Genomic DNA, 239,657 nt, shown 5'->3' on the forward strand with positions numbered 1-239,657 from the left:
GCAAACACTTGACAGGAGTTTATTTGGAGCTCACAGTCTGAAGGTACAGTCAGTCCATCATAATGGGACGGTCTAGTGGCAGGACCTGGGGGTGACTGTTGGTCAGGAAGCAACACACACCGGTGCCCAGTTAGCTTTCTTCCTTATATGCAGTTGGGGACCTCAGCTGTGGAACGGTGTCCCCCACAGTAGGGTGGGTCTCCCCACGTCAGTTACCCTCATCACAGTCATGCCCAGAAGCTTACCTCCATTGTGGTCCTACATCCTAACAAGCTGAAAAGCCAGGATTTTCCCACGCATCACATGGACACACGCCTGTTCTCATAATTCTTTTTATTTCTGTAAGGAGTAACCCTTCATGCTTGGTATAACTTGAATCTCTCCTACATTTTTTGTAATCTAGCTAAGGGTGTGTTCATTTTAACTTCTCCAACCAGTCTTTTGTTTAAAGACTTTTTAAAAATTGTATTTGTGTGTGTGTGCACGCACACACGTCTGGGTGCCACAGCACGCATGTGGGGGTCAGAAAACAACTTCTAGGAGTTTCTCCCTATCTATCTTGTTGGGTCTCTTCTTTCTGCTGCTGTACTCATATTCCATGCTAGCTGTCCCCTGAGCTTTGGGGCTGTTTTCTATCTCTTGTGTTGCCGGGGAGCGCTGTGATTATAAATGCCTGCCACCGTGTCTGGATTTCATGTGGGTTCTGGGCATTGAACTCAGGTATTCAGTCTTAAGCAACTAGCACTTAATGTGGGGGGCCATCTCCCCTCTCCCCCCTCTACTTTAGTCTACATTACTCCTTTTCCCTGCTTTATGTTTGTTGGTCTTGTTTTATGATGTTTTAGGCTACGTTATCAGAGCTTTTTTTTTTTTTTTTAATTTAGGCATTTGTAGCTAGTTATTACCCACTGTGTGCTGCTTTATCCACATCTAACATCTTTATGTATATGAATATATATATCATACAGACCCATACATTTTTTTGAGGTAGGATCTTGCTATATAGGGCAGGATGGCCTCTAATTCACCATCCTGCTACCTCAGCCTGAAGCTTAGTCACCAGGCTAGTGGTTGGGCCATCTCAATTCTTTAGCAATTTTCTTACGTGTTTTCCCTGATGCTTATACTCAGTAGCCTAACTTATAACCTATTTTGGTTCCAAACTAACTTAATATGAATAGCACACAAAAATTTTGTTCTGATTTGTGCTGGTTGGTTTCTGTCGTCTGCTCGATGTAACTTAGAGTCATCTGGGAAGAGAGAACTTCAGTTGAAACCTGCCTCACCAGACTGGCCTGTGGCCGTGTCTATAAGGGACTGTGACCGATATGGGAGGGCCCAGCCCACTGTGGGCAGCGCTATCCTGGGACAAATGGGCCCGAACTGCACAACAAACCAGCAGAAAGAGACGAGAGCGAGCCGGTAGACAGCACCATGGTCTCTGTTCCAAGGCATTCCTCAGTGAGGGCTGTTAAGTTGGAACTGTAAGTTGAAATAAACCCTTCCCTCCCCAAGTTGCTTTTGGTCTTGGTGTTGATCACAGCAACAGAAAGCAGACTAGAATACTATGTGAACTTATTACTGTCCCCTGGCTTTGTACTTTGGTCATACAGTGTTGTGTGTGTGTGACCATTATCATACATTAATAATCATCATTTTACACAGTTGCTCCATAACTCAGGAAGGAAAGAGAATTATGTGCAGAAATGAGGTTATCATATATTTACTTAGTAACCTTTACCAGCACTTTCTTGTGTGTGTGTGTAGACTTGAGTTACTGTCTCTGTTCATTTCAGCCTCATGGACTCTGGTTGGTGTTACTGTAGGGAAACGCGCTGCTGCTAATTCATCGGGGATGCTCTACCTACCTTTCCTTCTGAGGATAGGTGGATACAGAATTATCTGATAGTCATTTACATCTGTACTTAGACATCATTGTACTATCTTCCAGTCTCCGTGCTTTTGATGAAGACAACCCAAAATTTAAGCTATGTCTTCCCTAGTTCAGGACTGTCTTGGATAATGTGACTATGTGCTCAGTCACAGGTCTCTTTGGATTTTTCCCTCTTGGTATACACTGAGCTTCTTGAGTTGCAAATCAGTGATATTTCACCCAACTGGAGTCTTTGGCTATTTAAAATTTTCTCTTTGTCTTCCCCCTTTAAAGAGTCCAATCAAGTTCAGTGCTTGGTAATATTCCACAGATTTCTGAGACAATTGTTTCTTTACTTTTTTTCCCCTGTCCTTTGCAAATGGATAATCTTCTCTGAGCCTATTAATTTTTCTCCATTTTTGTTTCTGCCTTTTGGAACCAGATAATCTTAAATGACCTATATTCAAATTTTATCATTTTTGTGGCAGCTCAAACGTGGTGTTGGGCACACCTTGTGACGTTTTCATTTTAGTTAGTGTTTTCAACTTCAGCATTTACATTTAGTATTTTCTATTTGGTAAACATCAGTTTTACACTCCCCACCCTTGTTTGGAAAGACAAGTAACCCGTGCTGGCCTGGAACTCTATGTAACTGAGGGCAGACTTGAACTTCTGACCCTCCTGCCTCTGCTTCCCGAGTTTTGGGACTGCAGACATTTGCCACCAGGGGACCCAGGGCTTCATATGTACTGGGCAAACACTCTGCCAGCAGAGCTCCGTACCTGGTTCCTCCTCTGGTTTTCTTAGACATGTTCTCTATACTTCTTTACGCATATTTAAACTAGTATGTTTTAAAGTCTTTGTCTGAAAGTCCAATGTCAGGGCTTCTTTGGGTACAGTTTCCATTTATTACATGCTTTTCTCATATACTTTCTTGTTTCTTTAAATGTGTCACTTTGGGGGGGGTTGGAAAACTGGACACTTTAAAGGATGTTGAGGTGACTGAAATCCTATTTACTCACCTCTCTAAGGTTTACTATAATTATGCCTTTGGGTCTTCTAAGTAGTTCAGCAGTCTGCATTCTTCGTGACACACGTGCGTGCACTCAAGTGTCTGCTCTGGTAGTTTAGTGAGCAGCTAATAACAGGACAGAGATTCCCCTACCTGAATCCAGTAAGTCTCCCCACACGTGCTCAGGGTTCTGAGTGCAGGTAGAGACACTCAGGCAGATGTGATGGCACTGCCTTTGGCTTGTCTGCTTTCCCAGAGTCTCAGGGCAACTGGAGATGAGTGCTTAGGATGCTCCAGGGCCTCCTGAGCAAGGGGAGGACCCTCTGGACGTGCAAAGCCCTGCATATGTGTGTGACCATCTGACCCTTGGGAACAAGAGAGCTTCCCCCGGGCCCCTGGCTATCTCATTCCTCAGCTTTTCTTTAACATTCTTAGTCTATTGCTAGTTCCCCAGGCTACCCACTGGTTCAAGCAGCCACGGCTAATCAATTCTCTGAAGATCTTCCAGCACACGCTACAGAGGAAAAGCTGTCACACCTGACAAGCTCCCATCACATAGAGTAAGAGTACTCTTATAGGAGACATCTAGGCAATCAAGTGACAGTGACTAGCAGATCAAGTGACAATGATCTGGAAATGAGGACCTGAGAAAGTCCCAGCTTGTCCAGTCCTTCTGTGTGGCTCCCATGCAGCTGCTGGTTCAGTTTTGTGTCCTGCAGTGGAGAAGGGAACAGGCAGATCATTACACTCCAAGGCCCACTGTTCTGCTGGACCCATCTCTGTTTAACAGTCCTTGGATTGCTGCGTACTTTAGTAATTGCCGAATTCTAGAAAAAGCAGATTCTAAAATTATGGAGAATTTTCTCTTTGTTTTTATGCAGTATGGAGAATTTTCAGATGTCTTTCACCCACTATTTTGCCGGTCTTGACCTAAATATATAAAGTCCCTGAACAAAGTGAATTTGTTGAAACAATGAAGATTCTACCATACCATCTACATTTCTGAGCATTCACATAATTTAAGTTCAATTATTCTATAAATAACAATTATTCCATAAGCATGTGATCAAACTAGATATAATATACATTTTAGACAATGACCATGCTCTAAGTAAATGTACACACACACACACACACACACACACACACACACACACACACCCTTAGAACAGTATGAAAAACAAAACCTGATATTCTTTAACACAGATAGAAAGGTTAATCCTGTCCATACTGTAAGGTGACAAAACCTAAAAACCCAACCCAAACTTAGGAACCCTGCGTCTTAATTACACGCAGAAGTGATCTCCCAAGGCTCCACCCCCTGCCCCGCCTCCGCTCTGGCTGCCAGCACTTTGAGTCTCTGAAGTACAAAGGACCATGCAGTCGTGCTTCAAAGATCATCTTGGACTGTGAAGCACTGTCTTTTCTGAGGATGACAGTCCCTGGGCTATGCTCAGTCTCTTTTCCTACAGACACCCACACCACTTAGATCTACTAGCTGATGTCACTGGGAGGTACTTCCTGGACAGGGACAGTCAGACTTGGGTTTTGTAAAATCCTCTATGATTACAGAACAGGCAAGATGCTTTAAGTTCCTGGAGAAATGCAGCAGAGGTTGACTGGACAAACAGGGGAGATGGAAATCACAAGGAATAAAAATATTACACTGGCCCAGTGATCTATAAAGCTACACAAATACAAAGCGAGTGTGTTATGTCTCAGTATCTAGTCTCAGGAGGCTGCATGGTGCTCGTCCATTGTAATCCACGCTCATCACTTTAAGGATGTTTTGATTTCCATTAAAGCATTTGTCACATTTGAACTTTCTATGGTCAAAGTAAGGTCTGAGTCTCAACTTCAGAAACTTAATTACTACTAACCTTCAAGCTGGCTTGCAAGGCCCCCGGAGACTGTGCAGTACTCGTGTATTTTAAAGGAAATCACACGCGGAGTCTGAAAGGTGGTGTTGAAGGCTTTTTAGACCGTATTTCAGTTCATAATACTCAGTGTGAGACAACGTGAAATGGGTGTTAAAACAGTGAGTTGTGTGTGGAAGGCTCTAGTGAGTGATGGGGCAACGACCAAAAGAGGTTTCCAAAAGAGAAGCAAACAGCAAGCACAGTTCATGGCTCTGATCCTCCAGTAAGAGCAGCCGCCATCGGGGCTCCAGTCAGAGCGGCCGCCATCAGGGCTACCTCCAGCCAGAGCAGCCGCCATCGGGGCGGCTCCAGTCAGAGCAGCCGCCATCGGGGCTCCTCCCGTCAGAGCGGCCGCCGTCAGGGCTCTTCCAGTCAGAGCCGGCCGCCATCAGGGCTCCAGTCAGAGCCGGCCGCCATCAGGGCTCCAGTCAGAGGAGGCCGCTGTCAGGGCTCTTCCTGTTCTTCAAACAAGGGCGTTGACAAAACTACAACCATCAGTGCCTCACTGTGGATGAGGAGAGGCCAGCCAGGCCCTCTCCCAGGAACACTCCGGTCTAAGGCTGTTCCTGGAGGAGGTGTCGCTGTCTACCACTGACGAGCTACCCTTGTTCCAGGGAACGACCTCCCACTCCCACTCAGGCGAGGAACCCATCACACAGCAGGAGGCCACGCACAAAAGACACAGAAACAGAAGGGGGCATTCTGGTGAAAAGGCGGCCCCATCAGCAGAGGGGAAGTGGGGTGCCAGCGACTGAGTCACTACATAAACATATGAAACTGTCAAGGAGCAAAAAATTAAATACATGCATTATGTATGTATATATATGCACATATATGTGCAAGTGAAAAGGTATCTTCAGTTATATATGTGTGTGTGCATGTGTATACACATATACATATATACATGTGTATATACACACATATACATATATGTGAGTACACACACACACACACACACACACACACACACACACACACATTGAAGATGTAACATTTTCACCTGCACAATGTTTGATAATCAGGATTTTTTGATATGGTAACAATTCTACTGAAGAACCCCGGTGAGGAATCAACTAAAAAGGAGGCCTTGGTTCTATTGTACAGCACAGAAAGAGCTGTCCTCAAGGCTATCCTCGCTTTGAACTCTGCACTAATCAACCACACATGAGCTGAAGATGAAAACTTACCTGAACGGATGACACTTTCCAAGCAGCTCACTCGTTTATTATTGTTGCTGTATGAAAGATCTGCCTACCTGACCAGGAAAAACAGCACACAGGGCTGGAGGTAGAGCTCAGCGACGGGTCCTTACCTGGCATGTGCAGTGCTCAGGGTGGGATCCCCACGGAAGAAATGGAGGAGGGTAGAAAAGACACAGAAAGAGTCTTCCTGTTTCTTTTTTTTTTCTAGAGCTTTGGATACAACCGGAGCACAGAGCATTGAGACAGGTTTTCCCCAGTTAATTAGTTTTTTATAATACCAGAAGGCTAACAATGACATCAGTGAGTCCAGCACAAAGTCTCCGTGAGGAACAGCGCCAGGGAAACCACCTTCTCAGTTCTCTTTCTCATCAGTTAAGCCCAGATGCTGTACCCAGCCAAGGTTAAGACTGACAGCCTGGAGGCCATCCGCCCCGCCCCGCCCCGCCCCGCCCACTGCTGGTGTTCGATCCACTGCAGCTCGTGACAGGTAGAGGGAAGGTGTCTGGAGTATAAACACCTTTGTAAAAGTCTAAACACGTTAAAACACAAGTATTATCCCAAGGAGAATTCCTGAGTATCAGGGTGGCACATTTCATGGCTCCACTGAAGACATAGGACAGCACAGGGAGAATCAGAAAGACGTAGCCATGTGTTTACCATCATTCATGTGACAGGTAGCTGTTACTTAAAGCCAAACACACACGTGAAGTTTCAGGTCACATTTTTCTCTCCAACTTATATACATGGAGGGATTATGCTGAAACTTCCATTATTCTAAAGGAAGGAAGAAGAGGCACATTTGATCCAGACCCTCAGTTCCTATTATACTCTAGGTCTTTGAAATGTTAAGGACGAACAGACCAAGTTATAAAAGGGACGGGAGGAAGTAGACCAGCGAGGAGACAGCTGGCAGCCAGGGTCGTTCCCTGCCTCTGCCATTACTCGGAGAGTCTGCTTTTGGGGGCAGCAGGTGGTGTGACTGCAAAGAGATTACACGTTTGTCAGTAACTATGGAGGATTTTTGGCACTGTGAGAGCCCGGAATTACAGGTAGGCTGGCTAATCAAATGTCATCAGCCAGAGTTTTTGGAAATGGCTTATCCACCAAGCAGCCCTCTTGCTCCTCCTTTCAACCTTGTCTCCTATAAATTAGACCACTAAGACAGAGAAGTCTTTCCCCCCGCCCCTAAAAGAACCTCCCCACAGCAACCAGCTGAACATCTGGAAGCAAAGCAGATTAAAATGCCATCCTCTGAAAGGAAGATGAAATCAGGGACTCCCCCACAAAGAGTGTCTCTCTCTGCAAGGGAAAGCTTGTCGTGGGCTTTGCAGAAGTTGGAGGTGAAATGTGGACCCGTTCACTTCTGTTTTCCTAGTGAGAATTCAGTCAAAATGAAGATGATTTCAAGTAGGGGTAAATACCACTAAGCCTCATCCACAGCAGAAGATCAGGGGCCTCAAACCTCCCGATGATATGTAAGAAAATCTTAGCAAAACCCCCTGACATTTCAAAACTTGTTTTCCTGTACTAGTTTAGAACAAGAGTGTATTTAATTAGTATCTACATTTTTGTTTTTAAATCCCTTTCAAAAAATGTCTTCATAGGTTGCAAAACTTAGAAATAAGGCAGGAACTTTCCAGAGGGCGTGTGCTCTGGAGCCTGCTGGGCCTCGGCAGGAGCCTAGCCGCGCCAGCCAGCCCGGGCGCCCTGCCCTGCTGGGCAGGCCTGCTGAGGCCATAGGGGTTGCTGAGACTCTAGAAACTGACAAGTTTCCAATGGAGAAGGCTTGAGAATAATCACCAGGGGAATAATCCTCCGGGGAAAGACAGAAGGATCATCACCAAAGGTACGTTGGCCAACAGTTAATTTGGTTCTATTATCAAATTAAGAGTTCTTCAGGGAACTGCAACTCGCTTTAAATTAGATGTGGGGAAGCTCATCTGACTAAATAGTTTATGTATGAGACACACTCACATAAAAAGAAAAACACAGAAGACAAAATGTCCTTAATTTGGGGGAGGATATATTCCAACTTGAGGGCAGGGTGAAGGTCTTTTAGTTGTGAAGCCCAATCAGGACATTTCCAGAGAGTTCGGCATGCCCCCCCGCACTGGAGAGGACAGGGCAGGACGGGATGGCAGGGTCTGTTCCGTCTGGCTGGACTCTCCTGGCCCCACCACGCACGCTGGGCGACAGCAGGCCGCTGCGGGGTTGAGCTGGCTGTGCTGAGGCTCCTGAGTGTTCATCAGCTCAGCAGGTCAAAAGTCTGCAGACACTGGGTGGAGCAGCAGTAAGCCACGAAGCCAACGGTTGTCCTCCTGGGGGTGGGGAGAGAGCACTGTTAGCTCAGGAGAAAAGCAGCGGCTCTTCCCCACTGGGGACAGCCTTCCTTTGTTAGAACAAGTGACTGGGCCTGAGCAGCAGGCTGCGTTGTAGAAACGTAGGATGTCAGATGCTGTTTTCAAGCCAAGCCCAGGCAGCAGCAGGTGAGGCATGTGCGTGCATGTGTTCTTCCCCCATCGGTGGGGTTTGGATAACACACCGTCCCTATAAACAGCTAAGGGAAGAGCTTTTCCATCCTTCAAAGCCAACAGGGCCATCAAAGAACTCCAACTACATTCTCAAAGTCACAGCTCAGGGCAGCATTTCACATCTATATTCCCAGGACCTGGACAGCTGAGGCAGGAGGACTGCTATGAGTTCTAGGGCAGCCTGGGCTACAGTTAGATCCTGTCTCAAAACAACAACAACAACAATATAAAAAGAAAATAAAAAGCACCACCAATTTAGCATAAAGCATACATACATACATACATACGTACATATGTACATACGTACATACATACATACGTACATACCTACTGCAGCTTAAGTACTACCATTTGAAGGAGTTTCTCCTACTGATACATTCACTCGGTGTAATTTCAGAGTCTGCGTACGTGACTCGAAGGCCTTATGTAACAGAGAAGCTCTTCTCCAACTCTTGCTTGGGTACCTTTGCATGATGAGTCATGAGTTCCCTGGGGCTCCTCATGTGCTCTGGACAGTGCAGGCTCTTAGAGGCCTTCTCCTCCCACCCAGAGCCATCCTCTGGTCAGGGGAGAGCAGTCTCTTGCTTTCACAGGACAGCCTACGCTGACTGTTCAGCACTCGACCCTAACTCTGCCGTTCTCTGTGGTCCTGGAAAGGAACTTCTACAGACTACTTTGTCATATGCACTCCAAGTGTCAGGCAGACTGACAGTGGATGGCAAGGCTCTGGGAGAGTGGAACATTCAATAGTTATGGCACCAAGGTGAGTTCACAGTCTGTGGGGTGAGATGGCCTTTTCTGACTGAAGAGAATTAAGACCAACCAACCAAACACCTAACCAAAGACCAGATAGGCTTAGTGTCTTCCAATCTCAGTTCAAGACATGGCAAGAGAATTTCTATGGTGACCCTAAAGGAATCATTTTCTCATGAGCTGAAGAACATGGCTGAAGCCCAATACAGAGGGTAGCAAATCACGTGCCAGGTAAAGGTGTCTGACTTCGTGTATGTGTAAGTGTGTGTAGTGTGGGCGCCTGTTAGAATGTGTATGGGATGCAAATGTGTGCATAAATGTGTGGGGCCTTGTACATCTCTCTCCCTTGATCTTTCCACCTTCTATACTGAGGCAGGGTTCCAATTCAGCTAGACTGGCTGCTCGGCTCCCTCGGGGATTCCATCTCTGACTCCTGGGGGGCTGCTATGCCAACACAGCTTTCTGTGGGTGCTGAGGATTCCAGCTCCAGTTGTCACATCTGCGCATCATCTACTGCTCCACTGGGAAAAATGACTATGTGAAGTATCCTAAGGCAAAGTGAGGACAAGAACTTGAGGCTTTGGACAGAACCAATCTAAGAACCTGGAGCTTCTAGAGATTTCTTCATACTGGAAATGAATCAGTCCATCAGTGGACAGATTCTTCTAAGAAAATTAGTGTTCCTTCACATAAAAAGGTTTCAGCGGCTTCATGTAGGGTGGCTGTCTGAAAAGGAAGTGCCAATCTATTTAGGCAAGAACTACCATCACCAATACTCAAGGCCTGTAGGGCCATAAAGAGTAAAATCCCAGCACCATCCAGAGATTGCCCCAAGAGTAGCTCTCGGGAGGTAACACACACACTAAAGGAGTCTTGCTGTATTGTCCCTGTGAGAACCTGGAGAGCACACAAGACCTGGATTCTAAGCACGTGAGCCAAAGAAACCAAGCAGACGGTTGGACTTGGCCAACAAGGGCACTGTACCTAGGCCCTGTGTTCAGTGTGTTACCAGACCATCAGGGAATGGACTGCAGATGCCCAGACTCAGTTAGATGATGAGACAAGAGGCCGGAACCCCTCCTTAGACCTTAGAGGGAGTAAGGCTTAGCGTGATGGAATGTCACAGGTGAACAAGCAGGAGACAGAAAGAAAAGGAAGCAAAAGGATCAAAGTCATCTCTGAGATGAAGGTCAAGTTCAAAGCCTTTATCCAGGCAGACAGAAATGGCACACAATTCTTCCGGAAACCAGAACTATCACTACAGATCTCATAGCTACTAAAAGGTGGAAGGGACACACTGACCATTTTGAATACAGAAACTTGTCAACATGGAAGATCACTGTCTTGAAGATCACAAATGACCAAAACTCAACTTGGCAAGAGGAGGTAGACAGCCCATGGAAACCTATGACTATGGACAAAGCTGGATTTGTGATTTAAAAGCTATTCCATTACCAGATAGGTTTTTGTAGAGAATCCTAACCAACAGTTAAAGACAAATAAGAAGGCATTTTAGCCGGGCAGTGTTGGCACACACCTTTAATCCCAGCATTTGAGAGGCAGAGGCAGGCAGATCTCTGTGAGTTTGAGGCCAGCCTGGGCTACAGAGTGAGTTCTAAGAAAGGCTCCAAAGCTACACAAAGAAAGAAATCCTGTCAAAAAAAAAACAAGAAGAAGAAGGAGGAGGAGGAGGAGGAGGAGGAGGAGGAGGAGGAGAAGAAGAAGAAGAAGAGGGAGGAGGCAGAATTTTAATACAATTTCCTTTACAGAAAAAGAAGAGTTCCCAACTCATGAGGACAGTATTATCTTGACTCACAAATAAGGTGGCTGAATATTTGAACGTATCAATGTATCAACAAGCTAAATAAGGACTATCAAATGATTTTACCAATACTTACAAAAAGCATTTGAGGTGGGATAGTGATTCATGTTTAGACTCCTAGAACTGGGAGGATAGGACAGGAGGACTCTCATGAGTTAGAAGCTAGCTAGCTTGGGCTATGTAGTGAGTTCTAGGCCAGCCAGGACTGCAGAATAAGACTCCACACCTCTAAAAGAAAGAAAGGTCTGGAGAGATGGCTCAGAGGCCAAGAACACTGTTGCTCTTGCAGAGCACCTCGATTCCATTCCCAGCACCCACATGGTGGTTCACAACCATATGTAACTCCAGTTCCAGGGATCTAATAGGCATGTACATGGTGCACATACATATATGCAGGCAAATAGTCACACACACATATAGAAAAATAAATCTTAAAGAAAGAAATAAAAAGAGAGACAAGACATTTGACAAAATACACTTTCACCCTTAAGAATTTTTTCAGCATACAGATATAGGAAATCCTCCTCAATCTGCTAAAAAGAGTATATTGAAAAGTAAATGCTGTTACCATTCTACTTAGCAATCAAAGAGAACATGGTTTTCCCTGAAGACGATGGTGAGAAAGGCAAGGAGTTACTCCCAAAACCACAGCACAGCACTAGAAACTCTGACCACTGTGATAAAGCAAGAAAAAAGGCAACAGAAGGGAGGATATTATTTATTGGCAGATGGCAAGACATAATTGTCTATGCAGAAAATTCCATGTAATCTACAAAAAGTACTTCAAAAAACCCTAGTAAACTACAGCATACCAAACAACTGCAAAAACAAAGTATATTTCTTTATCTGAACAATGAACACATGGAAATTGGAGGAAAAAAGCAATTTTTGACTACAGAAAGGAAATGAAATACTTGGCTATAAACAAAGCATTTAGGATTTGTATGTTGATGGTCCTAGATGCTGATAAAGAAGTAAAGGAAAGTCTCAATCCGTAGAGATGCACTGCATTCCTTAGAAAATTCAGAACTGTAAAAACATCAAGGCTGTACAAACCGATCTAACAGGCTAGATGCAATTCTCATAGAAAATCCAAAAACTAAAACAAAAGAAGCCTGACCCAAGAATGACCTAAAGCAACTTCCAAGGGAAGGAAAAAGCAGCGCTGTCACTCTATCTGTTAAGCCTGCTAGAGCTGTAGTTTGGTGCTGGCCGAGAGAGACAGACCAATGGAACAGACCCGAATCCCAGAAAAGCTTCCCAGGTGCACTAGTAACAGGCATGGCTGACCTTAACTGTCAATCAACAGGATTTACAGTCATGGAAACAAACCCATGGGCATGTCTGTTAGGGACTCTATATTAAGTTAATTGAGATACAAGACCTGCCTACCCCAAAGGGCAGGTGGCACCAGTACAAGTTCAAAGGCTAGTCTGGGCTACAGAGTTTCAGGCTAGCATGGGCTACAAGTGAGACTCTGTCTCAAAAAACAAAAATAATTAAACCAGACACACAAAGCTGTCTTTTAAAAAGTGAAAACGCCGCAGTAAGAGAATTTCACTTGGCTGCGCTCCCTTCTATGGTACCAGGAACCGAACCTAAGGCGGGCACATGCTAGCCACGTGCTCTCCACTGAGCTGTACTCCCAGCTGTCTTTTTACTTTCACCTGGAGACATGGTCTTCCTTCTTATTGTGTTTTCCAGGTTGACCATGAACTCACTCTACAGCCCAGAAAATGCTGGACTTGCAATCCTCCTGCCTCAGATACTCCCTAGTCCTGAACCATCAAGCCTGGCTGGAATTGTTTCTCTTAACTCAGGAAATTACATAAACTTCCTGTTAGATATTTTGCCCTTCTTGTAATTGTTTCTTTTCTCTTCTTTTCTTTCTTTTTGGATAGTGCTGGGGTGGTGGAATCCAGGGACTCACACATGCTAGGCAAGCACTCTACAGCTGAGCTAGTCCCTGCCCTGCTGAATGATTGAAGTCAGTCAGAACTCTAGCCTTCGTTATTTCATTCAACATCAGAATACACACATTTGTACAAGTCACAAGGAAAATGCTTTCAGACGCAAGAGATCTTGAGCATACACAATGCATTTTGGAGAATTAGTTGATAAAACCAGACTCTTGCTTATAAGATTTATTTTCAGTTGTAATTGTGTGTAGACAGGTGCATGTGAGTGCAGGTACCCTCAGAGGCTGAAGGCACTGGATGCCTCTGGAGCTGGAGTTACAGGTGGTTGTGAGCTGCTCAACATGGGTGCCGGGAAGCAAACTCTGGTCCTCTACAAGAGCAGTACACACTGAGCTGCTGAGGCAGGCTAACAAGGCCACGGGCTAGCCAGCTCCTTCACAGCAAGGACACTATCCTTAATACTGTAACCAACAGGCTTTTCAAAGTTAAGCTTCTAAGCAAAAGCAGTCTGTGATGGCCTGGGCCTGGCAGAGAGAGTGACCTGGAGGTGTACTACCTGTGCTACCAGGACATGGCAAGGCTGCACACTTCTCTGCTTCTGAGACGCTCCTGTAGCAGCTGGCTGTGTCTGTTTACTGTATTAATGGTAGAGTTGTCACAAGTCTACTGGTGAATCTACCACCCCCCTACCACCCCCACCGTGAGTGTGTGCTCACTGTGGCCCCAGGGGCTTCAGGGGTTTTAGGGGAGGAACTGAGCTAAGCAATAACTCCAGTTAGGAAAGACTGCTGACAAGTGTCACAAAGAACACAAGGCATTACGCAGCCTTCGGATCCGTGTGTTTTTACAGCTGAGGCAGAAGAAAGAGCATTTGAGCTGGTTTTCAAACACACAACTACGATGATTCCTTATGAGACAACCACAATGCCGCTGGCACAAACTGGAGCCCACAGGCATCATGAGAAATGTGGGATCTTTCTCTTGTAAATGTGTTTCCTGATTAAAAACCAAAAGCATATCTTTGACTCATTACAGAAATTCAAGCCAAAAGAAGAATAATATTTATAAGAGCTGATAGGACAAAGTCCCACGCACATAACTTGTGGAAGAGTCACCTAGCAAACAGCTCATTACATACATCCATCACATTTATGCCATCAGAGACTTTCTCACGAGAACATCTCTGTGCAGAGCCAGAGGCTGCCCCAGACTCTGGGAGTGAGTGAATTAGGTGATTTAGTTACAGTAAATTCCCAGTACAGAGCACAGCACACACTAGGCAGTCTATCAGTAGTTTTTGAATAGTGTAATAAGAAAGAAACAATTATCAACAAACAACTTCTGGGACAGAGACACAGGCCTGTGATCCCGGCTACCCAGAAGGCCCATGCAGGAGGACAGCAAGGTCAAGGCCAGTCTGTGCAACTTAGGAGATCCTGCCTCAAAACACAAAATGAAGAGGGCTGCTGGGCATATAGCTAGAGCCAGTGTATGCCCAGCTTACAGTGTATGCCGAGACGTCCTAGCTTCCACCCCAAAATGGGGGAAATAAAAACAAAGCAAACCTACGTATCTGTTGGGCATTTTTCTTGTAGGACATTTCATAAGTTACCTTAAGTGAGTGTCAATAAACAGGCTTCCTCTTAGAAGAAAATGAAATCCCCAAACATCCATGCAAACAATGTATTACCGATATTACTTGGTTTTATAGAAGGAAGCAATATGGATAACAGAGAAGGCAAGGACATATGAGACATTTCATAAAAGACCAAACCAGGAAAGAACTATCTGGAAGAGATTATTAAAAAGCAAGCCTCTGACAAACAGGAGAAGGGAACATTCCACTGGTCTGAAAATTGAAAGGAAATTCTAAGACCAAGACGGTTGTGCACACCTAACAACGGGTCCCCGGTCCCGATCCTCGGGCACACTGACCCGACAGCCGCAGCACTCACGTAGTCACTGGCTGCAAGGACTCAGGGTGGACCACTCCAGCTTGACACCAGCCTGAGCAGAGCCACCGAGCTGCCCCCTACCACAGGCCCCAGTGGGCACATAAGTCAATGCATGGAGGGCTGAATCTTCTGAGACGCAGAACTAACATGAAAGTATTTCAAGAGGTCATCGGCATACTGATGTTTTAGCAATTTGGAAGTTTCAATTTCTAAATCAATCATTATACGTGACATGTGCACACATGTACATGCCCATAAACACAAATGTTCATGCTCATAGACAAAGCTCAGATGACATTATGTATACTTTTATGCATATATCTTAAAACATTCTGATTAATCAGAATTTTTTTTTTTGCTAGAGCCAGCACAATGGCTCAGTGGATAAAGGCACTTGCTATACCGGACGAGAGACCTGAACCCAATCCCTGGAGCTCATGTCAAGGTGGGAGAACCAACTTCTCAAAGATGTGCTCTGACCTCCACAGACATGTTGTGACACCTGTGAACCCACACCCATGCACACCTCACACATGCGCACACACACAGGCACACAGACACACACACCTTAACTTCAAATTTTGCTTCATAGAACTGTAAAAACAATCCTCTGAGTGCATATACGATTGAAAATTAAAAATACAAGTGTGCCCTCTATGTTCTGGCTATAGCTTCCCCCAGAAGCTAATTGCCGGCAGCCTGGTTGCCAGTACAATGTCATGGTTAGCAGAACCTTTAAGAAATGGAAGCTTCACTGTCATGAAGGGATGACACCTGTGGTGGTTTGAACAAGAATGGCCCCCATAGGCTCACGCAGTTGAATGCTTGGTCATTAGGGAGTGGCACTACTTGATAGACATTAGGAGGTGTGGCCTTGTTGGAAGAACTGTGTCACTGGAGATGGACTTTGGGGTTTCAAATGCTCAAGCCAGGCCCTGTGTTTCTCTTCCTGCTGCCTACAGATCAGGATGTAGAACTCTCAGCTACCTCTCCAGCACCATGCCTGCCTGGGTGCCGCCATGCTTCCCGCCATGATGATAATGGACTAAAGTTCTGAATGTAAGCAAACCCCAATTAAATGCTTTCCTTTAGAAGAGTTCCTGTGGTCAGAGTATCTTTTCACAGCAACACTGACTAAGACATCACCTATCACATGGGGATGAGCCTGATCTTAGCTGTGGAATATGAAAGGGTAAAGCCTGCCTGATGCCGCGTCTTCCCTTCCTGCCTCATCACAAGTCCTTCTGTCACTGAGATGCCACCACAGCTCACCAGACGCTAGATCCACACTTTTGAGTCTCTGTAACTAGCAGCAGAGCAAACCTCAGTTCTTTATAAAACACCCTGCCTCGGGGATTTTGCTGCAGGAACACAAAACAGTGTTAGGCACCTCCTGACCTCAAACCTCGTAATTTCCAATTCCTCCCTCCAAGGGTAATCACGTAAACAGTTGAACTGACATCCTTCCAGAATGTTTAGTGCATGTACTAAAATGCATACAGATATACATATACATATGTGTTCTCTCTCTCTCTCTCTCTCTCTCTCTCTCTCTCTCTCTCTCTCTTCCAAGACAGGGTTTCTCTGTGTTAACATCCCTGGCTATCCTGGAACTCACTCTGTAGCCCAGGCTGGCCTTGAACTCAGAGATCTGCCTGCCTCTGCCTCTCGAGTGCTGGGATTAAAGGCCTGTGCTGCGTGACTGGCTACACATGTGCATTCCAAAAGCAGTTGCTCAGAGTAGGGAATACTAATTTTGCTTTTGAGCACCATTTGAAAAACAGTGTTCTCACTGTACAATACAGTGATTAGAATGCAGAGTTGGAAGCTGACTGCTAGGGTTCAAATCCCAGCTCCACCATGAGACTCGGGCCTCATATTTTTTTGAGGATTAGTTACACCAGACCACATGGAAGTGCTGAGGCATATGATTCAACTTAGCAATAGCTGAGCAAGGAGGCACCTTAGACTGTCATACAGTGTGAAGAGATGTATTACAGGTTATCATTCTCCTTCCAAGCTGGAGCGCCTGGTGCCAGGTCTTTTCACTGCACCCTCAGGCCCCAACTGCACAAAAGCAGAGTTATTAACCACCAAACCCAAACGCACTTTGTCCTATGTGCTATGCAAAACTGAACTCAGCATTATGGAGAGAGCCATGCAGGCGGCGTTTCTGAACACCCTGATGACTTAAGTGAGACCTTTTAGAGCTGCTTTTATGCCAAAGTGCTTAGGCTATGAGCCCCAATTGTTTAGGTTAATCAGTCTCAATGTTGCCATGGTTATTGTTTTTAGATGTGATTAATATTTAAATGTACAGAAATGAGTTAAGCAGATCACCCTTCCCATAAAGTTGGTGAACCTCTTCCAATTAATCTTAAAAGCAAAGGTGTAGAAGACATTCTCCCCAAGACAAGAAACCCTGCCTGCATTTCCCAGCATCAAGTCCTATGAGTTTCCACTCTTAGCCCATCCTGCGGTTGTGAGTAGCAGCCCCTCGAGTCTCCTTGCGACTCCCTAGACTCTGCCCTTCTTCTTCCCAGCATTCTCCCTGCCCCTAAAATCCTGCCTAGCCATCAGCCATTCAGCTCTTTATTAAACCAATCAGAAGGTACCTTGGCAAAGACACGTCTTCACAGTGTACAAAAAGATTATTCCATAACAACTGTCTCTCTCTCCCCTTCTCATTCTGAGAGGAAAAAGAAAATCTCTCTGAGAACTTGCTACAGTGAAGTGTTGGCTTACTGTAATGAAAATTCCGGGGAACGTGGAGAAGGTGCCCACCCTGGACAACAGGTAGAGGCTGGAAGGCTTTGAGGTGCATGAAAGAAAAAGCCTATCGAAAGAAAAAAGGGGAATGTGGTGAGCAAAGACTGAGCAAAGATGGGGACTGCGGAGGGCAGTTTTTACCGCCTCAGGATGCACAGCAGTCATGAACACAATGCTACTAGAAGTCAACACTGAGCATGCTCCTGGGAAGAAACAGGAACACAGCCCAGGAAACCAGGGGTGATCTCTGCTAGGAGACGGCATACCTGTGACCGAATTGTGCTCTCTCAGGCAGAATGCAGAACTTCCAGGTGATACTGAAATAACTTATCTGTGGTCTCTAAGCCAAGAGCTAAATGCACCACTTGACCTCTTGTTGCTGACAAGAAGATGCAAGGGGGGAGAAAGCAAGCAAGGAAATTAATTGCTAAGCAAACACGAGGCAGACCTTGAAGATCTGGAAAATTCTCAAGCTTTCTTGAACAAAATGGTGAGTATGGTGTGGTGGTACAACTTTCAGCAGAGATCAGGTGTGTGACGTGGGTCACTTCATCAGAGATGCTACTGCCTCCTCGGTCTGGACAGGTCAGAGAACAGTAAGCTGGAGGAAGACTGTAAGACATTTGGGTCCCAGGAGTCAAAATGGGCTCAAGAGCTATCTTGGCTGCAAGCATGCTCGAGGTGGGGCCATCTCAATTCTTTGGCTTACCAGGTCTGAGGGGTGGGGCCATTTTGCTAGAGGGCCAAGAAGACAGAGAGAACATGGAGCCCTTGGGGACTTGAACTTGCTAGAACCTGGGATTTCTTTTTTCCTCCCAAAGGAGGCATGTAGCCTCCACCTGTCCCACGACATACAGTGGGAAGAGAGACACCGTCTGCTTTCCTGTTTGCGGATGGAAAGGGGTTCCGCCTAGAAGGAGGTATAGTCTAAGCTTTGCCTATACCTAATTTAAACAACGTTTAAGACAAGAATTTGCACCTAATAGTTGATGCTGAAGTGTAGTGGCCCACAAAGGCTTCCTAGTGAGACCTTACTCAGGGTCAGAGAATCTGGGCTTGCTTTACCCAGCAGGGCTGAATAATGGGATGATTTGGCCATGGGCGTGTTTACCAGGTGTTTGGAAGGGTCTACACTTGGCTGTACAGTATTTTGATCTTGCAAGGGGGAGGTCTTTTGTCTCTCCCCTTGGCATGTTATAAAAAGCCCTTTAGATTATATCACCCAAGGGCCCTCCCGAAGCTATCCTGGGTCACTGTCTTTATCGTCTATTTCTATCTCTCTCCCTAATATTTCCTCACTCCTCTCTCCTCCACCTAAGAACCCTTCAATAGGTCAGAGCAGGACTCCGACAGACTCCCACACGGAAGGTGCTGAACGTTTCTTCAAGTGTTTCTTAGCTATTTGTATTTCATCTTGAGAACTCTGTTTAGTTGTGTACCCTGCTTTTCTAAGTTGGGTTGTTTTCTTGATATTCAGTTTTTCAGTTCTTTTTCTATTGTAGATGTTAATCCTCTACTGGGTGTATAATTGGTTAAGATCTTCCCATTCTGTAGCCTGCCGCCTTGCCTGAATGATAGTGTCCTTTGTCTCACAGAAGCTTTGCAGCTTTAATTGTTGGTCTTAGTGCCTGTTCACAAAGTCTTTTCCTGTGCCATGAGTCCAAGACTACTTCTCACTTTCTCTTCTATCAGATATAGGGTATTTAGCCTTATGTTGAGGTCCTTGATCCATTTAGAGTCGGATCTTGTACAGGGTGATAAATATGGATCTATTTACATTCTTCTACATGTAGCCACCCTGTTTGACCAGCACCAACTGTTGAAGATGACATCTTTTTCCAGTGTGTATTTTTGACTTCTCTGTCAAAACTCAGGTGTCCAGAGGTGTGTGGGCTCATGTCTGTAATCTTAGGACTACGGAGGCCGGCTGGCTTACAGGAAACAAACTAAAAAAGTGTGGGTGCTGAAAGAGGAGGGGGCTTCTACATACTGGAATGCAGTAAATTGTTTTGTAAAAAAGGCATGGACTGTGCGTTTGGGGCTGGAACTACATGAGGCCTTCAAGTTCCTTTCCTAACAATGATCCTAAACCCTTGGAATCTTCTGCATGCTATTAACTTGACTGGTACCCCCAATGCACAAATTACATAGTTTCACTTTTGTCCCCACCCCATCATCTGGGGAGACCTTAAGTGCTGAGTTGAGCTGGTTCCCAGTAGCCAATGACTTAATCTATTACGTCTATGAAATGTATTAGAAATTCAAAGAACTGGGTTTGGAGAGCTTCCAGGTAGTGGACCTCCTGGTCGTAGAGGGCAGTGTATCTCGAAGAGCATGGCGGTTTGGTAGACTCCTCACATGCCTTGCACTAAGCAAGCCTTCCCTTTGGCTGCTCATCAGGAGCCTCTGGAATATCCCTGGTAACAAACAGGCAAACACAAGTTCTTCCCTGAGCTACGAGCTGCTCTAGAAGATTCGCTGAACCCCAAGAGGAGGTGACATGCTGTCAAATCGTCTCTACACATGTTTATATCCATAGATTAGTGTTACTTTCATCCAGGGTCAGAAGAAGCTTCAGTTTCCAGTGGGAAATGGTTAGCAGAGACTTCTAATTGGTCAAGGCGCTGAGAATAAGTGAGTCTTGAGTGCCAAGCCCTACATGAAGTATCTATAGAACTACCTCCAAGGCTTAGGGAACACTGTGGAAGAGGGTGTGGACAGACTGTAAGAGCCAGAAGTTAGGGAAGCCTGCTCTGGAACGCTGTCTTTAGTGGTTGCATCCATGAACTCACAGCAGTGGTGGTTAAACCGGCACAAGACTGAGCCCAATAACCCACCCTTTCATGAGGAATGATGCCCCTGGTTCCTGGGGAAAGGGAATCAATCATATTTCAAGGTGGTGTAGCCACTGTTAAGTTGTCCTTCTTCAAGTAAACAGCCCCCACCCATGTTCATACAAGGAATCCCATTAAAAGCAGTAGATCACACACACACACACACACACACACACACACACACACACACACACATCACAAGGACATTAACACAGGGAGATTTGTTGAGAAGATAAAGGGGGTTAGACATAGAGAGAAGGGGTTAATAGGACCACAGAAGAGTAGTGTATGATCAAAGTACAATACACACACACACACACACACACACACAATTGTAAAAAAAATTTTTTTAAATGTTTATAAAAAAAAGCGAAACTTCCAGTTTTTTTTAATCTCAAATGTGTTAGAGATTGTTATAAGTACAGCTTTCTCTTTCCCAAATTCCTCATAAATGGTCCCATCTCCTGTTATCTCAGAATGTGACTACTACGAGACTGACTTGTGTCTCTTCCATATTCATATACTGAAGCCCCAAACTCCAAGGTATGTGGAGATGGGGCCTTTGGGAAGTATGTAAATGACATCATGAGGGTGGGGTTCTGACATGGTTATGCCCTTGTAGGAGACACCAGATAGTTAGTGCGGTCTTTTTTCTTTCTCTCAGTAAGAAACTAGCTGTCTGTAAGCCAGGAAGGGAGCCCTCACCAGACCCCAAACAAGCTGGCACTCTGATCTGTGACTTCTACCCTTCAGAATTACACGAACATAATTCCTGTGCTTCAAGCCATCTGATCTGTAGCATTCGGCTACAGCAGCCTGGGCTGAGTAGCACAGAAACCTCAGTTCGAAACTGTCCTTGTCCATGTAATAATTACAGTAAGGTCACTGGGGTAGCACTGAATGCACTGCGGCTGGTGTTCTCCTGATGGGGGGCCATCCGAAGAGGCAAATAAGTACAGCGGGAAGATGATGGGAGTAGGAACAGGGACAAGAGAGCCATGCAAAAGCCAAGGAGAGAGGGCTGGACCAGGAAGATCCCCCTTCCCAGGCCCCGGAAAGACCCAACTGTGCTGACATCTTCATCTCCAGCTTCCAGCCTCTAGACCTGAGACAGCACACTTGTGAGGTTGGCTAGCTTGTGCTATCTGGTCACACCAGTGAACTAACACCACCTTGAAAATGGGGTACTCACTTTCCTGTTAGGAAACAGAACATGTGAGACCCTTTCATGCTTGGGAAATCCAGATGTGTGTTACAGTCTAATAAATGATACATTCAATTTTAATAAACACGATAAAGTTTTGGAAATGAAAAGTTATTTTCTATAGCATCCAAAGCCATGAATTTACTAGCTGTTCTTCCTGTTACATATATGAATGTTTAATACTTACAGCTTATGTGAAATATTGTTACTTTGTTAACTTTAGGGAGACACTAACACTTCTATGGACATTAGTATTTTCAGAGAACAGTCAATATGTTCTCTTTTAAAATAATGCCAGTTGTCTACATGAATTGAGATTCTGGCTAATAAAATACATTGTTTTAATGTAAACTAAACTAAATACATTATAAAACATCAAAATACTATTATCTAAACCTTTTAGAGTTTATGGTACTGCAAATATTTATTTTGTTTCTAATAATAACCTACTGGAAATTTAAGCATTTGGGCTTCACTTCGAAAGGAAAGACTATAAAGCAAGGCCCACGCTCCTGCCAGTGTCCCTGGCCACGGGTGAACAAGTGCAGGCTGCTGGATGAGATGAGAGCCACAGGCTCTCAATTCCAGACCCCAGCACTGACCCATGGACACCCATGCTGATGTCATGGTACTTCATCCCTACATACATAAGGCCCTGGCTTGTTCAGCGAAAGGGCGCTCCCCTAAGCCTGGCTACTCACACACTCGTCTTTAGAGTCATACTATCACACGTATGTCTGAGACAAGAGGTGCATATACATATTCTAGGTTGATTAGTACTCATAAATGGAATCGTGACGAAGTTGCCCAAACTTCATTGTAAAGGTAACACAAAAATCGACTTTATTTTAGTGACTTCTATGAGAAGATGATGATCTTTATAATGGGCACTCGGAACACACTGGTTTCCAGCTTTGTGAGCACACTAAGGAAGTGTCTTCTAGGAAACTGCACAGCAATGATGCAAGAGGATTTCTAACTGCAGCTGAACGAGTAAAAAAGTAAGAATGGCAAGTCCCTGAGCTGTGATACTAAGTGATGCAGGACCTCCTATTCATTACACTGCCCTGTGCTCATCACAACTACACTGCTCAGAACGCATCATCCTTGTTCTGTAGACGGGAAGATGAAACTCCGAGACGGTCAACGGTTTGCCCAGATCTCTCAGCTGGAGGAGTTAGAACTGGGCTGTGCACTTGACCACTTCATGCTTCTGCTTTCATAGATGGGTCTACTTTGTTAATCTAATCCCTGCAGAATTCCATGGGAACCTGTCTGCTGTCCTCTTTAACGTAATGCAATCCCATTGAGTTTGGTTATGTGATCACCTAAGATTAGAAGTAATCATTCATAATAACAGTATGGGCTCTGGATTTTACTTAGTGAACATTCTTCATATGATGTTGTTATTGGTTTCGTTCATGATTCCTGTCCCAGAAGTTTCTTCCCAAGGCCAGTCAAAGATATGCTAGTCTTCCTCCGGTTTTTCTGTATTAGAGCAGGCCATTAAACTTTGATCTGATCTTGACTGACAGCAGTTCCCTAAGTCTTAAGACCCTCCTCACTCCAGAAGTGTGCTGCACATAGCCTAGAGGGAAGAATGATGACCCGTGCACAGGGAGTCCACAAATGAAGCTTAGAAAGACACACCGTTGGATTCCCACACCACATCTACTAGCAATCAGACCGCACAGTGAAGTTTCCATAAAACCCAATGACAAGTTCAGGAGCTTTCAGACAGTTGAATGCATGGGAATTCTGAGAAGCTGGCATATCCAGGGGGAGGGCAGAACACTTTACACTTTTACCCAGGCCTCTTCTGAGTATCCTGCATATGTACCCATTGGATGGTCTTTACAATAAGTTGGTTTAAATATTTCTAATTGAACCCAAAGAAGGGACTCTGGGAGCCCCAGTGTGGACCCACTGGTTAGAAGCACAGGTAAAACTAGCTCAGGCTTGTGAGTGGTACCTAGATGGGGTGGACGGCCTTGGGGTCTGAGTCTCAGCCCGTGGGATCTGCTACCATGTCCAGGTAGCCAGTGTCAGACAACTGGTGCCATGTTTGTGGAAACCCTCCAACACTATATTGTGTATACAGTAAAACAAACAGTGTGAGTTTGAATCAGGGGCTTGTTTGTTTTTCCCAGAACATGCGTCAAATTGAAAAGGTTCAGAGGAGAGCTTCTGTATGCAGAAAACATTAAAACATACAAAAATGTTGAAACAGCAATCTAAAGCATATCAAATAGGATTATCCAGGGCAAGGAAAAAAATAAGCATAACTTGGGAAGGAGCAGCCAGAGACCCAGAGAAGGTAGCTCCATTGGCTGAGTAACTCTCATGTGCCAGGTGGTTACCATCCTCATCTGCTAATCCTAAGTATGGCCAACTATGCAGACTGTTCTGTCCCCACTTTGAGGCTCAGGGAAGCTTGGCAAGCTGCCCTGGTTCTCAGTGCAAAGTCTTTGCTCTCTGTCTCCTATCCCACACAGATTCAGAAACAAAAACAGGGCTGGGGTATTGAGTCTTGTCTAGAATATCCACAAGGCTGTGGGCTCTATTCCCAAGACTTGGGAGAAAAGAATGAAAGAAAACAAAAGAGATAGGAAAAGAGAGAGAAAAGGAGAGCAGGAGACCGTGGAAAGGGTTCTCTAAAAACGATCCTAACAATGCTGGGTGGGTGGCGCACACCTGTGAGCCCATCACCCCCCAGGAGGCCGAGGCAGAAAGGTCTGTGTTTGAGGCCAGCCTCGGTTGTTACATAACAAGATTCCGTCTCAAACAAAAATGATCACAGTGGAAACATTTGCTGGCACCAGCAGCCATCTGGAAACTTCCCCACCTCAAACGCCATACTCCACAGACAAAGTGAGACATCAGACTTTGTGTCTTCTTCCTAGCTTTAATGTATCCCGACTTGAGCTGGATGTGGGGGTGCATGCCTGCAATTCCAGCATCCTGGAAGCAGAGGTAGGAGGGTAAGGCTCTCCCCTATATACAGCTAGTTCCATGCTGGTCTAGCTTATATGAGGCCTTGTCTCAAAAAAAAGAAAGAAAAAAATCAAATGTGACACCCCTAATCCAAGGCCAGGCATATGGGGATTTTCCAGTGCTCTCCTCCTACCTTTCACTGTCTGGCATTTTTTCTCTAAATAACAGTATGGCCACTGGATTTTACTTAGTGAACATTCTTCATGAATTCAAGGCATTCTGCCAAGAAATAGAGAGAGGCATGGGAATGGTGTTGGAAGAGTTCGATCTGAACAGAAACAAACATGTGTGCACACAGAGTGTGGCCACACGCTTTCGGCTACGCCAGGCAAACACAAGGCCTGAGCTCTCTTTATACGAAGGCTGGCTCCCCTTGCACCTGGGGTCAAGTCAGAATGAATGAGCTGCGCCAAACAACACACACAGCTGTGTGTGCTCTGTACCTGTCCCGAGGCCTAAATGAGGAGGGCAGCCAGGCTTTCTTGCAGTAGTGGAAATAAGCACATGTCATTTAGTCCAGTGGTTCTCAACCTTCCTCAGGCTGCAACTGTTTAATACAGTTCCGTGTGCTGTCATGACCCTCAACCATAAAGTTATTTTGTTGCTACTTCATAGCCATAATTTTGCTACTGTTATGAATCATAATGCAAATACTCATTTTCCAATGGTCTTAGGTGACCCCTGTGAAAGGGTCGTTAAACCCCACCAAAAGGGTCATGACCCACAGGTTGAGAACCACTAATTTATCTACTTTAAGCTGCAGCCTCAACACCCCTTCCATGTATGCCCCCCACTCCCATGCTGCACCCCTGGCCCAGGTGTGTTCCATGCATGCCCCACTCCCATGCTGCACCCCTGGCCCAGGTGTATTCCATGCATGGCTCACTCCCATGCTGCACCCCTGGCCCAGGTGTATTCCATGCATGGCCCCACTCCCATGCTGCACCCCTGGCCCACGTGTATTCCATGCATGGCCTTTACTCCCATGCTGCACCCCTGGCCCAGATGTATTCCATGCATGCCCCACTCCCATGCTGCACCCCTGGCCCACGTGTATTCCATGTATGGCCCCTCACTCCCATGCTGCACCCCTGGCCCAGATGTATTCCATGCATGCCCCACTCCCATGCTGCACCCCTGGCCCAGGTGTATTCCATGCATGCCCCACTCCCATGCTGCACCCCTGGCCCAGATGTATTCCATGTATGGCCCCACTCCCATGCTGCACCCCTGGCCCAGGTGTATTCCATGCATGGCCCCACTCCCATGCTGCACCCCTGGCCCAGATGTATTCCATGCATGCCCCACTCCCATGGTGCACCCCTGGCCCAGGTGTATTCCATGCATGCCCCACTCCCATGCTGCACCCCTGGCCCAGATGTATTCCATGCATGCCCCACTCCCATGCTGCACCCCTGGCCAGATGTATTCCATGCATGCCCCACTCCCATGCTGCACCCCTGGCCAGATGTATTCCATGCATGCCCCACTCCCATGCTGCACCCCTGGCCAGATGTATTCCATGCATGCCCCACTCCCATGCTGCACCCCTGGCCCAGATGTATTCCATGCATGCCCCACTCCCATGCTGCACCCCTGGCCCAGGTGTATTCCATGCATGCCCCACTCCCATGCTGCACCCCTGGCCCACGTGTAAACCCTAGTGCCCACTTAGACTTGATTACCCCTGGTGCAGGCCTGCCATTGGTGTCTCTCTCAAGGGGAAGAGCTTGGGATAGACGAAGGTAAACATGGGCTCACTACACCGGTGACAGTGTCCCAGGGGGCAGTGCAGCAGCTCCAGGAGACTTCTGGGTAATGATATTGGAGATAAAAAGTTCAGACCTGGAACACAAGAGAAAAATCGGGCCCATGAGTGAAAAATCCTATTTCCTTACACTAGACATTTGAAAATACTTCTCTTTGTTACCAAATAACTTCAAATAGTTAAAAGTACTTCATGTTGAAAATTCTGCTATCTGATAGGTATTCAATAAAAATCTAACATTATTAGGAAATGAAAGCTGTTTTTTTTTATAGTTTTGATACTAAAGGAAAATGAAAATCCACTCTTTTAAGAGCAGCTAGAAGCTGTCCTGAGGCAGAGACAAGGAAAGAATCAGATCAAATAGTCTTTAGGAACAAGGATCAAAAAGGCATCTGTGGACACAGAGCGGGTTTGCAGGCTTTCATAAGTCAGAGAATTGAAGGAGGCTGAGGTCTGAAGGCTCTCCCCAGCTCCCATACAGCCTCCCTGAAGCTATCAGGCCCATGGTCAATTAAAAGCCAATGAGAGCTGGATTGTGGAAAGGCTAATTATTGAAAACGATCAGATGCTGGAAGTTAAGGAGAATGAATGAAAATCAGGAATCAAGCTTTTCCTGTTTCATTCTCATGAACGAAAATAGTGAACTTTCTTCCCCAGCTTGGTCCGAGCCACAAGGACATAGTTAAGCAAACCAGCTCATCCCCTCCCCGCCCTGCCTCGCCCCGCCACACACACCCAGGCATCTTGACACAGGTTTACACGAGCTTTAATACTCGTTAAACACGCAATGGAAGGAGGAATGCGCAAAATGAGGAGAAACCCGAGGCTCACCAGCTAATCTTGGCAAGGAAACAAACTGTCTTTTTAGCCTTTTATATCTGCCCAGAATGAACAATACCCACTTAGAAAAATATAGTTTACATATAAGTAACTGAATTTTTTCTGTTCAGTATAAGCAAAAAAGATAAACATCAACAAAAAACAGTTTACAGACCAGCAATATGGCTTAGTAAGGGTGATTACCACCAAACCTGAAGACCTGAGTTTGATCTCTGGAACACACATGGTGAGAGGAGAGAACTAACTCCTCCAAGTTACCCTCTGACCTCCACTTGTACACTGTGCGTGTGCGTGCATGCATATGCACACACACACACACATATACATTCACACACACACACTCACATACACATACACACACACTCCATAAATACACTTTTTTGAACAGCTTAGTTCTGGACTAACTAGATACTCCTGGAAGGGTAAGTTGTTTCCTCTTGTTGTTTTAGCTGAACTCCGTGTCCCCTCCCCAGATGCAAAGACAAAAGCAGTTAGCAGTTTTAAAAACACGTGACATAAGGTTGGCTCAGCCGTTAAGAGCATTTGACACTCCAAGAGTGGACTGAATTTGAGTCCCAGCACCCACGTCAAGTGTGGGAGAATGTGATGCCCTGTTCTGGCCTCCATGGGAACTCCTCAGCCCATACATGTACTTATACACAGATACACACATAAATAAAAATTTAAAAATATGAAATACATTTTATGAACACTGCTCTGGTCATTTGTTTATTCAAGTTTGTTTCCTTTTCTCTCCCCCGTTCTGCTGGCACTGGAACTGGCCTGAGAGCACTGTACATGCTCTGCTGCTGAGCCATGTCCTAGTCCCACCCAGTGCTTTTTTTTTAATTTTTAATTTTATTTTTTAAAATTTTATGTGCATTGGTGTTTTGTGTGCATGTTTATCTGTGTGAGGGTGTTGGATCCCCTGGAACTAGAGGTACAGACAGTTGTGAGCGGCCATGTAGGTGCTGGGAACTGAACCCAGGTCCTCTGGAAGAGCAGCCACTGCTCCCGACCACTGGGCCATCTCTCCAGCCCTCCAGTGCTTTCTTGAGGCATCTCAGATACGTGCCAACAATACCTCTATAGTCTACATACGGCTAGACCCTTTCCAAAACAAGCATTGGCCTGCTTGATCACACTGCCAAGGGCTTCTCGTATTCCTTCACCTTACATTTGCTGGAGACCAGGAGACAGAAATGTAAAACCTAGTTCTTCTGGAGGAGATACTCAACTCTGCTTTGCTCTGCCAGCCAAACACACTTCCACACACCAGTTTCTGTAACTTCAAACTCCCAGTTTCTCTGGGAACTGCTGTCCTTTGCAATGAAAACCACATTTTAATGAATGCTTCTGTGTGTCTGCAGGGGGTGCCAAAGGAACCAGTGTTGAAAATATTAAAACTTTTACAAGAAAAGCCCTAGTCCTGTACATATGACCATAGGACAAGCTTCACGGAAGGCTGGGACAGGAAGACCACTAATATACTCAACACCAGGGAACTGCACACTTGGGTAAAATGGTCAGTTTAGTGTGAAATGTGTACACTGTCATGATAACAAAAAAATTTAAGACGAAAACCAAAACAGACAGGATAAAAGCCAAGTATTTGTTTCCTGACTGAGACAGAAGAGAAGGCCCAGGTGCGTACCTTTCGGAAACCTGTGGTAGGTGTGGTAGAGACTCCGCATGGCCAGTTCCTGCAGAGGCAGGACGTGATCATTCTCTGTACCGATGGCCTTCACCTCAGCTGGGAGGAAGACGGTCAGCTGCCCAGATGAAAAGGATAGCAGCTTCACCTCAGACACCTGGATGGTAACGCCACAGCTGTTTAAAGACAAAACACAGCGGCATCAGCCATGAGGTCGGGCTGTGAGCCTGCCCACAAGGCGATCACAATGTGCATGTGACAATTCACGGTGGCTGAGCTGCCAGCTTCCTTTCCAAGTGAGTAGATGCTGACTGACGCAGGCTCTTCCCTCATTCCTGGCTCAGAGACACAAGCAGCAGCTGGAGTGTGGCTGCGGCATCACTTCAGCAAGGCTGTCTCTGCAGCAGCCTTTCCTCAGGCATCTGGGAAGCTTGCTGCGTGAGCTCCGCCGTCCCCCATTCTACTGCCCTTTCTAAGTTTATGCTGCCAGAGGCTTTCAAGTTCATTTTGTTTTCTTGAGACAGAGTCACACTGTACGGGGAATTCACTACATCGATGAGGCTAGCCTTGAACTTGCAGAGATCCTCCCGCTTCTGCCTCCTAAGTGCTGAGGTGGCAGGTTACACTACCATGCCAGGAGTTCAGGAGTGGAGAAAGAGCTGGAGAGATGTCTAAGCAGGTAGAGCACTTGCTGCGCAAGCCTCACAACCTGGGTTTGAATGTGAGGATTGCCCAGAAAAGCCAAACACAGGAACACTGACATCTGTAACCCAAGTGTGTCCCTACCAAGGGATGGGAGATGGGGACAGTGGACTTGCCTGATTTCCCTCAGTGATGGAATTTGATCTAGAAGTATGAGCCAAATCCACCCTTTTCTCCCTAAGTTGCTTTTGGTCAGTGTTTTTATCATGGCAACAGAAAGCAGACTAGAATGACTATTAAGACAGTATCTTTGACTTTGGCCCGAGAAGGCAGGGACACACTGGGCACAGGACTGGAAGGCAGAAGCTCCTTTGTTCATTACAAGTTCATCCTGTGTCCCTTCCTTCATCCCACTGGAAAACAGTTAGGCTGTAATCCTTGTAAGGCTGGGCAGCAGAGGAGCCAAATGAGTCTGTCCATGGGACTTTGTGGGGGCATGGATTCAGAGGGGTTCACTTTGACTTAGAGCTCCACAGTTTTAGCAGGAATGAAGGCTGGTACATTAGGATGCCACATGGAATGAAGAGTGGCCAACGGCAATATCAGAGCCTGAAGACTCAGGCTGTGTATGCATCTCAGGGGCTGGAAAAAGGGAGCTGGGTTGTGGGAGGGTGGGCCAAAAAGGTAAGCTGAAGACAGATAGTTTTAACTCATGGTGAAGACTATTGGATGTCTCTTTCCTAACTGGTGACATGGACAGAGAAGAGACTGATTCCAAAGAGGGAAAGAGAACTAAAGACACAAAAGGAAACAGGACCAGGGAAGTGATTAGGGTCTGGACAAAGATGGGACAAGAAGGGGTAGGGAATGGCTAGTTGGGTAAGAAACCAGTGTCCTTCTCTGCAAGTTGTAAAAGCAAATAACTCATACTTTCTAACTACTGGTAATTGGGGGGGGGGGAGTCATCTGTTTTAAAGAGAAGTTTCATTACATTTCAGAAGCAGGGAAACCGGAGATGGACTGGACTAATTCCACTTAGTGACTTCTCTTGCAAAAGAGCTGGTTTTGTTCATCTGATCACATGAGCTCTGGTATTTTAGCCAGGAGTCTTTTTTTAAAGGTTATTTCAAAACGATCTAATATTATAAATTTAAATTGTCAAAAACAACATAACTTACTGCCACGAGTTAAGCAGTATAAAAAAAATGGAGAAAAAGTGAATGATTTCTCTCTGGGCTTCCATCTTGAAATCCTCCCTCCAGTCTCTAAGTCAGACCCAATGCTGTTTTGGTGGTCTTCAGTTTTCTCTCTCTATGCGCATGGAGGAAAAAAAAGCAGCGATAGACTCTTTCTTTCGCTGCCGCCCCCCCCCCCATCAAATGGGCTCACACAATACCATAATACTCTGCTCCACATATAAGCATGTGGGCCGTCAAGCTAGAACCAGAGACATCTTTTAAACAGCCATGTAATGTCCAGAGTGTGACTAAAACATTTGCCACGTTCATCTCAGTGTTTTCAGTTTTCCCTCTTATCATCACACCGAGTCACAATAAAAGTAATACATCCTATGTACAGAAATTGTCATATAACGAAGATGTAAATACCGAGAGGTTCTAAATTGTACTCTCCAAAGACTGCAGGGTAGTACTTGCTTATATAATCATAACTGAGTTACCAGTCACCTCAGTCTTTGGCAGACCTGACTGATGAAAATCAACAGTTTGGCTTGTGAGTTTATCGTTAATATTCTGACCTGCCCCTTGAGGTCCCACCCCTAGGGGTCGCCCTGCATCCTGACATCTCTTTTTAAGGAAAACCCCGCCCCTCCCCCTCTCTTTTCCTCCCACAAGGTATACACCACTCGAACCCCCTCTTCCTTTTTCTCTCTGTCTCTCTTTCCCACCTTTCTCTTCATCTCTGTTATAATAAACTCTCCACATGGATGCAGCGTCTGGGTTGCGAATTACTTGCCGCTGCCACTGCCATGCTCCACATGCTGTGCATCTGCCCAACCTGCCAGCACGGTTCCCTGCACAAGTGGGATACCCTGGCCCAGCCAGCAGGGGGTTTCCCACGCGTGCATAATTCATAGCAATCATCTTTGGAGATGTCTACTGGTCCTTCACATCTCTTCTGTGACCGATCCATTTACACTGCTGCTTAATGTTCAATTGAATTTACAAAATCAACTCTTAGAACCTTTCATATTGGCAACCCTTGGTGCACACAATGGAATATTCCATCAGGTCACTTTGGAGATGGCGTTTTCCCCCACCCGCCTGCTGTTCCATGCATCCATCTCCTTCCCCCAAAAGCCTCTCCCCTGCATTCCATGCATCCACCACCTCTTTCACAGCATCTAATTCTTCTGATTTTGTTAGGAGGGTTATCCTTATGCTTTCTCCTAGTTACCTGTCATATTATTTTACATGTAGGTGCTGTTTATCTTTTTTTTTTGTCCATGATATAAAATAGAATAAACTGTAGCATTATCAAATAAAATAAATGCTCGCCTCTGAATTGGAATGTTGTCTTCACTATTTTAAGTTCCCAACCAAACACTTTTCAGTTTGCCTGAGGAGGTTCTGGTCCGTTTCGGACATTTGTTTAATCCATTGTTCATCCTACACGGTTCCGATTAACACACTTCACAGAAGATTGTTGGCTGATATGTCTGCCTGCAGGATCCTTCTTAAATTCTTTGTATTGTAACTCTCCCTTGCTTTTATTCGCCTTGAACTTTATACTAGTTTTATTTGGACATCTCCCAAACTTTCCTAGGTTTCAATGCTTTCAACATGAAGTCTAATACTGATTGCTGGTTTTCCAAGATCTATTTTACCAGAGGAAGACCACCCCCTCCCGATTGCTGACAGGCTTTTCTGCTTGTTTGTCTTTTGAATTAGAAATGTCTGTTTTTCTTTTCCCTCATGGTAAGTAGGATATAAAGTAGTGGCCATCTTAGGGACTGAAACCTTATTCCAACTCATCTCAAGTTGCACACTGAGTCAACTGCTCAGTGACTAGAAGCTGCCAGAAGGTCACTGTACATGTGAGGGTCCAGCCAGGAGTCAGGGGAAACAAAACCAACTAGCCAAACAAACAAACAAACTCCACCTGTAATAACTAGTGAAAAGACTCAATTATTAAAAGGAGCTGTGATGGCTAATACTGACTGCTAACTTGACAGGATCTAGAATTATTTAAGAGAAAAACCTCTGGGTGTGTCTGTGAGGGCATTTCTAGATCAAGTTGGGGCAGAAGGCTCTCCTCCCTCCATGTGGGAGCACACGCTATGGGCCAGGGTTAAGACTGAAGGAAAGGCAGAGAGCAAGCTAAGCATGAGCACTCATCTCTCCCTGCTTCCTGGCCGCTCTGCTGCCTCGGCTTCCTGCGGCGACGGACTGTAGCCCTCAAACCGTGAGCCAAGACAAACCTTCCTTCTTTAGTGGCTTCTTGTCAGGCACTCTGTCATCGGAAAACCACCAACACAACAACAACAACAAACCCTGACCCTGCTGTGTGGAAGACACAAGAGCAGCAAGCAGGTACTCCCTCTAGAATAGAAGGAACAGGAAGGAAAAAAGGAAAGCACAGGAAACCCGGGCACTGCTGGGAACTCCTTGGGGCACAGTCCTTGGGCTGAGGGTAGGTTAGGAGGGCTGAGTACTACAATGTTTGGTGTGTGGCGACCCAACAGGAAGGGGGTGGCGCATGTAAGGAAACAATGACTTAGGAAAATAACAGCCATCTGTCAAGTGGAATTTTGGCAAATGTCTTATTTTTTGTGGCAACCTGGCAAGGGCATGGTGCCCAGGTATTGAGTCAAACACCAGGCTAGCTGTCCTTGTGGAGGTATTTTTAGACAGGATTAACATTTATATTAGTAGACTGAGAGTAAAGTGCATTGCCCTCTGAGTAAGACTCATGTGCTCAGGTGAAGGCCAAAAGAACAAAGACAGAGGAGTTTCTCCACGGAAAGGGGAATTCTGCCCTTCCCTACAGATCCTGAGAGGCCTCCGAGACTGTGGGAACTGAACCCTAACAAACTCATGTAGCAAGACAATATTACCTATTTCTAAACTTCAGTTTTTATTTTTAGTGAGACAGGCATTTGTGTATTTCTCTGAGGAGAGCATTCTTTGTGGCCTTGTGGATCAATCACCTCAGAGACTCAATATCATGACCATAGGGTCATTTTTATACAATATAAAATAGCCCTTGGCCTGAGCAGGACTGATCTGAGCTTTAGCTTGAAGGATGTCTTTACATCCACATTGAACTTTACCTCCACACTGAATAATGAGAACCCTGAGCAAAAAAATAAAACAATAAAAATATGGAGTAAAAAGCATATTGAAAAGTTGGCTTCCAATTTATGATCCTTCTCTGATTGGTCTCCTGAGTGCTGAGATTATAGTACATCATTCATGGATATTTAGTTCACATCACGGCTGCTGTAACAGCTGCTGCTTCCTAGACCAATTCTGAGTGTTTTTGCATGGACAATGCCCAAACCCAGTAACAACAGCTAGGTCAGGAGACTGAAAGCCAGGCTTTCTAAAGGCTCTGATTGTCCGTTGCAATTACAATGGCAAATTAAGTTGAAGCGAGTCACAAAAACACGTGTACCCTTACTTTCTAGAAAGTTTCATCGTTCGTTGGTAATTCTTTTAGCATATACCCCTGCTCTTCACCACTAGCTATAAGAAGCTAATTAAATTTAAGATCTATCGATTGAGTGACTTCTATGATTTACTCTCAATAGCCAGCTGCAGCAAGATGCTGCGAAGGGTGTAAGGACTGAGTCAGCCCTCCTGTGGCCCATCTCCCCTGAGCTGCTTCTGCAGGACTTGACTCTGGAGGAGTCAGCAGAAGAGATCCAGCCCACATACTGTGAGCCCAGGCAAAGGAGAGAGTCCAGGAGGAGGAGGAGGAGGAGGAGGAGGAGGAGGAGGAGGAGGAGGAGGAGGAGGCAGGAGGAGGCAGGAGGAGGAGGAGAAGGAGGAGGAGGAGGAGGAGGAGGAGGAGGAGGCAGGATGGCCACTGACAGGGTAAGAGTGGATGATGACATGGCTGCTACTAGGATTCTGAGACAATTTCCTTCATCTTCAACTTCTTCGTTTCTAAAATAGTTGGGAAGACCTTGTGCAATAGCACCAATGAACCAAAGGCACACTGTCTGGTACACAGCAAATTCTAACCCACGTCTATGAGTAAGCTTTCTTTTTATTATTAATTACTGCTTCAGAGGAAGATTAGAGCCGTGGCAGTCAAGGAAAGGGGACTTAGCTACTTAGAGCACGGGGCACATGGCAGAGACCACAGTTCCAACCACTGGAATTTGGAACATGGACGAGGCTGGTAGGCACTGCCTTGAAAAGTGAGCACTGTACATCTAAAACAGGAAGTGACCCAGGACAGTGACAGTGACAAGGAATAAACTGTCAATCAGAGGGACGGAACACACAACATGCTTCAGTTCACAACAGAACCAGATTATTAAACAGTGCTGGTTCTGATTTACAATTCAAGCAGTTTAAATCATTTTAGACTAAATGCCTAGGAGGTTACAAAATATATGTACATTGTACCCTTAGGTAACAAATTCTAGGACCTTTGGTTTAGATAATTATAATAATTATTAGAAAACATCCCTTTAATTCAGTATTGTCATAGCTGTCATTCATCATTTAGCTTAAAACAGGTTAACTGAATAGCAATGTCACCTTGCCATTGAGATTTTGCTATATATTTGCTCCAAAATATATGATGTAGCAAATTAATTCACATCCATTTTCGCTTTCATTATTCCAACTAACAATATGTCAAAAATGAAGATCTAGGGCTGGAAAGACGGCTCAGTGGATCCAGCACTTGTAGTGCAAGCATGGGAACCTGCATCTGACCCTTAGAACTGATGTAAAAGCAGCACACGGCATGGCAGGGTGTGTGTGTGTGTGTGTGTGTGTGTGCGTGCGCGCATGTTGAAGATGTAAAACGTGGTCAGCAGAGCTACTGCTTGGCAAACACTGTTGCTGCTGCTGCCTCGCTTTCTCCTGATTCTCCTTGAGCAGCAAGCAGGCAGATTGTCACACGGTCTGGCAGCCCCTCTCCTCTTGGTCCTCTCTGCCATCTTCAGGTTGGGTCGCATCTGCCCCATCGGCCTCCACCATCATCCCTCTCTATTCTGCCATATGACGCCATCAAACAACGGTTTCATCTCGGGCACTATAGTTTTCAATTCTAAACTCTTGTTATATTTCTTCTTTAGACTTAGTTCTATTTTTCTGGTCTTTTCACTCATAAGTCTATTCTCTACTCATTGATGAAAGTTACAACATTATTTTATAATCTTCACTTTTTCACTCCAACATTTCAGGTCACCCCAGGTTGGTCTCTAATTCTTGATTTTTGAGAATGGGCCAAATCCCTCCAATCTTGACATACCACAGAACTCTGAACTGCATCCTGGACATTACCACCTAGCTCACAGAGACTCTAGATTCTGTTATAGTCCTCTAAACGCTTTAGGGAAACACTAGCATATTGGTTTCGGCAAGTAATTCACTTTGCTGAGTGCAAACGCAAACTCCGTCTTGAGTGATGACAGCTCGGCCAGCACTTTCGTTAGCTGCCACTGCGCTGCTCAGGGCCGCGGGGCTGCAGTTTGGAAACCCAACATTGTTTGAAGTGTAGAGAGCCCTTACATAACCATGGCTTGTGAACAAAGGACACTAGCAGCAGAAGAAATGGCCAGCAGAGTAAGAGAGGGGTCAGTAAGAGAGCTGTACTGCAAAAATGAAACACGCAACTGTCAGTCACGAAGTGGGTCAGCTGGGCGTGGTGGTCCACACTTTTACATTCAGGAGGCAGAGGCAGGTTGATTCTATGACTCAAGGCTAGCCTGGTCTACATAGTGAATTCTAGCCCAGCTAGGGCTATATGATTAAGATCATGTCTCAAAAATAATGACTGAACAGACAATTCTCAAAAAAAAAAAAAAAAAAAAAAGAAGGCAAGAAATTTAAGTGGTCAATGAATATTTAAAAAAGCATTTAACATCAAGGAAATGCAAATCAAAACTACTTTGAGATTCTGCTTCACCGAAGTCAGAATAGCTGTCGTCAAGGAAACAAATGACAGTGGATGCTGAGGAGGGTGTGAGCAAAGAGGAACTTCACTCCCTGCTGGTGGGAGCATAACCTGTACAGCCATTGTACAAATAAGTCTGAAGAGTTCTCACAGACTTCACACGACCCCGCTATAACACTCCTGGGTCAGTGACCAGGAGACTAGATCCTACTGCACACACCTGCACATCCATGTTTACTGTTGTTCTATCAACTAGCAAGGAAATAGAAGCAGTCTATCAACAGATAAGAGGATAATGAAAATGTGGTATGCATGTACAATGAAACTGTATTCCACCATAATGAAAAGTATGAAATTTTTCAGCAAATGGAAGGATCTGGAAATTATATTAACCTAAGAAACCCAGACACAGAAAGACAAATCCTGCAGGTTCTCTCTCATATGTGGATCCCAGCTTTCAGTGTTCCTGTGCATTGACATATGCAGGCTCGGGCTGTGGAACTAGGGACTACCAGAAGGAAGAGGTACTGAGGAACACAGGTACCGTCAAAGTAGAAAGGGGCTGCTGAGGGTGAAGGGAAGAGGGCGAACAAAAATAAATGAAGCTTGAAACATAATTCTTTGTATGCTAATTCAAAATAAGTAATTTAACAATGTACTATAGGTTAGTATGTCTACCCATGATATATTAATCAACAGCTTCCACTGACTGGGAAAAACCTACAACTGCTCTGTGATCTACAAAATGTTGAATCCACTGGCTCAGCTGAGTTGAACAATTCTATAACCTTGAGTGGCTACATACCAGACCATTAGGTCATTGAGAAACTGCTCCAAGATCCAGCTGGAAATGTCCACGCACAGGCGCTTGTAGTCTTTCTCACACAGCCAGGGTTCGGGAGAAATACCCCAGGTGAGATCACTTTGACCATGAAGTGCTCCTGCACACTCAAATGTGCTGCTTACTGCCTTGTAAAACCCTAACTTGTACTGGAAAACTCTTTCTGAACGATGTAGACCAACTCAAGGCATTTATTCCTGCAGTAAGAGACAGACAATCCCAGAGAAAACAGCAGCCGTGCAGCTGGCCAACAGCATGAACCCATCGAAGGGGTGGCTGCAGCTAGCCTCTCCTCGGCTCTCCCAAGGGTCCTGCCAGCTAGCCTCTCCCTCAGCTCTCCCAAAGGTCCTTCCCCCTCCTAGCGGTGGCTTCCTGTGAAGCTCCTTCCACCGTGAAGATGGCTGACCTGTGTAATCAACAGGATTTAACGTGTGACTCTGAGCTGGGACATAATAGTTAGTTCATGCTCTCAGTGTCAAGCATCCTCTCTCTGGGTATTTACTATTTGTACTGTTATTTTTGCCAGAATAAGCATTTAAATCCTTTGTGTTTCTAGTAACTTCGAGTAGAGTCCTGACATGCTTGTTAGTGCCCAGTATTTGAACAACAAATATACAATGAGTAGGGGTTAACTTTGTTCACATCCCTATAAATATCATGAATAATAATTTCATGAGACTTCAGAAACTTAAGTGAATAATTTTTATTTGTATTTCATGGCTTTCTGTATATTTCATATTCCATTCTCTAGTCTTCCCCAGAGTTTATTTTTATGTGTGTGTATGTTTCTGTGCAATATAAGCAAAATACTATCAACAAAATATCTAAGGTAGTGTTTCTACATACATATAGACATGTATTCGAGACCAGATTTTAACATTATGCCCTACGGGTCCCTAAAGCTGTGTTCACTCTACTGCTGGAGCTTGGATTTCCTGGATCCCTGAGCTGAGCAGGGCTGTTGTGCTTTTATACCTGGGGCTACAGGACAGTTGGAAGCAACATGTGTAAGAGCGAGGCCAAGGGAATGGAGCCCGGGTGTCAGTTCGTACATCATCCTGTCCAAGTCCCTTCCACAGTTTTCCACGATCCCCAGCTGTGCCTAAGGGCCATGAGGGCTGACATGCAGCGTCCCTTTGCTCATCATGGTATTTGCTTTGCAGTGACCAAACAGGGAAATTGCTCCCTAAACACCCAACAAATGAACGCTCCCTTGCTAGACCCCAGGCACACCCTTTCTTTCGGTCAGGGCTGCCTGTGTTTTTCCTCTCTCTGCTATAGAAAGGCGGGAAGCACCCGGGCTCTGGCTGGGCACGGGGGCCTTGGTTTTTTATTTATTTTATAGGCAGAAGAGGGAAAGGGAAAAGTGGGACCTCTTTTCAGCACCCCCTAGAATTTTGAAAATGTTTTGTCATTTAAATACTACATAAAGAAGTATCATTTTTAGGCATAAATTAGGCTAAATGACCTAAAAAGGATAAATGGCTTAGGAATCTAAAGACCAGAACACTCAAAGTTTTGGGTTAAAGAAACAGACTGAAAAAGGAGCATAGTCTGTTTGTAAGTTGGACTGCACAGACCCCAAGATGAATACTATAAAACTGGGCGTTACATATTTCCTATTAATAATTTTATTTTTCTGTATTACTCTCAATGAGATAAGCTCATAACAATATGAAGAAACCATAGACTATTAATTAATACTTGGTTTGCTTTTTTCCCCGACTATTTTCACAAAGGTTTGGCATTCTTCTAAAATCCACTACCATTGCTGTCAGTACAAACTTAAAAATGAAAAACTTTCTCTTCTGAGCGCAAAGAGAACATCCTGGCAGTCAGTAGCGCTGAACGACAGCCATCCCTTCATCGTGGCAGAGGCAGAATTGATCTTTCAGTGCAGCCCGAGTCAGTGTGAGAGCTGCTGACATCTTTCCATGTGTATTAGTATGACCAAGGCCATTCTGATCATCTGTGGAAGAATCAGGCTAGAGTAAAACCCTTTAAGAATTCACTAAGAAGACTATGTAGTGTCACATCTGTGACAAAGCCAGCTGCAGCAAAGCCACTCAGCTCAACCTCGTAACACAATCTATTGTTCCTGCTTCAAGGCGGCGGTTTTGGATTTCATCAGCCTCGACGGGCTGAGTTCGTTTAGGGCTTCCCACGATAACAAATGTGGCCTCTTCCTAAGGGAGAGGCCCAGTTCCTAGGATGGCTCTCTCTGGAGCAATCAGCACTTACTACCCATTCCCTGGAGCCAGGCCAGCACAGAAGCAGCTGTCCTCTATGTTCAGTACTGCCGCCTGCCTTCCCGCTGGGCTACATGGAGCGTGAGTCAGGCTGTGCAGCCTGTTGGGAGTGAGGAGTCAAATGTGTCATTACGTCATCTCAAAGGTGTGCCTTTGCTGCTGAAGTGGGGAAGGTAAACCAGGAGTCCTTCGTCTCCCACCACCTGGAACCACTTCATGTCAGGTGCCTGCGCCGTCCTGCTAAAGGGAAGGCAAAGGCCACCCTCCTAAAAGCCCATGAGAAGGCCATTATTGTTGCTCTGACTGAAACATCTGCTTGGTCGCTGGACTCATGACTTGTAAGAAAGGACTATGTCTGCCGGGCAGTGGTAGCGCACGCCTTTAATCCCAGCACTCGGGAGGCAGAGCCAGACGGATCTCTGTGAGTTCGAGGCCAGCCTGGACTACCAAGTGAGTCCCAGGAAAGGCGCAAAGCTACACAGAGAAACCCTGTCTCGAAAAACCAAAAAAAAAAAAAAAAAAAAAAAAAAGAAAGGACTATGTCTGCTGCTGAATTCTAAATACTTAAAATTGGCAAAATCTTAGATAAAAGGCAGTTAATATAGCAAATTGTCTTTGCAGTCATGTTCCAAGGGGGAAAAAATCTTTTAACATAATGCCAATTCTTCTGCTTTCTAGAGTTTATCATGGTATGTGTGGCAACATAGACGTACATGAAATTTTCATGCTCTAGGCTTATATACATACAATTTTATTCGTCAATGAAGACAAAGGTGGAGCTATTTTGATAGTAAAAAAGAAAACAGATTGACTCTTTTTTCTTTACCCTGCAAAGTAATAACTTACTGCACCACAGCCTATTAGCTGAACGCAACGTCAATATTCTCAACTGCTTGCCTAATATTCTTAGTTCATGAAGGTATTTGGTTTAGCATATGAAGGCCAAAGATAAAATTAAGCAGACCCATGAAAACCAGTTCATCTATTTTAAGTCCCCACTGAAGAAGGTGTCTTACCCACTGCAGCCGATGACCTTGTTGTAGAGATAAGACGGCAGGCCTTTCAGGTGGATGTTGTTGTCCACATACACGTACTGCAGTTCTCGAGAGCGACCTAAATCTGGGTCAGAGAGAACAGTGCTGTAATTCCTTCAGGAAGGCACCGTGCAATATACAATCATAAAAAAGACCCAAATTTCTCTTTTGGAAGAAAAAAAATGAATGTTTAGTTCTGAGTGTAAACTTATGGCAGTTGTAATATTGGCTTTTGTGTCCGAAAACATGGTGTAGAAAACTTACTTAATCTAGACCTCATCTAAACTTACTTAATCTAGACTTTGATTTTTATACTGGAAGATGAAATTATCAAGAGTAGAAAGTTTGATTTCTTCTCACATTTTGACATTTTCAATTGTCTGTTATAGGGCCTTGTTTTCCCTTTTTTCATTCACAGAAAACATTATGCACAGTAAGGTGATAGGTCAGGCTCACAAAACTGACTGTGACCTCCCCTCCAAAACCCTGGATTTTACTTTTATTTTATGTGTATGTATATGTTCCAGAGTGCATGTCTCGGTACTCCATGTGCAGTGACCGCAGAGGCCAGGAGAGGGCATTGGATCCACTAGCCCTGGAGTTGTGATGCTCGTGGGTCACGGTGTGGGTGCTGAGAATGGACATGCACCCTCTGAAACAGCACTGATGCCGCTTTAACCACTGAGCCATCCTCTCTAGCCCCACTCCTTCGTGTGTGAGTGTTTCTGCAGGTCAGAGACCGATGCCGGATGCCTTCCGGGTCTCTCACTGAACCTAGCACCCACCAAGTTGGCTGCACTGGCTAGCCGGTGAGCTCCAGAGAGCCTCTAGTCTGCCACCCCGCACCCCCCCCCCCCCAGCACTCAGACGGTAGGCTTGCTTACACCACCATGCCTTGCTTTCTGTTGAGTGCCGGGAATCTGCAGTCAGCTCCTCAGGTTTGTCCAGCTAGCCTTTTACCTCCCAAGTCATTGCCCCAGCCCTCCTCCTGCCCTTCGATGGAGATGCTTTGCTCGGCTGAACTTCAGTCAAACTCCTGAACCTTCTGTCACATCCCTCCCTCTGTACTTCCTTGTTAAATGTAGTTGTAACGGAGAGCCCTGCTAAGTCAGCTCAGCAAGAGCTATCCCTCCATGTCTGGTCATCCTCAAGCTCCTCGTCCTCCCTCATCTCCCAGGGGATTCTGATGAAGACACTGTTAGGTCGGTATCTCTTTTACCTCCTTAGTTTCCCATCCACTGATGGGATGGTACTTGACTGTCAATTTCAATGTGCCCTCACTGTATGTGGAGCTGTCCCGATCTCTCTTCTACGAAAAAACCCACAGCAGAGGCTCCTGTACCCATCCCATGGTCTACTGTGCTCTAAAGGTGTCACCGAATACGTGTTCTCTTTAAACATTACATACATCAAGATTCCCCATGGCTCATCTTCCCTGGGATGAGAGACTAGAGGGAGGTGTTGAGGGGTGGGCAGCAGAGGGTAGCTAGGGATCAGGTAACAGCCTGCCTGGAGACTTAGAAGCCAGGCAGACAAGGGAATGTGTAACTCTCCTGCAGCTGCTGGATGAGGAAGAAGTGAGACACAGCCCAATCTCTAATCCACAGAGGTGAGAAAGCGGAGCTGAGACCTGGGGATCTGGAATTAGGGGCCGGGATGTAGGCCCATCTTTTCATGTCACTACAGTGAAAAGGCCAGAGAGAGGCAGGAGCCACGTGTCCCTCGAAGCAGCAAGGCAATGGAGACAGGAAATGAGGGAAGGGCTCCAACCGGGGAAATGAGGAAGATCCATGGGAGTCTACTCTGAAGAAACACTTTCAGGCCCCAGGGCAGGTCCTCCATGACTCCGGCGTTGAGATTATACAAACATCCTATTTTTTCTTAAAATCTCCCACAAAATTTTGCTCAATAATTGAAGCATTGCCAATAATTTTACCATGGGTCTTGTTTGGAAACATCATATAGTTATGAATGTAATGGCAATTTTTTTATTGTCATTTTTCTGGCCACATTTACTAACTGGAATTCTTCTGTAAGGAAGAGCTATGCTTTGAAAATATTTTTATACTAGTAGAGAATCACAGACCTCTCTATTGTGAAGTCTAAAAATCCAATACCATCATTATTTTGTCCTGTTACACAAACGCTTCAGTCTTGGCAATTAGGGACGAACGTGGGCTTGCTCTTAAGTTCTTTTAACACGTCCTCATTCTCTTTTGACCATTTCAAGACATTCTGGTAATATACTGCCGGCCTGCCTCACAATTTCTCCACCAAAGCTCCGAAATTAACCCCTTCTCCAACTTCCTCTTCTTGGAGAAACCCTATCAACGAACTAGGTGTGTCTATTACTACTGAAGCATCAGCGCCCGAAGATCTTGGGGCCTGGGAAATATGCATGTACACCGACCCTCACAGATATGCATCCCAGGTGCTAGACATGTCTCCAGCACAAGCTCCAAGGAGTGAGCCTGCTGGTCAGATTCTCCAGCACTGCCAATATTTCCTTCTGAGAGTACGCCAGCCTCAAGTCCCTAGCACTGGGAGAGAGCATCCTCTCACCCACAGGAAGCAATTCATATCACAGTTTAAAAGTTTTGCTAATTAGGGCTAAGAAACAGAATCTCAGCATTGTTTACATTGTAATTTTCTAATTGAGTGTAAGCAGCACCCCTCCCCGCGCCAATATTTATCAGGCTCTTGGAATTTTTTGTCTTTTTTTTTTTTTTTTTTTTTTTTTTTTAGGCAAAGCTTTATGTCTCTGCTACACATTACAAAGATTTTCTTTCAGTTTGTCAGTTGTTATTTGACTTTGTTGATAGGGTTTTCTGGTACACACACACACACACAAAAAAAAAAAAACTGCAAAACAATCCCCTCCCCCTGTATTAGGGACGCTAAGGCAGGAGTGTGTGAGTTTGAGGCCAGACTGAACTACACAGTGATGTCAAGACCTGCTTGAACCTCTAGCAAGAGAATGTCCCAATAAAACAAATGCCAAAAATCAAAATATTGAAAGTTTTAAATGCAAATTCAGCAGACTTCTCCTGCCTCTGGCCTTAGGGGCAGCTAGCCGGCCTCCTTGTGATGCGCAGGGCTGGAGCACAGTCCATCTGCTTCCATTCAGCACTTGTGGGCTTTTCTTTTCCATCCCTCCCTCCCCTCTTCGTCTTCCCCTTTCTGCTTATATTTGCAGCCATAATTCAGTTGGAATCTATTCTTATGTTTAGCATAAAACACTTTAGCATTAAACATTTATGTTTAGCTAGTAATTTAGTTTTCCATTTCTCAACGCATTTTGCTTACCTTTCTACCAGAAAGCAAAGAGAAAGATCTCTAGGATGGCTTAGTGGGCAAAGGTGCTTGCTGCCCAGTCTGATGACCAGAGTGCCATCCTCAGGACCCACACAGTAGGAGAGAACCAACTCCTGCTAGCTGTTTTCTGACCTCCACACATGCACCATGACTCATGCACACAGCACACTGCACATGAACAACAATAATAAATCACTAAGATTATCAAAAGGAAAAACATCACTAAGTACTCAATTCCAGACTCTAACTGCTGCTAAATCAAGCTCCAAACATGTAAAAAGCATACTGAGAGAGCAAGTGAAGTGGCTGTGACATCAGCACCCATGATACCAGCCGGTACATATGCCAAAGGGCACAACACTGCTGGTCCTTGGGCTTTACCCGGGATAAGGCTCATCCGAAAAGAATCTCGAGTTTAAATCATTATAAATCATTATGCAGCATACTTTCAAAGTATTAAAGTATGTAATGTACCAAAAGATTGAAAACTGCTCTCTTAGTGAAACAAAAAATTTTACACTTACAAAAACAGGTGAGAAAAATATCAACTGATGGTACCATATTCCATTAACAACAGAAAAGGCCTCAGAATTCCACTAAAAATATCCATTTCCTCACAATTCCTCTGACAAAGATTTTTAAACACAAACAGAAATTTACAGAGTTTAAAGACAGAGAAAACTTTTAAAGTAAAAACTTCATTTACATATTACAGATAGGCTGCTCATGGTGGGGCACATCTTTAACCCCAGCACTTGGGAGGTAGAGGTAGGCAGATCTCTATGAGTTCAAGGCCAGCCTGGTCTATATAGCAAGTTCCAGGCCAGCCAAGGCTATGTAGTGAGACTATCTCAAAAACAAAACAAAACAAAATCAAAATTATAAACGGTCTCTAATCTCAGATTTGCCTTTTGGAGCCCTGGGGCAGGGCAGGGCATTCGAGGAAAGCCAAGTGAAGATTCTTGGCTTGGGCTCGAGCAGCAGTAAGGCCTGGAGCACACTAAGTTAGGAAATGCAGGGTCCGAGTCAGCCAGCCTGGGTTGAATCTTCATCCTTCTACTAGAGATGTAGACTTGGGATCTCATCTGTATAATAGGGAAAAGAAAACTGTCTCCTAAGTGTGGTAAGAATGACTAGGTTTAAAAACGATCAAGCAGGGTTCTTGCTACAGAACCTTCTCTAGTGTATGACAGTTATTATTCTCATTATTATTGGTAAGTGACACACTGGGAAGTGTGGCCAATTAAGAGAGAACTTTCTTTGGCATGTGGCAAGGGTACTAACCCTTTTCTATACTTTAATTGCATAGAAAGAGGTGGAGGCTATGGCCTCTGGAGATGATGATTCATCCCTTCAGGCCAAGGACACCCAATAGGACATGACAGAAGAGGTACCTCTCTGCTCTAATACACCACAGAAGCTCCTGTGCAAATTAAATGAGGTGACGTGCAGAGATCACACCACCAAGTTAAACCCACACCGACACTTGCTACTTCTTAAGGAGTTTAGCCTTCTCTCCTCTCTCTGTTTTATGGGAGAAAGACAACTAGTTAATGATTTTAAAATACTGTTTGGCTTACAGTTTATCTTAGGGAGAATCTGGCCAGCACTTCCTGAGCACTTCGTAATTTATTATATATGCCCCTAACAGTATGCACTAGTTTGCACTATAGCTGAATCAAAACTAGTATCGACTGTGTTAAAAAATCTATTACATATTAATGCTTCTTAATATTTCCAAGTATCGCAATCTGGGGTGGGGAGGAGGGAAGGAAGAGAGAGCGAGGGAGAGAGAGAGAAAGGGAGGAGGGAGGGAGAGAGAGTATGTGTGTGAGTGCATGAGAGAGAGAGAGAGAGAGAGAGAGAGAGAGAGAGAGAGAGAGAGAGAGAGAGAGAGAGAGCGAGCGCACGCGCGCGCAACGACATGCTCTTAGTGTGTTTGGAGTCAGGACTGAGCCTGGATCTGGGATCCCTACTTGGTAACGGATTCCTGATTCAGAGTCTCTTCCTTTGCTGGACAATGAGGATGATACTGGAACAGCTCACAGATCTGTGAGTCTATAAAATTGGTGTGTATGGTGCCAAGCTTGCTTGACTGTACAGTATCTGGTGCTCAGCACTTCGTGGTCATTTACCTCCGTCTTCTGAGTGTACAGAGATCAGAAGGGAGGGTCAGAGCCTGCAGAGAGCCAGGCAGCTGTTTTAGCTGACACAGCACAGCCTGCTGGTGAGGTTGAGACAACTCCATGTCTGGCAAGGTCCCAAGCTGAGAGGGCTGTGCTCTGGCGACCTCAGGAAAGCATGCTCTTAGCTGGCCAGCATACAGCCCACTGGCAAGACTCCCAAGCACAAAGGACTGGCATTTTAAGTAAACGAGGCTCAAGTATCAGTATGTGCTGCATGGAAAAGCTTTGAGACTGTCCTTATACTGTCCTACTCGGACTAGCCTGGAACTCACTAAGCAGTTCAAGTTGTTGTCAGACTCATAACAATCCTCCTGTTTCAGCCCCTCATTGCTACAGGCATGAGCCACTATGCCTGGCTTGGTTCTTATATTCTTTAAATTTTTTTTTTTTTTTATTTTATGATCATTGGTGTTTTGCCTGCATGCATGTCTGTGTGTCTGTGTTAGGGTGTCAGAAGCCCTGAACTGGAATTACAAGTAGGTTTGAGCTGTCATATGGGTGCTGGGAATTGAACCTGGGTCCTCTGGAAGAGCAGCCAGAGAGCTCTTAACCACTGAACCATCTCTCCAGCCCCAGTTCTTATATTCTTAACACAGAAAAAAATCTTCACTAAATAATAGACTTTGGAAGAGACTATTGACTTACTAGTTAATAAGATAGTGGTTTATTTTCTTCATTTGATTAATATTATTTATTCATATTAATGCACCAATACTTTATGCTAAAATAAACATCATAAAAGAACATTTCTAGAAACTTCTTATGGCACCTAAGAAGCAAAGGCAGGCAGATGTCTGTGAGTTAGAGGTCAGCCTGGTCTACATAGTGAGTTCTAGGACAGCCATGGCTATGTAGAGAGACTGTCTCTTTGTTAAGTTTCAGTCTGGTAGAGACTGTCTCAAAAAAACTAAAACCAAACACCCAGCAGCAGCAGCAGCAGCAGCAGAAAAAAAGCCTTGTGAAAAAGACTCAATATGTAAAACTTAGAAAGCATACAGCTATCTGCCTGCCCAAAATTTAAATCCATCAATAACTTTTCAGGTGGCTTTTGTTTTTTTTTTAAGTTTGTTTTTTAGAGACAGGGTTTCTCTGTGTAACAGCCCTAGCTGTCCTGGAATTTGCTCTGTAGACCAGGCTAGCCTTGACTCCCAGAGAGACACCTGCCTCTGCCTCCCAAGTGCTGGAACTAAAGCGTGTGCCATCACCACCCAACTTGGGGTGGCTTTTAAGAGAACTAGACCACACCTCAAGCAGTTCCTTCTTTTCCAGACTCACAGATCAAAGTGTGCCAAAGCTAGGAGTCCTGCCCAAACCCCAGTTCTTTTCCTCTTGCAGCCTCAAGCCTCTGGCAGACGCAGTCCACATGGCTGTAGAACAAAAAGCTCCTGTGTGTTCCGGGTATTGCTCTTCTAACCACACAGTATGAGCAAGCACAGAGGGATGCATGCCAGAACAGAGCGGGGTCTGTGTTTATTATACCCTGGTTAGTATAAAATTCATGTCCTCATCAAAAGAGGAATAATAAGGTCTTTTAAACAATAAGGTGGGAGCAACAGAAATCAAAGCAGCAGCTCAGAATTGGCTATTTGCAATGCTCTATCAATGTCAAACCAGCCATCACAGTTCAGTAAGCCAGATAGCCAGTCTCAATTACACCATTTCAAATACTATAAAACACAAGGGCTCCCCACACAACAAATTCAGAACAGTTACAGACTATTCCAAAATGACTTTCAAATCAAGTTAAATCACCCATATGACCCCCTATATAACAAGGACACTTCAGCCACTTCTCTAGAACAATGAATTCCTTTAAGTGCTAACTTCTGTGAACACAGACCCATGTACCAGACTCCATTACATCTTTTACACAGCCATAGGCATTCTGATAGAGTCAGCTTTTACAAGATAAAATTTCAGGGTTGTCAAGATGGCTCATTAGGTAAAACACTTGCTACTACCCTGCTATTCTGAATTTGATCCAAGGTCCCACATGGTAAAAGAACACCAACTCCAGCAGGTTGTCCTCTGCGTGTGCGCACGCGTGCGCACGCACACACGCACGCACGCACGCACGCACGCACGCACGCACGTGCACACACACACACACACACATTTAACAAAACACTTTCACAGTGGATTGTAGTTTAACGAGATGCTTTCTACTCTGTAGATCATAGACGACTATTAAAATAAACAGACTACAATAGATTTGAACGGTGGAAGGCTTCCTTTGCTGTCAGTTTAAACAGTCACATTCCAGGACCTCTATTTCCATTACAGGTCAAATAATGGGAGCCATAAGCAGTAGGCTAGGTACTGAGGGAGATGCTTTGGGGCACAAAAATCAAGACACAGTCCTTACTCGTTTTTTACAGTCTGACGCAAGAGCAAAAATAGCTCATACTGATTGGATGTTTATGAAGAATTATGACATGCTTTTACATGTATCTTACAGAATTCTTACAACGGTGCTATGAAATGTGTTACTATTACCCTATTACTGATAATTAAATAACTTTCCCATGGTCAAGTCCACAGAACTATTAAACTGTAGAGCTGGAACTACTGTCTAAGTGCCTGCTCCAGCATCATGTGTGGGGACAGCTCTTTAAGTAGGGCTCATACAGAAAATCAGGACGGCGCTGCCCAGAGGAGGAAGGGTACCAGAGGAACATAGATAGCCCAGGCATCCCACTGTGAAGTCTGAGCTGGATCTGCAAGAGACATTGCCCAGGAAACAAGCGATGAGGAAAACATCTCTTTGTTTCCTCTAAAAGACCAGAAAGCTAGTAGGTAAGTTCTGACTCACAGATTTCGGGCAAACATATCAAGGGTAGGAAAATCTCCTTTAGGGAAGATCCTAGGGAGGGACATGCGCTAATGACCACCCAGCACAGTAGAGACTTGAGGACTCAAAACAACACATTGTCCAGTGCCATGGCCGACAGCCAAAGAGCACACTGTCTCTGCTACAAGGCATCCTGAACTGTTGCTCGGTTGGACTCGGGCCCATGTGTTTTGAACTTAAGAACTTCAGAACGATGCCTGATGGAAATTCCAGATTCTTGCTTTTAAGTCAATTAACAACATCATCTGGACCCCGCCACACTGCACATTCTTGTCACCATTCTGAAAAACTGTAAGTGCCAGAACCAAGTTAACAAAAAGCTTTGCTGCCAGGTATCTGGCTCTAGGCTTTGCCCTCACAGCACTCAGTTTCCTAAATTTCACATCTGTCTTTCTCTGAGTGGGTGACAGGCTGTTTGCTTGTTTGAGATAGGATGTTATGTAGTCCAGGATGCTCAGTCTCATTACGTGACTAAGAAAGACCTCGGACTCCAAGTTCTCCTGCCTCTACCTCCCAAGTGCTGGGATTATAGACATGTGCCACCCCATCTGGCTTTGTTTTGTTTTTAATTGGTACTTTCAAGAGGACAGGGCTTGATTTTTCCATCTCAATCTCTTCCCACCCCACCAAATCCTACTCAGGCTTAGCAAAAAATACATATTTGTCCATATAAAGCTCAGCTAATCTCAGTGTGCTTTCTCATTACACACTAGCACAGAAAGTCAACATCTGGCCCATGTTTGCAGAAACCACATTAAATAATCCCTGCTAATTCTCTAAGAAAATCTAAAGCCAGAGCAAAAGATTTGGGAGGACAATGTAGCCCTATTAGGGGACAGCAGAAAGGGACCAGGCAAGGAAAATGATTTTTCATTACAAATATATCAATTATCCACTGTATGTGCTTGCTCTCTCCTCCCTCCCTCCCTCCTTCCCTTTCTCATCCCCCCATGTGAACAGATGCACATGTGTGTGGTGGCCAGAGGTCAACCTGGGCTGTCATTCATCAGATGCTGTCCAGCTTGTTTTCTGAGACGGGGATCTACTGACAAAGAGCTCACCCAGTAGGCTAGGCTGCCTCCTCCTCCCTAGAGTTCAAACCCAGCTTTTTCACAAGGATGCTACAGTGGCTTGAACTAATGAGCAAGCACATAGCATGAGTTATAACCCTAGCCCTGAACGTTCATTTTCTTGAAGACTTTTGGATTCCAGAATTAAAACTTCACTCTTAAAGTAAGATCTTTATGGATTTTAATGAATAGACTAATTCTCTCATGGCTTTCCATTACTAATTTTTGGACTTTATTATAAAGTTGGTTTTTGTTTTTATTTATTTTCTACTTTATAATTACCTTAATTTCGTTTTCAGTTTTTCATTTCATTGATACTTCTCCTTTGATTACAGACTTACCTAACATTATTCCTACAGAACACAATTTTGGCCTTCTATTTAGGTTTCCTTTAGAAAGCAGTTGCCACACTCTGAGGTCAATGTAGGCCTAACTCCAATTCCTGTGACTGTCTGCTGCCACTCAAACAAATCTGCTAGCATTCCAACTTATTTAAGGCCACAGATGTGGCCTTTAACTCCCACTATACAAAGGTCTCAGGTAGCAGTTCTTCAAACTGCATCCACACACGTACAGTTCAGTAGAATAGAATTGACAAGCATCTCTGAGTCTGGGATCATGAAACTTATCAACTGACACATGCATCAGAACATTACAGGGCATTCCATCAACACACATTTAAATCTTTTTATATGTACGCTAAAAATTAAAAATGAAGTTATTAGTTTCAATATAGCTCTAATAGTGGCTTAGAGTCTGATTAGTTTTACTGTGTAGATTTAAAATTTAAGGGCTGGAGAGATGGCTCAGCTGTTAAAGGCTAGGCTCACAACCAAAAATAAAATAAAAAAAAAAACCCATAAATAGCAATTCCTGATTTTCTCAGCAAATACAAAGGAAGTGGGGATAAATAAGACGCAATACCAATAGTACACATACTACACTTTAGTTCTCATCCTCCATCTGCAGTGAGAAGGGGCTTGCTTCAGTGCATGCTTAAAAATCCCAGGAGCTGGTTTCTAACACTCACTTGCCACATCTGGTTTTCTCTTAATAAAGTATCCAGTTCTTACAGAGCAAGCAGACAAAGCCCTGATGTTCTCTTACTGGGAGGCAGATGGACAGTTTGAAGCCCTCTCCATGCCACAGTGCAGGAAACAGTACAGGAGCTATCACTGCATGCTAGCACTAGTCTGAACACTCACAACTTCCCAAGAGAACTGAACTTCACCACTAGACTCTCTAAGAGGCCCAGATCGTTTCTCATTACTAGGCTCTACTAACTTTTGGACTTTTTCCATGATAATTTATGCAAGGTTATTTTGGAAACCCCAATGTCACATGCCAAATGTTCTTAAGAAGTTACTCACTGGGGGCTAGAAAAATGACTCAGCAGTTAAGAGCACTTTCTGTTCTTGTAGAGGGCCTGTGTTCAGTTCCCAGCACCCACATGGTGGCTCACAACCATCTGTAACCCCAGTTCTAGGAAATCTAATTCTCTTGTCTGGCCTCTGAGAATACCAGGCACATATGTGGTACACATACATACATACAGGCAAAACACACACATAAAATATAAATAAATCTTTCAAAACAAACAATTCATTATTTTTAAAAATTATTTTTTACATTTATTTGTGTGTGTGTATGTATGTATGTGTGTATATGTGTGTATGTGTGTGTGTGGGGTGTGGGTGTGTGAGCACATATGCCACAGCATGCACACGGAAGGACAACTTGCAGGAGGGATGACAAGCACTTTTCCCAGCTGAGCCACCTTGCTGACCCTCACTGTTTTCTACAGAAACATTTAACAAGGATTCAATCTGCTAAAGTCACAAGTCACCTCTGTTTTCTTCTCATCCACAGAAGTTACAAGCATTGAACTTAGCGACACAGCACTTTCAGAGGTAAACATGCTTGTCAACAGCCAGCCCGTGCCTAGTGACCTGCCGTCCTTGCATCTATTATTCCACATGGAATAAGTAGAAAGAAAACATTCCCAAATAATTAGGCTGATTAATTATGCAAGGAAAGCCAGGAACACCCGGGAAAGGGCCTTTTCTCTGTAGTCCCCCGAACTCTAGACGCTCGGAGCGAAATCACAATCCTGTGAGCTGGTCAGTCAACCCCATTCTATCAGGTCAACAGCAAAAGCACGTTTTTAGACTGCTGCTAACGTTCACAGCATTAGGCTCAAGGACCGCTCTTTTCCTCCTATGCTGATAGTGATCGCTGTGAACAAAGCCTCTCTGTAGGCTCATCTGTCATTCAGCTGTCGTTGTACAGCAGTGACAGGAGCATCCTTTTTGACGAGCTTTTCATCTGGGGAAGAAGACAGTCAAAGAGCCTTCCTGGTTTTGACAGGATCACCAGTGACTAACGCAGCCCATACTCAAAGACAGCTAGCTGGCCGACATCACTGCACACGATCCGAGTCATCCGGACCACAGCCTCTGGAGCTGCCCTCTGAAGCAGCTGGATTAGACAGCTGTTTAAGAAACAGCCCAGAAAACTGGTCTCCCTTCAGCTGAACTTCAGTAGGAGACTAAATTCAGTAAGTGATCACCCGAATATGAGTCCTACCTCCCTCACAGAGACATCCCAGCACACATCTCACAAGACATATGTTCTAGGCCAAGTTCGAAGCAGCATGGCTAAACAGTACTTTCTGTTGCTTGCAAACTCGTGTGTGTGTGTGTGTGTGTGTGTGTGTGTGTGTGTGTGTGTGTGTGTGTGTGTGTGTCTATCTGTCTGTCTGAATGACCATAAAGAAACACTCATATTTGCTAAATTTCTAGATGGTTCAGTTCTGTGAAAAGGGGGCACTAACAACTGCATGTTCCATTTGACCCTTTCTCAGACCATTCTTAGAATTAGACGGCTACAGTTTATCTTAAGAGTCCATAGGGAGATTTCCAACGTATACTCTTAAAAAGATTATCATCATCGTGGAGACAAAGTCTTACACAGTGGTCCCAGCTGGCCTAGGATATAGTCTATAGTCTAGGCTGGCCTCAAACTCACAGCAATCCCACTGTCTCAGCCTTCTGAGCAACACCAGCATTGGGCGCAGTACATTTAGAAGACACCCCAAAGCTGTCACTACTGAAACATAGATAGGAATGGACAGCAAATGACCAGGGGAGTGAGAAACCAGGACTAGGGAGCTTCTGCAGGGCGGGAATAACCTGAAGGCAAGTGCAGGTGTGTGAAAAGGTAAGAGTTGAGACAGAGGCTAAGGAATGGCGTCATCAAGAACAAGACAGGACTTAGCCTGTGCCGGCAGACGCTGTGAAGAACTGGAGAGATGGCCCAAAGGAGACCAAAATGGCAGAGTAAAAGCTGGCCCTGGCGACGGCCACCTTCAGTATGGAGTCCCCTTATGCAGACCAATTCGGGAACACAGAGACTGTGCCAAGGTGGAAGGAATACCAGATTTAGAAGCAGAGTCTGAGAGTCAGTTCTAGTACTAGTTGCAGCTCCAGGCAGGTTACACAACTACTCTTCTGTCAGTCTCTGCACCTATAAAACTGGTTTGCCAATGGGTCTGTAGTAAGTTTGATAATAATTAGAGACTGTATGTGCAGCAATGAAATGGAATCCTCAGCTAACGAGGCAGTGGACAGTAACTGACGGCTTATTATTCCCACACCATCACACTGGCACAGACAGTAGTCTCACATGAGCAGTTTCTGATGGGAACACACCTTACATACATAGTTACTGATGATAATAACAACAGTAGAGGACCGCAGAGGCAACACTAGATGTAATAAGTGCATCTCTTGCTGGTCACATCTGACAGTCAAACCATGAAAAATTCAAGGTTGCTTCTCAGAGAATTTGCAGTTTCCCTCTGAACTCTGATGTTACATTTGTAAGTTGAGTTTTATACCACACAAATGAAATGACTTAATCATGTCTCTCCCTCCCTCTCAGCCCTGCCTTCCTGTATTTATTACCAGCACTGACTGCACCAGCCGGTAACCACATGGTTGAGGGCCGTTAGGAAGTGGTCCAAAGGTTCTGGGGGCTACTGTGGGGTAGGAAGTGTCTTGAACATGAGAAATGTTCAAGAGGATGAGCATAAATGGGGTAAGTTACTCCACAGCTGCGGCTCCTCACTTTTGAGTCATCTACACCTGTATACTTCTTTATAATTCTCATCCATAAACTACGCGGGATAGAGATGATCATCTCTGGCCTACAAATATGGGCAGTGAAGCTCAGCAATCCCTACAGATCACACTTTGGCAAGAGGCACAATCTGCCTCTGGACCGTGCAGGTGCGTGGCCCCTGCGATTGTTCTGAGTTCTCTTTGTTAGTCCATCAGGTATGTTTACTCTTCAAACATTTATATTTAATAGTCTCACTCTAAAAGCTCAGATTTCTGAGAAATATAGTTTGCCTTTGAATGGCTTTATGTTAATTTGTTCATTCTATAATTGTGGAGTAGATTTGTGGGAAATTAATCTCCCTAAATTTAGCAGTTTTTCTTATGTGAATTTATTTTGATGTTTCCAATGTTTTAAAGACTTCATGAAGAGATTTTAAACTGAAAATAGATAAAAATGAATTATATTGGCAAACATTTCCTTTCAGGGGCTAGTGAACTCTTTACTTCATTGTCCTTAGAGATAAATTATCACTATAAGATGCTTTTATGAGTGAAATTACTATAGTTTAAGGTCCTATGTGATTTCATTTTTTTTTAAATTGGCACCTTTGTTTCTTAGAAGTTGAAAAATAGTTTAGTTCCATGTGAAATAAATGTACCATATTATTAAAGACCCATGGTGTCTGCCATGTGACAGGTCAAAATAGACCAACTATGGAAATCTACAGAGGACAGGCTTTTATCAGCCACGGCGGCATTTCTAGCACAGTGGGCAATTCCATCAATCATAAAGTCTTCAACGTTTGACAGTCAGATTTGCTGGCCTTAGTACTTATAACAATATCTACACAGGCAGATTTGGGGTTCAGGGTAGTGGTTAGTGGCAGAGAGCTTGCCTCGCATGTGCGGCTCTGGGATAAATTACAGGAGCAAGAGAGAAGGGGAAACAGGAAGTAGCAGGTGTGTTTGTTCTCGTAGTTATCCGTTCATAATGCCCAAGGCTCTGTCAGGCTTACAGTCTCTCTCTCTCTAACACACACACGCACACGCACACGCACACGCACACGCACACGCACACACACACACACACACACTCGTTAACTCCCTTTTCACAGGACTCTCCCACAGCTGGTGTCTCCCCTGACAGCACTGTTAAGCACAGGATCCCTGACTAGGCATGGTGGCATGCCTGCAGCCCCAGCACGTGGGAGGCTGAGGAAGGAGGCGAAGGTTCAAGATCACTGTGGCCACACAGGGGGACACTGCCTGGGAAAACACGCAACGACCACACCCCTGACTAAAAGAACGTCACTTCTCATCTGGTAATGACGCTGTTGTTCATGTAGAAACCGATTTACCGAGGCATCATCAGGAGAAACGGGAAGAAACTCAGCCATTCTAGTTAACGGTGCATGTTGTATTTTATGCGTTGGCTGATCTATTCTGTCACGTGACCACAACACTTACCAAGCGGCAAGAATGCAAGACGGTTTCCAGCCATGGAGAGCTCGTTGAGGCTGGGCAGCCGGCAGAGCTGGCGCGGCACACACCACAGCCGATTGCGGTCCACGGTGAGGTACTGCAGAGAAAGGCACAGGTGAAGCCTCTCGGGCAAAGCTAGCAAACGATTGGTAGAAATGTCTAGTGTCTGCAGCTCCTTCAAATCGCCAACCTCTACAACCAAAATCAAAATGAAGACAAATCGCATTCTGATTAACTTAAAAGAGAAAGTGAAACGAGTCAATACTGCTACAGTTCAAATAAATAAAATCAGTGTGCAGGACTATTTCCACAGACACGGTGCACAGAATCGGGGGCTAGACCGCAAGCCATCCAGCCCACGTAAGCATCCCCTCTTAGGGGCTGCACATGTCTCGTCTGTGTATGGAGATGGGCGAAGTCAACACCGCGTCTTCCTCCATGTCTCCACTTCTGCGCCTGGTACTTACTGTTTCAGTTATTCTGGCTGGCCAGGGAGCCCCCAGGTTCTGCCTTTCCTTACCTCCTATATCAGTTAGGGTTACAGATGTGCACCATGGTGTTTTGTTTTGATTTTTTGTTTTCGTTGTTATTTTTGTTTTTTGAGACAGGGTTTCTCTACGTAGTTTTGGTGTCCATCCTGGAACTCCCTCTGTAGACCAGGCTGGCCTTGAACTCAGAGATCCGCTTGGCTCTGCCTCCCCAGTGCTGGGATTAAAGGCATGCGCCACCACCGCCTGGCAGGTATCTGGCTCTTTATGGGGATCTGAATTCAGGTCCTCATGCTTCGATAGTAAGCACATCACTTTCTGAGTCACCTGCCCCCCTAATGCCAGGCTTCCCTAAATACTAGAAAGTGTGGGAGCACAGAGTAATGAACCTGACCAGCAGTCTGATACTGATGAATCCAAGTTTTTGTTCAGGTAAGAAACCTCTACTCCCTGGCTCCACCTAAGCACTGGGCAGGACAGGTCTACTTCGTCCCTCCATAGACACTTTGTATCAAAGACTGCCTGATGTCGCCTCACCCTCCTCCTTTCTCACCCCTCTCCAGGCCATTCCTCTTGGTTAGGATTTGCAGCACCACCCTGGGCACACTGCAATTTGCTTAGGATGTGAACGAGCAACACCACCTCCGTGAGATAATGAAGTCTTATGCCTTCACAGGAGCTCTTCTTACTGCTCCTGACCAGGACTTAGCCACACTACCGCTCTCATACCACACCTAGCTCAGACCTACTGGCAAGTTACATCTTAAAGACAGTAAACCACAACATCCAAATGAGGATGAAATGGTAGAGGCCATATGTGACCTACAAAGCTTAAATGTATTTGTTATCTGCACATTTACCATAAAATTTTTCTGTCTTTGCTATAAAATCTTTAAAATTTTTATTATTTTTATTACTATTAGAATATGTACACATACTTGTGCTCAGAAGTCAGAGGGCATTCTGAGCATTGATTCTCTCTGCCACCATGCAGATTCTGGGCATCCAGTTCCTGTCATCAGGCCTGGCAACAGGAGCATTTACCTTCTGAACCATCTCTGGCCCTAGGAACATTCTTAGGAGCTAATTTTTTTTTATATAAAAGTAATGTGGGGTCAAACATATTAACCCAAGTCACTTTTCAAATACTGACAAACTTGTCCTCGGATGTTCATGATTTATTGTTCAGTTTCTCCAAAACTGAGTAAAATGTTCATTTGCAGACAGGTAGGCATGATTTTGTATCATGGGAGTTTTGGTTCCTCTGAACTTAATTGATATTCATGGCACTCAAATTCACACATGTGCTCACCTCTTAGCTGTGATGTCGCTGATAAAGTCCATGTTCGTATCTATTTCACAAAATAAAGTTGCTACTTATGTGGGGTGTAATGATGAGGGAGTTGTGGAACTTGTGTTTTAAAAGTGAATAAAAAAGAAAAATGAAGAAGAAAACCAAACAGAAACAAACGGAAAGGATCGTTTTTGACCTAACTTCCCACAGTGCCTCTAGGTGTGACTGGACGTCTACATGGGCCGAGGGACGAGAGAAAGGCACAGGAGGTGGCCAGTACCCTTGGAGCCTTGGTACTCACAGGAGGCAAGGTGTGACAGGAGCTCCGAGCAGGGACAGCCACAGGAAGAGCTCAGGCTTCTGGAAAAGTTCCAGGGATGGAGCCTGGAAAGGTCAAAAGGAAAGAGGATATTGCATTCCCAGCAGGGTGTGGGCTGTAATTGGAAACGTGAGGAAGGGCACAGAAGTAAAAACATTGGACAGTGTGCCCATGCCCAGCAAGTGCCCACACACAGTGAGAAGAGCAGAGGAGAAGGCCGAGGCCAGGGCCGGCTGCAGGCAGGGATGTCGCACTGATGACAATGAACATCAAGACGCCCAAACTGTTTAGAGCATGAATGTGAAGTCCTCTTTGGAAGTTCCAAGGAAATGCAGAGAAAGCACTGGAGTGAAGAGAGCCTGGGCTGGGAGGATGAGGATGTGTGTCACTATAAAAGAGGAAGTATCAAGGACTTTCAGGAAAAATCCAGAGACATTTTAAGAAAGGCAAACTTGACTGGATATGGAAAACAACACAATAGGAAAAAGTCGAGGTCAAGTTTAAGCTTCGACCACCCTCTAGAGCAGTGGTTCTCAACCTTCCGAACACTTCGGCCCATCATACATAGAGTTCCTAACGTTGTGTTAACTCTCAACCATAAAATCACTTCATTACTACTTCCTATCTGTAATTTTGCTACTGTTCTGAATCATAATGCAAATATGTGATAAGCAGGCTATCTGATATTCGAGCCCTGAGAACTGCTGCTCTACAGCCATTATTCAAGATATGAGGATGCAAATCCAAAAATTTGCTTTCCTAGAAAAGAACATATTAATAGAAATTATTAAAAATGAACCACGCTGACCTCATTTGACCCCTCAGAAACTAAAGCAGAAGATACACTGTTTTGAATACACCATGTGTATTTGAATACACATGGTGTATTCTCCAGGTTTGAGCACACACTGTACACCTGAGCAGGTCTCACATTCCAAAGGACTGAGTTGTACAAAGTAAGTGCCCTGAGCAAACGAGGTTCAAGGCACAAGAGAAAAGCTCCACAGTAGATCAGAAAAGGCAGACCAAAGAACCAGTGCCATACAGACAATGGGAATTAGATGATCAAAAAGCAAGAGGAAGACAAAAGTGAACAGAACTTCACACACCTGCAGGACAGGAAGAAATTATAAAAACACTTGGTACCCCAAAAAGAAGAGAATCAGGAAAGGGGGTTGAAAAAGTTTCAAAATAGTGGTTAAATTTTAATCTAAAGATCCAAGCTGCTCAAAAAAGACCAGAGACACAAAGAGATCTACTCCTGCACTCACACATCATGAAAGACTACTGTTAGAAACCATGACTGCTTGTGTTCATGATATCACGACAACTAAAACCATAAAACTTAAAAGCCAACAAGGCAACTGAAATTGTGCACCTAAAAACAAATCAAAGCGAGGGCCGGAGAGAGGCTCAGAAGGTAACAGCACTCAGTTACTTCAGAGCCACTCAGAACTGGCCCTGTCCCAGTTCAATCCACACGCATAGCATGACATACTCATGTCTCTGCACTCTCTTGCCCCACCCCCCCAATAAAAAATTAAACTTAAAATAAAAGAAATAAAGGAACAAAAATATTTGAGTTACATGAACTATAAATGGCAAAATGATGGATATGAATATAACCATATAAATAAGGATATTAAATATACACTGGGCTAGGTGTGGTGGCACACGCCTTTAATCCCAGCACTTGGGAGGCAGAGGCAGGTGGATCTCCAAGTTTGAGGCCAGCCTGATCTAAAAAGAAAATTCTAGGATAGCCAAGGCTACACAGAGAAATTCTGTCTTGAAAAATCAAAGACAAAAAGGAAAATGACTAAATAACCCAATCAAATGCAAAAGGATGTTAGACTGCCTTTTCCAAAGGTATAGTATCTGTAAGAAACACAGGCTAGAGTCAAAGGCACAACTAGGGTTTAGGTCCAAGGAGGAAAAAGTACAACAGACAAAAACCATAAGAAACAAAATTATTTTCCTATCACAAAAACAGACAGGAGGCTATGTGTTACCCTAAGAGAGATAGAGAGATAGTTCGTAATCATAAAATAGAAATTCAGGAAGAAACAGTAACGACAAGTATATACATACCTAATAAGAGCTCCAAATGAAGGGATGAAACAACACAAGACGCAGCATTTCAACACACCATTGTCACCACTGGCAGAGCAACAGGGCGTAAGTATGGCAAGGATACACAAGACTCAAGCCCCACGAAAAGCAAGCCGAGTCTTCTGACACCTTGGAAACTGCACCAAGAAACAGTTTTGGAGCGCACAATGCATTATCCAGGGTTAACCATATGCTACACCATTAAACAGGTCTCATAATTAAAGGACTGAAATCATACAAAGGGTGTACTCTGATCCATGGGATACAAGTAGGAATACACAGAAGAAAGAAATCTGGAAAACCTCCAAATACCAGAATTAAGCAGCATACTTCTAAATAACCAACAAGTAAAAAAAATTGAAAGGAAAATTAGAAAATGTTTTTGATCAAATGAAAACAATCGTGAGCAAATGCCCAGGCTGACAGGATGCAGACAGGGAGGTGGGATGGCAGCTGAGCTCGGTGGTTCCGGGAAAGCTCCAGACATGCTTCAGAAGCTTCCACCAAGAGAGAGGAGAAAAAGAGCGACCAGGAAACTCAGAGTAAGCGGAGGGAACAATCAAAGCTACAATAATGAAGCAGAAATCTGCAAAACAGAAACTCAGTAGAAACCAGGTCAGTTCTTAAAGACAGCTGAGTGCCAAACCTTAGGCAGGGAAGCGGCCGGGAGGGCAGGGGGAAGGAGGAGACATGAACTGCTGAAATGGAACCAAGATGGGGCAGAGCAACTTCACAGGCATGAGCTGTTCCCTTCAGCAGGTGAACAGACATTCTGCTATGCACAGATAGCCCACCACTACTCAGAAAGAGAAGGGAACAATGGCACACCGCAGAGCTGAATCTCACGTCACCGAGTCGAGGGGCACACACCACACCATGACGGTTACACATTCCTTTGGGAAAGGCTAAACTCGTAGGCCAGAGAGCAGAGCAGTGACTGACGGGCAGGCCTGGACAAAGGCTGGCTGGTATACAGGAGTTTAAAGACATCCTGGGAAGGAGAGGCACTCAAACTCGTACACACAGGACCAGATCCTAGAAGACTGAGTTGTATGTTAGAAAAAAAAAAAGAAACTCAGGAGTATCTTAATTTTTTTCTAAAGGCTATACAAATAACACATATAGCTTATTAAAGCAAAATTAAAAAAAATATATATATATACTGATTTTCTGACTATTATAAGTACAATAGTTTTTCTGAGTATAAATTCACATAATCAGTCTCTTAACTATTTTTACTTCTAATAAAAAATTATTGACATTTTTTTAATCTCTAAAAAAGTTACCTTTTTTCTAAAAAGCCTTTTCTGATATGTGCTTCTTGTGTGTGTGTATGTATACATACTCACATGTGTGGGGGACATACCCAAGGTCAAGCACATGGAGGTCAGAGGTTGGTTGCTCTTATTCTGAGACAAGGTCTCTCACTGACTCAGACAGACTGGCCGGCCAATGATGGCCAGAGGTGCAGCTCCTGTCTCTGACACCCAGCACTGTGGCTACAGATAGATGCTGCCACCCTGGCTCTGTTAGGAGAGAGCTGGGGATCTGAACTCAGGCCTCATGCTTACGCAGTAAGTCCTTCATCAGGTGAGCCGTCTCCCCGGCTCCACTTTTACCATTCTTGATACTGAAAGTGTTTATAATGAAAGTGATTTATACTAATAAATATTTTGACAACTTGAAAGTTATTTATTGCTACGTCACCTTAAAATCAACACAGTACTGTGGACAGATACAACATGCAACTCTGGCGATGCTTACAGCCTTCTCCCCTTTCCAGCTGGGTCTTCTGACCACACCTCTTGGACTCCGCTCCACTTCTTCCCTGAAGGTAACCATCACTCTGTAAGCCTCGTTTCCTTAACGTCCCTTGAACAATCCTAGCTTCACAACTGCTGGCCACTGTTTACTTTTATGCTAAATACACAATTCCTTAAAAATTTCAGCCACTTGTATCTTGAAGATGACTTTGATGCTGCCACACAGTCATTACTGAGACCAAGCATAAAAATAACATCCAGGTATTAATTTCCAAGGAAAACAGTAAAGCCCCCTTTAAACCATCACCCCATGGATGAACACTGACCTAACCTAGAATTTAAATGGAATGGGAAGGAAGCCACCCACTCCAGGCCAACCCGATGGCCACACAGAGTCAATAACAAGGCTGCTATTTTCAAGTCTGGCTTTTTCCGGAGCCACTAAAAACAGCTCTAACTTAAGTTCTACTGCACCCTGGACTAAGGAGAACACGCAAAGAAATAAAAGCCAACATTTCAACGCTAGATTCCTTCTGTACACAACACATCTCCCTCTCATTCATTCACATCTTTTGATGAGGTTTTAAAAGGATATTTTCTCGGCTATTTACATACAAACAGGTCAAAACTGTAACTGTTATGTATTATCAGCCATGAAACTTTGGGTTATTTACTCAATTATTTCTACCATGAGTTTGCTATAACGAACAAATATCTGTTAAAAAAAATATAACCCTTACGTCAAGATGTCAATATGTGATTTCATGAAATGGACTGTATAAGTAAATTCAAAGACACAAGGCAGAGAAAGAAGCATTTCTAATTCCAGAGCCTCATACTATAAAGTATTCATTTTATGGCTGATATCTTAGTACAGAAACAACTGCAAACACATCGCTATGTTTTGTGTCTAACAGAGAAAGGGCTCTCAAGAACCAGGTAGCTTTCAGAAACTGAAAAACACTGAAACACATCACACACACACAAACACAAACACAAACACACACAACAACAACAACAACTCCTCAGGTATAACTGAAATATCAGTGTACCTTAACGCAAGCTCCAAGGCTTACCAGCACGCATCAACAACTCTGCAGCCTCGGGCCTTGCTTTTAACAACTAGGATCAGGCCGGAGAGACATTAAAAGTCATTTTTTAAAAGGCGGGATTTGTGGATCTTGGAGTTTAATCTGCTTCTCTGACACGAGCAAGTCCTTAGTCCTCAATTACTGCACAGTTGCATGTCACTCAAGTAGGACATGCTCTGAGAAATGAACCATCAGCAGCTCTGTCATCTGAATGTCATAAACTGTGAGGACACAAGCCTGGATGGTGGAGCCTACTGTACACATGGAGGCCACATGGCCGTCTGTGGCTCCTGGACCACAAACCTACACAGCATTAACTGTACAGTTGCTGCTGGTAACTGCAACACAATGCTAACAGCTACACTGTCACTATGTGATGGGAAATGTTCACTTCATTGTTTCCCGATGAACATGCAGCCCAGCACTTCTGAACTTTCTTCATGAAGTACATGGCTGTACTCGTATTTTAAAAATAAAAACCAGTTACTCTGCATATTAAGCAACCTGCCTAGAAATAGCCTGGTTCCTACACTCGGTAGAATCATGCTCACTGAGCAGATAGGGGCCAAGAGACGAGTGAAGTGAGGCCAGGGCTGGAAAGATGGCTCAGTGGTAAACGCGCCTGTCACTGAGCCTGAGGTCCTAAGTTTGAGTCCTGGGACCTGCATGGAGGAAGGAATGAATCGAATCCTACAAGCTGTCCTCTGGCTGACACACATGCACTCATACACACAATAAGTAAATAAGTGAAACGTTTTTTAAATCAAGAAAAACACCCCCATCTATGAACCAAACTAGGTATATAAATGCAATAAGGATATTGTTACTTTGTACACTAATTTAAATAAAGAAACAAAAAACTCATCTCGCCACTAATTTTATGTCTGTTATCAACTTAATATCAGAAGAACAAATACTACAAAGAGTATACATATTACTTATTTTTTTAAAGATTTATTTTCATTATGTTTAATTATGTGTATATGTGTGTGTCCATATAGCTACGTGCCCATGAGTACGGGTGCCGATGGAGGCCAGAGGCATTAGATCCCCGGATGCTGGAGTTTCAAGTGGTTGTAAGCTGTCTGACATGGGTGTTGAGAACTGAACGTGGGTACTCTGGAAGAGTAGGATGTGCTCTTAACCATCAAGCCATTCCTCTGGCCCTGTAAAGTTATTTTATATCAATAGGGAAGGACAGAAAAGGAAGGAAAGCTCCCAACTTATTTCAAAACTACAGAAGCCAAAATTCCATTAGGATTACTAACAAATGAAGTCAATAAAGCTGTGACAATTATATAAGGAAATCCACAAGCATGTTGAAATGTATCAACATTTTTAACATAATCCATTCCCATAGTACCTCAAAGCTATAAAACGAACCATCGACAGCAAGGGCAGGCGTGCACTACCGTAGATGGTAAAATCTGAGGCCATTCACATGGAAATCAGGAAGAAGGAGTCATGCTGCCATCCCAGTAACTACTCACCACTGTCTAAGAGGCTCTACATGACGCAGGAGTAAAATGCAATGAATGAAAGGAACATGGATGTTTGGTCAGACTGCAACATCTCTACATGACAGCAAGGTAACTGTAGATCTCACAGAAGGCAGAAAAAAGTAAAGTCATCTGTAACATAGTTGGACATAAGAAATACCTGAGAGTACTTATCTCAGTACCACAGGGACGTGTTGGAACAAAATTCCAATTCACACTGACAATCAAAAAACAAAATGCCAAACCTATAAAATACCAAAAAATACATAGGGAAAACTCAAAATTCATATTTACAAATTCATAAAATCATACTGAAAAATTTAAACATGATCTCAAAAACAGCACTTTTGGACAGCAAAAATCAAATTCATAAGAAGTGCAACTCTTCTAAAATTGATGTGTATGTGTAATTCCAGATTACTGAACATGATTTGGTAGGATACCGGAGAGCACTGTGGAAGCCCTCAGGAATACAGGGCTTGCCACTTTTCTAGGGGACCACAACTGGTGATATATTTGACCCTACAGTCATCAAGAATGAGGTATTTGGGGGGCTCAAAGGTTAAGAGCACTGACTGCTCTTTCAGAGGTCCTGAGTTCAGTTTTCAGCAACCACACGGTGGCTCACACCCATCTAGAATGAGATCTGGTGCCTTCTGGGGCATGCAGGAATATATGCAGATGGAATACTGTATGCATAGTAAATAAACAAATCTTTAAAAAAAAAACAAAACAAAGAATGAGGTATTTCTAAGTGACCATGGCTTCAAACTCATCTACACTTAGCTTGGTGAACCCCACTTCTCTGAGATGTAGGTCTTCTGTGGCCAGGGAACTTGAGCCTCAGAGACCTCTATCACGTGTCCTTAGTCTGCAGCCTGGTGCGAATGGACAGGATGACCTTGCCAGTGTGAAGCCTGGTCACTGTGCCCCGAGGCTTTCCAAAGGCACCACACATACCTGTCTGGAGCCTAGACTGGGGACCGCTTTGAGATTGAGGACTTGAGTAACTGCCAGAAGGTTATCTTCAAGGTCCCTTAGGACAATCCATACAGGCAGCAGGCTGCACACTCTGTCAAGAAGCCTGCAGTTTGCAATCACTGTACACCAGGCCCTCATGGGGAAAGGAACTTGGTCAGCTTAATTGGCTGCAAAGTGATTCCAATTATTTTTAAATGGATGAAAGATTTAAAAGGTAAGTATCCTCTAAGGAAAAAAAATCCCTAAAAACATGAAAAATATTGAGGCATTTTAGCAAAATATTACAGAACTAGCATAATAAAAGATGAAGACATCATTAAATGCGAACATAAATATACCAAGTCCAGCAGTCCTGACACCTGTAGGCTGTATCTATCAGAACCTGGAGCAGTCAGTGCAAGCAGCTGGGACCTGAGGCAGAGCACACTAGGAAAGAGTGATGGCCAAGTGAAGAGCCACAGGTCTACTGGGAACTCTGGAAAATTCTAGGCTTGGGCTTAGGTGAGAACATGGAGGAGCTTGAGCAAGCGCTGCCACAGAGCTGACGTGAGAACACAACGTCATGTGGAAGCAGTGTGGAAGATACTGGAGGTCTGCTTCAGTCAGGGCAGAGACCCTGTCAACCCTGATCCATCAGATCTGAAGACCAGAGAAGCCTCACGGTAAGAACCAGCTCCCAGAGGAAGACCTCAGCTCCATCCCAACGAAGCCAGAAGACAACTGAGGAGGAAGGTGGCAGGGTAGCGGTGAAGACCGGCTCTGACTTCAAGTTGGAAAATACCCAGGATTTTCACAAGCGGCTGCACAGCTGTCTCATACTTACACTATGGACCAGAAGTGTAAGGTACCCCGATATACACTAAGAAAAGCTGAAGACTTGTTAAAATGATCAAGTTACTGAAAGATTTAAACAAGACTTAAAAATATATATATAAAAACAACACTGCTGGATACCAAAACCCAATTTTTTAAAAGTAGCTACCTTTATAAAAAGAGTTAGTGTGACCATGAGAACCTTCATATAATGCAACATCTATGCTCACCAAGCTCAAGATGACCAGGTATACCTGAGCAGCAGAGGAGAACCAATGCCAATATACTGTGGAGGAACACAAAATAATCTAGAGTCCCAGTGTAGCAGCCATAATGTTGACTATTAAAACAACCCTTAGCGCCAAAGCAAAACAAAAAATCTAGAAAGAACAAAATTCGCTAAACAAACAAAACCTAAACATGCATCAAAAAACAAAACAAGCTGGGTGGTGATAACACAACCTTTAATCCCAGCACTTGGGAGGCAGAGGCAGGCGGATCTCTGTGAGTTCAAGGCCAGCCTGGTTTACAGAGTAAGATCCAGGACAGGCACCAAAACTACACAGAGAAACCCTGTCTCAAAAACAAACAAACAAACAAACAAACAAACAAACACAGGGCAATAAAGCCCACAGTCAGAGACTGAAAAGAAGAGTCATAGACCCTGACCTGGAAACAGACTGGGTGTAAAGAACACATTGACTACTCCTAGGCCTGCAGACTTGGGGCCTGCCTGGATAGAACACCACTGCACATAATCACAGACGGCTGGTTGTACATTCCCGGCTTTACTACCCAGAAGTTTGTCATCGCTGAGAATATCAGGAAGCACAATGAAAATAAGTTATCACTCACGTATTTTACAAATACAGTGATATACAACTTTTGAAAGTAAAAAAATCAAATTAGTGGTGGTGGAGAGGCGGCCTAGTAGTTAAGGGCACTCGCTGCTCTTGATCTAGGTTCAGTTACCAACACCCAAATGGAAGCTCACAACTGGCAGTGACTCCACTTCCAGGGGATCCAATACCTTCCCTGGCAAATGTGTGTACCTGAACACATGCAATACACACATATACATACACGCACTCACAAACATTAAAAAGAATCAAGTTAGCAATTACAAAGACCTGTTAACAGATGCCATATTTATGAAAGATAATTATTTACAAGGGAATTTTAAAGTCAAATACACCTGCACGTATGACATTTGAGAAGCATAAGAAACTATTTGACTCAATTATGTCTAAGTGTCAAGCTTGTCAATAAATCCCCAGTAGGAAATTCTTAGGTTAAAAGATACCACTTCAATTAAGAAAAATCACCTGCTTTGACATTTTCCTGGTGCCTTGTATATTAGTAAATTACTCACTAGAACCCCAGTCAAGATTCTTAAAAATAAGTTACTTCCCAGATGTTTACTGAATATCTAACCAAATAATTTGGTATCTGAAGTACCTGCCAAAATGCCACTGAGAAGGTTGCAGGAAAAAACAAACCAAACTAGAAAGTGCTCTTGGTGGCACCTGCAGTTAACTGCACACAGAGAGATGGCTCAACTCCTTCCTCAGACATAGTCTCTTTGAATTTTAAAAGCTTTTCTTCTAACATTTAGCATCTTTATTATTGCTTTGTATCGATGCATAGATCTCCTCAGAAAAGCTCTTTAGCTCCTTCATTCTTCAAGACTCATGGAGACCACATTCACAGATCCTCATTTGTGTTTTATTTTAGTGCTTGTCTGTTGCAGATTTCTTCTGGGTCTGACTTTTCCCTCTGTACTGAGGTAGCACAAAGGGATGTCCAGGCTTTGACTTGCAGGAAACACTAGGTGTCCATTGTTGGCATAAAACCATTATAATCAGTCTCAAGACACAGCGCAGCGTCACAGAGAAGAATACTTCTTTATTTCACTGTTTGACAGACAAGAACTAAAAGCAACCCATACCCTGTCCTCTGAAAAGAATGTTACAATGTTACCACTTTCATCTCCCTTTCTAGGCTTAAATCAGGGAGATGTTTTAAGGAGAAAGTATTTAGTGTATATACAATATTACCAAATGCTTCATTTAGTTATTTCTTTGAGGTTCCCATAAGAAAAGGAGCTACCTTGAAAAATAGAGAGGAGTTGATGATCACCACTGCTGAATACTGGTTTAAATTTTCCAGGGACTACAGACGTTAGTTCTGTGGGTAAGAGTGTACGCGGTTCAAGCATGATGTCCTGAGGAAGGTCCCTAGCACTCATGTAAGAAGCTGGGTGTGGCTGGGTATGTGCCCCTATAGCCCCAGTGCTACGCAGGGCAGAGACAGGAGGATTGCTGGGGCTGGTGACCACCTGCCTCATTCCCCGTTAGCAAAGCGGAGAGTGACAGAGAAGAAAGTCCTGTCTTCCCTCGACCTCCACACATGTGGACTTCCACTCACACGTGCACACATGTGCAAATATACATTACACACATGTATACAAATATTTTCCAATATAGTAAAGAATCTTACTAAAGCCATAAATAACTGACTGCTAAATGCAAACTCTTTCTAAAGAATCAATAGGAAACTCACACTAGCAGTATCTGCATGGAAAACTCATCTGGGTTTGCAAGTTCAGATCAGGAGTCTCCATTGGGAAGTACCGGGACTCTATGTTTGTGTCGACTGCTTTAAGGTGATTTCACATGGAGAGATGTACAAATTTAAACTTTGCTATGCTGCTTCAACTTTTACTCCTAAGCTCATGTAACCACGTGTAATAAAAATTAATATGTTATTATGATGGTACTGCATCACACATTTTGGGATTCTAAGAAAGGCAAAAGATTCTAAACACCTGTCACACTGTTTTTAAAAAAACTGGTTTTATTTGTAAGAATGATCACACAGAAATTCATTAAAATTCTAAGAACTGGATTTTTTTTTAATAGTTCAGTTCCCTGAAATTCAGTGTAACAAAGATTAAACAATTCAATAAATGATAAATGTGTGTATTTATTTAGGTCATGCAAATCCATACTTCTGTGGGCCTCACAAGTTCTATCATTATAGAGCAGAAAAATTCTAAATTTATATAGTTTCTGTCAAATGTATCACAGAACTTTGTATTGTGCTTCTAATGAGAACTCATAAAACATATTTCTTTCGATTTCTATTTATTTCCTAGCCTTAAAAAAAAAAAAAAAAGAAATCCTTCATGGGACTATATTTGGCTAACAAACTAGTCCCTATAGACCAGTGTTCACAGTCTTTTATGTGGTCTGCAAATCTTTTGTCTGCACTGTATTAATAAAGCTTTCAAAAACTAAATAACAGGAGGTAAGGACGCGGTTTAAAGGCCAGAAGAGCCATGTGGAAGAAGGAGTAGCAAAGAGCTCCACACAGGCTCCCGTTTTCCCCGGAAAGGCTGTATGAACAAAGAAAATACTGAAGAACACGAACATTCCCCAAGGTAACTTTGTGCTTGATTCTTCCTATCACAAAAACTAAGTCTAGGAAAACACAAGAAATCAGGTCAAAATAGCATTCAAAAAAGCCACCTAGAAAAACGAACTCACACATGCTCCCACTGAATTGCTGCAATAATTTTATCAAACGTTGGTGAGGACAGGCACCACGGAGTTCATGGAGCTGCATGTGAGGCATGTTTTACTCAGGCCACATCAACACCAGTTAGGCCAGGGCTCTCAGGGTCTGAAGGATGTGGGCAATACAAATGCTACATGTCTAACTAGCACCCCACAGAGCAGTTAGCAAGTCAAAACACCAGCAGGTTCCTAGTAGGTTTTAAGAGATACTTTCCCTATCTGCTCCATAAGTGCTTAACACTCTAAATAGTAGCTCTATGGTCTTCATCTATCTTAAAAAACAAAACAAAATAAAACAAAAAAAAACTCAAGACTTTCATTTTATGTGTGTTTTACATGCATGTATGTGTGGGCATCACATGCAAGCTTGGTACCATCAGAGATCAAAAGAGGGCATTGGATCTCCTGGAACTGGAGTTACAGATGGCTGTGAACCACCATGTGGATGTTGGGAGCTGAACCTGGGACTCTGCAAGACTAACAAGTGCTCTTAACCACTGAGCTTTCTCTCCAGCCTCTATCATCTTCTTCTCATATAAGAAAAATAATAAGCTGTTTGGACTCTGCTCGAAGACAATGGGACACTAAATCTGAGTTGGTTTTGCTTGTCCCTGTCACCCTAATGCTGTGGACATGCAGTCTGTGAGGTCCTGATTATAATTTTAGACTGTCAGCTTAAACAAATGAAAACCTTTCTCAGAAGCCATGCGTGCATCTACCCACAGTCCTTTCAATATCATTTGCAGATATTTTTGTTTTGTTCTTTCAAAGGCTGTTCGAAGAGTTTTCAAATTGTATCTTAATTTCAAATCTGTGTTTATAATTCTCTCCTATCACACAGTCACTTTCTCCCTGCAGGCAAATATCATTCAGTCACCTCTGGCCCATATTTCCAATGCTGTAGCAGTAGTAACTAAAAAGTTTCCTCTAACATACAGAATAAACCATGCTCATAACCAACCCCTCAAATCCTTCCACAAAAATACAAGTTTCATTATTTCTAGACAACGGTTTTCACCACAGAAACCCTGCATAATGCAAGGCACAGCCAGACGGAGTTGACAAGACTAAAGGAAGAAAAAGGCAATCTGGTTTGAAAAGATTCAACATAAAATATGTTCAAACAATTTTAATGTTTCCTCTGTATCTGCATCTTAAATAGGTATTTTAATAGGCATATGTACTGCTGAGTGACAAAAGTATGATGTAAATTATTTATAGGGGTTTGCTTTGAGACCTGTACATAGCCCAGGCTGGCCTACTCAGGCGTCAGCCTACTAAAGTGCTGGGATTCTAGGTGTGTGCAACCACACCGCCCATTATTTTTATACACCCTTAAGTTTAGAAATGTATCAACACGGTCACATTACACAAGGCCTACTGGGAGAGAGCATCCAGAACTAGAATTCAAGTGCTTTATGGTTTATGGAAAACAAGGACTCACTCTATTAGCAATTCTGTAGACAAGTTGCTAATTTGTTTATCCAAGTTTTTACTTGTGATACTTTTTTATTACAAATTAACATTTTAAAAGTCTCATTGCTGGGAAAGAGATTGGCAGAAGGAGAAGATGATGTTCCAGGCATCCTCTCTGTGGGGGTCATGGCTAGGGATAAACAGGGCATGAGATATTTTTTCTTATTCATGAGCCTGGTCATAGTTGGTACTTAACAAGATTTCTGCCACAAGACTTTGGTTAAGTCCAAACCTTTCTACATGGTCCCTTTCATTAACCATCAAGTAGCAAGAGCTAATCTGTGTTAATTGCTGGGGAAAATTGAAAAATGATATGATTGGTTTAAAGCATATGGACTTATATCTGCATGTGAATCTACAATTATCTCAAAATTAAAAATTAACTTTAAAAAGGGAATGCCAATGGCAGTGCAGGCATATACTCTTGGAATCTGTTCCTACCATGAAAAATTTAGAAGACTATTTAGGAAACTGGAAATTCATCCTAAGCCCAGAGTTCAAGCCTAAAAAGACCCACTCGGCTTAGTGAGTCACAGCTTTGGACACTCTACATCAGATTCATGATGGGCAGAGACCAGCTGCTCCCAATAGAAGAAAACCAAAGCACACACATTTGTGGCCAAGCATTTGCCTGATACACTGTGATCCTCTCAGTTATAATGTAAATAATCAACACTGAAATTACAATATGCGCCTAGCAATTGTTACAATAATTGCATGCTCACTATTCGCATCGATGTTCTATTATAAAATCTATTCTTTTCATCCTCTAAAGTTGAAAATCTATATAAACAAACTCATTTTAGCATTTATTATTTTATTTCTTTGCATTAAAGAAAATAAAAACTGATGTTAAGTTCTAAGTAAGGAAAACTCAAAATGTGAAGCTGTATGCACATCTTATTGTTTTCTAGGAAAAGTACAATTAAAGGTTTACTTTACTTTGATTATATGCTTAGAAATGAATCCACAAGAATGGAAAATTCAATTGTCCTGAAGGAACCACATTTGGAAAATTCCAGACATTAAAAAAAAAAAAGATTACTAAAGCCATGTTTTCACTGAGAATAATCGGTTAATGAACAACATGCAGAAAGCTTGCCCCAGCTTCTTCTCAAGAGAATCGGACACTGCAAACCCCAGAGAAAGCCAAAGGGCCAAGGGGGTGCTGCTCCGTAACTGACAGAACACAAACATTCTCAAGTTTCTGCCAGTTCCTGTGAGCGCAGGAACCTGTCCAGTGACACAGGAGGCCAAGCATGGGAAGAAGTGCCACAACGTTCACCACAGAAGCAGTCTGTATAGCTCCACAAGGCCCTGAAATGTTCTAAATAACTGCTCAAACAACAGCTTGGGGATATTTTAGAAGACTAGCATCCTAGTACATGGGGAACTCACTGTGCTTCCTCCACCGACAGCAAGCATAAAATGCTGGACAACTCTCAAAAACAACACCAACAACCTCACCACCAGGCCCCCGGAAAGCAATCCAAAGCAGACAACAACTCAGAAACATTTGTCGGAACACAAGGGTACCCAAGTTCATAAAAGAAACCCCACTAACGAACGGTCTAAATCACATATCGACCCTCACAGTGATAGTGGGAGACTTCAATACCTTACTCTCACCAATAGACAGGTCATCCAGACAAAAACTAAAGAGAGAAATGCTGGAGCTAACTGATGTCATAAACCAAATGGACCAAACAGATATTTACAGAACTTTTCACCCAAGTACAAAAGAATCTACCTTCTCAGCACTTCATGGAACTTTCTCCAAAAGTGACCACAAACTTGGGCACAAAGAAAGTCGCAACAGACACAAGAAAACTGAAGTAACACCCTGCATACTACCTGAGCACTGAAGATTAAAGTTGGGTATCAACAACAGAAGAAACAAGAGAAAGCTCAAAAATTCATGGAAACTGAGCAACCAATGAAAAATGGGTCAAGAAAGAACTCAGGAAAGATTTTAAAACATTCTAGAATTGAATAAAATGAAAACACAGCATACCCAAACTTATGGGCACAGGAAAAGTAGTTGTAAGTTCACAGCATTGTGTACATAAAGAAATTGGAGGGAACTCATATTAGTAACTTAATAGCACACCTGTGGAATAAAAAGAAGAAATAACGCCCCAAAGGAGTAGATGGCAAGAAATCAAAGTCAGGGCTGAAATCAATAAAGTAGAAAAAAACAAACCAAATACAAAGAATCAATGAAGCACAGAGTTGGTTCTTTGAGAAAATCAGTAAGATTGACAAACCCTTAGCCAAATTAACTAAAGGCAGAGGGAGAAGATCCAAATGAACAAAGCCAGACACAAAAAGAAGGGCCACCGAGGACATCCAGAGACGCATAAGGATATACTTTAAAAACCGGTACTTCACTAAATCAGAAAAATCTGAAAGAAATTGATAATTTTCTCAATAGAGACCACCTACCACAGTCAAATCAAGATCAGGTAAAGACCTATAACCTGAATTAAAAGTCAGAATAGTGAAATAGAAACTGTAATTAAAAGTCTCCCAACCACAAAAAACTCAGGGCTTTAGTGCAGAATCCTAGATGACTTTCAAACTAGAGTTAATGCTAATACTCCTCAATTACTCCACAAAATAGAAACAAAATGAATACTGCCCAATTCATTTTATGAGGCCACAGTTACTCTGATACCTAAACTACATAATGACTGAACAAAAAAAGAGAATTATACCCCAGCACTCAAGAGACAGAGGCAGGTGGATCTCTGTGACTTTGAGGCCAGCCTGGTCTACAGTGCTAGTTCCAGGACAGCCAAGGCTATACAAAGAAACTCTGTCTTGGAAAACAACAACAACAAACAAACAAACAATAACTTAAAAAAGAAAGAAAAGAATTACAGCCTGATTTTCCTATGAACACAGATGCACAAATTCTCAATAAAATACTTGCAAACTGAATTCAAGAACACATCAAAAAGATCATCCACCATGATCAAGGGGGCTTCATCACAGAGATTCAGAGATGGTTCAACATACATAAATCAATAAATAAAAACATAAAAACAATCTGAAAGACAAAAGCCGTGATCATCTCATTAGATGTAGAAAAGGCCTTTGACAAATTCCAACACCCCTTCTTAATAAAAGTCCTGGAGAGATTAGATACAAGAGACATAACTCACTATAACAAAGACAGTTTACAGAAAGCCTACAGCCAACATCAACGTAAATGGAGAGAAACTCAAAGCAATTCCACTAAAATCAGGAATAAGTCAAGGTTGTCCACTCTCTCCATACCTACTCAATATAGTATTTTGATGTCTTAGCTACAGCAATGAGACAGCTGAAGGAGATCAGGGGACACAAATAGGAAGGGAAGAAGTCAAAGCATCTGTATTTACAGATGCTATGATAGTATACATAAGTGACACCCAAAATTCCACTGGGAAACTCCTACAGCTCATAAGTAGTTTCAGTAAAGTAGCTGGATAAGAAATTAAAACACAAAACAGTAGCCCTTCTGTATACAATGACAACCAGACTGAGGAAGAAATCAGGAAAACAACACTTTTCACAATAGCCTCAAATAACATAAAGTATCTTGGGGGTGACTCTAACCAAGCAAGTGAAAGGTTTGCATGATTAAAATCCTTAAGACACTGAAGAAAGAAACTGAAGAAGATACCAGAAGATGGAAAGATCTCCCCCACTCATAGATAGGTAGGATTATAATAGTAAAAATAGCCACCTTGCCGGGAAGTGGTGGCAGGTGAATCTCCGTGAGTTCAAGGCCATCTTGGTCTACAAAGTGAGTTTCAGGACAGGCTCCAAAAGCTACACAGAGAAACCCTGTCTTGAAACAACCAAAAAAAAAAAAAAGCCACCTTACCAAAAGTAATTCACAGATTCAATACACTCTCCATCAAAATTTTAACACAATTCTTCACAGAACTTGAAAGGACTATTTTGAGCTTCATATGGAAACACAAAACACCCAGGATAGATAAAACACTGCAGAAAATCAAAGGACTGCGGGAAGTATTGCCACTCCCAATTTCAAGTTGTACTACAAAGCTATAATAATAAAAATAGCATGATACTGGCACAAAACCAGACACACTGATCAATGGAATCAAACTAAAGACGCAGAGAGAAGTCCACACACCTGTGGACACCTGTCAATAAAGAAGCCAGAAATACACACTGGAAAAAAAGACAGCATCTTGAACGATGAAGCCAGTCAGTTGGATGGCTGCATGTAGAAGAATGTAAGTAGACCCATACTCATCACCCTGCATGACAGTCACCTCCAGATGCATCAAAGACCTTAACCTATGGCCAGACATACTGAACCTAGTAGAAAAGAAAGTGGGGAACAGCCTTGAATGCACTGGCACAGGAGACAACTTCCTGAACAGAACCCCAATAGCACAGGCAGAAAAATCAACAATTAATAAATGAGAGCTCATGAAACCGAAAAGATTCTGATGGCAAAGGACACCATCATATGGACAAAGTAGTGGCCTATAGAACAGGAAAATATTTTTACCAACTACACATCTGAAAGAGGGTTAACATCCAAAATATAAAGAATTAAAAAAGCTGAACATCAAGAAAACAACTGAAATTTAAAAAGATGTACACACACAAATAGAGAATTCTCAAAAGAGGAAACTGTAAGGATTCTGTACTTAATTACGACAGCATCCCAGGATAAAAAGCAGGTGGGCCCTCTGTGCGTCCCTCTCTTTCCTTTCCGCTCCTTCCTTCCGTCTGTCCTTTCTCTCTCTCCCTCCCTCTCTCTCTCTCCCTCTTCCCCACAACCTTCTCTCCCAATAAAGCTCTAAAAAGGCAACCATGACTGTGATTCTTCTGATCAGCACTCTCCTCTGCCGGCATGGCCGCCTGTGGCAGCCAGACACAAGCAGCGCGCCATTTAACCAACAGAAACTCAAATGGCTGAAAAGCACTTAAAGAAATGTCCAACATCCTTAGCCATCAGGGAACTGCAAATCAAAACTACTTTGGGATTTCATCTCTCACAAATCAGAATGGCAAGATCAATAAAAGGCAGCTCACGATGGCAAGGGCGTGGAGTAAGGGAAACACTTCCCCACTGTTAGTGGGAGTGCAAACTGGTACAGCCACTATGAAAATCAGTGTGACGGACGGTTCCTCAGGAAGACAGAACTCAATCTACCTCAAGATCTGCCTATACCACTTTTGATCCCAAAGGGTACTTCATCCTACCACAGAGACACTTGCTCAGCCGTGTTTATTGCTGTACTATTCACAATAGCCAGATACTGGAAACCACCTAGATGCCCATCAACAGACGAATGGATAATGTGGTACATTTATACAGTGGAATATTACTCAGCCACTACAAAATGAAATCATAACAGGAACTGGAAAAAAAATCATTCTGAGGTAACTAAGACCCAGAAAGACAAATATGGTATGTCTTTGCTTATGTGATGTTGGCTGTGATGTCACTGATAAACAAGCGACAATCCACATAACCAAAAAAGCTAGGTAGAGAGTAGGGGATTGGGGGGAGCGATGGACCGACCCCCTTAGGAAGTGGGACTAGAATAGGTAGTTATAGAAGAACAAGGTGGGGGAACTGGAATGGAAAAAATCAAACAGGAAAGGCGAGGAAAAAGAGGACAAGGGAGGGGACACGGGAAGGGACAGCCAAAGACAAGGGACGTTTGCGGAGTTATCTGGAAACCTAACTCGGCAGAGCCCTCTTATACACATATATGAAGGCGATCTAAATGAAATCACCAAGAACAGCGGAGACAGACTCACAACTGGACACCTCTCATTACCAAAAGAAGCTTCCAGTACTGGGAATGGTTACATCCAATTGAATTGTTGTCCAATGGGGTCCCAGTGGGAACCTCAAACAACCCAGGCTGTTGCCAAGGCTACTGGTGGCTCTCCACAAACTAACAGTAAGGCCCCGTTGCTGAAGACACCACCCACACAACTCACTGAACACAGAGAAGTCAAGCTGGTGCCGACCTAGAGCCTTCACCTCTACAGACTAGTATTCATGGCACTGGAAGGTACCCTGCACACTCCCAGAGGAAAAAGGCAAACACCAGCCCTGCTCCAAACCCTTCAGTCTACAAGACTGAGCTGCCTGCAAGATATGCAGGTGCAACAGTGAACAAAACGTGAAAGTAACCAAGCAGTTTCTGATCTGAGTTAAGACCCACTCCACTAAGGTGGAACCCATGCCCAACACTAGCCAAGAACGTGAGACTAGACAGGCAGGGATCCAGGAGAAAATCAAATACTACTGTACCGCTAAAGGAATGTAGCAGTGATAGAAGGCACAAGGTCCTGGTGCTCACAGATAAGCACCAGGAAACCAGGAATGTTAAACACACAAAGTTGTTTCCCCACTAAAGGAGATACATACCTGTTTCCCACTAGAAGGCTGGGAGTAGACACTGATAATAGCCTGGTGATCTGTGCTATCTACAGGGCCAGGCCACACCCAAATCCCTCAGAATGTTTATCCCAGACCTTGATCTTGAGCTTTGTTTCTCAGCCAATAGAACCTATCCCTAGGGGAGATGTCACATGTACTTTGTAGTGTGGTGACCTCTATGATGGCCTAGATCCTAACAGATCCTCTCCTCGGCCCTTAAGCTACAGAATCCGTTCTTATGGGAAAGGTCACATGCCCTTTGCAAAAGAGTTTCTATGTAGTCACACTTTAAGCTTTATTGTGATAATGGTCACCAGGAATTTTTTTTTTTTGCAAAGTTGTGCTTAAATGTGTCTAAAATGAACTGCCTGAGGTCAGACTCCAGAAGTGTGAACCGACCCCAGCTAACTAAGTCATGTTGAACCAGATTTCCTGCCTGCTGCATGCAAGACTCCCCCCAGGCAGTAACAACTCCTAACAACAGTCTGCTCTGCTCATGTATGAGTGCCTTGCTCAGTCACCATGAGAAAAGCTTCTTCCTGCAGAGATTGGAATGAACGAATACAGAGACCCACAGCCAGACATTATACAGAGTGAGAGGCCTTGAAACACTCAGCCCTAAATGGGATGTCCCCATCAAATACCTCCCCTCAGGGCTCAGGGGACCCCTCAGAAGAGGAGGTTGAAAGACTGCAAGAACCAGAGGCGATAAAGAATACCAAAGAATCAGAGACCTCTAGACACAAGAGGGTTGGAGCACATGTAAACCCACAGAGAGGGTGGAAGCATGCACAGACCTGCAGGGGTCTGCACCACATGGGTCCTAGAGCTGAAAGGGGACCCAAGTCTCCATCCCTAATCCAGAGGCTACCTCCCAATGATCGCCACTTACAAATGAAACATTAGTTGTCTTTAAGGAACTCTCCCTGGAGAAAGAAGCCACTCTTAGGGTAGGCCCAGGCCCACCAATAGACAGCCAACACAAACAGACCAAGCAGCATCTTTGGAACTTCTTTGTCTTATTATGGTAAGCCAGGATGTTTTCTGCTTGGTTGGTGTTTGTTTTGTGTTGTTGGTTTTTCTACATTACAGTTTTTGGTGTATATATTATGGCTTCCGGTTTTGGTTTTTTATGGGATTCCAGAGTGTATGGAACACGTGTGTGTCTCTGCATCTCTATGCATCTCGTGCTTTTTCTTTGGTTCTTCTTTCTTTCTTTCTTCCTTTCTTCCTTCCTTTCTTTCTTTCTTTTTTCTTTTCTTTCTTTCTTTCTTTCTTTCTTTCTTTCTTTCTTTCTTTCTTTCTTTCTTTCTTTCCTTCCTTCCTTCCTTCCTTCCTTCCTTCCTTCCTTCCTTCCTTCCTTCCTTCTTTCTTTCTTTCTTTCTTTCTTTCTTTCTTTCTTTCTTCTTTTTGTTGGTGTTTTTGAGACAGGGTCTCTCTATGCAATCTCGGCTTCCTGGATCTCTCTCTGTAGACCAGGCTGGCCTCAAACTCAGAAAGATCTGCCTGACTCTGCCTCCTGAGTGCTGGGATTAAAGGTGTGCACCACCACAGCTGGTGGCTATTTTTCTCATTTGGTTGTTTTGTCATATTCCAATTTGTTTTTTATTTACTTATTTTATTATTATTATTACTCAGACGCCTGTTTGTTTTCTAAGGAGAGACAGAATGGGTGTGGATCTGGATGCAAAGGGAGTTGGGGAGGAACTGGAGGCATAACGGGGAGGGGAAACTGTAATCAGAATATACTGTATGAAAATATCTGGGGCTGGAGAGATGGCTCAGAGGTTAAGAGCACTGACTGCTCTTCCAGAGGTCCTGAGTTCAATTCCCAGCAACCACATGGTGGCTCACAACCATCCAGAATGAGATCTGGTGCCCTCTACTGGCCTGCAGACACACATGCAGGCAGAACATTGTATACATAATAAATAAATAAATCTTTAAAAAAAAAAAAAAAAAAAGAGCCAGGCCGTGGTGGTGCATGACTTTAATCCCAGCACTCGGGAGGCAGAGCCAGGTGGATCTCTGTGAGTTCGAGGTCAGCCTGGGCTACCAAGTGAGTTCCAGGAAAGGTGTAAAGCTATACAGAGAAACCCTGTCTCGAAAAACCAAAAAAAGAAAAAAGAAAAAAAAAGAGAAAAAGAAAAAAGAAAAGAAAAGATCTATTTTTAATAGAAGAAAAAAGAAAAAGAAAAATAAACACTTGAGCACCTGCAAAGCTCCATGTAAGGAAAGCAGCTATGTTGGCAGGTCCAGCTTGGGAGGCTTCTTTATAGGACCCGGGAGCAGAGAGGGCATGCCTCAGCACTTGGGCAGGAGATTCAGCTCTACGGTTGTGTCAGCTAAAGTGGCAAATCTTCTGGAAAACAGAATGTCAACTAAGAATTCTACATCTAGCAAAACTATCTTCAAAATAAAGTTAAGGGGCCAGTGAAATGGCTCAGTGGGCACGGGTACTTGTTGCCAAGCCTGACAACCTGAGCTCCAACCTCAGGTCCCACACGGCAGAAGGAAGGAACTTTCAAGTTCTTCTCTGACCTCCAGGCACACCCACCCCAACACACAAAATAAACAAATTAGTAAAATTCTTTTCAAAATGAAGTTAAAACAAAAATGTTTCCAGATGAAGAAAATCAGTTGTTGGCACATCTGTTCTATATTGTCATTATATTAATGAGGCTGAAAGACAATTGTAGCTGAGACCTACAACTCAGAACAACTGGGAAGGATTCTGGGACCTGCTTTGTGGACTGGTATACATAGTGTATTCTGAACAGTATGTGTTCTATTTCTGTTGAGGTGAAGGATTAGTTCAGGATGAACAACAATGTCATTCTCCTTTTCTGTATCTGTAATTGTTTGATCATATGCCAATACAGAAGGATTAAAGTCTTCATTTATAATTGAGTTCCTCATTTCTCCTTTCAATTCGGTGATTTTCTGCTTCATATGTTTTGGGCCTATCTGGATAAGAACATATATATTTATAATTGTTACATCTTCCTAATATATTATTATAGACTGTCTTTTTTCTATAACAGTTTTGTCTTATTTTGTTGTTTCTTAAAATAGCTAACTATGCAGCCTGGTCTACCAAGTGAGCTCCAGGAAAGGCGCAAAGCTACACAGAGAAACCCTGTCTCGAAAAACCAAAAAAAAAAAAAAAAATAGCTAACTATGAAAATCAGTGGAAGTCTCTAAGAAAAACTATAAATAGTACTATCACAGGAGATTCAGAAAGATGGCTCAGTGGATTGAGGTGCTTGCTGCCAAGTCCAATGACCTAAATTCAATCCCCAAGACCTACATGAGAGAAGAAAAGACTCCACACACTGTCCTCCGATTCTGCATATGGGTGTATGTGCGTACACACATACAGTGAAAAGTTAAGGATCAAAGTCAGGATCCCACAGAGACTCTCGCACACCCATGTTCACTACTATACTATTCACAATAGCCAGGAAATTGAATCAGCCTGGATGTCCATCAACAGGTGAGTAGATGAAGAGAATGTGGCACATGTATACCCAATAGGGTTTTGTTCATCCCTGAAGTCACATTACAGGAAAATGATGGAACCAGAAAAGGTTCCACTTTGTTCTCTGCTGAGCTCTTTCTATTTAGGCTTCCACAGCACCTGAAACATTAGATGTTTAGGTACATAACTCAGATCTCCACAAGCCTGTGCTGACAGATGAAGGACTCTAGTTTCTACATGAAAATCAAAATTCACATGAGACTGCTAAGTCCCTATTTGTAAGGATGAGGTTCTCAATTCACTATATACCTTTAAAGGCTTTGTGTCAAATATAGCAAGAAATATACAAGAAAATTAAACTGGAAATCAATGATAAGTTGGAATAGAGACTTGAAATACTTGAAAACTGAACAATTCATGGGTCAAAAAAACTGAACAAAATTATGAAAAAGCTTAAGATAAACCAAACATACCACATCAAAATGCATTAGAGGCAACTAAAGCTTAAAGAGATTTTTTTTTTAAATCTTGAAATGCTTGTATTACCAAGAGTGAGCTAAAAATAATGTACGTTTTTATCTCAAGAGACCACACAGTAAAGAAAGGTAAACCAAACACAAGAGCAAGAGGAAGTATGGATTAAAGGCTGGCAAAGTCTACCAAGTACCAAATGAAAACCACAGGCAATACCACCAAGGACAAAAGTGGGCTCCTGAAAGGATCAGCTGAGCAACCATCGCTGGGCCAGCATGGGCAAAGACAGAGAGGACAGGCATGAGAGAGAATACACAAGATCAGAGGACATACATGAGCATAACTGAGATTCACTCTCCAGAATCACAGAACCACTGGACATTGAACTTTATGTCCCAACTCAGACGATATAAACAAATTGTTAAATCCCCAACATGTCACCAGTTACAGGAACTCTCAGAACTTGAAGGTGAATTAATAATTAATAGGCTTCGTCCACCTCATAATAGGTTTCTCCGCCAAAGAAGTAAGCCAGATCAAGCAAAATGGAAAAACAACAGGTTTATTTGAACAAAGCAACTCCCAGGCAGATTCTCCAGTCTCAGAGATTGTGCTGGAGAAGCTGCACACCCAAACTAAAGCAGGGAGATTATATAGGTTGTAGGCGAGGGGTGATGACATGTATGTACCACAAGCTGAGTTTGTGCCAAGTATGGTCAAAAGCTGACTGCATTAGGGTGGGGACTTGGACTGCTGGCAACTTCAGGGGAAGAGCTGCCGTAGATGCCAAGAATGCAGAACTGGGCTTTTTGGTGCCTTCCCTTTGTTTGGAGACTCTGAGTGGGCAGGGTTTGAAAAGACAGGAATGAAGCTTCTCAATAATCTAATTAATAATAATTAAAAATCTAATAATATGGATAATTCTAAGCACATATTTAACAGACGAATTTTAGAATTCTCTTTCTGTATCTCTTGGTCCGTCTCTGTCTCTGTCTCTCTCTCACATACACATACACACCCTCTTTGACTTGCTTTTGTAAAGACTGGCTTAACTTGCTAGGTTTGGAACTTTCACACTCACAGTCACACACTCTGCATGCATTGGAATTGGCTTCTTTTGCTCAAAATGGTCTCTGTGGAGTCAAATGCATTGCCCAATGTAGGTGCCAGCTCAGTTCCTTTTGTTAGCATGTAGTATCCTAATAGATGAATTCACCACTTCACTCATTTCAACATGAAAGAGTATTCTAGTTCCAGGTACTTATGGACACAACCATACATGTCTTTTCGTTACATCATGGAAGCAGAACTCTTGGTTACAAGTATGAGCAGTAACATATCCATGCTATGCGCCCTGTCACCCCATGGCTCCTCAGGGCTTGTTTTGCCAGCGCTTCTGAGTCATCCCTGTGGTTACTTAGAGGAACCTTACTGTGGTTTTAATTTCATGTCCTTGAGGACTAATGAGGCTAAGCACATTAGCATATGTTTACTGGCCATCTGGATTTCCTCTTTGGTTAGGTGCTTGTCCAAGTCTATTGACTAGTTTTCCCTTAAGCTAAATTCTGGTCTTTCTCTTTCTTACTTGTAATACTTCACTATGGTTAAAAGCCCTTTGCCAGTTACATCTATTACAAATATCTTCTCGCAGAGAGATGCTTAACCTTTCCATTACTTAGTTATCTATGCCAGAGCCCCACAACTACAGCCACCATGCCAATACTGGACCACCAGTTTTTGAATAAAGTATTATAAGAACATAGCATATTGTCCATGGGCTCTTTCATGTAACGACAATAGAGTAGGTGGGACAAAGACCAACCTGCCTGCATTATTTCCTATAAAATAGACATTTACAGAAGAAGTAGGGCTCTATAGCAAACATGATTCCTAAATATTAATGGCAATGATATTTATCTTCTGCATATGTGCACTGTGTCCTATTTAAGTTGTTTCCTTACTGTGAAGTCAAAGAAACTTATTTGTATTAAATTGGGAAAATTAACTCCAATTTCCCTGACTTGAGGAAAGAAGATGGTATAATTTCATGTCTCGGTGGAGTTTCACAAATGTTCTATGTGCTTGAAAGTGATCTATTTTTGTGTAGAGTATGTGATGCTATGTATTCTGTAGGTTAACCTTGGGGAAACTAGCTTATTCTACCTGTGTCAAACACTGGGAGGCACAAGCAATCTGAACGCAACTGCTGATGCTCTCAGGCCCTTGGCGTCCCTGTTACACAGAAGCCATCGTCCAGTGAGGCCCACTTCCCATCCCCTACTGCACTTGCACAACTACTCTGGTACACACTCTAACAGATAACACTCTTTAAAACAACCCTACAATATCATTATCATACATACTAAAATTAATCATTTCTTAACGTTATCTACTTGTTCAAAAAAATTTATGGTTTTACAACCAATTTGTTTGAACCAAACTACTAACAAAATGTGCAAGAACTGCATTTGGGTGGTATGAGTGCTTGTGTGTGCTTGTGTGTGTGTGTGTGTGTGTGTGTGTGTGTGTGTGTGTGTGTGTGTGTGTGTGTGTACACAAGGTGATATGACTGCATGTGCATGAGTGTGTGTATCTGTGAGCACAGGGTTGAGTCAGAGCTAACCCCAGGGTGCGTGCCCTTCTGTGCGTGTTTTCCACCTTCTCTGAGGCAGTCCCTCACTGGGACTTGTCTGACAGATGCAGACTAGGGAAGGCTGGCTGATCGGTCACAAGCATGTCACCATGCTCAGCTTTTTACGTAGATTCTAGGGATCCTGCTCCATTCTTCATGTGCATGGCAAACCCTGTATCCATTTACTGAGCTAGCTTCTTGGCCATGCCTGACATGATTCTTTAAGACCCTTTTTCTCACGTCTACCATTTACTTAAAACAGTTTCCATCTTGAAGAACTTCTATCACCTTCAATTTTCTTTACTGTGCCTTCACGAAGTCAGTGAAAACGCCCACTTATTCCTTAAAGGATTGCCTGTGGTAAGATATACTTTACTAGCATAGGGTCATATATGCCCAACTGTATCACTCTGGGCACTAGGACATAAAGTGTGCCTGTCCAACCTTCAGTGGAGTTGAGATTAATTAGTGGATGCCAACATTATCTACCTTGAACAGCAAAAACAGTTTCTTATAGCTTTTTACCCATCAGTGTAGGAAGCTATGATCTCTGTCAAGATATTTATTTGATGTTTTAAAATGTTGACTTTTCTGATTCTATCATTTGTCCTCATTCAATTATTCAGTTGGAAATACAGCTGTTGGGAAAAGACAAGGAAATATTTTGATACTTTCCCTATAAAAGTTTCTGAACTGTCTGAGAATACCACTAAAAGTTCTCTCTCTCTCTCTCTCTCTCTCTCTCTCTCTCTCTCTCTCTCTCTCTCTCTCTCTCTCTCTCTCTCTCTCTGTGTGTGTGTGTGTGTGTGTGTGTGAGTGTGAAATGCTGTTTCTAAGGTCCCCTTCACATTTTTTTGTGTGGGGGAGCAGGGCTTCGGGATGTCAATCAGGCAAAGCTGGCCACCTATGTTCTTTTGTGTTTGTGTGATGTTCTTGTGCCAGGTACATATATGAACATGCATGTGAAGGCCATAGACAACCTTCAGTGTCACCCCTTAGATGACAGTTAACTTGGTTTTTGATGCAGAGTAACTCACTGACCTGGAACTCACCACGTGGGCTAGGCTGGCTGGAGTCCCAGGGATCTGACCGTCTCCCCGTGCCCAGTTCTGAGATCACGGACACAGACATCTCCTAGCTCTTCACATGGGTTGTGGGGATCAAACTCGGGCTCCCAGGCTCATGCGGCAAACCTTTTGCTAAGCCATCACTCGAGCCCGCTGATAGGGTTTTCTGTGAACTCCTAAATGATTCTGCACTTGGGATGCCTCATTCTAGGTGAGTGGCCATTGTTTCTGATGCTCTAACAATCTGTCATCCAGTCTTGCACATGGCTATGATAGTCTGTTTGCTGCCCTGCCTTTTGGCACATGATATTCAGGGTGGATCTTCTACAGGTTGTACCTCAACACAGCAACCCAAGCTCACTTTAGTGCAGAATGATTTTAAAGGCTAGAATCTCTTTGGCCTGGGAAAGTTTCAGCATTTTGTTAGTTCATGAGTATCAAAACTGAGTGCTCTCCCTGGCCCAGTTTTTCTGGGTCTTCTTAAGAAGGGTTGGTGTGAGTTAACTAATCTGCCAGTTCCACAAGCTGAAACTTTAAAGCATAAAGCATTAAGCTTTGGAAGTTTTCTGCTTGTTTGCTTTAGGGACAGGGTCTCTCTACAGAGCTTTGGCTATCCTAGAACTCAGCAGACAGACCAGGCTGGCCTAGAGCTCACAGAGATCCACCTGCCTCTACCTCCCAAGCTCCAGGATTACAGGTGTGTGCCATCACACCTGGCCTTTAAGCTTTAAAAAATATATATTTAGGGGCTGGAGAGATGGCTCAGTGGTTAAGAGCACTGGCTGCTCTTCCAGAAGACCCAGGTTCAATTCCCAGTACCCACGTGGCAGCTCATAACTGTTTATAACTCTAGTTCCAGGGGGTCTGGCACCCTCACACAGACATAAATGCAGGCAAAACACCAAGTTACATAAAGTTAAAATAAGTAAGTTATTTATAAAATAAGTATTTTACTATCAATTATATGCATATGTGCAGGCTGTATGTGGGTACAACTGTGTGTGTGCTTTGGGGGCAGAAATATGAGACTCTGCTGAAGCTGGAGTTACAGGTGGTAGTGAGCTGCTTGCACTGGGTACTGGCAGCCAAACCCCAGTTTTCTGGAAGAACAGTACTCACTCTTAACTGTGGAGCCTTCTCCAGTCTCAACATGAAGTTCTCAAGTAAGATAAAGGAGGAGGAAACAGACTGAAAAAGGACTTCTGGAAGAGAGAACTCAAGTTTTTCAAAGACACATCCCCTCAGTTGTTGCATCACGAAAAGGAAGACTATTTAAAAGGAACAAAGCAGGCTAGAGCACAATCTAGAAAAGCTGTACGAGTTCCTATACAGAGCACCATTGAGAAAGTGGGTTTTATCTTCTGAACCTTCCACAGTTAATTTTTATAGTTCAGCCAGCAAAGAACCTACAACAGATCACCATGGCCCTACACAGAGACAAGACAATCTGTAACACATCAGCATGGCCCTACACAGAAGACAAAACCATCTACAACAGAGCAGCATGGCCCTACACAGTAGACAAAACCATCTACAACAGAGCAGCATGGCCCTATACAGAAACAAGACAATCTCAACACATCAGCATGGCCCTACACAGTAGACAAGACAATCTACAACCCATCACCATGGCCCTACACAGTAACAAGACCATCTACAACAGAGCAGCATGGCCCTACACAGTAGACAAAACCATCTACAACAGAGCAGCATGGCCCTATACAGAGACAAGACAATCTCAACACATCAGCATGGCCCTACACAGTAGACAAGACAATCTGTAACACATCACCATGGCCCTACACAGAGACAAGACCATCTACAACACATCACCATGGCCCTACACAGTAGACAAGACAATCTACAACAGAGCAGCATGGCCCTACACAGTAGACAAGACAATCTATAACACATCACCATGGCCCTACACAGTAGATAAGACCATCTACAACAGAGCAGCATGGCCCTACACAGTAGGCAAAACCATCTACAACAGAGCAGCATGGCCCTATACAGAGACAAGACCATCTACAACACATCAGCATGGCCCTATACAGAGACAAGACCATCTACAACACATCAGCATGGCCCTATACAGAGACAAGACAATCTACAACAGAGCAGCATGGCCCTACACAGTAGACAAGACAATCTACAACAGAGCAGCATGGCCCTACACAGTAGACAAGACAATCTACAACACATCACCATGGCCCTACACAGTAGACAAGACCATCTACAACAGAGCAGCATGGCCCTATACATGTAGTAGACAAGAGAATAGACTGGAATGTGGCTACTGTGAAGCTCACTTAGGACTGATCAGTGGCGACCACATCACAACAGCATCCAGCACAACCGCCCGGCGATCCCAAACTGGCATAGAATAGGATGTAGTAGATCTATACTCTAAAGCAGAGGTAAGATTTGGGATGACATCCCCCAAACCTCAAGAAAAAAAAGACTTTATTTTTTAACAAAACTGTTTGCTAACTGGCAAAGAGTAGTCAAGAATTCCCTTATTACATAGCTAACATACCAAAACATATTCCCCCTATATGAATTCAACTAGTTGTGTTCCATTCTCAAGTACAAGACATGGTGTTAAAGAAGCTGCAATAAGAGCTGGTTCCTTCTGCAGCTGAGCCTCAGCTGGGTCCACAGCCCTGGCCACTCAACTGCAGCTTTGTGAGTCTTGGAAGAAGATCTGGTGAGACTGCACTTGGACTACATGCCCTTAGGACCGAAGATCGTAAACTGTGTTGTCTTTAACCACTAATAAATAATAACTAAGGGAGTAGTAGAAACTGCTACACCATTTTCTTTCTTATTTTTGATACCATAAAATACTCCTATCAAACAGTTTTCAAAGACTACATGTTTCTGCTAACAGTTTGGAGAAGGCCCTGGACTGAGCACTGGAAGACCTTGTTCTTAGATTCTATCTAAGTCACCCACGTAAGGTTTACAGCTCCTTGGTGCTTGAGATTCATTACACACAATCAAGGATAAAGCCTCCCACTGGGCTAAAGAAAATGAGGGGATTCGCGAAGATTCAAAAGCACTAAATAAAACAGAGCACTAAAATCCAACTTCTTTCCCTCAGCAATTCTGCACGTTAGCAGGAGGCACCACCATCTCCTGACTGGATTAGTGCTGTGCACGACTAACTCATCTCCCAGTGTTTGCTCTTGGGTCCTATTTTACAGCAGTCACCTTAGCGGTTTCTTCTGAACCTCACGAGATCATGTCCTGAGCTAAAAGTCCTCCAGTGGCTTCCCACTGTATCGAGTCCATAATGACCAACATCACATACACTAAGACTTTATTATTAAGAACAGTATACTGCGCCTTTGCAAGCTCTTCAATTGTGCTAGCTCTTTTTGCTGATTTTGTTTCAGAAGTGGTGTTTATTTTCTGAACACTCCTTGCAGGAATGGGGTCCTCTTATCAGGAAAGGCTGCTATCAGAGCAACTGCAGGACAGTCTCTGTGGAGTATGATTTCTAGGAGAACAGGAATAAACCACGAGGCAAAAGAATATGGCAAGGAAAAAGGTAATTTCACTGTGTCTACATTTTTATATCTTAAGCTTTTTTAGTTGTTGTTTTTGAGACAGGGTTTCTCTGTGTAGCTTTGCGCCTTTCCTGGAACTCACTTGGTAGCCCAGGCTGGCCTCGAACTCACAGAGATCCTCCTGGCTCTGCCTCCTGAGTGCCGGGATTAAAGGCGTGCGCCACCAGGGCCCCACTATCTTAAGCTTTTCTGTGTAACAGATTTACATGTTAATAAGAGATGAGGAGGGAGAGGGAGACATCGCAGCCTGAGGACCTGAGCTTGGCGCCTCAGCACCTACACAAAGCCCTGGCACAGCGCACCTGCAACCCCAGTGTGGGAACATGGGATGGGAATATGGAGGTCACTGGCCAGCCTCTTAGCCAACACTGTGAACTGCATGCCAGAGAGGAGGCCTGTCTGAATAAGCAAGGGGAATGGCTCCAAAGGAGAGACATCCTAGGCTTTCCTCAGTGATTCCACGTGCTTGTGCCACCCCTGACCCTTCCAGAACAAAAATAAGAGAGTGAACAGAATTCTCCATCCTGAGCATCTGATAGAGTGGGACGGATGAAGGTCACGTGACAATGAAGGACCGACCCCGACGCGGGAAGACTGTCTTTTAATTAGAACAGGGCACAGAAGGGACCTCTGGGAAGGAAGATCCATCGACCAATTTGTCCCCCGCAGTCTCAGAGTGGTAAATCCAGTGGAGGTTGGCATTCGACCCTGTCAGGAGTCTCCCGGCTCCTCACTGCCAGCGGCAGTCATCAATGGAGACGTGTCAACTTTGCCGTCCGTCCGTCCGGAGTTCCTCAGCGCACCTGGGCCTTTCAGGTCACTAACCCTTCAACATTTATCTGCCTTACTCAGATATTCACAGAGGTTGAAGAATAGATCATTTAAAAACCATTGTTAATTTTTTTACATTACTTACTCATCTGTTATGTGTGTGGATCTGTACACATGCATATGCGTACACAAATGTCACGTCAGAGGACAACTTCTGGGACTTAGTTTTTTTCCTCCAACCACATCACTAGCCCCAAACTGACTTATTCTTTTACAGATTAGTAAACTGAACAGTTTTGGTCAAGAAATTTGTGATGTTGGGCCCAAGATGGCTCATCAGGTAAAGGTGCTTGCCACCAAGTCTGAGGACTTGAGTTCAATCCCCAGGACCCAAGTCATTCTCTGATTTCCAAACATGTTCTATGGTAAGTGGGTGCCTTCCAAGATAAATAAATAAATAAATAAATAAATAAATAAATAAATAAATATAAATGTAGTTAAAATTTTTTCAAGAAACTGGTGATGATTAGTACCATTATTTAGTCTTTTGAATGAGGAAGTTTATTGACCCTGAAGCAGATGGAATTTGACTACTTAAGCATGTATTAAAATCCATTTTGTTCCCCCACTGAGACTAAGGCTGCCTTATAAGAGAGAAGATCAATCCTTTATCAATGAAATTTACTTCCTAGTAACCCAACTCCAGTGTTTACCAACAGGCAGATGGCTGGCCTCCTGACTACAATGAGAGGCTGGAATAGGCTGGTTTAACAGAGAGGAGCAACAGGCCTTCTCTAAGAATCTCTAAGATTCTTCTCACAGACCCATTGACAATGGACCAGAGAAGACCAGTGTCTTCTGGGCAAGCAGTAGCCAGCCAGTACAACTGCTGCAAACCTACTCTGGTCTCACTGTGTAGACCTGGTCCGCCTGCCTCTGTCTTCCAAGTGTTGAGATCAAAGGTGTGCACCACAACACCAGGCCTCGGAGTAAATAAAATGTTAATGATTCAGAGTCTCAGTGATACTCCTGGTACAACATCACCCAACCTCTGGGAAAGGCACCAGATGTGAGAAAATAATCACTGGCCGGGTGGTGGTGGCACATGTCTTTAATCCCAGGACTCAGGAGGCCTGAGTTGGAGGCCAGCCTGGTCTACAGGGTACCAGAACAGATAAGGCTACACAAAGAAACCCTGTTGCAAAAAACAACAGCAACAAAATAATCACTGAATAAAACTAACAACTAATTTCCACATATTACTTATGAGAAATTAAAAACACAAGTGTGAAAGGCAATTCCAACTTTAGAAAAGGAAACTATCATTTTGTGTGTGTTTTAAGAAAACAGACTTGGTGTGTGGGGCAGCAGCTTAGCTGAGTTCCTTTAAATAGTCAGGGGTTTGTGAAGTGCAGAGCTCATGTAACATAAGCTGTGTTTTCCTCAAATCCCCAAGCGTCCATTTGCTTGAGAAACCCACGCTTCCTGGCTGGGCGCCCGCATACCGAACCTGCCAGGTCCTGAACAGTTTTAGTTCTGTTACTAAATTAGGAAGCTAAAGTAGGCAATGTCTGGGCCAACAACAAACTAAAAAGGCTCGGCATCATTAGCTCGCAAGTCTCCTTAAAAGCCAGATCATTAGAAGATATTTAATTTTTAATTAGAGATACCAAAGTAATTTAGCCTAATAAGGAGCAATAGTAGAAATAATTAAACGAAGACAAAAAAGAGAAATCCAAGCATTTAACAGTGTGTTCTTTGGGAATAACCTTCATTTTGATGTTGAAAAGAAACCAGCACTTGAGTTTCAGAGTCTCAATGGTGGATGCTAACATTCTGCCGTGTGTTTCCATGCAGTGGAAGAGACAGGCGAAGTTCACCACAGCTTTACAAAGACAGGCCTAGTGTCTGGAGAACTCAGCTTAGGAAGCAGAATAGAGCAGCCAGGGAGACTTGGAGAGGGATTTCAAGAAAATAGTTACTTTATAAACGACAAAAATACAGAGGAAAAGATGTAATTTTCCTCTTCCCAACCTATATTGGTCTCTAGGCAGCATATCATAAGGTTTTTAAAAGGACTGTAGTTATTAATTAGCATTCCCTAAACTATTTTAAAATCACCCTTCTATTTTATCAAAAGCTAATGCCTGAATTCTGAAGGTGTTGGGAGTATTTTAGTTCTAAGAACATCTGAAAAGTATTTCCACTATAAACACTGTTAGGCATTCATAAATTTCAGAGTCCTGTTTATTATACTTCAGTTCTACAAAATAAGAAAAGTAAATGTGTATTTACTATGCAGTCCTTATTTTCCATGGTTTATGTATTCAAGCACCAGATTTAAAATTACAGAAGGTTCACAATGGCTGAGTGTGGTAAGGAGCCCTGAAAGTCCAGTCACCGTGAGCATTTCTTACCCACCTTCTAGCCCAACACAGCCAGTTCTACAATTGCCGATGGTTCGGCATGCTTCCTCTACTGACTCTGATGTACTTACATGACATCTACAGGAGTTCATGATGGACGGAGGGGACGTGGCAAGTGAGCAAACCCAGAGCCTGTCACGCGCATCATTCAGCTCCATTCCTCTCACCTGGACACCCACGAAAAGCAAGGCAGGCCCCTGGGAAGGGGCTGGGCCTTTCCATCTCAAGTCTGTTCTGTCCCTCAGACTAGAGGCGATGAGACCAGGTTGGACCTCCCTGATCTATTCCATCACGTCCCGGGGCTGTTGTGCAGGCACCAAAAAATAAGAGGAGGAGCAGGCGCAGTGTTTACATAAAAACAAGAAATAGACTGGGTGATTAAAATGATACCCAGCAGTGTAATAGTCTCTACAGACCACTTTGGTAAAAGGTCCTTTAGGCCCTAATCCTCATCACACAATTCATATGCACATAAAGAAACATGTGAATAAACTCAGTGTCAGAAAAAAAAAATGGGGGAGGGGGCTGGAGAGATGGTTCAGCAGTTAAGAGCATTTGCTGTTCTTACAGAGGACAGGGTTTCAGTTCGCAACATGGTAGCTCACAACAGCCTGTAATTCCAGTCACAGGAGAGCCAGTGTCCCTCCTCTTGGCTTCTGAGGCACCAGGCATGCACATGGTGCACTACATACATGCAGGCAAAAACTCATACACATAAAATAAAAAACAAATCTTAGAAAGATTCAAGGACGTCAAAAGACACCCATAAGAAGAAGAAAGTTGGACATCTTTCCACTGCCTCATTAAAACCCTACTTTAGTAATCAGTAATCAGGGCACGGGGCCCTGAGAGGAAAGGGCAGAAGAGCTTCCACAATTAAACCTCTAGGTTGATGGATGACCAACATTTGGCAGAAAAGCCAGGTAATTTGACAAAGATATAGCCTTTTCAATAAATTGAGCAGGAACAGCTAAATATGGGGGGAAAGCCTCAACCCTTACCTACAACATGCATAATAACTAATCTGCAATGGATTAAGACATACACGAAGGAGACAAAACAAACTTAAAGAAAAGGATGCACATTTTTCGACCCAAAGTTTGGCAAACATTTCATAACTATACCATCAATAACACCATCTACAAAATAGAAAATTGGTAAATTTGGCATCACTAAATTTTTAAGTGTCTGCTCTTTTTTAAAAAAATCATTAAAATATAAACACAAACCACCACAGACTAAGTAAAAACATGTCCAGGTCATCTATCTGAGAAAAGGTTTTTATGCAGACAAGAATAGGGGCCAGCCACAGGCGTAAGGGGCATTTAGGAAGTGTTTTAGTTTTTGCAAACTGTATACCAACTCCGCCTCAGCATGAAGGCAGCCATAGACGACAGTTTGTATAAGAATGGACATGGCCATGTTCCAGCAAAACTTTATTCACAACCTCAGACTTGCTCTGCTTCCTCACCATTCCGGGCTGATCCGGATTCTATGAAAGCTATTTTACAGCTCTACGTTGTAGAAATCTGACAACAATATAAAATCATCTTTATTTACAAGCATGTGTCTATTACCTCTGATGGAAGGTGGCCCTTTGGCTCCATGGAGAAAGCTGACTCTGGTGTTGTTACAACATGAATTTTAATGTCACTCATCTCTAGTTTGTCCATTTTGTGGATTTCCCTTTGAAATAGTTACAAGATCTTATCAATTTCCCCGTTGATGAGCTAAATAAAAGTTTTAACACATTGAAAGTCTTCAGCTGTGTGGGAACCACAAACCCAGGTTTTTTAGTAAACGTGATGCTCTAAGCCCCAAATGAATACAGAACCTCAGAATATACAAGGAAAGCTTATAACCCAACATCAAGAACACAAAGAGCATGCCGACACCTAGGGGCTGCGCAATGGCTCAGCAGACGCAGGCGGACATGCAGACGGGGACACCTGGACAGCTGTGGTCCAGTGAGACCAGCCACAGCGGCCAGCTCTGGATGTCACTGAGAGAAGAAGACACAGCACGACCACGGAATAATTCTGATATCAATGTTAAGACTCTGCATGCACATAAAGAAGAAAAAAAGATTTAAAAAGAACGAAACGGCTATTTTATGACTAAATATCTGAAATAAATACTTTACTAAAGAAATGACAAATAAACACATAGAATATATTATTAGTCTTTAGTTAGTAGTAAAATGCAAACCAAAGCTGCAAATAGATTCTGCTCCATGGCCAATGGAACAAGTACAGTGGGAAAAGATGGAATGGACCAAATGTAACAAGGATAAGACAGAGCCGGAACCTTCAACATGTTATCAGGAATGCAGATGGCACAGGCTCTTTGGAAATACAAATTAGAAGTTTCTTCTAGTCAAAAATCCACTCACCATATAGCCCAGCAGCAATTCTACTCAGAGGTATTTGTGGAAGAGAAAGGAAAACACATATCCACAATAACCTTGTTTACAAGTGTTCACAGTAACACTATTCATAACAGTCCCAAGTAGAAGCCATCTAAATTATCAGTCAACTGATGAATAAACAAAACACGGCTCATCCATACTATAAAAATACTACTCGGCAGTAAAAAGTAACAGAATACTAAGACTCGTGTTTCCTGACAGTACACACAAAAACACTGCACTACGTGAACCAGCCACGTAGAAAGGCCACATGTCACATGATTCCATCCAGGTGAAAATTTTGAAAAAGTTTGCATGACCAGTGGTTGGGAACAGGGCATGGCAGCAAACAGGAACTTGAAACTGATGGAAATGTTTTAACTGGATTACAGAGAGTATTCCTAAATTTGTGTATATTTTTAAAAACTTATCAACTATGTGCTTAAAATGGTATATTTTATAGTCTATAAATGATACCTCAATCAAGTTATTAAAATCATTAGGATAAAAATTTAATTACTAACTCATGCCAGAAGCAAAATTACTGGTATTGTCATAAAGTTGAACAACATATTACTAAAAAGATTATTCAGTGTCCTGTACAGAGAAAAGAAGTGTACAGATAGAGACTGTAAATTAGCTGTAGACAATGTGCTGGAAATCAGGAAATTGGGCTTTTACTTCTCGTTGTGCTACTCATAATAGAAGTGTTTTAAATTCAGAAGCAGTGCACGTTTCTGTGTGGACAGAAAACAAGCTTATTTAGACATCACACCCTTGTACTGGATCTTTCAGGAACAAACGCCAAATTTCAAATTTCATTTTATGTCGTGGATGTTGAACTGTAGAGGGAGAGGTCTCTCAGAACACATGTAAAACCTCTCTACCACACTGGAAAATAAAATGAAAACAGGGATAAAACCCCACTAATTTGGAGGGAGGGGCTGGGAACTGAACCCATCTGCTGGGCAAACACTCACCAACTGACATGCACACCCAGCTCCAAGTCACACGGATTTGATAGGCATTTGTTTTATTAAACATTTATAGTACTTAAAGTTCCATGGAATTTCAAGTATGGGAAACTTCAATAGCTCTATGGATAAAGCTCAGAAACAGTGTCATCACAGATCCAAATCAAACCAACAATAGTAGATGAAGCAATACAGCCATGGCATTCTAGAAAAGATTCTTAAATACAAGATAGGTAAACGTATTAGTAAACATTGATTGATGAAACTGGTTTATTTATATTAAGAGCCACAAAACAAAAATCTTGAAACATCCCTTTCCCTCTCCCTTCTATTCATCTGTCTGTGTGTAGGTGTGGGCCCGTGTTACACAGTACACACACAGAAGTCAGAGGACAGACAATGTGTGGACACCAGGTCTCCCTTCCGCCATGTGGATCCTGGGGACTGAACTCCGGTCATCAAGCTTGGTGGCAAGGACCCATATCTGCTGAGTCATGTTTCAGGCTTGGTATTTGGTTCTTAGATAGCTAAATAATTGAGAGAGCTCTGTAAAATACAACTTCAATAATGCCATAGAATCCTATCACTTACAGTGAAGAAATCTATCTCTGAGCAAGCCATTCTCTGTGTTCAGACCATGAGAAAAAATGTCACCAGAATTAGGTCTGTGTTGCCGGCTGTTGTGACATAACACTGGGAAAGTCAACCTGAAGGACAAAGATGTATTCAGGTCATGGTGTTGGAAGCTTCACTCCACGGTCATGAGGCTCCGCTATTTCTGTGCCGAGGCCAGCTGAGCATCATGGCAGGGAGCATGTGGCACAGCAAAGCTGCTCCCCTTATAGCAGCTGGAAAGAGAGAGGGTGGGGCTGGGCACAAGGTACACCCTCCAAAGACGTGCCCCCAGTAACTAACTCACTTCCTCCAAGTGGGCCAGGTCGCCTCGGGTTTCCACTGCCTCCCAACAGTAACACCAGCTGGAAGCCAAATTCTCGGCCCATCAAACTGGGGGTGGGGGTGGGGGACATTCCAACCCCCCCCCCTCCCCATAGCACGATGCCAGGCTTTAACTCTCTCCAGATCATATGAAGAGCAGGGATGTCAGCAGACCCAGTCAAGGAGCAGAGGAAACGCATAACTAACCCTTGATATTTGTCTCAGCATATAAGGACATTCCTCTCTGCTGCCTTTCCTCACTGCAGCAGCCAAGAGTCTTGACACAAGGGTCTGGGGGGTTTGTTTTTACATCTCTGAACAAATGCACAGAGAAAACTGAGCCGGCTATAAAATCATCTGATGAAAATGGTGATCTGAAGATTAAACAAAGCACTCCAATGCCAACTGTTAGGCGTGTGGGGAAGGGTTGCTAACAAGCAATATCAAACTGCATTTCTTTAATTGCTTCTCATTACATCGGCTCCTAGGCAAATTGTAAGGCTTCTCATTCATTAAAATAATCATTAACCATAAAATCACTTACAGACTAGATCATCAGATTTAAATTAAAACCTTTAATAGGGTTAAGACAAAATTTGCACATGAAATAAAGCAACAATTGTGCTTCAAATAACTGAAATATAAAACGCATTGTTTCACATACTGAAAACATTGCTTTGAAAGATATGTATTTTTGCTATATATGCCTCCAGTTCTGTCTTCTTCAAGTGTCAAGTCTGACGGGAAACTCTCGTTTCCTAGCTAAATCACCAACAGTAGTAGTATACTGTTATCTCAACATAAGCGGTTATAAGATAGCAACCTCTAGGTTTTAGTCCCAGGATAGTCATTGATGAAAGTAACTGAAGGGAGAAAGGCCTTAGCCGGCTCACAACTGCAAGGTAGAGTCCACTAGTGCAGGGAGGCCAAGGCTTGCAGCAGCAATGCACTGATGCACGCATGCTAGTGCTCTGCTGTCTCTCACAAGGGTAGACGCGCCCACCTAAGTTCATGTAATCAGCATAAACCCCAGAGAACAACCTAATCTGGATGAGCCTTCATGGACACCGCCTTCCAGGGCAATCTCGACTGTGTCAAAGTGACACAGTCATCACAACATGAATGTAATCCCTGTTCATGTGCCCAAATGCACATGGCTTGGTTAGTAAATGCAACACATCAAACGCCGCTAACACAAGAAAGCTGTTTGATACCTAAAAGTTCTCTATAATAAAAACGATACAAGTTCTGCGAAACATCAAAAGATTTGATAGGAACCACTCCACGCCACCTCTGAACACTGAAAGCTCATTTAGACACAAAAGAACTCACTCTCCGAGGGCTCATGGACAGGTTGTACCTAAGGAAAAACATTTCATTGTCCTCGAGAAAAATCACCCCAGAAGATTCAGAACATTTCTATATTCATCAGGCAGTTAAAAACATTCTGACTTCTTGGTTTTCAACATTAAAAAATCGTTCTAAACCTGGTACAGGCTTCTATCATAGCAGACACAACTGATTTTACAGTATAACTGAGGAAACATTTCATAGAGTCTGGGGGAACTCTGGGTTATCTGCAGTGCATGACGCACACTAGGAGACAGGTGTCTGCGTCGACAAATCACCTACACACCAGAGTGCTCCCTGGGGTGGGACTTTTTTTTTTTTTTTTTTTTTGCTTCGAGACAGGATTTTGATGTGTAGCCCTGGCTGTCCTGGAACTTGCTCTGTAGACCAGGCTGGCCTATAACTCAGAGATCCATGTGCCTCTGCCTCCCAAATGCTGGGATTAAAGGTGTGCACCAGCACCACGGCCACCACCACCAACACCACCAGCACCGGGCAATCGACCTCAGCAGCATCACTGTGGTCCCTACATAGCAGCATCACTGAGGTCCCTACTCGGCAGCATCACTGCGGTCCCTACACGAGAGCATCACTGTGGTCCCTACACAGCAGCATCACTGTGGTCCCTACATAGCAGCATCACTGCGGTCCCTACACAGCAGCATCACTGAGGTCCCTACTCAGCATCACTGCGGTCCCTACACAGCAGCATCACTGTGGTCCTTACACAGCAGCATCACTGTGGTCCTTACACAGCAGCATCACTGTGGTCCTTACACAGCAGCATCACTGTGGTCCTTACACAGCAGCATCACTGTGGTCCCTACACAGCAGCATCACTGCGGTCCCTACACAGCATCAAGCCCAAGGAGGCCAAGGCTGTAACAATTACAGGCACCCAGACAGAAGCACTGAGTGGAGGGACTCTGACTATGACACAAGCCGAGCTGAAGCTTCTTCACAGAGGAATGGTCCATGCGCATAAACTCAGTGTGCCTTGGCCAGCGGCAGGACAGATGGTGGAGGTGTCATCAAGTCCCAGGCATCAACTTTGCTCCTCTTGCCTTTTTAAATTATTTTAAAAAATACTGTCACAATGAACTTTTGTTGTTCAGACATTTGGCAAGTTTTCTACCATTTCCCTTCACACCTTTCCTAAAAAGGAATTATTTTCTGTATTCCACACTGAGAAGGATAAAACATTTTTTTTTCTTGAGAAGAATTTTAATGGCCATTTTTATCCTCTGCTTTTGGCCAAATTGTCAAAGTTTATAAAAGTATATAAATAAAATTTACAAGCCTTAGTTCCATGTTTTTCTGAGAAAGCTATGTGTTTCATTTAATCCAGTATACTAAGATAATTTTATATAAACACCTAAATAAAATGTTTGCATGAAGCTGCTTATATCTAATTATGCTGTAGAGGTATTTGCTACTGAGTACTGATGTGCTACACACTGTAAGTCTGTAACAGCCACTCAGCGCACACGCTCCCAGTGTGACCTCAAGACGGACACCGGAGGACGGAGGAAGGCTGGCTGCCTGCTGTTGCCCCTTCTGCTAGTCTCAAGATGGGCAACTTTTTCTCAGCTCTCTACTGAAATAATAACTAGCTATCCTGATATTCCCAATTCTTCTCTCTCCTGTCTGTCAGCCTCTTCTTTGGAAGACACAGTAAAATATTCTGTCCTTTGCAGCCTGAATTCAGATTCCCACTTTCTCTCGTACAGAGCAGGGTTGATCTAATGTGCATGTCTCATAAAGCAAGAGAAACAGTAAGTCTCCCAAGTCAGTCTGTCGACATACAGCGTTGGCCGCACATGTGTGGCCTGGTGACCCTGGAGGAGTGCTTCATGGAGGAACCACTTCTCAGATGTGTTTCCAACAGCAAAGCGGTGGGAGGCTGAACACCACCGCCTGGGATAATGTACATTAAGGAGCAGAATATGGACTAAAGAGACTAGATTACTGGGGCACAGTGGGCACAATACGGTACCCTGTGTTTTGAGATTTCAGTAAGGGCTGCCGTTGAGTTGGTTGCTGAGGAGCTTCACGGAGGGCTCAATGGGATGGCTAATGAAGTCCCCAGGACCCAGTGTTCCTAGGCCACCTAGCAATCTTAGAAAGTTAATCAATGCAGGGAGCCTGAGGTGGAACCATATAACCAGGGCCACAACCACAGAGTGGGAGCCACACCTCTGAAGAACCAGTGCAGCAGCGCCTGGCACAACCTGCCAGCCCGTGCCACAGTTGGTTAGTCTGTCAATAAAGGGTAACACGCAGGGTGGTAAGCAACAGGGAGCCTGGGGGACTGAGCACTGGGTCTTCTGCGGCCTCTGCAAAAGGCCTCCACAGTGACCAGTGAGCACCGTGCTCAAAGCTGCTTGGGTGTTAAGAGGTGGCCCTAAGAGGCCATCTAAACCAAAGCTCAATGGAGCAATGGGCCGACTGGAAAAAAAAAATCCATTTAAGGGGGGAAAAAATCGCATTTGGAGGCTGTTTCAGGACCAGTTCACATCGGTAACGCTGAAGGCACAGCTGTGTCTGCTGGTTACAGGAAGGACACAACCCTGCGCTTGTACATGCTTTTAGTCACTCTGGTACAATCCGTTCGTTCATGTTTTTAATTTGAGCTAAAAAGCCCTTCCTTTTTTGGTACGCAAAACAGCTTTTCAAGGATTAAAGCATTAAAAAAAAAAGTCTGATTTATAAACCAGATGCAAGCCTCATCTCTGCAGGCGCCTGGCCACTTTGTGTTTTCTGTCACCATGGCCGTCTGTCAGGGGGGTTCCAGGGACTGAGGGTCACAGCACTATCAAGCATGGTTGCTGGAGGATTAGCAAGTTTTTCTGTCTTGTCCAAGATGACTGGCCTTTGTGGTCTTTACAACAGTGGATCATAGAGTATTTGGCAAGTGTGCCTGCACTGATGGGGGCTTTTCCCCAATAATACTTTATTTGTAGTGTGTTCACATTTCTCTTCATAATATATGATATGACTTTGTATCAAGTTAGAAAAGCCACCGAGAGGATATTAGGTTAGAATTGTTCAAAAGCAAACAATTTGGTGCAATGCTCAGAAAAAATAAATGTGATCGAAGGTAAGCAAACCTGAGAAACCAAACAATAATGTCTGACAGAAATTCTGATGACAGGCACGGCAAGAGAACTGAAAAGAGACTCATTTCCCACCACAACAGGAAAGAGCGACTCAAAAGGCAGCTGTTTTGGAGCCGTGAACACGTGGCACTGAACTGTGAGCTTTGAAACAAGGGAAAAAGAGATGAGGTCCACGGTGGGCCTGGCACATTTCAGGCCAGGGGACAAGTAAGGGGAACACAAACAGGCCAGCCCCACAAAGCTGACATGGCAGAAAGCAGAGTTCCAGGCAAAGAAAACACCTGGAAAACGCAGAAAAGGGAACCTAAGAAGACAAAGCAGCAAAAGGTGAAAAGGGGCCATGGTCTGAATGTTCACGATCCTCAAAATTCACGTCGAAAACTCTTCACCATCCGACGGTGCTGCAAAGGGAGGCCTTGGGAAGACATTAGCTTCCGGGGGAGAGGGCCTTGTGAAGGGGATTCGACCTCAGAGACCTCCTGCCTCTTTAACCATGAGAAGATGCCCTTCTGCCTGTAAGCTAGGAAACAGCCTTCCTCAGACACCAAATCTGCTGCACCTAGAGTTCAGCCTTCCCAGCCCCAGAAGCACGAGAGAGAAACATGTTGCTTATAAGCCGTGGCAGTTTTCCCGATAGCACCGGGGTGGACTGGAGCAGAGGAGCAGAAGAGCACGCTACAGCACACAGAGAGTCAGGCAGGAGACACGACGAGGCATGCCCCCCAACAGCTGTCCAGCTGCACGGAAGGACCCCTCCCTCAGCAGGACAGAAATCATGCCTGGTACTGGAAACTAACCAGCTCCACAGAGCTAGTGAGTCGTGGACCTCAGGAAAGACTCTATACTACTACCACTTTGCTAGACCAGAATAATTCCTCACCCTGCATTCTAAATCTTACACCCACAGGTAAGTATTGTTAGCACCCCTCAGCAAAGAAGTCTCTCTTTACAGCAAATGGAGACCATCACAGAAGACCACAACTGGACACAGTACAGAGATCAACAGATCATGGGGAGCCCGACGAATACATCTCCATCCCAGCTCCTGCATCTATGGTTCAGGGAACACTGCGGAAGAGGGGGAGGAAATGTTGTAAGAACCCTAATTCCAGCAAGTCAGCTGTGAAACAGTTTCTCCTAGAAAGGGCCGCATAAACAAGATCTAAACGATGGCAGTATCAGTGGGTATATTAATGTGGATGTGGGGTGGGGAGGGTGGTTATGAGGTCTCACCATATACAAAGAACTATAGGCAACTAGTGATCGCTGGGAGAATTAGGCCCTCTCTGGACTGAGCCCCTTACTGGTTGTCCAGTGCATAGGCACATCAACAAAAATGGACTCAAGTGGTTGTAGTTATGTATATATGTAGTTATGTATATATAGTTATATATATATGTGTGTGTGTGTGTGTGTGTGTGTGTGTGTGTGTGTGTGTGTACCACTAAAAATCAAAGAAAAAGAGGTTATCAACTTGAGAGGGGACGTGGGGGAAGAAAAGGAAGGAGAAAGGGGATATAATTGTATTTCAATTAAAACATTAAAAACAACAACAAAAACAAAAAACTTAACAACAAAGAACAAAGTTTTAATGATATGCAGAAAAATACCAACTAATCTAACATGTAACACAGATCCACAAAGCAGCAATGTGATACAGAAAAGTATTTGAAGAAATGATAGAAAATTTTCCATGTTGGAAAAAAAAACCCAAGAAAGATAATTATTTTTAAACGTGCACCAAAACACATCACAGATAAACTATGATACCAAATGAATGAAAAATACCTTCTTGCAGCCACAGTAAACCATTCCTGGGAGCGATGACATAAACTAACAAGAGACTTTTCATCACGTGCAATGGAGGGCAGGGGAAATGGAAAGTCACCCTTAAAGAAAGGAATCCAGCCAACTCAAAATTCCATAGTCAGAAAAATCAAGGGTAACCTTTTCACTAAAACAAAAGCAAACAACACATGGCTGATTGTCCCTACACAGACCTGCCCTCCAGCAGAGTTAAGGAAGTGTTTCACGCTAAAGAGAAATGCAAACAGCACACAGACATGCAGAGAATAGAATGAAGAGCTTGTGTGCATCTTAACATGTACAGAAATAAGAGTGTCTGGTTGGTCTAAGAGCAAGCGCCGAGGTACACGGAAACATGCACCATCAGGTTCTTACTTGACATGAGGGCGCACAGTGTCTCCTGAGGAGTAAGCTCAGGATGCACATTGTGAGCTCTAGAGAAAAACTATCACAGGAAATAAATGCAACACTGAAACATATTCAAGTTATCCAAAAGAAAACAGAAAAGACACACAGGAAGATCCACAACCTATGGTGGCCAGTTATGGGAAGGGTAATTTCAAAATACAGACATTGGGATCGCAAGATGGCTCACCGGGTAAAGGTGCTCACCAGACTGATGGCTCACCAGACTGATGGCTCACCAGGTAAAGGTGCTCACCAGGTAAAGGTGCTCACCAGACCGATGGCTCACCAGACCGATGGCTCACGGGTAAAGGTGCTCACCAGACTGATGGCTCACGGGTAAAGGTGCTCACCAGACCGATGGCTCACCGGGTAAAGGTACTCACCAGACCGATGGCTCACCGGGTAAAGGTGCTCACCAGACTGATGGCTCACGGGTAAAGGTGCTCACCAGACTGATGGCTCACCGGGTAAAGGTACTCACCAGACCGATGGCTCACCGGGTAAAGGTGCTCACCAGACTGATGGCTCACCGGGTAAAGGTACTCACCAGACCGATGGCTCACCGGGTAAAGGTGCTCACCAGACTGATGGCTCACCGGGTAAAGGTGCTCACCAGGTAAAGGTGCTCACCAGCAAGTCTGGTGACATGAGTTTGATCCCCAGGAGGACCCACATGTGGAAGGAAAGAACCAACATCTTCAAGTTGTCCTCAGACCACCACATACATGCTTCAGCAAGCGCATGCACATATACACATGCATGCGCATGCGTGTCAAAAAGGTTTTAAATAAAGTAAAAATTTTAAAATTTGGACTGGAGAGATGGCTCAGCAGTTGAAGGCATGTACTGTTCTTACAAAGGATCCAAGTTTGATTCCTGTCACACACACGTTAGGTGGCTCACAACCACCTGCAACTCTAGCTCCAGGGGTCTGACATCCTCTTCTGGACTCCACTGGCATTGGTGCGCGCGCGCGCACACACACACACACACTTAACTGTAAAATAAAGTTAAGAAGGGGCTGGAGAAATGGTTCTGCTGTGATGAGCACTCACTGTTCTTCAGGACCCAGGTTCTAGCCTCAGAACTCACATGGAGGTCACAACCATCTGTGACTCCAGTTTTAGGGGAGCCAGTGCCTCTTCTGGCTTCTGTGAGCACCGCACACATGTGGTGCACAGACATATATATGCATGCACACGAAATTATAAAATAATAAAAAAGGGAAAAAACAAAAGAAAAAAATAGAATAGTCATAAGAGTTCTTCATTCTCTTACAATAACCAAACCACGCTGGATATGCTACATAATGGTAGTTCCTGAAATTCACTGGCAACTGAGGCAGCAATTATCTTAAGCTTACTTCAATAGGTGACAGGCTCATTTTAAAACAAAAGAAATCCCTGGCTGCTATTCCCTGTCTGAAAGAACAGGAGGAAAAGGAATCTGCCCCAGACAAAAGCTAATGAGAAATCAGTCCAGCTGTGAAAGGCTGAAAGGTGCATGCGCAGACTGGTGCTCTCTCTCTCTCTCTGATGTCATTTTCCCAGGGCACTCAGAGGCTTTCAGCTAGGGAAAACTGGGGGATGGAGATAATAAGAAAGCCAAGAGAAACTACTTGGAGGCAAGAACTCTTCAGAATACAGAGAAGCCAATCCAGGCCCCAGTGGGACGGCAGGAAGCGCTCTCACGGGGCTGGAGCGAGGGGCAGGTCAAAGAAAATTTCTCAGCAATAGGAAAAAGCCAGTCACCAACATGTCAAACAGGAAGCTATCTCCTGCAATCCAAAGGGAAGGTTCTGAATAGCCCATAAACACACAAGAAGGTACCTGCCACTCTCAGGCAAGAGAAAAATACAAAGTAAATACAAAATGAAACAACTATTTTTATACCCAACAGCACTGCTAAAAATAAGCAGTAGAAACACACAGGACCACCAGTGGGGGAGAGGCCAGGGCTTATGCTGCTGAGGTGAGGACTGGGAGGAGAGGCCAGGGGTTTCCTGACAGTGGAGGAGGAGGAGAAGAACTGGGCGGCCACTTTGAAGGCTGCTGGGAAGAGTCTTAAGAGTTAAATGTACAGCTACCTTATGAAGCAACAACTTTTTCCCTCTTGAGATATTTTACCCCAAAGAAATAAAAAGGTATGTCCACAGAAAGCCATGTTCCATTATGTTCTGTTAGTTTTCATTTGAAAACCCTGCATGCTCAAGAGGCACTGAATCCTTATGCCATGGAACACTACTTTGAAATAAAAACCAACATAGCACAGGTATGTGCGGCAGCCTGAGTGTAACAAGAAACCACTCTCAGTGAAAGAAGTCACACACAGGGAACATATGTCAGGGCAAGAGAGTATAATAATTATATATATATGACAGGGCTGGAGAGATGGCTCAGAGGTTAAGGGAACTGGCTGCTCTTCCAGAGGTCCCGAGTTCAATTCCCAGCACCCACATGGTGGCTCACAACCATCTGTAATGAGGTCTGGTGCCCTCTTCTGGGCTGCAGGGATACAAGCAGACAGAACACTGTATACCTAATCAGTAAATAAATCTTAAAAAAATGTGATAATGATAACAGAAGGGACTACTTGGAGGCGAGGGAGGAGATAAGCAGAGTGGGAGGTAGAGGGTAGGGGGCAATAAGAACAATATCATGATATAGATGGATAAAAATGTCTCAATGAAACCCATGGCTAACTAAAAAAAAATGAAAAAATATGTCAGAACAAAATCTATTCATTTTGAATAATTAGCGTACAGTGACAGGGCCAATGAGATGGATCAGCAGCTAAGAGCAATTGCTGCAGATCCCGATGGCGGGAGTCTGATCCCTGGAACACACAAAGGTTTAGGACAGAACCGACTCCAAAAAGTCATCCCAGCTTCCATACATGCGCCATGGCATACCTCACATACCCACACGTCAGTCTCTCACATAATAATAAAATATTTATACATGCTTCGTTCATAAAAACATGCATTAATATATTGAAAAAAAAGTTAAGTGTTTTAATTTACAAAAGAAATACAAAGAACGCACTGCACGGCTCCGTTCACACTCCATTCATCCCTAGACTAGTCCTCAGAAGAGGCTTTGGCAATTCCTTCATCCTGTCTTACCTAGTGTTCTCTGCACGCTGTAAAGTATCTGCATTCAGGTGAAACAAAAAAGATATCACAGAGAAGAGCAGCAGGCATATTACACAAGGTAGAGAGGTGACAGAACGGTCCACACCATCCAGGGACACACTAGCTATGATGTCATGGTTGACTCTGACTTCGACAGAATGGTTCACACCATCCAGGGACATGCTAGCAATGATGCCACGGCTGACTCTGACTTCCTAACCATTAACAGGGGAGCATGGGGCACAACAGGGCACAAAGGTGATGGGATCAGTGTGCTTCAGCTCCGACACCTCAGACAAGCAGCTTGAGCCTTGGAGGTGACAGGGGTGTGGAGCAGTTGGCTGCAGCTCACAGAGGCCAGCTAGAATTAGTTCAAATAGAAAGCCTGCACGACCCAAGAACAGAGAAAGCCTGCGTGACTAAGAACAGAGCCAGGGAGTGGAATACTGAAGGACAGGAAGATGAGTCAAGCTATTTGGTACTTCATCTTCCCTCTTCCTTTATTCGAATACACCTGTCTATCACCTGGCTCCCGGGAAGATATCACCATATGGTGTGATAATTCAGAAAATAAGGGGAACCGATTTTGACGCCCCCCACACCCATTCTTCCCCCATTCTCTCTCTTCCACCAGTCTCTGCCAGTTTTCCCAGGGAAACACTGCTCCTGCTTCTTCCAGGCCCCCACAACTGAGCAGCTGAACGAGGAGAAGACAAAGGCACACTACAGAGAACAGCAGTACTCTGCGATCCAATAGAAGAGGGAAGAGAACCTGTAGAAAGGTGAGTATTATCAGGAAGCGCCCTCTAATGTAAGTCATAGGGCAAGTTTCAGAATCCGAGAGAACACTGGGCTTCATGGCAATCTGAACATGCAAAGACTGTGTGCATGCTTAAAGCAGTTCTGAGCTCTGACTGTCCTTACAGCCAGGCTTTTACACGTGTGCTTGTTGTGTTAATTCTACATCCTGAACATTTTTCATATCTCAATTAGTGGCTATGAAGCGCGCGCGCGCGCACACACACACACACACACATGTGCACACACGTGCACACACATACATGCATGTACTTGCTAGCACATACCACACACACACCAAACAAACAAACCACCACAGTAAGATGGGAAGCCTTTGAGGGAACCCAGCATGAAGAACAGCCACATAACAGCGTGGACTATGTAGAAGGAGTTACCATCACATGTCAGCTAGTGTCTACTGCCACCAAGGAACAACTCCTGAGACCCCCCCACCTCCTTCTCTTCATACCATGTCTCCAAACACTGCCACACATGGGGGAGCTGTTTAGACTTGGTCCCAACCAGTCAAATATTTGAAACAACTTCACAACGAGCTGTGTGAATGTGAGGCGAGGAAGCAGGAGGGCCCGTCCAGCACTACACAGGATGCCTAGGAAGAAAAGCACCTACTCTTGGCCAGGCACGGTGATGCCTTTCATCTCAGCACTCGGGAGGCAGGGACAGGTGGATCTGTGGAGTTCCAGGACATCCAGGGCTACACACTGAAACCCAGTTCAAAACAAAACTTCCTCCAGGCTATCCAAAAAGTCACTACTTAAAATGCAGAGTTGCTACAGAATAAAATATCACTCCAAACATGAAGAGCCAAGTGCAGACAACAGAAAAAAAGCTAGGAAATTAAAATAAAAAATGCATGCCTGAATTCTTATGGAACGGAAGTGTAGACAAAACAAGTTATATGAAAGCAGTCAGGAAATATACACCTCCAGTGGTTAGTAAGAGGCAGTCAGGTGGTGTCAGAAGAACACCATTAACTTCTGGGAATGTACTAGACGGAAATGACCACATTCCACCACAAAATGTGATGCACAGGAAAGAAAGAACGGAGCACTCACAGGGACCCAAAGTGCTCCGTGTCCTTGCATGTATATAAACAGGGTTTGCAAACCCTGCAGTGGATCCACGCATTTCATTCTCTAGTTTGGTTTTGGGGACAGGGTCTCTTGGACCTCAGGCTGGCCTTGAACCCACCATGTAGCCGAGGCCAACTTTGACCTTCTGATCTTCTTGCATTACTGTATGAGATTTGTAGAGCTGGGGATTGAACCCGGGGCTTCAAACATGCTAGGCAAGCACTCTATCAACCGAGCTACATTCCCAGGCCCTGCTATGCATCTGTTAGTGCCAAATATGAAAGCTTCTATCCCTGTTGCTACATTTCCAGGCGGTCTTCAAAAGAGCATCTAATTCTCCAGCTATCTAAAAAGAGACACTTGAAGGCTGGCACGATCAAACACAGGTGGCACATGATAAACCCTGAAAATCATGTTCTTTACTGACTTGAAAGTGTTTGCACCGAATACAGCTGGAAGCGGTGAGACTTGTTATGAGGTTATATATTAACTTCTTAATTCTATTTTTACCAAAAACACCATAAGCATCTGAGTTCACTTCCATACAAGCATCTTGCCTGGCAGTGACAGGAAAGGACACTGATCATAACGCACTCCTGCGGTGGGCCAGAATAAACACTACCTTCTTACATTTCCACCAGAAGAACCCTTAGTCGTGTTTTACCTACATCCCTTTGTTTCATCTTGAAATAAACAGATACTTGCAAATACATTTACACATCCCACTGCATACAGTGATAAAAGCAGATTCATGACACACAAGAAACTATACAGACAGGGATTACCTGGAGGTAGGAATTGTAGTTGGTTGTTAGCTAATCGAAGATGACGTAACGCTCTCAGACGACCAATTTCCGGGCACACAATCTCTAAGGCATTGTCACTAAGGTCCAGACACTGGAGTTTGACAAGGGACCCAATGGCTTCCGAGAGAAAAGACAGGGAAGGCAGAATGAGTGTGACGTAAGTGATCTCAGATGAAATGATCTAATCTCCACTCTCCCATCTTTGACAAAACAGTGAAAACAAAAGTTACGAAAGTGATAAATATTTCCACCTTGAGATAAAATGTAACTTAACAAAGAACAAATAAAAATGTCAAAACAATGGGGGAAATGTGTAACTAAATAAATCATTCAAAGATGAACCCAGCTGTGATGGCAAACACCAGCAGCCACTGTCCCGGGGAGGGGGAGGCGGGAGGGTGGAGTCTGAGGCCAGGCAGGACATAGGGGCCTGTTCTCAGATAGGGGTAACTAAGAGCAGGCAGGCAGGCAGGGGCTCGGGCTCAGTTGGTAAGTGCTTGTCTTGTAAGCAAGGAAACCCGGGGCTCACTCACTGGCCAGCCAGGCTAGCCTACTTGGTGAGCTCCAGGCCAGTGAGAGATTTCCCCCAAAGAGTAAAAAATAAATTTAAAAAAAAATTAAGAGGAAGGCATCTGAGGAACAAGTCACAAGGTGGTTCTCTCTCTCTCTCTCTCTCTCTCTCTCTCTCTCTCTCTCTCTCTCTCTCTCTCACACACACACACACACACACACACACACACACACACACAAACTTTAAAGAATATATGATTTTATATGTAACTAAATTCTTAGTTTGTCCCATTTAGTACTTATTTTACTGTTTCCCGGCAGCAGTTTATCTAGTAATTTACCTGGCCATTTATTGTCCTTTTAGACTTATCTATTTAGTCATAATTCTCAACAAAGTAAAAAGTCCTTTAGATTAAAATTCCCTAACACACCAACCAAAATGGGTTTAAAGAGATAATTTTATCCACTCATAAAGCGAAATATAAACTACATAGTTTTCAAACTAAAAATTCCAAGTGAGCTTACCTTCTGGAACCACAACTATGTTATTTGAGTGAAGGTACCTGTGACAGAAGGGGGAAGTAGCTGTTATTATTCGGTATTTTGCCAGACAAGCAGTTAATACAAGCTCTGTTTGAAAACTTATCAAATATAAGGTAAGACTTCCTTTCATACCGTAACGTCAACCCAAAACACAGATAACAGCTGAGTAACAACACCTTGAGAGTAATAGCTTATGCTAAATCACAAATATTAAATCCATCTTCTGTCTCAGTCATTTTAAAATCATTAATATAAAAAAATGAGGTATCTTTCAGCCTCATTAAAAGATTACTAATTTCTGCAGTCCATTTAAATTATTCAGTTTTCAGAAAAACATCTATTGTGTAAGAAAAATATCAATACCTAGTGAGTAGCAGGAGACACCAGTTTTGGTTTCTAAAATGTAACTTAGCTAAAGATATTTCTAACTGGCTCGGCCATTAAGAGCCACTTGCTACACTTACAGGGGACCTGGGTTCAGTTCCCAGCACACACTTGGTGGCTCATAAATGTCTGTAATTCCAGTTTCAGAGATCAAACACCCTCTTCTTAACTCCACAGGTACCAGGCACACACATCGGCCCATACATACTTACAGGGAAAACATTCAAAGATGAAAAAAATAAACCCTTAAAGATATCTCTAGTTGGCATGTGTACTGTAACCCAAGAACAGGGATTAAATGTTCACTATGCATCTGTAGACACTCAGATGCCAAGGCACAGAGATTTTCCTTCTCAGCAAATGGAACTTCTTTAAAAAGACCTGCAAGTCCAGGCAAGTCTGAGTCATCACACTTCCCACTGAAGTGTCTTTAGCACACTCTGGTGGAGACTCCAGGTACCATCAGAAACAAGATAGAGCCAAACACCATGACTACCAGAGATCAGATAGTAGGAAGAGAAGAAAATGGGTTTTATTACTGATTTTGAGGTAAGAAAACTAGATTTTTAGAATACTTTATTTTCAAACCAGTCAAATTTCCAAAAGTATTTTAAAACATAACTTCGAAAACTTCTTTTGCACTCTAAAAATCTTTAGTGAATGTCAGTGAATAACAAAAACAGAAAGTAATTTTGTGAAGCTTTTCCTATGCCAAATTAAACCAGTGTTATAGAGGATGCTAACCTGTGGGTTTTCAAATCAGCTAAGCCCAGACACACTCAGCTGTGAGGCTTTTTCCCCCCAAAAAATACTTAAAGGCTTTTCACTAATGGTTCTTAAGGTTTGAAACCAGCTTTTCAAAAACGGTTATGAAGAGAAGCAGCCGAGTATTCTGATCAATAACACATGCTCAAACTCCCCAGCAGAACTAACACCCCACAACCAGAGAGAGAAACAAGCACACCCGACCACCGTCTGACCGACAAGCAGCATCCCTGTCCTGTTCCCAACACTGTCCCACCAACTGACAGAGAGGGGCCTGAGCCTAGAGCTCCTGGCCTTCTTGCCAATTGGCTAGGCGACACAGCCGTGTCTCTTGGCAACAGTCCACGCTGTAGTATTGGCGTCTATGTTTGTCAGGCAGCAAGGCCCTTGTTTGATAAGCATGTGACACAATTAAACCAAGGGCACACTCCAGAATAGATTCATTCTTTGCTTTGTGTATAGGAATTGATTACACATTTTAAACATAATACTTTGGAAGCATCTTGATTAAGGTTCTTTGTGCCAAAAGACTGTAAATAAATGTGCAGGCACACACACTGAAGTATGCAAATGTGCATTTGTTGTACTGAAAAACCAGATGCCATCACATAAAAATAGAGGCAGAGCTGGGCTTTAAAAACTGTTTCAATAAAACACTTGCCTGGAGTTCTACCTATGAAAATGTCCAAGTCACAATATATACTAAAGTATCCACTATTGTGACTGAAATTTAAAAACACATTTTAATACACTAAATGTGTCTACAGTGAAGAGGCTATGGCACTACAGTGTTCCTAATCCTGACTGAACACTGGAACCATCAGGGTCTACAAAAGATCATCCATCAAGCATTAAATACAACACAATCTGAATTCCACAAATAGTTTTAGGATACAACCAAATGAGAATCCACTTAGTACAGGCAGCGAGCCCCTCTGTGATAACTGGGTGAGAGGTATAGCAGAACACTGTACTATCTTTACTATGTCCTTACAGTCACATGACCATGGGGACATTCCCAACACCTTCGGTCTCCTAATTTATAATCACAAAAGAGAGCATGTTGGCATCTCTCTGGGGGTTAGAGGAACTGATGACAGGGAGGTCACAGGGAGGTGCTTGTTAGGACATGGCGAGGGGTCAGAGAGGTCAGTGAAGGTGACGTGCCTGTGCCTGCCTTTGTGTAGCTGTAAGGCTTGTGGTCACAGGCTCAGGACCTTCAATTCTATCAGTTCTTTTTAATTTCAGAGTAACTGAAACCGTCATGTTTCAAAGGAACTTGTTTTCATCCTGTTTTGCTGAAATGCTGCGGGAAATCAAATTCAATGCTAGTACCAACACCACTGGTGGGTAGAGTCACTTTGGCAAATGGCCTGGTCATTTTGTCTGGTTTTTTTAATAACTGAAACAAACTTTTACTCAGTATGGTAATGTCAGTCTCCTAGTGCTGACCAACGTCCCATGGAGTTCACGATGTTAAGCACAGGGGAGACTGGGTGAGGAGTATCCTGGCACACTCTGTGCTGTCTTTACAACTGCCCTGAACTTTATACCTAACCATTAGTATACACGTGTACTCCACGGTGAAAAGTTTTCTTTTTAATTGAAGGACAGGACTTCCACTTCTGGACACGATGGAGTAATAAGGGCCAGACTGACCCGACTTTGCTGGAAACAAGCAAAAGACAGATGGCATCTATGAAACAACTATTTTCAGACAGTGACAACAGGTGACTAAGACTATGTCTCCTAAGAATAGAACCAGCAAGGCAAGTCCCGTCATCACCTAACTGTCTGCTTGGAGGAAATTCGCGACTACGGCACAGAAAGAGAATTCCTAGATTATGGAGCCACTGTGAAGCTCAGTCAGCTAGCAGCCAAGGGAAAAGAGTTCAGGAGACGATGGACTGCCCCTCGCTCCACCCCACCCCACCCCAAAAACAGCAGCCCCAAAAACTTACAGGCTTTCCTGACTCTTTGCTAAATTATAAAATGCACATGCGTAAGAGAAACCCTGGGCAAGCGCAGGAGAAAAGCCATCAGCTGAGCGGCCCACAGAGCTCTCTGGACTCAGGCTCACATTCAAGCACACTGCCAAACCCTGCACTCACCCAGGGCATTCAAAGGAGAGCCTAGACAGCCCGGGCCTTTGCAAAGAGAGCTAACCTATCCTTAGATCCGAGATTCCTCCTGTTCTAAGAAATTCATACAAGAACCAAACAAAAAATGCCAGGAAACAGCAACACTCAAAAGACAATAAAATGTAGACTATGGAAAATTTATAAAGCGCATCATCCAATGAGGAAAATGACCCCAAACTAGTAAAAACTTTAAAAAACAAACCAATTGACACAAATAAACCCACTAAGTAAATGACTGGGAAACAAGGACATTTAAATAGCCATAATGATCATATCCTGGTCTGCACCAGCTGGCTTTGTGTGTCAAACTGACACATGCTAGTCAGAGAGGAAGGCGCCTCAGCTGAGGAAATGCCTCCATGAGATCCAGCTGTGAGGCATTTTCTCAATTAGTGATCAGTGCAGGAAGGCCCAGTCCATAGTGGATGGTCCCATCCCTAAGCTGCTGGTCCTGGATTCTGTAAGAAATCAGGCTGAGCAAGCCATGAGGAACAAACCAGCCAGCAGCACCCTTCTGTGGCCTCTGTATCAGCTCCTGCCTCCAGGTTCCTGTCCTGTTTGAGTTCCTGTCCTGACTTCCTTTGATGATAAAGGAAGTATAAGCTGAATAAACCCTTTCCTCCCCAACTTGCTTTTTGGTCATGGTATTTTATTGCAGCAACAGAAACCCTAAGATGGGGTATTTAGATGAAAATTATGAACATGTTAAGAACTATAAAATATAAAGAAAAATGAAATGTCTAGAGATCAAAGACATCCATATATAAAATGAAAATACATGATACATAAAACCACTGGATGGATTTAATGTACTAACTGACCTCAAGGGCAGAAAAATACAATTGATCAAAACTGAAGCACCTGCAGAAAGACACTGAAAAAGAACAGCCATGCTGATTATGGATGTATTAAACAGCCCAAGGAGCATGCCGGAGTCTCACAAGTAGAGGCCAAAGACAGTAGAGGCATTAGAAACACGTGCTGCAACAATGTTAAAGACCATGCAAAGGTGAAGAAAATAAATACTAGAAGCTCAGTATACTCAAAGAGGAGGGAAAAGAAAACCATGAGAGAATCAAGATGAAGTCCCTACAAGGTGGTGTAAACAGCTGGAGGCTGCGGGGGCTGTGAGGGGCAGCTCCATGGAAGGCTGGCTGCGTACTCAGCGAGCAGAGTCCTGGGTGCCATCCCCAGAACCACCACCACAAAAAGAAATTAATTTTAAAATTTTCAAAGGAAACTCTTCAAACTTGATCAAGAGGAGAAAAATATACCTTACACACAAAGGAATAAGTTTAAGAGAAACAGGTGTGTCTTGATAGACTGCAGACAGAGGGTAGTGAATGCCTCCACAATGCGGAAGGATAGAAAGGCTAACAACTAAGACGCTAATCCCAGAAACACGTCATGGAAACACACAGGAGGTGACTGAGACAACAGAAACATGACTCTCAGGGAAGGAGAAAACCACTGAGTCCCAGGCTCCTCCATCTGAGAGCAAAGCACAGTACCCGGAAGCAGAAACTGAGACACTGGATTTCATCGAGGCAGACAGCTTTTCCTCTGCAAAACTGTGTCCTGGGAGAAGGACTTGTAACGGGCTGGACAAGAAGACCTTAGACTACATCAGGACTATTAAATCTGAGCATAAAAACAGACAATCAAGGCTCAGATGACAAGTGGGTACATGAAAAGATGTTCGCCATCTCCAGCCATTAGAGAAACACAAATGAAGTCCCACTGTGGTAAACCAGTCACATCAGGATGGCTGCTGGAATGAGACCCAGGACCACCACCAAACACCAGGAGGGAAGCCTCACTGGGTGTGACTGCTAATCTCCACTGTCAATTTTACCCACCTAAGAGTGACCCAGGAGACTGCGGCACACCTCGGGTGTGCCTGTGAGGGCATTTCCAGTGAGAATTAGCTGAGGAGAAAGATACGCTTTGAGTGCGTGGCACCACCTCATGGGTAGGGGCCTGGGAAGAAGCAGCAGTCTGACTAATGGTCTACATCCCGGTCTACATCCCCATCTCCACCGCCTGCATGCACGTGGAAGAGCTGCCTCTACCATCCCCAGGTGAGCCAGGCTGCTGTACCTTCCCTGCTCCTCACCGAGATCCCTCAGAAACCGTGAACCAAAGTCTCTCTTTCCCCTAAGTTAGTGGTTCTCAACCTGTGGGTCACAACCCCTTCAGCAAACCCCTATCTCCAAAAATATTTACATTACCATTCATAACAGTAGCAAAATTACAGTTATGAAGCAGCAATGAAAATAACTTTATGGTTGGGGGTCCCCACAACATGAGGAGCTGTATAAAGGGTCGCAGCGTTGGAAGGCTGAGAACCGCCGCCCTAAGTTGTTCCTGTCAGGGATCTGTCGCACTCAAGCACAGTGACTAACAAGCTGGGCATGTGGTCCATGCCTGCTTCTCAGCACTTGGCAGGTAGAGAGAGAGGCAGGAGGGTCAGGAGTCTAGGTCATTCTTGTCTACATGGCAGGTCTGAGGCCAAGCTGGGCTTTGTGGGTTCCTGCTGTGGGGAGGATTCTACCACACCAGGGAAATGTCAGGTGGCACAGCTATAATGATTTGGCAGTTTCTTAAAAAAAAAAAAAAAAAAAAACAAAAAAAAAAACACCTAATAATTCTGAGCAAAAGTGATAAAGAACCTCTTTTCCATAAAATCAATGAGAATACTGTGAAATTTTTCAGAAGCAGCACACACAAGACTATGGTTAACTAGCCCAAGGCCTGCAGTGACAGGGGAGTACCTCTGTAAGAAAACTGCTGTGGAGTATCCGACGGTGGCCCGGGAGCTCTGTTTTCATGTGTGCTAGCCCCATGCCTCACTGTCTAGGGCTGCAGAATTAAGGAAAGCCAAGAGTTCACAACGAGACTGAAAAGCGGTAGCCTGGGGGAAACTGGGTGAGAAGGCTGTCCAAGCCGCAGTCCCAAAGAATTACTATTCACTTGCTCTCAGAGCTGCCTGAAGACTTGACGGCAAAGCTGTTCTTATTTATATATACACTAGTAAGATAGACATACAGATCTTATTAGCAAGGGTAAGTCCAAAAGTTCTAGCACAAAAAACCCTGTCCCCAGTGCTAAACTGAAACAAATTTCAGGCAACTGTTGAATTTCGCAGCTTCCTAAGGCAGTAGAAAATAACTAGAACAAATAATACACAAACCAGAAAACCTGAAGGAAAAGCTGGTAGGGAGTGTCCATGAGGGATCTGGCAACCCAGCAGACCACTGGCCCATGTGGACACAGACAAGTCCAGAGCTGTGCACAGGAGCAGCTGAAGAACTAACAAGGCCTCAGGCTCTCCTATCTGCTGAGCTGAAGCCCTACAGAGGTACAAGAACTGAAGGCTGGAGCAGAGTCACGCGGCTGACAATGGAGAGGCCAAGGTGTGTCACAACACTTACAGGAGACTCAAAGACTGAGGATTGAAGCAGTTACAGAAGTCTGTTTAATCGTGAGCTGAACACCAACAGCTCATGGTCAAATCTGCACACAGTATGGCTACAGAAACTGTGATTAGTGATCAGCTCATGAATAGTCAGGGACCACTACCAAACTTAGCAAATATTTTTTTAATGAAGAAAAGGGCAAGGTAAAGAAAAATGAAAAGCCAGGAAAACTTGCCAATTCATTCTGAAGTCAATAATACTAGGATACCAAGTACAAACAAAAAATCACAAGACTACAGAGAATATCCCTTTTGAAAACAGCTGCAAAATTCTACTACCTAACCAAACTCAACCACATATAAAGATAATTACATTCTATGACCAAATAGAAGTCATCCCAGCATTATAATATTGGTTTGATGTATAAAAATTGATCAGTATAATGTACAATATTAGTAGAATAAAAGACAAAACAAGAAGAAAAAAAGATCCACTGAAGTTAAAAAGAAAAAAACTCTACAGGCAAGAGGTGAAGATAGCTTCCCCAGCCACAGAAGACTTCAGAGATGCCTACAGCTCACATATTTAATGGAGAAGACTGAACAAAAGATACAGTGATGCCTTCATGTGCTCATCACTTCTCTCAACTTCCTGTGTTGATTAAGCTAGGGCACCTAACTAAGAAAAATGGATGAGTGAATGAAGAACCATCTACAAACTCCAACCTTGGTGGTGATCCACAGCTCTCTAGCTGAACTTAAGACCTGCTCAGCAAGAGGGAAACCCAAGAGCACTGAGGAGACTGGGCTTCCTGGTGGAGGTGACAGGTGATGTCACATCCTGGGGTGCTTTCCTGTCACCCAGAGCACACACCCCACATGTGGGCGGAAGGAGAAGGAAACTGAGGCGGCAGTGCTGAGTGCGTTACATTTTGCTGATGGGTTGCGGGTGTTCACTGTACTGTGTTCTCATCTTTTCTGTTAGTTTGAAGAGTTTCAGAAAGAAAGAAAAAGGATGGGACAAATGACAGGGACTCGAGGTAAAGGTGGATATGGAAGTTAGCTTTTCCTTCATCTTCCCAATACTCAGACTAAATAACACACGAGCAAGGAACAGCAAGGAAAACGCTCCTGCAATGAAATCGCACAATGAAATGAGTACAGAGAAATACATGCGATCTAAATGTTTATCTTCCATAGTGGCAAATTAAACCCAAATACTTGATTCATTATGTCTTAGTCACTGTTCGGCTGCTGTGAAGAGACACCATGACCAAGGCAAGTCTTATAAAGGACAACATTTATTGCTTACAGTTTCAGAGGTTTAGCCCATTATCATCATGGCAGAGGCCATGCAGTAGGCAGGCAAGGTGCTGGGGAAGTAGCTGAGAGCTATATCCTGATCAGCAGCCAGAGAGAAAGCCTGGGCCTGGCATGGTCTTTTGAAACCTCAAAGCCCACCCCTAGTGACATACTTCCTCCAATAAGGCCAGACCTCTTAATCCTTCTAATCCTTTCAAATAGTGTCACTCCCAGGTGACTACGTATTCAAATATATGAGCCTATGAGGCCATTCTTTTTCAAACCACCACACATTAAAAAACAAAAGTGGCCAGGTGGTGGTGGGCATGCCTTTAGTTCCAGTACTTGGGAGGCAGAGGCAGGTGGTTCTCAGATTTCAAGATCAACCTGGTCTACAAAGAGAGTTCCAGGACAGCCAGAGAAACCCTGTCTCTAGAAACAAAAAAAAAAAAAAAAAAAAAAGTGAAGTTGGGATGATGTCTTGGTGATAAAAGTGCTTGCTCTGCAAGCCTAAGGACCAGAGTTTGAATACCACAAAGAAGTCAGAGAGAGCTACATGTGTCTGTAACCCTAGCAACTAGAGGACAAAGACAGAAAGGTCTTGAGAGCTTGCTGGCCAACTGGCCAACAGAGCCCAAAAGACACACTAGGGTTCAGTGAGAGGCCCTGTCTCAAGAGTAAGGTAGAAAATGAGAGGGAAAGACATCAACAGACTTATTCCAGTCTCTGTATGTGCGCGCGCGCGCGCACACACACACACACACACACACACACACACACACACACACACACACACACACACCACAAAAAATTAAAAATAAGTCACAAAAGCATGGGTATTGGGATGCCTCTCAAGCCGGAAGCACTGCCCTGCCATGTACACAGAAAGCCCACAGCACCACAGGAAAACAAAAACAAAACAGGGAATTTTGTAGTATTATGTAGGTGACCTTCAAAAGAACTGCCACTACCTACCGAGACATGGAGGAAGTGGGGAGAGACTTTCACTGATGTGACTGCGTGCCATCAGAGAGCTTATCTCCAGCCTGACATAGGAACAACAGTAGAGATTCTCCCAGTTGCACAAACTTCCCAGAAGGAGCATCTTCATTGCCTGAGCTGAGCTACCTCAACACATTAAAAGGTTCTAACACACCACGGAGGGGGTTAGTTAGCAAAGCCTGTCGTCTACCCAGAGCAGCAACCTGACAACCACACCCAAAAGTAACACATTTCAAATAGCTTAAAATTCCCATTCTTGTTTGTTTGTTTGATTGTTTTATTTGTTTTAAAAATTAAATAAACAGACTCACAGTTCCACAAGGTTTGGAAGCTTCTGAGCAAGGTTTTCTGGCTGAAAATTAAAAACTCAGAATTAAATTTTATCTTTGGAAAAAGGTATTAACATTTTTAATTACCTTAAACACAATAGACTATTTTCTTGGGATATAAATTTTAAGAATGTGAAAATAATAACTCAGCATTTTAGGATTTATACTTATACCAATCACAAGACACTTAGTAAATTCAAACAGTTAAAATCAGCATCCCTTAGAGCAGTGGTTCTCAACCTTCCTAATGCTGCAACCCTTTAATAGCTTCATGTTGTAGTGATCCCAACCATAAAATTATTTTCATGGCTAAATCATAACCATAATTTTGCTACTGTTCGGTAGGAATCATAATGTAAATATCTGAGTTTTCCGATGGTCTTAGGCCACCCCTGTGGAAAGGTTGCAAGCTACAGGTTGAGAAACAGTGCCTTAGGGAAATCAGAACCCTCTGGCTCAATGGCCACAAAAGACAGACACTGCTCAGGAGACAGACAGAAGGAAGGTGATCGTAGATGAGAGAATCGGGGGCTAGAGAGGCAGCTGTGGACAAAGAATGCCAAGGACTGCCAACAGCCTGCTCAGGGAGAAAGGCCTGCCAGACTCTACAGTCCCCAAAAGGAGACCCGCCTCCACCCCATGAACACACCCTAATTTTGGATGCTTGAGTCCAGAGTGTAAGTGAATGAACTTCTGTTGGTGCTGCATTGTTACAGTGGCCTCACAGAGTCCTCAAAGTCCCCTTTTCCCTCCCCCAGTTCTGCCCAAGAATGAGACCCAAGAAGGCTGAGAATGAACAGAGATGAGAACCGTGGTCCAACATTTCTGGACCTGAGGGCGGCCTCCTGAGAGTGTGGCAGATGGAGGAAATGAGCCACGGGGGAGGGGTGCTTTTCCAAGGGGAAACTTCCACAATTTCATTCACAGGTTGAAAGGAGCAGACAGTCCCACCCCGGGGTGTCCTGTAAATAACTGGGTATCAAATCACACACATGGTTCGTATTACAAGTTCATGGTTACAAGTACATGAAGATGCACACTATGAGAACTGAAGAAGTGCACAGGATATGTTTTTTGTTTTTCATTCCACATCCCCCAAACACCAAAAGGTAAGCTAGGTTTCAATGACAGAACCAGGAATAGCTTTTAGAAAACAAAAATAAAAAGCGTCTGGCATGAATTCTGAAAGACAAATATAACAGACCGGCATGAGGTGGATGGGAGGGTGGCTCTGGTTCACCTCCTGGGCACAGGAAGTGACATATGCAAAGGGGAAGGTGTGCTTAGAAAGTGACCTATTGCCGGGCAGTGGTGGCGCAGGCCTTTAGTCCCAGCACTCGGGAGGCAGAGGCAGGCGGATCTTTGTGAGTTCGAGGCCAGCCTGGGCTACCAAGTGAGTTCCAGGAAAGGCGCAAAGCTACACAGAGAAACCCTGTCTCGAAAAACCAAAAAAAAAAAAAAAAAAAAAAAAAAAAAAAAAAAAAGAAAGTGACCTATTGTCCTGTGATGCCTTACTAGTACTCTTAAAGACATCCCGGGTTCTGCACAACTTTGTTATAGGAACAGCTGTGCTTGGGGTGGGGGTGGCCAACGATCAGGAACGTGTGTGATGGACTTCATGACATGTCCCTCCAATTGGTGCCTCTGGGGAGGTTTAGGAGGTGTGGCCTTGCTGAAGGAAGTGTGTCACAGGGAGCAAAGCTCTGAGGGTTCATGAGCCACACGCCATTCCTAGCTGGCTCTAGGATTCCTTCTTGCAGTTCAAGATGTGAGCCCTCCGCTGCAGGTGCAGCCGCCACGCCTTTGTTCCCTCCTTATAGACTAACACTCCGGACCAAAATCACCTTGCTCGCAGTGTTTTACCACAGCAACAGAAAGAAACTAACACAGAACATATTTGGCTTTTGCACCTAAGTTGGTCACCTCACAACCACCTGTTACTCCAGCTCCAGGGGATCTGATGCCCTCTTCCAGGCTCTTTGGACACTTACCCTCACAGGTACACATACTCGCAAACATATAAATTTCAAATTTAAATAAAAATCAAGTATAAACCTGTAGACTGATTTTGTACAAAGTGGCAAGGACTGTTAAGGTCCGATGTAAAATATTACCACAGACTCATGATTAAACATTAGGTCACCGGGGAGTGGTGCTGTTTGGGGAAGATTGTGGAGCTTTAGGAAGCTCAGAAGCTTAGGGGATGAGAAAGATAGGCCCCAATGATTAGAGAAGTAACTAATACATGGGCTTTTCTAAGGAATAGCTTAAAACAACAAAAACAACAACAAAACCAAAAACTAAACACAATGGAAACCCACTAGTTTATTTTCGACAAGAGAATAACATTACGGGTGGCGGTGGCACATTCCTTTAATTCCAGCCCTCAGGAGACAGAGGCAGGCAAATCTCTGTGAGATGGAGGCCAGCCTAGTCTACAAAGTGAGTTCCAGGGCAGTCAGGACTGTTACACAGAGAAACCCTGTCTTGAAAAACCAAAAACCAAACCAAAACAAAACAAAAAAACGTACAATTTCATTCAGGCATACAGACACATTCCCACTGCTTAGATACATAACAGCCACGCCCTTTTCTCATAAGCACCATCACTGGACATGGACACTGTAAAGTGACTGAAGAATCTGAATACTCACTGTTGACAGAATCAACTGATGTCTAAGTGGTACAAGTTTTGGATCCTCACATTTGGTACCAGTATACATGTCACAAGGGGATCTATCAAAATCCCTGGAATAGTCTTTTAGTATTGGTGTCTTTCCCAGTAACAACATACATTTCCATTTATGGATATATCTAGCAAAACTAGAGAAGTGTGGGGCAGAGGGCTTATTAAAGCAAAGACTGGGGCAGGGAAGAAATGCCGTCAGAGCCTCATCTAGCTTCATCTGCCGATGTATCAATATTGTTTCTGGTTAGCTTGCATGACCCTCAATTATTTCTGGATGCCTACTTGGCTTTACCAGAGAGCATTCCACGATAAGCTGGCTCTACACAAAGCACTGAGACCATACTTCTGCTACTGACAGGCATCAGTAAGAGTTGACTAACAAGCTAAGCACACTGTGTGTATGTTTAAATACAGTACACTAATTTTGAGAAGACTGGAGTCCGTGAGAATACTGCCTTTTGAAAGTACAAAATAGGTAAGTACATCTCTCGTGAATAAAGTTCAAACGTCCTAGGGAACCGCATGTGTTGAACAGGCCATGACTGACCTCTACTGGCACTCTGTGGTATGACTCCCTTCTCTCGAAGCCCATGTTTTCATGGAAAACAGAAATCCCACCAACAGTTACATACACCAAGTTTCTTCATGACCAATGCAAAAGTAAACTTTAACAAGTATAGCTGGCATAAAGTATTCTTTCAAACTCCCCTTAAATGTGAAGGTTTAAAATTTTGTTAAGTTGGAACATGTATTTCATGTGTTTTATAAACCACAGCGGATCTGTGATGTTCTCTGGATGGGACTGTCCTTCCGGCTCCTCCCTTTCAGAAGCTAAGGCAAAAGTGATCCGGTCTGGGGTTCTTGATCAGGCTCTGTTTTTGTTTGTTTTCCTGCCAATTAAAAAATTAAAAGGCAGAAAAAAATCTTGAGCCAGACAGCATCAGGGGAATCTTAAACACTGCAAACAGGAACAGACAGAAACAGCAGTCCGAGAAAGGCATTTACTGGGGTAAGGGAACACGTGCTACAGCTGACACAGAGACAAGGCCTCTGGAAGGCCAAAAAGCCAGTCTCTTCTTGAGGGCTGTTTCCCAGTCACAGAGGAGCAGATTTACTCCGCCACCCATTATCACCCAGCACTCCCACTGGGTTCTCAATGACCTACTCAATTGTGGACTCGAACCTTTAAAACCACGAGCCAAAATCAGCCTTTTCTAAGTTGGTTATCCAGGAATTTGCCAGAGCAATAGAAAGCCAGCTAACACAACGTATAAACGCTGCAAATAAGTGCATGGAAAGATGCTTTACACCATCAGCCTCAGGGAGGTGCAAATCAAATCCACAACAAGGTACCACTCCATACCTACTAAAAAAAGATATCAACAACAAAACAACAAAATAATGGAAAATATCAAGGGCTGCTAAGGATGTGGAAAATCCAGAACTCCAGGCTGCTGATCAAGGGAGAATCAGCTTTCTCCAGAGTTAGACAATCCTAAGTGGTCAGCCCTAAACACATGTACACACGAGCAACACTCTGTGTGGTGTGTGTGTGTGTGTGTGTGTGTGTGTGTGTGTGTGTGTGTGTGTGTGTGTGTGTTGGTGGGTGGGTGTGTAAAACAACAAATACAGAAGAGGAGGTTGAAAATATCAGAAGAATGGGGAGGAGATACTGGAAGGGGAGAGGGAGGGTAGAAATGAAATAAATGATGTAAATATAACATACTCATGTTTAAATTCTCAAAACTTAAAAATAAACTGAGGTCGGGCATGGTGACACACCTTTAGTCTCAGCACTTGAGAGGCGGAGGCAAGCAGGTCTCTGAGTTCAAGGCTACCTAGTCTATAGTTTGAGTTCCAGGACAGCCAGGGCTGTGCGGAGAAACCCTGTCTTGAAAAACATTTTTTTTAATTAAAAACAAATTAACAAACTGGTAATCATGGATGCTATTACCTGACACCAGGAGCTGCAGCCTGTGACCCAGCTTTGATGAGGAGTGAACTTTGATCAAATAAGACTGCCCTTATCTGCAAGGCAGACGTTGTGTAATTGGAAATTATGTATCTAACTGCTCATGCCAATCTCCCCAAATACACATACACACACACACACACACACACACACACACACACACACACACACACACTCACACTGCTTCAACTTCCAGCTCCCTCTGCTCTGAAGCTACCTGCTCTCTTTATAACTGGCGAGGCGTTCCCAAACTTTTTGGCTACTCTTTCTGTCCCTAACAGGTAGCCATGGCAGCTTTGGACTCCCCCAAATGCCTCTGGCTATTCTCTTTTTCACCTGAGAGAGCCATGAAACAGTTTCATGTTTACAATAAACCTTTTCCCCACCCACAGAGCTGTCCAGTTCAGTGGTTTCACTGTGCCCTTGCTCACACTTCTGCAAACTGGTTTTCTAGGACTACATTACATAAATACTAAAGTGCAGGCAGATTGCTGTGCATGGAGGTTTATGCCTGTAATCACAGCACTTGGGAGGCTAGAGCTAAAAGAACGAACAAGTTCAAAGCCAGCCTGGACTACTTTCAAGATCCTGTTCCAAAAACAAACGGGTCACCGGAAACTTGACCATGTGACAGACTTACCTATTTCTACCTTTTCAATACAAGAAATAATTAGGATGGTTTTGCACACAGCTAGAGCACGTACAGTACAATCAGAGTGACTGCAGGGCCTGTCCTCCTGCAGCAGTTGAAACCCCATGTGTCCAAAAGGTTGACCAGCAACAAGAAACTCCTCGTGAAGCTGGGCGGTGGTGGCGCACGCCTTTAATGCCAACACTTAGGAGGCAGAGGCAAGTAGATCTCTGAGTTCGAGGCCAGCCTGGTCTACAGAGCGAGATCCAGGACAACTAGGGCTACACAGAGAAATGCTATCTTAAAAACAAAACAAACAAACAAAACAACAACAAAAGAAACTCCTCATGAGAGAACTTAAGAGGAACCACACTTAGACCCTTCCTTCTATCCCTCTCACCTCACGTGACTGTGCAAGGTTCTTTTATACCACCTTAATTGACTGTTTTCCCTCCAGCTGCTTCAGTATTGATACAGCTTCTACTCTAGGTAGAGCATCTAATCCAAACAGCCCCTGATCCAATACCTTTGAGCATCAACACAAAACCACAATGGAAAGTTCCATACCTGCCCTCTCTGATAGGGTGCAGTTAAAACTCAGGAGTTCTAGAAATACAGCATGCAGTTAACTTCAGGTAAGTATGAAATACAAATGAGTTATGTGACTAAATTGGATTCTCATCCCCCAAATTAACCGTGTATATACAAATAAATAATCCCAAGAAAAATACCTAAAATGTAAAGCTACTTCTGGTTCCAAGCGTTTTGGAAAAGGAATGTTACCCTGTGAGGGCCGGGGAGAAACAAGCCTGTAACTTCCCTAACCATTGCCTTTTCTCGCCCTAACCTAGTCACCAGCTTCAAAGGAGCCATTTATGTCAGACCTACATAAACAGAGTCACCACCATTATAAGTCAAAATATTTAGAATCTATATGCCAACCATCTTTAACAACTTTTTAAAGTGTCCATTTGAAAGAAAGTAATGTAATAGCCGGATATGATAGTGCATCCTTTTTTAAGCTATCACTACTTAAGGATCTTCTTCAGCTCCCACAGTCTCTCACACTCTCCATCCTCCACAACCATCATCACTCCAGTCCTTTCTCAATGCCTTATTCATCTGTAAATGTGGATAATGAAAGTGCCTGCATCCACGCATTGTTCCCAGGATTAAATAACACATGCAAATTGCTTTGAACAATGCCTGGCATTTGTTGTCAAGCAAATGCCTTGGTAAAGATTCAAAAGAAGTTAGCTGTTACTAGTTTTAACCAACATACTAAACATACACTTATGAAAACAACTGTTCATCACGCTAAAATGTTAGCATACAATGAATATCCTTGTTCAACTGATTTTTTTTTCCTATTAGGTATTCAATTTTACTAGAGTCTAAACCACAAAAAAAAGTAAGTCAATTTCCACTCCAATAGTGAGTTACAATGTCTTCTCATAGTTTCTAAAAAGATATTAATAATCTTTAACAGTAGGTATTAACTTCTGTGGGTGGTATATATGTGTATACATGTTCACGTGTGGCACATGTATGGAGTCCTCCTTTGAAGCTGGTGACTAGATTAGGGTAGAAACAGAGATGGCTAGGGAAGTTACTCAGTCCTCCATTATTGCTGCCATCCTGGCCTGGGGCACTGGCCTCAGGGGTGTGTGCAGCCAGGCCAGGGGATCTGAGCTCCTGGGCCACTGGGCCACTGGTCCTTCCCAGAGGCAGCAGTGCTTAGTACAGAGTGACAAGGCAGCATGTACAATCTGAAGCCCGAGGTCAGACAGGCCACGATCAACCAAGAGGGGTGCCATGGAGCCGCAAGAACAGGCACTGGCAGAGAGACAGCGTGGTCCGTGTTCAGTAGGTCCCTCTGAAGACCTACTCTCATCCCAGAAAACCCTACAAAACTGTGCAAATCAAGAGGTTCAAATCCTTGTGTTCACTTTAAGAACACTCAAATTGAACAGGTCTTCAAGATTATGCATATCTAAAGAGCCACCAAGTGTCTGAAAAATGTCACTTTAAAAAAACAATGTGTGCTATTCTGGAAGTACAACGGTGGACTCCACAGGTATGTCCAGGCCAACCACTGGGGCTGGACATAGGGCTGATGGCCCCAAAACAGTGAATTTTTGCTGTACAAGCTTAGCCACAAAGAGAGTAACGTGAAGTTTAAGGATTTAGATGTAGACTCTTCTAGTCATGTATATCCAGATATGCCACACATCCAAGACGCACTGCTGAATTTACAGAGTTCATGGTCAGATTAATATCTGAGTGATGGTTAGCCTTGGCTGTCAACTTGACTACATTTGAAAGTAATTAAAACTCAAGCAGTTGGGTACAGTCCTTGTGAGGAATTTTTCCTGGTTGGATTATTTGAGGTGGGAGACCCACCCTAAGTCCAGACCCTCCCCAAATCTGGGCCACATCTTCTGGTGGCAGCCCACGTAGAAGGATGGAAAGAAGCTTGTGTTTTCTGTCTGCTTGTCCTCGTTCTCACTGGCAAGCTCATCTACCCCGAGCCCTTCCTTCAATGGTGGTAGAACTTCAGTATTCCAACCTGGACTGAAAACCGGCAGCTCTTAGGACTGCCCCAGCACCAGCACCAGACTGAGGAAGCCGAGACACCCAAGCTTGTGGACTAAACCATTACTGGATCCTTCGCCTTTCTGCAGGGACACAGCCATTGTTAACTACTCAGATCACAGCCTGTAAGCCAATATTACAAATTATATATATATATATGTATTATATATATATACAGTCTATCAGTCCTGTGTCTTAGTGAACCCTGACTAATACAGCATGCATGAGCTCCCCTGCCAAACTGAGATTGTCCCCACTGAACAGGAATGCACTGTTCCTAAGCCAGAGTGGGAGGCTACACAGAAAAAGAGATATCCCAGATGGAACCAAAGAGTCAAAAACTTATGGCACAGGGATAAATTCAGCATAAAAGAAATGCAAATAAAAGGTTGCTTTTTTTTTTTTTTTTTTTAAATGAAAAGGTCTATTCCATTAAGTTCACAGGCTATTTCCTGGTGTAGTTCTAAACACTGGCATTCCCCAAATTCGGAAAACAGGACACACAACCATCCTATAAATAAAAGCCTCTGTGCTAAGTCAAATCATTTGAATTGCAAAAGTGAGCCAGGTAGGGGCTGCCCATGGGTCACTACTTCTCAGGAAGTGGCTCTTCGAGGTGAGGGGTGACACGTAGGAAAATGGAGAAAAGAAGGGCATTTAGCACAGTGAAAAAAAGAATTGTACAGGAGAGAATGGAGCAAGGGGAAAACAGAAATGACTGGCAGGTCCCCGAGCTCGTTCAAAATAAGCATCGAAAGGCCAATGGATCCATAAGGCCACACAGCAGCCCTGCAGCCTCCAGTCAAGTCCCACAAACTAAACCTGGGGCAGGAACCGCATCCCAGCAGCTCCCACCAGCAGCAAACACTCCGAACCCTTGTCTGACACGGCCAGGGAACAGGACAGCTCTGAGCTGACTGCTGGTTCCCAGAATCCTGTGGGAGCTACACAGCCTTCCACAGTACAGGTCCTAAAGTTATTTGATACACATTAATCAAACATACTAATTGCCAAGAGAAAACAAGATACTTTTATTCTCAAGACCTGCAAGAATTTCATCTTGGCTGATTAAAAAGGGGGCAGAGTGTGAACTTGGAATGCATGCTATGAGGAGGCCGATTAAGGGCGGGGGTGAACAGAAAGGACTAGGGAGAAAGGGGAATGGAGAGGGAGATGAATAGGAGAAGACACAGTGATATGCACATGGACATGACCTAATGGGATCTATTATTCTGTACACTAACTAAAAACAATTTTCAATTAGATATGTGAATGAGCCACTTTGTACATCCAAATTGTGTGATACTGGCATATTTTCCTAAACTGAAAACTGCCAGAAATTTACAAAAGACCAACTGTTTAACTTTTATAAGCAAAGGTCAGTTTCTCGGAAGAGTCTATTCCATTGGGTTACTGCTGAAAGGCAGTAATCTGCTCGTGAATATTTTTGTACACTATTTTATGCAGGTGGGGAAATTGGAGCTATGATCTTTGATACATTTCTTACACCACTTCTTCCCAAGGGCTAGAAATCTTGCTAAGTATGATAGCATATCACACAGTAGAGATATTTCAGAGAAGACTAAGAAAATGTAAACAAGACATTTTTAGCTTAAAAACCTAGCTAGGCATTCAACCTGACATAGGTATCAATAGTCAAACACTAAAGACATGCATAGCCATTTGTTCCCTGATAAAGAAAAGATACACCTTATAATGCATTCCACCTACTTCAGGTATTTTATAGACGAATTTGTCCAGATTACATGCCACACATATGAAACGAGTATGGCACACTTTCCAGACACTTAAGGATCAATTACAAAGAACAGCAGGCTAACCCAAGTCACAGATTCAAGCAAAAGATTCAAATCAGGTAAAATGATAGCCACAAAGGGCCATATAAAGGAAATTCATTTCAAGTGGGGACATTTCATAATGAGCAGTGGGAATAAAATTCTGGTTAGAACATTATCTTCCCAAATTTAAATAGTTTCTTTATCTTACATATAATAGGTTATAATGAAGACTTTTTGCTTTCTCTTGAAACATAAAAAGTAAATCAAATGTTGCTATAGCCACAAAATTTTTTCCACCAAACTGTACTATATTCCAATGCAAGGTCACTCTGATTTCGACAAGGCAAAACATAAAGGTTTTGTTTGGTTAACACACAAAGGATTTGTTAGATTTCCCAAATATATATTAAGACTTTAGTCTTCAGATCATTCTCTTTTTAATTCCTCCAAGTCAGAGTCAGGCTTACTGGTTTTCTCTTGTTTACGTTTTATCTAGGCTGCTTTAACATACAGTAGAAGCATGGGTCATGGGAGATTATCTCAGTGGTACATTAGAATATTTCACTTGCCTGCACATCCCTTCTGTATCCTAACGGCAGGCATTTAGGTAATGAATTAGCAACTACTGACGGCCCCTGTATGTCTCCATTGCCTGCATTTGTAACACCTTGATCTGAACAGTGTGGGCGAATAAAAAAAATACCTTGGTCAGGACCACATTTATAAATGGTACTAATGCAATAGAATACTCTACCAAGGTTGTGAGTGAGTTCCTTTTCATGTAGAGCCTCTCCAGATGTTGCAGCCCTTCATCTTTCAGTAACTCCAGCGGGAAATGGTGCAGATTCCTGTAATTTAAGAACAAATTCTTGTGCTTCTCAAGCCTGGCCACAGAGATCGTCTTACAAAGTTCGGATGCCATGACTGAACATGTCTGATCAGGCACGCTGCAGCTCTACATCTTGTCAAAATTGGTCCATTTCTAGAAAGAGGACAAAAAAAAAAATGGAGTCATTGTTAAGGTTTCTTACAAGCACTGCATATAAACCTGTTAGCCTACAGAGCTAGAACATCCTAACACTAAAGATAATTACACTCTCTACCTTCTTTTGGGACAACTAAAATCTCTGCACATACTTAGGACATTAAAATAATAATGGCGTACTCTGATTAAGCAATATTTACTACTTACTAGAAAAACACCTAACTGGCCGGGTAGTGGTGGCTCACACCTTTAATCCCAGCACTCAGGAGACAGAAGCAGGGGGATCTCTGAGTTTGAAACTAGTCTAGTCTACAAGGTGAGTTCCAGGATAGCCAGAGCTGTTACATAGAGAAACTCTGTCACCAAAAACCAAAAGGAAGGGAGGAAGAGGGGGAGGGAGGGAGACATAACTAGAGAAAAATTTCTTCTAGACTTGAAGTAGGAATCTTTATGAGAACAGAGACTAGTTTCTGCTTTTGTTTTTGTAAGACATGGTCTCGTGCATTTCAGGCTGGCCTAGAACTTGCTATATAGCCAAAGAAGATCCTAAAATTCGGATCCTCCGGTCTCAGCCTCCAGTTGTATGGCACGCCTCTTTGTTTCTGTAGTACTGAGATCAAACCCAGGGCTCTGTGCATGCTGGGAAAGCACTCTACCAACTGCTCTGTATCCACAGACCCCAGACGCAAGTTGTACAGCATGCAACCAAAGAAAAGGCTTTAAAAAAACACAAATGCAGCAGGCCCCATCTTCATTTTGGGCCGTCTCATTTTGTACTTTACTTATCTCAAACATGAAATATGATTTCTACTCATATCACTAACAGCTTAATTCCTTTACTTCCTCCTCTGTAAATATTGTCAAGTATTCCACATTTTTACTTCTTTTGACTTTTATCCTTTTCTTTACAGCTTTGCAGATTGTCAGAAATAACCAAGAAAGAGGCCCAAAGTCACTAGTCAAAAACACTGCACTAGGAACGTGAACCCTGTGTTTTCCATTTATAAAGCTCTCTGGGCCTCGGGTGACTCGTGTAGACACAGCAGTTAATATGTTGATTGAAAAATTATTGTCAAGTCTCTTCCAGTCCCAAAATTGACAAGAAAAGGAAGCTACATTTGCCACCCCCTCATTTTTTTCAAGACAGTGTTTCTTTGTGTAGTCCTAGCTTTCCTGGAACTTGCTCTGTAGACCAGGCTGGCCTTGAACCGGCGGCTTCACTTCTCCCGAGTGCTGGGATCAAAGTGCGCCACCCCCACCTGACTACTTTACCATCTTACTAGGAACAAGGATGAATAAGCTTCCACTATTAACACAGGAGGAAACAAAACTCAGGCTTTCTGAACTTGTCAAAGGTGAAAGAGTGCATAAGGAATTCAAAGCAAGAATCTGACACCAGGTCCCGGGGTTTCAAAGTGTGGGTTCTTTGCAATGAAGCACAGGATGCCAGCAGATATTAAGTAAATGGAAGTACGTGACAACTGACTTCAGTTTTGCTGGCAAAGTCCATTTTCCTGAACATCCCTTCCAGTTCTCTATCGAAACAGAAAAAGAACAGTGTGCGGTTTCAATTGTTTCATTCATTTTAAGAAACTAATTCTCACGGAGCATTTGTATGGAGGCTTTCAATAGGCAGAGGCTTGTAACTGTGGGGTTACTTTCTATCATTTTCAAGCTCCTACTTCTTAGCTCAGAAGACAACAGTTGCCATTTTACTTAAAAGACTACTTCTATGAAGTGCTCGGTAACAGTTCTAGGTCAACCTAAGAATCTAATACTTTCCCATATTTATTCCATCTGCTTTCTTTCTCACTTTATTGCCAGGCACCTGACTGTCGACATCTGACGTGTCTTCATATAAAGTGAAGGAAACCAAAGGGTGGACAGCATCAATGCTTCTGTGTAGAAAACAAAGCTTCCTGGGTAATTATCCACTGAGTAATGGTTTACTGGGCGTGAGTGGTTTAGCTCTCTCACAGCATCTCCGATGTCATACCTTCCCAGACAGCTGTTAATGCTGGTCACCAGTCACCTCTTCAGGTTTTCCTAACTCAGCAAATGTGGGGGAAACACCCTTCCACACACACAGCAGCTCAGCTGGAAGTCATGGAGGATCCCACCCTCTCCACCCCAGCTTCTTCAGTCGATCACAAGGCCAGTGTTTCTCTTTCCAAAACACATCTCAATCCCAGCCACATCTCTACATCGGCCAAAGCCACGGGCCACTGCCATCTCCTGCCGTGGCCAGATGTATTCCTCGGCTCCATGTGTCCACTTTCCTCACTTCCAACATATCAACCACAATAATGAGCCTCACAAAATGTACACATAATTTCATCTCTCCCTCTTGGGCATGTCTTACTAAATAAACCCTTGAGCAACTCCTTATTGAGAAAAGCAAAGCCTTACGAAGGTTTCAGAGCTCTTGACCATCGGGCCCAACCTGCCTGTCCAGCCTCTTCTGCCACATTCACCAAGTTCCTGAACTCTTAATACTGGGAGCTACTCAACTCCCCCAAGCACTGGCTGCTCTCCTCTTGGCCTGGGAACTGCCTCTTTCCCCTCGCAGATTTCAACATAAAACTCACTTCCCTATCCCATCTAACTATTCCCATGGTTTTCCTTTAGAGCAAACCAGTTGTTGTTTTTACAATTTGTAATATACATATTTGTTATAAATATAATTGTTATATATATATACATATATATACACACACACATATATTATATACACACACCTAGTTACTGACACTTTAGACAAGTCTGTAAAATCCTGAGGGCAGAGAGATATTACTGTTTTCTTCATGTCTACATGATGCTACAGCAACAAATACTTTCAGCTTTCAAACAGCTAATAACTGAATGAAATAGGAACAGCTGTTCCAAGGTTGACTTTTCGTTTACCCATTGAGGTCACTCAAAGACTCTTTAAACTTGCTACCTGCCATAAGGATCTTTATCCTCACAGCCAAGCAGCACAGCAGACATGAACTAATTCACTTTACAGATGAGATACCATGTCACAAACACAACAGAGGTGGTTCTAACCCCAAATCTGGGCACTGCCTTACCTACTAACGCACCCTTTTACAAATGTAAAATGTAGCCAATGTGTCGCCATTATGAGATAAACAAAGATTAAACAAATGGAAAGCTTTCCTTTTGCAAAGTAAAACTATAACCCAATTCTCCATTCACGGTAACCAAATGGCTTTCTGAATGCTCCAGCTGGAACTGATTGCCTCAAAAAGCATCCTTAGGCTCTGCTGAAATGCATCTTGCTACAAAGACAGACTGGGAAATAAGGTGCACATTTCCAGAATTAATAATGCTCCTGTTTTTCCAATATGCACTCATTGGCTATACAGCCTTTCAAAGGTTAGCTTTCCTGCCCCTTCAACTTCATCACCGCCAGCCCACAGTTAATGTAAATAAATACTGTAGTATTAACTCTCTATATACAGTTGCATCTTCAGTTTGCTGAAAGTCCAACACCAGTCTTCTCAACAGAAGCAAACAGAACAATCTCCCAACTTAAGAAAACCCCCATTTTAAGCATAAGTATTTTAAAGAACAGTCCCTAACTGACTTTGCAGGACTTGACTTGATAGAATACAGAACCTGACTTCCTAGCGCTGGAGATGAGGGTCTTACAAACTGTACGTTATAAGCATGTGTAAAAGGCTGTTCTCTCCATGAGAAAAACTACCAGACGTCCTGGTTTGGCCCGAGTTAGTTCGACTAGAATTAGTCGTAAGAATCTGGCAGCAGGGAGCCCAGGGGCTCAGGAATTCAGAGGATACCGGGATACTCGGGTACCAGGGGCCGCGGAGGAGACAGCAGCCGAGGGGACCCAAGGCCGGACAGCCCGCGGTCCTTCTCGCAGAGGCCCGGGAGCTCCTGTGGCGTCGGGAATGAAGCGTCCCAGGCAGGAGCCGGGCCAGTGCCCTCGATCTGTGAGCCTGGAGACGGGACACTCACCTCGGCGCCCGCTGACCAGCGCTCGGTGGTGGCCCGGGCTGCGCCGGCAGGCAGTCCAGGGATAGAGGGAGGGCGGGGCTGAGAGGGCGGGGCTTGCGGCGGGGCGGGCCTAACTAACGGGAGTAAGGGTCGGGGGAGAAGTGGCCCGGAGGACGAAACATCGCGATAGTTCGCCTCGGCTCCCGCTGTCTCACGGTAGGTGGAATGGGAGGCTCGTTTTCAGAGCCAGGCGTCTATTGGCCGAGAGCGCGACTTCCTCCAGGGCGGGCCGTGGCTCTGCTCTGGCTTCCGGCTTCGATTCGGGAGCTGGACGTCAAGAAAGTGGCGTGTCTGCTGAGCGTCGTGGTGGGTTGTGTAGCCGGCGCCAGCCCCAGGAGCCGCCAGTAACTGATCTGTCTTTCCGTTCTCACGTGCATCCCGCTCTCAGCCTCCCATTGACGGATGCCAGCAATAAAACTCGGAGCGATTCTCTCCCAGGCCTGGTGCTAAGAGCTGTGCACAGCCTCGCCTTTGCTTTAACAGCAATCCCGGCTACTGTTAGACCCCCATTCTGACCTTTAAACAGAAGCCGTCGGGCTTACATAACCCAAGTAAGTCGAGTCTACAAGAAGAACTTAGGCACGGGGTTTAAGGTCTCGAACCTCGCTGAAAGGTGTCAAGAACAGACACGCCGGCCCAGGCGTGGTGCTGTATGTTTGAATCTCAGTGCTCTGGGAGTGGAGACAGATCAGGAGTTAGAAGCCAACCTCGGCTACGTGAGACACTGTCTCGTAAATAAAAATAAAACAGAACATGCACACAGGCTCTAATGTGAGAAATTACTAAGGACAATCACAATTTAGTGGAGTAATATGGCAGTTCCTAACATGGCTAGGTAGGCAGTCCATAAAAACCTCTTCAGGACGAAAAACCTGATTGCTCTGATGGCTGAGCTAGGAGGATCACAAGTCGAAGGCCAACCTGGGGAGCTAATGAGACCCTATCTCAAGTATTTTAAAAAGAAGGGGACAGGTATGTAGCTCAGTAGAGGCACTCAATTCAGTCCCCAGTACCAGGGAAGAAAAGTAAAAACTGTTGTTGTTTTGTTGGTCTGTTTTTTTGTTTTGAGACGTGGTTTCACCGAGTAACAACCCTGGCTGTCCTGGAACTCGCTCTGTAATCCAAGCTGGCCTCAAACTCACAGATCCATCTACCTCTGCCTCCCGAACGCTGAGATTAAAGGTGTGTGCCACCGCCCAGCATGTAAAACATTTTTAAAATGTCGTGTACTTAGATACAATAATTGTCTTTCTTTTTTGGTTTTGAGACAGGGCTTTCTGTAGCCCTGGCAGTCCTGGAACTTGCTCTGTAGACCAGGTTGGCCTCATACTCAAGAGATCAGCCTGCCTCTGTCTCCCAAGTGCTGGGATTAAAGGCCTGCACCACCAACGCCTGGGTACAACGTTCTACCTTTAAAAATTCCTCAACGACTTATTCTTTATTGTTTGACGAACCTCATTCATGTATATGATGTTTTGATCAAATCCATCCCCCCCCCATTAAAACGTATTCTTTGTCCTTAAGAAAAAATTGTTTCTATTAATTTGCATAGGGGCTTCTTGTTAAGCATATCAATTGTTTTTTGTTTGTTTGTTTGGTTGGTTGGTTGATTGGGTTGGTTGGTTGGTTGGTTTTTCCAGACAGGGTTTCTCTATGTAGCCCTGGAACTCACTCTGTAGACCAGGCTGGCCTCAAACTCAGAGATCCACCTGTCTCTGCTTCCCAAGTGCTGAGATCAAAGGCATGAACCACCACCTGAATCATTCTCAACTTTAAAATGAACTACTTTTTGATAGCCTAATTACTCTTAGAAATGAATAACTTAGAAAACAGTTAAATTAAATAAAAATATTAACAGCTCCAAAATAAGACATAAGTTAAAATAAAAATATAAATTATCTATTATTTAATCCAGTCTTCAGGAGTTACTAAAGTATATGGCATAGTATATATCCTATATTTATTAAAACCTTTTGGGAGTGTTTAATACCTTAGGATTTCCTCATCAGAGAAGTTTCTTTGTGCAGTGGATGGTAATTAACATAACTCATAACTGATCAAATAAGTATCTCTAGAATGCTAGCCACGAATGGGACAACCCAAGTCTCCCTAATCCCCAGGCTCAGGGACCAGTGCAGAAGAGAGAGCAGAAAGGTGTAAGAACCAGAGGTCAGGGAGGATCGGAGTGAAACAGTTTCTTCTGAACACAACAGGCCCTCTGCATTCATTTGAGTGGATGGCAACTGTGGTTGCCTGTGCAGGATCAAGCCAGGCAACATTTTAGCATGGAGGAAGAAGGGGTTCGCCAATCCCCCGGCCTCCTAACTGAGGAGCTAGGGACAGTTTGTGGCTTCTGGAGGAGGGAGAGTTGGTTTTCTTTAAAGATGTGACCCTTGGTAGGTAGACCTTGCTCCAGTGGCTGGCCCCACACCCAGAAGTGTATGGGCAGGACAAATTGGACTCCATTGGTTATTAAAAAGAGGAAGAGGCGGAGAAAACATGAGGAAATGGATCTGGGAAGAATTAGGGGGAGGAGTGGAGGGTGAATTTGATCCAAATGCTTTGTATGAAGTTCTCAAAGAATAAAAATATTCTAGGTGTCTTTCTCTGGGGTCTAGCCTAGTAAGTGTAATAATAATCCTCAACCCTCATCAAGGAAACCTCTCTTTGCATCTTCTGGAGACCATTACAGAAAACCACAAGCAATCCAAATACAGAGTGGAGACACAACAATGTCAGAAGCAAATCCATAGTCTCACCGACACGTCTGCCTAAACATGGCCTGAATGAGGACCGTCCCAATAGCCACGCTAACATCCATCAGCTAGGAAGAGCTCGGGAGGCCTCAAGGCTATGCCAAGAACTACAGGCAACTAAAGAAAGCTGAGATGGGGAGAAATAGTATTGCCCAGAAGAGCATGCCAATTTGCCCATCTAATACCAAATGGTCAGCCTTGAAACACACACACACACACACACACACACACCCTGCACGTGCACATAAAAATAATAATAATAATAAAGGCCATTCATTTTAAAGAAATCAAGGAAGAGATACCTAGGAGGATTGGTCAGGAGGAAAGAAAAGGGGAAATGATGTAATTATAATCTTTCTATGTATATGTTTATATATATATATATTAAACATTAATATATTGGCAGAAAAAAGAATAGAAAAACATTTTTGAAGTAATGTCAGCTTCCTAATTTTCGTCTTTCTTTCTTTCTTTTTTTTTTTTTTTCGAGACAGGGTTTCTCTGCATAGCTTTGCGCCTTTCCTGGAGCTCACTTGGTAGCCCAGGCTGGCCTGGAACTCACAGAGATCCACCTGGCTCTGCCTCCCGAGTGCTGGGATTAAAGGCGTGCGCCACCACCGCCCGGCACTTGTCTTTCATTTTTTAAGAGAAATATTTTTAGCATATTAAGATCCAAAAGTTGCTCATGAAAAATGAATCATGTTAAAATAGCTTTTACCCCTTCTCCAAATTGGTGTTACAATTCCCATATTGATAGTAGGATCACATTAGAAGTTCACTCAGTTTGTGGAATATCGATTTACATATTTTTATAGGGCTTAAAACAGAAGGAGAAACTCTAAATGGATGTTTTTTCTAACCTGTGGCAACTTTTAACAAGTCAGCGATACCACTTTAAGAAAATTCCAAGGGAAAGCCGGCCCCCTACCTAAAATTCCCACCTCTGGCTTCCCTGGATTGGGTTACAAAGTTTGACAAAATTCTTTTCTCCACTCCCTATTGGTGAAGGCTCTATCCTTCATTCCTTGGCCTGGAGTTTTGTGAAGTACTAGGTTGCTTTATGGAAGAAGGCTGCTCTCATTTAGGCTGAAACCGCTGGATTCAGACTTGTTGATGGTCATCGAGCTGATCCAGAGGGGGCCAAGCTGGCAAAGGCGCGGATCAAGAGAACTGTGAAAAGGAAAGAGAGTTTCTCCCCGTCGGGCTGAGTAAACAGACAAAGGATTTTACGACAAAGTTGGAGGGACGAGAGTTAAAGAAACTTTCCAGGTTGTTCTTTTGTTGTTTTGCTAGTTTTAAGGAAACGTGGAGAGAAAACCCGGCCACCATCTGAGGGGGCAGGAGGAAGAGTTTCGAGACTTCTTCTCTCTTTAGAATGAAGTTGGAAACACAACCCCCAGGCTATCAGTGGAGTTTTGCAAGGTAAACAAGATTAATTGTAGATTATTTTTGCTTCCATGTGCTTTGCTGCTATTGTTGCTTTAATGTGGATTTAGACATTTTCTACTGCAATTTTTAAATCAACTGGATATTTGTGTCTGTGCATTATAACAGACGTAATACACAAACCATCTATTTAGAGAAGAAAAAAATCACAGTTGACTTTGAACTCAAATCGGACAAATATTTGTAAAGTGGGAAATTGAGGGATGGTTTTGCCTAGGACCAAGCCAAACATAATTTTGGTATATGCAACATCAGCATCAGCAAGCGGATGAATTCTCCCCAAAAAGAAATCTGGCATTTATATTTTCAACAAGAGATATTTAATTAATGTTAAGATATAAAGTTCAGGAATATATTAGAAATCTGTTTCTTAGATTGTCGCTCTTTAGTTAGCCTATAAGGACATAAAACGATAAAAATCTTCAGAAGATTATACCAAGGTTCTGGGCAAATGGGGCTCAGAGATTCTCTTTTTTTTTTTTTTTTTTTTTTTTTCTTTTTGGTTTTTTGAGACAGGGATTTTCAATAAAAGAGTCTGAATATTTTCAATGTGCAGGTGACCATGACAGATGCTAGGAGCATCAGTAGCTTCAGGGAGAACTTCAAAGTGCTGCTACCTGTTTTTGAATTTTCAGTAGGGAGGAAGAAAGGAAGTAGCATCATCCACAGAAGTGCTGCATCCTTGGCAGAGCTGGCTCTGACTGCAGCAGGTGGTTCATTGAGAACCTCGGTTAAAATGATAATGTTTTTGTTTTTTTTTAAAGAACAGAAAGTCACATGAAGAGCCAGTAACTAGCAGTAAGGAGTTCAGTTGTGGATTTTCAGTATGAAAATTTGCATCGCAGCTTAAGATTGGCACCAGGGCACAGGCCAGAGCTTAGTAATAAATTGACATACAGATCTGCCTCCAAGTCTCTTGAGACATTTTGCTTAAGTATCTTTCTCTACCCTTGTTGGTTTACATAAATCCTGACACATTTCCTTGTGGCCTTTGAAAGGCATTGAGCAATTTTAACTTGGCACTATGGATGTATATTGTCAGGTGTAGTAGTTGTGATATAATTTGAACGGTAAAGGTGATTTTTATTCTCCCTGTTTTCTTTCTTTCTTTGAATGTGTTTTTCATGATTATACTTAACTGATCTAAAGGAATTTCTACCCCTAACCAAAAACCATGTAAAGTCACTATAGGAAATGTCACTTGAACTATGTCTGGGACAAAACTCAGTTCTCTGCATGCTCATTGAGCGGCTGTGATACCCCAGAACCTCTGCTCAGCATTGAGAAAACAAAGACAATCAAGGACCATCTCCTGCAAAAGAGCAGAGCGCTTCAGGGACATTATCTTCATCCTTGTGCAGAAACTTACACAAAGAATCCGAAGCTCACGTGATCCTAAGATGTCCATCCACAGTTCCTTTTTTTTTTTTTAATTAGAAAAGAAAATGTTTAAAACAAGGTGTTCCCTTATATCTCCATAGAGACAAGTAATATGCTTTGATCATTTTCATCACTTTTATTTTATATCCTCCTCCATCTCTTCTTCTCCTGCCATATATCTAGGTTCCCTGTTTGTTGTCATGCCCCTTTGCCTCCTAGTTTCTACACAGGAGAGAAAACCTGCCATATTTGCCTTTGTGAGACTGGCTCATTTCTCTAAACAAGCTCTTCGGTTCCATCCATTTTCCTGCAGATGACGTCACTTCATTCTTTCTATCAGAATAAAACTGTTGTATCCATATACCTTTTCTACATTGGTTGGTTCTTTGATGGCCACCCATGCTGCTTCCATGACTCGCTCTTGTGGCCCGACAGCCCTAGAGTACAGGTGTCTCTATAGTAAGTGACTCCAAACAGAAAGGGAAGAAGGGGAACCTCTAGCTTTAGAAATAGGCTCTGAGACAAGGTTCCCTTATCACGTGGCCATCTCCAATACTCACCAAGTGTTAATCACTTAAGTCCCTTAAATAGTACAGCCCTCTGTTAATATAACCAACCGTCTTATTAAATAAGAAACACAGAACCAATGTAAAAGAGAAAGCCAAGAGATCAGAGCTCAGAGCTAAAATCTCACCCTTCCTCCTGCGGTGGTCTTAGCTTCCCGAAAGAGAGCTATTTCCATGTGTGTAAGTCGTTTCATAGTCTTTTGTTCTGCCTTCTCATTGGTTGTAAACCCAAACACGTGACTGCCTCGTCATTGTCTGTATATACAGCCCCCCAGGTCTTAAAGGCATATGTCTCCAATGCTGGCTGTATCCCTGAACACACAGAGATCTATGGGGTTAAAGGCATGCGTCACCACTGCCACGCTCTGTCTATGGCTCTAATAGCTCTGACCCCCGGGCAACTTTATTTATTAATATACAATTAAAATCACATTTCAGTACAATTAGAATACCACCACAGCCCTCAGGAAGTTGGAGAAGCAAAAGAAATGTAACAAAATAAAAGCGACTTGTGTCACGGTGACAGTGAAAAGCTCGCTCATATATTCCAGTCTTTCTCAGAGTCGGCTGTGATTCCTGTTGATGTCTGAAGCCTTTATCTCCATGGAATGGGCATTTCCACCCACCTACTCCATCTTTAAACCAAGTCAATGTGCCTTGAATGCGTTCATTTGTTCCTGTATTCATGACCACCTCAGTCCTGGCTTCTTCCAGCTATTAACAGCTTTTCCCTGGAGGATTTTGGGCATTCCTTATGTACAAAATCAAGAAAAATGCTGGAAGGATACTTATGCAATGAATTTGACTTTTAAACTAAATATAATTTTAAGGACTGGAAATGTTTCTCAATGGTTGAGTGCTTGCCTAGCATGCATAAGGCCCTAGGTTCAATTCCCTAGTAGGGGTCTAATTACTATGGCAGTGTTCCTACTATTTGGATCTGGCCTTAAAATTTATAGATAATATTTTTACTGAATGCACCATTTATGTTTCCAAGAGCAAAGAAACATATCACATTCCACAAGCAATGTGGTGATGGCTCTATCCCAGAGAAGGGGATTGATGTAAAAGACATGAAATTTCATCTACAATGTAATCTGTGAACTTCAGGGTCCGATGGACTCCGCGATATGGCAAGGCCACACTCTGCACATTCTGTTTATCCATTTGGGAGTTGACAGACATTTGGAATACTTTCAGTATTACGACTAACACTTCTAGGAAGACGTGTATAAGTTTCTGTATGGATATGCCTCTTCAACTGCTTCAGATTTACCTACAAGTAGATGTGCGAGTTACATAGTACCTAATACACAGCTGTTTTCCAAGGCAACTGTAGCACTTCACATTCTCACCAGGAGCCTGTGAGCAGTCCAGTGTCTCCACATCCTTGCCACCACTTCTTATGTTCAGGTTTATTGTTGTCAAAATTTGGTGAGTGTGAATCAGTAGCTCCTTGTGATTTTGATAATGACTAATGATACTAACCATCTGTTTGCCTTAGCTATCTATATATTTTCCTTGTTTAAAAAATGTCTGTTCAAATATTTGGCCTAATTTTCAATTGGGTTGTCATTGAATTGTAAATATTCTTGACATATTCCCTCATCCTTTAGGTGGTCTTTTAAATTTAGCATTTAACTTTGAAGCATCAAGATTTCAATGTTGTTGAAGTCCAGTTAATTCATTGTAAGATGAATTGCTAAACGGTCTTATTAATAAAAAAAAAAACCCAGAGCCAGATATTGGGGTGAAAACTGAGAGATCAGAGGAATAAAACAAGCCATAACCAACCTCACCTTACCAACTCCTCAGCCTCCAGAGAGAGCTACTTCCTGTACGCTCACTCCTATAACCCCTTCCATGCCCTGCCGTCTTACTTCCTCTCTCCATCCAGCTACATCACTTCCTCTTTGTGCCTAGCTCTACCGATTCCTTATCTGTACAGACCTCCAGACCTCTATGGTTAACTAGCACTGGGATTAAAGGTATATGCCACCATGCCTGACTCTGTTCCCAGTGTGGCCTTGAACTCAGAGATCCAAATGGATCTCTGCCTCCCGAATGCTAGGATTAAGGCATGTGCTACCACTGCCTGACCTCTCTGTTTAATACAGTGGCTGGCTTTTTCCTCTGATCCCCAGATAAGCTTTATTGGTGTGCACAAATAAAATATCACCACAATCTGTCTTCCCTTCTCTCACTTGTACTTTGGAGTTGTATCCAGGGAATCCCAACTCATAACACTTTACTCCGGTGCTTGGTCAGCGTTTTGCAGTTCTAGCCCTGAGGTTTAGGTCTCTGCTCTGCTTGGAGTTCACTTTTATGGATGGTGTGAAGTCACCTTTGAATGCGCCTCTCCAGTTCTAGCATCATTTATTGAAAAGACTGTTCTTTCTGCCTTTGAAGTATCTCCGCACCTTTAGGGGGTGGGGGAATGCACCAATCCCTGGGTTTGATGGCTGACACTGGAAAAAAATAAGGGAAAAAAAAAGGAGTGACTGTGTATGTCAGGGTTAATTTCTTTTCTTGTCCATACCCCAGTATTATGCCATTTTGTTCTGTTTTATCCCAGCTTCAACTGAGCTATGTTAGACAAACTAAAATTTTGCAAGTTGTACAAGGTTTGTTTTTTTTTAAGAACTTTTTGTTTTTTAGAGATTGTATTTTAATCACAATATTTCTGCCTTGCCTTTCCTCCCTCAAAAGCCTCCCATATATCCCTTATTGTTCTCCTTCATATGTGTGGCCTTTTTCATTGTTATTGCATGTGTATATGAAAATGTGTGTGTATACACACACACACACACACACACACACACACACACACACACACACACACACACACCCTGTCGAGTCCATATGATGTCTGTATATTTCCAGGGCTGACTGTTTTGGCCCTGGACCGCCAATTGATTGATATGTTCTTCCTCTCCCGCCCCCAGCATTCCTCAGTTGCCTGTCGTTCTTTGTGTAGTATTGGGGCCTCATGGGCTTGGCCCCATCCAGTTTGGCCTGTTTGTTGGTGCCTTCCTCAAAAGCTGTTTTGATATACCTGCAGCTTACACAGTGAGCACCACAGTCAAAAGCTGACTCACATAATCATCTGACATAATGACCTTTGTTTACTCGATGAAGACATACTATCCACTCCCCCAGCAAATGTCCAGGAGCTAGGCCATCTTTTTCCGCAGTCATCATGCTGGTCACAACAGCTTGAGAATGCAGAACCGGCATTTTGCTTCTTTAGCAGTTTTTGATTACTATGGCTTTGCTAGGACCTCTTGTTTTATTTTGGATTTTTGTTTGTTTGCTTGCCTGCTTGGGACAGGGTTTTTTACTATGTGGTCCTCCTGACTTAGTTTCTCAAGTTTTGCTCTTACAGGTTTGTGCTGCCATACCTAGCTGACTTTTGTTTTGTTTTTGAGATAGGGTTTCTCTGTGTAACAGCCCTGTCTGTCCCACCGAACTCATTCTGTAGCCCAGGCTGGCCTCAGATTCACAGAGATTCACCTGCCTCTGCCTCCCAAGTGCTGAGATTAAAGGCGAGTGCCACCGTGCCTGGCTCCTGGCTGACTTTTTATAGTTTTTCTATTAATAGTAACTTTTAAAATTACCTCGCTTTCTCCTTTTTTAAGGATTGTTTAATGTAGTTTGAGTTTCTTACATTTCCATATGAATTTAAGAACAAAATTTTCAATTTCTGCAGAGAAAAAAACCATTAATATTTTGATAGGAATTGTTTCAAATCTACAGATAAGTGTGCAGACACTGTGAAACCTGTCACCCATGACTATGGAGTTTCTCCATATAGCTAAGCTTTCTTTAATTTCCTTCATTTTCAGTTCGTGTCTTGTATTAGTTCCTTTCACATAGCAATAACTAAAAGCCTGACGGAAACAACTTAAAAGACAAAAGAGGTTTGCCCATTGGGTTCATGGTTTTAGCCCATTGCAGCAGAGGAAACAGGAACACGAAGGGACTCTCCACAGGGCAGCAGACCGGAAGCAGAGAAAACAGGCTGGAATCCAGGGTGGTTATAGTCTTAAAGCCCCACCCCTTGGTGGCCTACTTCCTCCACCCACACCACACCCACCATCTAAAAACTCAGTCTTCAAAATAGTTCCACAGCCTGGGGACCTAGCATTCAAATATGAACCCATGGGAATCGTTTCAGATTCAAACCATGATACTCTGATTTCATTACATTTATTCATAAGGTGTTTTTTGTTTGTTGTTTTTCTATTGCTAATAGTCAGGTTTCCTCAATTTCATTTTCAGGTTATATATTGTTAGCATATATAAATATAATTTTTGAAGTCAGGCATTCCAGGGCAGTACCCGTAATCCTAGCACTCAGGAGCTCGAGGCACAGTTCAGGTTCCAGTGAGAGATCATGTCTTAAGACAAACAACAATGAAAAACAGTGTGGGTAACTCTGAGGAGTGACACCTGAGGCTGACCTCTGACCTCCAGGAGCACACAGAGCTGCACACACCACAGAAGATGGAGGAGAGGAGAAAGAAAGAAACACGCCCGTGGCGTGGTGGTGCATACCTGTAATCCAGCACTTGGGAGCCAGATGTGAGGATCAATACAAGTTCAAGTCCAGCCTGCTGGACGGAGTTTTGTTCCAGGCCAGCCAGGGCTGTGTAAGGACATGCTGACAAACAAATATATAACTAATAAAAAGTAGGAATAGAAACGATGGAAGAGAGAAGGAATGTAACTTATTTCTGTTGTATCCTTTGGGCTTACTGAATGTGTTTAGCAGAGCTAGTAGAAATTTTATTATTCCTTGTCCCCGGATTGCTTAGGCTTCTACATACGGGATCATGCCACGATAAATTTGTTTCTTCCTTTCCCATCTGCATGCCTTTAATTGTCTTGCCTAGTTACTCTGATTGGAATACAATCTTAAGTACAGGTGAGGAGAGAAAGCATCCTTTTCTTGTTTCCTGTCATAAGAGGAGAGCATTCAGTTGCCATGTTAGCTTTGTCGGGTGTGATGGCAGATGCCCATGTTCTCAGTACATGGGAGATGCAGGCAGGATTGTTGAGGCTTGACTGGACCTGGGGGTAAGGGGGTGCTCAAAGAGACAGAGAGACTGACTCGGTTGGCAAAGTGCTTCCCATGCAAGCCTAAGGACCTGAGTCTGGATCCCCAGCACACATGTGAAAGGCTGGCCGAGGTAGCTCCCTGTATATTCCCAGAGCTGGGCAAGGGGACACAAATGGATCCTTCAGCCACTGGTCAACTGGTTTGAAGTCCAGAAGAGATCCTGTCTCAAAAAATAAGGTGGAAAGTGATTCAGAAAGACAGAGCATCAATCTCTTCCCTCCATATGCACGCGCGCACACACACACACACATACTCAACACACATATTTCCACACGCTTTTTTTTTTTTTTTTTTAGGTTTTTTTTTTTTTTTTTTTTTTTTCGAGACAGGGTTTCTCTGTGTAGCTTTTGGAGCCTTTCCTGGAACTCACTTTGTAGACCAGGCTGGCCACAAACTCACAGAGATTCACCTGCCTCTGCCTCCTGAGTGCTAAGATTAAAGGCGTGCGCCACCAGCACCAGCACCTGGCTCCCACACACTTTTTTTAAAAAAATAAAGAAAAAAACTATTTCCCCTGCATCTATCACAATGAAGTGGTTTTCTTCTCTGTGAATATAGCACATAGCTCATTTTTGTTTTGTTTTGTTTTTGAGACAGGGTTTCTCTGTGTAGCCCTAGCTATCCTAGAACTCACTCCGTAGACCAGGCTGGCTTTGAACTCACAGACAGCTGCCTACCTCTGCCTCCCAAGTGCTAGGATTAAAGGTGTGCACCACCACTGCCTGGCATCATACGTTAATCCAACTTTCCATTCTCTTAATAAACCTTTTTGGCCACAGTATATGGTCCTTTAATTTGCTACATCTGAGGTTCAGTATACACTTACAGAAAGATATTGATTTGCTGTGTCTCATGTGTCTATAACTTCATATAGTGCTTTTCAAAATGCTCCACAGTGTGTGGGTCTGATTTTGCTTCCTTTTTTTATGGCTTGGTAGAATTCACCACTGGAACTACCTGGGCCAGAACTTAAGCTTGTGTAAATATTTTAAATTATTCCTTTAGTTTCTGGAGTTACTGTGGGTTTAGTCACAGTTTCTGTTTCATTTTTACTTAGTCTCCATGTTTTGTGTTTGTCTGTGGTATTTCCCAATGCCGTATCATTATCTGGGTCAGGTTTTTTTTAACTCATATACTCTGACACAATCATGATGGTTATTTCTTAAGAGCCGTTGCCCTGAGGACGCCTGCCCTTATTGTTGTTGGTTGGTCTTTGGTCTTTTGGGGGGCTTGCCACCCAGCTCCCCAGTAAATCACACATGGAAGCTTATTCTTAATTATCAATGCCCAGCCTTAGCTTGGCTTAGTTTCTTGCCAGCTTTCCTTAACTTATTCCAGCTACCTTTTGCCCCTGGGCTTCTCCTGTTCTCTAACTTCTGTAAAGCTTACTCTTACTCTGTGGCTTGCTGTGTAGCCAGGTGGCTGGCCCCTGGAGTCTTTCTCCTTCTCTGGCTCCTAGCTCTCTCCTCCTAGATTTCTTCCTCTACATATTCTCTCTCCTGCCAGCCCTGCCTATCCTTTCTCCTGCCTTGCTATTGGTCAGTTCTTGATTAGCCTATCAGATGTTTTAGACAAGCACAGAAATACAGCTTCACAGAGTTAAACAAAAGCAACATGAATAAAAGTAACACGCCTTTAAATATTCTACTAAATTCCCCCTTTTTTGTCTAAATGAAAGTGAAAGGTTTTAACTTAAACATAGTAAAACTATATACAATAACAATTATCAAGTAAGGATCGCATTCACTATATTCTGTCCATTTGTAGTTGGCATAGTCAGAGAAAATAATGCATTATCTGTCCTATCTTAATGAATCCAAAGTTTTACACCTAGCTTACTTTCTTTCATAACTAAGAAAAACTGCAACTATAACTATTTAGTCTTCAACTCCATCAAAGCAGGAATTTTGGACTGTCCTGCCTTGTGGCAATGCTCATCAGTCGCTTTCCTCTGTGTCCTACAGAATATCTGGCAGACTCTTCTGTGAAGCAGACTATTTCCTGTGTGTCCTGCATGTCCAGTCTGCACAGCACATTGTCAGCAGTCAAAGGCAAGAACAGTTTCTTTGCCTAGTAGCTAATCTTGCCACAACAAAAGCAAACTCCATATGGAATGTCTTCAATGCCCATCATCTTCTCTGAAGTAAATTGGTGCTACCAGAAACAGATGTGTCTCATTGTCATGAAAAACCTTAAGTTAACAAAACATTTTAAATGCCATATTCTATAGCTCTTTGACATATTTAAAGAGCATCTATCTAGTGGCTGTAGAGATGGCTCAGAGGTTAAGAGCACTGACTGCTCTTCCAGAGGTCCTGAGTTCAATTCCTGGCATCCACATGGTGGTTCACAGCCATCTATAATAGGATCTGGTGCCCTCTTCTGGCTTGCAAGGTTACATGGAGGCAGAATGTTGTATACATAATAAATAAATAAATCTAAAAAAAAAGATCATCTATCTAAAATATATCTATTTGACCTAGAAAACATACCTATCTACAAATTTGATTGTTATAAATAACTAACTACTGACCTATGTTTCTTGACTATCCTATAGTTTAAAATAATAGAGTTCAAAAACTACAACTTCTTATGTCTTTATTTTAAATGTTTTTTTTTTCATGCCCAGGTATGTTACTTCTCCATGCTTCCTGCCCACTATTTGCACAAGAAATAATGTTAGCATTTAGGCATTTACAGCTGCCTGTCCTCAGGGACCAGCATAAAGAGAATTTCCAGATTTGCCTGTCAATAGTTTGCTGTTTTATTTTCTTCTTTTTAAAATTGTAATAATATACTACTTATGCTATTTCCCAATTGTTAGGATCCTGTCCTCATTCTTCTGGGTCTAACACAAAAACTAGAACTTTACCTTACATTTTTAAATAAACTGCATCGGTACAATACCTTAAACAAGAATAGAACCTTAAAAAAAAAACCAAACCCTTCTTTTCAATATACAAAAATTCTTTAAATAAGTGTAAAACATATGCACAGGGTAACAAAATAACTTTAAATTTGTATCAATAAACTATATTCCTCTAAATGATAACAAACATCCATAACCCATTGAATAACCAAAAACCACCCACACCCCCTGACTCTTGGGAATATGGGCATAGTTTTCTCCATACTTCTTCCTGCTGTCTGTGGATGAAGATTCTCTAGGGCCCCAGAGAGAAAATTTGAGATAATGACCAAGTCCTGGGAAGACCAGCAGTAACCTTTGTTGATAGATATCACCAGTCTCAAGAGGTCTTGCCTGATCAAACCTGATCCATATTAACCCTGAAGGGATCCACAGCCTCTCATCTCCCGTGGGAACAAAACTCCAAGCATTTTTTATTTCCATTTGAAAAATGTATTTTTTTGATTTTTTTTTTAAAGATAGTCCTGAAGTATCTAGGTTGGTTCAATTTAGCAGTCCAGTTCACAATCTCATGTGTCCTAGCAGCTGTCTTTTGCTTCCCAACAGTCAAAAAATTCAAAATCAACTCAATAACAAACAGAATCCAAACTACCTGTGCATCTCCCATTTTATGTGGCTTTTTTCCTTTTATATTACTTTTACTCTCTTTAAAGACCATTTTTGAACAATTTATTTCTACAACTCTCTATACCTTTTTTCTTTCTTTCTTAAGCCTATGCACATGGTTAAACACATTGTGACCTGTTTAGAGTTTTTTTTCATCTGGACCTCCTTTAGTGCGTATCTCTAGTCTTTTTTGACCGCATAAGCAAACTTTCAAACTGCTAACCTACACCTGGTTTCTCCATGCGCACATGGCTCTCAGATGGCTCCGCCCACTTCTCTGGTCTTGAAAACCAAGCACGAAACTCGAGGCCATTTGGAGGTTTGTCTGACTGGAAACTGCAGCCAACCTTCCTAGAGCTCCAGAATGCCACTGCTTGCACTGCGGCAGGCATTTTTACTTAGTTTTTTGTTCTTAACATACTAGCTGCTCAATGGCTCAGTGACCAGCAAGCAGAAACTGTCCTGCTGAAACTCTTAAAGGAGCCGTGTCCCTTTTTGTTATTGCTCAGCTTTCTCAGGCTCTAGATGGAAATTCCAGCCCCAAGTTGGTACGCCAATTTATTATTGTTGGTTGGCCTTTGGTCTTTTGTGGGGTCCACCACCCAGCTCCCAAATAAATCACACATGGAGGCTTATTCTTAATTATCAATGCCCAGCCTTAGCTTGGCTTAGTTTCCTGCCAGCTTTCCTTAACTTATTCCAACTACCTTTTGCCCCTGGGCTCCTCCTGCTTTCTAACTTCTGTAAAGCTTACTCTTACTCTGTGGCTCGCTGTGTAGCTGGGTAGCTGGCCCCTGGAGTCCTCCTCCTTCTCTGGCTCCTAGCTCTCTCCTAGATTACTCTGTATATTCTCTCTCCTGCCAGCCCCGCCCATCCTTTCTCCTGCCTTGCTATTGGTCAGTTCTTGATTAGCCTATCAGGTGTTTTTAGACAGGCACAGCAACACAGCTTCACAGAGTTAAACAAATGCAACATAAACAAAAGTAACACACCTGAAAATAACAGTCTACTACACGCCCTTTTCTCTTAGGCCCCCTACATCTTCCCACAAGTCAGCACTAAAAAGTTACCAGCTGGAACACTGGGGATCCTCCCAATCCTGTTCTTGCATAGTGGCCACCTACACAGATGAGTGGATCCCCTGATCTTCTAGTTGTTACCTATTTTAAATATCGCCCCTTGGAACTGGAAGGCTGAGATCCACTACTCCAGGCCTCTTCTGCTCACTGTGATCTGAGGCCTATCGTGTGTCTCAGCACTCTACTAGGCAGGTCTGGAAGAAGGAAGAGCATCCATTGATTGGGTGAGTCTGACTGGCAGTTGTGAGTGCCGAGGACGGAGAAAGGCCTGTGAAGCTGAGTTCAAGGCTGGCAGGGAGAAGGTGGTGTATGGAGCCGGGGCTGATTTCGCATGAAAAGTTAAGCCCCCGCTATGGCTGTTACAAAGAAAGGGAAAGCAGCTGCTGATAAGCGTGTAGCTCAAAGTAAGTGAACTGAAGAAGAGGTCTTCCAACTAATGGTGTTCCTGCATGGCCCTAGACACACTGAAAACGTGTATTTAAAGCAAGGTCACTGGTTCAGATCCTTGTGGAAGTCAGGCGGGTAGCACGACTTCTGTCGTTCAGAAACACACATTTACGCTGGCAGTTAAACGTCTCTGAGATTAGAGCACATGCTGCAGTTAAGGGCAAGTCGCAAATGATGTGTGACATAGCAGTGTCCTAGAGCCAACAGTGCCTTAGATGAAATCTGGGGACTGAGTGGCATGGGCCAGGAAAATCACACCCCTCTGTGTCTGCTCTATCCCTCTCACTTCAGAAGAGAGACAAAACCAGAAACTTGCTGTCTGTCACACGCGAACAGAAACGGCAGCACCATGTCAAATGGTGACCACTCTGCTATGCCCGGGAGCCAATGGGGAGCTGCGGTCCCTGGAGAGCTCGCGAGGTCCCTGGCCTGTAGGGACAGCTACCTCTTTGCCCTGGCTGACTATTGCCTGGGCCTAATGTTGACAGATGTTCTGAGTTTTCCAAGAAGACAGAAACCCCAGAAATCTAGGTCTTCATGTGAAATTCCTATTTGCTCGTTTGTTTCAATTAGCTTATGTAACAGGTTTTCTCATATCATTTTCATGCTTGCCTAGGTTTGATGGGTTTTCCCTTTCACTCCCATTTCCCCAACCAGTTATCCAGCTTCTACTTTCATATCACATAGGTTCTATTACCCTCCCCACCTCTCTCCCTCAATGCCCCCCCCATTGGGCAACTTCCTGGCTTTGCCCACTTACTTCCTCCTAGATGTACATATATAACAGTCCCAAAGCTAGAATCCGCATACAAGGAGAACATGTAATATTTGCCCTTTTTAGCCTGGGTTACCCCGGTTAATATAGTATTTTCCAGTTCCATCCATTTTCCTGCAAGTCTCATAATTTAAATTTTGTTAGTGGGTGAATGAAATCCCACTGTGTACATGTACTACATTTTTATTATCCATTCATTTTTGATAGACATCTAGGCTGATCCCATTGATAATCCTTGCTATTGTGACTAGAGCAACAGCAAACATTGGATGTGCAAATATCTCTGTAGTAGGATGTAGAGTCCTTTGGATATATGCCTGCCTAGGAGTTGTGTAGCTGGGTCATATGGCAGTTCTATTTTTATTTGTTTGAGAGCCTTATAATATTGAAATAATGGCTCAGTTTTAACGAAAATACTTTAGTAAAAAAAATCCGTGTTATATCCTACCTATGAACACTCTGTATATGCGTGTATATATGTATGTGTATTTGTTTTGTTGTAAGGATATATTAAGAGGCAGAATGAAGCAAACCACTTTTTATCATGAAAACATAAAAAGAGAAACCTATTTCAAAGCTTAACATTGGGTTCATAGGTCCAAAATAACAAATTTTGAGTGGAAGCCAATAAGATGCAGAATTTTAGCAAATCATTAAAAGATTGGAGTCCTGTTTCTGGCCCTGTGATGTTATTCAAGTAATTTAGCTTCTCTCAGCTTCATTTTCCCCATTAATAAAATAGGAGTAGAAATAATAAAATAGGAAGAGCATTGTCTGCCCACTGAAACTGCACAGTAGTAGTAAGAGTCCTGTGTGATAAAGATGGGGGGCATCAAGCTTTACCGAATTATCAGTTGTTAGTGTTGCCGGAATCCTACAGGCAGTTGGGCCAGTGCAAGTTCTTGAATCTCAGCATCTGAACGATAGTCTGGGCTATTTATCTAGACCATAACACCTATTGAAACGGCCATCTCATCAGCCAACATGGGTTGGACAGATGAGGAAGCAGAAGGCAAGAGGATACTTTTTAAAATGCCAGCCAACATCTCTGGATGCAACACAGTACTGGGTCGGTGTAGTGGGACTTGGGCTCAGTTTGGATAATGGGCTTTTAGGGGCTGCCCAGGAGTGGGAAAGTCAGTGGGAATGTGTAGCAGCCTCTACAGCCTTCTCACACCGGGACCTTGGGCACTTCCTCCATCTCTGTTTGACCTCCATTCCATATTGCTATCAAGTGTAGCCATAAGTTTCTCTGGTCCCACCCAGCACCATGGTCCCTCAGCTGCTTATAAAATAATCGTTCAGAGGCTTAATATTACTTACAAACTGTATGGCCTATGGCAGACCTCTTGCTAGCTAGCTCTTATATCTTAAATTAACCCATTTCTATTAATCTATGTTTTGCCATGTGTTCCATGGCGTTACCAATCTGCTGGCATGTTGTTCATTGGGCAGCAGGCTGGCGTCTCTCCCCAGACTCTCTCTTACCTGTCTCTCTCCTTGGATTTCCTGTCTGCTTCTAAGCTGCCTCCCCATAGGCCAAAGCAGCTTATTTATTCACCAATGGGAACAACATATATTCGCAGCATACAGAAAGACATCCCCGGCAATCAAGGGCAAGAAAAGCTCCCCTTTTTCTTAGTAGACACCTGTCCTGGCTGGTTGTGTGTGTCAACTTGACACAAGAGAGGAAGAAGCCTCAGCTGAAGAAATGCCTCGAGATCCAGCTGTAAGATATTTTTCTCAATTAGTGATGAATGGGGAAGGCCATCCCTAGGCTGGTGGTCCTGGGTTCTATAAGAAAGCAGGCTGAGCAAGCCAGGGAAAGGAAGCCAGTAAGCAGCACCCCTCCATGACCTCTGCATCATCTCCTGCTTCCAGGTTCCTGCTCTGTTTGAGTTCCTGTCCTGACTTCCTTTGGTGATGAAGGATGTATAAGCTGAATAAACCCTTTCTTCCCCAACTTGATTTTTGGTCATGGTGCTTCATCACAGCAATAGAAACCCTAAGACAGCATCCTTCCTGATGCCTGTAAATCTTTATTTTGATTTTTCTCCCCAAGGATTTTAAAATTTGAATTATGTGTGTATGTGCACATGAGTGCATATGGCCTTTTGAGACCAGAAAAGGGCATGGGATCCCCCGGAGCTGGGGTGAGAGGTGGTTGAGAACATCAAAATGTGGGTTCTGGGAACTGGTTTGGGTCTCACAGCAGCGTGAGCTCTTGGTGGTTGAGCTTTGTCTCCAGCCCCCAGAGCTCTGCTTTAGACTATGAAGAAATCAACACACTTCTCCAGCCTGTTTCAGGCTGACCTCTAGCCTGCCTCAAATGGTATTTGTAAGTAAGGATGAAAACAGTATGCCCTTAGTAAAAGGATGGTTCCATCCCCAGTACCAAAAAAATAAAACCACTCAGAAGTATTGATATGTTTCTAACTTCCAAAGGGAACGTTTTTATGTAAATTTCTTTTACAATCTCAAATCCATTCAAGTGAACGAAGTTAATTGTCTTCTTAAACTGGCTGCTTCTATCCACGGCATCATTGTGGTTTTCTGGGAAGGGTGAGGTCATAAATAAGCCAGGCTTATTGTAGTGCAAAAGCAGCCATAGACGTTATGTAAGTAAATGAATGTGACCAGTTTCCAATAAAACTTTATTGTAAACCAGCCACAGGACTTGTCCCAGAGTGATTAAATACTGACTCTAGAGCCCCAGCATGCCCAGAATGAAAATGGTGGGGTCTGTCTTCACTGTCTTCCTTTAAGTTATGTATCTAAGCAGATCTGAGGTTACAGCAAGTATTCCATTCAGCAGCCCCACCCCCTACCCCCCACACACACCTTGCTTCTGTTTCTCTAACTTCTACTACCACCATGTAACTGACTTAATTCTGCATGATCACATTAGTATATTCATTAACTATTTTTAACTTCGGGTAAGGAGGTGATGGTTAGACCACATACCTTTACTGAAGACATATGAGACTTTCTTGGGAGACGCTTTAACGTATGTTAAGAGCATTATAAATTTATTTTATTTTTATTTGTGCACTTGTGCGTGTGTGTACATTTGTATGGAGGTCAGACACTGTAGGTGTCCTTCCTCAGGATCCACCCACCTTGATTTTTTTTTGAGATGAGATCTCTCACTGGGATCTGAGATTCGATGTTTAGGCTAGGCTAGCTGTCCCTGAGTCCCAGGGATCCACCCGTCTCTGCCTCCCACACAATGGGATTACAAACACACACTGCCAAACCTAGATTTTTTTTCTAAACACCTCATTTCTGGGAATCAAACTGAAGTCCTCGTGTTTGCAAGGCTGGCGCTTTGCCAGCTGAGCCATCTCCCAGGCCCTAAGTCTGTCAATAAGTCAGTTTTTAGGAAAATACCGCTCTGAGTATAAACTAAAGACAATTAGGCTCCAATTTAGAAGTTAGAACTTCCAAATGCATGCAGTAATTAGACTTGTGTCCTTAGGTGGGACTCTGGCACCCTTTTAAAATAATACTATTTGTATTTTGATGTGTGTTGTGGGAATGTAGCTGGCACACTGAAACTACCACCATTCGTTGTTGTAAGAATGAATCTGAAGTAGGCATTGGGGCTTTGTTTGTTTGTTTGTTTGTTTCTGGTTTTCAAGGCAGGGCTTCTCTGTGTAACAGCCCCAGCTGCAGACCAGGCTGGCCTTGAATTCACAAGGATCCATCTGCCTCTGCCTCGAGAGTGCTGGGATTAAAGGCATGCGCCACCACACCCACAGCATTTTGGTTTTTTTTTTGAAGCATACAGATTTAAAGAAAAAGTTAACCAATGTGAATATGGACTGAATACTGAGATATAAAAGTCATCAGGATGGCACCAGAATGGCTAAAGCTTGAAAGTTAGTGGCCACTCTATCTCTCAGAGCTTGGTGACGTCTGTGAATTAGAGATTAATAGCCTCGGGAACACCTTCAGCCCCTTTCCCTGCTAAAAACCTATGGCTCACTAGTTCTGCCTAATAAAGTCAGTCACACTTTTAGCTCAAAATCAGTGCCTTTTCAGCCTGGAACAGCCCCCCACTTTGCTCCTATAAGATGGGGGGACATAGGGGTACCTCAGGCAGTATTTGCAAAGTGCTGGTTCCATAAGCTTTATGCTCTGGGGGAGGTGGGGAGCCTCTCTTGGTCAAAAGTGTGGGAAAGGCTGGGCAGTGGTGGTGTACACCTTAAATCCCAGCACTCAGGAGGCAGAGGCGGCGGATCTTTGTGAGTTCAAGGCCAGCCTGGTCTACAGAGTGAGATCCAGGAAAGGCACAAAGCTACACAGAGAAACCCTGTCTCGAAAAAACCAAAAAAAAAAAAAAAAAGTGTGGGAAAGTACTGTCTGTGAGAAAGTCTTGGGCGTTATGCCACATCAAAGGCTTAGAAAGAACTTAAAATGCTTGTCCCTGTCTACCCATTTATTGGATTGTAGGGTCCTCCTTTTGCGGAACCTGTATTTCTGTATACCGACTCTTCATCACATCTGTCAGTAGCCCTCCTGGGGGAAGGCACAGTAACATCTGTGGCTCTGGTATGCTGCCACTGTTCGAAATCCACGCTCACCACACACCACACACCCTGCCAGCAGCTGGCCATGTATTCATCTCGTGTTCCCAATTCCAAAGGTTGCTGGATAGTCAGTCGCTTTGCTTGGGTGCTTTCTCTTCTCTGCCTTCCAAAGTCTTTGCAAACCAGCTGAATGCCCCTGCCGAAGTGGCTCCCATTTCTGCAGTCTTTTTACCTGCTGGATTTTATTTTCCATTTTCCACCTTGTACACTAGTAGGTTACGTTGCTGATAGCAGAGCCCAATAAATGTTGAGTTGATCACTAAATGAATGATGGCAGGATGAAACTCAATGTGCTGCTGAAGCAAATGACAGAATCAAATTTGACAAATCCCAGCAGAGAAAGGCTGGTTTGTATGTGTGTGTTTTTTAAGCACCTTTATTAACTGGCACAAAAGTGTAAGTTTGATAAATTTTGACAGGTGTACGCCCATAAACGACCATCATAATCCTATAATCATTCCATTACACACACACACACACACACACACACACACACACACACGCACGCGCACACACTCTCTCCCCCCTCTTTCCCTACCCGCCCTCTCCTTGCCTCTTCTCACCAACACCAACCACTCTCTGCGGTCCACTGTGAGGCACCACTGAACTGCTTCAGATCACCAGCCATTGGGTTAGACTTCCTTAAGCTGTGTAGGAATAGAGTCACACAGTGTGCATTCTTCCCCCCCTCCACACACACACCTTGGCAGAGCTCTGTTGAGATTCACTCTCACAGCACAGTCAGTCCTTTTTCATTGTTGAGTAGTGTTTTTTTCTGTACAGCTATACCAGGGTTTGTTTTGCCATTTACTAACTAGCTGTGCTGACTAGTTTTCTTGTTATTGTTGTCAACTTGACACACACTGGGGTCACCTGGGAAGAGGGAACATCAGTTGAGAAGATTCCTCCCTCAGATTGGCCTATCACATCAAGTCTATGGGCATTTTCTTAATGATTGATGTGGGAGAGCCCAAATGACTGTGGGCGGTGCTACTCCTGGGAACGTGGTCCTGAGTTGTATAAGAAAGCAGGCCAAGTAAGTGATGGAGAGCAAGCCAGTCAGCAGCACCCCTCCATGGTCTCTGTTCCCATTCTGTCTCCGGATTCCTGCTTGAGTTCCTGCCAAGACTTGCCCTAGTGATGGGCTGTGATGTTGAAGTGTAAGCCAAATAAACCCTTTCCTTCCTCAAGTTGCTTTTGATAAAACCTCATGGTGTTCATCATAACAACAGAGAAGCAAACTAATTCAGGATCTCATGTAGCAGAGGGCAGTCTTGAACTCACTTTGTAGCTGAGGCTGACCTTGAACTCCTGATCCTCCAGCCTCCACCTCTCAAGGGCTGGGTTTACAGGCGTGAACGACCACACCCAGCTTATCTTATTTTGAGTACATAGTGTTTCTTTTCTCCTGACTGCTAATGGTTTTCTTTTTCACAGTTTTGGGTTATGATGGGCCTCCATGCATTTTCTTTGTGTTTCTGTGTTTACTGCTCTTTGGACTCCAGGATCTCTGGGTTTGTACTTTTCTCCGTTTGGAAAAGTCTGGCCATGAATTGTTCACACGGGCCTCCCATCTGCTTGCCTTTGGAGACCTAAACTATCTGCATGTGGTGCCCGTTGCTGTCGCCTCGCAGCTCAGTCACTGAGTTTCCTTTCCATAGTTTCTGTTGCTGGGTCTACAAGTCGCTCTTCCCCTCTGCAGTGCTTCACCTGTCACCCACGTAGATCCTCCTAGAATGTGTTCTTCTTATTTCTAAGTTCAGTTTGAGTCTTTTGAAGAAGTTTTTCTCCGTGGAATTGTGTTCCATGGAATGCAACCACAATAAATGTTGTGATGTCTTTTTCTGTTGATTCAACATCCACATTAATTGGGTGTTGGTTTGAGTTAAATGTTCTCATCATGAGCCTTTATTTCCCGAATCTCTCCTTCATCAGGTAACTCTAAGCAATGTTGGGTCTGGGGTTAATTATTCTCTACGGCTGAGGAAAAAACACCTTTCTGAGTGCTTTACCCAATACGTCATTTTCTTGTTTAACTTCTAGGGATAGACAGTGCCAACCTGAATGGGTACTAGGCACATTCTTTTTAAAGTTACAGAAGGTTCCTTCTTACACACTGATTAACATCTTTCCCCGTATCTGAGGGGACTCCTCAGTTAATCTCAGGCCCTCTTCCTGTGCGGCATTCTCCTTCTCAGTAAACTGGCCTGTTACCTCTAGCCACATTCGTCTCCCAAGCTCTCAGTTCTCTTCCTTCTCAGGGTCCACTAGTAACTTCTTGGGTCCTTCTCCCTTGCCCTGTGTCCTAGAAACACTCAAATAATAAACTGAGGCAATTGAGGTCTTGGTTTGTTTACTTTTTTTCTTCCTTCTTCCTTCCTCCCTCCCTCCCTCCCTCCCTCCCTCCCTCCCTCCCTCCCTCCCTCTCTCTCTGTCTTTCTCTTTCTTTCTTCCTTCCTATTTCTTCCTTTCCTCCTTTTCTCTTTCTTCTTTCTTTCTTTCTTTCTTTCTTTCTTTCTTTCTTTCTTTCTTTCTTTCTTTCTCTCTTTCTTTTTTTTTTTTTTTTGAGACAAGGTTTCTCTGTATAGCCCTGGCTGTCCTGGAACTCCCTCTGTAGACCAGGCTGGCCTCAAACTCACAGAGATCCGCCTGGCTCTGCCTCCTGAGTGCTGGGATTAAAGGCGTGCGCTGCTGCTGCTGCTGCTGCTGCTGCTGCCGCCGCCGCCACCCTGCTCATTGACTTTTTTCATCTCTCAAGAATCAGTGTCTTCAGAGATTGTGGGAGTGGCCTACCAATGACTGGTCCAGCCTGAGACCTATGCATACCTCTAACACTGCCTAGAAGGCCAGGATCCAGAGGCTGCATGGCCCAGGACCCAGAGGCTAGATGGCCCAGAGACCTGGGATAGAACCAAACAGGACTGGAGAAAAAAAAAGTCAATGTAATGATGCCTAATGATAGTCCACTATACCCATAGATTGGTGCCTAGCCCAGTTGCCATCAGAGAGGCTTCATCCAGCAACTGATGGAAACAGATGCAGAGACCCACAGTCAACATTAGGCCGAGCTCAGAGAATCCTGGTGAAGGAAGGGAGGAAAGATTGTAGGAGCCAGAGGGGTCAAGGACATCACAAGAAACCCCACAGAATCAACCTGGGTTCATAGGGGCTCACAGAGACTGAACTGACAACCAGGGAGCCTGCGTGGGACTGACCTAGGCCTGCTGCAAATATGTGAGAGTTGTATAGTTTGAGGAGCAGGGGCTGTCTCCGACTCTTTTGCTGGCTTTTGGGACCCTACTCCTCATACTGGGTCGCCTTGCCCAGCCTTAATACATGGGGAGGCGCTTAGTCTTACTGCAACTTGATATGCTGTGTTTTATGCATATGCACGGGAGGCCTGCCCTTTTCTGAATAGAAACGGAGGAGGAGTGGATGGGGTCCAGGGCAGAGGGGAGATGGGGAGGGACTGGGAGGATAGGAGGGAAAAATCACTGTCTATTGCCAGATCCTGTCTTGTTTTTGTTTTTGTTTTCAAGACAGGGTTTCTCTGTGTAGCTTTGGTGCCCATCCTGGATCTTGCTCTATAGACCAGCCTGGCCTTGAACTCACAGAGATCCATTTGCCTCTGTCTCCCGAGTGCTGGAATTAAAGGCGTGTGCCTGGCCAGGGTCCTGTCTTTTAAATCTTTTTGTTTTGTAACTTTTTTGTCTGTCTAGGGTTTTGTTGTTTTTGTTTTGTTTTGTTTTGTTTTTGTTGTTGTGATTATTTTAGGCAATAAGATAAATTACTCCGTCTTATCCGTATTGAAAGATTAACCACAATCATTTGCTTTCTGCCTCAGGGTCAGTTGGAGTTCAGTTTATTCAATATGTACTCATTTCATACAGCATCCTTGTGAATTGTTTGGACTCAACGTCATTTCTGTTGGGATATCTGTGTTTTGTTTAGGGGAAATAAGCCTGAAACTTTAAAAAGAACTCAACACCAGCCACCATGCCCTTTTGAGATGGAAGGTTTTTCATTTTAAAGAAGTGATAGGCATAATGTTGGCATTTTCCTAGCTGTTAACCTAGAGTTCTAGAGAAAAAAGTATGAATTTTTAAAAGTGGCTCTGAAAACGATTGCTTAATGCCTTTCTTTTTCACCTGACGATTAGAGGACAATGTGTATGAGAACATGCAGGAATCACAGGAAGTCCCCATGTCCAGCCACCTTGACGAAGTCGTTGCTGCTGTCAGCGTCACTTCTAAAAAGAGGACCCCCAACAAGCTGCCTCAGACAGCACTGTTCCAGCCCCCTCGAGAGAAACTCCACCTGTGCGAAGAGAGAGCAAAGTCCTACTCCAACAGCCATGAGGTAAGGAACCTTGAGGTCACGCACCTGCTCCCCGAGAGTGGAGCCCGCATCACAAGCCTGAGAAGCAAGGTAGATGGGACTACGTTTCTAACCTCAAGCCTGTGAGATTCAAGAGAGCCCTTAAGAAAGAGCCTGCCTTCCGTCATGAGTGTAGGCTCTCCCATTCCTAGCTCTGTGGTTGGCATGCCAATAGCCAACGTTTACTGGCTATAATGATTGGCCTTCATTGTCAGCATGACTGGATTCCGAATCATTAGGAGAGTGGGATGGGGGCGGGTGGGTGGTGGTGGCATGTCTGTGAAGGTGTTTCCGGAAAGGAACAACCAGAAGTTAAAGGCTCTTGCTGATTGTGTGTACGTATGGTGCATCCCCATGGGCGTAGGCTCTAGGGAAATGGAAGAGGAGAAAGGAAGACATGTGCTGAGGGCCAGCATTTCCCTTTGCTTCCCGACTGCTGTGATGTGGCCACCCTCCTCCCACACTCTCCTTGTCGTGATGGACTGGGCCCTCAGAACCCCTGGGCTAAAGCAAACTCCTCATTAGTTGTTTCTATGGGGTATTTTGATCACAGTAACAGAAAGTTCAAGAATATATTGATTTTCAGTATGTGCCAGACCTACAGTGGATCACAGCACAGATTGCATGAAATTTCTGCTTCCCTGGAGCCCGTTCTGCTGCTCTTTCCTTTCTTGTTCCCTGCATCTTCCTTCCCATCCCCCCCTCACAAAGGTTACCCAGTCACTCACTCATTCTCATATGCCAGGCCCTGTCTGGCCACTCATTTATCGCACAAATATCTATTGTATGTCTAATGTCTTCCTAGTGTTGTGAAAGTGCCAGATGCACATAGGGGAAGGTCACAGGCTTAGAGGAATTTATATGTGTTTGGATTGAGATGTCAGAAAGATGGTTATCGTGACAAGTTCTAGAGCAGCTTATGAGAGACAGTTGTGTAGCTTGGTCTGTTTGGGGGGGGCCCTGGCAGTGGGATCAGGATCTATTCCTGGTGCATGAACTAGCTTTCTGGAGCCCATTACCTATGGTGGGACACCTTGCTCAACCTTGATGGAGGGGGAAGGGGCTTGGTCCTGTCACAACTGAATATATGAGGTTTTACTGACTCCCCATGGGAGACTTTACCCTTTTGGAGAAGGGGATGGAGGTGGAGATTAAGGCTGGGGGGAGTGGGAGGAGGAATGAGAGGGAGATCTGTGGTTGGTATATAAAATGAATAAAATTTTTTCTTAAATAAAAAAAAAGAGAGAGAAAAAGAATAAGAATATTCTTCCATATAACCACAGCACAGTGATTGAAATTAGGAAACTAATACTTATGTAAAAGTGTCACATAATTTGTAAAAACAACTCCCCCAGGAAAAAAAACCAGATCTATGAATAGATATGAGATATACTCAGATATACACTGAGTATAGATGCAGTATTTCTTCAGTCTCCTTCAATCTGCTGCAGTGATTACTTATATTGTTCTGTTATTAAGTGAAACTTGGGAGTCAGATATTGGGGTAAAAACCTGATTGATCAGAGAAGCAGCGAAGATGCTACCAGTGACCTCCTCTCTCTCTCTCCTTCCTCAATCCAAAAGGGGCCACAAATCTTTCTAAGCCCCTTCCTACTGCTTTCCTGTGTCTCTCTATATGTCCTGGGCCTCCAAAACCTCTATGGCTAATTCTAGTCAGCTAGCAGCTAACTCTGCTCTCTGATTCAAGGTAAACTTTATTGGCAGTCTCAGGAGTGTCAGAGTGTTATAAAAATTTCCCACAGCATTTCCCCCTTTTTGTCTAAATTTTTATTTAGGGAAGGTTTTAATTCTAACACAGTAAAACTATATACAATAAGAACAATTGTCAGGTAAGAATTGCATTCACAATGTCTAGTCCATTTGCATATCTTTTAAAGTGCAATTAGATATATATCTCTGGTATGGTGTACATACTTTAACTTCCCAAACTGTACAAACGAAACACATCCATTTGCCACATTTCATTTTGTTGGGTACCTTTTGGGTTACTTCCAGGAGGTAATGGAGTTTGGTTATACAAAGAACAAGTAGGACATTTCTTTATAGTTTCCTTGGCTTGTTACCAAGTGATAGAAAACTCTTTCTTCAAACCTTTACTGTTAATATGGTGTTTCTTAAGAAATTCTGAGGCTTCTAGCACATTTCCTACCAATAGCGGATCAATTCCATCATTACTTTGTGCTAAAGGGCCTGGTAGACCCATATGGGATCTGATGTGCGTTATACACAAGGGATGATTTCTATTTCTGATTATTTCTTGTAAATGAATAAATAACAAAGTTAATTCTGAATCATCTGGTATAAATTCAACAGTTTTGATATATAAAACAACTTTCTGCATATCAAGAGTCACTAACTATAAGAGGTTCTGGAAAATCTAATGGTACCATGAGAATAGCATATAATTCTGACTTTTGAACAGAATCATAAGGGCTTTGAGCCACTTTACTTAAATTTCCTTACTTGTAACCTGCCTTTCCTGATTTATTTGTATCAGTATAGAATGTAGGGGCTCCAGAAATTGGTGTTCCCCATACGGTGTGAGGAAAGATCCAATTAGTTCTTTTTATAAACTAAAGTCTCTTGCTTTGGGGATATTTGTTGCGAATCTCTCACAAGAAATTACTGCAAGTTCTTTGCCGATGTTCATTTTCTGCCCATAATAAGGCAATTTCAGCATTAGTAAAAGGACCACAATTTCTACTGGATCTATTCCTGTTAATTGATGAAGTCTCAATTTTCCTTCCAGAATCATTTCAGAAACCTTTTCTACATAGGTCTTTAAATTTTTACTCTGTTTGTGAGGTAAAAATATCCATCTAAAATATTATCTTCTCTCTGCATAAGAATTCCTGTAGGAGAATGAGTAGAGGGTAGTAATACCAGGATACAATCAAGCTCTGGACCACATGTGCATCCTGTAGTTTCTTTTCTACCAAAGCCAATTCTCTCTCAGACTCAGGTCATAATTTTCTTGGACTGTTTAAGTCCTTATCATTTTATAAATTTAGAAATAAATTACCTAGTTCTTGAGTAGTTAATCTGACTGTGGATCATAGCCAGTTAATATCTCCCAGCAATTTTTGAAAATCATTAATAAGAGTTCATAATTGATCTCTCCTGATTTATACTTTCTGTGGTTGAATTTTTTGTAAACCTATCTTATATCATAGGTAATTAATAGACTCTCCTCTCTGTATTTTTTTCAGGAGCAATTTGTAATCCCCAACAGAGCAATTTTTCTTTACTTCTTCAAACATTTTTTCTAAGGTATCTGCATCTGAATCAGCTAGTAAGATATCATCTATATAATGGTAAATTATAGATTGAAGAACATGTTTACAAATTATTTCCCAATAGCTATTGTACAAAATATGGACAAAAGGTGTTTAACTTCCCTTGTGGAAGAATTTTCCACTGATAACTTTTAACAGGCTGGGAATTATTATAAGTAGGCATGGCGAATGCAAATTTTTCTCTATCCTGTTCTTGTAAAAATATAGTTTAAAAAAACAGTCTTTTAAATCATTCACTATAATAGACTATCCTTTAGGTAATAAAGAAGGCAAGGGAATTCTAGCTGTAAAGAGTCCATTGTCTGGATCACTATATTAATGGCTCTTAGATCTGTTACTATTCTCCATTTTCCAGATTTCTTTTTAATGGCAAATATAGGAGAATTTCGAGGACTGGTCAATTCTTCAATATGTTGAACATTTAGCTGCTCCTGTACCAGCTGTTCTAAGGCCTGGAATCTTTCTGATATCAGAGGCCACTGTTCCACCCAGACAGGTTTGTCAGTTGCCCATTTTAAAGATAGGGATGTTGGTACCTTTGAAAGCTCAGCAGCTGCTGTGCCTTGTTTATGTCCAGCCTGAACGGTTGGTGACTGTTCTTGATAATACCTTTGACTATTTCTCTCAGCGCATATGTTAGTTTATACTTTGTTTCTGAAATTGGAGGAATATTAATCTGGGTTTTTCCGTTGTTGAAACAAATCACATCCCCATAAATTCATAGCTATGTTAGCCACATGTGGCTTTAATTTCCCAACCTGTCTTTCTGGACCTTTACACTCAAACCACCTTGTATTTTGTTTTACCTGAGATAAAATTCCAACCCCTGGGCTGGAGAGATGGCTCAGAGGTTAAGAGCACTGACTGCTCTTCCAGAGGTCCTGAGTTCAATTCCCAGCAACCACATGGTGGCTCACAACCATCTGTAATGAGATCTGGTGCCCTCTTCTGGACTGCAGGCATACATGCTGTATACATAATAAATAAATAAATCTTTAAAAAAAAAAAAAAAAAATTCCAATCCCTACCTCCTGAAGAGGCCAATCCAGATGCCATGATTTTGGTGAAATGGTTACATCCACAGCTATGTCTAGTAAACCTTCTATTACAATGCCATTTATTTGTATTTTCACTTTCTGTCTTTGATCATTTATAGAAGTTTGCCAAGACACTTGATTTATGGTTTCTCCTGAAAATTTTGTATTATCTAACTGAAGCTGTTTTGTCATCTGGAGCAGTATGGTTTTAAACAATAGATATTAAGTCTTTTAATTGCTCTGTGGATGAGTTTGCCAATGCTGACAGGGAATGATTGAACCAAATTTGATATTGGGGCCTGCAAGAGGCACCCTAAATTGTTTGCCAATGGCAAAGGGGTTACCCTGTCTGTCCTATGTTGATCTGCATTCATTAGTCCAATGTCAGCCTTTGCTACATCTTCTACATATTCTAGAAGGCAGGGGCCTTCTATTTGGGTTATCTCTAGAAAAAACATTTCCAGGAATATCTTGCCTACAATCCCTTTTCAGATAACTGGTTTTTTTTTAACCACAATTAAAACATATGACCTTTTGATTTTTCTTAAAATTTTTAGAAATCACTTCTTCTATCCAAGTATTATCCTAAGTGTGAAATTCAATATCAGCTGTATTTTGGATCCATTCATCTATGGGTGCTGATCTTGCCTTTAAATGCTTAATCATACTTTTGCATTCTGAATTAGCCTTTCTAAAAGCCAAAGATTCAATTAATATTTCTCTAGCTTCAGGGTCTGATAGCATTCTATTTACAGCTGAAGTCAATCTTTCTTAAAAAAAAAAAAAATGGTGAAGGCTTCTTTTGGACCTTGTATAATTTTAGTAAATGACCCAGTTCTTTTTCCTGATTCTTCAACCCTGTCTCAAGCATTCAAAGCTGCTGTACCCTATAGGGCCAAGGTGTGACCATCAAATCTAAACTGTCTTTGCAAATCAGCATACTGTCCTTCACAGAGAAGCTGATCTTGGGAAATTTCCATAGCTCTACCCCTACTTCATCGTTCTATGTCCCTAGCTTCCTCTCTCCACCATGTTTTCCACTGTAACTGAGGACCAGCTTCCAATACAGCTGTAGCTATATCTTTCCAGTCGTATAGAATAATTTTGTTCTGAGTTGCCCATGAATTTAACATCTACTTCACAAAGGGTGAGGGCATACCATATGAAATGACTTTGTCCTTAAATCTCTTCAAATCTAACATGTCTATAGGATGCCAGTTGACTTCTGCATAGCTTTGGGGTACCTATCATCTGGTGGTCATTCTTGTATGGTAACTGGATAAATTAAAGTTGGTTTTCTAATAACCTTGGACCACTCTGCTTCAGTTTCATAATGCAGTGGTGAGGTAGGTTCTGCTCTAAATTCTTCTGTCTGTGTGTGAATATTTTTTCTTAGTTTCATTAGTAGGTCTTTCTAAGGATTGTTTCTTATCAATCAATTTTTCATATCTGGCACTGATATCAAACCACTTTTTAAGGGTAAAACATGAATTACCAAACTGATAAAAATTATAGTTGACATATGTCAATATCAGCTAAGTTGATTATCCCTTTATTTAATTTTTCCATTTCCAAACCATCTCCATTGTGGAACCATACAGAGACCTAACTCCCTGCATCATAGTATTAATCCCCATTCTTAATGTGAGGAAAAGCTTTTTTTAAAAAAAACTAATTCCCACCCACCCACCCCCAACTTAAGAATTCCCAGGTGTCAATGGAGTATTACTCAGCTATAAAAAACAATGACATCATGAAATTTTCAGGCAAATGGATGGAACTAGAAAAAATCATCCTGAGTGAGGTAACCTAGACCCAGAAAGACAAACTGGGTATGTTCTCACTCATAAGTGGATATTAGCTGTTAAGTAAAGGACAACCAGGCTACAATCCACAGCCCCAGAGAGGCTAGGTAACAAGGAGGGCCCAAAGAAGGATGCATGGATTTCCATGGGAAGGGGAAATAGAAGAGATCTCCCAGGTAAACTGGGGGCAGGGGTGGGGGTGAAAGGGTAATGGGAACGTGAGGGATCAGGTTGGGCAGGTTGGGGGCAGGATGGAGGGGGAGAGTAATGAAAGAGATGTCTTGATGAGGGACCCATTTCGGGGTTAGGGAGAAGCCTGGTGCCAGGGAAACTCCCAGGAATCCACAAGGATGGCCCCAGCTAAAACTCCTAGCAGTAGTGAAGAGGGTGGCTGAACTGATCATTTCCTATATTCAGATTGGTGAACAGAGAGCCTCATCTGATGGAAGCAGATGCAGAGATCCACAGCCAAACACTGAGATGAGCTCCAGAAATCCAGTTGAAGAGAGGGAGGAGAGGTTGAATGACCAAGGGGATGTTAAGATCATGATAGGGGAACCCACAGAGACAGCTTACCTTAGCTCATGGTAGCTCACAGAATCTAGATCGACAGCTAGGGAGCCTGCATGGGACTGACCTAGGTCCTCTGCATGTGTGTGACACTTGTGTAGCTTGGTCTGTTTGTAAGGCCCCTAGCAGTGGGATCAGGACCTGTCCCTGGCACTTGAGCTGGCTTTTGGGAACCTATTCCCCATGCTGGGTTGCCTCACCCAGCCTTGATGCAGGGGGAGGAGCTTGGTCCTGCCTGACTTGATGTGCTGTGCTTTATTGACTCCCATCAGAGGCCTGTCCCTCTCTGACCTGAGACTGTGGATTCTGGAGGGGGGGGGAGTGGTAGAGAGGAGGCAGGAAGGGAGAGAGAATGGGAGGAGAGGAGAGAGGGGAAAGTACAATCGGGACGTAAAATAAATAAAAATGTCTAATTTTAAAAAAGAAACAAAGTAAATAAAAATGAAGAAGAAATAGAAGAAGAAGGAATAGAAGAAGAAATGGAGTAAGAGGAAGAAGAAGAAATAGAAGAAGGAGGAGAAGAGGAGGAGGAGGAGGAGGAGGAGGAGGAGGAGGAGGAGAATTCCCAGGTGTCTTACCAGATCTACAGACGACACAGTGAAGGCAAAGCTCTGTGAGGGCAGCCATCTGCAATGGCAGTGCTTGACTTGGCGGGGCTGAGAGGGGGTGCCCAGGCGGCAGGCTAGCAGAGGGTGCTGGGGTCGCTGTGGGCTGCTGCTGCACTGCACGGGTTTACTTTGTTTATGTCATTTGTGTGTGTGTGTGTGTGTGTGTGTGTGTGTGTGTGTGTGTGTGTGTGTGTCCTTGGAGAGAAGAAGAGGGCATTGGATTTCCTGGAGCTGGAGTTTCTGGCAGTTGTGAGCCATTCAGCCTGAGTGGTCTATGAGCCATATAGGTCCTGTGTAAGAGCAAGAAGCACTCTTAACCACTGGGCCATCTCCCTAACCCCAAGGGCATCATTTTATTAAAATCCCCCTAAAAGGCCGTATCTCCAAATACAGCTGCATTCTGGTATGTAGGAAGTTAGGACTTTGTGTGTGTGTGTGGGGGGGGGGGTTGAGACAGGGTTTCTCTGTGTAGCTTTGAGCCTTTCCTGGAACTCACTTGGTAGCCCAGGCCGGCCTGGTCTACACAACGAGTTCCAGGATAGCCAGGGCTGTATAGAAAACCCTTTCTTGAAAAACAAAATAAAACAAAAAGGACCTTGGATGGAGCAGAGTTTAGTCCTGCCTCTTTTCCTCCGTAGTGGGTTGGCCAGGCTTCAGTGAAACACAGGTTTGGAGAGAAGGAGACACAGGCCTCATCTCCTTGGGCAGTGTGAAACGGGATCCTAGAGCTCCGCCTGAAGACATCTAGGCTTACTGCGAATGTGTTGTTGCGCGCGAAGACCTGGCACTGGAAAACTGTGGCTTCCTCCTTGTACTGACCCTGACTGCACATGTGCTCCTCACTACTCAAGGCCAGCCTGGGCTACGTATCCAGGTTAAAGGCCAGCTTGAGACAGGTATAAGTCCCAGGGTCCAGAAAGGAAACAAAACAAAGCTACTTTCTCCTCTGGCTTACTGCCTGCCTGTCGGGCTCACCGCCTGCCTGTCGGGCTCACCGCCTGTGGTCGGGCTCACCGCCTGTGGTCGGGCTCACCGCCTGTGGTCGGGCTCACCGCCTGTGGTCGGGCTCACCGCCTGCCTGTCGGGCTCACCGCCTGTCGTCGGACTCACCGCCTGTCGTCGGGCTCACCGCCTGTAGTCGGACTTACCGCCTGTCGTCGGGCTCACCTCCTGTCCGGCTCACCGCCTGTCGGGCTCACCGCCTGCCTGTCGGGCTCACCTCCTGTCCGGCTCACCGCCTGTCGGGCTTACTGACTTCACGCTCTTTGCTGATGTCATAGGAGACGGTCTGAGTCATGCCTGCATTTCTGTGGCAAAAGCAACTTAAAGGGAAGATGTTTGTGTGGGTCACAAGTCGAGGGTGCACGCCATTATGGCAGCAGGAGCAGTTGGTCATGTTGCATGCAGTCAGGAAGAGAAGCGAAATGAGAGGTGAAGGCTGGTGTTCAGCTTGCCTTATCTTTTTTTATTCAGTCTAGAATCTCAACCCATGAAATAGTGATGCCCACTCCAGAAGACCCAGAGCTGTGTCTCCTAGGCGATTCCAGATCCTGTCAAAGTGACAGTATTAGTCATCACAGCTGCAAAGGAGTTTTAGGTGGAGAGCTAGGTCCACTTTCACTTGCACCTACAGGAGCTAATTACTGAAGGGTCTCTGGAACACCTGGGAGGTGATAAAATAAATGTCTGTTCTACCTGCCTGGCTTTTCTTCATCCCACCATATTTTCCACCATTAAATTGTATTTACTTCTTAAATGAATTGTTGTTGACTTCATCTAACCAGATGAGCACTCCACCACCCCAAACAGATCATTTTTGATTCTCTGACACATCACAAGTGCGTAGCACATAGTAAACATTATTTATCAGGTGGGTGTACTCACAAGTAGGCCTTGTGACTCTTAAGTGCTAAGCTGTCTGTGTGGTAAACTCCTTTTCTTTTTCTGACAGTACAAACAGGCCATCCAGGAGCTTGTGCGCTGTGTGGCATTGACAAGAATTTGCTATGGTGACTCACACTGGAAACTAGCAGAAGCCTACATTAATCTGGCTCAAGGCTACCTCCAGCTGAAAGGTGAGCGTCTCTCAGGCCAGTGAGGATCAGCTCATCAGCTGACGGGTTTATCTTCCTCCTGTCCCAAACTGATTCACACCAGAGGGGTCAGGTCTTCATGGCTCTCCTTTCCAAGTACTAAGCGGGAATTTCCTTTTAGGAGGAATCATTAAGGTGTATAACATACACACAGGTATCAACAGGAAGAAAGGAAGATTGTAACGGGGTTTTTGTAGTCTTGAAATTAGAGTTCTTGAAGGATCCGAAGGTGTCAGAAGAAAAGCCAAGACATGGAGTGGAGGCTTTGACTGGACTTGTTCTTGAGAGGTGGGAGGCAGGGGGCTGAAAGAGAGAGTCACTCCTGAGAATCAGTAGCCAAAGACCCAAGCTGGCATTAGCTTGGGCAGCTTGAAAAGCTAAGGTGAAACTTGCTTTAGACAGCCACAGCTGGTCTCCCAACTATGTGGCCAGGATCCAGCGTATTCTTTTCATATCATTTGGCTCTGTTTGTCTTGGCGTTAGCTCCATCTTAGCCAAGCTTTGCCCGTAGTCTACCAGCAACTTTAGGTTTCTTTACTAAGCATGACCAAGAAAAAAAGACTTTCCCACTCACCGAAACATCTCAGTGTTTTGGAGGCCCCCCATTTAGACCACGTTGGATTATATACTGAAATGAAGGCATATTCTGAGAGGTCAGACCTGGTTTTTGCTTCTCCTGTGTTCTGGGAAAGAAGCTGGTTTGGGCCAGCTTCAGATGCGCAGGAGTTGAGCATCCTAAGAGGAAGATAGAATGTGGGGATGGACACAGGAAGGTAGATAAGATACTCATCACGGGGTGTGTTCGACTTGCTGACTCTGCTGGCCCACACAAGGTGTACCCCAGCACCCCTCTACACTCAGTTTATCAGCTGAGAGCAGTGACAGGATGTCGGCACACAGACTTCCCAGGGTCCAGTGAGTGGCCTCACAACTGGAAAGTACCACAAGACCAGCCCATTCTCACCTGTTAGTCAGAGGCCGTCAGAGCCAGAGGGAGCATTGAAGATCATCTCATTACCACCTCCTCTAGATCCAGAGAAAATGCATCGGAGTTGAAACAGCTTGCTGCAAAAATCACATTGTTAATAAGCAGCTGACCTGAGACTCAGACCTGGGAATCACGTACCAGTACCAGTGTCCTGCCGTCTGGGAGTTCAAATCCTCCCTTCCTTCTGCAGCCCACTCACTTCTGCATGGATCTCTCTGAGTCTGTCTTCACTATTCAGCAAGGTCTCACTGAGGGTCAGCCACCATGCTAATTGTCTTATAAAACCTATTCAGACTTCGAATTTTCTACCTGTGGAGGGTCGGGTACTCTTGTTTCTCCTCTTCACGGTCAAGGCAGCTGAGGCCAGTGTCATAGTGAAGGATGGAGCAGAGGATTCAGGCTCGGAAGTCTCACTGCAGAGTCTCTGTTCTTGAAACTGAACCTGTGCTATCTCCATAAGTTCAAGTTCTAAGGAAGGGACCCCCCTGGAATCCTAGACCATTACTATAGGTAGATCATAGAGACAATTAACAGTGATAAATTCCTGACAGCCAAGTTAAAGCTGTGCCTTTAAAATATAGGACACATAGAATTCGGAAAGAGTTCCTACACCAAGAACATAGGCTTGCTTCTCTCCATTAGGATGTATATTGTTTCTGTTTTATAGACACAGGAATGGAATTAACTTCGTATTTTGACAGCTTTTACAGAGAACTGAGATATGATTAGATGCAATTCAGAACATAGGGCTGGAGATATATGAATATGAGTGGAAGGTGGTGTCAGCGTGGGGGCGGAAGGTGGGAGTGTGTGGGGAGGGTAAAGGAACAGACTCCCAGGCTGGTATTCCTCAGTATCACCCCCCCACACACACACACACAGATTAATCAGCCCCTAGAAGAACACTAGAACACATGGGGAAATCAGTAATAACATTTATTACTCTGTCTCTTGTTCCTCTGTGGCTGCACAGGAACAAGAGATTACAGCACAGTCATCTATTACCTCCTTGGGGTTGTGTTTATAAGTATTTATAGCCACTGTATTTGTGTTATGCTAAAAGAACGCTTTAATATTATGCTTGTAAATGGATGAGCAGAAGACTCAGAATTTTTAGTATTTCATTTAGATTGCTGTCACTCAGCCAGGATCACAATTCCTGAATATCTTGCTTCCTACCCAGAATGCTACAGTCCTTGCATTCCATTTGTGTTTTGGTAATTATTTATATTTTACATCTGATGCTGGTGATGTGTCAAAGCTGCTCAGTTCCAGCACATTGTGCTTATTTGATTTCTCCAAAGGCCATTTTGGGAAATGTTTTTCCTCTTGAATACTTGGTATCCAAACGATTCTTTGGTTGTTCCAGTCAGGTACTAGTTCCTGCTTCCCAGATCTATGTCCGTGTGCTGCTGGACACCATGCGGTGATCTCCAGATCTCCTGGCTGTGGAGAATCATGTTCCTGTCCAGCCGAGATGAAAGAGACACCGACCCTTCTCTGTCTCTGTCCACAGGGCTGTCACTACAAGCAAAGCAACATGCCGAAAAAGCCAAAGAAATCCTGGCCAGCTCCATTGAGAATCCCTATCACGACAATACAGCCATCTTCAAGTGTTCCATAGAGCTTTTCTATACCATGGGCAGAGCCCTGCTCGCCCTTCAGAAGTATCCTTTGGTTTCTAATCTTCACAAACAGAAAGCACCCTTGCTGTGATTCTTATAGCTGATTCTCCAAGACAGGGAAAAAGTTGCTAGGCGATTCGGGGATAATAGGAAGGAGTGTATGCACAGGGAAAGTCCAGGATATGGGGCTCCAGAACCTGGGGACCAGAGGGACTTTTCCTGAACGTATTTCAGATTTAAAGAAGCCTCCGAGAACTTGATAAAAGCTGAGAAACTTTCCAAGGAGATGCTGCAGTGTGGGAACATTATAAAGGAGGAGTGGGTAGAAATCCAAGCGCGGATCAAGTTGTCCTTTGCACAGTAAGTTAAGTTCCTTGCAGCTATGAGCTTGTCTGCAGGATGACTGGAGGCTCTGAGGCTCTGTCCGTGGCTCCTCCCAAGGCCATCGTGCAGCAAAGAAGAGCCACACTGTCATGTCAGAGCAGCCCCAACCAAGACAGGCGCCAGTGACACTTGTCACCTGATGTGGAGTATATGCATGCCACCCCCCCATGTCCCCTGACTTACTTCCTGCCTGCTCTGACCATCCCTGCTGCCCCTTCATCCCCCTCCCCCCCCCAGCATTGTTACCATTTATCTCGGGAAGCTTCGCTGATACAGAGGTGTTTTTCTGAGGTTCTGCCCGCCTCCCCATGGGACTGCCAGGTTACAGGATAGCGGTACACTGCCAGTTCCTCTAGGCACTGACCCATCCCTCTGCCCAGCTACACAGCCTCCTGCAGGATGGATGGGGTCCTGTCTGGTTACAGCCCCGACAATGTTTGGCACCGTAACTCTTTCTAACTTGCTGCCTTGAAGTGTGTACCATGCTACCCAATTATTTTTAAATTCTATTTACTTTCCTTATTGAATTAATGAGTTTGAATATCTCCATATGCCTGAGAGCCATTTGGGATTCTCTTTCCACAAAAAGCCTGTTAAGGTCTATCTTATTTTTCTTTTGGATTTCTCTGTGCTTTTCATACTAATAATCAAGATTTTCATGTATGTTATACATGTGAATTATGTTGCATGTGTTTTATTATATCTGTTGCTCTTTTTTTTTGTCTATGGTGTTCTTCATAATATAGAAATTCTTCATTTTATTAGAGTCATATCCACTCATTTTTTTTTCCTTTTTGATTTATCCCTTTGGATTTTGCCTAGAAAATATTTCCCATCTGACTCTCAATGAGTCTCCATAATTCCCCTCTACCTCATATGTTTTAAGATAAAAAGAAAATGTGTGTATATGTGTGGGTCTGTGCACATGAGTGCAGTGCCTGAGGAGGCCAGAAGGGGGCGTCAGATCCCTGGTACTGAAGTTAAGGTGATTGTGATTACCTGATATGGGTGCTGGAAACCCAACCGGGGTCCTCTGCAGGAGCACTACCTGCTGTTAGACTGCCGAGCATCTCTCCAGCCTCTACCTCACGTTTTAACGGTGGTGTCACTCACTGTGTTCTTAGTATTGCGTATCTCTGTTTAGAAACTTCGCTTTGGATAATCCAGAGACCATCCAAATGAGGGGTTTTAGTCTGCAGATGTACTGTTTTCCCCAGCGATCCCAGTGTGAACTGCTTTTCTGGCTGTGGCATTTATGGGTAGAAGCATGTCTGCTCAGAAGCACCTCTGAGATTGATTCTTTTGTGAGGCCCTCCATCCACCCTCAGCCCTTATGAATGTTCCCATGGCACAGAAGAAACTGCATTCTTTATTTTGTGTGTGTGTGTGTTTGGTGACCTAATGAGTCTGTATAATGTTGAGTATATTAGTTTCTGATATTCAAATGTACATCTTAACACACACACACACACACACACATGTGCGTGCGTGCACGCACACACACATATATACATATACATATATATGTGTGTATGCATGTGTGTGTGTGTGTGTGTGTGTGTGTGTGTGTGTGTATTTGTTTTTCGAGACAGGATTTCTCTGTGTTGCCCTGGCTGTCCTAGAATTAGCTTTGTAGACCAGGCTGGCCTTGAACTCAGAGATGTCCCCTGCCTCTGCCTTCCGAGTGCTGAGATTAAAGACATGAGCTACCACTCCCAGCACATCTTAAATTTTTTTTTCAAATTGCTATATTAGTGTTTAGATGAATGCATTTAAACCCCAGACTGTAATCAGCATTCTGTCTACCCCTGTGGTTTGCCGGTGATACACGTTCTCAGGTGGCTTTGCTGAAGGGGAGGAGAGCCCGCAGCAGCGTCTCGGTCATCAGCCATCTTTCCATCACATCATGTCTCTTGTTTGTCTCTGTTCTAGTTTTGTTTGCGTTGCTGTGATGAAGTACCTGGACCACAAGCAACAAGGGTCAGGGGTGGGGCTTATTCGGCTTACCGTTCAGTACAGGTTATAGTCTGTCAGGGTGGAAGTCAAGGCAGAAACTCAAAACATCACCCCAGGGTCGAGAGCAGAGGGGTGAAGGTAGACCAGGAGCCCAGAACACGCTGTTCAGTTTCATCAGTCATCAGGGAAATGGGAGCTAAAATAGTCAGAGAACGCCATGCTCACACTAAAAGGCCTAACTAAACCTTTTGAAAAGATTGATCGTGCCAAGTGTTGGCACGGGTGTGGTACTCCCTCATACCTGCTTGGGTGTAGTAGATAGAACTTGTTTAGAAAACTGTTTGGCATTATCTCCTAAATCTGAACATCTTCACACTCTTTGGCCCAGCAGTATCACCTGTAATATATGCTCAGCAGAAATCTTTGCGTATTTGTCCACCAAAATACACATCCAAGTATGTTCTCAGCCTCAGTATTCAATAGCCATGAACTAGGAACAGCCCAAATCTCCTCAAAAGGAAGCTAGAGATCTGTGATCTGTTTGTATAAAAAGGCAATTGTCAAGCCGCTCATTACATAATGTCGTGAATGACTCTCACAAACACAGTATTCAGTGAAAGAAACCAGACCCCAAATATTCAGACTGGTTCCATTCATAGGACTGACGGGGAAAGCCATTTGTTGGTGATCAGAGGGCTAACCCACACAGAATCTCTGCCTGCTCAGAATGAGACGCGTTTTTATCCCATTGTGCAGGAGGTATACAAAGAGGAGGCCCCACATCTGATATTGGTTGCATCTGTTGAGACCTGATTAATGCGTCAGTTCTTAGTGTTGAGCACTGTTGCTACAAAACACTCAAGTATCCTCTGCCAGAATCTGGCGCCACCTTAGGAGTGCTTGCCAAAGCGCAATACCAAATGTAGACAGCAGGTGGCGAGCTTTGTCCACATCTGTGTCGAATCACCCTCAAGAATGTAAAGACCCCGTTGAACTCTTTGGAGATCCCTTTGGTTATAATAGAGTCGTTTCCAATGTAGCCACGTCCTTCCTTTCTGATTCTTCACCCTGGCATTTTCCACAGAACTTGTGTGTTTAAAATGCATGATTTTCATTTAATCTCTTCGCTCTGTGTTCTCATGGAAATAGGAATATTTTGTCCAAACGGACTTGCTTTAGAAAGAAACAAGGCTTTGGCTTTGGATGCGTCTGTAGTTACACTTGAACTGTGTGGCATTTTCTTTCACGAGTCTTGGGAATGGAAGGCCAGGGGAAGGTCTCAGGCAGCCTTTGGATTAATGCCCCTCTTAAAAGGACATCTTTCAGTGTGTCCTCTTCTTCTCTGCCCTTTTATGGTGCCTACCAGGCTGGCCTGACACAGATAGTTCAGGCTGCAAAGTGACTCATGTTCAGACTTCCACCCCTGCAGGAGGCCTGGGGCTTCTTCCCTCCGTGTCACATCCCAGCCCTCATCCCGTCCCTCCTCTGCCACAGCACCCCGAATTCAGCAGCGACTTACTAACTTGCAGAGTGTCAAAGTGCCTGAGTTGTTTCCATTAGAAAATCACCAGCAGAAATGGGACGGCTTTCGAAACCCCAGTGCTCAGCATTGTGTTCTGTCTGGGAACTTGCACATAGATCCCGGAGATGGATACCTAACTTTATACGTACAGGTGTGTGAGCGCGAATGCACGTGTGTCTTTCAAATAACAAGGTGCCATTGCTGATGGTGATGTACTGATGGTCCACTGCCGCGCCCGGCTTTCTCTGTGACCGTGTGACATCATGTTTGGAGCCCTCCCCAGCTTGGCCCATGCTGTGCTGAACTAGCCCTGGGATGAGCAAACACTTTTTTTTTCTCCAGCATCAAGAGGGCCACCTGCCAAGTGACATAATGTGATGAACCCTGTGGGCTGTGAGTCAGTGCCCTGGGTTCAAGTCAGGGTTCATTCAGACCACCCCACGGGAGGATGTGGACAAACCCCTGCTTGCTATGTGTTCCACTGTCCTCTCTAGCCACTATAAGAAGAACGGGATCTCAGAAGGCAGCTGTGAGGATTAAATGGGAACTAGATTAAACCATCTAAGCACATGGTAGTCCCTCAAAAGAGGACAGGATACATGGAGGGGAGGGGAGGGGAGGGGAGGGGAGGGGAGGGGAGGGGAGGGGAGAGATGGAGAGAAGAGGAGAATAAAAGGCCCATTAGCTGCCAGTTACTGATTATCTTCTGTGACAAGCTCTTGAATATATTATTTATTTCACCCTCAGTCCTTACTGCAAGGTGGACACTCTTATATTCCCATTTTCATAGGAGCGAAGGCTGAAAAACAGGGCATCTCCCAAGTCACACCATGGGGAAGTAGCCAGACAGCCTGTTCTTTCCTTCCTTCCTTCCTTCCTTCCTTCCTTCCTTCCTTCCTTCCTTCCTTCCTTCCTTCCTTCCTTCCTTCCTTCCTTCCTTTCTTCCTTCCTTTTTCTTCTTCTTTTTCTTTGTTTGTGCTTTGAGACAGAGTCTCACTATGTAGCCCTGGCTGTCCTGGAACTCACTATGTAGACCAGGCTGGTCCGGAACTCACAGAGATCTGCCTGCCTCTTCTGCTTCCTGAGTGCTGGGATTAAAGGTGTGCACACCACTCCCAGCCTAGAGCCTGCTCTTTCCAATCAGTGCCCCGGCTGCCATGCACGGTGCAGAGAAATTCACTAATGCTGAACGGCATTCTGGCACTGTGTTCAACAGGAAGCTTCGTCATGCGTGGAGAGAGGCACAGATGCAAATTTTTTCAGATGCTGACTCTTGGAAATCCCACTTGTCCTCTTCGGAGACTGGGTTCTCATCATATTGCTATCCCCAGCTGCATTCCCACACAGACCTTCCTGTTCACTGATACACAGTGCTCTCACCAGACCCCGGAACTTCTAAGAGGAGACCCTGTGGCTTTAGTAACGGTGACGGAGGCTGCTTTGTTTAGTTTGTGTAGAGCGAGTCGGCATCCCTATATTAGATGTCATGTGCTCTGTGGAATGACTGTGGATATATTTTCACTCAATAAAATATGCCATGGTGTCAGTTGTGGACCTGCCAAACGTACTGTCACATTCTGTTGTTCAGAATTCTCTGTCTTTTCGTCTGTCTGGTGCTTCCTCAAGCTACCAAGTGCACCACCAACACACTAGATGGTGACTCCCCAAACATTCCCCACACAGATAGAAAGGGACAGGGGAAGCGTTGCTGCCCCACAGGTCACACAGGAGGAACCAGAGACAAGATTCCCAACCCTGACTGATGCTTAGGTGAGTTGGAGCTGGAGGGAAGACTGAAATTCAGTTGGTTCTTGATATAGTACTCATTGGATTCCTTTTTTATTAAATACTTTGTGAATCTAGAGTGAGTATGTTTTCCGTTTTGCCTTTGAGTTTCAGAAGGCTCTGGGGGTCCGTTAGCTTGGGAGCCCCACTTCTGCCTGGGTTTAGTGGTGAGACCCTGTAATAGCAGGTGCCACCAACTTCACAGGGCGACAGAAAGGCTTTCTGTGACACAGTGTCCAACCAACGGCCTGTTGTTCCTGTTTGTCTTTAGAGATGTATTTGGAGCACATAAAACTGTAGATAATGTTTTCCAAATTCTCCTGTGCATGTGACCAAGCTCACAAAATAGAAAAAAGTTACAAATGGAAACCTGTCGGGCGTCCTCCTTATTGCATTTACCATATCAGGCTGAGCAATTTTCTGATTTTCTATTCTATTTCAAACTTTGTGTTTAAGTCTCACTCTGTAGCTTGCTTCCGCCCCCCCCCCCCCAATAGCATTCCCATACATTTTGAGATGTATCCCCCATCAGTTTTTCTAATTGCTTCATTTTGGGTGATTTTCCTTTGAGTTTTGCCTGATTTAGACCTACTGTGAGCACTGTTTACATGATCATTATTATGTCTCTTCAGACACACATGCAAGACTGAGTCTGAAGTGTCTGTCTGGGAGGATAGCCACCTCTGTGTCAGGTGTCCACACCCTCAGGCTTTCCACGTTTCCCAAACTTTCCACTGGTTTATGTCCTCATTAGCAGGCTATGTGAGTTCATGTGACTCCTCCTCTCTGCCAGCATTTAGTATGGTCTAGCTGCTTTTCTTTGCTGATCATATGGATGCGAATAATGTGATTACTTTCCCTCAGTTCTCTGAGGTTGAACAGCTCTTCATGTTTCCTAAACACATAGAGACCTACCTGCCTCTGCCTCCCAAGTGCTGAAATTAAAGGAGTGTGCCATCACGCCCGGCTTATTCACATCTTTCTATGGGCTGTTTGCATTACAAGATAATCCCCTAGGCATTCTTCACCCTTCTGACACCATTATATGTTGGTTGCAGGCGTCAATACATACTGTGGAGTGCAGTTCCACCTTCCTTATCCTGTCCGCAGGCCCTGGAGTTGTTCTTGGTATTGTTTTATGCTGATTTGTGTGAGTGCCTGGGAATCGAACCCAGGGCCTCGTGAATGCTGGACAAGTGCTACCACTGAGCTGCACCCCTGCATCAGGAGTTCAGTTTGTCCTGTGACCAGTTCAGCTGCCTTTTCGGTTCTAACGCGTATCTCATGGAAGAGGCACTTCCCTCGCTGAAGTCCAGGGTTACTTACTGTTCCTGTGTCCTCTCAAACATTTCAAAACTGTGCTCCAGAAACCTAAGCTCACGGTTTATGTGGGGCCTTTGCATACATGGCTTGAGGGCTCTTGTTTCACGTATTTTTAAATTATGTTCACCTGTCTTCTCTTAATTTTAATGATGAATATGTATTATTCTTATAGTAACATTCTGATTTTTTTTAGTTCCGCTGGATTAGTAAAATTTCCTGACTCATCTGCACACTCGCTGTTTTCCATCACTTTGAACTGATCTTTCCCACTCCCTGTCTTTCTGTTGTTCGTGGTGAGAAGGGATGTTAGAGTTGAGATGTCGCTGTTGAACCCGTGTCTTCACAAGGACAACCTGAGCTGTTGCCCACAGCATTCGAGTTGCAGGGAGAGAGAGTAAAGGATGTGTGGCGGGCTTCGGGGCGGGGCCCATGCTCCCCACAACCTGACTAGACAGGTTCGGATGAGGAGACCTCAGAAGTCTGTTCCTGCCCACGCTCCTTGCGTGTGGCAGCAGAGTGTGCACCTTCTGCTCCTGATGCAGAGCTTGCAGCCGAGGCTCCGCCCCCAGACTGCACTCTTCCTGAGAGGTGAGTGTTAGGATGGTCTCTGGACACGGAAACGCTTCATGGCTTTTTCTAAACACGGGGCGGTGTGCTGTTGGCAGCTCAGGGCAGGTTGTTTGTGGTCTGCGTCATTACACATGGCCACCAGAGGGAAGAGATGCCGTTGGCTGAGTTAGTGCAGACATGCCCTGTCCATCTCTCTTGCTTTCTCATTCACTGCTCTTGGCTTCCTTCTCCAGCGTTTGCCCCGCACTCGTCTTGATGTCTGTGTTTCTCTGTTTTGCTCCTGTGTCTTCTCCAGTAGACTTGGAAGCAGAGGATGTATGCTCTCCTTCCTGGACAGACTCGATCGTGTCTGTCATAAGGAAGGGCGACCTTGCCTGAGTTCTTTGTGCGAATTGGGTAGAAAAGAAGCTGAAATCATTTAGAAAGCATATGGTATTTTTCTAGATTTTAAGTAAAACATCAAACAAACTTAGCCTGTAAAGATATAGATATTTTAGGCTATTTGGGCTACATGATCACTGGGACAACTATTCAGTTTACCATTGTTGTCCCAAAGCCGTGAAATGCAAACAAGCAAACCTTTATTTACACGTCAGCAGACTTGATCCTCCCACCGGAGTTTGCCGACCCTCATTTTTTTTTTATTCCAGCCCTGTCTACCAAGAATCTAATTATCTGACTAAGCAATTTCATTAACATGTTTAGACTGTATTTCCGTTACCAAGGATCTCTGTGAGCTGTCTCTGCAGAAGTAAGATTCAGTGTGGAAAGATAATGATTACACACACATTTCAAGCTCATCAAGACTGCAGAGGTCAAACTCGCTTGGGTTACCCGTTAATCTTTTCCCCTCACATCAGAATTGCCCTGAGCTCTAACCTTGCTTGATCCAAGCATGTGTCTACCCCTGACCTCTTCCTGTGTTTAGGCCTCTTTTCTGATTATAGATGACATCCACACTCACAAGCCACCCAGTCCAGATTTTTAGTAATACACACACACATACACACACACACACACACACACCCCACAGGTGCATGCCACTGCCCTCCCAGACCAGAAGAGGGTATCAAATCCCCTGGAACTGAACTGTGAACCACCCAGTGTGGGTGCTGGAACTGCACTCTGGTCCTCGGAAACAGCAGCAAGTGACCTTAACCACTGAGACACCCCACCCTTTATCTTATCATGGCCATTGAAACCCCAGATCTGAAAAGTGTCTCTCCTTCTATCAGTTAATTCCTTTGTACAGCAAACATAGACATGAAAACCACCCAGTGGCCGAGTGAGAATGAGGCCTGCTCTATGGTGTCTGTTCACCTGTGCCATGGGAGATGAAGCATCCCAGGTACTAAAGCTGCTGGCTGGAGAGCAGCATAGGAGGGATCCATGTCTTTCATTAAGAACTTTGGACCTGGGCTGAAGAGATGGCTCAGTGACAAAGAGCGTTGGCTGCTCTTCCAGAGGTCCTGAGTTCAATTCCCAGCACCCACATGGTGGCTCACAACCATCTATGATGGGATCTGGTGCCCTCTTCTGGCCTGCACATGTACATGCAGACAAAGCACTCATACATAAAAATAAATAAATAACTTTGGCTGTAAAGTTACTCCACAAGTGAAATGTATATAATAGTCTTAATATTTTGAAGACTAATACTGTAAATGTCACTTGTTCTGCTTGCTAAACAGTTTATAGGGACATAAGTTATTGTCCTAAGAAACTAAGACTGTTTTCCATTGTCACCTGTACTTCTAATGTTGAGCTAGCATTACACACACACACACACACACACAACTAGCCTAATTATATAGAAGAGACTTTGGTAAATTAAAAAAATCATAATTAAGAGTAGTAAACCATTCACAATTCAGTTGCTCAGAGAGAATGATTGCTGGCATGTTCATGACCATCTCTTGTGACGTCCCCCTGTGCGTTTGTACCCATTTAGATTACCTATAAAAATTTCACATGCAGGAGCTGATGCACAAAATAGCTTTAAAACCTGCTGTTTTACTAACAAACATGAAATGGGTGTGTGTCTGGGCTAATAAAGTCCAGCATTCACTTTAATGGTTCCTTGGCCTTGTACAGCACACTCTGACTGTGACCTGCATGGACAGTCCCCTGACGGTGAGTTTGAAGTGCTTTGTACTTTTCCGTTATCACTAGAGCAAAACTAAGGTAAACTTCCTTGTGTGTTTCTCCTGTCCTGCTGAATATCTCTTGAAGATCAATTCCTGTGCCGTTGGCAGGGTCAGTGTGTGGGTGTGTCCATATTTGTGCATAATCTTGGTACCAGGGAGTTTTTGTTCAATTATAACCTCCCCAAAGTTAATATTTCATATCATCAGCAATACTAGAAAAGATACCTCTCTCCCTCCCCTCTCCTCCCTCCCCCTTCCTCCCTCCCCCTCCCTCTCCCCTCTACTCCCTTGACACAGGATCCCCGGGAGTCTTCCGTTTCTGCCTCAGAGCTCTGGGGTTAAGAGAGGGCGCAGCTGCCTCTGACTTTCTCCGTGGATGCTGGGATCCAGACTCAAGTCCTCACGCTTACACGAGTGTTCTTACCCACTGAGCCATCGCTCCACCTGCTATGGACAATTTTTTTTTTTCTGGGATCTTGAGACAAAGTCTCCACAGAACTCTGGCTGCCCTGAACTCACCATGTAGACCAGGCTGGCCTTGAACTCACGGAGATCCTCCTGCTTCTGCCTCTCTGGTGCTGGGATTAAAGGTGGGCGCCACTGTGTCCAGCACCATATTGGACAATTTCTAAACAGATCAGTTTTCGGGATCTCAGCATCCTTTATGAGCGTCATCACTGAAACAATATATTTCTTAAACTAAAACACCTACATAGCTCTTAGTATGTGTCAAGAGACTCTACTAGCTACTTTCATAAATATGAATTAATTTAATATTCATAACGACCCTAGGAAGCAGGTACTGTTGTTACTCTTAACTTATAGGTGAGGAAGCTGTTTACAGGTGACTGAAAGTCGGGAATCTGGTGAATGGGAAGCTAGTACTTACTCACCCCTTCCTGGTTTTCCCAGAATCAATCCTCCTGACCATCATGCTCTACTTCCTTTTGGAGGAGAAGCTTAGCATGCAAGGAAACAAGCCTGGGCACCAGGGTCCAAAAGGCAAATCCTATCAGGTCAAGTAGAGGTAGAATGGTTAACTCATTTAAAAGTAATCCCTTTGTTTTTTTGTTTTGTTTTGTTTGATTTTTTTTAGGCTGTATCAAGGTCAGAAAAGATCAAAAGAAGCTTTGCCCTTCTATCAAAAGGCTTTGGAGTATACTGAGACCGTCAGAGATGAAAAAAGTCTCGACTGTGTACCAGTCCTAAGGGAACTGGCAGGCGTGGAGCAAGCCCTGGGATTCCACGATGCTGCTGTCAATCATTTCTCACAGGTAAGGTGCAATACACTGGCCACCAAAACTGTGCTAGACACAAGAACCACAAAATGCCTGGCCCTGTCATGTGCTGAAGATCTTAAAACACTTGGTCAGCATGGATGCTTAGCAAAGATTTTCTTATTAGAAAGCTAAGCAGGTGAGTGCAGGATGCCAGTCCCTGCTGCTAACTGCATGTTCCACGGACAGCCTGAGACTCTTTTTTTTTTTTTTTTTAGGTTTTTCGAGACAGGGTTTCTCTGTGTAGCTTTGCGCCTTTTCCTGGAACTCACTTGGTAGTCCAGGCTGGCCTCGAACTCACAGAGATCCGCCTGCCTCTGCCTCCCGAGTGCTGGGATTAAAGGCGTGTGCCACCACCACCCGGCTTGAGACTCTATTTTTCACATCACATGTAGGACTCAAGTACTGTTCCCAGGTGAAGTTTCTTTCTTTATTAGCTCATAATATTAAAGAGACTGATGTGTTTGGAAAAGAAAAAAGGATGTACTTTTTTAAAAATTGTGTGTGTGTGTGTGTGTGTGTGTGTGTGTGTACATATGTGTGGGTGCCCTCAGAAGCCAGAGGCATATCCTCTGGAGTTGGAGTTATAGGCAGTTGTGAACCACCTGACATGGGTCCTGGGTACCGAACTCAGGTCCTCTGCCAGAGCAGTACCTTAATGTCAATAACAATGTCATAACTGCTGAGTCATCTCTCCAGCCCCATGACTGGGCCTTTTGTTTCTACTCTAAAATCGTTGCCTGAAGCCATTTAAAGGTATACTGTTGGTTGGCGGTCAATTTGTCATTGTGAGATTCCTCGGCATGTCTGTCATTCAGGGTTCTCCAAAGAAAACAGAATATGTACAATTGCTACAAATAGAATCTGTAGCAAAGGAGGGATGGGGAGAGAGACAGGGAGAAAGGGAGAGAAGTTTTAAGGAACTGGTTTACATGCTTTGGGAACCAGCAAGCCAGATATCCCCAGGACAGTACAGAGAGGCCGGGAGTGGGAAACTGCAGTGTCTTTATCTGAAGGACAACGGACTGGCTGAGGGTCATTCATATGGTTGACAGTAGTCTCCTTTACTTAAAGCTGACGGTGTGAACTATCTATAAAATACAGTCTTAAAACACCTGATGTTTGACTAAACATCTGGGCACCAGAGCTGCACTGGTGACATCTGGATCTAACCACCACAGCGAGTCAGGTGGCTTTGTATCATATCATCTGCTCAGAGCACCTTTTTGCATTTTTCCTAGAGTTTAAAATATGTACTAACCCATTCCTGTTATTTCCAGTGAGATAATAATGACACCGTACTAAGAATATATTATAACTATGTCTTTTAAATTTTGTCTGACAATTTATACTCCCACTCACAGTACGTTGGAGTGCCCCAACTGCTCACTTTATCTAGATCATCTCTCTTAATCATTAATACTGCTGTGTAACGTATTATTTCCAGCTTATAGATAAGGAAGACAAGAATTAGAAAGGTTGAGTGATATGCCCCAAATACATACTCCCAAAAAGACATCACTCAGATTCAAAACTAGCACTAAAAAAAAAAAGAAAAGAAAGAAAGAAAAAGCAAACAAGATCCTTCCACCTGGTTTGTAGAGGTAGGATTGGGGAGGGTGTGCCAAGCCTGGAAGGGAGGAGGTCACTTAGGAGGCTACTGAAACAGCAGAGGCAGAGCATGAGGTGGTTTTGAGGACGGATGGAGATACTGGGGATGGAGGAAAGTAGATCATTTGAGACAGGTCTGGGAGGCAGTGTAGACAGGCCATAGAAATGAGGTGTGGTGGGGCAGGAGGAGGATCGAAGCGGGTTCTCGGATTTCTGGGAGTACAGACCACTGAGGGCATGCTGGTACTATATGCAGGAGAGGCGGGGTGAGCAGGTGCTAGAGAGAGGTAGACTCCAAGTTGGACGATGAGTCTGTGATGCCCGTGAGGCAGCAACGTGCAAGTGACGGCCGTAGTTAGAGGTACCTGAAGCTGAGGGACAGGTCCACAGACTCTCCCCAAAAGGCCTTCCTCAAAGGTGAGACAAAGATTGGCCGCTCAAGTATGATGTCATGCCCCGGGCCAGAGGGGTGATAAAAACAGTAGATGGGCATCGTTCTGGTAGGGTATCGAAAGTCCCAGTAAGAAATCCTGACAGCAGTGGGAGACTTTCAAGCAGGGACATGAGACCAGATTGCCAGTCGAAACGGACTGCTCCGTGGGAAGGAGGGTGAAGTAGATGATGGGGTATAAGCTGAGCGATAGCTTCAAGGGGGCCACAGCAGCCTGGGTATGGGGTGAAGACAGCCCCGATTCAGGAGGCCAGGGAAGACGGACAGATGTGGACAGACTCAAGAGACGTGAGGAGTAGGAATGAATGGTGGGCTGGGTGGCAGCTGCCAGTGAGAAAAAAAAAAAAACAAAAAAACAAAAAAAAACAGTCAGAGTTGTGTTTTACCAGGTTTCTGGCTGCCTTCGCTGTGTGGCGTGTGGCATCATTTATTGACTGTAAGAACTCCGGCAGGCATATGATGTGTGTGTGTGTGTGTGTGTGTGTGTGTGTGTGTGTGTGTGTGTGTGTCAGTATCAATAATTCTGGATGTTCTTGTGTAAAAACACTTTGCTTCAGTCAGCTTCCAGAAGTGAAAGTGCTGAGAAGAAGGATATGAATATTTTATAATTCTCGATTCACATTGGCATCCTGCCAGAGAGTTGTTTTGATTTATTTAATCATTAGAGTGGCATTTTAGTACCAATGATGCCCCTGGATTAACACATTATTAGAACCCAGTTCCGCAGCTCACACCAGGGCTCACTCTCGCTGCTTCTCGTTCTGTGGGTCTGACAGACGTGTAAAGATGTGTACCCACCAGTGCAGATACATACGGAATAGCTCAACTGCCGGAACAGTCCTCCCTGCCCTTCTGATTCCTCCTCCCCTGCCTGAACCTCCGGCGACCTCCGATAGCTATAGTTTGCCTATCCCAGAAAGCTGTGTGGTTGAAATCGTGTAGGATGTGCTTACACTGCCTTCTTTCGCTCCGCAATACCCATTTACGTTTCCCCTATGTGTGTTTATGGCTTAAGAACACCTTTCCCGGGGCTGGGGATTTAGCTCAGTGGTAGAGCACTTGCCTAGCAAGCACAAGGCCCTTGGTTCAGTCCTCAGCTCTGGGAGAAAAAAAATAAAGAACACCTTTCCCACCAGGCATGGTGGCACACGCCTTTAGTCCCAGCTCTCCCGAGACAGAGGCAGGCAGATCTCTGTGAGTTCAAGGCCAGCCTGGTCTACAGGGCAAGATCCAGGACAGCCAGGCTGTTACACAGAGAAACCCTGTCTTAAAAAACCAGAGAGAGAGAGAGAGAGAGAGAGAGAGAGAGAGAGAGAGAGAGAGAGAGAGAGAGAGAGAGAGAGAGAGACAGAGACAGAGACAGAGACAGACAGAGAGAGAGACAGAGAGAGAGAGAGACAGAGAGAGAGAGACAGAGAGAACACTCTTCATTTTTAGCAATGAATATTTGATTTACCCATTCACCTCTTAAAGGACATCTTAGTTAATCTATCATTTCTCAATTCTGTGTGACGTTGCTGTAAAATCCTGCAGGTTGTTGTGAGGACATATGTTTCCCACTCTTGGGTAAATTCTGGATCACATGGCAAGAACCGTTTTGTAAGAGACTGTCACATTGCCTTCAGAGAGCAGCTGCATGGTTTTACATTCCCGCCAGCCGTGGTCCTCTGCATCTTCTGCAGCACTCGGAGCTGTTGTTGTCCTGGGTGTGACCACTCCAGTAGGTTCTGCTGATGGTGATGTGGAGAATCTTTCTGGTTTTGCCATCCAGCATCTTCATTAGAGAGGTGTTTATTAAGTAAGGTCTTTGCTATTTTTAAAATCAGGTTTTCTTGCGGTTGAGTTTTAAGAGTTCCTTCTATATTTTGAGTAAGTCTTTATCAGAAGTATCTGATATTGGCGAATATTCCCCTAGATTTGCCATTTTATTCTCCTGGCATTGTCTTTATCAGGGCAGAGTTTGTTTTTAGTTGATTTTGTCACCTTATATGTTTATGTATGTGAATGCATGCCTGCCATGGTGCACGGGTAAAGGTCAGAGGACAACTTTCTGAAGTCTGGCATCTCCTTTTACCGTGTGGGCTCTGGAGATGAACTCTGGTCCTCAGCCTTGGTGGCAAGAACCTTAATCCACTGAGCTATCTCACTGGCCCAGAAAATTACAATTTTAATGACATCCCAACTTATCAATTATTCCATGTTCCGTATTTTATCTAAAAAGTTATTATAAACCCAAGGTCACTCACCGAGATTTTCCTATAGTTCTGTGTTTTAGTTCTAGGTATATGACCCATTTCAGATTAATTTTTACGAAGGTGAGATCTGTGTCTAGAAGCATTTTATTTCATTTGAATGTTCAGTGACTCCAACACTGTATGTAGGAAAGGCTTCACTGTGTTGCCTTTGTGGTTCATCAAAGATCAGCAGGTCTAACTCTGAACTCTGTACTCTGTTCTGCTCACTCATTTTTGGCACTGTTTCCACGTCAGGGAGTGCTAGGTTCCACTTTCAGTCTTTGTTAGTGCTGTGTTGACTGTTTTCAGTCTTCTCCTATAAGCTCTAGAATCACTTGTCAATACCCATAAAATAGCTCCTTTACATTTCGACCGGCATTGTGCTAGGTCTCTAGAACTGACATCTTAAGAGCATTGTGTCCTGCTATATGAGCACAAAATGTCTCTCTGTGTGGTTTTTTTCAAAAACTTCCTTTCAGCGAAGTTGTAGTTTGATAGTTTTGTAACATGGATACTACACTTGTTTTGTTAGATTTTAGTTTGGAATCCAATTATAAAATGAAGTTGTATTAAATATTTCAATTTGCGTTGATGGTAATGCAAATGGTGTTGTTTTGAATTTCACATTCCTCTTTGTCTGTTGGTGGATGTATGGAAACGATCAGCTTTTACCTTGCTATAAGTGCTTCTCGGGCCCAAGATTTTTAAAACAACAACAAAAAATTCTGTCAGCATTTCAGTGTATCATCTGCAAATAAAGACAGTTTATTTCTTCACTTCCAATCTATGCACCTTCTATCTCATTTTCTTGTCCCATCGCACTGTTCAGAACTCGTGGTTAGCAAAGCGGTGAGGGGGACATCCTTGTCTAGTTTCTGACCTTGTAAGGAGAGAAGCAGTGAGGGGGACATCCTTGTCTACTTTCTGACCTTGGAAGGAGAGAAGCGGTGAGGGGGACATCCTTGTCTAGTTTCTGATCTTGGAAGGAGAGAAGCCGTGAGGGGGACATCCTTGTCTAGTTTCTGACCTTGGAAGGAGAGCTGCAGGCTTTTCACTGTCGAGTACGACATCAGCTGTTACCAAGTTTCCTCCTTCCCCAGCTTACTGAAGGTTTTGTTTTCTTTGTGAATGGACATTGGAGTCTGTTGACTGCTTTGTCACGTGCTGCTATGATCATGTGATTTTTTTCTTTAGTGTATTTGTGTTATAGAGTATATAAGTAGCTTTTTAAATAATGTTCCTTAAACTTTTTCATGACTATTTCTGCCTGCAAATCTTTGACTTTTTTTCCCCTTTGTTTACCCATTTCTAAAACTCAGAAATCTATCAAGCGATACCATATTCAGATTAATTTCAGCAAGGGCCACAGCTCGTAACCAAACTCACTGGGATGAAAGTGCCTTCTCCGAGACCCAGTATTGCCAGTGTGCATGAAAGGTTTGAGCTCGGTTTAGAGAAGCGTCGCCAATCCATAGTCCATAGTGTGCTAGAGTGCTCCCAGAGTCCCTGGCTCTTCCTAGAAAAGACGTGTATGCTTAAATAAAAACGAGACGTCTTAGTTCAAGCCGAGCAGTTGGTTACATTGGTTTACAGCGTGGTAGACATGCCAATGTGGATTTTTTCCTTGAGAAGGGAAACTTATAGTCTATGAGGCACTAGAGTTAGGCAGGCCTCAGTATAGGAACCGTTGACTTACAGAAGTACACACGTCTAAAAGTATGAACCGGAAAAGGGAATCACATATGAACGTGACTTTCCAGAATATTAGGGTTTTTCCACTCTTGGAGACCTTGGAACTACGTGAGTGGGAGATGAGCTAGCTGGTGCCTCTTGTTTGTGAGACCCATAGTCACCGTTTGTGGTCCTCCCCTGTGTCTGTTTTCGCTGTCTGTCTGTGCCGATATGCATATAAACACATGCACATGCGTATGCACATGGCCAAAGGGGTGGCTGCCTACTTTGGAGGGGCCAAGGAGATGGCTTAGCAGGTAAACATGCTTGCCACCGAGCACGGAGACCCGAGTTCAATCCCTGGAACTCACGTGGTGGAAGGAGGGGACCCACCTCACAGTTTGTCCTCTGACCTCCACATACAGGCCATGGCATGTGCATTCCTGGATACTTACACATACATGCACGCAAGTTATATCAAAGTGTAACAAAATTTTAAAGCATTTTGAAAATATCATGTCCCTTATTCTCAGATATTCGGTGTGTTTTCTGTAAGGACAAGGATAGCCACAGCACAGTTATGAAACATAGGAAGTTTAACCTTGGCACAGGTCACGTTCCACTTAGTTGATTATCTCCATTCTGCCCTCCATGATTTTTCATCCAGTACAGATCCAGTAAAGGATTGTGTGTTGCATTAGGTATCATGGCTCTGGTCTTTAATCCAGAATAGTTTCTCCCCAGACTCTGCCTTCCATGACACTGAAATTTCAATATATATACATAGATGCCAGCTTTTTGTAGACTGTTTCTCAGTTTGAGTTGGCTGATGTTTTCTCGTGACTCGATCTGAGTGACATGTGCCCAGATAGAACACGACAAGGGGTCTGTTACTGCATCCAGAGGCACAGTGCCCACCTGTCCTACATTGATGACATTCATCACCCTGTCATGCTGATACATAGTTTCTCCACTTTGTAATGACTATTTCCTCCCTTTTAACTAATTAGCATTCTATATTCTGCTCTCTGTCAAGTATTTCTCTCTAGGTTTAACATCTGTTGATAACTCTTTCCTAACACATTCTTAACAGTGATAGTTGTAAAATTCTGGTTTTGTATTCTATCATCCCTACTGCATTTTTCAGTTGTCATTTTGCTATTAGGAATAGCCCTCACTTTCTTCCCACCAAGTAATAAATAAATAAGCATATATATATATATATATATATATATATATATATCATTATATATATGATCAAGCATGTGGCAGAGAAAGCTAACTAAGAATGGCATTGGCTTTTGAAACCTAGAGCCCGCTCCCAGTGACACACCTCCTCCAACAAGGCCAAACCTCCTAATCCTTCCCAAACAGTTCCACCAACTGCGGACTGAGTGTCAAATATATGGGCCTATAGGGGCCAATCTCATTCGAACCACCACAGAGTGAGGCTACTAGATCAAGCACAGTATGTTTGGCTGGTTTTCTGTTATTGCAAAATGAATTGCTATTTCTCTCTCTTTTAATTTTTAGTTGTGCTGCTCTTCTGAGTTGCCTTTCAGGGGCACATGCCATTTGTATTTCTACTCATGTGTATAAGAACACCAGTTTCCCCATAGCCTGTTTCAACAAAGTGTATTGTCAAGCTTTCAAGTTAGTTCCAATCTGATGGGTGAGAAATGACATTTCAATATAGCTTAAATTTGCATTTCTATTTTTAAAACTGTAGTTGAATATCTTTTCATATGTTAAAGGAACTCTAATTCTTTCTGTGAATTGTCATTTTGTGTGACTTACTCATATTATTTGCCAATTTATAAATAGGATTTTTTGATCTAGCTTTTCATATCTGTTAAAGGTTCTTTATATATTACAATATTGATCCTGGTATCCATGATACATGTTGTAAATATTTTTACCCAAATTGTCACTTGTTTTTAAATTTTGCTCACATTTTTATTGAGATCATTTATTCATACAACATTAAAGCTATTCTCTTAAAGTATATAATATAATGGTGTTCATATTTACAAATTTTTGTAACCATTGTCTACCATAGAGTTTTGATGCAGCCATTAGCAACAATTTTTTCATTTTTTCCTAGCAGCTGCCAGTTTATGCTCTGTGTGGCTTTGCCTGTTCTGGACATTTCATATAAACAGTCAGACAATATACGGCCTGTTGTGTCTGACTTGATATATTCCTAGTTTATTCATATTTAGCAACTGTACTTCTGTCCTTTTCATGTATTTCACTGCATAGATATACTAGATTTTTATCAACTTACCTTTGATAGACATTTGGGTTGTTTGTGCTTTGGGGCTATTATAATTAGTGCCGTCTAAGCATTTATATTCAAGTTTTATACGGACATACATTTTCATTTCTCTTGGGTGTGAGACTGGGAGTAACCACTGAGTCACATGACACCTCAGCTGTGAGGAGCCACTCAGCCGTTTTCCAAGGTCACCTCCGTGTTTTAGGTTCCTACCAATGAGGTGTTCCAGGATGAGGGCTGCCACTCCTCTGTTCCTCACCAACACATCTTGTCGTCTGGGTTTTTAACTGGAGCTGTGCTGTTGAGTGAAGTGACATTTGAATGTGTTGTAAGTTTTAACTTCTCTGATTACTAGTGGTGTATCTTTTTTACTGGTTGGCCATTTGTATGCCTTTACTGGGCAGATGTTGATTCAAATCATGTGCCCATTTAGACAAGCCTTTGCCTTTCCATTGTTCCCTAGGAGGTATTTATATACCTGATGCTAGAGTCTGGATGCCATCAAGTACACAAAGGTTTTCCTCCATTCACTTCCGACTGTGTCCTTTCTAGTGTAAACGCTTTTCATTTCGATTAAATCCAATTCATCTGTTTTTTTGTTTTTGTTTTTGTTTGCTTTCAGCTTCACATCTAAGAAACCATTGGATTTTTTTGTTTGTTTTTATTTTTTGGTTTTTGAGACAGGATTTCTCTGTGTAGCCCTGGCTGTCCTGGAACTCACTCTGTAGACCAGGCTGGCCTTGAACTCAGGATTCAGAGACAGAACTCTGCCTCCCAGGTGCTGAGATTAAAGGCATGCACCACCACCACCACTGGATAATCTAAGTTCATGAAAACTTGTATCTATGTTTCCTTAAAGCGGGTCACAGATTGTAGTTCTGACACAGAAGGTCTTTGAGTTTTGTGTGTGGTCTGACAAAGGGTCAACTTCCACTCTTTGCACTTGGCTATCTGATGATCTCAGCCCACCATTTATTAAGAAGCTTATAAATCCACCATGGAATTACCTCAGCATGCTTGTCAAAAGCAAACGGCCCTAGATACCAGGGTTTATTTCTAGACCATCAACTCTGTTCTCTCGACCTACATTTTGAAATCAGTAACTGTAATCTCACTTTGTTATTCCTTTTCAAGAATGTTTTGACTATTATAGTCCCCTTGGGTTCTCATATGAATTTTAGGGTCACCTTGTCAATTTCTGCACCTCTCCCCCACAAAAAAAAAAATTCCACTGGAATTTTGAAAGACACTGTATTAAATCTGCATTTAAATTGCCAAGTGTTGACAGCCTAGCAGTATTAGCTCTCTCAGTCCATGAACATAGACATCTCTCTTGTTTATTTCAATAGGTTTTATAACTTTTAAAGTGTAAGTGGTTTTGTTTGGTTGCTGTTGTGGGGTGTGTGTGTGTGTGTTGTGTGTGATGGATGTGTGTATACATGTGAGTGTATCTTCTACATGTTTGGCTCTCTGCCACATGTTCTTGAGACAGTGCCTCTCACTGGTACCCAGGCCTGATGTCGTACATGGATGCTGGGGGTCTGAGCTCAGGTCCCCATCCTTCTACAACAAGTGCTGCTCCTACTCACCGAGTCGTCTCCCCAGCCCTCAGAGCAGCAGGTCTCAACCGTCCTAATGCTGTGACCCTTTACTACAGTTCTTCACGTAGTGGTGATCCCGGCCGTAAAATTATTTCGTGGCTACTTCATAACTGTGATTTCACTACTGGTATGAATCATAACGTCAATATCCAATATACACGATATCTGATATGCGACCTCTGTGAAAAGGTCCTTTGACCCCCATCCCCAATAGGGGTTGTGACCCACAGGTTGAGAACCACTGCCTTAGAATTTTCTGTTTTGCACTTACTTGGATAATTCATCCCTAAGTATTTGTTGTTCTCAATTTTTATTCATTGTCTGGTGTGTGTGTGTGTGTGTGTGATGTATATGTTGTGTGAGTGCAGGCCCACGTGGTAGTCAGAGGACGGCTTTTAAAAGTGGTGCTCTTCTTCCTCTGTGGGTTCCTGGGACCAAACTCAGGGTGTGGGTCTTGCTTAGCAGACGCTTTTATGTGCTGCACGGCCCTGTCAGCCCTGTTTGTTGCATTTGTGGCTGTTTTAAGAAGATGTGTCTTAACTTCTTTTTCTCAGTATTCACTGATAGAAAAAATAAATGCTTTTTAATGTCCCTCTTGTGTATCGCAACCTTCCTGAGCTTACTGGTGATCTTTTTTTTCTGATTCATTTGTCTCTGTATGTTCAAATTTCTATCTTCTATAATACTTAGATTTTGAATCTAAGTTAGAAGCGTTTCTCTCTACCTGGGTTATAGAGGAATTCACTTGCTTTTAGAATACTTGGAAAGTGTGATAGTTAACTATTATTTTTAAGGCTAATAAAAATTAAAGCGTGTTTTAAATAAAGAGAGACTGGGCAAATCGAAAATAACATTGAATTTGAAATTAGAAAATCGGACTTGGATTCCAGACTCCCTGTTTCCAAGCTCTTTGATCATAGACTCATCTCCCAGCCCCTTTGACAGGAAACCCACAAAGACGCTCTCTGCTTCACAGAAGTGCTCCACGTTCCAAAACACCAACTGCCTCGTGGACTCTCAGGCCTACGGCCAGGGCAAGCTACTTTTACTTATTAATAATAATAATTACTAAACACTTGCCACTGTTCCCTTTTTCCTACAGAGATTTACCTGAGGTATGGAAGGGAACAGAGTGGCCACAGGTCTCCAAGGGAACCACGGGTAACAGGCATTTATTCAATACCCACAAAGAGGTTCTGTCATCTGCCCAGCTGGTTTTCTTTCCTCATTCCTTTGGAGTGAGAGAAACACAGAGAAAGAGAGAGAGGGAAAAAAAATGTTTTATTTTCAGTAGAATGCAGAAAAGTTCCACAGTATTTTAAGAAGTAGCCCATTAAGATGGAAGGAATGAAGGAAGTCCCTCGGAGCCACGGCACAAAGGAAGGTGGCCGTTCCGGGAACTTAAAAGGAGTGCCACCCGCCCGCCCGCCCGCCGCCTGCCCGCTGTGGTGGAGCTAGAGAAAGCCAAGCATGCCCCATTTTATGAAACTCCACATTGACAGATTTCGGTAATCACACCTTATTTTCTTATCTAAAGAAAGAACAAATCACAACGCTTTGTTGGTGTGGGTGCAGCTGCTTTGATCTGTTCGCAGGGGATGAAGACCGCCGCCCCGCGGGCTTGAATCGCTGCTTCCCCTCTCCAGCACTTGAGTGGCGGATTTCTCTTGTGCAGCCTTCAGGGCAGCTCGGCCACAAAAGTAGGGACCTTTGATTTGCAAAATATCACAAAACCTACATTTGTCGGCTGGGCCCGAAGATGCGGCTTCGGTCCCCACCTGTGGTCGGCCCAGGGTGCTGACAGCTGGATGCTCACGCCTGGCTCCAGATGGTATGTGGGCGATAGCACCTCTCACCAGCGGGGCATCCGCTGTGGATTTACTACAAACACAATCCATTTATTAGAAATAATCTGAATAGGGCTCCTCTATTTTTTTTCCCCAAATCTCTGAAAAGCTAACGAAGGTTTTGTCCTTTACAAAAACTTCTCAGTATGACATAAATCCAGGTACCATAAAGAGGAAGAAGGCTGTCGAGCTTAAGTGACAGCTGTCTACAGCCACCCACCTGCCCTCAATAGTCCAGTTAAAGGTAACGGTGAAAAGCAGAAAAAGGAGATGTAATCAATGTGGCTACATAGGGAAAAGGAACAGAGGTCCAGTGACCCCCTGCCTGAAGTCCATCTTCAAGGTCCTGAAATGGGGGTCGGGTTTAATTGGAAGGGGGGGGGGAGTCTGCATCACTAAGCAGCCCTGGTCAAGCTGTGGGCCTGCCCATCACCTGTCTTGGCTCTAGTCACATTCAAGGATGTTCAACAACTTGCAAATCTCTTTCCAAGAGACAAAATCCCCTCTGGCTGGCACCAAAGCTCTGCCTTTTTTCTTCTTTCAGCAGGAGATTCTTGGGCAATTCTACTGTTTCAACTGTCCGGTGGCCAAGGGGAGGGGTTCAGGGTTCGGTAGTCTCTTTAGAGAGTCGTCATCCCTGTCGGAATGGTGACACGTTCCGTCCAGCAGTGCCCAGTGTTGACCCTGCTTGAAATCCTTCCCCTTGCATATTTGCAGATGGGTATAGATTAGGTGCCAGAGTAAAATGGAGAAGACAGGGAGAGTGGGAGATCTGACAGCATGAAAAACGGAAGAGTGCTGTTGTGTGACAGTTTTTATAATGTAAAAAAAGTCAAAGGGAAACTAAATAAATAAATAAATAAATTATGCACGTGCGTGCGTGCGTGCGTGTGTGTGTGTGTGTGTGTGTGTGTGTGTGTGTGTCTGGAGTATGTGTGTTAGAATGTGTGTGTACTTGTGTGTGTGTGTGTGTGTTAGAATGTGTGTATACTTGTGCGTGTGTGTGCGCGTGTGTGTTTGTGTATACACATCAGTATTTCTGGAATGCCGCACAGGAAGCTGTTCATGGTGACTGATTAGTAGTGGGAGGAGGGGGGTGAAGCGTGTAAATAGAGGTTTTTGTTTTGTTTTGCTTTGCTTTAGTTTGTATCTTCTTTTCCACCACTTAAGATTTTAAGATTTTTTTTTAAAAAAAACTATATGCATTTAAAATCTAGTTAAGTTTTAAGAAAGCTCATACTTGCAAGCAAAAGAAATACAAGCCTTTGACGTGTCTATTTTGGTGCTAATCCTTATAAATAGCAAGACTTCTTCTCCCAAGCCCTTTGGAAGGGACAAAGTTGACATCTGGAGGAAAGCCACTAAGGACTCTCTGTGACTATTAAAAGAGACGGGCCTAGTCCAGGGCCTCCGTTTTTAGACTCTGTCTACCCCTGGTGACTTCCCGTTTAGCTAACCCACCCCCCACCCCCGCATTGGATCCCCACAGCCATCTTTTGCCTGGCCAGGCCTCTCCAGCTGCCCCAGCCCCCCAGGAAAGGCTTCCCTACTGGACAGGTTACCTCGCACTGTAACCCGACCTGTCTTGCGTAAGGATGTCACCTCAAAGCCGAAGATGGAATGGCCATCTGTGGCAGGGCCGAGACAGAAAGCTGGCACAGCCGAGCTCGCGCCTCTCGGTGACACGGTGACCATGGGTCTGAGCTTGTAAATCAAGGCAGGGGCTTGAGCTAGAGCAGAAGGTGGAAGATACAGTGGCGACTACTCCATCCCTCATCCCCCGATCCCTGGCCTGGGTATCCACACTGGGGTACCTCACTCTTCCCCAGCCAGTATCTCAGCAGAGTCCACCACTTAGCAGCCCCTGTTCCCGACCCTTAAGTAGTTTTCCATTACACTGATAAGAAAGTCATCTTTCTGGAAGTTTGATGGGTTTGATTTGGGCCAAGACAGCATGCAGTTGAGTACTGTAGGCCTTAGGCTGACTCTGTGCCCTGTGCTGACCTACTGTGTGACCTTGTAAAGTGAGGCAACATCTGTCACTGGTCCTGTGGGATTAAGGAAGATAGTGTGTATAGCCTGATTAGCACCATACTTGGCAAAGGAAGTACCTGCTCATACTTCTTCCCCAGTCTCTCCCGGGTTCTAGCCTTTGCTTTACAAAGAGACCCTGGCTGGTTATCACCAAGTTGAGACTTTGTTACTAACCCCATGTGTGTTCTCCTTGTCCAGGTAAATATAGTCTAAAGTCCACAAAGGTACCCTGGGCTATTTGTATACTCCCTCAGTACTTAGCTATAGCAGAAAAGACTTCCCTTTGAATCTGTGGTCCCCTAGTCCTTACAAAGTAGAGGGGACAAAAATCTGTCTCCGATCACCCAGGTTCCCCGTCTCTGAGTGTTTCTGCGCAAGTAGAAATACTGTTATCTTTTTTACTAGCCACTGAGTTTCCTCCTCAAGGAATACTGCACACTTTACAGATGCAAGGCATCAGGCCCAGTTAGATAAGAGCCTGCCAGCCCTGGCTCTGGTTGCATCTACTGGCAGATGTGTCGGAGCAGAGGAAGGCATGGTTTCCTCCAGAAATGCACCTGAGATACCAGAACGCACACACACTGTTGTTTGGCAGGGACTGAGGGAGCTGGTCCTACGCTCTTGAATACGTTTTTTCAATAAATGAGCTTGGTTAGTGGGAGAGACTAAAGGTCATTTGGTTTCTGTTGTTGTCTTAACCCAGTCGACTTAAAAGTCCAATTTGGGGTCAGTTAGTATTCTTCCTCAACTTTAGGATGACAGCTGGTAAGGATATCACTATAGGCTACAGAAGAACATAGATAAATAAATAAATGGATGAATAACTAACTAACTAACTAACTAACAATAAATAAATAAATGGAAAAGGAGCCATAAGGGGGAACCCCCACCCTGGGGAGACTAATACATAATGAGGTGAAGGAGTTGATGTGATGGCCCTGGAGAGTGCCAGCGAGGACCAAAGCCTGAGCTCTGTGGAAGCCAGTGGAGGCGAGCGGGACTCTTGTCATCGTGGCCATTGCTTCCTTGCCCTCCACTGCCCTCACTCACGTGCAGCAGGGCTCCTTCAGCATCGTCCTACAGTTGTGGCTGAGCTTGAGTTCCACGGGACTGCAAAATGGCCAGCCTGGTCACCTGCTGTTTGTGTTCCTGTCCTTCTCAGTCCTTGTCGGTGGGAGCCCACAAAGATTCCAACTTGTGCTTTGACTTAAGGTCAGAGAGTTTACGTTCCTCTCCACGGCTGCACAACAGGGTGCAAAGGCGTGGTTACCAGTGTCTTATACTTCAAGGCCTGATCACAAGATGCTTTGCCGTGGGGCGTGGTGACCAGGTGTTTTAAGGGTCTACACTTGGTGAACATTGTGCTTTAATCTTTAAAGGGCGAGGTCTTTTGCCTCTCCCCTTGCTAGTGTATAAAAAGCCTATCATGAATCAACTCGAGGCTGCTGGATATTAACCCAGGACCCTCCTGAAGCTATCCTGTGTTTCTTTTTTCTTCATCTACTTCTATATTTCCTATCTAGCATTTCTCAGTTCCTCACTCCCCGCTTTAAGGAACCATTTGATAGGTCGGGGCTGGACCCCAACACTGGACCCTGATACTTGTCACCCATCCTTTATGTCCCATGAAGGCCCTTCTACAGCAGCCAGGTGGAAGAGGAAGCAGGGCAGGGGCAGGGGTTGGGCATCCAGGCTGCTCCACCAGCTTCAGTGGGAGAAGGGGCACTCTCCCTGAACGTCAGAGAACTGTGGATGGTACTGTGCAGAATAAGAAGGGGTCCTTGAGGAAAAGTGGGGTACAAATCACTGGTGCTATGGTGTCTTCATCCCTTTGCAAGTTGCCTTTTTTGTGTTTCTGAAATGTAACCACAGAGATAAATTATTGTACTAATAAAGCAAAACACATTTGCCTCCCTACTAGCGGGTACTTAGAAGGATCCCCATTCTCACCGTCTCAAATGATGCTTGTGTGGAGTTGAGGGGTTTTTGATAGACAATGGACACTGCACTCTGAAGAAAAGGGAGACCATGAGAGGGCACGCGAGGCAGTTGAGTACAGTGCTAGGAGCTGTCTTCATGTAATAGAGCCACAGTTCCTGAACCTCTGAACGGGAGGTGTCAGTGAGTAACTCATTCTGACCTCAGGGGTGCAAACAGAACCCTGGGCAGTCGAGCATAGCCTAGGGAGGAAAATGAGTCTGTCGGACGCCGGAGAGGCGCAGTGTGAGGTGGGACATTTGTTGTGTCAATGTGTCCCTTCTACTCTATGTTCTCTGTGCTGCTTGGTCCTGCTCTGTACCCCAGAGACTGATGCACTACAGGACCAGAGTTCTCTGACTGACAGTCACACTGCCTGGACCACAGAAGGAGAGTGGGGGCCTCCCTGGATCCTCCCTGTGGGTCACCGGGGTTCTGAAAGTTGCTGTCCTTTACTTAACGCTCATCCTTCCACTAACAAAGAACACCTCCTCTTAGATCTTCTGGTGTAAGACAGTACAGCCCTTGGCCTTGAGGTCGGACACCCGTGCAAGGGATCGTCTATTGGTCAACCTGGATATGCAGGTGCCAGTCTTTTCTCGCCCTTCAATAGCCACTAAAAATTATAACCATTGGGACACAGAGAGGAAGTTAGCTGAGTGCAAAAACACAGTCAGAAGCGGCTGTGTGTCTGCACAAGTCCAAGCACCCCGCATTTTTACGGTTCATCTGTGATCTCCTTTAGAACTGAAAGCAGCTTGATATTTTTTGTGTGTGAACTCCTAGTGTTAGCACAATATCTGGGAAGTAGAAAGCTCTTCGAAATTAAAATAACACCGAGCCAAAGAGGAATACATTAAACTAAGTCGAAGTGAATGGAATTTTTACGGAATAAATGAGATGCTAATTTGACACATTTTTAACACCCTGGGTGTTCCACACCGCTCCTCCCTCCCTCCAGCATGTGGTTTAAAAAGGTTCTTGAACACTAAGTAATAAATTAGATCAGAAGCTGAAGTTATGAGATGAATGATCAGTGTTTGCTTGTACAGTATCAGCATCTCACACACAGGAAAGTGCTGAGGTCCGGGCAATTGTGTGATGAGTTCAGACCCTACGCCAATGGTTCTCAACCTGTGGGTCATGACCCCTTTGGATAACCCTGTCACAGGGGGTCGTATATCAGATATCCTGAATATCAGGTATTTACATTACAATTCACAACAGTAGTAAAATTGCAGCTATGAGCCGGGCAGTGGTGGCACACACCTTTAATCCCAGCATTCTAGAAGCAGAGGCAAGTAGATTTCTGTGAGTTCAAGGCCAGCCTGGTCTCCAAAGCGAGTTCCAGGAAAGGTACAAAGCTACACAGAGAAACCCTGTCTCGAAAAAACCAAAAAAAGAAAAAGAAAAAGGAAAGGAAAGAAAAAAATTGCGGCTATGAAGTAGCAACAAAAATAATTTCACGGTTGGGGGTCACCACAACATGAGGAACTGTATTAAAAGGTCACAGCATCATGAAGGCTGACAACTGCTGCCCTAAGCCTTTGGGACATGTTTTCTTGATATTTGTAAGTGGTGTTTTATTATTGTTGTTGTTTTGCTACTGGAAAGTGTCACTTTCTGCCTCCAAATCAAAAGGCAATTTCTGATCCCTTCAGGACATGTAATTATTCATTTGAAAATAATTGTGATAGGCAGATTTATTTTTTTAAACCTTTCCTTGCATTATGATAGCGAATAGAAGGGAAACAGAAAATCTTTGAATTTGAGTTTTATTCCATTGGAAACATCAAATATTGGTGTGTTGAGTCCTTGTAAAAAGCCAGGAAAGCCTTCCTGAGCATCCTGCAGAGGGCTCTCCAGCTGCGGGCCCTGGGGCTAGATGGTCAGGGGGATGCAGAGTCTGCCCACATGAAGTTTCTTTGGAGGGGGTGGTCTTACTCTGGCTTTTCTTCCTGCAAACATCAAACCCTTGATAACTTGGCTCTATCTTTCAGCTCTGTAGTCTGAACATCCATGAAACTGTATTGTGAAATACCTATTATTTCAGTAATATTTCAAATCAGAGTTTAAGAACAGTGTTTTTGTGCCAATTTGAAACTAGTGACTACTCTGAGCTTCCCCTGGTCCCTTGTTCGGTTCATTCTGAAGAATTCCAGTAGTGAGAAAAGTTGTCGTAAATCCAAGCCTTCCTACTGAAGAACTCTGGGTGTTCCAACTCCGCAGCAAAAGCTGTTGCTAACAGGGGTGGCTGGGGTGATCAAATCTGCACTTTGGCAGCTCAGGGTTGTTAGCAATGAGGCAGTCCAGTGCTTCAGTACTACCTCTGCCTTGATTGTAGTCTCAGAGATATCCAGAGGTGTGAGGCCTGCTTGGTGCCGACCGGAAGGCCCTCCTGGGATGACTTGACTTCTTAAGTCATCGCGCCTGACCAGGTGCTGGCATCTGTTCGCCTTCTTTCATGCCCTGGCTGATGGATGAATAGCAGCATTCAGAACAGGGTCCAACATGCAGAATTTGAAGTTTGAGTATCAGTGTCAGAGCTTATCTCCATCCTTTAGCGTGAGCTGTCTGGACCATTGACCCCGTCAGTGTTCCATTATTAATACGCTTCTGATGACCTAACATCTCCCACCAGGCTCTTTAACAGTCCCAGCGCCTCTCAGTAGCACCTAGCTGGGACCGAGCCTTAAACACATGTACCTCTGGGGAATATTCCAGACCCATTCAGCACTCTCAAGTTTTCATATATAAATTGAAAATCATAGAAAGTATCCCCAAAATTAAGTGTTGTGTTGCAAGTGAGAAATAACTGAAGTCCAGCTTAAATCTTAGTGGTTGTTGTCACGTTCTGCCTGCCCAGTCTATTCTTTTCCTCTGTGGTCACTCTGTGTGGTTCAATCTTCATTTTTTAAAAATAATTTTGTTACTTTTATTTCATTTGCATTGGTGTTTTTGCCTGCATATATGTCTGTGTGAGGGTGTCAGATTTTGGAGTTAGAGGCAGTTGTGAGCTGCCATGTGGGTGCTGGGAATTGAACTCAGGTCCTCTGTAAGAGCAGTCAGGGCTCTTAACCACTAAAGTCATCACCAGTCACCACCACCCCCCGCCCTCCATCTTTGTTGTCTTTGCTGAGTCAAATGACCATAAGCTTTTAAAGGATCTATTTTAGGGATTGGCTCCAGTGACAGTTTCCAGCCAAATGGATCCTGAATCCATTTGGGTTCTGGCCTCCACCCAGTGCTTTTCAGATTCCCCGAGTCAGTTGCACTTCATCAAGCATCCCTTCCAGTTTGCTGGACCGTTCCTCGGCTTCCTGCTTATCACTGCAAAGACGTTTCCCATCGCTGATGCCAAGCATGTAAACAACTTGTTTCTCTTCTCTGTGGTGACAGGCACATCTCATCGTCCTGAGTAAAAATCCCTCCCCAGAGGAGGCCGCAGACTCTGCACACTTTATTGCCCGGGCTGCTGTTGCTTCTGGGAAGCAGGACCACCACGGTGAGAACAGAACCCGCCTCCCTCCTCCACAAGCGGGCTTGGGTGTGTGTCACTGGGGGGTGAGGCTGTGGGGTGAGCCCTCTGTCCTGTGGCTCAGCTGCTCTGGGGCTCTCCTGGGCTTTCCTCTACCTGCTCTCTAACCCTTTCCCCGTCAGAATGTCACTCTTCATCCAAAACACCACTAGGAATTGTGGGGAATTCATGCACGGCTGGCTGATAGGGACATGTGTGCTTTTCCAAAGCAATTATTTTAAAGGCTGTTATGTGTATGTGTGCAGATAAGTGCATGTGTGCGTGCACAGAAGTGTGTGTGCGTGTGCGTACGTGTTGAGCTATGGGGTAACAGCTCTGAACTTGGAGCTCACTCAGCAGAGCTTTCAACCTGGGTAAATGTCCATAGCATCAGGATTTCAAAGGGAAGCTACCACTCAATATGCATTTTCTTTCTTGGCGGAATAGTTAAAACATGGGATTTGGAGGTTCTGCACTCAGCCATCCTGGCATCCTATGTGTGACAGAAAAGAAAAGAAAACCACATTCTTGTGATTTTGGTGGGACCAAACTATTCAGAAATGGTATGTGGCCTACACAGAAGAATAAGGTATATTCCAAGATACCAAATAGAAATCATCAAGAATAATATTGATTCCAGGGTGCCAAAAATCAGTGTTGGGAGGGTGTGGAGTCAGTTCAGGAAGTAGGAGTCAGGGTAGCAGACCAGACCTAAGAGGAAGCCCCAAGGAGCAACTTGATAGAAAAGGCCACAGACCAGGCGGGGACTTGGTCTGTGCAGGGGCCAGTGCAGATACCCATAGGTTACCCTCTTCTGCCCCTCAGCTCACCCAGCAGACCAGAGATGGAAGGAGGAACCAAGTGGAGTGTTAGCCCTCCTTTGAACATTCTACTCAAGGTTTCCACCACTCTTAATCAAACATTGAAAATATCAATATTTGAGAGTACACAAGTCACACACACCGGATATCTGTAGGAACCCCAATGTCTAGGCAGCATGAGGGCATCGGGTAGTTAAGAGAAACTTCAGCAAGTGGCGGGTAGCAGTTTTCTGTAGGATGAGCGACAGGACAGGGTGGCGAGGACCACGGCAAACCAGAGAAGCCCCTACCCAGCTCTTTTGCTCTGGCATCCTGGCTCCACATGGCAGGCAGCTTTTATTGTCCAGAGAAGGAGGAAGAAGTTTGGATCTTCATGGGAAATCTCCAGTTGTTGGTTGATGGTAACTAACTCAATTATGTTTAAGGTTAAAATGAGTGTGGGGACAGCTTTGATCCCAGGTAGCCCTGAGATTCTAGATGGAAGTCGCCATGGGTTCATGGTTTTCCCCATCCTTGCAGGACAAGAAAACAGCGAGCTCTAGAAATTTGAGGTCCATGGCTTCTTTTATTCTGTTTGATTTTTAATCTCTTTTTCAACACACACACACACACACACACATTGTTTTCCATCTTTTACATTTATGGTTCCAAAGTACTTAACGCTTTTTTCTGATATGTATTTTCTGAAACAAATTTCAGATTTGTTCTGAAACAAATCAACAAAAAATGATTTGCTCTGTAACCCAGGCTGGCCTCAAACTCAGTCAAGGCAGTCCTCCTGCCTCAGCCTCCCAAGTACTAGGGTTACACATGTGAGCCACTGTGGGTCCAGATCTATCTAGAGCTTCTGGCGGAGGGCAGATGTTTGTCGTATGGTAGGAAGAACCAGCTGTGGAAGTGTTTTTCTAGAACTGGGGTCACGCCCTGCTTCTGCGGACTGTTAAAGGTGTCATCAACAGCAGTTTGGGAAAGCGTGGGCACCTGCATATAACTGTCACTGCTGTCATAGCTGCCATCGCTATTTCCTGAGGCATCTACTCCTGTCTGTCTGTCTGTCTGTCTCTCTTTCTCTCTCTCTCTGTGTCTGTCTCTCTCTCTGTCTCTGTCTCTGTCTCTCTCTCTCTCTCTGTCTATCTGTCTGTCTCTGTCTCTGTCTTTCTCTCTTCATTGCTCTACACCAAAATGACAAGTTCCAGGTGGGCACGAGCTGCTCCTTGATAGGCCCCCCTAGATTCACCACCTACCAATCAGAGGACACCTGAAGCACCTGTCATCTTGGTAACAGCAGTGGCAATTTGATGGGAACTTGAGCCACAAAACCTTAAGATGAGGACATGCCTTGGTAGTTTCTGGGTTCAGAGAACTGGAAGGTTCTGATGGGCAGAAGAAGAAAACGGTCTCTTTTGCGAGACTGCCCTACTGAATGGAAGAGGCAAAGGCTAAAAACGGTCCTTTTGCCTGGAGGCTGTTCTGATTCCCAGCCCCACCCAGGATACAGCGGGCTCCCTTGTTGGCTATAGGAATTGAATGATGGCCAACGGAAATTATGCACAGAGATGGATTTGTTCCGAAGCTCTAAGTTAGACCCATCGGCTTTGCCCTTCATAGAATCAATGACAATTCAAATTGAGGCGTGTGTGTGTGTGTGTGTGTGTGTGTGTGTGTGTGTGTGTGTCTGTGTGTGTGTCTATGTAGTTTTTTCAGTATAAACACAGCTGGGTTGCCTCCCCTACAGAGTGGGGGTGATAACAACACCTGCATAGTTAGCACAGACAATGTGAGTCCGGAATGACTCACACCGCACAGGACACACTGGCCTTGCTTTACTTAGCTCCAGTTCCGGATGAAGACTCGGAGTCCATAGGAAATGTGGTTTTTCCAAGCCATTGAGTGGTCAAGGTCTGAGCCCAGAGGGTCATCCCCAGACGCTCTTTATCATTGGTTGTGTGTAAGCACTGGCCCTGGCCCTCCCTCTTTTCTTCCCCTACCCCCATGCAAGAGTCTGTGGCGTGTGGAGCAAACACGGGACCTTGGATGAGGGAGGGCAGCCTAAGGACAAGGGTGTGGAGAGCCACTGGGACCCAGAAGCCGGCTCAAGGTCTCAGCTCCACCCTCAGCCCCTGGGGCTGCGCAGAGCGTTTCTTGACTGGCATCCGAAGAGCTCATGCCCCAATCAGAACTGAGGTGCGTGAGGGGCGCAATGGCTGTAGAGCAGGGGGGCTGGGGCTGGAGACTAGACGGGAGAGGGGCGACTCCAGGAGAGGGCCGACTCCGGGAGGGGGGCGACTCCGGGAGAGGGGCGACTCCGGGAGCACAGGTAGCAGGTGCCTCGGGAAATAATGATGGCGGCTATGGCAGCAGTGACGGTTGTGTGCAGGTGCCCACACTTTCCCAAACTGCTCTTGATGACACCTTCAACAGTCCGCAGAAGCAGAGCATGGCATCCCTTTTTTTCAAAGATACTCCCACAGCCAGTTCTTCTCACCAGAGTGTCCTCTCCTCAGTCTGGAGAAGCTCCTCTCTGTCTGCCCCTGTCTCTCTCTCTCTTCCCCCCACATTGCCCTGCACCAAAAGTTCAAAGTCGAGATGAGCCTGAGAGCCGCTCCTTGATTGGTCCCTTTCAGATTCGGCACCTGCCAATCAAAGGACAGCCATCACCTTGGTAATAACAGTGGTCATTTGATGGGAAATTTGGCTACTGAAGCCTCAAGACGAGGACATGCTAAGTGAGGATGCTGGCGGAGGAGCCGGGAGGGTAGAGAGACATGCCATGCCAGTTGTCCAGGAGCAGTGCGGACCCCAAAACGGCTGCGCAAACAAACCCTCTTCTCCGTGGCCCAAGCAAATCAGAAATGAGTACCTTTGTGGAGACACCCTCCCTCCCTCGCCCCCCATTATTCCAACCATTGAAACCTGCTGTTATCTTTGCTCCCACGGTGGCAGATGAAGGCGAGGCTGGAAAGCAAGCTGGCCTGGCCAGTGCACGGAGACCCAGGCTTCGTCCCAGCTTGTACCTGCAAATGTGCTGTGTGGCACGGGTCCCCGGGGGCCCAGGGATTCAACTTCCCTCTGGAAGCAGGAACAGGACAGTCACCACAGGCAGGGAATGCAGCTGGCGACCAGGCGAGCACAGTCCCCTGTCTTTCCTGCCGTCCCTCTGCTGTCCCTTAACATGGAGGAAGCCACCATGGCAAGGCTGTGAGAGACCCACTCGGGGCAGAGGACTGCCCAGGCCTCTGCTGCCCCCTGTAGGGGACTCCTGGGAAGTCAGGGAGCTAGAATCTGGGCCCACTCCCACCCCATCCCTGCCCGGCTCTCACCCACCCAGGACCTTCTGACCTGGACTGTGCTCACTTCTAGTCCCCAAGTCCTAGCCGGGTCCCCCAGAAGCAAGCCTGAGTGTCTTTCAGAGTGTCCAGGGGGCATTCTGGCCTTTGTTCTTTTACGTTTAAATCTGTTTGTACCTAACGTAGACTTTTTTTTTTTTTTTGGCTTTGCTTTTGTTTTTGGAGAAAAAGCAAAACAAAGCAATAGAATCTCTAAAAAGCATAATTTCCCTTTTGAGGATTTTCCCATCACCAGTCTGCTCCTACTCACTTGCTGGATGTCCATTGAAGGCATTGTCTGCTCACCAGCAATGCCGCTGGCCCGGAAGTGAGCATTTCAGGCCACGCGCTGGAGCTGGTGCCTTTGCCCTGCGCCATCCTGCATTCCTTGTGCAGACAAAACTGCCCTAGAAGTCTGGGAGGCTTGTGCTTGCGTGAAGATTCCCAATTCAGGCTCGTGGAATGTCACTAACCTGGACCTGGCCGGCTGCCCAGAGCAGCCATAGACAAACTTGGTATTAACAGCTCTCCCAACCCCGCTAAGTGTCCGGAGCCTTGGCCTTGTGTTTATAATGCTTCTCCTTAAGGGTATTAAAACGAAATGGTCCAAAGCCAAGTACATGTCAGTGTAAACCTTTTTGTGCTGCAGGGCCCGCTCAGTGCCGGCAGCCTTGTTTGGAAGTGGCCCCATGCGGTCCCAGGCGCCAGCAGGCTAAGGAGGTTCTTCTGGGTCCCAAGACAGCAGAGCAAATGGTGCCTGCCCCTGGTTTAGCCCAGGGACAGGGATTCCTGAGTAACCTGGTCCCCTACGTACAATTCCTTATTTCCAAATACATGTATTTCCCAGCTCCCGCTGGTCCTGGCCTCCCCCTGTGTTTTGCATAGGTAGGAATTAAAATGTTTCGGGAGCTTTTTCTTCTGTAAAGTAACTGCCTGGGTAGGTCTCATTGACCTTCCACGCTCCCCCTTTTCCTCAACTCTTCCTCCTGGGTCCTGCTTGCTCTGCTTGGCTTGGGGGCACACCCCACCCCTCCTCCACAGCGGTTACCTGCCATGATGCCCCTGATTGTCCCGAGAGACTGTAAGTCAGGCAGCCCCAGGTATTTGTAGCTGTTGGAGCCCAGAGGCTCCTGCCAGGTACCATGGCACCCGGGAGCCTTCACCTTCCTGGTGGCCCTCCTTAGCTGTCTCTTCCAAGCCTTCACCTGAGGCCTCCGTGGCGGAGCTGTGGTGTGGTATAGCCTGCTGGTGGAAATTGAGAGACGCCCCCACTGGTGACTGTCTGTGTCCCTTCTTCGTCCTGATGTTGCTCCTCTTGGTCTCCTCCTCCTCCTCAGCCTGCCCATACCCTGGTGCCCTGTGGGCTCTGAGAGAACGAACCTTCCTCATCCCCAACCCTCACTCGGGGCTCATCGCTGATCGGAATGCCTGGCCAGCCTTGCACTTGCCTGCCTGTGAGCGACTCAAGTGGCTTTCTTTCCACACCTGAGCCCCCTGGGAGGCAGGGAAGAAATGGGTGAGACCAAGAGAAGGAAACAAAGCTTCTTACAGGGTTGTTTGTTTGTTTGTTTGTTTGTTTTGCTAGCACCAGAAGGATTCCCCTCTCAGAAACTTCTGGAAGTCATCCTCACATCTAGAGAACTAGAGTGCAAGGTCATTCAGCAAACTACAGGCCACCCAAAGCTTTAGAATGGAGACCATGTACTGCCCCCCTCCCATACCCGCCATCCAGAAAGGTGGTCGGTCACACCATGAATGTCACATCCCCAGTGTTAGTGGTACAAGTAACCCAAGCCCATAGCACAGGTAGGGGCTGTTCACTCACCAGCTCTTGGGGCCAGCAGAAGAAAGACAGGGGGTCCTGTCACTCAGCCTAAGCCTGAGTTGCTGGGCCTTTTTCCTAGAGAACGACCCAGGGGCAGGGCAGAAACCTCAGGAACCCTACCTGGCCAGGTGCCTGCCTTCCTGTGTGTCTAGAGTGAGGCTTGTTCCCTCTTTGAGACGTTTCTGGGCTGGATGAAGTACGCAGCATGTGATAGTCAATTTCCCAAGGGCTGGGTCATCCTTTTAGATGTCAACATGTAAGTTCTATTCAGAACTTCTCAGAAAAGCGATGTTATTTATACCCGGATGCTTTTGAAAAGGAGTTTTAAGGCATCTCTTTGGAGAACACATAGCCTTCCCTAAACTTAGGGACTGGAGGTCTAAGGTTGCACAATGTTTGACCTCTGCCTGTGTGGCCCTCATGGGACTCTACATGGGCAGGGGGAAGGAAAGGGGGAGTCTGGACTGCTCTGAGTAGTGAGGACCCCAAGGCAAGCAGATCCCACAGTGTCTGAGCCCCTTGTGAATCCCTGTGAGGACTCTTGGCACCTTTATGCCCTGCAAGCTTCTTCTGGCACGGCGCCAATTCAGCCACCATGCTTTCTGATAGGTACCTGCCCCCAGCAACACCTATGAGCGTCCTCGGATCTTATAGTAAGTTCAACAGCTCAGCTACCCACCATGTGGGGTCAGATGTGTGGAAAAGTAAGGAGTGAGTCCCCAGGCCTCCCCCATGGCCCCTACAGGCTCAGGGGTAGCCGCACCCACGATGGTCTAAATGCTTTCATCAGTTTTTGGGGTGAAGATCAGGCTAGGACTCCTCTTTTTCAATTCCTTGGAGTCCTTAAAGCCTTTGCAGTTAGTATAAAGAGTATTTCCTGACACTGTTACAAAAGATAATTGCCACATTGTCCCTGGAACCCTCCCACAGAATGAGGCTGTCCTTGCCACCCCGTCTCCTGTCTCAGAACAGCCTCGGAAGATGAAGCCTAGGTGGACTGGAATTTATTTTAGTTAGAAGTTCCTGACCAGGGCCAGAGAAATGGCTTGGGGGAAGAGCGCTGACCACCGAGCCTGATTACCTGAGTTTGATCAGAGGGGAACGGGGCTGACCACCGATCTTCTTATCTGAGTTTGATCGCAGGGACCCAAATGGTAGACGGGCAGAACCAACTCTTACAAGTTGTTCTCTGTCACAGTTGCGCTGTGGCACATATACCCACGTACACATAAATGTTCCCTACACACACACACACACACACACACAGAGAGAGAGAGAGAGAGAGAGAGAGAGAGAGAGAGAGAGAGAGAGAGAGAGAGAGAGAGATGGAGAGAGAGGTTTTGTTTGTTTGTTTTAAGCTTCCTGGCATCCAGTGGGCCTCTCTGCAGCCCTCCAATCTCTGGCTCTTTGAACAAAGTTTTCTCTTCCTTTGCCTGTGTGTGAGCCTCTCCTTGCAAGTCTGGCTTCAAGTCCCCAGATGGAGCTATCTGTAGAGACGGTTAAAGGATCCGTCCACAGCGTCACTCCCTCCCCCTGCTAGAACTCACAGACAAGCCAACCCCTCAGCTGGGGCGGGAATGGGAGGAGATTTATGGTCCTGGCTCACCTCTGCCATCAGGGCTCAGATTTACCGGCTGAGTCATGCACCCATGTTTCAGAGAATGACTTCATCTTTGCCCAGGCTACCGGCATCAGGTTGCAGAGGATTCTAGAAGTGCTTTTTAAAGTTAAGGACGGCCATATGCTAGAACATGGAGCTGCTTGTTCAGCTCTCTGCGAAGCCATGCCCAGCTTCGGAACACAGGAACATGCCGGGAGAAGACTTCCTGTCCAGAGGCCGTGGCTTCCTGTCTCTCCGGAAAAGCTCTTGTCCCTTGTTCCAGATGAGTCTTGGGTGCCTATCCTCCCTGTCCCGGCCCCGGAAAACAATCTCTGTCAGGACATGGCTCCTCTGCAGTGGACCAGCATGCACTTTGCTCTCTCCTCAAAGACCAGCCATGTAACCATGGTTCGCAGTTCATCTAGGCCTTAGAGAGGACAGAGAAGTCAGGGTCTTGCAATAAAAGAGTTTTCCTTTATTCCAGATAAAGATAAAATGACTTTAGACTTACAGACAGGGAGATTATCACTGTCAATGCTTGGGATCTCCCTTTGTCTCTGTGTTCCAGAATGCCCTGTGAAACAAGGGTCATTACAGATGTGGTCATTACAGATGTGGTCAGCTGGCCTGCGACAGCTGACAGCAGGGACGTTCTATTTCCTAGCTTTACTTTTCTTCTTTGACTAGAGACCTTCCAGGAACAGACTGAGGGCAGGGTCGCTGTCCTGCACCACTAGACCTGCCCATCTGTAGCTGGAGTTTTCTCCAGTCCCGCCCAGCCCCACAGACGCTGCAGCCACTTATAAAATAATCACTCAGATGCTTATATTAATTAAAGCTGCTCAGCCATTAGCTCAGGCTAACTATTGACTAGCTCTTACACTTAAATTAACCCATAGTTCTTATTTATGTTTAGCCACGTGGTTTGGTATCTTTTCTCAGTTCTGCCTTCACATCTTGCTTCCTCTGTGTCTGGCTGGCGACTCCTGACTCAGCCTTCCTCCTTCCCAGAATTCTCCTCTCGGCTTGTCCCACCTATACTATACTTCCTGCCTGGCTACTGGCCAATCAGCGTTTTATTTATCAACCAATCAGAGCAACACATTCGCAGCATACAGAACATCCCACAGCACCCATCCAACCTCAGAGGGCTGGCCTACAGTCTTCTGTTGGTTTCCAAGTAGCAAGAAAATAAAAATATCAAGTGCCCTCCACTCCAGAAACCCAGTCACATTAAACTTGGAATGTTCCGTGTGACGCTTTTACCTATAAAATAAATGCTGCACCACCCCCAGCACCGTCGTCAATTATCAGAGTGAGTCGGTGTTGATACTTCTCGTCTGAAGGATCAACAATGAATAAAGAGTTGACATTTTCCACGTGGGAGAACTTCTTTCCGTAGAACTTGGGTACTACCACAGGAATGCTCCTGCTGGTCTGGGAGAAAGTCGGGGATGTCCAGTTCAGTTACTGTTGATCCACTTAAAGAGCCTGGGATGGGGACATGCCCAGGAGGCAGTGACAGGAACCCTGCTCCTGCCTAGATCCTCAAGGCGAACCTCGCACATGACCACACAGGACCCAAGTCTTCTGCAGTCCTGTCGATCTGGAAGACACTTTCCCCACGTGTTTGCTTCTACCCTCTCTGAAGATTTCACGGAAGAAAGGCATGTGCTTGGGCCATTTCTCAGCACCCAGAACCCCACTGCAAATCAGCCATGTTCTCAGAGCTCTCATCCTATGCAGGTTTGCTTATCAGCAAATGATCTGAGGCCTCTGTGTCTTCCAATCAACCTGTCCATTTTAATTGTGTATCTGTCTGTCCAATATCCATCTTGGCTGCCTGCTACTTCTGATGCATCTGTTTTTCAGCTAACATGAGAGAAGGCCATAGCTACAACCATGAAAACCAGCATGAGGTGCTTAATAAACGTAAGCCTTTAATTTTAGTGACAGTGTTCACCACTGTGGGGAACCCGGGTCTTGAATAGCCCTTTCCCTCTGGGTGGACAGACGGAAAGCCTCCCTCTGCTCAGACCCGTGCAGTTGTGTTCATTTCTGTCTGTGGAGGCCCTCGATGCCCATATCGGCTCGAGCCACCATAACAAAACACCATAGATTAGGTGACTTAATACTTCGTTTTCCAAAACCCTGGAGATTGGGAAGCCCAAGGTCAAGGCAGGGCTGCCTGCTTCCTGGTCACAGCCAGCTGTGTTTCACTGGCTCTTCACATGGGAGGGAGTCAAGGCAGCTGTCCAGGGTCCCACTCACAGAAGCACATGTCCCATTCATGAGGGTTTCCATCCTCACGACACAATCACCTCTAAAGGAGTCTCCCTCGAAATACCACCACCTTAGAGGTTAGAATTTTAACATGAATTTGAGGGGGACCCAACATTTAGAACTCAGCTCTGGCTGTATTTGTTTTCTTTCTCCTGTTTACCCTTTAAAACTCGTTCAATTCCAAACTAGTGTAAAACATGGATCCAAACAATATAAACTTTACAGGTTATATTTTCCACATTAGTTTTCTTCCGTTGCACACAAAAATTGTAGTTGTGGAGCTAGAGATGGCTCAGAGGATGACGTGCTCCATGGGAAAGAATAAGGAACCAGGTTTAGACCTCCAGCACCCACGTAAAAGCCAGGAATGGTGGCCCTCAACCATAACCCCAGCAGTGGGGCCAGCGGATCCTGGGGCTCACTGGCCAGCCAGTCTAGCCAAAATTGGAAAGCTTCATAAGCAGTGAAGACCTTGCCTCAGAGTATTCCAGAAATAATGAAGTGGAGAATGATAGAGGAAGATGCCACAGTCTCAGGCCCTGGCCTCAGTATACACATGGGTATGGATGCCTCCACATACGTACGCACGCACGCACTCACACACGCACACTTCACACATAAACACAAGTATATTCTAGTTATTTAAGTGCCTGTTTATCAGCTCCTGGCTCTGTAGGTCGTGTAGCTGGCAAAGCAGAGCTGACGTCTCTGCTCAGGCTACAAACAAGCAGCCAGCCAGCTCCCTTGTCATCTAGAGCTCTGCCCTCTTCTGGTCTCTTCCCTGTTGTTTAGCAGATTTCAGTTTCTTCCAGCTGAGGGACTGAAGCCCTCGTCTTCTTGTTGGCCAGTGACTCTTCCAGGGCCCTTGTCCATGTCACAGTGGAGAACTTCTTTCCTATCGCTCCGCCCCTCTGAAGCTTCTGAGATGGTCCACTCTCTGCCACTGTGACTAATTCCTGAGATAGACAGCTTACCGGGAGGAAATGTTAATTTGGCCCGTGGTTCAGAAGTCTCCATTAGTGTTGTTTTGGGCCTGCAGGCGGCTGAACACCATGACAGAGAAAATTGCTCACCACGTAGCAGCCAGGAAGAAAGGAGAGAGAAAAGAGAGGAGCCAGGGTCTCAATACTATCTTCAAGTGCACGCCCTCAGTAGCCTAATTTCTTCCCTAGGCTCCCATCTCTTAAAGGTCCCCCACCTTCTAATAGCTCCACAAAAGGAAAGCATGCCTTTAGCATATGAGCCAAGTGTGGTGGCGCACACCTTTAATCCCAGCACTCTAGAGGCAGAGGCAGGTGGATCTTTGTGAGTTCAAGGACAGCCAGGACTACACCGAGAGACCCTGTCTCAAAAACCAAAGCAACAATGGCAAAAGCCACTGTAATCAAGTTGGGCCCAAGGGATGATCTCAATCTCTAAAGCCAGCAGAGACCTGTGATCTCACGTCACAAGCCTTTGTGCAGAGCACTTGGCCTTGGGGCTTCCTGAGTTGATTCTTTTCCTTTCACTGTTAAACTTCAGTTCCCTGTTTGCCACAGTTTGGCTATGTGTCTCCTCCCAAGGTTCCCTGGGTCAAAGCCGTGGCCCGCAGCCTGTGGCGCTGTTGACAGGTGGCAGAACCTCTAGGCAGTGACCCTGGGAACCCAGCTCGTCCCCGACTCTCGTCACTTTTAGTTACCGTGACATGTTTACCGTTGCCCGTCACATCACCAGAAGCAGCAGAGCCACCCGGTCACAGGCTGAAACCCCCCAAAGTGTGAGCACCGTTAACCTTCCCTGGGTGTGTGCTGATTTATCTCAGGTATTCGTTATAACAACAGAGGGCAGTGCGTAGTCACAGCTCTGCTTTTCATCCCCTTTTCATTTCCCATGGCTGCTGCCTTCCTTCTCTCACCCATTTATGTAAAGCTATTTTTGCTTTATTCATCAGCGTGCTTAAGAGTTTAGAATGGTTGTGGTTCTTCTTCAGTAGAGTATCAGCCAGATTGTCCAGGTTTTGTTTGGTTGTTACGTGTGTGTTATAGACATATATAACAAGATTACAGTTAGAGTCCATAAAATATATGAATTGTGAGCAGTGACTGATTTCTAGGCAGAGATAATCATCTATCAACATGAAACTACCCTAGTGTGTTCAGGCCTGGGATAGTCCTCTGCCCCCCAGAACACTTTCTATATCACCAAGAACACTAAAATGTCTGAAAAATAAGAAAAGTAAATTGCCGTATCCTTCTGAGGTGAAAATAGTTTCTGCTAAAACGAGCAGGTTAACGACCACAGGAGAGTCTCTTGAGATGGCTTCTCCTACCAAATGCTTATTTTTAAACGTTTAACCATCACTAAAAGCATATTTGCTCCATCTCTGCTTCGGATCTTCAAGCTATTTTCAAAATTGTTATTCTATGCTCTTTTCAGATGTGGCCGAGCAGTATTTTCAGGAAAGCATGACTCATATGAAGGATTCCGAAGGAGCAGGAAGAACCAAGTTCCTTTCGATTCAAGATGAATTTTGCAATTTTCTGCAAATCACTGGACAAAAAGAAGTGAGTTGAGTTTAGATCACAATCGTCAAGACATTCATAGGGGATGCAAAGACGACTCCTTCAGTCTTCAAGCATCTATTAAGCACCTAGTGTGCCCAGGGCATGTCCTAGCCTCTGGAGGGACCCAGATAAATAAATCAAGGAACCATTCACAAGCAATTTCTCTTAGAAACAAAGCTGTGAGAAAGTAAGTGCTACGTCCAACTAGAAAAGATCACTAAGGACTGAAAACTTTGAGAACTCAGCGGGCAAAGCCCTACTCACTGCAGCCCGTGGATCTAGCCAGGATGGTGTGTGGCAGTCAGTATGGCCAATTCCTTTCTTCTTCTTTGGGGTATTGAATGGAATGTTCATATCTAATGAAAGCCATACAGCACAGAGGTTTCAGCTCAGTCTCTTTACTGATGGTCCATAAAGGCATGCTTGAGGTGGTTTCGAAAAATGGAACCACAGGGGCTAGAGAGCTGGCTCAGTGGTTAAGAGTACTGACTGCTCTTCTGGAGGACCTAGGTTCAATTCCCTGCACCCACATGGTGGCTCACAACTGTCTGTAATTCCAGTTTGAGGGGACCTGACACCCATGTGCAAAACACCAATGCACATAAAATTTAAAAAAAAATAAATTAATTTTAAAAAAAGAAAGAGCCTGACACCCATGTGCAAAACACCAATGCACATAAAATTTAAAAAAAAAATTAATTTTAAAAAAAGAAAGAGCCTGACACCCATGTGCAAAACACCAATGCACATAAAATTTAAAAAAAAATAAATTAATTTTAAAAAAAGAAAGAGCCTGACACCCATGTGCAAAACACCAATGCACATAAAATTTAAAAAAAAAATTAATTTTAAAAAAAGAAAGAGCCTGACACCCATGTGCAAAACACCAATGCACATAAAATTTAAAAAAAAAAAATTAATTTTAAAAAAAGAAAGAGCCGGGCGGTGGTGGTGCACGCCTTTAATCCCAGCACTCGGGAGGCAGAGGCAGGCAGATCACATATATATGTGTGTGTGTGTGTGTGTGTGTGTGTGTGTGTGTGTGTGTGTGTGTGTGTGTATACAGTTTACCTGTTCTCTGTAAATCATAGCAGCTCCAGAAAGAGATAGTAGATACCTCAGAGGTTTGGGGTGTGTGTGTGTGTGTGTGTGTGTGTGTGTGTGTGTGTGTGTGTATGTGTGTGTTCAGTCTAGCACACCAAGTCTTGGAGATGAAGATGAAAAGTGGTGTTCCTGTGTTGTCTGGAGAGTCCTCCCCACAGCGCTGTCCTCATCCTCCATCTCGCTTCTCTCCATGAAGGAGCGTGAGCTTTTATTCTGCATTCATTCAGTTTGGCCGGAGCAGATCCACAGTCACTCTAACAAACAGTGTTTCACTGTTCTTCTGAATCACTTGACCAAAGATAGAGGGCCCTGCCAGGGCCTCAGATTCCCACTTACTCCATCTTGCTCTTTGTGGAGACTCCACAGGCTCCTCATTTACCTCCAGATTTCCCTAATACGCGCGTGGTTTAACACTGCCCTCCTACCATGCATCGTCTCTTGTCAGGGCCACTCTAGCAGCTTCTCTTTCCGGGGGCTGCGTCTCTGCTTGCACTTGTCTATTCTCTTCACAGTTTGAAAGCCCACCTGGCCAGCGAGCACTCATTTGTTTCCCCAGTGAACCGGACGCCCTCGTGGCAAAGCTGACGTGCCCCTTCCAAGGTCTAGAGTCTGTTGACATTTCTAGGCTCACTTTGTTCTTCTCCCTAAGCTAAATTCCTGTAATAACAGCTTTTTCTGATTTTAGTGCGTGCGTGCGTGCGTGCGTGCGTGTGCGTGTGTGTGTGTGTGTGTGTGTGTGTGTGTGTGTGTGTGCATGCTCATGTATGTGCAAGTGCGTGTGCACGTATTTGCACACATGTGGAGGCCAGAGCCTTGGATGTCATCCTCAGGGAGGCCTCCTTTAAGACAGGGTCTTTCATTGGGCTGCAGCTCACCAGTTAGGCTGGACTGGCTGACCAGCAAGCCCCAGGGAACCTTTTGTCTTTGCTTCCTGGTTCTGGGATTGCAAGTGCATGCCACCACACCCAGCATTTTTTTTTTTTTTTTTTGGTTTTTCGAGACAGGGTTTCTCTTTGTAGCTTTGCGCCTTTCCTGGAGCTCACTTGGTAGCCCAGGCTGGCCTCGAACTCACAGAGATCCGCCTGGCTCTGCCTCCCGAGTGCTGGGATTAAAGGCGTGCGCCACCAACGCCCGGCTACACCCAGCATTTTTATGTTGGGTTCTGGGGATCGAACTCAGGTCCTTATGTTTGAAGGTACTTTTCAAGACTGATCTGTCCTCCCCCCCCCCCCCCCCCCCCCCCCGCCCATACTGTCTTTTCTAACACTGCCCCCCCCCCCCGCCCCCCATGGCTGGTCTCTTCTTTCATTTCCTTCTGGTAGGCCCTCCCCGACTCTTTCGAGGCCAGTGCCATCCTTTAGCTCCCTGCTTCCCTCCCTTGCTGGTGTTGGACTCTTCTGATTCTTTGTTACAGAATCCCACTGACGTAGTGGAATAGTTGCAGTATAAATTTATATAGATATTTAAAGTTGCTCACAGAACCGAGCTGAGTTCTGTGAGAGCAAGGACCTTCTTGCTCACGGTGGAGTTAATGGATTTGGAACGGATGCCTGGTTGTTGGCCAGGTGATTCTTACCTTCCACAGTCCAGGTACTCAATCTTAGTTCCCCTTCCACAATCCAGGTACTCAATCTTAGTTCCCCCTCCACAATCCATGTACTCAATCTTAGTTTTTAGTTTCCAGCCTTCCTGCCACAGTGTAGAGGCAGCTGATGCCCAGTGTCGCTCCTCATGTGTCACGCACCAATCAGTAGTCTTGGTTAAAGGATGTGCCTTGCTCTCCCAGACTGCCCTTGGAGAGTTTAACAAACTGGCTCTTTCATTCCAGAATCACTTCATGCCCTTCTGTGTTTCAAAGGGATAGCAAAGTAATCCCTTCCTTCGGTACACACAGCCAATCCAGGGCACATTGTTGACAGAATACAACATGGCCAAGGGGTCAGCTCTCCTTCTCCTGCCAGGTGCCCCCTGCAGTGGCCCAGCCTGCCCAGCCACACATGGTGGCCTCATGTTCTTTTTACCCTGCCTTGCAGACCTCTCACCAGGGGGTGTAGCAGGAGTGTCCATCGAGAGCTGGTCCTATAAGGACCCTGGCACAGGTGAGCATGATATCTCACCTAAACCATCCCAAATGTGATTACAGCCTATTCACAGGCTGGCTCGCACCAGCAGCAAGGTAACCTCTGGGGAGGAAATGATTTTTATAGTAAAAAGTAAGTGAAGGCCACTGTGCTGCAGACTAAGATGTTCTGTGAGAAAATACAAACCTCTGTCCTTTGCAGAAGCTAAGCATCCACCAGCCTTGTCTCCCTCTTCTTCCCTATTTTGCTATGGTCAAATCAGTCTACTCAGTAGCCCCGACACAGGCTGTGTGCTTCTCCTGGGCTCTCGGGTGCCCATGCCCTCTTCTCTCATCTAAAGCTGGATAATTCTGGGTCCTCTCCATTCAGTTTTCCTGTCTGTTTTCCATTGTCGTGAGAACATGCCTTTTAACTTGCCACACATCCATCCCTGGTCTCCCTAGTCAACTGCAGCAGCGGTCAGGGCTTCGTTCAGGCAAAGGACCTCTGGCACTTCTCCCCATCGTGGACTGGCTTCCCCAAAGCCCGGCAGTCAGATCCCCTGGGAAAGTCACCTCACCCAACTCTTGCTTCCGTCTAAGTCCTTGCTCACCGGTGTTGGGATGGGATGGGCACAGGCAGGTCTGCATGGTGACCCTAGACCTTCGATTGCTTTCATGAGCCATACCTGGCAAGTTACACAGTCGTTTTCCCTAAGAAACTGATTTCTGCTCATCACCACCTTTAGTGTGCCAGCCCTAATCCCTAACTCAGGTTATTACCAAAAAGGAACAATGTTCTTCATTTACACGCCCGCCTGTCTGTGGCGTACGATCAGGAAGTGCACCTACCCCCTCCCCTCCACGCCCCAGGGCTGTGCTGTGGGAAACCCTTCCTGTGGCCCTCCCTGGCTTTATTTGGCCATTGAATTCAGCATTCATGCTGTGCAGTCATAACTGTGTTCTCATGTGGAAGATCTGGGAAGAATTTCAGGATGTGTTGGAAGTTCAGACTTGCCCCTGTATGTCTTGGTATCTGCAAAAATGACCAACTCATATTTTTCTATTCCATGTTGGTATAAATAAATAGGACAAGGCAAACAAAATGTGATATCATGTTCCATGGAAATGTTTACTTTGGGCTTCCTAAGCATTCTCTGCGAGAATAGACAGTCCGGAAGCATGACCCACAAGTGCAGCCTCGTTTTCTCTTATGGGAGAACAGTGGTGTGCACAGAGGGAGAAGAGCGTGGCCCTAAAGGGGCTAGGGAACAGATTCCAGCTCCACCACTGATGAGCCCTAAAGGGCCTGGGGAACAGATTCCAGCTCCACCACTGATGAGCCTTAAAGGGGCTAGGGAACAGATTCCAGCTCCACCACTGATGAGCCCTAAAGGGGCTAGGGAACAGATTCCAGCTCCACCACTGATGAGCCTTAAAGGGGCTGGGGAACAGATTCCAGCTCTACCACTGATGAGCCCTAAAGGGGCTAGGGAACAGATTCCAGCTCCAACACTGATGAGTCCTAAAGGGGCTAGGGAACAGATTCCAGCTCTACCACTGATGAGCCCTAAAGGGGCTAGGGAACAGATTCCAGCTCCACCATTGATGAGCCCTATAGGAACAAAGAAGTTCTCAGCTGTTGCTCTGTGCCTTGGCCTCCTCCTGGGTCAGAAGATGATGATGATGATGATGATGGTGGTGGTGGTGGTGGTGTGTGTGTGTGTGTGTGTGTGTGTGTGTGTGTGTGTGTGTGTGTGTGTGTGTTGCTTCATGTGTATCTGTGTACCACTTGCATGCCCGATGCCTGCAGAGGCCAGGGCGGGGCAGTCATGGATCTCCTGGAAGTGGAGCTACAGAGGTTGTGAGCTACCAGGTGGGTGCTGAGAGCCGAGCCCAGGTCCTCAGCAGCCATACATAGCAAGCGCCCTTCACCACCGAGCAATCCTTTGAATGTTTAAACCACACAGCCTTCATTGTGTCCTTTTCTCAGAGAGCAACCATGATCCTGAGAGAGTCCCTGGAAGCCAAAGTAGGAGCATTTGGTGACTTCAGTCCTGAGGTGGCAGAAACATACCGGGTCCTGGGCAGGGCAGAGCTGGCACAGGGCAACCACAACGGAGCATACACGAAACTGAAGAAGGTAAAGCTGGAGGCAGCGCCGACACAAACGGGGTTCCCCTCGCTCCCCCTCGCCCCCCTCGCTCCCCCTCGCCCCCTTCCCCCCCTCGTTCCCCCTCCCTCTCCACGTCCCATTCTTTCCCTCCTGTACTGCTGTTCAGTGAAAATTTACAATGGCTCATTTGGGTAAGGTGGCACCACTTTTGTGGTAGATTGAAGCGAACATTTGGGGGTAGAGTAAAAGAGTTCCTCTAAAATCCATGCACCCAAAAAATGAATTAGCAGTCCTGTCTGATCATGCAAATATTTTTACATTTTTCATAGTATGACTTACCAAGCGTTTCTTGTTATTATAGTCTTTCTGCATACCCGGTTCATGGAGGGATTCGTCTGTGTTTGTTTCCTTCTGTTCTTCTTTTGAACCTGGAGTTTTTTGTTTGTTTGTTTGTTTGTTTGTTTTTTATGTAGCTGGTGTAAGGTCTCATGTTATCTCTTTCCCAAATACCTGTAGCAGAAATACACTGAATACTGGCTTGTCTGTCACCATTTTGCCATAGCCCAGCACTGCCCCAAATTCAGACTTAGGATGACACCCCACACACACACTAAATTCCCACATGCACTGGAGCTTGTTTCTGGATTTCCGTCCCGTTCTGCTAATCTCCTTTCATACAGGCGCCACTACCTCACATGTTCAGTTACAGAGATGCTGTGGAATGATTTAATGTGAGGTAGGACAAGACAGCCCTCGTGGCTTTTCCTGTAAAGCATCAGGGGCCTGGAAACTTGATAGTTTTTCTACATGGTTTTTATAGCTATATGTGTATCCTATAAAGAGTTTATTTTTATTAAAGTATTTATAAATAAATTTCGGGAAACTGACGTCCTTATGATGTTGAGTTTTCACCCAAGAACAAGGGCTGCCACTCCGTTTATTCACGCCTGCTTTGTGTCTCTCGTGAACACTGACAAGTGTCCCGCCTCTAAGTTATGCGTGTTTTTAAGTGTATTTCTGTGCATTTACTATTACTAATGTAAGTGGAGATTTATTCATTAGTACATATTTTTACTTATCTTTGTATATCTAAGGATTACTGGGATTTCTGCTTCAATTTATAATCTTTCTAGCTAGCTTAGTTTTTTATTGTTTGGATTAATTTGAACACTGATTCTCTTAAATTTTTTAGAGATACTGTTATATCATCTGCAAATAGACATAATTTTACTTTATGTTTTCCAACTCCATGCTCCTCACTGGTTCCCTTTATCTGGATGCTGTGGCTCACATGGGCAGCACAGTGGTGGACAATAGTGGAGATAGATGATGGGTCCTCTGTCTCCTTCCCAGTCTTACTGGGAAGGACTCCAGGGACTCTTCACTAAAGAGATGCAGACTTTAGAACTAAGGTTTATGTATTATTTCACGTTAAGACCTCTAGTTTCCAGAGTCTTTTTAAAATTAGAAATAAATGTCGATTTTATCAGTTTTTTCCCCCAGCATTAGCAGAGACTCATCACATGAGCCCTCCCAGATTCAGTTTGTACAGTGTATGTTTTTGTCATGCTGAACCAACCTTGCATTCCTGGAATAAATCTTCCCCCTTGGTCACATTGGGTTATTTTTCTAAACTGGTGATAGCTGAGTCTATCTTATACTATCATAATAGAATGTCGGAAAGTCAAGCAGCTTACATCTGATGGTAACCTTTCTGTTTTGTTCATTCAAAAGCAAAAAAAAAAAAGGGGGGGGGAGGGGCAAGAGACAAAGGGGGAAGAAAAATGAGGTAGACTGAATTTAGCCTTCTCAATGAACTTACTCCCAAGATAACAGCACTGACCCAATCATGAAGGTGGAACCTTATTGGGACTCCCTTCCCAACCATGTTCCTTTGGGAGTGAAATAATTTCCAACCCATGCTTCTCAAGGAAAACTGTCAAATCATAGCGGATGTAGAATCTGCTGGCTAATATTTATTTTAGGGTTTTTGCACTGATACTTCTATGCTAGGTTTAAGTATCAATGTTGTATTTGCTTCAGAAAAATAATTAGGAAATCTACCTCTATATTTTATACACCAAAATATATGGTGTTTGAAAATTTTTACATTCTAGGAGACCCTTTGGGCTGGTGCTTTTGTTGTGGAAAAAAAATCCTGTAAATTTTTCTCTACTTATTCTGCAAAAAGTGGGCTATTAAAACTTTCTATTGGTAATGCAATCATTTTGGTAAATAATATTTTCTATGTAATCAACTGTTTCATTTACATATTTTTATTGATTTGTATAAAATTTGAAAAATAATCTCATGAATTTTTCAAATTTCCGTTTTTGGTAGTTGTGTCCTACCATAGGTTTGGGACAGTTTGATGCGGCAGGTACGGATGAGATGTCATTTTTCATCTCCCTAGGCCTTGCAGTTTACACTGTCCACAGGGAAGGAAGGGCCTGGGCGCTGGCATGTGAAGTCAGTGTGTCAGACCACACTGCTGTTCGGCAAAGCTCGGCTCTTCCCTTTTTCCAGTGATCGGCAGGTACAGGTCTTAATGCTTCTGCATGATGGTCACTGTCCTGTCATCTCTGGAGTGGGACCAGGGCCCGGAGATCGGTTTGTCAGCTTCCTCAGGAGACTGCAGGTCCTGCTGTGGCTGACGCTGCAACTCTGAAAATGAGCTCAGCTTCAAGAAAATTTCAGGGCACATCACCCCAAAGCCCACAGTGAAAGGTGACTTTGGTTTGAACTCATTAACCATCGGTCCTGACAGCAGTAGCTCCGATGTGCCAAAGCTCTCTGGCTGCCTGCAGGCATCAGAGACAAGTGAGGACTTGTGTGTGAACGCTGTTGTGAGTGCTGAGGTAGGGGCAGTCCTCATTCCCCACTTCCTCTCCTCTGAGGACAGGGCTGATTGCCCTGTTGACATCAGGACACAGACAGGGACTTTAAACATGCCTTTGTCGTCTGCTGCCTGGAGCTTCTCAAAGGCCGTATTTAGCCCTGGGCTTCCTGGAACCAGCAGCCTTCTAACAGTGACTAGCTAAGTGTTTGTCTTGTTTTTATTACAACAGCCCCCCCTGAGTTTTCATCTCAGAAGCCAGCCGCCACCAAGTGTGGCATTTCCAGATGTACCCTCCTGTGCTAAATGGCCCAGGTGTGAGCCCAAGGCCGTGCTAAACAAGAAGGCTCCAGAAACACAGCAGACAGCGAATTGAATTACCAGAAAGGAAACCGAATTATGGATCTGTCTTTTAAAGGCATCTGCCTGCAGGGGAATAATGGAGAACTCTGTGGGCTCCAGATGGAAATTTCCACAGCACAGGCTCGTTCCCTTTAGTAACATAGAGACCTGTTTTGATCTAGGATGCCACCATTGCTCACATTCTTAACCAGGCTGCAGAAAGAGACAGCCATTTCCTAGGTCAGTAATATCTTGGGAATACTGAAGTTCACTTGAAGTCTGGCTTTAATCTGGCCTCCCTACTAAGGATCGTCATTGGCAGGGTTCAGCTTATTACTTCATTGTGTCACAGCTGTCAGCTTTGAACATTCCTGTAAAAGAATAAAGTCCCCAAACTCACTCTAATGGATCTTTCTAAGAACAAGCTGGAACATGGTGTGTTTTATAGGATATAGACAAGAAAATCAGTGCCAACACGGTCTCCCCTGATCCTGCATCAACACTGGAGAGCAAGCCATTCTGTTTCTGGGCTTCTGCAGCCAGCCAGATCCTCCTAGATGGCTGTTTCAGGAGCAGCTAAGAACCCGCATTGCCCAGATCTGCCCGAGTCTGCTCTTCAGTGACCACAAAATTCACTTTCCCTTTGCCTATTTGAAATGTTGTTGCTGCTGCTGCCCTTGGATACGCCAGGAAATGCAGAGCCAGACTTAGAGTCCCTAAGGGGCCTCCTCATGAGCAACCTCATTTTCATGTGCAGATCCTGCTTTTCTGTGCTCCTGGCTTTCCTAATTGTCTCACCCAGTCGTCATGGGGATGTGGCTGTCCACTTTCTTTAAAGAGAGGAAGGTCTGAGCTGGGAAGATGGCTCAGGGGTAAAGTGTTTGCCAAAAAGCAGAAGGATCCGAGTTCGGATCTCCAGGACTAACATAAATCTGAGCACGGTAGTGCATAATTCCAATTCTCATAGGAAGAATTGGGACTCGTGGTTAGGAAAGCCCCTGGAAGCCCCTGGGCCCACTAGCCTGGAATGTGCAGCCTTGAGTGAGAGACTCTGCCTCAAAAAAGTGGAGGATGAGGACCAGCTCCTTAGGTTGTCTCTAACTGATGCACACATATCATGGCACACACAGACCTGTGCTCACATATGCGAGTATGTGCACCACACCTACACACATACACACCACACCTACACACATACACCCCATATCTACACACATGCACACCACACCTACATACACACACCCCACACATACACACATACACACATACACCCCACACCTACACACATACACCCACACCTACACACATACACCCCACACCTACACACATGCACACCACACCTACACACATACATACCACACATACACACCACACATGCACACATACACCACATACACACACACACACACACACACACACACACACACACACACACACGCACACACACAATGTTTTTAAAGAGAGAGGAAGGTCATAATTGTATTGATTTCCTTAAGCTCCACTCCCCAGTGGAGAAGGGATACTGGAAGAGTCTTTAGGCCGGAGCTCTTTGGAGATGTTTGTAAATTGCCTGGTAGGAAACTGAGAACTGACATTCCAAGGAGTCAAGGTCATTTATTCTTAACTTGCTGTGGGGAAAACGTGGAGTCTCCCTTGCCTGTGGTAGCCTCAAGGAAATGAGAATTCCAGCTCTGCAGGCAGGTCCGCCTCAACCCCCTGGCAGCCCGGCCTCCGTGTTTGCTGTCTCCTAGCAAACAGAACACAGTGGACCCAGACTACCCATTGACCGGGCTGCATTCCTTCCTGGTACATTAGAACTCCTACTGCAGTTCAGCAGGTGCACAGCACCTTAGTTCCTCCATTGGCATCAAGCTTTATAGGAGATGGACAGACACACAGAGAGAGAAAGGCCAAATCCCCAACTGTGCAAATTGAGTGTGATCTTCAACAGGCTGAAAGGGTAATAGCTAGGCACGCCAGAGGCCAGCATTACAGGGTCCAGAAGGAAACCCCATGATTGCTGAGCTCCATATCGGCAGGAAAGAAGGCAGCTCACAGGCTCAGTAGCGTCCATGGCCTGGCTCCCCACATGAGAACTGAAGCCCTGCTGTGTGGGTGTGTGTGTGTGCTGTGGGTGTGTGTGTGTGGGGGGGTGCAGCCCGGTCTGCTTGGGCAGCGAGTCCTGCTGGTGCCCTTGTTTCTTAGATGTCTGTGTTGCAATTGTCCTGGAGAAAGATGATGGTGCATTCCTCCAAGACAGTGACCAGGGGATGGAGCCAAGTCCTGGGGGAGTCAAGGGATATCAATAAAGACCTAGAAGCCACAGCACTTGACAACCTGGAAGTGAGGAGAGGAGGTGATGTGGATGACATCCACACCCATGACGAGCACCAGGAAACAGTCAGGGATGACTTCTGCCCTCCAATCCTCCTTCGTCTCCCATTTCCCTCTGCAGCCAGGGTCCCCCTCCTCACCTTCCCTGCGTTTTTCACACTGGAGGCTCCCGACCCACCCATCAGTGTGTTTTCCTCAGGCCACGGGCCTATTTGCCTTTGTGGGGTGGGAGCTGCAGGTGTGGGGGAGAGAGAGAGAGACCAGGGAGTGTAGGATGTATTTCCCCAGACGCCCGGCGTCCTTCTCTGTGAGACCTCCACACGAAGACCCTGGCTGTCCGTGTGCCCTCTGCCACGGCCATACCCTGTTACTCTTTCTCATGGCCCCATGTTGCTGCTGCTTTGATTGCTCCTCCTCCTCCTTTGCCTCTCCTCCCTCCTCCTCCTCTCCCTCCTCCTCTCCCTCCTCCTCCTTCTAGTTCTTACTGAAAATTATTATGCCATGCATTTTTTTTTTCGAGATAGGGTTTCTCTGTGTAGCTTTGCGCCTTTCCTGGGACTCACTTGGTAGCCCAGGCTGGCCTCGAACTCACAGAGATCCACCTGGCTCTGCCTCCCGAGTGCTGGGATTAAAGGTGTGCGCCGCCGCCACCACCTCCCGGCTCAATGCCATGCATTTTTTAAAGAGCTTTACTTTCTCTATTTTGTCTGCATGTATATGTGTGCACCGTGTGCATGCCTGGTGCTCACAGAGGCCAGAAGAGAGTGTGGTATCCCCCCAGAACCATAGTTACAGATGGTTGTGAGCTGCCATGTGGGTGCTGGGAACCGAACCTGGGTTCTCTTCTCTGCGAGAGTAGCAAGTGCTCCTAACCGCTGGGCATCCATTTGTTAATGTTTTGTCTCCCTGTGTCTCTGGAGGCTCTTAAGAGTGTGACTCACATCTGCCCTACCACCGAGGCCGGCCCAGGGCTGCTCTACTGCAGACAGCGGCTTCAGGAAGGATCGGATGTGGAGGAAGCTGTGGGTTCAGGCAGGACAAGGCTGCTTTCTGACTGACTCAGGAAAACCAGGGCCCACCCCTGACCCTGTGGCCATGGTGCTGGCTGCTGAACTATTTCAGTGGATGCTTTCAACTCCCCAGGTTAATCTCCCTCCCTGCCTGGCAGCCGTTAGCAAATGTACATATGTCACGGTGGTGTCTTTAAGCGTTTAGGACACGTCACATCTGTGTACATTAAGGTTTCTAAAATCTCCTTTTCTCTTAATATGTTATACTGTGTGTTGATGTGAAAACGGGCACAATTCCTGAGTTTCTGAGTCATTTATCCTTTACAGAAGCAACAATCTCGCATCAGATAATGTGTGTGAAGTGCAGTGATTTGGGCCCAGGCTGGGAAGCTAACTCAGCCAGGGAAGTACTTCCTGCCTAGGCATGAGGACCTGAGGTCAGATCCCAGTACCCACCTAAAATGACAGGTGACCTAGACCTGTAGTCCCAGTTCTGGAGCGTGCTGGCCAATTTGCTGTCAGCTTGACACAATTTAGAGTCATTTGGGAAGATGGAATCATTTGAGAAAATGTCCCAACTAGACTGGCCCATGAGCAAGCCTGCGGTGCGTTTCTTGATTGACAGTTGATGGGGGAGGGCCCAGCTCCCTGTGGGTGGGGCCACTAGGTTGATGGTTCTGGGTGCTGTAAGAAAGCAGTCTGAGTCAGCTGTGGTGAACAAGCCAGTAAGCAGCACTCCTCCATGGCCTCTCCATCAGTTGCTGCTTCCAGGTTCTCGCCTTGACTTCCCGGGACAAAGCAAGCTGTGAGGTGAAATAGGCCCTCTCCTCCCCAAGTGGCTTGTAGTCCCTGTTTTATCACAGCAACAGAAATCTTAAGGCACAAAGACAGAAAGCTCCCTGGGGGGCTCTCTGACCAGCAATTCTAGACAGTCTGTGAGCTCCAGGTTCTTTGAGAACCTATCTCAAAAGGTAAGTGGGCAGAGAGATTGAGGAAGAGACCCAACATGGACCTTTGGTCTCCACGCATGCGCACCCCGCCTCGTTCACACACAAACATGCACAGCACACACACGGGATGGGAAGCAGTGAGCACAGATCCTCAGCATTAGAGTGGCTTAAAGAATTTCCCTTTCTCTGGCTTTGTTTATCATTTCATACGAGGAAAACGCTGCTGATAGTGTGACAAGCTTGGCTTGGCCTCTTGCCGGGAGTGACAGACTTGTCTTTCTCAATTTTCTTTCGTGGGGTCGCGTAACTTGTCATTTAAATGACTCCTTAGCTGGAGCCCTGGCTGTACTGCCTCTGTTAATGAAGAGGCCGCAGTTCCGTCAGCACTTTCATTATCTGAATTCCCCCCCCCAGAGAAATGACGATGTAATTCCCAGACCCCCAGCCAGAGGGCAAGGGATGATGGGAGACACCAGAGACATCACCAATCCACTTCGGTGGCAGTGCCCTCGTGGAAGAATGCCCCTGGGGGATAGCTGCCTGTTTTCAGAGATTCCTCCCCAATAGATTTCCTTGTGAGTCTGTATGTGTGTGTTGTTGGTTTTTTTTTTTAAGCCAATATGTAGATCAGCTAACCCCCACATCGTAGCTGCCCATCAGCCGCCTCCTGTCTTCCCTGGGAAGGGTATTAGCTCAAAAGCACAGAGGGCAGACACAGCTAGGAAGGCAACAGGCTGGTGGCTCTGTCTCCGCTTCCTGGGCCGCTTAGAAAAGTCAGCTTCCGGGCTCGAGATAGCTCTTAACTTCTCTTAACTTCCGTGAGTCACGTGCTTCCTGGAGCAAGCACCAAATAGTGAACAGCAAGCATCTTCTACCCCGGAGGTCACCTGGAGAACAAGTCTGAAGGTTCCCCACGCTGCTCACAATGGAGCTTCCTGAGTGGAGGCTTCAGCACCGCCAGGCCAGCGGAGCCAACTGCATCTCCAAGAGCCGTGCAAGGGACTGGAGAGATGGCTCAGCGGGCAGAGTTTGCTCTGTACGCACGAGGGCCTGAGTTCAGACCCCCAGCACCCACCCAAGAATTAAGGTGTGGTGGCGCACACCTGTAACCCCAGCACTGGGGAGGCAGAGACAGGGACATCCTTGGAACCTGCTGGCTAGCCAGGCTAGGCCCTATCTCAAAAATATAAGATGCAGAGTGGTAGAGGGAGACGTGTGACGTCAACCCCTGGGCTTCACAGACACGTGCACACATGCACTTGCACACCCACAATCATACCCACATGTGCATACACACACACATACATACACGCACATGAACTCCATAGAAGCACTTTCTCTAACTCATCTGCTTGTTCAGTGTAATTATCCATTTGTTTACTCACAGGCCAGAGACAGTGATAGGGCCGTGTGAGCAAGACAAACTTGGCCTCTTTGGGAACTGCTGCAGGTAGGGAAAAGCAGGGAAGAAAAGCTCTCTGTCTGATATTTAAAGAAGCTGAGAAACAGGCCAGGCTGTGACTCTTGCAACCCATGTATATAACACTAGAGAATAATAGCAACACAATGGCTTCCTAAAATTCCACTGGATACTTGCAATCGCAGCTTATTCTTTACTTTAAAAACTTGAGAAATGCCCTTTGTGGCTGGTATAAAGACGGGTACATCGGTCTCTTGTTACAATAGAGCACAGGGCACCTTTATTCCGGTGGAGAACGCTCTAATGCCAAGGCCTGAAGGCTCTTCCTGTAGCTCAGCCAGATGTCCCCAGTGCTTCAATTAACATTTATTGACTTTGACTGGGTCATAGTTTCCATTTTTAACAAAAGAATCAAAACACCACACTGATTACACACACACACACACACACACACACACACACACACACACACACACACACATGCAAATGTTAGAGCACGTTCAGCTAAGTGAAGCAGAACATTGAAGAATTCAATTTGTATTCCTGAGGTAAATATACAGCTATTAAAACAGCCTCAAGCACAAGCTATAATAGGTTATTCCTATTAAACCAGTCTTTCGGGGCGCAGCCCACTGAGTGTGACCCCAAAGGGCTTCATCCCGCAGCTATCACTGCTGTATTTTTACGGTGTCTTTTTTTTTAACTTCCTTAACAGCCATTCTCAGATGGGGGTGGAGGTGTGGCTCAGTTGGTCGAACGCTTGCCTAGCATCCCCAGCACCACATAAACTGGGCATGGGGGGGGGGCACCCTGTCATCTCAGCCCAAAGAGGTAGAGGTAAGAGGGTCAGAAGATTAAGGACATCCTTTGCTACACAGCCAGTTCAAAGCCATCCTGGGATAAAGGCAACATTGTCAGAAAGAAGGATGAGTGAGAGATCGAAGAAGTGAGGGAAGGAGGGAGGGAGGGAGGGAGGGAGGGAGGGAGGGAGGGAGGGAGGGAGGGAGGGAGGGAGAGAGAGAGAGAGAGAGAGAGAGAGAGAGAGAGAGAGAGAGAGAGAGAGAGAGAGTTAGCAGTCTGTTGAGACTGTAGTAGCAGAAGATCCATCTCCTCCTGTGAGGTCGCCTTCATTGGGAGCTTTTGGTTTGTGCTGTGGGGTCCTCAGTGCAGGAGTAGGCTGGTAAGGCTGCCCTCGTCAATGCCAGCATGGACAGACGGGAGGGAAAAGCAATGGCTCTCCAGCATTCCAGTCTTCAGACACCATCTCTGGAGAAGGCTGTCTTATGGAAGTTGTTTTCAGAACTTTTTTCTAAAGGATGACTTTAGAAACATCATTATGCTATTGGGACATATAATTTAAAGGTTGTTTTTATCTTTTAAAAGGTTATAATTGGGAGAAATTTGGAAAATAGAAAACAGTATAAAGAAAACCTGGAATTTTTCCCATTTTTCTTCTACTTAAAACTATTTCAAGTCATTCTATTATAGTGTTATTTAATATATAAATCATATTGCTATATATAAAATAAAGTATGGGTTCATTTTAGAGAAAAATAAAGCCCTTGGTCTTTTATTAATACTTCTATTTCTTTTTCAGTGCATTGGGTTGTTGTGTTTTTGTTTTGTTTTTATTTACCTAACATATTATATTAGTGTTTTACTTAGTTTTTTTTTTAAGATGGCCTCATGTAGCCCACACTGACCTCAAACTTCATATGTAGCCAAGAATGACCTTGGATTCTAATTCTCCTATAATGTTGGGATTACAGGGATTACCAAATTCACGTGGTGCTTGGGATTGAAACCAGGGCTTGATACATGGTAGGAAAGTACCCTACCAATTGGGCTACATCACCAGCCCAAGCCAGATGATCAGAATTCCAAGGTCATCCTCCCCTACAGAGGGTTGTTGAGGCTAACCTGGCATGTTGAAAACAGGAAAAATATCTGTTGAAGTATATAGATGGACTAGCTTTTACTTCCCAGGTTTCTGGCCTGCCACTTTGGGCGCTGGAATCATCAGTAAGCCTAGGTAAGGGCTAAGGTGGTGACCCCTGTCTCCTATGGGACGGGCCTTTGCCTCTAGTCAGCTGGAATTGTAAGCAAATGTCTTTTGTGAGGACCATAGCCCTGGGTGGGGCATCTGTTCCTACCGATGGGAGGGACCTCTAGGACCTGTCTGTTGAACAGAGTCCCAAACTCCACCCCTCCCCTAACTCTGCTCTGCCCCCTAATTTAATGCTGCCAGAGAAAGTGATCTGAACAGCAGGTCTAGAAGGAAGGGACCCCTACTGTAGTAGACCCTGGGGGAATTTGCCTAAATCTTATCACTTACCTTCTCATTCTTCCTGGGCATTTGTGACTGTTTACCCAATTGTCTCTTCCCTAGGGACTTAGGGGCCAGGGAGAAGAGATCTCAAGCACCAAAGAGGTAGGATGGAAATCCCACCCACGTTGTAGAAGCTTCTAGAAGCCGTCTGCTCAGCAGAGTGAAGTGAGACCTCATCAGACTGTCTCAAAGACTTACTAGGTTATCAGTAAAATCCTAACGCTGCAGCGAATGAGTTTAGCACCAGGCGGTGCTGGCTTCAGCAGCTGTCCAAAGAGCTGCTGGGTTGGAGCCCTCATCAACATGTAAACAGGGATGTCTGGGTGCCTTTAAATCAGACCTGCTCCCTTCAGGCCAGCGCAGGCCTTCCTGCTCATGACGGAGAGAGAGAAGTCAGGTTCTGGTAGGAAGAGCGAGACCTTAAGAGAGACCTCAGGCTGCCTGGCAGCAGGGAGGGGACACATGCTTGCCCCACAAACCCACTGTCTGTCTCTCAGTGACTCCCCTCTCTGCCCTGCTGTGTACAGTAAGCAAGGGTGAGACCCACTGAGGCTTCTATGTGCTGCCTCCCACGCTGAGGACTGGAAGAGTCTTCCCGGAGTTTTCACAACTGTCAAGAGCATGTCCTACAACCCCACTCAAAACAATGGCTCTTCCTCGAGGTTCCTAAAGTTGTAAGGTCATGTGGTGTATCTGTGGGCTAGAGTGACCCTGGAAAAGTCCTTGGAATGAGAAACCTATTGCCAAGGCCAGGCTGAGGCCCCTGGGCAAGTTTAGAAAGGTCAGGGCCTGTTGCCATGGAAGGTCTGAGATCCCTGCATTAGCAGAATTTGATAGGAACTAAATAAAATAGGAGAAAGAGCCCATTGCACCTTCATGTAGTTAGTTCAACTAAAAAACAGGGAGTCGCTTCTGTTATTTAAAAAAAAATAAAATTCCATCATATTCAGGCCCGTTATTTCTATCCTCCGCAAGACCAGAGTCACATTCTCAATCTTCACATCGAAACTTGAACCCACACTCAGGCAGCCCTGAGATCTTCCACAGCTTCTAAAGACAAAATGCTTGGGCTGTGTGCATCTTCATTTTCTTAAAGACCTCAAATTGATCCCCAGGTGCGAATGGATGAATGTCTCCAAGTCCATATTTCTTTCTTTCTGATTCAAGCAGTTTAACCATGGAGAAAACTCCATTTTTAAAATGTATTAAGAAATAGTTCAGATATGCAGGAAAGTGTTTGTGATGTGAAACAAATGCCTTTGAACTCATGATTCAAAGTAAGAAGAGACAAACAGCAGAGATGAAGTCCTCTAGACTTCTCCAGGCCCCAGAGAACAGCTGTCTTGAATCTGACGTTGTTCCCATGCTCATGGTTGGTTTTTCATGTTCCAAGTTTCACATGAAACTCCCTGTGGTCATATGCACTTATTTGCAGTTCTTCTTTTTTTTTTTACTTTTTAAATTCTAATTTGTTATTCTACTTTAGTATATCCTTGTTATTTTTACTGTGTATAGAGAAATATTATTGGCTTTTATTTTTTCTCTCTATTGAAACTAGATTTTTTCCCCCTCACATACTGTATACTGATTACAGTGTTCCCTTCCTCTGCTCCTCCCAGTTCCTCCCCACCCTCCACCATCCGGCTCACTCCTTTTCTGTCTCTCATTAGAAAACAATCAGGCATATTGCTCTTTACTTAACTCTTACTTAAACTTTATTAACTATCGCTGAAGTGTCTACAGAGGCTTATACCAACTTAAATACCCGCTGTCAATGTACAAAACTTCATAATGGTTCTTGTTATTTGCTCTGTGACATCATCCTGGTAGCGTTGGAGCATAATTTTTCTACTTGTTACGAGGTGCACTCTTTAGCTGCTGTTTGCATTTCCAGTTATTAGTGCGGCAGGGCAGGCTTATTGGCTGGCCTCCATTCAGCTCTCCCAACAACTCTTCTGTCTTTTGGTCACTCTTGTACCAGGAGGCCCTGCCACGGTTCCTCATCACCTCTTAGGAACCCTCAATGCGTTCTGAATGCTAACTCTTGGGAAGGTGCACTGCAGATACACACACACACACACACACACACACACACACACACACACACACACTCCTTGTTCTTTGCTGATGGTTGAACTTCGCTGCAGAACTGTTGGTCATGTTCATACAGCCTCTTACATTTCTCCAGCAGTTTGTTGTGGGGAGCTTGTCTCAAGAAGTTGTCTCCTACCTCAGCCCAGAAGGCTGTTCCTCAGAGTTTTCACAGGAAACCTCCAAGATCTACATTGCATATTTAACTCCTTAAGTGTTTCAGGGTTGAGTTTTCTGCCTTGTAGGAGCTACAGTCCATTCTCTTTCATTTGTGAAAGTGTGGTCCTAATGCCATCCATTGAGTGACCCTCCTCTTCATCACTGGCCATGCAAAGACAGTCCATTAGCTACTGAGTACTCAGTACTGAGTACTGAGATCCTGCCTTTCCCATTGGTCTGCTTGACACCCCAGGATGAAAGACGTGCTGCCTTTATCACTGAAGTTTTACAGAGGTCATCAGAACAAAATCTGCCACCTCATTATTCAGACTGACTTTGGCCAATTTTAGAATTTCTTTATTCTTTTTCCCTTCCTCAACTTTGTCCTGACTGGGTATAAACAATAAAATGCCAAAAGTTTAGCAAAAGAAGGAAATTAAGCAAAAGTCAGCCAATGTACTTGCCTTGCTTTTTAAAAATACTACCTTTAAATACATGGTTGCACACAGAAGGTTCTGAAGCCGTACTCACACTGTATGTCTATGTTCTGGATCCCTAAGAACATCCAATTTAAAGGTCAGGCTGTCCCTAGAGAAGTCCCCAGAGGGAACTGATTCCATCACAGCACGGGCCTAAGAATGAGGCATTCTTTCTCTAGTTCAAAGGACACTTTATTTCCATGTGACATTTCCATAACCTCATGATGACTCCTTGGTGTTCTACAGTGTGTTCAGATTGAGACGTTCTTATATGGATCGCAGGACAAGAGGACCCTGGCCACCCAGCAGACCATAGACACACTGTCCAAGTGAGTCAGCTTCCCTTACGTTTTCTCTGAATAGCATACCCTTCGCCAGTTGGAACCTGAGGCTGGTACTGGAAGGTTCTCAATGGCTTTCCATGGCTTATATAGTTAAATGTAAGAATAGGTCCCCTGAGAAGCCAGCTATAAAACATATGTCTTGCCCTAATATTAGAAAGGAATTCACTCTTGAAGAATGTTGAAAAACACTCTGGCTTCCATCCTCACATAGACCAGCCCCTGCAAGTTTACGTGCCTGCTGGAGAGGCTGGAGAGGCTCTGCCCTGGGCTTACCTCAGGTCCTGGCAGGCCGGGGGTTGCGGGGAGTGTCGGAACTATAGCTTGGAGACTGGTCCTATGTCTTTTCTCATCAGAGAGAGAAGCTTGACACTACCTGGGAGGGCCCCCCATTTCACAGAGCAGGTATTCCCTGAGAGCCCATGGGCTGAGGGTCAAGTCCAAGTCAGGAAATTACAGAAGTGGCTTCATTGGAGGCACAGGCCAGCCAGAAAGGGTACCATCCCCCATTAGGGTGGCGTAGGCGGGCCAACAAAGCCTCCACCAGAACTTGACAGCCTGCCCCACTTTTGCCCCCACCACTGGCCTACCTCGGACCTGACTGCCTCAGCTCGGTGAAGCTGGCTGCAAGGCCCTAAAAGAGAAGAAACACACCTCTGTGTGGATGCTGCTGCGCCATGATTCTCCCTCACCTGCATCCCTTCCTGAGGCTCCTTCACAGCAGCTAAGGCTGATGGGAACCGTGCTGATCTGAGGGGCCATGCTCACCCGTCTTCTCTCTCTTTCTCTACAGGATCTCTGAGGCTGCCCCGAAGCCAAGGCAAACCCTGAAAGCCAAGGCAGCATTCTGCACCAGTGTTCCTCAGTACACTGTGCCGGGGAAGGCCAGGCACAGTGTGGCAGACTGATTCCACCCCACCCCGCCCCCGCCGCCACAATGTGCCCCAAAGAAAGCTTTGAGAAAGACTTGGCACTGCCTTTAGGATGCTCTCCAACTAGAAGGTGGAATTTATCAGTCACTGCAGATTTTTAAGGCTGTTTGCTCTAGCATGCCACAGCCGTACCATGAATCGTCCGCGTCTCCACTGTGGACGGCCGGCCTTCAGGGTGATCTGGTGCCTTGGTTATTTTTATTTGTATCACTTTGGTCGTTTCTCTCACCAAGGAGAATTTCCTGTCATCTCTCCTGTGCCCGACTGCTCCAGAGGTGGGGCTTCCCTGCAGGAGAGAGACTGCCGCTGATGGCAGGCAGAACCGCCCCTGGAGCAGGGAGACTGCACACAGCCTTCCTTGTAGGAAACTAATAGGAACTGAGAAGAAAGACCAATAAAGAGAAACTTTTATTCTTTGTCGCTTGTCTGCTTCAAAATGAAGACTGGGGCTGGCCACGCGGCTCTGAGACAGGGTGCCTGCCTGGGCGCCACGAAGCCGGTTAGGGTTTGAAAGCAGAATGCCCTCATAGACTCATGGGTTTGAATGTTTGGTCCCCACTGCTGCTGGGCCTCGAGGCAGGGGTCTGGTAGGATGAAGTGGGTCCCTGGAGGAGGGCCTTGAGGTTTCTTAACCTGAGTCCCACTTCCTGTCTACCCTCTGCTTCCTGACTGCAGACTCAGAGTGACTAGCTGCCTGGTGCTTCCACCACGTTGCCTGCCTTCCCCACCATGGTGTGTATGTGTATACAGACATGAGCGTGAGCTACACACACACACACACACACACACACACACACACACACACACACACACCCCTTCCATCTAAAAGCCAAAATAAACCCTTTTGCACTTTGTTGGCAGTTTGATTGTAGCAATGAGAAAAATAACATGGAAGACGGGCGTTGGGAGCAGGTCCACTGCTGTGGTAGGCCGACTGTCATTTTGGGGCATTAGGAATTGATTTGCAGGAAGGATATGGAAAAGTTTGGAAATATAGGTGAAAGCCCCTAGCATGCTGAAAGCAGATCTTAATGGGCCACCCTGGTGGGATCCTAGAAGAGCAGAATGTTGGTATAAATCCTGACAATGGAGGAGAATAAGGACCTGGGCTATCGGCCATTTGTTCTACGTCATAGCAAAGAGTGTGCATTCTGCCCGTGTTCCATGAACTCAGATAATCCTAAATGTAAAGGAATGGGCTCGTGTTCGGTGGGTGAAACTCGTAGATAAGCTGGCATTCAGTTATGATGTGGTCACTGCTCACTCTTCTTCTCCAGAGAGGGAGACAGGTGGAGCCAAAGACATAGAGGATGTGGCACTTGGTGGGGAAAGGGGTGAATTTAAATTGGAGAGAAGGTAGGTACAAAAGCAGCTTGGTTGTTAAAAGGATTAGCTGTCCCTTTAAGGAGAAATCTAGTGTTCTGCACTGGGCCAAAGGCAAGCTGAGGTCAGAACCACACCCAGTAAGGGTTCCAGTTCTGGAAAATGAAAACATATTTGAAAGGTGCTGAGTAAGGCTTGATGGAGAAATCAGGGGTCCCTGCTTGGAATGAGGCCTGTGCAGCTGTGGTCCAAGGGGCCATCGTACATCCCCAGGTGGCAGCAGACGGTGACAGCCATTATGCACACGGTACTGGTTTTAAAGATGCAACGCGTGAGGGAGGGGGTCATGGGAGATCACGTCGAGGTTCTGAAAAGCACTGGGGCCACTGTGGGAAGCTGCGGCAGTGACGCCCAAATTGGAAAGGAGACCTCAAGATGTCGGGGATGCCAGGACCACACGTGCCATGCTGGCCGATGGAGTCTGCAGCAGAGTCATATGAGGGGCTATGTGTGCTTCAGGTTGCAGAACTGTAGGGCAGGTACACCCGAGCTCTTCGGAGCCCAGATGTTCCGCTGTGAGCCTCAGGTGCACAGAGCTAAAGGGTTTGGTTTTTACCCTGCCGGGTTTTGATCTTGCTTTGGCCTGATCTTCCCTTGTGATGGTCCAATTCCTCCCTTTTGGAATGGGGAAACTCACTCTGTGCAATCAAAGTTGGAAGTATGAATTCCTTGTTGGACTGAATGCATTTTGCATTAGGAGATGGCCATGGGCCCACGGAGGCAGGGACAAAATGCTGGGGCTTGAATGTGAAATGTTCCCCTACAAAGTCATGTGTTTGAACATTTTGTCCCAGGTTTGGGTGGGTCTTAAAGTGATGGATGCCTGGCTAGAGGAAGTGGGTGGGCCTTGAGGTGGTGGATGCCTGGCTAGAGGAAGTGGGTCAGGGAGGTGGACCTTGAGGTTTCTTAGCCCCACCCCCACCCTGTCTACTCTTGGCTCCCTGAATGTGGATACAGTGTAACCAGCCACCTCATATTCCCGCCGCCCTGCCTTCCCTGCTGGGATGGGCTGGATCCCCTCACACCGTAAGCCAAAAGAAGCCCTTCTTTCTGGTTTCCTGTCACGTATTTGGTCACCTCCAGAACTGCAAACAAATAAAATGAAGACCACTCCAAGGGTCACCGGAAGCCTGAGAAGACGTGTTGGTGAAGGTGCATCTCTGTTAATGAACTCAGTTATGTATTTCTGAGCACCTACTCAGAAATTAGGCCTGTGTGAAAAACTGAGGCTAACGCAGTAAACATGACACACAGAGTCCCATCCTCTCGAGCCTGTAACCCAATGTGTCGCTTGATACACATTAGTGCAATCAGTAAATGGCAGTGTAGCAGTCATGACAGATGAGACCCTGGACGAGGGTTCAGGGGTGCTGGGTGTTGGTGCTGAGACCCTCGTGGAGTGACTTGGGAGAAGAACACGGATTCTCTACTTCCTGTGTCTCCTGTGGTCGCTGACCTAGGCAGGACAGGCAGCTGCTTCCAGAGCTTACACAGTCTCCAATGCCATGTCCACAGTGGCCTTCATTCTCTCCAGGGGACACCACAGTTGGGCGAGGGTGACAAAGTTAAGCAGGAAGTTTGAGCCCCTTTCTCGGGGCTGCTGGGGACAAGGTAGATAGAACACCCCCAGGGTGGAGTGCTGGTCCCCGCAGGTTGTCCCTGCCTCCCCCTTTCCCTTACACCCTGGCTGAAGCCAGGGAGGCTTCGGGCCCTTGCTGAGAGGGCAGTAAGACTGGAGCACAAGCGTTTCGTGTCCTGTCTATCTGTTCAGAGCGACACTTCAGGAAACAGCCATGACAGGGTGGCGGCGGCGGCGGGGCCCTCTGTCTTCCTCAGGAGTGTAACAGCTCGGCAGGCAGACCATCCTTGCTAGCACCCATTTTCCCAGACTCGGGCCTATGGGACGGCAGCAAGGCACAAAATTATTTGTGGCCACTGTCCAGTGTCCTATCTAACTGAAGACGTGTGTTTCAACGCAGCTAGTGGGGAAAGCATTTTAAAAACAGAGGCTGCCATAGGCTTCCTTGTCCCTGAAATTGTACGTCTGAAGCCTCAGCCCCCAAGTCATGACACCTGGAGGCAGACTGTGGAGGCGGGGTGGGGGTGCTGGTCGGTAGGATCAATGTCCTCATAAAGAAGAGAAGCCAGAGAAACCATCTCTCTCCCTACTCCATGCAGACAGCTGGAAGGTGGCGGTCTCCAAGTCAGGAAGCGAGCACTTACCTACCAGGAGCAAATCCAGGAGCATCTTTGGCTTGTATTCTTAGATCTGCAGAACTCGGGGATAACCGTGTGTTGCTGAAGCCATGCAGCAGCACACCCAAAGACTCGTGGTGCCTCGTCTCTCACCTTATCCTTTCTGAATTTCTCGGAATATATTTTAGAATCACAGAAAACAAACTCCTCCTTAGATGTGAGCCCCTGCCTCAGGAAGAGTGAATTTACCCCTGTAAACTGTGAGGTGCCCGTTCGTTTGTTACTTCTTATGTTTTGTTTTGTTTTTGTCAATTTGGCACAAGGTTGGGGAGGTCATCTGGAAGAGGGAATCCCAGCTGAGAAAAGGTCTCCAGGAGTTGATCTGCAGGCATGTCTGTGGGGCATTTCCTTGATTAACAATGGATGTGGGTGGTGCCATCCCAGGGCTGGTGGTCCAGTGTTGTATAAGAGAGCAGGCTGAGCAAGCCATGGAGAGCAAGCCAGTCAGCAGCACCCCTCCATGGCCTCTGCTTCAGCTCCTGCCTCCAGGTGCCTGCCCTGCTTCAGTTCCTGCCCTGGCTTCCCTCAATGATGGACTAGGATCTGTGCAGGGAAGTCAAATACATCTTTTCCTCACCGGGTTGTTTGGGTCATTGTTTTTATCGCAACAACAGGAAAGTAACTAATACTGTGAGTCTTATCAATGTCTCCCACGGGTGCTGTTAGCTCCCACAAGTGAGAAGAAATACAA

At 44.6% G+C, this 239,657-nt stretch overlaps 2 protein-coding genes, 2 long non-coding RNA genes and 1 other non-coding gene across 14 annotated transcripts; 2 read left to right on the forward strand and 3 right to left on the reverse strand.

Annotated features, from left to right (window-relative positions):
• Positions 1 to 7,716: 7,716 nt before the first annotated feature.
• On the forward strand, positions 7,717 to 16,082 carry LOC143267318 (uncharacterized). The gene is made up of 3 exons (XR_013042323.1): positions 7,717 to 7,852; positions 15,349 to 15,431; positions 15,949 to 16,082. It is a non-coding gene; the product is annotated as an uncharacterized LOC143267318 (long non-coding RNA).
• Positions 8,013 to 134,511, reverse strand: Lrrc28 (leucine rich repeat containing 28). Of its 2 annotated transcripts, XM_076544704.1 has the most exons (10): positions 134,086 to 134,511; positions 129,874 to 130,101; positions 119,416 to 119,456; positions 110,075 to 110,112; positions 109,019 to 109,156; positions 55,924 to 56,130; positions 40,896 to 40,998; positions 29,050 to 29,225; positions 26,473 to 26,632; positions 8,013 to 8,324 (listed from the first exon to the last, which is right to left on the reverse strand). In XM_076544704.1, the coding sequence occupies exons 2-10, from the start codon at positions 130,039 to 130,041 to the stop codon at positions 8,252 to 8,254; spliced, it is 1,104 nt and encodes a 367-aa protein (XP_076400819.1). In that variant the 5' UTR covers positions 130,042 to 130,101; positions 134,086 to 134,511; the 3' UTR covers positions 8,013 to 8,251. The 2 variants fall into 2 exon arrangements, with proteins under 2 accessions (XP_076400819.1, XP_076400824.1); XM_076544709.1 differs by lacking the exon at positions 55,924 to 56,130 and having other exon boundaries at positions 134,086 to 134,245.
• LOC121826990 (small nucleolar RNA SNORA70) lies at positions 65,524 to 65,658 on the reverse strand. Its single transcript, XR_006069141.2, has one exon. It is a non-coding gene; the product is annotated as a small nucleolar RNA SNORA70 (small nucleolar RNA).
• On the reverse strand, positions 80,860 to 103,488 carry LOC143267319 (uncharacterized). The gene is made up of 3 exons (XR_013042325.1): positions 99,696 to 103,488; positions 98,566 to 99,420; positions 80,860 to 98,392 (listed from the first exon to the last, which is right to left on the reverse strand). It is a non-coding gene; the product is annotated as an uncharacterized LOC143267319 (long non-coding RNA).
• Positions 134,512 to 137,888: 3,377 nt separating the features above from the next.
• Ttc23 (tetratricopeptide repeat domain 23) lies at positions 137,889 to 235,743 on the forward strand. Of its 9 annotated transcripts, none has more exons than XM_042277810.2 (13): positions 137,908 to 138,302; positions 159,982 to 160,181; positions 169,488 to 169,611; positions 172,134 to 172,284; positions 172,477 to 172,602; positions 183,026 to 183,203; positions 202,310 to 202,415; positions 211,872 to 211,931; positions 214,698 to 214,825; positions 219,982 to 220,131; positions 231,386 to 231,427; positions 234,301 to 234,383; positions 235,189 to 235,743. In XM_042277810.2, exons 2-13 carry the CDS (start codon positions 160,002 to 160,004, stop codon positions 235,301 to 235,303), a joined length of 1,443 nt encoding a protein of 480 aa, XP_042133744.1. In that variant the 5' UTR covers positions 137,908 to 138,302; positions 159,982 to 160,001; the 3' UTR covers positions 235,304 to 235,743. The 9 variants fall into 9 exon arrangements, 8 of the variants coding, with proteins under 8 accessions (XP_076400876.1, XP_042133744.1, XP_076400886.1 ...); XM_042277804.2 differs by lacking the exon at positions 137,908 to 138,302 and adding an exon at positions 150,232 to 150,412; XM_076544761.1 differs by lacking the exon at positions 211,872 to 211,931 and having other exon boundaries at positions 137,889 to 138,302.
• The last annotated feature ends 3,914 nt before the right edge of the window (positions 235,744 to 239,657 follow it).

The sequence above is a fragment of the Peromyscus maniculatus genome, chromosome 1 (assembly GCF_049852395.1).
Source record: "Peromyscus maniculatus bairdii isolate BWxNUB_F1_BW_parent chromosome 1, HU_Pman_BW_mat_3.1, whole genome shotgun sequence".
Lineage (NCBI taxonomy): Eukaryota > Metazoa > Chordata > Mammalia > Rodentia > Cricetidae > Peromyscus > Peromyscus maniculatus.

Coding starts and splice junctions, on each gene's coding strand:
- Ttc23 (XM_042277804.2), top strand. CDS start 150,361: ATGGCTGTTACAAAGAAAGGGAAAGCAGCTGCTGATAAGCGTGTAGCT. Junction 160,182..169,487: donor CCTACTCCAACAGCCATGAG/GTAAGGAACCTT, acceptor TTTTTCTGACAG/TACAAACAGGCCATCCAGGA. Junction 183,204..202,309: donor CTGTCAATCATTTCTCACAG/GTAAGGTGCAAT, acceptor CTGTGGTGACAG/GCACATCTCATCGTCCTGAG.
- Lrrc28 (XM_076544704.1), bottom strand. CDS start 130,041: ATGGCATCCGAACTTTGTAAGACGATCTCTGTGGCCAGGCTTGAGAAG. Junction 109,157..110,074: donor CATAGTTGTGGTTCCAGAAG/GTAAGCTCACTT, acceptor TTCTCTCGGAAG/CCATTGGGTCCCTTGTCAAA. Junction 29,226..40,895: donor AAGGTCATCGGCTGCAGTGG/GTAAGACACCTT, acceptor GTCTTTAAACAG/CTGTGGCGTTACCATCCAGG.